The sequence below is a fragment of the Pelodiscus sinensis genome, chromosome 11 (assembly GCF_049634645.1).
Source record: "Pelodiscus sinensis isolate JC-2024 chromosome 11, ASM4963464v1, whole genome shotgun sequence".
In the NCBI taxonomy this organism is placed as follows: Eukaryota; Metazoa; Chordata; order Testudines; family Trionychidae; genus Pelodiscus; species Pelodiscus sinensis.
Window position 1 is genome coordinate 8,499,008 of NC_134721.1, and position 288,358 is coordinate 8,787,365.

The 288,358-nt window shown below is 45.7% G+C and overlaps 1 protein-coding gene across 5 annotated transcripts; it reads right to left on the reverse strand.

Annotated features, from left to right (window-relative positions):
* Positions 1-7,432: 7,432 nt before the first annotated feature.
* FRMD4B (FERM domain containing 4B) lies at positions 7,433-237,105 on the reverse strand. Of its 5 annotated transcripts, XM_075938572.1 has the most exons (26): positions 236,953-237,092; positions 221,394-221,490; positions 177,057-177,194; positions 105,681-105,746; positions 103,000-103,094; positions 100,594-100,686; positions 88,598-88,682; positions 73,308-73,364; positions 72,230-72,252; positions 51,979-52,062; positions 50,217-50,282; positions 48,393-48,450; positions 46,165-46,251; positions 29,310-29,386; positions 27,870-28,008; positions 27,263-27,404; positions 26,607-26,740; positions 26,404-26,523; positions 24,576-24,804; positions 19,421-19,477; positions 16,706-16,853; positions 15,433-15,552; positions 12,723-13,528; positions 11,562-11,694; positions 10,465-10,705; positions 7,433-9,009 (listed from the first exon to the last, which is right to left on the reverse strand). In XM_075938572.1, exons 4-25 carry the CDS (start codon positions 105,744-105,746, stop codon positions 10,483-10,485), a joined length of 3,042 nt encoding a protein of 1,013 aa, XP_075794687.1. In that variant the 5' UTR covers positions 177,057-177,194; positions 221,394-221,490; positions 236,953-237,092; the 3' UTR covers positions 7,433-9,009; positions 10,465-10,482. The 5 variants fall into 5 exon arrangements, with proteins under 5 accessions (XP_075794687.1, XP_075794688.1, XP_014427476.2 ...); XM_075938573.1 differs by lacking the exon at positions 221,394-221,490 and having other exon boundaries at positions 236,953-237,105; XM_014571990.3 differs by lacking the exons at positions 177,057-177,194; positions 221,394-221,490; positions 236,953-237,092 and adding an exon at positions 143,469-143,731.
* Positions 237,106-288,358: the final 51,253 nt, after the last annotated feature.

Genomic DNA, 288,358 nt, shown 5'->3' on the forward strand with positions numbered 1-288,358 from the left:
CTCTTCAAGTGCATTAGGCTGTACAGGTGACCAGGGTTGTTCACAATTATTGAAGTGGAACATCACTAAAAAAAATATCATTTTTCTATAGTTCAATACAAAACTAGAGATTCCCCAAAGTTCAGAGCCAGAACCAGGTGCCATCAGCTCACATGCCAGAGGATGCTGCATTTGGGGTTTTGCTTCAAACCCACAAGAAACCAAACGCTTGTAGCTCAGGAGCACCACACTTCGAACAGCATAGAGCTCTGGGGAGCAACTGGCACCCTCAGACTTCAGGCAAGCTCTGCAGGGTCTCTCCGGAGGGAAAGCATTGGTGGCCTGCATCCTGGTGCTGGGCAGGGTGTGAAATCTGCTACTTCTTCCCCCTCTTCTCTTAGCCCCGTTTTGGCTGCCTGTCTGTTCCTGTTCAGAGCGTTCCCGGATCTCTACTCGTGGGGTTTCTTTGCAGCTCTGGGGGGACTGGACATTTTCCTTCCATGTTCTTAGCCCCTTTCAGGGCTGCAGAAACCTCCCTTGACTCTATTTTTCCACTTCATTTCCTTTACTCTACAAATGGGCGGGACGTACGGTGCTGCCCTGTGATTTATCTAGAGCAGAGGTTGCCACATTTTGTTTTCTGAGTGCCCCTTTCTCCATGAGAGTCACATACCCGCCTCTCCCCCAACTGCCATCCACCCAGAGCAGAACCGGACTCAATGGGCACTGGCCGCTCAAGTCCCATTTGCCTCCACCCTTGAAGGAGCCCAGGGCAGCACAGTGTGGAGTTCTCCTCCCCTTGCCCATCCCCCCCTCCTGCCCACAACCTTTCGCTCTCCTTGGCTGTGGAGGGCTTGAAATACGAGCAGCTGGAGCTTCATATTTTCAGCTGCATCAGGGCCAGAGCTAGGGAGCAATGGGGAAGGTGCATAGGGAGTCCCCAGTGGTCAGTGGGAAGCAGCAGACTGTGGGCAGAGCAGGGCTGTGCTGCTTCGTCTCCCCCACCGAAATGACAGGGACTCCCTGTCCGTTTGCCTCACTGCTTCCCTGCCCTGGCCCAGGCTCCCAGCTGGCCACGGTCGTGCCCTTCTCTGATGGTCACACCTCACAGCGGGAACAGCGATGAACTAGAAAGCAGCAGGAGGGTTGCATCCCTCCAGGCCTGCGCCTGCTGCTTCCACAGCCTCCCAGCTCCAGTGCCGTGAGCAGCTTGGAGACCTTGTCGTAAGTACGGCCACAAAAGGTGATACCCAGGGTCCATCTGGCCCAGCGTCCCGTCTCTGACAGTGGCACCCCAGAGGGAATGAACAGAGCAGGGCAATTTCCGGTGCTCCATCCCTGTCGTCTAGTCACTGCTTCAGCAGGCAGCGGCTTAGAGACACTCGGTAACAGTTCCTCGAATTCTGCTCGCTTTTCTGACAGCCGCTGCATGCTGAGGCGGTGTCTTGAGACCTGCCCCTCCTCAGCTACGAGCAGACCAGCAAGTCAGCCTGTTCCTTACCTTTAGCGTCTCAGACTGGAATTCTCAGGCCCAACGTTCCTGTATGTCAGGAAAGTTCTGACCCAAACTTTGCAGACTGGGCTCCTCTGTTGTTAAAACATCCCCCAACTCGCAGAGTCTCATTCGCTCCCTGCACGTCTCTCGTCCATGCAGATAACTTTGGATTACGGAGGAAATTCCCTGAGACTAGATAAGGGCTAAGGTGTCAGTATTCAGAAAGGGCAAACAGGATGGGTAACAACAGGCTAATTAGGCTGACATCAGTCCCAGGCTGATCAAGGACTCAGCGGATAAAAAATTAAAGCCTAGGAATATAATTAGCATCAGTCAGTGTGCAGATCTGGTCTCACAACCCTGATTTCGTTCTTGGAGATTACAAGGGGGCAGTCGCCCTGGGCCCAGTGATTCAAAAGGGCTCTGGGCCCTTTAAATTGCCGCCGGAGCCCCTTGCGGTGCGCTTTGGGTGGTGCGGTGCTAAGGGTTGGCTGGGTGGGGAGTACGATGCAGTCTGGGAGGGGTGCAGCATGGTTTGGGCGACACTAAAGGCTGGCTGCTCTGCCTCTTCCGCCAGGGGCCTCATCCCTTCCTCCTCCCTCCTCCTTATCTCTGCAAGAGTGCAGAGCCACCCCCTCCACCATGCCCTGGGGCCTGGCAATTATGTCCCCCCCTCCAGCCCTGTAGTGAACAGTTCTGGTCTGTATGTTTGCCCCTTTAGTGCTCTTTCTCCTGAACTCTTTCCTACCACGCCGCTTCTCCCCTTCCTTCTCCCTTAGCTCAGGGAAAGGGACTGTACCACCCACCCGGCTGCTCCCCACTGTTGCTGGCCTCCTGGCTTTACAGAAGCCCCCACCCGTTCCCTCACAGTTGAGCTTGCTTCTCATTAGCTCTCTCCACGCAGCCGAAATCTTTCCCAGCTGCAGTTGAATTGGCTGATTGGGCCCAGCTGGCCTAACTGAGCTCTTGCAAGGCCAGTGGGGAGAAGACCCCGTCCCAACGACAAAGATGAGTTGAGGGGTAAATAATATTGAGGATGGGGCGGTTCTAAAGAGCAATCCAGACACTTGGTAACTTGGGCCCAAACACAATGGCTACATCTACACTGGCATGATTTTCCGGAAATGCTTAAAACAGAACAGTTTAAGTATTTCTGGAAAAAGCGCGTCTACAATTGGCAGGATGCTTTTCCGGAAAAGCACTTTTTCCGGAAAAGCGTCCGTGCCAATGTAGACGTGCTTTTCCGCAAAAAAGCCCCGATCGTCATTTTCATGATCGGGGCTTTTTTGCGGAAAAGAAATCTGTGCTGTCTACACTGGCCCTTTTCCGGAACAGTTTTACGTGAATGGGAGCAGCATAGTTTTTCTGGAAAAGCACTGATGATTTTACAGTAGATCCTCAGTGTTTTTCCGGAAATTCAAGGGGCCAGTGTAGACAGCTGGCAAGTTATTCCGGAAAAGCGGCTAAATGTGCAGCTATTCGTGTAGGAACAAGGAATGCAGGCCATGCTTTCTGAATGGGATGCAATGTCCTGGAAAGCAGCAACTATCCAAAGGATTTAGGAGTCACAGTGGCAATCAACTGAACATGTGTGATACTGTAGCAAAAGGAGAAATTGTGATCCAGGGGGTGTAGAACAGGGGAATGGTGAGAAGCAGTATAGAGGTCTTTTTATCCTTCTATACAGCATTGGTCAGACTGATACCAGATAATGCTTAACGGTCTGGTGTCCACATTTTTAAAAAAAGGGTAATGGCAAAATTGAAGTGGATGCAGAAGAGAGCCACAAAGAGGAGTCAAAGACTGGAGAAAATTCCTTAAAGGAACAAACTAAACCAATGGTGGACAATCTGTGGGCCACTGGAGTTCGGTGTGTGGCTGGTGAGACATTTTGTTTAGTGTTGTCCATGCAAAAGGTTGCCAGATTCTTCTAGTTTTTGACCACATCGGGTTTTTTTCCCTACCAGTATTAAAAAAGTGACACACATGAAAAGCAAGGGCACGAGAGGCTTGTGCTGACTGCACACAGCTTTGACTGTAAGGGCTGTATGCTCTGTTGGCATCCAATCAAAACACTGTTACGGTTCAGTCAGCACCTCCCGCCCAAATTCTAGATACACAAGTGCAGTTGGCAAAACTGCCCTGTCCTGGGAGACTGTGTTTGTTGCCCCGGAGATGAAGGAAGGACACTCACGTGGCCCACTCAGTAGCCTAGGTTGCCCCTCACTGAACTAAACAATTTGAACTCTTTAAATCTAGCATAAAGATGCCTGAGAGGTGACTTGATTCCAGGGTGTAAATCCCTTCATGGAGAGAAAATACTGGGTACTGATGAGCACTTTAATTTAGCAGAGAAAGGCTTAACAAGATGCAATGGCTGGAAGCAGAAGCTGGACGAATTCAGATTAGAAATGAAGCACCTCTCCTTAAACAGTGAAGGCGGTTAACCACTGCCAAACACTCCCATGGGAAGCGGTGGGATGTCCTCTTGGTGTCTCCAGATTCAGTCCAGATGCCTTTCCGGAAGGGATGCAAACACAAGTTGTGCTTTAATCACACAAGGTATTGGACTCAGTACATGGAAAACCGGATGGAAGATAGTGGTGTGTGACAGACAGCTCAGGCTAGATGATCTAGTGGTCTCCTCTGGCATTAAATGTTATGAACTAATGGTATTTCCATCCTCCAGCAGTGACATCTTCAGGACTTGCCTGCTCGCATGGTTCTTGCGTCCTTTGTCCTGCAGCTGGGGGCCATATACAGAGCTACATCTTAATGTGATATTCGTCCATCACCTGGGCCTGCAATCCTTGTGGTGTAAGTGTTCCTCCACATCTCAGTCAGGTTTTGAACAAAAGGACCCAGATTAGACCAGACCAAATATACAAAAACAAATGGTTCTATGGTTAGTGAGCCTGGCACGCCAGCTTCTTTTGCACTGACAGTATGTATTGGCCTTATCAAATGCTCTCTAGGAAGCATGTGGTAGCAGAGACGTGCCTACTTTTCTGACATCTTGCTGGCAATGATATTGGCCGTGAGGTGGTTTTTATTTTGACAGAGCAGGACTGCAGAGGTGTTCCTGACCTGTTCCTCCACCTCGGATGTGGAGGCTGAGCCGGAAGAACCCGCTTAGCCGGTGAGGGCGAGACCTGGAAAAGGGCTGTGCTGTGGCCAGTTTGTTCTTTGGGAGCAGCATGTTCATTCCCTGTGACGCTCAAGGGCCTACCCCCGCACTTTGCATTGACTTCAAAGGAAGCAGGACCCGGTTTTAAATTCTGGGTCTGATAGGAAGCTAGCGACAATTGTGTGGTGACCGAGGAGTCGGTCAGAAATAGGCAAAAGGAAAAGGTCTAAGTGGAGGTGGGTAACCTACAGCCCACAGGCCAGATACAAACCCCTGCTTACCTGGACCCGGCCTGCGGGGAGGCTTGGGGCTCCCTCCACAGCAGGGTGAGCCAACGTTCATGCTCCAACCCCATGGTAAGTCTCCGAGCCTCAGTGCCCCCTGCGGGGCTTCAGTACGAGCAGAGCCCCAGCCCCCCGAGTTTAGTGAGACTGAGGTGAATGTCTCCCCGCTTTTGCTTCTCACTTATATGCCCCCCTTCACTGAAAAAAATGTTCCCCACTCCTGGTCTGAGCAATGGGAAGGACATTTCTCTAGTGGGGGGAAAACCACCACTCCAGCTGCTGGCAATACATTTCTTTGTCCTTGGCAAAAATTACACCGAGGCATCCCGCTCCAAGGGGGCCCAAGGTCGAAGAGTGAATTCTACTTGTTGCCTGCATTTTAGCAGGCCAGATTTCACCCCTCTTCCAGTGGGGCCACATGTGACTTTTCCATGAGACTCCCCCCCCAACCTCAGCCCAGGTCCCTCACATGCTCTTCCCCCCGCTTCCCATCCCACATTACTTGGGGAGGTGGGGTGGAGAAGCAGCGGAGGAGCTGTTGGCTGTTCTGCTCCTCTCTCCGCTGCCCCTCCCAGCCGGGAAAGGAGCAGAACTCCCTGACCTGCCCCTACCTCTCCACAGAGCTACCGCATCTGTGTACAGGGCTGGGGGGGGGGGGAAGGGGGGAATGCGGCTGGCAGTTCTGCTCCTTTCTCTGCTGGGAGGGGCAGCAGGCTAGTAGCTCCTCTGTTGCCATGGTGCCTCAAGCCCTGGCCCCCGATCTCCAGCCCTGTACACAGAGACCTGGAAGCCAGTGGAGGGGCTGGGGACGGCTGGCAGGGAGTCTTTCTGCTACAGCATCCTGGCTAAAAGTGACTTGCTGCTTCAGCGTACTGGCCCACTGCCTTCTTCTCACAGGGCCTACCCTCATTCACAGGAACTGCACAAGCAGAAAAGGAGCGGAGCATGGCGCCTCGGGAGATGAAAAAATAATTGTCAGTGGTACCATCTGCTCCTGGATTTTAATTTCACAGGCTGTGTCCCAACTTGCAGAAGAATTTTCTTCGCAGTGTTTCTTTTTGTGAAGGGGCATAAGCAGGAGAAGGAGGGTGGCCTGCTTGCGTGAGTTTGCTTTGGAGAAATCCCACTGCACGGTCACTGCAGAAAAAGGGGGAAAAAATCAATGAAAGGGATGCAGATGACATATTGAGTCTGACAGTATACATTAGATTACAGTGAGCAAATGTCTCTTTGTCATACCCGCACCATGCAGAGAGGCCATGTGTACTGTGATACTTAGCCCCAGGAAACTGGTCATCGATGGACTATTCCCCGTGCTACTGCTGAGTTTTCTATTATGTTTGTTGAACTTCGGTCGCATCTAAAATGATTTCAGACAAAAAAAAAAGTGTTAGCAGGTAGTTTATATGAACAGAGTGCACCTTGCAGCTCCCACCTACTTCAGCTGGAGCTGTGGGTGTCCAGCAATGAGGAAAAAAATCACATTCTTAGATGTTAAGAAAATGCTATATACTAGCACATTTACCCCGCGTTGCTTGGGTCCTTAACTCAATTAAGTTTGTCCACTTTTCCCTTGCACCCTGATAGTGCTGAAAGGGAACAGCCTGCAACGTCCCTATATAAATCTGGAGGGGGGAGGGAAGCTTCAGCCCCCCTACCCTTCCTAAAGGGTGCCTGTCGGGTGGAAGGCTCAGAATTAGGGCAGTCCTGGATAGGGGACGGGTGGGACGGGGCGGGGGGGGGAAGGAAGGAACATCCTCCACCAGCCCCTTTCATCGGCTGGGTGATTCTGTCTCTTTTCTGTCTGATTTTATGAGATGCAGTCCCATTCCAGGCACATCCCATTGTCCTGTCACGACCTTGGTTTAAGTTATGATAAGAGGTTTAAGTGGTACCTGACCTTTAAACCTGACCTTGGTTTAAGTTATAAGAGGAAGCTGTGCTCTGAATTTGGTGGTCCTAGCCCTTACCATTTAGGGGGAGTTCCTGAACAAACAGACAGACAGACTCACACTCTCAAATCTATAGTAGATGATTTATAGTATTGTTGCAAGTTAGAGGCCTAGCTAGGGCCCAAAGCCCCACTGCACCCCACTGTATAAACATGTCTTTTTATTCCAGGGTGAGCTTCCAAATGTTTCATAAATGTTTAACAGTTTTATGAGATGTCACACATCCGTAGTATGACTTCACTCATAAAAATTATACAAACCCTCTTCCTACTTCACGATGAGTGGTGTGACAGTTGTGGTAGGAAATTACTCTTGATTACTGGCTGCATGGTAATAAGCTTCAATGGTAAAGGCTAAGAGAAATAAGACCCTAATGAGTTCTCCTTATAAATGCTTAGAATAAAACAATCACACACACGGAACTGTTACGGACAACTCAGCAGAAATAGAAAACCCGAACACTTTTGGTAGCACACTTTTAGTTTATTGACCTATACAAAATCATAGGCCTTAAAAAGTCAGAAGTAGAAAAGGAGTAAGCAAAAAGGACTTTTGCGTTTTTAGAAGGGTATACAAATATGCAAAAGGAAATAAATTATTTTTATTGTTTTGTTTATTCCAAACCTCAACTCTAATAATACAAACGACTGAAGACCTGTTTAACAAATTTATCTTTCAGTCTATATTACATGCTTTGGAATATTTGTAAAAAAATGTTCAAAAAAGTTTATCAGAAACTTTGCTATTCACAATATGAACAAGAAATAACTAATCCTCTGTATAAAAGAAAAAAAGCACCATTGTATGGAATCCAGAAGCACAGTACAGCAGAGAAACAAGAATTATTTTACAGTATGCAATTTTTTTTGTAAACTACACAAGTTAGTCCACACTAATTTGTTCCTACAGATGGATGATATGAGGTAGGCGTATCCCTCCTAGACCAAAACTGCTGTTGATTTTTTTTAAAACGATGTAAATGACTTTTTGAAAATGCTGTTTTGTCACTTAGTGACTTCTTAATGCACTTGGCATTTCAGATGACGTTATACAATTTTAATGCCCTCAATTTTAAGGCACCAACTTAGTCTTTTTTTTTTTTTGCATCCACCTTAGAATACTGGCCAGTTTATTAAAATTGTTCTGCATTTGATAACTTGAGTATTCAACTTTTCCATCAACCTGACAGAGCAAAATGTAATGGCTATCTAACAGTTCACTGTGCATTTAACATGACCATATGCATGCTTATCTGCACAATGAAATTGTACCATGGGAAATTCATTAAGTGTGAGGATATCAATTATATTTTATCATGGAAACAGTTCAAAGTCTGCTGCTTCTATTTCCAAAATCCACAACCTTACAGGGTTAGTTTTACGCTGCATGTTGCAGCAGCAAATTGCCTGTCTTTCCAAAATCCATTTTGTGGTGCTTACAAACAAACACTCTAAATAACACCCTCCAAATTTTGTTTTTAGAGCTCATTCAAGCCTCCATTAAAAACCCAGCCTTCCTTCAAGTAATATTCCAATACTGACGGAGTCAATCTTTGCCTCATTCACACACATGCACACGGTATCCTTCATCAGCTTATGAAGTTTTTCTTGGTCGCCATAAGTGACAGGTGAAGAAATTTTTATTTCCTCTTTCAGCCACCTGAATTGTGCTCCTAAAATTCCTGTATTCTCCATAAGAGTCTCCTTTTCACATTTTTTGAGGTTTGTCTTCAACACCTTCCAGTCTTCTAAAAAGTGCTTGCTAAATATAAATACTTCAGCCAAGTGCTGCGTCTCGTCACTAGATTCAGTGGCAGCTTGCCCTTGCTCAGTTAGGCTTTCAGCTAGATTCAGAAAGAAATGCCATTGTTGGAAAGTCGTTTGTAACTTTGCACATGTCCCTCTTCATGGTGAACGCAATCTTCCCTCACATGCAAAAATATTTTCATGTGTGCGCGGGGCCGGGGGGATTCCACAAGAGGTCTCTTTCGCAGGAACAGCATTCTGTGCGAAGCACATGGAGGGTGCAAAGGCAGGGCTGTCAACCACCTACACCAGCGTCCCAGGCTTAGAATCCTCATGCCAAAATAGCCTCTGTTCATTACTGTGCAAGTCAGCTTCCAACTGGTTCTCGTCAGCATCATCCAGCAGCTGGCTTCTCTCTGCATAAACTCTACAAAAGAAACATGGCATCGGTGAGAAATGAGGGCACAATAACCTTTGCACTGGGATTTCAGGTGCGGGCTGGTCATGCTTAGAAGTAAATAATCCGTAGAGACTGAATAGCTTTTGATCTCAGTGACACCCTGAGAAACTCAAGAGTAACCTCATTGACTCTGAGTATTACAACGTCAATGAGGTTCCTCTGGGCTTACAGCTGCGTAATCGGGATCCAAATGTAACCCTATGGCTTGTTCTCCAGACAGGGAAGATTATAAAGAGGTAGATCCTCAGCGGGTGTAAATTGTCATAGTTCCACTGATTTCAAATAGAGCTATGACAATTACATACCCTCGCGTGGTTCCCAATGTCAACAAGGTAATTAGTGTCACATCCAATTACCTTGTTCTGCATGCGGCACTCCACTGGTACTTATGAGAATACTGCCTGCAGAGAAGAGCCATGCAGCACATGGCCTCAGTCATTTTGCACAGTCACACACTGCTATTTTCATTACACAGACACTGGTCATACTGATGTACATCTGGACGATGATCAGAATGTAAAACTAAAAGATACAGTTAACGTAAATCATATGGATAAAGCTGTCACAACAAGGCAGCTTAATCATATTTTTCAAACCCAGTTGTAGAAAGTTAAGTCATTAGTACAAATGCTGTTTTTAAAATGTTGTTACTGTCGTTCTTTTAGTCACTGCAGTAACAACCCCAAACTGAAGGCCTTTAGTGAAAATCAATGTCAGGACTTTTATACTCCCTTCTTAGTGGTTCTGGTGGCTTAAAACCAAATGAAAGCATCATTAGGCAACTTCACAAAATGCCAACCCAGCAGCAAGCAAAAACTGCAATCCACGAAGCAGCACACAGAAATGGGGAGTACTTACTGCAGTTGGCTACAGTTAGCATAAGAATATTTAAAAGTGATCTAATTTCTGCAGGCACAATCTTTCTCCTGGACAGAAGACCTTTGTTCTGACTGATAACAGGTGGAGTTAGAAAGTGCAGGAGGGAGGAGACAGAAAACATGAAGTAGAAGAAGCAGAAAAGTGACATGAATGTCTGTTTGCAGCGCTAGAGTGAAACGCTGGACTGTTCCAGCCCTGGACAGAATAAACATGCCCCGAGTGGCCAGTTCCTACATTTGTGTGAAAGGGAATAAGAGGCATAACTTGTCTAAAGTTTCATTAAGAACGGCCATACTGGGTCAGACTAAAGGTCCATCTAGCCCAGTATCCTGTCTGCCGACAATGGCCAATGCTAGATACACCAGAGGGAGTGAACAGAACAGGTAACCCTCATGTGATCCCTCTCCTGTCACCCATTTTCAGCCCCTGACAGACCGAAGCTAGGGACACCATTCCTCCCCATCCTGCCTCTTTAGGCAGCAGTCTTTGTAGCCATGTCAAGTCCAGATGGTTTAAGTGTTAAGCCCCCACCGTGATACACACTTGGTTTATTTGTGGTGACTATAACTGGGTAGCATCTTTGAAGGCGATCACAGAGCTTGTAGAGAAACAGCCTCTTCCTTGGGAGGCACAGTGTCTCCAGGAGTGGAGGGGGAGTAAGGTTGCCGGACCACTCATAGGATGAAGAAAATGACTCCTTCTCCGTACAACAGCGGTGAGCCGCGTACAGCCCATGGGGGCTCCACCTGCAGCCTGCAGGCCCCCCGTTCGCAGTGTTCCAGCTCTGGGAGGGAGAGAGAGGAGCGGGATGGAACACAAATCAGGTGCTTTGCGGGGTCCAAAGGTGCTGGGAGGGAGGAGCAGATACATGCAGGGCTCTGGTAGGAGGGCAGATGGAGGGAGGAGGGCACAGGCCGCAGGCTTAGGCCAACGGTCCGTGGGCTGCTGCAGCCCTCTGAGGTGACCCACCCACAATTCCTGGTTGTCGATCCCTGCCATAGTGTCTGCTGTGTTGTAGGACAGAGTCACAGGTACGCTCTCTGTAAAGACTTGTGCCCTAGAGATGCTGGCTTGATACTCGTTCTCAGGGCAGGGCAAAGTCTGTGATACGCCTTGCCCCAGCAGAGAGATGTAAGGGGAATGCTATATGCACCTTGGCTCATCCTTGCAGGGGCAGTTGTGCCCTTAACTCTTCTCTGTGCCTGTTTTCCCATCATTACAATAGATAGAATTACACTTTCCTCCCTTTTTCCCTCTTAGGCCTAGCATGCAGTTAATGAATGGGCCCGAGTCTCAGATGGTGTATATCAATTTAGCTCCAGTGGCTAGAACGGAGCTATGCCCATTTACACCAGCTCATGGTCTGCTCTAGTGTAACTGATTTCAGAGCAAAGGATCAAAGGTGCCGTAGTGTCAATAGAGCAAAATATTACCCAAGAACAGCTAGAAAGAAACGCAGGAATATTCTTGCTTGAGTCAGCCAATGCTGTGCTGTACAGAGAAGGTCTGCGCGCAGTACGTTGGTTTCATAACTGCTCTTAGTTGAGGAGTTACCTGAAACCTGATTGCTATCTTGCTAAATTTTAAAAGCTTACACAGTACAGAGGACAGGGCAGCCAGTCTTTCTGCTCTTGGCTCACCTGCTCTGCAGTGGAAGGTTGCCATAAGCGCTCCCGTAACAGCTGGTAGAAGAGGCTTGAGACAGTGTATCGTAATCAGAAAGCCCTAGTGCAATCTGGTTCCGCCAGTTTCCAGACGTGTTTGCAGAAGACGCTAGAAGTGTAAAAAAAAAAATAATTACAGCAAATTAGTTATTTCGGCAGCTCAGAGGACTGAAAGCAGCAACATGTTTTTCATTAACAATCCCTGTAGGTTTCTGTCGGACACGCAGACTCCAAACACACCTGTATTTACATGTACTTTGGAAACTGAGTCATGGTGTGCAGAGTGTAGAGGAACAGTGAGGGTTGCTATAAAAGAGTCTGTGAGCCTCCTAGTAGCTGTCTTCTGTGCTTTTGAAACCAGCCAGAGTAGCGGTGTATACACTAAACGAGGTTTTGCATGTGCTGAGTATTCGGGGTCCATGGATATTTGGATCCTGTTGTACCTGTGTGGTTTTTGCCCAAAGGGCAAATGACTCAGCAGTGTGAAAACAGAGCAGGGAATCTGGCCCCCGGCCTAGTGCCTCAGACTTGGACTATCTCTGCAGCCTAGGGCAATGAAACCACGGACTGGGGCCGTTCGCCGTCTGCTGTGTCTAGAACACATGGCTGATAACACTTCCCAACCTCACAGCTGTGTTCCATTGACTCAGCCACTGTGAGCGACTAACAGAATACAGGGTGCAAGCTCATTTTGAAAGGGATCACTATGTTGGTGGTGTCCTTCCCGGTGGGAGCTGCAGGACAGTGATGCTCCCAGGAACTACCTCCCAGCCTTGGAAAACGCTGCATGGCTAACCGGACACACGACACTGGACAACTAAGAGCTTTTCCCATCAGCAGTGCTTCTGGGAACAACCTTGAAGTCTGAGCCAGGTCAAATGCAAACAGGAAGCTTGGAGCACGTATCTATCCCTCCTGGTAGGGCATGTGCCTCCTCCCCCCTGCAAATATCAAAGCAATTTCTCTCGTAAAGGTTCATATTTAGCCACTTGGCATTTCCGTTTTATTGGATGAAATTCTGCCCTCGGTTATCCTCATGCAGGCCCATTTCCTGCATGGATTTCAATGGGCTTGTAAGGGTATAAATGAGAGGAAGGGACATCTAAAACATCAAGCCGATCCCAAATCATAAATTACCTGAAGAGAAAGAAGAAGCCCGACTGCTAGGAGAACACGGTACTTGCAGCCCGGCAAAGCCCAGGCTCCGTTGAGATCCTCGGTCAGAGTCAAAGCCTGCCTGCAGACTCTGACACGGGTCCTTTTGACCGGAGGCACGTTGGTACCAACCACGGAGGTGCTCTGCTACTAAGGCCTTGTGAATGTTTTTGGTTATATGCTGCGTTTTAGCAACTTGTTTCCTTGGTAGTCTCAGAGTTGCATACGGATTGTGGGATACTCGTTCCATCTCCCCTTCCTGGTAGGACCTGAGTTCCCGATAACGGTCATACACACAGGGGGCCGCTGAGCGATAGGAAGGGTTGACGCTATACTGTCCCTCTGTGTCATTCTCATAAACGTATCCCCCGTTGTAATAAACGTCACAGTCAGCGTAAGGTGAATATCCAGAAACATAGTAGCTAGAGGAAGGCTGCTCCTGGCTCTTTTGGTAGACGCTGTTCCGTGGGTCTTTCTGGGCCAGATTGGGCATGCTTCCTGAACTGGCAGCAGAAATGTTTTGTTTCTTCGACCTCCTTCGACCCCTTGTGCGGTTGTCAAGCGTCTGTGTGGTGTAATAGGGGCTAGGGGTTGGCGTCACGCAGTAATATTCTGCACTTGACTGGCTGGTGTAGGACGACCCATCGTCTAGGATTTCAGTGCTGCTGCTGCGCTGGGATTTGGAGAGGGAGAAGACGGGCTTGTCGCTGGCAGGCTCCGACAGCAAATGGGTTTGGGACTCTAGACTCCCGCTGCGCTGTCTGCAGTGCTCTGGGGAAATATCCGGCCTGAAACGGAAAAAAATTAAACTGTTTGCCGAAGTCGTATGCAGACACGAGGCATTTGAGAGCAGGGATGTTCAAATGTGTTTATTTAGGTAAACGTCTAATTGCTGAACATTTCAGCACTTACCAGGTTACATGCGGAGGGGGGAAAGGGGGACAGGTGGGAACCAGAGCTTGCAGGAATCTGGCTTTTACATGTGGGGGGAGGGAGGAAGAACGACACACACAGACAGCTCCCTGCATGTACCAGCTCCAGCAGAGCCACCTCTTCCCAGAGGCAGCAGCACAGGGATGGGGGAGGGCTGCATGTAAGTGTGAAGAATAACTAATAAGCCCAGGCTCATCCGTTAACTGTGTCCACAGGTACATGCTTACGTCCCTATTTGAGTTAATGTGCAGCAAACAAAGAATTCTTTCCAAGCCAAGCAGAGGTTCAGGTTCTGGCTGGAGATGCAAAGTGCTAGATGACTATTACTAAGTCACTGGCCATACCAACCAAGGCAAATCCTTTCTTGCTGCTGGTGACCTGACAGAACAAAGTAAGAAGCTTGAAGCCAAGTTCAGTTTGCCATAATCCAAATCCTTTGACAGGGAAGATAAAGATCCCATGTATAATATACAACACGTCTCCCGGCCACATGCAATGCCTGGCATGGCCTCAAAATCATTTTTTGCTTTTCTCGATAAAAAGTCTGGATGACAGTCAAGTGAACTTGGCTCAAAGATTCTGTCTTTGCAGCAGCACTGAGCTCGTGCGACAACAGATCATTCAACACCCTGGCTAACGGGAGACCAACAAAGAGGTTGTCTGATAATGAGTTACAAGCACTGTTCCCTATAAGCTGTGTGCTTGTGCGGCCACTCAGGAGAGATTCAAATGCCGCCCAGCTGATTAGCAGAGTGCACGCAGCTAGGTTTTGTGTTTCTCCTGGTGGTGCACATTCACACATGCCTCGGTGCACACAAAAAATTATTCTGCATGTGGATGGAAAAGATTAGAGAGAACACTGATTACAAGAGGATTTCACCCCCCACTCCTTTGCCTTTATGTTTACTATCCCCAAAGATAAGATGATAAAAATAATACTGGGCTAGCAGTGTCTTAAGAATTGTATAGATCCCTTTCTGAAACAGGCAATACTGTGAAGCTTAAATGCAAAACACCTGAAATTTGGATATTTAAAACTAGGACACTCATAGCCATCCTAGCTACAGACGGTCCCCGAGTTGCGAACGGTCGACGTATGACTGTTCACAGTTATGACTGAAACTGTCGTAAATGGCGGACCCCAAGTTACGAACGCGATCTGCGCTTACGAACAGCGTGGTTGTTTGTAACTCTATGGGGTCTGAGTTACGAACAAACCGAGTTACGACCAACTGCTTGGTCCGTAACCAGTTCGTAAGTCGGGAAGAGGCTGTATTTATACAGCCCTCCATCACTGCATGGGCAACAATTCCCAAACGGCATCCATCTCATCTCTCAGTCTGTATACACTGTCCTCTGGAAGTCTACAGCTAACACTTGAGCATGAAAAGTCCACCATGTACATGTTGAAAAGCTGGTACAGAGCTGTCTGTGCCAACGATGGCTGAGAATGGGATGAAAGGAACTTAAATTTCTTACAGGTACAACCTTCTTGCAACCCAGGTCCCTGCCAGTTCTTTAAATAGCTCCTTGCTGGCTTTTGCTGGAGTTAAGTCAATTCTTGCTGGAGCTGCGTATTGGGGTGCACCCCCTTACTTTCACCTCTGATTTAAAATCAAAGGCGGACAGCTCGGCCCCCATCTCAGCAAGGGTCTTACACAAAAGGATCCTATTTCTTTACCCTCTTAAAAACCGCTGATTTGACGTCTCTGCACAAGATGCGCGTGACTCCCCATAGATATCATGGAATTCAGCTTACTGTAAGTGGGTGCTGCTGTAGGCATTGCGTGTGAGCACGGGTGTGGTAGGCATGCTTCTCCCGCCATGGGACTGCCGCTCCAGAACGCGGTAAGGACTGCTGTGTGTCGACAGAGTGTCTCTGCAATCAGAAACAGAAGAATCCAGCACCTGGCCATCACCAAAATATCACCAAGAAGATGCAAAGGATGGCGGCAGTGACATTACTTGCATACTGACCCAAAGGAAAAGACGGGCGAGGGTAGAGGAAGCAGAGGCCAGTGTGGCAGTGTCTGCCGGTATGGTGAAGGTCAGCACTATTCTGCCAGCCTGGCCCCACCCAGACTCCATCCCCAGAATGCCTACTGTAGGTCACACCCCTGGCTCAAGAGGTTAACACGGCAAGGAAGTTCATCCCAAAGATGAATTGTAGGAAGAATTGCTGCCAAGGGACAGTGAGGCAGAGCAGGATCAACAGAAAAGGAATCTGGGAAACACTGGAATGGGACAATAGCACTAGTCAAAGTTATAGACGTTCAATTAATTATAATTCGATATATGAGTTTGATAGGACAGAGAATTCTGCTTAAATTCCAGGGGAGCACTGACAAGTCAGTGGTGCCACACTGTCCAATGCACACTAGGGATGTCAAATCCCGTTTAATTGGCTGGAGCAGCCCCTCCCTGTGGGGTACCCGGGCTCGCTAAGGACAGAGGCTGCTCTGGACGCTGGAGCAGCCCCTGCCTGGGGCGGGTGGGGTGCTCCTCCAGCCCCCACCGATTAACCCTTCACATCTCTACTGCACACTGATATTTTTTACACGTGTTCATAGAGCTGATCTTGCAAGCACCTACTGTCAGGCATGGGATCGGATCCGTAGTACATTAAAGCCAATGAGAATCCTTGCATTCCGTTGGCCTGGGCTCATACTACTTACTTACAGGGCTCTCAGCAACTTTAGCTCGTGGCTATGAGCATTACAGGCCCGATCGCGACAAGCTGAGAATTCTCAGCTCCCACCGATGTCCACGGAACGTGAGAGAGCACAGCATCCCGGCGGGTCCCTGTGCTTGGTGGCAGGCTGAGATCACAGATGTGCAACTGTGCTACAACAGTGCCCTGGCTAGAATGCGGACACGATCAGGATGGATGCACAGAGTTCTCCTCTATCACTAAAACATCCTCCACAGGGAAGATCCGCCCTGATGCCAGCAGGCTAAGTTGTAGTGTTTTGTTACAACAGAGACAACAGTCGGCTCACACCCGCAATACAACCAGAACAGAAGTATAATACCTAGAGTGTCTGTTTTCCAGGAGCTGTTCGGTGAGGGAGGACTTCCGAAGATGGATTCTCTCCAAGCCAAGGGACTTTGGCGGAGGGATTCTTGGAGAAAGCTGAATGCAGCTCGTTCCCTGGCCTGGTGCAGTAAAGGAATCGTTGGCTGTTGGAAAGAAACATGAGGCTTTTTGTTAGCAAAATCTTAGCCACATTTAGGAAAAAATTACAACCTCTAACCCAGAGAGAGTGGGGGTGCTGGAAACTCCCTGAGGTTCCACTAGCACATCCTCTCCTCTGTGGGGACAAGGTGAGGATGCCTTCACCAAGGGGAGACGGGTAAAATGGGGAGAGGCATTGCTTTCCCAAGCCGCCAGCCTGGCCCCACTGGGTATGTCTAGACTACATGGCTCCGTCCATTTCACGAGGCATACTGGAGCGGTCGACAAAGGCTTCCCTTGTCGACCTCGGCGTGTCCAGACTGCCCCGCTGTGCCACCAAACAGCTGATCGGCACAGCGCAGCGACCATTTTGATGTAAATGAAGCGGTGATTATTTAAATCACTGCTTCATTTCCCTATATCTAGTAAACTCATCTACATGGCCGATGGAGCCATGTAGTCTAGACATACCCACTCAGACTCCATCCCCAAAATGCCTGCTGTAGGTGTCTTGGGGGTGGAGTTCTGCTGCCTCCGAGCGCCCGCCCTCCCCATGCTCTGGGGCCAGGGAGGCTGGGGCTGTGCTCTGCCCACCCTTCCTGTGGTGCTGGGCGGGGGGAGGAGGAGAGGAGAGGCTTGGCTTCCATGGGAGGCGGGGGTGGGGCCTGAGCAGAAGGGGCAGGGCGTGGGGCTTTCCCCAGCCCTACCTTAACCCATCGCCCATGCCTTCATCTCCTCTCCCAGGAGCCTTGTCTGCATAACATCCCTGTCCAGGGTAAGGGGACACTGCGAAACAGCAATTAGTACTGATTTAAGCAATTGTCACTCCTGCCTGGGTCTCTGCCAGGTTACAAAGGACACTTCTTGGGGAAAGCGATTATTGTTCCTGGACTGTCAGCTAAGCTGGCCTGCAGCCGTTTCTGTGGAGATGGCGGGGAGGCATATGGCAGAACTAAATTCCCCCACTTTCCCTTCAATTTTCTCCTCTCTGCCCAGGCCGGACGAGGGGGCTTAGAACATAAAGAACGGCCGTACTGGGTCAGACCAAAGGTCCATCTAGCCCAGTAGCCTGTCTACCGACAGTGACCAGCACCACGTGCCCCAGAGGGGGTGGACCGAAGACAATGATCAAGCGATTTGTCTCGTGCCATCTCTCTCCAGCCTCTGACCAGAGGCCAAGGACACTGTTTTATCCCCTGGCTAATAGCCTTTTATGGACCTAACCTCCATGAAATTATCTAGCTTCTCTTTAAACTCTATTATAGTCCTAGCCTTCACAGCCTCCTCTGGCAAGGAGTTCCACAGGTTGACTACACGCTGTGTGAAGAAGAACGTTCTTTTATTAGTTTTAAACCTGCTACCCATTAATTTCATTTGGTGTCCTCTAGTTCTTCTATTTAGGGAACTAATGAAGAAACTTTTCTTTATCGGCCCTCTCCACACCACACATGATTTTATAGACCTCTATCATAGCCCCCCCTCAGTCGCCTCTTTTCTAAACTGAAATGGGATAGGGCTTCAGGCCCTATCTGTGTTGCGTTACAATGACTATTAGAAGGCACTTAGAAATAAAAGTTTCCTGAAAATACGTCTCACTATGAAGGGTCAACTTTAATTATCTGCCGCGAGGAAAAACTGGGCTAAGTGTTTTCAGCTGGACACAACTGAGCACACTCGGGGCTTAATTTTGATCTCACTTGCTTTAGGGCTTGATCCTCTGTCCATCAAAGCCAGCGACCCAGCTTCCATTGGCTGGAACTGCTGCAGGATCAAATGCTGGGTGAACACACGAAACTCACTCCCACCTGTGAGACTCAGGTGTGAGAGTCAAGACACAGGCACAAGGCTGCAGTGAAACCAGATTCGAGCCCTCACTAAGCAGCGAGTCATTGTCTGGATAATATTTGTTCCCAAATCCAGATGACAAATCTAAAAAAATGTGAAGCCAAGGCTTGTCCAGATGGTGACTGGTCTAATGCTATGTTTAGGGGCGGCAGGTGGTGAGGGGAGGGGAATCAAGTGTATTAAATCAGAATACCATATCCCTGGCAAGATACTGAACGTCATTTAACATGCAAACAGGTCGTTCATTTCTCTGCATGTTTTAATAGTTTAATGATTTAGAACTGCAATGACGACATCTGAGTTAGACACTTCCTGTCAGCTAACGATTGGCTGGTTTAACTGGCCAGATACCTCCAGCTAGTCATTCACCACCAGGAAGTGCTCTCTCCTGCCAGCTCCTACTGCTGGAATTGTTTGCTCTTACAAGAGCGGTGCGCTTATTTCTGAAGGTTAATCAGGAGAGCTATCCCATTAAAACAGCAATTGTCTCCAAAGAAAACTTACTCGCCAGCATGCTTTTGGCAAATACATGGTTTCAAAGAACCGATTTTGTTTATACATGTTCTCCTCAGAATAAAATCATTGCCCACTAAGACATTTAGCAAACTAAGATTTAAATAAAGGCGTCAGAGATGTAGATCAGAATAAGGCACTGAAAATATAACATTAGTATTTATGGTAATGATATACTTTATACTGCATATATGGAAAAGTGTAAGCGACGTACCATCGTCATAAACTGTTGTATCAGACAAAGAGCTACTCTCCGATGGGATTATATCATCTGTAAATGAAAATAAAGGATTTGAGAGACAGGATATTCTACAGAGGTTTTCAAATACTCTATTTTAAAATAAGCTGCAGAGCTAGATGGACGTGAACTGCAGTATCCCGTGATGGGTACTTAGTCTTTCACATTCTGATCATCCTATTTTGCACTTCATTCCTATCTGATTTGTTTATATTATAATTTAATAAGCTACCAAATAGGACAATATTTGGGATAGAATTTTCAACTCCAATGGGATTCAGGCACCTAACCTGTTTGGGCACATAAGAAAAAATCCCACGAGGCACCAAATCCCTTTGCTGTTACGACTCCAAATTACTTTTGAAAGTGGACTCTGGGGCTTTTGAAAATGTTACGTTTAGGCCATTTCTTCTCTCAGTTACACGGACGCAAATTGAGACTATTTCCATTGTTTTCAATGGCAGCCATTGAAATTTACACCAGTGTTAACAGAGCTGAATCAGACCCATGGTTCTGCAATTTTTTTTTAAACCCACATTTTGTATTTCTTCATAATGCTCTCTTGCATATGCCAAATGAAGCTCATCTTTCCACTTGATGCGTTACCAATCTGTAAGGAATCTGAAGCTTGAATATCCTTAAACACAAGAGGAGAAGGCCCATCGGAGAAGCAGTTGGTGACAGCCACAGCAGTTGGCTACTACCATAGCACAGCTGTCTCTTCAGCCCACGCATCATAAACATAAGTTGCACAAGTTTGTTCCATGCTTGGTGTGGGGGAGTTATAAAAAGCAGGCTGTGAAGAACAGCACAGTAACCGTACTGGCTGTTGCACTGAGAAGACTCCCATGCTGCGGAGAAAGGACACTACCATGCCCCCCCCACCTCCTTCCTCTGCAACCGTAACAAACACTAGGCAAACTCCCATGGTTCTTATTCAGGGTTCATTCAATGGACTTCACTGTGTAAAAACAATGTCAATAAAGAGGGAAGATATCAAGATCCGGCTTCACGAAAGGCAAAACCCCACTGCTGAGATAACAATGAATGGACAGCCAGCTAAGCATTCTCTCTCTGTAAAATACACACACACACACACACACACACACACACACGGAATAGTTGTTGAGCAATGGGCAGTACTGTCACAAAAAAAGCACTCTCTGTGTGTATTTATGTATATAAAAGTCTCAGGGGGTAGCTGTGTTAGTCTCTAACTTTAAATACAATGAATTAGTCTTGTGGCACCTTAGAAACTAACCAAATAAATATAACGCGGCTACCCCCTGAGACTTCTCAACATTACAAACATCTGAAGCTGTGTGATTCCAGTCCCTGCCTCCAGCCCCAGAAATCTCAACCCACAATATAGGGCAAGGTGCAGAGTCAGGGAAGAAAACTGTAAAAAAGGAGAGAGTTCAGTATGGGAGGAGGTGCTGGATAAAAGGAGATTCTGCAGGAAAACGGGGCAAGGGAGATATCGGTTCTGGAAACAGGGTACTTGTATGGACAGTCAACAAAACACCTAGATCTACACCCAAAGTAAACACTCTCCAAACAGATACTTCTCCATCATTTCCATTCTCTTTAACTCATCACTAGGAAGAGAGCTAAACAAGTCAGCTGTCTAGCAATGTACTCCACTGCCCCTCCTCCACTGCAGTTTTTTAAACACATTAGGACAGCCAATATATGCTAGGCCATGTGCACCATCTGCTACACAAATGTCAGATGCCGCACTGTGTGGAAGGGCACAACCAGAGCCTTCTGCAGCCAGGGGGGTGAGTCAATGGCCCCAGACAAGTGGCCCGGCCTGGAATGAGAACTATGAAAGCCAAGTACGTACTTCAATCTCCCATCCCCAGAGGACAGGAATGAGAACAGCACAGGGCCAACCCACAGACGGAGGCTGCTATTTAATGCATCATTCCCAACAGCCATTCCTAAATTCACAGCTGTGACTGCCTTGTTGCCACGCTTCTTACCAACAGGCCACTCGTCAGCTTCCCGAACCCACCAGCACAGAGCACGGGCGAGACCCTCCCAGAGCGAGCAGGGTCAATGACGGCCCAATGGCTGCCAGCAGAGCGGTTGCGGACGACTGGGCAGATGCGCCATAAATGTTGGCTGTGCTCTTTCCGAACGCCAAGCAGCCCAGCCCAGCATCACCCAGCCCAGCACATACTGCTTCAGAGGGAGTCACCATACTGGTTTGGAGTGCAGCTTATCTCCCTCCAGGCCAAAGCTTGCAGTCCTTGCTCAAGCAAGACTCCCAGTCAAGTCAGTTGCCAGATATTGGGAAATAACGACGTGGGTGGGTGTTTTTCTGAGCGAAAACCGAATGACTGCCAGAAGGTGGGAACGGCCAACGAGGAGGGATCACGTGATGACTCCCTGTTTTGTTCAATCCCTCTGGGGCACCTGGCATTGGCCACTGTCAGCAGACAGGACACTGGGCTAGATGGACCTTTGGTCTGACCCAGTCTGGCCGTTCTTGTGGAGCTGTCTCCATGCTAAATTCCCCATTTTACACAATGGTGCCAGCATGCCCCATGTGGTAAGCAGCAGGGGTTGTACACAGCTAGTGGACCATGAGGGTCATGGTACTTATTAGCCCAGTATGTTACTTGTTCTAGGTGTGTAAGTTTGCCCCGAACTACTGCCTACAGTGGGAAACACAAGGCTGGAGAAGGAAATACCACTTTCACCCTGTCCACTAGAATCTGACGGTTAGGTCAGCTAACGTCCTCCAGCCAATCAACAATGACAAATCGCCTTCCCTTGCATTACCACTTGCTGAAAAAAATTCCAAGTGAATTCTGAAACCAAAGGGGACAAGGCAACAGTCACCCCAGCAGAAAATCTAGGCCCTGTGTAAAAACAATGAGAAATTCTGGGTGCCTTAAAGACTAACAAAATGCCCAAATAAATTTGTTAGTTTTTAAGGTACCAGAAGGCTCTTTTTTTTTCCGAAACAGACCAACACAGCTACCCCTCTGAGACTAAGCCCTATGTAGACTCCCTTATGTTGCAATATTTAAATGGATAAATATATGCTCTGAAGGGCCCTTATTCCGGAACTGAAGAGGTACAATGGGCACCACTGATATCCCACACATGGATCGATGGAATACAATATACATATACAGGTTGAACCTCTCTAGTCTGACACTGTCTGGCCTGCCAACATTGGTGATCTGGCATGATTTGAGTTACCTGGATGTCCACTTATCATGGGTGTGGCCAAGTTTCCCGTGGTTCCATAAACTTTGTTTACAGCCACCAGTGCTGGCTCTCAGCCTTCTGTGCTGCTATTTAGCTCTAATTTACCCCTAAATGTCTTCTAAGGGCCCAGGAAGCAGTGAAGTGTTGGTAATGCTGCTAGACAATATTGACCTCTCATGGTTTAGCAAATTCTCTAGTCAGGTCCCGAAGTGCCACATTAGAGAGGTTCAACCTGTACTACAGAAAAAGTATACTCTCCTTCTCTACCTTCCTGCTACCAGGAGAAACTACATCTTTTAACTCTTGTAACTGTATGTTTTGGGCTTAGCAAAATGACCAAAAAGAAACTGATCAAACATCAACAGTCATATCTATATATATATCTATATATATATACACACACACAGATGGTCAAGGAGCAGGAAGATGTGACAAAAAGCCATGGAAACCTTAAAGAAGATACACTATACATATGTTTCTGCTATTTCAACCTTCTTTTCTCAATTAGCTCAATATATTATTTAGTGACCTCTCACACAAAAGGGCTGGAATCAAATCATGCCTTACTTTGAGAATGGAGAAGGAAGTGGCATTTATATTTCTCTTAGGCTACGTCTAGACTGCAAGCCTCTTTCGAAAAAGTCTCTTCCAAAAAAGAGCCTCTAGACTATGACCAGTACTTTCGAAAAAGCAAGCCGAAAAAGCAGGCAGTCTGGATGTTCTCTTTCAAAAAAGCCCTGTTTGCATTCAAGAACACTTTTTTTCAAAAGAGCACTTTCGCAAAAAGGCATTCTTCCTCATAACATGAGGTTTCCCGCGGTCAAAAAAACTGCTGTGTTCTTTTGATTTACTTTTGAAAGAACGCAGCGGCAGTGTAGATGCAGGGGAAGTTTTTTCGAAAAAATCCTGGACTCTAGACACACCCTTACTGTCATTATTTGCAAAGGGATTGCTTCTATACACACCCACTCATCACATTGCTACCTTTAAGAAGTTAAAACCCTGGCTTATGGAGTCCATATGCAACAATGCACACTAGGAACACCCCAGCTTTGTATTGTCTTATGCAGAGTCAGTAATTTTAATCCAGACAAATTCTTTGCCGCCCCGCCCCCCCGGCTTATTTTTCTGGCCTTCCCCAGCATCTGCTATGGTCCTGCAGAAATATTCACCCACTATACTTCTTACTGTCATAGCAAAATAAAAATAAAGGGATACAGATCACATGGGGGCACTGAAACAACCGAGAGATTCTTGAAGCTTATTTCAGAAATAAAAGAGCATCTAATATGCTGCTGAATAAGGTACCGTACCAGTTTTGGCTGAGAAGATGCCGCCAGCCCTTCTGCATACTGCAGTTCTTTGGTCTCTGATGTTAGAACATGTCTGCACTTGCGCCTAGCCTGCCCTATGATCTGTTCTACCCACAGCTTACGTACAGCACAGGAACAGTGTTTCATGTATATCATGCATTAATTACATCTTACTTTTCCACATAAACGCCATGGAAAGAAAAAGCATATACAGGCTGAGCCTCACTAGTCCAGCAATATTCATGGTCCAGCATGATCTTAGTTAGCTGGATGTCCACTTATCATGGGTGTAGCCACATTTCCCACAGTCCCATAAAGTTTGTTTACAGCTACGAGTCCTGGCTCTCAGGGTTCTGTGCTGTTATTTAATTACCCCTAAATGTCTTCGAAGAGCCCAGGAAGCAGCAGAAGGGTTGGTGATGCTGCCAGACAATATTGACCTCCCGTGGTTCAGCAAATTCCCTGGTTTGGCACCGGTCAGGTCCCAAGGGTGCCGGACTAGAGAGGTTCAACCTGTACAATATGTATAAACATAACTTGTAACTGAACTGAAGAGCAATCTCTCTCAGCCTCATCAGATTTTTGGAGTTTACCTGGCAAAATAAGGGTTGATTTCTGTGTTGGTTTTTTGCCACATTTGATCCTGTATTCATTTATGGAATTTTCAGTCTCTTGCAGCTTTTTCATGGCATCCGTGTAATCTTGCTTTCTTTTCTTCTTCACATTTTTACACAAGTCTGGCTCGCTGGCAAGTTTCTTCGCAGCTTCCACCAGCTTTTGCTGTATGTTGAAATTGCGCTCCAAGCTATGCAGAGTGGGGTCCTGCAGATTCATGACAACATTAGCTCTCGGTTAATAAGATACTGTAGGTCAAAGCAGATAAAACTCAGGTTACTAAATGAACTCCTAAGTGAAAACACAGAAATAGCACCAGAAATATGTGGTTTTGGTCTAGTATTTAAGCGACTCCTAGGTTCTATTCCTCAACTCCATTGAACTCACTGTGTATCCCTGAAAGAGTGATACAAACCAAAATTGTGAAACTGAGTTGCCTAAAGTTAGACATCTAACTCCATGTTAAGACACCTAAGCAAGCAAACCAAATTTTCAGGGGCGTTAAGCACTAGCTACTCTGACTGACGTCAAGGTTTGAGAATATTGGCTTGGAATCTCTGTTTCACTTTAACAAGATATGAAGCTGATGTAATCAGGGCTACTTTGCAGTGCGCCAGAAGCTCAATTAATTACTGCTTGGGCAACAGCAGTATTACACCGTGCACTGCTGCGTGATGTCAGAAGGATCCTTTGCTTCAAAAGGATTTAGTATTGCTCACCAAAAAAGTTTATTGCAGCTCTGGCTATGCCAGCGTTATTATCTGGGACTGATGAATAGGAGGTACCTGCAATCTGACACTCCACTCGGAGAATGAAGCCAGCCAGCACAGCACACAAAACAATGGATGGAGATGGTGTGCCCAAAGACTGAAAGGAGTCTTGTGAGTGTTCAGTGCATCCCTCAAAGCAGCCTCTACCTGTATAGCTCCCTACTGAGGTCCATGAAGATTATAAAACTCTCCTTCGGTTTAATCTATGCCCTGATATGCAGGCAAATCCCTACCCAGTGACACCGACTCTTGCTACCAACAAAGAGTACAGTCTACCGCCCCGTGCACAGAGCCCTATAAACCCACAGATATCTGTTTTATATCCATGGATAGCCACGTCCCCAGATGGGCATGCGGATATCCGTGGTTCATTTTTGTGGCTATAGATGTGGATGCAGATACGCATTTTGTATCTAGAACCCTTCAAATCTGCGTCTGTTTGCTTTATATCCGCTGGCATCCACATCCATGCACACGGGTACCCACGGATCATTTTTGCAGATGCCAGTTTTGTATCTGAACAGGGCTCTACTGATGCAGTTGTAAAAGTGCATCAAAACCAATGTGTGCTGCTGTTCACAGTCTCAACCGCTGCCTAATTCAGAACCGCAGAGCACTGAATTATAGTTCTGGGTTATGTCTATGCACTAAGGGACGGAACCTGCTCTCACTAAAAGCAAGGGTAAAATTTCCACGGGGAGCCTGCTGTCTTGAGCAAGGCTAGACTCCCTTTGAAGTCAGCACTTGGTTTCAATAAGGGCAGCAGGATAGGATCTGGACTGTGGGATTGAATAGATTTACCCTTCGTTCGAAAGCATACGCCTGCCTCCCCTCCCCCCGCCAGCTCCTGGCCACTCCCAGAGGAGCAAGGATCACTTACAACAGCTGATCCTTAGTGTCTGCTACCGGCATTGACACATCAGAAACATGAAGCCGTCAGTTGCTACCAGCAAGAGCCTGAGTATCAGAGAGGCTGGCTGGGTCTGGGCTTTGGCTGCCCTGTGGCTAGCAAGCTGCCTGAAATTGCTGTACCTACCTCCTCGCTGGGAAGCAGGTTATCATCCAATTTGAATGTTGTGCCTACACGCCTTCTGACCTGAGGAGGTTTCTCTCCCACGCTCAGTGGATACTCCTTGGGCATTGTGCCAGTCAACTCCTGGGGAGCGAAAAGGACGCTGGGTTAGTAACCACAGGGAGAGGTGTGCCAGCCCTCCTCTGGAATTTAAGAACAGTCCTCACCGCCTCTCGCAAGCAAATTTTCTTCAGCTCCTCGACTTTCTGCAGCAGTTTTTCTTGCAGCAGTTTTTCTTTCTTCTTCAGGTCCGCGATTTTCTCCTTCTTCTGCTCTTCGCTGACCTCAGAATCTTGAGACCCTGAAGCAACGAGTTATCTTTAATGTTGATTTGCGGGGTAGACCCATTTCCTTCCTTGGCCTAGAACAAAGGGCCTAATCCCGATTTCCCAAAGCTGCCTGAGGACGTTAAAGCACCAAAGCCTACTCAGATTCTGAAGGAGCTGGAGGTTCAATATCCAATACCCTCTAACTGTTGTGCTTGCTCTCTCTGTCACTCACACATGGCTGAATATATGTACCTAGCAGACCCAAAGTCCACATTTTTAGATGCCCCTGGATTTGCAGGTGCAATAAACAGATATCAAACTTAGCTATGGGCTAAAAATGTGTTACAGAGAGGCCGAGCTACCTTGTCTCTTCACTTATTTATAAAAAAAAAATCATTGTGTTATGCTTATCAAATCAAACCCTTCTCATGTGCTATACGATGACCTCCACTTCACCATAGCTATGAAGGAATGACATCATTTCCCCCTTTCTTGCACTTGGGCCTCACAATTTATTAATGGAACCTGGAGTCAGCTTGAAGCAAAAATGTCACCTGAAGAGATCAAACTGCCATTGCTGGCCATAATAAGCTGGTTCTTTGACTCCAAAGTCACGAGTTTGGCAACCTTTGGTGTTCCCATCTCAGTCAGGTCCATGGCAATATCATCCAAACTTCGGGCTGAAGGAATTTTTGCCTGAAAGAGTTAAAACACAATCCTGCATCATCAGGTTACCTCTAACTAGCTTCAGAACAAAGGATCATAGAGAATGACATTTCACACTTAGCCTGGTAGTCAACACCACCCTGTGGGATTTTACACTTTGCTTTCCAATGCTTGGCACCTCTCGTTATCACCATAATGCAAAACCCCTTTATTACTCCTATCGTATTCAAAATGATTGTGGGAAAGAGGCCAGACACAGGGTGGATTAAACACAGAGCTGCGATAATTCCCCCCATTTTGTGATTTCACTTCCACAGCTCTTCGCGGGAGGCAGGCTAACCTAGCTATCGCATTGTTATTTGATCTAACAGATCATGTAACAGCTCCAAAGCCAATCACTTTTCTTGCAGTTTATCGCTCGAACAACACACACTGAAGTAGGGACATGTTGGGGAGTTGAAATTTCTGCCTACAGTAACACGTCTGGTAACTTACTTTGCTTTGTTTTCTGTCCAAGTAAAACTGGTGCTGACTGATTGCCATTACCCAGATGGATTTGATCAGAGAAGTGTTTGCATACCAGGTTTGTACTACAAGTCCGCTCTGTCCAAAGGTCCTTCTGGACACTGAAATTCTAAAGGGGGCAAAAGAAACACAATCTGAGACTGGCTCTTTTTAAGGTTTTGAATACGAGCCGCCTTTTGGGGAACTGGGCAAAACTCAATACACAGCCTGTGAGTTACGTCCTTTGCTGCAGTGGTTTAAAAAAAAGAAAGAAATACCCAACCCCAACCCTTTTCTCGGGGCGGGTCTGCTGCTGCTCTGCTTTCCCTTTTTATGACAGAACTGAATCGCAGCCATAAAACCTCTCCTTTTTGCAATGCAGTGAGCTAATGGTGGGGGGACGGGTGGGGGGGGGGGGGCGGGAGGGGGGGAGGGGCGCTGCTCCTGCAGCTGAGATCAGATGCAAAGCGCTGGACATGTTATAAATCCACGCGAGAAAATGGAATGCTGAGAGATCGTGAAGGGATGAGAAAGGCAGTGTGGGATGTGCTGGGGGAATGGAGGAGTCTCTCAAAGCTGTAAGCACTTTGGTTAAGGAAGGGAAACAAAGGAGGCAGGAAGCAGACTGCTAGGTGGAAGCAGCACTGACGGAGAAAGGGAGTGGGGGGGAAAGAAGAGGAGAAAGGAAGATGGAAAAAGAAAGAAGAGGGATTTCCTGAGAGCAAACGCTGGTCCTTTACAGAAGTGACTGTGAAACAAGTGCGAGGAAGGGCAGCAATACTGTGAACTCACATTTTCACTGGCGGTGCTTCCTCTCGTGCCCACGCACAGGCTGTGGACTAAGGAGGTGGAAGTCACTGTGGGGCTATGGATGTACATGAACCTGGGGGACTCTTGCCCCCTGTCCCATTGGTCCTGCTGTCCCTGGGACACCAGCCACAGTGAGCCTCTGGAGCTGACTCTAACAGGAGGACAACTTCTCCTCTGCAGATACTGCAATGTATGTCTATGGGCATTTACTGCCACTTACTAGAACTGGGTCCATTGAGAGTATAAGGAGGCCTGGGAACTGCCCATATTCAATTTGTAACAAATATGAGGCATTGAGCCGCTTTATAAATACACCTCAAAATTTCACCCCACATTGCAGCTCAGTCTTGTGGCCCTGTTTGTCCCTTTCCAGGAAACTGTCTTATCGTCAGTTATTGGAAACCACAGACCAAGCCCGTAGCCCTTACACAGCCCCTTTCTGCTCCCCAGACCTGAGGATTGGGCCCCACATCTCAAAGCAAAGAGGAAGATCAACATATTGTGTCCTCATGAAATCCTGGGTCATTGCAGCTCAATGAAACGAGAGCTCGACTGACACAGGGCTGAACTGTCCAATGTCTAAAAGGTTTGCTGTTACAGCTCCCACCACTCTGGTCTCACCTGCGTGGATCGTGAACTTCCACAGCAAATTTCTTTTCACGGAAATACAGGTTTTCCAGCTGTTTCCATTGAAATAGCTGTAAGTATTAGGAGAGAGAAAAAAACAAAACACAGTCACCCCAGGAATCACTGCTCTCTTCCCTACACCTTACTATTCGTTCCAATAAATACCAATCTTGGGGAAGCTCATGCTACAGCTAAAGATTAATTGTGCCAAAAGTCACTGCTCAAAGGACAAAACTGACGCATAAAGCAGATTTACAATGTTTGTTATAAACACTGTAAATTGCAGATCTGAATTGTGAACACAGCTGCTTTGGCCAATAACACATTTCATCTCACAGCGAAATGTTCGCGTCTCATCCAACTGTCTGTCTTGGAACGAGAGCTAAAGTACTTTTTGCGCTGATTAAAATGAAGATGTTAATATAAATGGTTGCACACCAGAAGTGATCTAAAATAATGTGCTCTTCTCTTTATGGCCTTTGCTCTCCCAATCAGTCACGGGGTGCACCGGGAAGTAATAAAGCAACAATTGCTTTGGAAAAGGCATGCTCTAGTTCTGACACATACTCTACGCAACAACCAGGCGAAGGGTTTTGAGAGATTTCTGGGTGGGGCCAGGTGAGAATGCACAGCACCCTGGCAGAGAGTTTGGGAGGAGCAACTCCAAATATCTTGTTGGAAACCAGGCATTTCCTGAGCATTTCACTCCTCGAGGCAGAGAAATGTTTTGGTTCTGAGTTTGTGCAGCACCTAGCACAGTGACATCTTGGTCCATAGCTGGGGTTCCTAAGTGTTGCAGGAGCACAAATGATAAAGAAACGCGCAAGCACCAGCAGAGGAACTGTTGTCTAGGGCAGCATTTCTCAAAAGATGGGTCACAACCCACCAGTGGATCACAAGAAGGTTCTGGATGGACTGTTGGCCTGGCGCGGGGCAGCGCTTTGGAGTACGAGCCTGCCCTGTGTTCACCAGCCAGTGGACCCTGCCCTATAGGGATAGGCCCTGCTGCCTGGCACTGTGACCTGGTACATGGGGCTGCAGCACCACTCAGGTTTCTCCCAGCCTTCAGGGCCTCCAGCGCCAAGTCTGAGTGGCACTGTGACCCTACATGCTGGGCCACAATACCTGGGGTGGGGTGCCAGGCCAGGCCCGAGGGACAGGATTCACCGCTGGAGAGTAGATTGGGATTAGGGTTGTGATGTCAGTGCAGAGGTGAGTCAGTGTCCCGGACAGGGCGAGGGAGGAGGAGGAGAAGAAGAAAGATGCTGGTCTCTGATTTTGTTTCCCCCTTCCCGCAAATTTGAGCCCTTTATAAAAAAAAGACAAAACGCAGCTGCCTTAGTAAAAAGTTTGGAAACCACTAGTCTAAGGAGACATTTTGCCCTAGTGCTCTGAGAGCTGCAACTGCTGGTCAGAATTCCCTGTGGATTTTCTTAGCCTACTCCTTCTGCATCAGCCAGTCATTACCTGAGGGGATAGCAAAGCAGGTTTTGCATCCATTCAACATGGTGCATTCTTAAGATTTCTGCCACAGGGTGAAAGCTTTTTGCTGCAGAAGGGGATGACTTGAATTTTCGGCCGTGACACCTGTGCAAAGCCACTTAACACCCGTGGGGTGCACTGGTGTCGCTAAGCGCATAGTCTGAGGAGAATGGAGTTGTACAGGTGTATCTGAGGGCCTAATTAGGCTTGCAGGCCCTCTCTGACTGGAGTCAGTGCATGAGATGGAAAGATGGTCAGAACCCTGGCTGAGTACAGGGCTGCGGTCAGGGGAAGAAATCTTTTCACTTGCAAACTGAGCAACTTTGCTGTGAAAATCACCAAGACACAATGAACAAGAAACACCTCCTCTGAGAATATCCCTTTTCCAAACCATCACTTTTTTGGGCAGAACCTGGCTTTAGATTGCTTAGCTAATTAATCAAACATTTCATTTGGCATCACACACAATATTACTTTTCCTCTCTAGGTAATATTTCAATGTCACATCACGGGTAACATACTTTCTGGGGAATACACCCACCATACGTGAGCATGGAATAACTTCAAGGTTCATAAAGCTAAATATTATGTCCTGCTTCATTTTAAAATTCACTTCTCATAGACCATAAATACAACAATCCAGATCACACGTTTGTGGCAAACTCTGGGGTAATTCTTTCAGTCCCCTTTCACTCTCTGGAATTCTGTTTTGCCCCAACTTTTCTCTCTCAGAATGTTATATTATTGCTATTAAACTCTGCCAAAGTAAAAAAAAAAAAAAAAAAAAAAAAAGGCTGTAATGAGAAATGACCTTTGTTTAAAAGAATCATTCACATTTGCAGATTACTGATTTTTTTTTAACAGTGCTGCTTAGAGAGGAATCTACATATTGATGTATTAAATTAACATAAAAAGACAACTAGCAATGAAAAAGTAGCTGTTTGACAAAACTTATTTTTTTAAAAAAATATACTGCTTCTAGTTTAAGCTGGATTTTCTAAATGATTAATTCTACCAAGAATATAATTTATGCAATACCCCAGATGCAGTCCACAGAGAGAACTTGAAATCTAAAGAGCCATCACTCTATTACATTTGATATCCCCGAAAGTACAGGTATGGGGCAGACAAATGCCCCTAACTCTCTGAAGAAGATTGTTCATGTGCTATAATACACCGCAACATTTTTACTAAGCATAGACGGGATATACAGCTACTTAGAATGATAGACTGGAATCCCCATACTTACCTAATTACAGAAAACGCGCAGTCTTGCTTCTTGTTAGTTTGGTTTTTAATCCCATTGTTTCAGAAAGTGAAGTTTAAAAAGACCATTCCCCTAACTCGCTTCCCCCCTGTGAAGCAGCTTTCTGCTTCCCTCTGCCGCTGAGTTTCAGCCTCCTAGGTGTAACTCTAGTTTCACAGGCTTAACTCCCACTGCTGACATGCTGCTGACATCACCAGCTGTATCAGCGACAACGCCCCCCCTCCCATTCTACCCTGTCCCCGCAGACAGCTAAACACAGAAGGAAGTTTCACAGAGGAAGGATATGCTTAGAGACAGCTGAATACTGCAGAATTCATCGGGGAATTCCACAGAAGTGGCTTCAAATTCTGTCTGCCTTGTGGCAGCTTTAAAGGCACAATCCTACCACAGTCCTTTTTAACTTCGGAAACATAACAGGTTCTACAGAAAGATTTGCACTACATTCCCACTGTTTTCCCCTTCAGCTCTGTGTTCCCCCTCAGCTCAAGTCCCAGATCTTGTAAAAACTACAGACATGCTTGAAATAAGTCTCAGAGGGACAGCCGGGTTAGTCTGTAAAAACGAGTAGTCCTACGGCACCTGAGAGACTAACAAAATATATAGAGTCATGAGCTTTCGAGAGCAAAACCTACTTCCTCAGATGAGATGATCCCGACTGGAGAATAAAAGGAGACCCTCAGAAAAAGAAGAGAGAGGGAGAAAAAAATACCTGCCAGTAGTCCCAGTGTTTTAATTTTTTTTTCTCCCTCTCCCTTTTTATTCTGAGGGTCTCCTTTTTTTTCTCCAGTCAGGATCATCTCATCTGAGGAAGTGGGTTTTGCCCACGAAAGCATATGACTCTCTATATATTGTTAGTCTCTCAGCTGCCATAGGACTACTCGTTTTTAAAGTTACAGACTAACCCAGCTGTCCCTCAGACTTATTTCAAGCTTGTCTGTAGTTTTGACAAGATCTGGGACTTGAACTTTCTCCACTGACGCTCACCTCATCTGAGGAAGTGGGTTTTGCTCACAAAAGCTCATGATACTGTCTATTTTGTTAGTCTCTAAGGTTCTTCAGGACTACTCTTTATGCTTGAAATAAGATCTCTCCGAAGCACAGTCTCCCCCCCTCTGTCTTATCACCTGACTAATGATGAATCCTGTCACCTTTACCACTTCCGCTGGATTTTTTTTTTTTATGGAAAGGATACTAAATGCTTCCTGCCTGCCTGCCTGCGGGTTGTGTAAGACACTACCTGTTCTACAAGAAAACTGAGTGATCAAGATGGGGTTTGGCATATGACGAAGGAGGCAAAGCCCTCCACCTCAGTGAGTCTAAGCTCAAGAGAGAAGATTCTGGCCCCACAGACAGACATGATAAAAAACTCCAGTGAAAATATTGTCCTGTTGGGTTTGTGAACGCACTGCCAAACCCTGCTGTGCTCTGGAGAAGAAAATCTATAGTGCTGGGGAGGGGGAACATATGGGCTCTGTACTAGGGATTTTAAATATTGGTTAATTCAATAGTTAATTAACCTCATGAATTCTTAGCGCTTAGTCAACTATTCTATAGTCCCTGAGGGCGGAGCTGGCAGCCAGTGCGTTCTGGCCCCAGTCCAGAGGAGCTCCCTGCCACTCTGTGCTGCCGCCGCTGTATCAGAGGCAGCAGCATGAGGTGCCAGGTGGGAGCTGGTCTGCGAGGGGAGCCAGTTTAAAAACCAGCTCCCCTCGTGGCCTGTTGCCCTGTGCTGCTGCCTCTGATACATCAGTCCCTGTCCAGCACGGGGGGTGAGCTCCTGGACCTGGCACAAGCCGGAACTGCGACGTGCTGCCTGCCTGCCTGGCTCCTAATGCACTTTAAATACAAAGCTGCAACAGGGGTAGGTCTGGACCTGACACAAGCCAGGACTGAGCCATGCTGCTTGCCTGCCCAGCTCCAAATACACTTTAAATGCAGAGCCGCAGCAGGGGTAGGTCCTGGACTGAGCCAGGCTGCTGGCCGCCTGCTAAACAATTTACTGGAGGAGTGGGGAGAAGAATGCGTGTAGTCTATAGCATTAACCTATAAGCTTTTGCTTATCAGTTAATCAACTACCCTATTACATCCCTACTCTGTATCAATGGAGAGGTCTCTGGGGGATCCAAAGAGTGAGAGGAAGCTGCAGAAAATGGTTGATTTTCCCATTTATATAGCGGGGGAAGGGAGGAGGTCCCATAACCAGATCTCAAAAGTAAGATTTTCTGCCTAGATATTTGTCGTATTCGTCTATATCCCTACATGCTGATCCATCTTTTGCCACCTCTCTACTAACCCCCTGCCCACAAATGTAAGCAAGCGGCACAGAAAGAAGGGAAATTACCCAGACAAGGCATTTTTGTCCTTGTCATTCTGTAGCACTCAGTCTCTGACTGACCTTTATTATTAAGACACAACCCGCTCAGTAATGTGGTGTCACATGAAGGCACGTTTAGCCATTTACTAGTTTTGTAGCCTCTCTTCTGTCTTCCCATAACTGAGAAATACTATTTAAAAGTGTATTGTAGGGCTAGTGAGAAATTCCAGTGAGATGGCCTCGAGGAGGGGAGTCCCCTATTTATCTCATTTCAGGGTTGGCATGGGCAGTTTACACTGTTACTCACTCAGAAGGGCTTGACCTTTGCCCCTGCCCCCAAATCTTGAGTCTATGTGCTCATTAAAAATGTCTGAAAAGTCTCAGAGGAGTTTGTACCTGCAAAAAAAATGAGCAGTTCTATGTGGCACCTTAGCGATGAACAGATTTATTAGGGCATCAGCATATTTCCTAATACATCGGTTAGTCTGTAAGCTGCCACAAGACTTTGTTTTTTAAAATGTCCAGATGTTAAGTGCTAAGGTCAGCCAGCACGGAGGAACGACTGTTCTCAACGATATCTGCTACCTGCTTGGTCAGACAGGTGCATAATAAAAATGCATATTACAATGCACAAGCGTTAGGAGTAGGGATGAAAAAAATGAATAAAAATATCAACCATGTAACTGATGAAAATTCTACCGATTCTGTTGTTAGTCTCATAGACCGTTTAACCGTTAATGGTTAACCAGTTAAACTCTTTACATCCCTCTTTAATCCGGATGTGTATGGTCCAGGAACAACCATGATTCAGACCCTTACACGGCCCTTCCAAACCCCACACTCCCAGCCCCAGCGCTCTCCTGCACTCTCCCTCCCAGAACCCGCACCTCCTCTTTAAATACAGTGCATTCAGGATTTATCTTTTGGTGTTATACATGTAAAGCACTCTGTAATGGGTTGTCCAAATAAAAGCTTTACTAATAGACTTTGTTTACCTTTCATTATGGTGAGCAACCATGGCCTGGAAAATTCCATAATCCCACATAGCCTATTTCCCTGCCAAATTACAGAGGTACAAGTGTATAACACTGGGACTTCATTTAGTACATGTGACAGCACTCAACACACAACCCTCTACTGCACACCGACAGCTGTACAATGCCACAATACTTAGAATTTTCAACTTCAAAATGGTTTATTAACTAATTAACCCTTAAACAACAAGCACATTAAGTATTTACAGATGGGTAAACCGAGACAGACAGGTCAAGTGAGCTCACAGACTTGATGCCTAAACTGCACTACCCTTTCTGCATTAAATAGAAAGCACTGCAGTTTTTTATTCCCAGTGCTTCATAATCTATATGATACATGTGACAGGTTTCTATCATGCACTAGTAGATATGGTCAGAAGTTAATGTTGCATATAACTTTGCTTTGGTTGCTTTATTCTGCATCTATTGACATGAGAAATGCTAAAAATCAGTAATTGGTTTGAAGGCTACAGTTCGCTGTAGCAGGGATCTATGGGTTTGTTATATGTACTTACAGCATAGCATATTTTCAAATAACTACTAAGAAATAATAAACTGTTAGTTAATAACTTGTATGACTAAACAATATGCTCTCCTATGGTCTCCGAATTTACTGCATGCATATTTAAACACACACAGTTTTCCAATGGCATTTAGTATGAAACATATTTAAATCAAGTAATTATACTTCTATCCTATCCTTTTAAAAAAATGAATGACTGTCTAGGTAATCACTGAATAATATGTGGGCAAATAATATTTACACAGAGTAACTTAAAAATAAATAAGAAAATAAAATCTAATGACCTTCTATTAGTGATGAGTAAATTAAGGTGTTTCTTCCTTATTTTCTGAAAGAAATAGAGACAGGCCATAAGGGATGAACAGGAAAAGAAAGGCCACTGAATATAGGAGAAAAATCAAAGGGAGTGAACCAGATTTGTACAAGATTCTGCTTACAAATAGATTTTCCAGATCAGAGGCCAAATCCTGAGGTCCAGACTCCAGGAAGCTCCCACTGCACAAATCCTTTCCCTGTTAAACCTGACCTGAATCTGTATAAACCTGTTCTAAAATCACTACCTAATTTTCACCTCTTTTAATATATACATGTAGCAGAATGGAAAGGGAAGGCAGGAAGAACAATTAGAAATAATTAACATAATTAAAATGTTTTTGTGAATAGTCTGCAATCTGCATAAATTACCTTAATCCAGATACATGCATCTGAGCTAATAAGTGTTTATAAAAACACTTGTCCATCCATTTACATCATTGAAGACTCCCATTAAGTTCAATGGGAGACATGAGTGACTCCAAGTGCAGAATTTGGCCCTGTTTTTTTTTTTTTTTTAAAGACATGAGAAGATCCTTGGAAAGGAAAAGCTAGTTAGCAATGCCTAATTGTCCATAAGCATTAAGCAGAACTTCATTTATGAATAGCAACCTCTGAAGGATTTATTTGGGTCTATTTTTAATGTACCTTCATTTCTATCATTCTAAATCTGCTTACATTCTTCAGTTCCATGTTACGAGGCAGAAAACCGCTCTCCCCTCCCACTTAACTGAAAGTGAGTGAGAGAAGTAAGAATATAAGGCTAGACATAACTGGGACAAACCAATGGTCCATATAGGCCTGTCTCCTGTCTGAAAGCGGCTAGTGCCAGACACTTCAGAGGGAATTAACAGAATAGGGCATTTATCTCAGTATTGTCGAGCCCAACGTCTGGCTGTTGGAGGTTTAGGGACAACCAGAGCATGGGGTTGCATCTCTGACCATCCTAGCCTACAGTGACTGACGGAACTACCGCCCACAAACATTCCCCATTCTTTTTTGAACCAGGTGATACTTCAGGTCTTCACAGTCTCCCTGGCAACCAGTTTCTCAGGATGACTATGTGCTGAGTGAAGGACTCTTACCTTATGTTAGTTTTTAATCTGCTTCCTATTCATTTCATTGGGTTGACTCCTGGTTCTTGCGTTATGTGAAGGGGTATCCTCATATAGTACCAAGCATACATCTTCATTCCTCTCAGTATTTACTCTTCTTGCATTCATGTACAAGCATTTATAAAATCTGTCAGTATTTCATTGTCCTCATGTGATGCAATGAATGAGACTCTCTTTTGTGTCACTGTTTCTCTTCAGTTCCTACCTTTATTTTATCAACATCTACCCCCTCCTCTTTACTAGGATAGAGGGTCCCCTTTAATAAATCCTCCCCCATGGAATGTGTCTGTCTGAACCATAGGCTCCTCTGCATGCCAGCTGTCTCTTCATTTAAAAAATCCTCTATGAACTTTTTAGTTTTACATGCCAGCAATCTGGCTCTGGTTTGATTTAGGTGAAGCCCGTCCATGCTGCACAGGCTCCTCCTTTCCCAAAAGTTTCCCCAGTTCTTAATTGATCTAAACCCCTCCTCCCTACACCATCATTTCATCCATGCATTGGGATCCTGCAGTTCTGCCTGTCTACCCGGCCCTGCACGTGGAACTGGACGCATTTCAGAGAACTGCATTTCAGAGGGCTGCTTTGGAGGTCCTGGACTTTAATCTCTTACCTAGCAACCTAAATTTGGCTTTTAAGACCTCTCTCCTACCATTCCCTCTGTCACTGGAACCTACATGCACCACAACCACCGGCTCCTCCTCTGCACTGCAGACGTCTGTCTGGACATCTCAGCAGATCTGCTATCTTTGTACACTCCAGGCAATTTACCGTATAGTTCTCCCAGTCATCACAAACCCAATTAACTATATTTTTAATAATTAAACATATCCAAGGTAGATACAAAAAACATCAAGGAATCATCAGGACCATATTATGAAACAATAACCCTGTTCAGTAATATACCATTCATTCGATTATCCTTAGTATGAATCCCCATATCAAACAGAAATGTGCTCAATCTAAATCAACGATGTAGCTTCAACAAGTGGGAAACAGAGAAGGACGGAAGGTGAAAGAATCACTCCTGGTGTAAAACATGACTGCGGACATCAATTCATCCTGGCTTATGACTAGGTAGAGTTGGACTGACTGTGCATGCACTTGTGTGGGTTATAATCATGGAAGATTTTAAAGGAGACTTTTCATACACTGAAGATGCTGGAGAGATGCTCTATGAGAGAGGTGGTCATTTCTGATCCAGAAAAACTGGTTATAGACCACACTGTCCTTCCAATTCAAAGGCAGTCATGCATTTGCAAGAGAAGAGGTCGTTTTTGGCAATATTTAATAGTTAGTCATTTAAATACAAAGTAGACGGTGATGAAGCAACTCACATTAGGAATGTTGTACAACATGTATACGTCAGCTCATGATTCAAGCAACCAGACTGCTCTGGGGAAAATAATATTGCAGTATAAAATAATTATTTTTTTTCCTCAAAAAGACACTTCAGAATTATGGATCCACATGCATTGTAACACAAATGGATTAAAATTATTCTCACCAAGCATAACATTTTCTAGGCAGAAATATCTGCTTGAAAGACATTTTTAAAAGCATATAAATGTCATTTATTACCATGAAAAGTTAGAAGACACTTGCCACTAGATTTTCTGCTATTATTTCTCAAAGTGCCAGTGATACTTGGATTAAAACTGGATAGTGTCATGGTGAATCAGGCCATGGACTTGTGCTTTTATTGGACTACTCTTTCTTTATTAGTAGTAGTTTATTTCTATCATGGGAGCACATAGGAGCCCCAGATCTGGACCAGGACTTTAGTGTGTTAGGTACTATACAAACTCAAAACAGAGACACATTCTTACCTACCACATCCCCACCTCTTTCCACAAATATAAGGGGCTTGAGAGTTTGCTTGTCTCTATGTTCACCAATGCATATTGGGACATCTACCTGGGCACTGATTTCTGGTCCCTTCTTCCAAGTGGGATAGGACCTGAGGGGTTACTACTTAAATTAGTCACCTTATCAGCCCCTCCTAGCCAGCCTGCCTTCCTTTCTCCCCAGCACCACCCTATTCCTTTTTCACACATTTCCTTCCTGTGCTCTTTTTAAACACCTTTTCTGGTCACTAGCTAATTACCTGATTAATTTCCTAACCTCAGTCTGACCCAGTAACCCGGGGCTCACTTGGCCAATTAGGCATTTTCACAGCAACCTGATGAGTGCAAATAGTGACCATGGTTCATCTCTCAGCACTCTGTCATACCCTGCCCCATATGGCTTATAATCCAGAGACAAGATGAGGCACAACAGGTAGACACACACAGGTGAAGGAGTAAAGGAAGCAAAGAAACATGAACTGCAGGAAAGTGTGTTTTTTTTAAAACCCTGAAATAACAGAATGGTCAATCAGGCCTGAAGTTCTGAAGAAAAGCAAATTTACTTGAACATTTTCTATACAAGGCTGATGGCAATGTTCCAGGTGGGCTGGACTTTGGAGGGAGAGCCAATTTTAGGGGAGAGATATTTACCAGAAGCTTCTAGGAGGCAATTAATGCACCCGTAGCTTTGTGCAAGAAAATGGTGGGTGACTCCCCCAGAGCATCTTAATGAGGAGTGAAAATCTGAAGACACAAAATATAAAACTTCTGGCGTTGGGATCTGAGTGAGTACTTTGGCTGAGCACAGATACCGAACAACAGGGTACATACTCAGTGTAATTCTGGGGCTGAGCAGAGGATATTTACAGGCCAGAACAAAGCATTTACCCAGAGCCATATTATCCTCACAATCATGGAGACTAGAATCCTTAGGCTCTTTGGTTTTAAGTACACCGCAAGCGATCATTTGTGGAGGTCAGGGGTGCATGGAAGGTGGTGATGACCTCCTTTTTGTTTTAAGCATCTCATCTGCAGGCACATGCTGTGGTTTTTCCTTTCAAAGGAAAATCAGAAAATGTATTCAAAGCAGTTAGTGCGTGCACATGAGGATTAATATCCTTCTCCAACCTTATTCTCCATATGGGATCCTATAATTGGGCATTGGGCTTTGTAACTAATGCTGAGTTGGTAATAGAGGGAGATTCTGCATATTAAATCCTTAGTCAGAAGGAGAGGTTTATAGAACCTTTTCTACTGAGGAATTCTTTTTCTAATGTCCCAAAAATCAATCCATATTTTCACTTGATTGACAGTCCTGGCAAAATCCATAGACATTTTGCAACCACCAAGCAAACCAACCATAAAATGTGTGTTTTTAAAGGGATGAAGCTCAAACAACTGTCTGGATCTAGAAGTCACTAGACTATGCTTTTCATAGAATAGTCTTATTACAAGCCCTATGTTTATTTTCAATCAGTATCTGGATTCTAACTCAAAGGCTTCTCCTGGGTGAGAAATATACAAATGGGATCTTCGCATAATTAGAAGAGCTTGCTGAGAATTCAGTGCCAATTCTGTTGTATTCTGAACAGCTGAACAATGCAGGACAGAAAATGCATATTAAGAAATAGTTTTACAAGAGAAAACGTGCAGCAGCAAGATTTAGATACCTATTTCTTCATTTTGTAAAAACCTATCATATGCATTATCTATTTTCAAAGCTAATATGCTTTAAACAACACTCCTGAAGGCTATTGTGAGGGGAAGGAAATTGATATTGAAATATCTGTCACTTTAATACAGCACCTTAATAAGATCTATTTTTTGCATTGAGGCATTAGAACTACATTCAGTACTGCAGTATCTCGAAAACAGGAATAGGCCAGACCAGGAGAAAACTTAGCTGAGCTTGCTTACTTTCTGACTAACGCTGCCATTATCTTTTCAAATTTCCTTTCTCATTAGATCACCAGACAGTGGTTTATTGCAGTATATAATGGAATCTCATTTCATTTTCAGACACAAAGGTATTGCATATTAATAAGCTGGATAGTGTTCTACGCAAATGGAAGAGCCATCCTGTGTTCTAAATGGACACAAAGGGCTTTGGACGGCAGAACAGTGTTACTTAGAAGAAGGCGGCTGGCCAGGATACCTGTGTTATCGCTTAATCTATTCAACAGGGAATCTGGAATGGGATCTTTCGATAACATCTGCACAATCAACAAAGATGAGCAGAAGACACCTTACTTCATGGTCTGAATGCAGGCTTTTGGTGCCATAACTGGACTGCAGCATGCTGGGCTTGAGTTTAAAAATGAGTGTGGGTTCTGAAGCCATCTGTCAAATATCTCAATGATCTTACGTCCCAGAGCGGAGAGTATTTATCACCTGAGCCATACTGACACTTAATGTGTCGGTCCATTTCCTCTCATTCATGGAAATTCCCTGGGCCTTTGGAGAGTAAGCCAGAAAAATCTCCCAAACCTCATCGGCATATCTCAGTGCTGGGACAGAGCGATTTCCTCAGCTCCCCCATAGCCAGTGACAGAGCTGCTACTAATATCAAGGGCAGGCTGGGCTTCTTGGAAAAAAGCCAGTCCTGCCTACTGAAGTTAGTGACAGTTCTGTCAGCTTAAAACTACTTCCAAACATAATCAATGTATTGGTCATAATTAACGTGAGGGGCAGGCTAGATGCCCTCTTGAGCACCCTTCCAGTTTTACATTACTGTGACTCTGACGTTTATGCAGGATCTTTCTTTTAGTGACCCCAATAGCCTCAATAAAATTAAAAAAACAAAACTGCGCCACCCTTCAAGTTAGATACATCAGAAGTGGGTGTGCAGCTGATTAACACAGGAAGTGAGACCTGCCATGTCAAAATGTAACCAACAGTGGGCTGGGCTTTCCTGTTTTTAAAGATGTAAGTGATGGCTGGGTGAAGAAACAATCACGGACAGCTGGTGGGGCGGGAAAGCCTTCCTCAGGCGAGGAGTTCCTTCGTGAACACTTCCATTAGCTTTAACAGGACTGTTCACACGAAGGCTGGGCCCTTGATGACAAACCGTGGTGCTGGCCCTGCCAACACTCATGCAAAGGGGTAGGTAGCTGCTTTATGGGACTGCGCACATGGAGAACCGTACACATGCATAAGTGTTGGCCAAGCTGCGGATTACCTATGTAGAGATTATTTCATCCATCTTCGCTTCAGAAGTTGCTTTCAGTGAGGCTCTTTTTATCTCTGGACTGCAGCTCGCCTCGCTGATCCAGTCTGTTGACTTCAGTATGCAGTGTGGCCTTCTATGCCTAGAGCAATATGGGGGGCCTGAGGGTCCTCTCTTTTAAGAAGAGTTTTCCATAGTCCTTTCATTGCCATTGTGTCAATCCAAGTGGGTCTAGTTAACGTGTTTTAATTGAACACAGGCTTGGAGAGTTTCTCATGAGTGAATCATAGAATTGTAGAATACTAGAACTGGAAGGGACCTTGAGAGGTCATGGAGTTCAGTCCCCTGCCCTCATAGCAGGACCCAGTACCATCTAGACCATCCCTGATAGATGTCTATCCAACCTGCTCTTAAATATCTTCAGAGATGGAGATTCTACAACCTCCCTAAGCAACTTATTCCAGTGTTTAACCACCCTGACAGCTAGGAAGTTTTTCCAAAAGTCCAACCTAAACCTCCCTTGCTGCAGTTTCAGCCCATTGCTTCTTGTCCTATATCCTCAGAGGCCAAGGAGAACAATTTTTCTCCCTACTCCTTGTGACACCCTTTTAGATACCTGAAAACCGCTATTATGTCCTCTCTCAGTCTTCTTTCCAAACTAAAGACGACCAATTCCTTCAGTCTTCTTTCATAAGTCATGTTCTCTAGATCTTTAATCATTCTTGTTGCTCTTCTCTGGACCTTTTCCAATTTCTTCACATAATTCCTTAAATGTGGTGCCCAGTACTGGACACACTACTCCAATTGTGGCCTAATCAACATTCCACTGAATATTATCAACGGAAAACAATATTAAATACAAAAAATGAAGCCATCTCCAGTAGCAGCTTTTAAAGAATGCGGAGAACAGGCGTAGGCAGAATGCAGTTACGGTGTTGGGACTTAGCCAGCAGACTGGGGATAACAATTCTGACACCTGCTAAAAGGGCCAGGCATGAAACCTCAGAAGCTTTCCAGCCCCAGCAAGTATATGTGGATGTTTGTAGACCAAGCAAACCAGCGTGCTGTCAGTTGCATTTTAACACGCCCTCTCTCTCTTACTCTGTTAATCCAACACACACTCGTTTTTTAAGGTAACTATCCTGGTTGGGTGGCTCACAAGGAGGATTCCTTGACCACTTTCCAAACTGGTTAAGGATACGTATCAGAGCACTTTGATCCATGACCCATCAGCAGGATAACTGTTGTGTGGGGCCTGCCATGAGGGCTATTGTCAGTTTGGCTCCAGCCAGAAGAGGCAAAGCAAGAAACTTCCTGAAAATCCAATGCTAGCAGCACTTCAGTGCAGAAAGATGGACAGTCTACCTCAGGGGTGGGCAATAAAAAGGTGGTGGGTCACCAGGATTAGGCACTGGTGGTCCACTGCCACTATATTTACCTGCACCTCCACAGGAACGGGCGATTGCAGCTCCCATTAGCTGGGAACGGTGATCTGCGGCCAATGAGAGCTGTGATCATCCGTACCTGTGGAGGCGCTGGTAAGTACCTCAGTGTGGGGCCCACCAGAGGCTACCCTAGTGATCCGGATCCAGCCCACCCCTGCTCCACAATATTTGCCCATCCCTGGTCCACAGGCTCTTGGGTCATCCCTCTCCCACACTGCCTGGAAAGAAGGTTGTGTTTGGGGTTGTGGTGCAGAGTATCCACAGACGTAGACTAACATTGCGATGAGCTACACAGCCTCCTCGCCCTCTGGACTGACCTTCTCAGAGTCACTGATTTGAAAACATACCAAAAATGAATCAATGCTATTTCTAGCCACAGGCAAATGGCAGAGGATGACAGGAAGTGTGACTGTAATTCAAAGCTGAGCAAATGGCCTGCACCTCTTTTGTGCGCAGATAAAAAAAATTCTGAAATAGATCTCCGTGTCTTACCTCCCCACAAATCTAGTCAGTGTCTGTTCACCTCTGCTTACTTATGCACCCCTTTCTCCCTGGAAACAGAGCTACCCTAATTATGCTCACTGCTAACTGGAGCAGGGTGCTTCACACTCCAGACACCGACCCACCCTTTGTGTCAAGAATCTGTTGGCACATTTCTCCCTCATTGCTGGTCCATGGCCTTATGTTAAAATAGATCACTGTTTCAAAGAGTCTATGAGCGTCGGACTTTCCATCCACCTTCATGCTGCTCTGCCCCTTTGTTCTGTGCTCTAAACGGGGTTGTTAACATTACAGCAAGGCACTCAAGGGGTGCTGCTGTGAATGATCTGCCAACTTTTCCATTGCAAAGCCCGCCACTGATTCGTACACAAAAGGGCGTCACACTTCTGTGACTCAGACATGCAGGGGACAGAGGAGACCCGGCTACAAGAGAGAAACCAGGTGTATCTCCCCCATAGCAGTTTGTGCACATGCTGAATCTCCACCCCACCCCCCGCCACCTAATTCAGGAAGCCAATTTTCTATAGACATCCTGGGCTCATTCCAAGCTCTGAATGGGACTCAGTCAGCTAGAACAGTTCCTGTGCACCTCACGTGCTTGGGTGGTAGGACAGCTTGCCAGCAGTGGTGCCTGTTAGGGCTTGCTGATAGGCAGCTTGTAGGGAGCCAGTGAGGGGATACAGGGCCCTCTGCTTTCCTTTAGAAATGGAGACACATGGCAGGAATTACTCAGCTTCCCAGAATGGATGAGAGGTAAAAAGAGGAACCTCGGACATTCCAGCACATGCTCTCACCTACCAATACACACAGCCAGGGAATCAGCAACTTGGCGTGCGGCTTCACCAAGGGTTCAAGCAATATCTCACCCATGCAAGACACTGGACTGGTCTTCTGGCCTGATTCACTGATCATGGGAGCCCTGCAAATCTGCGCATATCTGCTTTGTCTCAAAATGCAGAAACCCATGGATGCGGATGCAGTTATCCACAGCTCATTTTTGAGGGGTCACCAAATGAAATTAATAGGCAACAGGTTTAAAACAAACAAAAGGAGTTTTTCTTCATGAACACCCAGCCCACTTGTGGAACTCCTTGCCAGAGGATGTTATGAAGACCAGGACTTCAACAGGGTTAAAAAAAGGAACTAGATACATTCATGGAGGTTAGGTCCACCAATAGCTATTAGCCAGGATGGGTAGGAATGGTGTCCCTTGCCTCTGTTTGTCACGGGACAAAAATGAGTAACAAGGAATGGATCAGTTGATGATTACCTGTTCTGTTCATTCCCTTTGGGGCCTCTGGCATTAGCCACGGTTGGCAGACAGGATACTGGGCTAGATGGACTTTTGGTCTGACCCAGTATGGCCGTTTTATGTAACACTGCAAATTTGCAACTATCTACTTTATAGCCACAGGTATCCACATCTGCAGATGTCAGTGCAGATATCCGCAGTTCATTTCTGTGGATAAAGATGCAGATGGCGCTGCTGGGCATTTCACACACACGCTCCACCACAGAAATCAAGAGAGATTTTGCCTGAGGAAATACTAAAGCCAGGACCAATGCTTCTGAACCCATGGAAAGCAGAGACCCCTAGCTACGTCTGTGGGATGATCTAGTGAGGTTGTTAAAAGTCTGGTAGTGAATGTGCAGAGACCTTTACATTCATCAGCAGCACATGTGATCCCAGCTTTTGTATCGCCGCTGGAGAAGAAATATGCTTTCCCGCTCCAATTTTCCAGAATTCATGGTGTCTAAAGCTTTCGTTTTCCTTGGGACTCTCACTAGTCATGGCTTAAAAAAAAAAAAGACACATTTTGACATAGCAAAAAATACAACAACTTACTTTTCTAGGCTTGACTTTGTCTTGCAAGTCGTATTGTCCTATTCCTTTATAACTGATGCCAAGCCACCACGGGATTCCTTGTTTATCCTGTAAAATGGAAGAACACAAGAGCCAAGGTCTAATTAGGAGTTAGGTAAATACTATACAATCTTTGAATTTTTTGTTTCATTCTGTGACAAGTATCAGCGGGTTACTCTGCAAACAAACCTGCAATCAAGCAGCGAGATTGTTATGCAAGGGCTCTGCCATTGTCGGCTCAGACGGAGCAGAGGCAAAATGGGAGCTGTCTATTGGCCAGGGCAAAGGCAATGAAGATGTGGGTGTTGCTCCCTGCATGAGTGACTGTAGGGGAGGAAAGGCCGTGAGGCAGCAGAGGGTGCGGCCAATGGCTGTGTATACAATACAGCTGCACTGCATGATAGCTAACTAGCTAACTAAATAAATGCAGAAAGAGAACAGAAGACTGCTCGAATGGCCCTCATCCACCATAGTTATTGGTCATGGTGTCGAATGCTCCTCATCTACCATAGTTACTGGCCATGATCCCAGCTGGAGAGACACCCTAACATGCAAGAAAGCCTTTTTAGGCCCATACTTTGCCCATTTATGCAGGATTTGTTTCCAGTATTATTTAACTACTGCCTCACCCTCCTAAAAAAACTGTCCAGATACACAGAAACTTTGTTAGCCCGGGGGGGGGGGGGGGGAGGGGGGGGGAGAGGGGTTGGTCTGCAGCTCCTACAGATGTGCCTGTGCTATCATTAAGCTACCATCGCTCTGCAAGTATGGGGGTGCAGGCTGCACAAGCCTGCCTGATCCCCTTGGTTTGTATTCGACTGTGCAGCCAGTACTTCAGCCCCTGCCACCATGTTCTCATGGATATTTTTAGTGAGCCAGGTTGTCATGGTCATGAGGGATGGGCAACAGCCTGGGGAGTGAGGGGCTAGCTGTTCCTAGCCAGGTAGCAGTCAGCCAATAGAAATGCAGGTAGGAATTTTAAACTGGGACAAAGGAATTTTTGGTTAGGAATTTTCTAGTCTTGATTAACCATCTGCCCTGCCTCTGGAGAAGTGTAACCACCTGCAAGCTAGACGTGATACCCAGTGTAATTAGGATGACAGGATTACAGGGACGTTTGGGGAGTTTTGTCCTTGGGCAGCTGACTCTCCAGATACTGAGGGGGACAGACAACATATCCCTCTCCAAGAAAAGACTCTTCACCATCTATAAGTAAGGCAAAGTCTAGATAAATCCATTAGGTTTTATTGTTTAGGAATGGGAATCTGATGTCTGTGCATTTACAAATGGGTTTTCCTCTCCTTTGTAACTAAGTTTTGGCCCATGGGAGTCCCCCATGAGTTTATTAATTGGTGACTTTTCCATCTAGTCATTATGTTTGAAACAGGAGTATTGTTTTGAGAAATACATTTCTTTCTTTTTTATTATTGGACCTGGTATTGGTTCATTTCTGTGTCCTGGAACATCTGCCTGTGGGATCTGCATGCCTCTGATTAGGGAACAGCAACCGCAGATGGAAACTTGCTTTTTCTTTTTCTTTTTGAGAAAAGAGCTTGGGGTGCCCCATTGGTTGGTTTCAAGTGTCCACCCCTGTTTGTGGGTTCAAAAGCTCTTGATGGTGGCAGTGGATTTTTTATCCCCCAAATCTAGGTTTTTAGGATTTTGGGGGGAAGTTTTATACCAAAGGATGGAGAGATAAGGTTTTGGGGTACATTTGCGGACCCCCACTTCTGCATTCATCGTGCCAGAGTGGGGAATCAGCCTTGACTCAGGTAAAGGACAGTTAGCGTGGGTATTTCTGCACATGCTGTAATCCACACCTCTGGCTACAGCCGAGATATACCCTTCGCCTTTTCTCTGTCACATTTTTCTAGTCTTGATTAACCATCTGCCCTGCCTCTGGAGAAGTGTAACCACTTGCAAGCTAGACGTGATACCCAGTGTAATTAGGATGACAGAATTACAGGGACGTTTGGGGAATTTTTTTAAAGAAAGATTCCCTTCTGCCCTCTCTGTAAATGATTCCCTTCTGCCCTCTCTGTAAAATTCCCTTCTGCCCTCTTTGCAGGCCACCAAGATGATGACAGTTCTGTAAGAGCGCTGAATGAAGTAGGAATCAGAAATCCAGTTTTTAATCCTGACAGGTAGATGCTGCACCATGAAACTGTTTTTCAAGAACGCAATCGTGTGATCTATGAAGAGTCACTAACCTTTACTCCATAGTAATGGACTCCATATGTAGGCAGAGCTTCTACCACAGTCATGTACCTGTAGACAGATTTATAGTGCTTCTGATGAGTTGTTCTGGAGAATAATGCCTAGTAACATATAATCTTTTACATGTGCATTGAGAGCAAGCCATTTATCTTTTGCATATTCAGTGACAGGTTCAGCACCCTCCCCTGGGAACAGAGGACAATTCCAGCCCAGCTGAAGTCAATGGCAAAATTTCTGAAGTGCAACAAAATTGTGAAAAATAAAGTAACTGGTCCCTGTAACTTCTCTTATCACGAGCTGAGAAGCTGAGACTAGCCCTACACGTTGAAAGGTCTTGTCTGAAATGTTAGAATCATATAGTTAGAAGCGACCGCAAGGTCATCTAGTCCAGTAGTTTTCAAACTATGGGAAGCAACCCAATATTGGGTCGTGGAATGTCAGGCACCGGGTCTCATTGCTGCAGGGGGATCATGTGACCAGTGGGGTTACTAAAGCAGGCTACTTGGTTGTCCTGGTACTGCAGACTGTGACGTACCCCAGAAACTTGTAGGTGGGGGAGAGACCACATAGGGCTCCGTGCACTGCTCCTGCCCTGAGCATTAGCTCCACACTCCCATTGGCTGGGAACCTGTTACTGGCTGCTTCTGAGGCACAGCATGGTCTGTGGTGCCAGGAGAGGCAGGAAGCTGCCTTAGCAACTGTACTGCTGACCAGGAGAAGCTCGAGGTGAGCCCCTCCTGCCCCAGTCTTGACCCCCTTCCCAAAGCCGGAGTCCCCTTCTACACCCCAAAACTCTTCTCCTCAGCCCTACCACGGAGCCCATACTCTAGTCAAATTATATTGGGTCCCAGCATTAACAATTTTCTTCAGTTGGATCATGAGAAAAAAAAAGTTTGAAAACCACTGATCTCATCTTACCCCCTGCCAAGATGCAGAATTTGTTGCGTCTAAACATCCAATGCTGCAGGGAAAGAGCTACCAACACTCCTTTAATTCTGATGACTTGGCAAAATGGGAAGGAGCGTTATGGTAACATCAAAAAAGAAGTGGTTTTGAAGTAGTACTCATAATACAATTATGCCATTAAGGGCCTAGGAGATTCAACGCGTTGGCAATTGAATGGGTTAATGAGCCTCCGAAAAGATAATTTATTCTACATTTCTACTTGAAAGAGTCTGAGGACTTAATAGCAGGGCTTTTACTGGTTAGGAGAGAGGTGCAGTGAGAGGAACATGTGGGGAAACTTGCATGCTGTCTGCTCCATGTAGTTCTTCTCAAACCTCTGGGCATATTACATTTTAGACTACATTTGCCTCCACTCAGCACGTCTAGAGTCTGAAAGAAAGCTCAGCAAAGTCAACGGGAACCCTGGGAATCTCTCCATTGATTTCAATTGGCTTTGGAATGGCCCCCAAGTCACTCACCTTTTGGGAACCAAAATCAGTAAATATATTTGCTATCCTTACACACCTTAATTTCGACATCCTCCTTCAGGTTTTGGGGTAAAAATGTACTGTTAGCAAATGAAGCTTGGAGGCAACCCTTCTGGTACTGGTATTAAAAGAGGCGATCATCATTTTGTGCATATTGAAGGTATTTAAATGAGGTGAAATCTTAACTGGGGACTTGTGAAATGCAGAATTTAATACATGGGTTAATATAAGTTTGCTGTCTGTGTTATCAATCAAAAATGCCATTGCTACAGATATAAATGGTGAAAGTCCACAAGGAATGATTACTAGAACAGCATGCGCTCCCACATAGCAAGAGAAAGTATTTCAGAAAATACCCCCCACTTAAATAAGTGATACACTCACTGAATAATAGCTTGTCCTCGGGTCAGACCTTTAATTTTTATATAATGTTCAATTACTCTGTCCTCACTGCAAAACAAACATAAAATCAATTTAGAGGCTGAGTGATTTTTAAAAAATATGTAGTAACATTTGATGATATTCAAACCCATGCCTAGCATGCGCAAAAGGTGCTTTATTGATAATTTCTCAGTAGTTTCAGTTCTGTGATGACTCCATTTCTTCATTGTGCAGAATGGAACCTTCTGTCTCACTCTTACTATATCGTCCAATGTTCCAGAGTCTAATTAAGTAATCATTTCAGATCAACCAGCTTTGGTGCAGAAGCTAGTGTAGGATAATGGCACTACCTGGATAAATTCATATCAAACGTCTAAAGAACCCAGAACTTCAGATAGTGGCTAGTGCTGCATATGTGAGACAAAGACTAAGCTAATTCCTATATAGAAAAGTTAATTCCTACATAGTCCTACAGAACTTCAGATAGTGGCTAGTGTTGCATATGCGAGACAAAGAAAAGCTAATTCCTACATAGTCCTACAGATTATTTTTAGTCTCAGCCTTGTAACAAATGAACCTAATATAATCAACAATTTAAACCAGTGTCACTCCATCAATGTGTCTACATTCTGTTCTGCTGTTATCAGAAATACAATATGCATTCAGACCGCTAGTGCACTTAGAGAGAAATGAAAAACAAGCCAAATGATTTTGTTGCCTAGCACTTCATAGGAAAAAAATAAATCTTTCTAAAAATGTTAGTGGCAAAGTGAGAAAAACAAGTTAGAGCTTAGAAACAAAATAAAACAGATGACACTATACCTGCATAAAAGGGATCAATTAGATGAAAGCATCTTAACGTTTAATAATATTGTTTCCGCACATCACAAATGCTGAGCTGTATTTCTTACCTAGGGGCACATGCTAGAGAGGATCTCAAAGCCAAAAACTGAAACTGGTTCTGCATTTCAGACACCCCCATGCCTGGAGAACGGTTTAATTCCACCTGATACAAATAACAGGTGCCATATGCAAAATTCAGAGCTGAGCTGGAGTTTGGATTTCAAGTCCTCCTCACGTTTGATGATCCAGAGATTTTGTTTGATCCTGTCACAAAGGTAGGGGCTAACAACCACACTGGAATCCAGGTTTGGATTTGTATTCAGAACTCCTAAAGGCTGGAAGTGTTTAGATACAGGACTGGGGATCAAACCCATTTATAATACATGCTACAATCTATACAAACAGGCTACGTCTACACTACATGCTTCTTGCACAAGAAGCCTTTCGCGCTAGAGTTTCTGCACAAAAACTTATTGCGCAAGAGCATGTCCACACCTCAAAGCACATCACAAAAGCCATATGCTTTTGTGCAAGAGAGTGTCCATATTGCATGGACGTTCTTGTGCAAGAAAGCTCTGATGGCCATTCACAGAATGGCCATCAGATCACCCGTGCTTTTTTAAATAGGAGTTTCTTGCACAAGAAACCCCTCTGGAGCATCCACACTTGCCTTCTTGTGCAATAGCTATAGCGCTAAAAGCAGTTATGTCTCAGAAAAGGAGGTTTACCTATGGCGGAAAAAGCCCTCTGTTCTGCCTGCCGTTTAACTGCCCATTTAATTGCACTAGAGCTCATTTGAGGTGTGGCCAGCTGTTTTTGCACAAAAACCTTGTAGTGTAGATGTAGCCACAGTGTGTAAAACTGATCTGATGGCCACTAATTGCTATTCATATTTACATTTCTAAATTAGTGAGGAGCTTACCAGTAGGCGAGTGAGGGATGTTCCTGCAATGTCTTGGTAGGAAACGCAGACAGTGCCTTTAAATCTTTTCTTGTGTTATCATCACTAAAAATAAGAACGATACAAAAGTTACTGCTGCTAAATCACAGATGCATGTATTAGTCTCCAGAGAAAGAAAAGCCACTGGGGATTTGCTGCCCAACAACATGTTAATTTGCACCATATTCCACCTACTTAGCAATGTAACTCTATAAGACTTCTCACATGGCAATTCTATAAAATACTGTGCTGTACACCAGTGTAATCATTCAATGCGAGCACAATATCAAGGCTAATGGGGAAACGAGGCTGTGGAAGAAAAGAAGAGATGGTATTCAATCTTTAAAAAATACCGTGGAATCCAGGCAGAATACAGGAAACCTGCCTTGAGCATTTGCAGAATTGAAACCTCTTGTCTGAATGACAATGGTGGTTTTTTTTTTTAAGTTTCCAGTGAATTTTGTCCAGACTTTAGTTGGAAATCCACTCCTATTAGGCAACCCATCTATTCTAGGCATGAAAAAGCAAATGAACCTAATATAATCAGGTTTTACTAGAGCTGGTAAAAAATTTCTAACCCACTATTTTTCTGTTGGAAAAAAAAAAGGTATAGTCAATTAACCTAAAACTACAATTCCCATGAAACACTGCAGAGGGTATGTAGACACAGAGATTAACATCCACAAGACCCAAAATAAATTATTTCCATTTCAGTTGGCAAAGTGAAATGAAAGATTTCAGTCAGGGAATGCCAACGTTTGTTCTGGTTGAAAATGTTGAAATGAATAAAACTTTTCAACCTCTATAACAGAATTCTTTCTGAGCTTTTCGTTGTGTGAAAAGTTTGGATATTTTGACTTTTTGGTCCAATTTGGGACAAAAACCATCATCAAACTATCAGAAATTCAATTTTTGACATGTTGCAGGAAAACAGTTAATAGTCTAGTGAAAGTAAATTCAGCACACATCAATTTTTGCATAAACAAACTGGCACCCAATGATAGCTGGCACTGAAATGGTTAAAATTTCCGGTTTATATGCTCCATTAATCAATCAGCTGAACCTTGCACGCCTCATTTCTGCAGGATTTCTGCATGCTTTGGCAGTGGTAGGAACAGGCATACACATGACTTTTCCATGTAAAGAATGTATTGTGCTGATTCACTAACAACGGTCTTGATTTTTGAATTCAACAAGCTGACTTCATGGAGGAAGTTCATGTTTCTCTGTGAGAGCCAGGCTGCCAATCACTCTCCAGTGCAAGGCTGTGTCCCAGACACTTTCCATTCCTCTTTCAGAATTTCTAGGAGTGCGCGCCACTGTGCATGGCTAGAGAGGAGTGCAGCATCCACACAGCAGCAGAGGGCAAAGATCTTGTAATGCTGCATTTAGAGAAAGCAATACAGGCCCAGGGTACCTCTAAAAAGTTGGTTTCTTGGAAGGCTGCTCAGTGCTTTTGGCAGGTGTTGTGTGGATGGCACTGTAAATTAAAGCCCTGTGTGTATTCAGAGCATCAGCTAACAGCAGCACAAGCTTCTTCCATGTCACCCTAACAACCTGACAGAGGCACCTTCTCTAGGGGATGAGGTCAATCAACAGCCTCGTTTTATTCTTCACCACCTCTGCTGAAGTGGCCACCAAAGATGGCGTATTGTACCAACTGACTTTACAGTTTATTTCTGAACTTCCCATGGCTAATTCTCTTATGCCAGAACCACGCACGGCTCTTGACATTCAGATCAGCACATCAATCCCACAACATACAGATTTGTGGAGACTTTTTTTTTTAAACTCCCCGTGTTGTCAACCCTCACGATATTTGGTGTTTCTTTTTTATCGTTTCAGCTGCTGGGATTAACAGAGGTTACATGGGATTCTCAGCTTCCATTTAAACTAACAAACAAAAAATCCAGTTACTTTCTAACCCTCAGGGTTGTGGAGAAAAATCTTGAAAACATAACACAAGTGCATCCTAAAAGCTCAGAACTAGAAACCAAATGAAAGGAACTCTCTCTGCCCGTATTTATTTTTGTTTTAAAATCTCATGGTCTTCAAGCCTGTCTCTCAATTTTGGGGGACCAGACTTGTGATTTTGAGCACTCCTGGTCAGTAAACTCTGTTAAGTAAACTCCATTTAAATATATTGGCTGGGAAAAGTTCCAGAAGAAAATGGGAGCTATTTTCCTCAAGAAACCACGATAGGTCTTTCCTTAATACAGGCATTGAGGCCACAATGTTCACAGCTGGCGGAGATCTAATGTTTGGTACCAAAATTCATATTTAAAGACCCTCGTTTGGGAGTTTTGTCACTGACTTCAATACCAGCAGCACTGAGGTACTCAGAAGGTAGCTTGATTTCCACAGCTAACCCTCACTGAATTCAATGGGCGTTCAGCATCTCTGGATTCCAGGCTACTCATTTAGGTGCCTATATTAGTCACCTCTGGCTTTCTACTTCATTGCTAGGACTCTCACCACATGAGAGCTCAAGATAAGGGCTCCAGTTTAGGCCCCCAGGTCCTCGCTAATCAAATACATATGCCCCCTGATGATGCACGGAGCTCGGCACCGCCTGCTGCCTTTCTGTGAGGATAGCATGCTCTGTGCCCTCCGGGGCTGGCACACGTGAGTTTTGGAGACCTCCCAATGGCTATCAGTACAGGCAGTCCCCGGGTTACGTACAAGATAGGGACTGTAGGTTTGTTCTTAAGTTGAATCTGTATGTAAGTCGGAACTGGCGTCCAGATTCAGCCGCTGTTGAAACTGACCAGCGGCTGACTACAGGAAGCCCAAGGCAGAGCTGCTCTGCCCCGGGCTTCCTGGAATCAGCCGCTGGTCAGTTTCAACAGTGGCTGAATCTGGATGCCTGGGACAGAGCAGCTGGGGCGCTGCCGGGTAGGTCCCGGGTAGCTCTGCCTCTGGCTTCCTGTAGTCAGCCGCTGGTCAGTTTCAGCAGCGGCTGACTTGGGGACGCCTGGGGCAGAGCAGCTGGATGCTGCTGGGTTGGTCCCCACAGCGCCGAGGAGCGGCGCTGCGGGGACCAACCCAGCAGCACCCAGCTGCTCTGCCCCAGGCGTCAGCGAGAAAAGCCTGGTCTGCTGGGGGAAAGGGGGCGCACTAGCTGCACCCCCCTCCCCCCCAGCAGACCAGGGAGACACGGAGCAAAGCCAGAGGACGCGGGCGGCGGGTTAGCTAGTGCGCCCCCCTCTCCCCCAGCAGACCAGGGAGATGCGGAGCAGCTTTTCTCGCTGCAGAGGACGCGGGCGGCGGGACCGCGGTGCGTCTGGGGGTCCCGGCACCCGCATCCTCCGCGGCGAGAAAAGCCCCGTTTGTATGTAGGGATCCGACATAAGTCGGATCCACGTAACTCGGGGACTGCCTGTAACAGCTTTTAGACAAATCTTGCACACTGAGACCATCAGCTCATGTCACAAGCCGAAGGGAACTGTTCTGCAGCAGTACCAAACCGCAATCACGCGCAAGGCCTCGAGTGGACTTGAAGCGTTGGTCTAGCGGTAAAGAGTCTGGGCAGCTTCCCGATTAGTGTTATTTGACTTAACTTGACTGAAGTCAACAGAGCGCTGATGCCTTGCACCAGCTGGGGATCTGGCCCTCTAGCTGCAGAACATCACCCCCGACAAACCCAGTTCCCCATAAATATAAAGAATAAAACAGTATTTGTCCGAGAGGGCCTGGCCTTGGAAACTGTCCCTTCCCAAGGTCCCAATCTCACATCCTGCCATCCTTTCACATGCTATTTGAAGATACATATTCAGCATAGTATTCTGCCGCATGGCTCCTGGAAGTACAAGTCTATGGGTAGGAGAGTTTGGTTGTTAAGCAGGAGGCCTGACATTTCTAATGGCTAGGCTGAGTTCCTTTTTTCCATAGCCATAAGGTGAAACATGGAATGTATGGAAAACATGAGGGAAAAGGGTTTGTCCATCCACTTAATTTTTCATGTATCTCTGCCCTCTGGTAAACTGCACAGCCTGGAATTTACATGGCGTCAAGCTGTTGACTACACACTAGAGATTAGCATTTGTGATGATTCACGGCCAGGGAGTAAGAAACCATCACCGGAGCCTCTCCCCTCCTCCCAAAAACGTTCATTATCACTTCTCCCTCTGGACTAAGCACCTTCTCCCCCGACCTTTAGAGTAGGATTGCCAGGTATCTGGTTTTCACCTGGACTGTCCATTATTTGGGTCCCCCATCCGGTAAAAGAAACAGAAAAAACTGGACATGTGAAATATCCGGTATTTTCTGTTTCCTTCAGATGGAAGCCCGGCAGGAACAATTTTCAACAACTTTGGTCTCCCCCCACCTTTATTTGTGTGTTTCTCAACAACTTTGGTCTCCCCCCTTTTTTTTCCTCACCAGAATTTTTTCCTGGTGTTTTTTTTTTTTTGGAGGAGGGGGGGTGTTGGTATTTTTTGTTAAACCATCCGCCAACTCTACGTTGGAGTCACTACGGCAGGCCTTAATAAGAGACTCCGCAGTTTCTCAGAGGTGAGGAATCCAGAGGAAAGTAGCAAGGAGTGGAACTGCCAGTTGGTGTTTGGTTTTTACAGGATCTGGAACAAGAGGTGAAAGCACAAAGAGGGGAGACTGGACAGAAAGTCCCGCTGCTCCACTGTCGAAACTACCCACCCAAACAAAGAGTAAATCACTTTGAGCCGTAGCTCAACCTGCCTAGCAGGGAGCAGAATTCTAAAAGCCATGACTGAAAAATGACTCCGGCTGTATGAATGCGAGGGTGGGTGGCTGTTACTGTAAGCAGTGGGTTGTTTGCAGTAGGTGATAACACAAGCCAGCCCTCTTAAAAGCAATGCTGGAATTCGGCTGTCAGGACTGGGAGGCCCCCACTAGAATTTAATCTGATCTCCAATACCAAGGGGCTTCTTCCTGACTCAGCCCCGGTGGTGCCTGGCACCATTCCAACACTTAAAATGCCCAGGGTCAACAGGGCGAAATTTCTCTGGGAAAAAAAAGTTTGTTTCTTTCCTAGGAAGAGAATTTGAGACGGGCTCATTTGAAGTATTGTTCCTCCAGGAGGAGAATGAAAAAAAAAGTGCATTTTCTCTTTTGTTTTCCACGCCACTCTGTATATAGGGGGACAAAATGTAACATCATTTTAACATAACTTGAATTGATGACTATCATTTGGATGGGAAAACCCTGTTTCTGAGATTTAAATGAAAAGCTGCATTATGCTTTTCACAACACCATGTTTTCATTTGCATTCTATGTTTCAGCTATATTTAGTTTTCTAAAACAATCTCAACCAGCTTAGGGCGAGATATTCTCCCTGATCTGCATGTACAACTCTTATTGATCTTAGTGAATGTGCTGTGGGTGGAATGAGTCCTTACAAAACCCCAAACAAACTCAACAACAAAATCCAAACACATATTGTGCTATGAACAGAAAATCTAATCACATAAACTACCGTGTTTTCTCAAGTCCGTTCCAACTTTTTCTGCCTATCGAAAAAACTCACCTTTTTACTAGAAAAAGTAGGTTTGGCAAAACATTTAAGCTTGGTACGTAAATCCCCGTAAGAATTTTAAAAAGCATTTAAGTCAGACAATAATGGAGCACATTGCTGAAAGTACGTTGCCACGAATTAAAAAAAAATTAAAAGGATTCATAATGTATTTGCACTCTCAATATGTGTATCTTCACAGCTTGTGATTTCATGATACAACACTCCCTCCTAGCCAAAGATTTACTGACACGGCAGAACTGCACTAATTAGAACCATTTGTCAATAGGTGACCAGCCTTTTCTGTGTGCCCACTGTCAAATAACAATTTATTTTTGTTGCTAATGCAGTAACTCAATGTAAAAGCTTTGATGGAACAAGATTTGGTTAAGGAGATTATCATAAAATGTGGAGCATGAAGTACAAAAGCAACAGGCACACCCAGGACAGCATTAACCAACAGTCTAATTACTGTGCATTTGATATGGCAGAAAAGTTCAACACCTTCACATTTCTCTGTACATCTTAAACAACTTCTGGGTAAGTCTGGGATGTACCATAACAAAATGATATGAGATGCCTGTCACTCCTGAACTGTTTTGAAAACAAATGTCATGTAAGGCAGGTTTCTATCACCAGGAAAGATTATCATGTATCATTTTCCTGTAATGTTGGAGCCTGTGGTCCTCTCATACTAACCTAACTATGTCCAATAATTGGGAACTAGTTATTAGCACATGTATCCTTCTGGGTATATTATATGCAGTCCGATATTTTAAAGGATTTTGGGAATTCAACTAATTACAGTGGCCTTGTTTTCAAAGAGTGTGGAGTACTCCGTTTCTGAAAATCAGGCTTCCTTAAAACATTTTGCACCCAAAAATCAACACAGAACACTCGCACATATCCAAATAGCAGTGGAGGCATGGATTTTATTCAGCCAATCGGGAGTTTGGATTATTGAGAGGCCAGAGACTCCTCTTTTACTTTTGGCCTCTATCACAACTTCCTCATTATCTGAATCCCTTCCTTGTCTCCCAGAATAAGATACATGGCAACAAGGAAAGGGACTGGAACATGCAAGAAGCAATACAAGATTGCTATGTACTCTTTTCTACTAAAATTTCCCCTCTTGTTCTTTAAATGCTTCGTGTTAGAAAAAGAAGGCACACACAAATTAAATGCTGGAAATGGGATCTGTAAATATTCTGTTAGTTTACTTGGTATATTCTGACACTTATCCCATTTCTTGAGAACTGCTAACTCCTTTAACTTTACAAAGATTGACTAGCACTGAACAAGAACACTGTGCATTACTATGTACATAAGATAGGCACACACCAGGCACGATTCTGATCTGAAGAATAACTCCATTATGCCTGCCTTATAGCTGGAATGTGTCTGGAACAGATGTGTTTTCAGAAGTATTTGAAGGAGGAAAGGGAGGTGAAGGCTTGGTGTGCATTCATTGAGATGCTGTGCCTTGCACAACGGGAGGTATGATATCAGGCGTGAGAGGAGGCAAATAAAAAAATGAGGGTGGACGATAGGGAGTGAAAGGGGTGTAGATGGAGATTAAAGGGGAGTTAGAGAAACAAGTGGAGCAAGGGAGAACTTTTGACAATGAGATTAGGAAATCTGAATTTAGTACCCAAAAACCCTCAAACCAAACAGAATACAATCCAACACGAGAGATTCACGCAGAGGGAAGAAGCATATAAAGCAGCTGGATTTTGGAGCAGCATTTTAAGACACGTTCATTTGACTGATCCTCTTTGTGCCAGACCCCAGATATCTGTATTATTTCCCTAATCTCTTAGTCTGCTGCGGCAGTGTTTTTCAAAGTGTGGTCCGTGACCCAGTACAGGTCCTTAGAAAAAAACACACCGATCCTTAGAAAAATTATCATGCTCGATCCTATTAATTTGTGTGATGGGGTAGCAGCACCCCACACTGCTGAGCACGGTGGCTCGGTGGCTCAGCCCTCTTGGGAGAGAACCCACTGCCGTGGCGTCTCTGCCGGGCATGCTTCCGGGTGGCGGGGCTAGATCCGGTGGGCGCTAGGACCCAGGGAGAAGGCCAGGCACCATGCACACCGACACAGTATGGCCGGCACCAGACGCAGCCGTGGGAGCCAGCGCCGGCCGATAAAGCAGCTGGGATTGGGGCCAGGAAGGCAGGAGGGGGTGGGGTAGGAACAACCCGCCAGGCAGGTAGGGCATATTCATCATTTGCTTAATGAATATACAAATAAATGTTACCAGTGCTCCAAACGCTTGTGAATGGGTTTACTGGTCCCCAGTATCAACAGATTGGGAATCACTGTGCTACAGTATAGAATTCCAAAACACTCAAGAAGCTTTGCTAGTCAAAAGGCCCAAATCTTGAAAGGGGCTGACCAAGTGATCCACGTCAATCGGAGTTAAAGGTTCTTAGGACATTCCACAATCAGGCCCTTTTTCCTTTAGCCAGTGGAGGGTCTCTGTGTGGAGCGGTTACAGGGTTTGTCCCCTCAAACACTGGCTAAGTATAGGCTATGGCAAAAGGCACTGGAGCATCTGACAAATGTCTTTCGAACCCTACGGCCTGGAAGGAAGGCACCATACAGCTGAAGCCCACTGACAGGTGATTAGCCTACTATCTGCTGAGAGACTAATTTTAAAACATATTATAGGTGGAGACGGGCTTGTTATGAAAACAAGAATTTCCATCAACTCTTTCCACTGACTTCCAGGAGAGTTGGATCAGAGCCCTGGTGTTAGGAGACTTAGGTTCCCATTCCAACTCTACTACACACTGCTCAGCTGGGCAAGTTGCATATGCTCTCTGCATCCGAATGTCTCTTTCTGAAAAAAAAAAAATGGTAACCAACTGCACAGAAGCATTGGACGCCTGATTCATTAATGTTTGGAAAGAACTCAAAGGTCCTCAGATGGAAGGTGCTATAAGGTGTCCATGCGATGAGTAGCACCAGTATACATCGGTTCCACACTGAAATCGTTGACGCCTGCAGGAACTGATGTGTTATAAGTCCTGCCATTCCCTGCTCTTAAGATGCACAAAAAACAAACAAAAAACCAACCATACCTATATGCGCAAATGAAAGTCAGCCACAGGGAAAAAAAACCGCTGTAAGTTGTTTCACTTTAAGTCCAAGTTTTTTAAAAAGGTATCTTGGACTTACAGCGAGGACGGCCTGTATTATTTTCTGAAGTCCACTGCACTAGTGTATCTCTTTCAACGAGGTAGCTAAACACACAAATTTGGCCCCTATTGCCTTAGTATCTCTCAATCTTTAATTTTGTATGTATCCTCATAATGCCCTTAGGGAAATGCTATTACCCCATTATAGAGGTTGGGCGCAGAGAGGGTTAGTGTTTGCCCAATATCACACAGAAAGTCTGTCTTGGAGTCAGGAATGGAACACCGTCCAGTCTGTAGCCCTAACCCCTTGGCTGCTCTTCTTCTCCAGCTCCAAAATATTGAGAGCGGAGTATTTTGAACATATGAACCCTCAGACTTTAAACAAAACTTCCACTGTTGCCATTGGGTATTCCACAGGCAGAACCAGAGAAGAATCTTGTTAACTTGTAAAAGTTCCCATGTGCATTTGCTAATGTTTCCCCATTAGACCAGGCAGGAAGCAAATCTGTTTCAATTTACCTAGGGATTTGCTCTTGAACAAGTGAAGATTATTCACAGTTGACATGATGATCAAAGGATCCCAAACCTTGCCCCGAAATAGCAGACTGTTATTGCTAACATTCATGAATGCTGTCTGTTCATACAAAAGTCAGATTAGCCACATTAGTCGTGGTTCTTTTGTGGGTCTGAATACAGCAGCCAAGCTTAAAGCTTGTTATCACAGTCCTCACAAAGATATTTTAAAAGACCCCCAAAAACTACCCCACTCATTCCCATTGGGTGTAGGCAGTGCAATATGTGCAACGAAATTGAGACAGTGATAGCAGAGTGAGAAAATTAGGGAGTTATAGAGAAGGAATTCTAAGGTTGCCACATTAAACCAGACTCTGCTCTCAGTTACTTGGTGTAAATCTGGAGAAAGGTCACTTAAGTCAGTGGAGTTTCTCCAAATATTCACCAGTGTGACTGAGAACACATTGCAACACACAGTAACTGGAAAATAATTTCACGTGGCATGAGGTAAACCCTCAGCTTAATGAAGGATGGGAAGATGTACTTGGGATAAGGGTAAAGGTATCCTTGAGTCTGTGTAGTCTTGTTCTGGATGCTACTCCAGCCCTAAAACTATAGTAGCCTGCCTAGATCCATGATAGATTTCTTTAAAAATGCATGCTATTCTTAGATCACACTATGCCTCATTAGACCACATAAGATCATGTTATTAAATAACTCTGAAATCACCTTATCTCCACACACATTCCCTACATATTCTTGGCTATCTCCCTCACAGCATTTACACCTGACTCACTAAGGCCATGTCTACACTATGGGTGTGTCTATACTACATGGCTCCATTGACGGAGCCATGTAAATGAGTGTATTCGGCATAGGCAAAGAAGCAGGAATTTAAACAATCCCCACTTCGTTAAAATAAACATGGCCGCTGGGCTGTGCCGATGATCAGCTGATCTGGCACAGTGGGGCAGTCTAGATTTACAGCGGTCGACAAGGGAAGCCTTGGTGAAGTGGTCAACAAAGGCTTCCCTTGTTGACCGCAGCGTGTCTAGATTGCCCCGCTGTGCCGGATCAGTTGATCATCGGCACAGCGCGGCGGCCATGTTTATTTTAACGAAGCAGGGATTATTTAAATCCCCGCTTTTTTGCCTGGCCGAATACACTAATTTACATGGCTCCGTTGATGGAGCCATGTAGTCTAGACACACCTATGTGAAAGATTGACGTTGTCGTGGTAGATTTTCTGGGGTTTGATTTAGTGGGTCTAGTGAAGACCCGCTAAATCGAACTCAGAGGGTACCCCAGTCAGCACCGGTACTCCTGCTCCTCACGAGGAGTAAGGGAAGGAGTGTTTGCTCCCATTGACCTCCCACTGTGTGGACAGTAATTTAAGATGTATCAACTCCAGCTATGTAATTAATGTAGCTGGAGTTGCATATCTGAATTCGACCTTCCGCTGTAGTGTAGATCAGGTATAAGGGTATGTCTACACCCAAGTAAAACTCCCATAGCTGGCCTGTGTCAGCTGTGGGATTACATAATTGCAATGGGGCTCTGGACAGAGCTGGGGTCCTAGGGCCTGGGGGCTCCTAGGGCCTGGGGGCTCCAGCCCTAGCATGTGCACTGCAATTGTATAACTCCAAATCCCGAGGCAGCTGACACAAGTCAGCCATGGCTATTTTACTGCTGTGCCGACATACCCTCTGTGCTGTTATTGACTTTTGCATGGTTTGTACAGATAACCACAAAAATACATATTTACTCCATAGACTGTATGAAGCCTTCACACAGATCATTGTAAGGAGATAGAAAAATGTTTAAAAGGCACCCTCAAGTCTGAAATCTGATCCTTTCCAAATGAGACCTAGAAGGAGATGCAGGAACAGCATCTGCCTTCAAATCCCCCTGCGGAGCTCGGTAGGCTTTATATCAAATCTTCCTCTTCTAAAATGTATTTTCTCTCCCTTGGGGTTGGCTGAAAGACCCACACAAACAGAATAAACTGGCAAATGTCTTTTAGCTGCAAACCCTTAGATGGACACGACTTTTTGTGCCTGAGCAATCGTTTAGCATGGGGGGTCATCAAGGAACTATGCACAATGTGCTGTCAAAAAGACAATGTAAATCAATGGGGGAAAAAAAGCCCAGTAATATTTTCTCTCTCAACTTTCAGTTTGAGTCCTCTTAGGAGTTACTATAACAGTATGTAAACAAGCCAAAACCATGCTTTTATCTCAAAAAGTATTGGAGCGTAGCAAGGACTGTGTGCAATGTTATGCTTATAGTTTAGACAGCAGGAGCCAAAAATTACTCCTTGGTGTAACTAAGTCAATGAAGATACACTAGGGGCAAATTTGGCTCCATGAAGCTCAGGGCAACCTGACAGCTAACTTATCTATCACAAGCTTCAGGGGGTAGCCAAGTTAGTCTGTACAGGAAAAAACAACAAATGGTCTGGTAGCACTTTATAGACTAACAAAACATGTCGATGGTATCACGAGCTTTTGTGGGTACAGCCCACGTCTTCAGATGACTGGAGTTCTTCATCTGCACATCCTAAACTCAAAACTCCGGTCATCTGAAGAAGTGGGCTGTGCCCACGAAAGCTCGTGATACCATCTACATGTTTTGTTAGTCTATAAAGTGCTACCAGACCTTTTTTTTTTAATCTATCACAAGCAGCTCGTATTTCACAACCTGACCACTTAATTCTGGAAGTTCTTCTTTCATTCTGACTGCAGAGGAGACATGAAAGAGGCATGAATTTATTCACTCTCAAGACTCTATCATAGCTTGAAAGAGGTAAGAGAAAAATCAGTCTAAACTGTGCTCTCAGGGAAGCACATGCGATTCAAGAGAGCAAGCCAACCTGCTGGTTTTAACAGGTAGCCCTTTACGGTTTGGATCTGTTGCGTCTAAAAGGCCATCTCCTCTGTCTAACCGCAGAAAGGTCAGGAGAGAAATCTAAGATGACAAAACTAAGAGGCATGTGGTTTTCAGAGCTTGATCAGCAGTTTTCTTGGCCTTCTGGTCTGACCTCTGTATGACCATCAAGTACAACGGGTTGAAAATGTTCCATTTACCCCAGTGGTTCTCAAACGGGGGTTGGAACCCCAAAGTAGACTGCAACCTAATTTTGATGGGTAGAGCCCTGTAAATACATAGATATCCACTCTATATTCCCCCATTCAAATGCGGATAGCCCGTTTGTGGCTATTGGAGCGGATGCATATACTAAAATGGTCGGGGCCTCCTACCAAATACTCCTACCACAGAGCTTGTCCTGTTCTGCCCCATTCCCCAGAGCTCCAGCCCCGTGGCCCCACAGGAAGGAGGGGTGGAGCCCTGAGCCTTGCAGGCTGGAGTCAAGCAAGCTGGGGCTCTGCTTGGTGGGGGAAGGAAGTGGCTCCGCACTGCTGCTTTCCCTCCCCTGGCTGGGGAAACAGCAGGGCTGCAAAGTGCTTTCTGGAGAGATTTCCCCCGATTGGCCATAATCACAGCCAACAGGAGCAGCAGGAGGCGGTGCCTGAGAGCAGTGGGGGGGGGGGGCACAGAGCTATGTGCGGCCTTGGGGAGCTGTGCCAGGTAAGTGCCGTCCCATCCCCCAGACCCTACAGCCGTGCCCTGCCCCTACCCCCAGCTCCCTTTTGCACCCCCTCTGCTCCTGCAGCCTCCCTCCCACCCAGATGCCACACCCCCAGCATGCTCCTGCACCCTACCTCCTGCTCAGCCCTTAGTGAACAGAGTTAGTGAATTAGAAACAAAGGTCAAAGGAGGTATCTGAGGAAAAAGTTTATGTAAAGAGTAAATGTTGTCAGGCAACACACACAATGATTCACTTGGCAAACAAGCAGAAACACATTCACATGAGCATAATGCAAAGCCAGAGAGTCAACATTGATTTACGAGCTACCTATAGGGTACTGACAATAGACTGCATTTACAATAGACTGTTTTGGGGGTATACTATATTGTAATATTATTGCACAGACATTTATCTCCTTATTACTGGGATTTTGTGATGAGGACACATGACTGCTGGGAACTGCTGAACCAACTTATTTTTCTCAGCTGACAAACAATTACAACGTTTGCCATTACAACCTGCTGGGCTGCACTTCAGCTCGGAAGCTAGACAGGAAAGCCTTTCTATGCCATGACCAATCCTTCAGGATCCACTATTTTTAAAGTGATGTCAGTTATCGGATGAGAAATATGGCAAACAGATGCTATTCTACAAGACAAAGAACTCTGAACATCTGCAAAGCAGCTATTGGTTTCAACTTTTGGGTAAAACATTCCTTTCTTGTAAACAATCTTCTGGTCTGTTAAGCAAAATAATAAGCTTTTCAAGTAAAAGGTCTCATATTGTTATTACACTCTTCATTTGGAGAATGTTGTTCACACTAGCTCATTATAGCTAAAAACAAGATATTTAATTTATTCCTCAATGAAATTTGGTTTCAGTGTCCCTGAATTTACAATTATGCTACAACTGCAGTCTGCAAGGATATCATTTAAACAAACTATGTCTTTTCACAAACTATGTTTATCACCTATGTAAAGATAAACCCCAGTCTCTCATATATGTCAGCTAACAGGAATTCATTACATTGTCTGTGTTATGTTATGCCAGTCGGTAGTTATCTTTGCAGCCACAGGCTAGAATGGAAATCCAATGTGTCAGCTATTTACAGAAAATGGAAGCCCTCCTCCAGCAATTTAATTAACTTTCAGGCAGCCTGGGTTTAAGCTCTGAAATTACTTTGGAAAATATGATCTAAGATTATCTGCCCAAAAGTAAACTTTTAAAAAAGTAACTTTCCTGACACTGCACACAGTACTTAATCTGATTTTAATCAACTTTTTCTTGCTGCTGGAAGCACAAGATTTAGGATTGTCAATCTTCATTTCAATCATCCTGTCTGTTTTTAGTCATGCCCCAGAAGCTGTAGAAACCTGAAGAACATGGAACTCATAACTATTCTGACAGATAATATATTATCTTTTGAAAATATTATTCTATAAAGACTAAAGAAAACACAAACAGTAAGATTGTACCACACTATATAGAAGGAGGTGGATAATCAAATCAGATACTGCCAAAACTTTAATATAGCATTAATAAAACAGCACTGTACAATATCGCATTGGGGAATATATGCATATTCCTTAGAAGCTTCTGGGGAAAGGAAGTTGGCTAATTTTCCAGAGCAGTACCATGCTATATATTTCATATTTACACTATGAATAATTACCAGAAGACCCGGTCTATTAATTTTGTTACCCCTCGAGATAAGATTAACTTTATAAAAATGAAGTTACAAGTGGAGTCCAAAAATGAACACAACACAAATATTTTCTAACCATCAACCATGCTGGAAACTGCAACTTGAACCTAACGTCTACTACGGGTTGGACCTTTCCAATCTGGGACATTCTGGTCTGGCAACATCCATGGTTCAGCAGGAGCACAGATGTTCCTGGACCAGAAAGCCCTGGAGGCCAGGAGTCAGGTGGCCGGAAGGCTGGTGGCCAGGAGCCCTTCTGGGGCCGGAACACCAGCTGGGCCATCGGCAGGAAAGCCAGGAGCCCTGCCGGGGTCAAGAACCCTGCTGGAATAGCGGTACGGGGACAAGCAGCCTTGCTTGGGCCAGCAGCCTGGGCGGAGTGGGGGCAGGTAGCATGGGAGCCCCGTCAGGCTGGGCCAGGGTGGCCGGGGGCTGGAACCAGCAGGGGTGTCCAGTGGCTGGAAGAGAGCCTGGAGGCTGGCAGCAGAAGGTGTGCCATTGACCTCCCCAGACTGGCAAACTCCCTAGTTCAGGACCGGTCAGTTCCTGAGCATGCCAGACCGGGGAGGTCCAACCTGTACATACAAAAAGATCTTACAGGAATGTACAGGTTCAAGCCATTCCCAACTGAGGATTGTAGCTTTTTCTCTTTCACCAAAAACATGGTAGTGCATTAAAGAAGTCATCTGTTGATAGTGAGATCTGGGGAGGAGGAAGGGATGAATCACAGAATGACAGAAGAGTAGGGTTAGAAGAGACTTCAGCCACCCTCCTAGTGAAATAGTTTTTCCTCATATCCAACCTAGACATCCCCTGCTGCCACTTTAGACCATTGCTCTTCATTCTGTCAGCACTGAGAACAGCCTTGCTCCATCCTCTTTGGAACCCCCCAGTTCAGCTAGTTGATGGCTGCTATCAAATCCCCCCCCCCTTCCCACTCTTTTCTTCTGTAGACTAAATAAGCCCAGTTCCTCCTCACAATGTAAATTCCCGTTAAAACTGTGGGCTCAGCAGGTCTGGAACAGCCCCTGACCAAGGCATCCCATCTTGCGGGCGGGGGTTGTTCTGGCTGGGCACCCGTTAACCGGCTACTCCAGTAAGCAAGCCACTCACAATCATATGCCCCAGCCCTCTAATAATTGTGGTTGCCCCCCACTGGACACTCTCTGATTTGTCCACATCTTTTCTGTAGTGAGGGGACCAAACCTACCCACAAGACTCCAGATGCCGCCTCACTAGTGCCAGTTGGAGGGGAATAATTGCATCCCCCAATTTGCCGGCAATGAGAGGAGTTTTGATGAGTTATAGGAATTTCAATTTAAGTTCAAGCATGCAATTAATGACAATGCACAGGGTACTACTGAAAAGTGAATACAGGCAAAACATGATCTTTCTCTTCACCAGGGGCCAAAGATCTGTACCAGCTCAAAACAATCTTATACGTAACTCAAAAGCACGTCAGTGAAGCTACATCAAAAGTCAAGTGTCTGGCCACCTCAAGCTTAGCAGTGTCCCATGAAATACGTAGATTGGCCATTCAGTGCACATTGCTGTGACACCACTGTACACAGCTCCTGATAAACAGAGTATAATTATCCTGGCCGGGAGCACAAATTTAGTAAACAGGAAAAGGAACTGAGCTGCTCGTGATTGATAACAAATGGCAAGTCGCATCATTTGCACTGTGCTGCCACCTCTCTAATAACTGTTCTTGCAACCAGCAGTAACTTTAGACTGCACAGTGGAGGCAAATGCTGCCCAAAACACATGACTAGCTGCACTGACGCCCATGGGTCCAATATTCAAAAGTGATATACGAGTGGGGTAGACCTCACCTACCTCAGGAAGATAGATTCCCAATGACATATTCATACAGGGTAGCTATTCAAAAATGCCTATGGACTGGGTGCGTATGGGCATTTAGATGCCAAAAACCGCAGACAGGAGCATTTGAAAATCCAGTTAGCTTCCCTACTGCAGCTTTAGAACCCGATCTTGAGTTCACTTTGCAAAGCTGCCTAAGCGGCGAAGTCCCATTTTCAAAAGTGTCTTAGGCACTTAGGTTTTTGGAAAGTCTTAAAAGTCAATGGGACGTAGATTCTTAAGTCCTTTTTAAAAAAGGGGACTTGGTCACAGTTTGGAAAATTCCATCTCCCCTCTTTCTGAACTAGATAAAGGCCTATCCTAGTCCTGATTCCTCAGATTCTGTTGCCCATAATAGAATTAACGCAAAAAAGGTAAAAATCAGATGTTCTTTATCTTCCAGATGCCATTTTGCTGCCATACTGCAAAGTTTCTCTAGGACGGTCTTTCCTAGGGTTTTTTCCTTTCAGTGGGATTCTAAAGTAAGCAAAAACTATGTTCTCTTATTGCAAACAACAGATTTTTTTAAAAACCTGTTCTCTCGCTCAGTAGTAGGGACAGTTTTTTGCAACGTGACTGTTCCCTTCCCTTGGGCCACACCCAGCATGCAAGACTCTCATTGACTTCCATGGGAGTTCAATGCACAGATCACCATCCGGATATGAACCACATTTTAAAATCCTTCAATCCCAGTAATGCTATTCCTCTCCACAGCTTCAATTTGCAGTTCCAAAAAATTCCTTTTGCCACCAGACATGTGAAAATCAACCGGGCACAGAAGGGCTCACTTAATACTCTTACGTATAGCCCATTTTCAACTCTGCAAGCAAATTCCTATGTACTGAGGTTTATTAAAAATAAAATTGCACATTAAAAAATGAATGGTGACAGTATCCAGTAAACACCGCCTCATAATAGCCACTGTCCAAAGTAGTTCACTATCCAGTTCCGAACTGATTAGGAACAACTAATACATCAGAAACCAGGGGAAGGCTGCTTAAATACCAGACTTGCATAAATAATGAGACTGTGTCTGGAATGCACTGTATCTTTCTTTCTAAGGGTGGGTTTGGCACACAAGACCTGTTCCATAATATTTTTGTAAGATACACTGGTAACTGAGCTAGTTTCTTTATCACCGATGACCTAAATAATCACTCTTGAGATGCAGAATCGAATTCCTTCTTTCGGCTATCGTGTTAAGTCTGACACACACATTTGATTATATAGTCTCAGAGGGGATGCCGTGTTAGTCTGTAACATTAAAAACAAGGAGTCCTGTGACACCTTAGAGACTAACCAAAATTAATGCATCTGATATGACCCAGGAACAATCCTAGCAGCCGACGCTATGCCTTTGCACAAGAGTACTTCCAGGGTGGGAGTGGCACTTTAAAAAAGGAAGAAGGCGTGAAGTAATTAATTGTGCATTTCAGTAGCATCTTCCCTGTGATCGTCCCAACACAGTTTTGCAAACAGGAGCGAGTTAATCTTCACAGCATCTCTGTGACGTAGGGAAGCATATTAGCCTTGTTTTTCAAATAGGCAAATGGAGGCACAGTGAGTTTTGACCATCAGCAAGTCCTGTAATCAGGGACAGAACTCATGGGTCCACTCCACCATTTTAGCCACAAGATCATGTTTTCTGTTCAAGGGGAAGGACCTTGAAGCATTTAAGTCATTGGGAGTTTTGTGAACAACTTTGGTGGAAGAAAGACCAGGGTTAGGGTTACCAGATGGTTTCAAAAAAATACCGGACACACTTGATCTCATATGTGTGTGTGTGTGGGGGGGGGGGGGGGAGGGACCGGCTGGAAGGGGAATGGGGCTAGCCGGGGAAGATGGGGAGGAAGAACTGGCCAATGGGAAGCAGGGCTAGCCGGGAGGAAGTTGGGGGGAGCGGTGCTGGCCGGGAAGGGAGCGGGGGGAACCGGCCGGCGGGGAGTGGGGCTGACCCTGGCACACGCAGATCCCGGGAGTGCTGCCCATCCCATGCATGGTACTGGTGGGACACACGGGTCAGTCTTGCCCCGGGGATTCCATCCCACCTCGGCCCCGCCCCCCTCCTCTCTACTGTGTAGTTGCGTACTTCCTGGTTGGTAGACACGCTCACGCAGTGTGTGCGTGTCTATCAGCCAGGCAGTAAGCAACTATTTACTGATACTCATGAGAATAATAAAACTTACTTAATTTGAAAATACTGGACATTTATATGCCCAGTATTTTCTCAATTTGTTTCCCGGACAGAAAGCTCAAATACTGGACTGTCCTGAGGAGCAGGGCTCCTGGTTAGAAGAATCGGAACTTACTTGACAACTCTCTATTACAAATGCTGAAGCAAGCCTCTACTGCTGCTGGATTTTGCAGCCTGAGTCCGATACTGCAAGCAAGCAGATAGCTCAGAATCCTGCATGTACAAAATGTGTCACTTGAAAGCTCTCGTGGCAAATGTAACCAGGCAAGATGGGAAGTGACTGTCTAGGAAGGAGCATGGCGGAAAGGGATCTAGGGGTCATAGTGGACCACAAGTTGAATATGAGCCAACAGTGTGATGCTGTTGCAAAAAAAGCAAATATGATTCTAGGTTGTATCAACAGGTGTGTTGTAAGCAAAACTCGTGAAGTCATTCTGCCGCTCTACTCTGCACTAATTAGGCCTCAGCTGGAGTACTGTGTCCAGTTCTGGGCGCCACATTTCAAGAAAGATGTGGAGAAATTGGAAAGGGTACAGAGAAGAGCGACAAGAATGATTAAAGGTTTAGAGAACATGACCTATGAAGCCAGGCTTCATGAACTGGGCTTGTTTAGTTTGGAAAAAAGAAGATTAAGGGGGGACATGATAGCGGTTTTCAAATATCTAAAAGGGTGTCACAAGGAGGAAGGCGAAAATTTGTTCCTCTTGGTTTCTGAGGACAGGACAAGGAGTAATGGGCTTAAAGTGCAGCAGGGGAGGTTTAGATTGGACATTAGGAAAAAATTCCTAACTGTCAGGGTGGTCAAATATTGGAATAAATTGCCAAGGGAGGTGGTGGAATCTCCCTCTCTGGAGATATTTAAGAACAGGTTAGATAGACATCTGTCAGGGATGGTGTAGACGGAGCTTGATCCTGCCTTGAGGGCGGGGGGCTGGACTCGATGACCTTTCGAGGTCCCTTCCAGTCCTATTATTCTATGATTCTATGATTCTATGAATCCTTCCTATGTGAAAACTCCGCAAGTAGTAAAACATTAACACGACTGAAGCTGACCTTTTGAATTTGTTTGTTCAGTGAGCTGTTTCTAATTGAAGGTCTCTTCCCTCCAGTCCTAAAGCTTTTACTTTTTTTCCACAGGCCGGTGATGCACCCAAGAAACAAAGTTTATCGGGGGTAAATGCCGTCTGATTAGGCGGCATTAGGTAGCTAAACCCCCAAACCAGTCAAAGTCTCACACCAGCCACAATACAACTGTCAGGTCAAGTGCATGAAGGGTGAGGCCCCTGCAGGGCAGCTGCCAAAGAAAGCACAGCATTGATCTCCAAAGCAGGCAGCTGACAGACTCCATCTTTCTGCGCATGCATTAGCACGATACACAGATAGGGTCGTTAGGCGCTTCACAAAACAGCCAAGACACAGGACAGTGTGTCCTGGTCTCTGATGTGAAACTGTGTCCCACCTTCAAGGAATCACAGATTATCTGGTGAGATCTGACTGGGAAGGTTCGGAACAGACTGTTTGTATTCAGAACCCATTCACAAAACAAAAGCTTCACCACGTGAACTCAAAAGATTTTGTCTGGTATGGCAGTGATGGTATTTCTTCAGTTACCACACAAGGCTGGATTTTTTTTTTCCTTTCCTGCTGATGGCAGTAAAACAATTGCTTAAAACACTAAGGAAAACAAAGAAGGATAGACATGAAGCATATACATTTTATAAGGACAAATGTTATTACCTGGAATAGTCACCTTTAGCTTCCTGCAATTGAAAAATAGTGACAAAATTAAAACGTGATCTCTTCAAAGTCTGGAATATTAACTTCACTATTCTCAGCATTGTTAATTTTAACTTTTTGGCTAAATCCTGACTTCAGTTCTCTTCATGCAACCCTAAGGGAAGTCACTGGAGTGGCATGCATATGTAAAACAGCAGAATTTGGCACTCAGTGTGTTTCCAGCTGAAGATTATCCACCTGCATGCTGCTCCCAAAACATTGATGAATTTCGCATTCAACCCCCATGACACTTTTACTACTGAGAGATATAAACAGAAAGACTCTCCATAATCACTCCATCCAGCAAGAGACCGACAATGCAAGAAGGTCAGCGGTTGTGATGGGTTAGCTAGCGTTCATTCAAGATGAAAACAATCCTTCACACAGCCCAAGCACTGCATTTCTCAATGAAAACTTAGTTACGATATTTTTCAGAAATTTATGTTCAATCACAGATGATACCATAAATAGAGTATAAATCTAATGACAAACCGCCCCCCCCCCCCCCCCACATGAACAAAGTTAATGATCTGACACAAAAAAATCAATGGTGAGAAAGCTATTTATTTATACCAAAACAGAGACAAACACAATTGTATTTTAAGTCCTCTCGAAGGAAAATTCACAGGAGTGGTGCAGTAACTTATAGCTACAGCACCGTACTTCCCTTTGCCTGCCAACATCTGCCATAAAAACAACCACGTGTCAATTATCTGTGGCACTGGAGGGAGTGGCAAACAGGTTAGAAACCTGCTATAATAGCTACAGATCTGACTGAATCACTCTGTTTAATGATTTTTCTTACCGAAAAAGGTTACATTTGATCCTCCTCCCATCCCATGTGAATTGTTTGAATAGTAAATTCTCTAACTGGACTTAATAAAACAGCAGCCACACCCGTATTCAGAAACAATATATTTGTAGAGTAGATGGTGCAAAATATAGTGCAAATAAACCACAAATTGCTGCAAACGTTAAAGTTTCAAAGTTGTGGATTATGTTAAAAAGCAACAACACGCACAAGAAAGGATAATCTTACCTGTAAAATCAGGGCTGCTAGTCTGAAGATTGTCTCACTGTCTACCTCAATGTGCCCCTGTTTACATAAAGAGGAAAACATTAACGTAAATATTCTGACTCAGCAGGGAAGGGACACAGCCCAAGCAAAGCTGAATCTGGGAGGCTGTCACATTACTCTGGTATCTCTAGGTCTCATTCAATCACAGACCATACCACTGTAAAGATGGAAGGGGGGAGGAAAGAGTTGCCAAGTGAAGCTTTAGTAACTTTGCCTTTGTGAGTATAGGGTGTGTGTTTTTTTAAAATTAATTCAGGAAAGTTAATTCTGAAAAAAGGATTCAGGGAAAGAACACAGGTAACTACTGTTTGAATGTGTCTCTGCAAATATGAATGAATTATTCCTTTTTCCCTGCAATTTAGTACATCCAGGCCCTCCGATTCTGTTTGGTAAAAAGTCTCAGGGGGTAGCCCTGTTTGTCTGTAACTGTAAAAATGAGTAGTCCTATGGCACCTTAGAGGCACAAATGTAATAGGTCATGAGCTTTCATGGGCAAAACCCACCATAGAGATGATGAACAAATTTATTAGGTCATGCGCTTTCGTGGGCAAAACCCACTTCATCTCAGTTTGCTCGTCTCTACGGTGCTACAGGACAGATTGTTTTCTCTTTTTGAGTGTGTGTGTGTGTGTGTGTGCGTGTGCGCGCGTGTTTGCCTCTCTCTCCAGTGAAGCTTCCAGTCGCCACTCAATTTATCTTGTCATGGCATATTTTCTGCATAAAACTTTATTTATTGTAACTGGCTAGACACCGCTCAGCAGAGTAAGGGGCCCCAATCCCGCACACTTTAAATGTTGGAGCAGACAAGGGATGCAAGACTGAGCCAAATATACAGACATCTTAAAGCATGCAAACTCCTCGGGGCATGAAGTTTGTTATTTGTTTGTACCGCACCATTTGGACACCCATGAGGCTGCATATATACTGTTAATCATCATTAGGTACAACACAACACCACTTAGACTAAACTTCCTTTGCAGGATTGGGCCCATACATAGAAGAAACTTTTATGCATTTGGATATAAGTAACTGTTTTACTGTAAAGTTCAAAACCACTTCTCAGAATCTTTGCCTCCTAGATTTCCTTCTTCAGCCAGAGCATGGTCTGTCAACACCAATGCACCTGGTAATTTAAGAGATTACAGTAGATGGCAAATGCCAGAACATGGCTTTGGCTAATGCATAAACTCTCAGATACCCTCTTGGCTACAGCCTTGAGCCCAAATTGGTTCTCGTTTATCAATAGTGATAAATATTTACATAGATATAGATTTACATAGATATAGCTACCCCAAGGGTCAGTGAGGACAGGGCTTGGGTTTGTACAGGGTGCTACACAACCACACTGCAAGAGGGAGCCCCTCCTCAAAGAGCTCATAATCGAAGACCCCAATCTTGTAAATGCCGCAGGTGCTTCAGCATGCCCCATGTGAATGGGCCATTCTCAGGCATGTTAGGCAGATGCATAAGGCTCTGGAGGGACAGGGATTTCTACCACATTCCACTGCTTCCAAAGGGCTCCTGAGCTGGGGAAATGCTCCCATTGCCTGTACCACCCGTATGAAGGACAAAGTGGGGCCAATGAGGTTTTCAAATGGTAACTATTTCCCATGTTTACAGATAACAAGAATACAGGTGACATCTGCCTCTTGTAACTCAGCTCACAGTACATCCGTAGCCTACTGGGGACTTCAGAAGGACGCAGAGTTGCAATAGGGTACTGTGATGCCAGGAGAGAGGCATCAAAAGTCAAAGTCTGCCGTTTACAGCACGTTGGTTCCTACAGTCAACAATACACGCAGAAGTGATATGACTAGCATCATGTCTGGGCATCTTTGACGTCCCTCACCCTATAGATCAGAGAAGCATTTTTGCAGCTGCATGAACTGGAGTGTGAGACTGAGCAAGACTTAACTCCACAGCCTCTGGGAATCTGGGATTGTCGTCCGGTGCCTCAACCACTTAGTTACCATGCCTCCCAGAGAGAAATCATGAGCCATACTGCTGAAGCATAGCTGAGGCCCTGGTCCAGAGAGGCCGAATTCAAAGTGTGCTAGCAAATAATGCATCAGTTTCACAGAGAGGGCGTCTTCTGCCAGGGCTGCCGGCACTACAGAGTCTCTTCTCTCCTCCTCCCCCACTCCTGACAAGCTTGTGAAGAATGTAGGAATACAAAGAACTTTCCCCTTCCAACAGGTGCTGCTACTCTTGACATGGCGGAGCTCTCTAGGCAGTCTCCATACCATCAGCATTCTGGACAGGCGTGTTTTAGTCTCACCAAACAAGTGACACAAATAATAGAGAAAAACAGGACAAAGCGTTGCACCATCAATACTTTCCTTCACTTCAGGCACAGTGAGTATGAAACCCTAAATAAAAAGCAATGCCTCCGATCCCAAGCTGCCGACAATGGGTGCTTGGCTCAGCTCAGCATGAGGGTGTAAAAGTGGTTTCAAGATCTTTGTGCTCCCCTGACTCTATGCCAGACTCGTCCATTCAGGCGATTCAGAGCTGCCAACGGTCTCAAAGGGGCAGTTACGGCAGCCTGGAAACCATGAGACTGCAAATGGCCACACCCTCTTCCCCTTTGCAGCAGCCACAAAAGAGGGGACCTAGAAGCCTCTGTGATAAGTTTGTCCACAGGAGGAGTATGCAGACCTGGGTGGGGAAATCTCCTTTAGTCAATGATACCTCTAGGGTAACTTTGTACCAGTGCAAAGCTACCCTAATATAGCCCAGGGCTGGTCTATCATCTCTAAGCACTGAGCAAAGGCCTAACTCATTCTCTTATCGTCTCCCCTTTCTAGCTAGTCCCAAGGAAAAATTTGTTCTACCATCTGCTTCTGGGACAAGCCCTCTGGTAAGAGGAAAAGCCTCTGAAGAATGCTTCTCCAGTGAGCCTTTTGTAATGGCATCCCCAAACAGCCCCCAGATAAACTAAACCCTTCTGTTACCGAAAGTCTACAAAGATCCCTTATACAGATGAGACCAGCTGCTCTGGGAGGACAACAGACTCATAGGTGTCTTCTCTAACTCCACTAGAGAAAGGTGTCTGGTTAGGATCAGTTGTGATTGCCAGGAGAATCCACAGTCTGTTGAATATATCTGCTGTCTACAAAGATTGAGGCACACCTGCTGGAAGATGAGATGCATTGGGTCTCTAAGGAACATTAAACACAAGGTTACAATACACATGTCTGTTAATCACAGCAGAACCCAGTGCGTGGCTAATACACTGCTAGGGTGCATCTAGACTACATTCCTCTTCCGAAAGAGGAATGCAAATGAGGGAAATAAAAAAATGCAAATGGCGTGTAGATTTGCAAAACTTGTGCGTCATTTGCATAATTGCGTCCAATCACTTTTTCAAGAAAGTTTATTTGGAGGGGAAAAAAAAGTGCAGTCTAGATGTGGTTCTTTTGAAAAAAAAAAAACAACCCTTTTTCGAAAGAACCCTGCAAACCTAATTTTTTCAGGAATAAAGGTTCTTTCGAAAAAGGTTTTGTTTTGTTTTCTGAAAGAACTGAGTCTAGACTGCTTTTTTTTCGAAAAAACCTGTTTCTAAAACGTGATCAGACGTTATTATGCAAATTAAGTGCGAGATTTGTACATCTGCGCTTCATTTGCATTTTCAATTTCCCTCATTTGCATTCCTCTTTCGAAAGAGGAAAGTACTCTAGATGAACCCCTAGGCTACGTCTACACTGGCATGATTTTCCGGAAATGCTTTTAACGGAAGTTTTCCGTTAAAAGCATTTTCGGAAAAGTGTGTCTAGATTGGCAGGACGCTTTTCTGCAAAACCACTCTTTGCGGAAAAGCGTCCAATCTAGACGCGCTTTTCCGCAAAAAAGCCCCGATCGCCATTTTCGCGATTGGGGCTTTTTTGCAGAAAACAAATCTCTGCTGTCTACACTGGCCCTATTGTGCAAAAGTTTTTCTCTAAAAACGACTTTTGCCCGAACGGGAGCAGCATAGTATTTCCGCAAAAGCAGTGACAATCTTACATGAGATCGTCAGTGCTTTTGCGGAAATTCAAGTGGCCAGTGTAGACAGCTGGCAAGTTTTTCCGGAAAAGCGTTTGCTTTTCCGGAAAAAGTGGCCAGTCTAGACACAGCCCTATAGCGTATAGGTTGAACCTCTCTAGTCCGTCACCCTCATGACCTGACTGGTGCCTAACCAAGAATTTGCTGAACCATGGAAGGTCAATATTGTCTAGCAGCAGCATCAACGCTTCCACTGCTTACTGGGCTCTTAGAAGACATTTAGGGGGCAAATTAGAGCTTAGAACATTGAGAGCCAGGACTAGTGGCTGTACACAAACTTCATGGGACTGTGGGAAAGTTGGCCACACACATGCTAAGTGGACATCCGGCTAACTAACATCATGCTAGACCACGGATGTTGCCAGACCAGAGAGTGCCGGACTAGAGAGGTTCAACATGTATTGAAAAAAATGCATAAGTGTGCGTAATGGAAGGCGCACAGGACTAGAACCCAGGCTGTCTGGATTTTATTCCCAATTCTGCCACTGGGAATCACTGCAAGACCAATTTATTGCTCTGTATGTCTCAATTTATCCCTCTTCAAAAAGGAGCTAATACTTGGCTGCCTTGCAGGGATGGTGTGTTGCTTAAAGTTTGTAGAGCTCTGCGAAGATGAAAAGCTAAGTGAAACAATTATAATTAATAATGATTATGATTATTAGTAGGCTGATCTTTAAAATGTATTTAAATGGCCATAAATACAAGTTTTAAGAGGTGGCGGGACTATCTGCAGATTCTTTATGCACATTATGATATTTTGTGATAATTATTATTAACCAACAACATGACAATTGACAACCTTGACTCCATGCCCCTTGTGGAGGTAGAGTTAGTGAGCTGGTGGAGCTGAGCTGTTAAGTTGGAGGGAGCAAAAATTAAATGTAACTATTTCCATAGTTAGCTCAACATAAGCTGACTCTACATAGCACAGACGATGCCTAAGAAATCAAGATCTAAAACAGCGCCATCAAAGCAACAGTCTGTGCACGTAAATCAACCACTAAGAAATTTCAAATGAAGATTTAAAAACTGGTCTCTAAATAACAATCCAATGACACAATCAGATCTTCCTCCTTCCCTCAAACAGAAACCTGAGTGGGCTTTTAATGTTTTCCCCTTTACTACAGGCAAGCGACATTCAGTGCAGTATTTTGGATGAGTAGTTTCAAGAAAGACAAATAACTTCGTAACTGCTAGGAGAGAGGAAGGAAAAAAAAGGAAACGTGAGCAAGTGAGAGAAAAATTGAATTAAAAAGAGGGAGTTGGTGAAAGAGAGAGCGGGGTGAAGGGAAGGAGGGGGAGAAAAGACCACAGCCTGTGCAATGAAGTGTTTCAAGGGAGACAACTGGCTGTTGGCGAGCACAGTGTATGTGAATGCAGTAACAAGAATGCAGTGCAAGACCAACCTTCTATCTTCTCGCCTATCGCTGCCAACTCCCAAAGCAGATCAGAGCAAAGGCTCCTGGGATGTCTGACAGCCCAATGGTGAAGTATTAACCAATGAAAGTCGCATCCTCACATTGTAAACAGCTCTACAACTTTCCTCCTTACAAAATCATTTGGGAGGGACAGTCTCAAGCAAGGGAGGGGCTCTAAAAGGTGGAAGGTGTGGTTAGTAGGAGCAACCTGCTATCATATGACAAAGGTCGCTGTGAAGGACTAAAGTAGGCCAAGCAGATGTAACAACTCACTCTTCCAGGGAGGCTACATTGGATAAAGTGATCACATGAAGCAAATAGGGAAAAGAGATGATTACCCACTAATTGAAATTGACACCTAGGAGCCTCACTGGACCACTGACATTTATGTGTACGTCTTAATTATCGACAGTGCTAATAGTGTCACGTAGAGGTAAGACTGCCCCACACATTTCAGCAGAAGACCCTGCTTTCAGTTGCTGATAACGTTGCCAAAGTTAAGTCATTTGGGTTGAAATTTTCCATCAGGTATCTGTTTCTATTAACGTTTTTGGGGTAAGTTTTAGATTAAATAGTTCAGGCTAGTTCTCGGCGTAAGATAAGGAGAACGTAAGAACATAAGAACGTCCATACCAGGTCAGACCAAAGGTCCATGTAGCCCAGTATCCTGTCTGCTGCCAATGCCCGAACAGGGAATCATCAAGCTGTTATCCATTTCCAGCTTCTGACAAACAGAGGCTAGGGACACCGTTCCTACTCATCCTAGCTAATAGCCATTGATGGACCTAACCCCCATGAATCTATCTAGCTCTTTTTTGAAGAACTAGATCTGTTCTTTTTTGAATAAATACCCTGTTTTACCCATGTTAAAATAATAAAAAAAAAACCTTACTACTATTTTGTTGAGAAACTATAGCAGCTCTGGGCTGTAATGACTTGAAATTTGTCAGATGCATCACCCCATGCCAACCATTATTTATACGCCTCAAAAATGAGTTGACATGCTCAGCTAAGACAATGTAGCAGCTGAATTCTCCAAAGTCTCTGTCTACACTGAGCATGCTCCATCCCCTCACAGCTTCTTTGTGCTGACTACACAGCATGAGCCATCTCTATTGAAAAGGTGTCTTCCTGGAACAGCCGGGCCCATGAAGGATGTTCCCTCAACTGCTCCTCTGAACCCACCAGCCAGGGTCTTTGAGCAGGAACATTCCCTCCTTTGCAATCAGTTCTCCTGCTTCTAGTCACCAAATAGCCTGGAGGATAAGGAAGCAGCCGTGGTGATGGCAGAAAGTTGTTTTGAGTGCAGGAGGGTGGGGGAAGAGGACAATCGGAGCAGAGGAAGATCAGCCCCAGTTCTTCACTAGCTGAAGTGGCTGAGATCCATGTAGTAGATGAAAGATCCGAACCTTGCTTAGGGGGAGCAGTGCCGATCCACATGATGCAATGTGTTTTTTTGGGGGGAGGGAGGGGAATCTGTTTTTATTTTAAAATAGGAAGTTTCATTAACAAAGCCTACTTTAAAAGGCTATTAAGTTTGCAAAGTCAAGCACTCAAAAAAGTCAGGAGATACCAGAGTATAGCACACAGTGTGAACTTGCTACTGGGGGCCACCAAATGAAATTAATAGGCAGCGGGTTTAAAACAAACAAAAGGAAGTATTTCTTCACACCACACACAGTCAACCTGTGGAACTCCTTGCCAGAGGATGTTGTGCAGACCAGGACTTTTAACAGGGTTCAAACAAGAACTGGATACATTCATGGAGGATAGCACCATCAATACTTATTAGCCAGGATGGTAGGAATGAGGTTCCTAGCCTCTGTTTGTCACAGGCTGAAAATGGGTGACAGGAGAGAGGTCATGTGATGATTACCTGTTTTGTTCATTCCCTCTGGGGCATCTGGCATTGGCCACCATTGGAAGACAGGATCCTGGGGACCTTTGATTTGATCTAGTATGGCCGTTCTTACGTAGAGACTTCTCAAGTTCCTTCATTATCAGGAACTGTAGCCACACTTACCCATCCCAACTGGGGGAGAGGAGATGGGTTTGTTTTGGAGATCCCATACTCATTTGGTTACATTATGTGGCACGCAGGTTTTCTCATTAGTGTGTGGGGTTCAGGGTATCAGACGCTGAGCCCCATTTAAATTGAAGGGGTGGGAGACAGAAAAAGGGTGCCCAGCGTGAAGCCCCCTTGCACCACACACCACCACCCGAGAGGCTCCTTCGTGGCTGAGTGCAGGGGTTGGATAGAGACTCATAGGCTAATGCAAGCTGGCCCGATTGGATACATGCTGATAATCAGTAGCTGGCGAGGGGACAGAGAATGTTCCAGATTTTTTTTCCTGGCAGTGAGCCCTGGTGCCCATATCGGTGATTCAGCCTGATCTCCGCTGAGATGCCTAAGGCTTTGTCTACACTGAAAAGTTTAAAACGCAGCCCTTTAAATGCAACCTAGGTGGCCAAAGCATGTTGTAAAGCAGCTCTGTGAGGAGACGAGCTAACAACACTCAGAACATATCTCCCTGTAGGGCTGCCTAGTTCACACTGGTGCTTTATAGCGTTGTAACTTGCTGTGCTCAGGTGAGGTTTTTTTTTTACACCTGTGAGCCTACAATTCACCACTGCCTGGCCATGGGTCTGCCCTGATCCACTCTGTGCTGTTCGCATGCTCTGTCTTGTCTGACATCTAGATTAATATCTCTGGCTGGGGCCTGTTTTCTTTGTTATTCACCCGTATAGCACCATTCAGCGTCTCAAAGCTCTCACGGGCAATGGACTCCCAAACTTCTGGCAAAAAGTGTCTCTACCACTGCACAGGAGATAGAGTGTGATGGGAACTTGGGGCAACTTTATCTACGTGGCAGGTTAGACCTCTCATGAGTGAACAGACCGTGGGGCTGCAGGGAAGTCCAGAAAAAAACAATACCGAAAGCAGCATGTCATCAGGAAGGGGTGGAGGAAAAGAGCCAAGAGTCCTAGTTACAGAGGCCTGAAGTACCAGGCCTCAAGCATGCACCAGTGATAAGGAAAAACTCCTTCAGAAAATGTGAGCGGCATAGCTCAGTGCACGTGAAAGGGGGTTTTGTGTGTACACTGGTGCTTGAGTTGTTTGCCTTGCAAGGTTCATGGGGAAAGCAAAGTCAGGTGGGCAGCCCAGCAAACAGAGTGAATCGTGCAAGCTAGTGTGTAGGAGGCTATTCTGTAGGGGTGTAACTTGTCATTAATTGCAAGGACTTTACATAACATGCATTGCGAGAGAATGGCTGGTGCTGAAAGGCAGGTCAGCGAGGAAGTTCAGAAGCAAGCCCACACTGCTGAACGACTTGTGGTCAAGACACGGCTGCAGCAGCGTGAAAGCAACCATGGTTAATTGGCCGAGTGGAGCCAGCGTGATGCTCACGGCAGGGCATTTCTCTGCCTGCTGGGGCAGAGTAGCTTTGGAATGCCACATGCTGTCAATTCCAACTTACCAGGGAACACTGTAGGCAGCAATGGGCACAGGTCTATGGCAAGAGCTAATTCACGGATATGCACTTTAGGTATCCACATCTGCAGATGTGGATGAGAATCTCCACGGTTCACTTTAGCGGATTTGGATACAGATTTTGGATCAAAACCCCAGCAAATCTGCAGATATCCGCAAGTATCTGCATCCAGAGAGGACGTGGAAAGCTGCAGATCATTTCTGCAGCTGCAGATGGCAATTGTGTGACCTCACAGGACTCTCTCTTTTGCTACTGCTGCAGATAGGAACACCAGAAAAGCTTGAGTCACAGGTAAATCAGGGCCCTGGCCCAACTGGTGCTGCAGGCAGAAGACTCACTCTGCTCCCATTTATATCAAAGGCAGCAGCTTAACTTACCGCAGGCGGAGCCTGGCCAGCGGTGGGCAACCTGTGTCCCAAGCTGCATGTGTCCCATCAGGGCTCTGTGTGTGGCCCACAAGAAATTTTGTTACCATTGTCCATGCGCAGGGTTGCCAGATTCCGCTAGTTTCTGTCTGTGTCATTTTCCCCCTACCAGTATGACTAAAGTGACAGACACATAAAGCAAGGGCAGGTGACGTGAGTTGCGTGGTAATTGCACACAATATTGACTGTGCGAGCCGTGTGCTCTTTCTGCTTCCAATCAAAGCGCTGCTACAGCTCCATCCTGTGAATTCTGGGCACACAAGTGCAGCTGGCAAAACCACCCTGTCCGGGGAGACCATCTTGTGGCCCACTGAGATGAAGGAGGGTGCCGCATACAGCCCACTCACTAGCCTAAGCTGCTCATCGCTGGCCTAGACTTGAACAGAAATAGGAGTGGTGTAGAAAGAGGGCTTGTGGGGAAGGGACTAGCAGGGTGGGTGAAGAGCAGACCGCGAGGGAAAAATGAGAACCCAGCTGGGGAAGAGGAAAGAGGAGGGATGGGGAAAATGCAGCAGGAACAGAGAGATGGGGTGTAAAGTGGAGGAAGCTGGGACCAGATTGAGGAAGGGCTGTGTGAGGGGAAAAGCAGGGATCCATAAGGGAGTGAGAAGAGACAGGGACTAGAGAACAGAGGGGTCACACAGACATCCTTGAATAGGGGATAGGAGATTGGGGGGGCAGACACTCTGGCATGTAGCTGAGAGGGGGAATGGGGCGCACACAGGACCCCTGCCGTGCCACAGGAGGGAAGAGACAAATGGGATGCACACAGATTCTATGGCATGGAAGGGGGTATTATGGGGAACGAGAATATGGGGGGGAACAGAGCTCTTAGCCCAAGGGAGGAGTGGGAGGAGCTGCAGGAGTCTTTGACTACAAGGGGATAGGAGGGTGGTACGCAGGGTCTGTGTGGAGCGGGGAGGTGAAATGGAGGGATGCAAGGAGCCCCGGGCATGTGCAATGCACCCAACTGACAGAGTCTGTGATCCCCTGGTAAATCATGGTAAAACACTTGCTATGGGGATCCTAAGTCTGACTGGCTGCCCAGCTTCCTCCAGGGAAAGAGGCTACTGGCTCATTGCTCCAAAGTGAGGAGGAGAGAGGAAATGGGAGAGCAGTTACGTAGAGCAGGGTCACTTTCTGCTCCCTGTGGGTCAGACATTCACCAGTATGTTCAGCCTGGAGCAAAAGAACGGTCCAGATTCCCCTGAGACAGAAGGGCTCCATAAAAGAGCAACAGGCACTACACCCTGCGAGGGCAGCTGGAGATGCTGGTCTGGTAGGCTGGGTTCTGCCTTTTTTACTCACACTGAGTAGCAGCAGCCCACTGAAGTCCAAATAACCCGTTGTGGAGCAAGGCATGACTGAACTGGCAGGACTATCGAAGTCTGGCCCCCAGATATGTACGGCATCGCTCTCCCCTCGCCCATACTAAAAATTCCCTTTGTATTGGAAGAGGAAAAGTGTGGAAACTAAACCAGAGCCTAGGACTTAAAGGAGAGACAAGTTTCAGAGAGACCTGCCCCATAGAGACACAAAGACTAAATTCTATGGAGCATTTCTCATATGCAAAGAATGATGCCAATGAATATTTTTTAATAATTACATAATTAGGTAACACTTCCAACCTGAAGGATTCTACGGTATTTTATAAGCTATGGGGAAAATTCCTCCTAGGTAGTGGAGAGGCACAAGGCTGACTTGGTCCCTCAAAGTAGGACTTAGCTGTCACTTAAGCCTTACACTGGCCCTTGGCACAAGGGTGAATTTCACCCCATGTATATATGGTAGGACTGAAACAAATGCAACCACACACAGCAAACTCCACAACTGTATGTTTTGCCATTCAGCTAGGCTCTAACTCTGAGTCAGGAAAGCATCAGTATTCAGGGAAGAACACATGCTTAGATCACGTCTTCACTTCCCAGGAGATCAATGCTGCGTTGGTTGATCTTCTGGAGTTTGATTTAGTGGGTCTAGTAAAGACCCATTAAATCGAATGCAGAGAGCTCCCTCTCAACACCTGTACTCCTTGATTTGTGAGGATTAAGGGAAATCAATGGGAGCTTTTGTTCCCATCAACCTCCTGCAGTGGAGATGGTGCCGAAGGTCGAATTAAAGTATGTCAACCCCAGCTACTCAATTAACGTAGCTGGAGTTGTGTATCTTAATTTGACCTTCCCCATAAGTATAGACAAAGCCTTAGAGTTAAGCATTTGCCTCAATCCCATTAAAGTCAGTGGAAGGTAAGCACACAATTCAATCTAAATGCAAACCCAAGTGCTTTCCTGAACTGGGCCTTCTCTACTTTTTTAACCATTGAAATGTGAAAGAACATTGAGAACAGTCTTGTGGAAATAATTTAAGGGACCCTCAAGATGCTATTTCAAGCCACCTTTATCAACCCATCCAGGTTTCCATACTTCCCTTACAGCCTCCTCTCTGATCACACCCACCTTTTGAAATGCATTCCTGTTCCAACATGGGAGTTTCAGGCAAAGCTCTAGGGTAAGATACAGCCTTTGATACCACAACCTTAAGGTAAATATAGTGCCCAGGTGCATTACAGAGATCCCTGCATCATGTGCTTCGTGTGTATGTTGTTGTTTTTAAAGACACCGGGGCTCATCATGGCATGCAACAGGAGAGGAGCAAAAAAACAAAAACAGGAACAGAACAAGAAACTGACACAACAAGCTTAAGCTGCCCTATCTGGAGTAACTACTGAGAAAAAACAGAGTACATCTTATCTGTCATTAGTGACTACCATTAGGTTGCTTCACTCAAGTTGGTAATCTGGTTATATTTTGTAGCTGACACTGCCCTTAATTCGGACTAGGCCTCCTTGCCCTGAAGCACAAACGAGAGTGACTCTGATGTTTTCTGAGCTAGAGTGGCCGATGTGCCTATCTTCTCATCTGAATTCCACTTCCTTAAATGCCAGGCTTCATGCAACCCCAATGTAAACTGCATTTTTGATCATCTCTAATGAGCTGAAATCGTGCATAACTGTGATCCACTGTTCCCCACGTGCAATTAAATAACTAGAAAGTAACTCATTTTAGTGTTAAAAGACCGAATTTAGCCCGAGGTCTTATCCACAAATTTCAATGGAGCGATGGCAAAGATGAATTTGACCCAAACTCCCAGCCAGCCTTCAGTTTTTCCACCCACACCCAGCTGATTGCCCACTTTTATACATCCAATTACTCCTTTTGCACGTGCAAATCCCACATAGTTGTTGCTTCATCAGATTTATTAGGAATGTCCCATATATCATTAAGAATTGTGGCAAATCACATCACTGAGAAGTGTACGCTTCAGTAATATTCATCAAGCCCAGGAGGTTAACATTTGTACTGCAGCAGCCAGGTGGGGCCCTACTATGCTTAGTGCTTATACAAACTGCGCCACCCCTGCCCCAAAGAACTCTCAGTCTAAAAGAAAGCATGTAGAGGTGAGTTAGGGGATGGGATGGTTGCACAAGGAGTAGCATGTTCTGAACACAATAAGCAAGGGTGGCTGAAGCCACAGACACTCCAGCTTTCATCACCGAGTTCAGCTTGACCCCATTCTTGTTCTCTTGGCATGGGATCCTTCAGTGTAAGGATCTTCCGGGTTGGTATGCCAACATGAAGCCAAGCGCAGACGCTTGTGGAATAGTGCTACTGCCCTGTATTCAAACCCCAATTCACACAGGTGCTGTTCCTTCTGGCTCCTTGCCAACTGCACACACTGTCTTATTAGCAAGTGACAATAAAACTATTCCCTTGGATTACTGCTGTGCAGTGTCAGCTTTAGCCAGCATGGCTGAGGCAACAGGTCTGCTCTGATTGTCTATCCATTTACATACACGCATTTCTTAGCTTAGGGTTCCTTTTCGTTTCTCCAGCTTTGAATGGGAAGATACACAAAGAGACTGAAGGGTGGTCAGATTTTACGGCCATCTGTTAGTATTTCAGTGCTGCTCTGAAACATTTCTTTGCTGAATTTTAAGCCAAGCTCCTTCCATCTTATGCTTCCTATAGAAAAATGTACACTGGGGAAAACGATTTCTCTTGTCTTCTGCAAAATCAGGCAGCTAGCACTTCGTACATCAGCGCCAATCAAAGCACAGACCCAGGGAAAGAAAAAGGACTCTCATTCAAACAGAGACACTCCAAGTACTCAAATAAATCACTGCATGACACCCAATATTTATTCCAGCACTTTGCGCATGATCATCAGTTCAGTTCAATACTATACAACTACGCTGCGTGAATAATAATATGTATCAGGGCCAGATGCAAGTCTTCCTAACTGGCTAAATAACATACATGTTTATATATGGACTGCTTTCTCCCTTTACCTTTTATACTGCATTCGCATACACCTTCTTTCTCTGACCAGCCAACCCAAACTTTTTTAATAGCAAGCTAATTCTGGACAGCAGTAATATTCTTCACATCCCACGACTACCTCAATATATTTTCCAGTTTCATATTTTTGTGCTTAGTTAAGCTGCCTCAGTGTTTCCTGAAACAATTTCTAGCAACTGCCAAGACGCTTATTTCAGACGGCAAGTAGACTTAAGTTTCCTTAGCTACTAAGCTTGGCCAATGAGGTCCAGGACTCTTAGCAGACATCTACTTGTTTGATTATTTTTTGGGGGGAACAGAGTACCATTTTCCTTACTCTCACAGAAACAAATTCCTATACAAGTAAGAGCCATAATCTTGCCATTAAATAGTCTGTGTAAAGTTTCCATCCAGCCAAAACTATCAGCTCCTGAACTACAGCCCTTTAAAATGTGAGGCGTTTGAATGTTGGCAAACAATGGACTTGCTCAGGGATGTATTTGAACTAACATATGGAATTGCTGCAGCAGTTAATGCATGAGGAGATGATTCTGTTTCTCTCTAAAACCTGTAAGAATTGAGTTCCACACTTCTCATGCTTCACAGCTACACAGATTGCATGAAAAAAACCGAGAAGTTCCAGCTGCTTGACTTTACCATATCAGAAAAACCACAGAACCATTAGGCATTGCTGCAATGGGGTTTACTGAAGCAGTTCCAGTTACAGTCAAGGCTTGGCAGACTGGCATAGGTAAGGGCCACCTGTGGTGTTATTTGATGTGACCATACAACGCTCGCTTAGGATCAGGCAGATTCCCCTTCTGCTGGAGAGCTAATTTACTATTGAAAACTTGGCAGGATGACATGATAAAAAAAAACCCACCAGTTTAAAAATATATGTTTTCCAATGTGGATTTTTGAATTTTCTATACTCAATGTGTTACCTTCCTAATTAGAAAGTATGTGCGTGCGTGTCTGCCTATACACATATACACACACCTGTATACAAATATATATATTCAAAGTACGTTCTCTTGGTTCTTGACTTTGTGGGGTACCTTCAGGGAAAGAAGAAACCACATTCACATTAATGTGTCTTGTGAACAGGGCCATATACTCCCCTTGATTCTAGATGCAGAGCTATGGTTGAGATTAATGAACTAACTAGACACTTGCATTAGTCATTCAATAGCGCGTGTATGTGGGAAACACATCTATGATATCAATTAGAGCTGAGGTTTAGTGGTGAAATTCTGATCCAAATATGCCCAGACTTTGGAGTATTTGAATCTGGATGGGGGATTTTGGTTTAGCCCCTTTAAAAGATAAAGGACTGTTAAAATTGCATCCAGAAACCATTACCTTCTGATATGCCCATGTACCTGAAGTTGGGGATGTGTTTAGATTTGAATCCTTCAGTACAATCTAGACATTTGATTTCATTAATGCCTAATTTATTAGTCTCTAGACGTTGGGCTCTTGAACTGGAAAATGCATAATAATGGGTAAAGATTTCAAAAGGCATCACATTACCTTGTGCACACAAGATTTTGCATTCAGGAAAAAGAGTTCTACTGTGTTTTTGTCCTTCAGAAAGGAGATGCTTTCAATGTAAAACCTGAAGGAAAAAAAAAGAACAAAGCAACTTTATTTTCTTACCCAGGTTCCATTCCACTCCTAAGTCATTCTGATTTCCTCAGTTTGTTGTTCCCCTGCAGTCCAGATGGTTCAGAGGAACTGTAACTTATTGCATTTAATTTCCTGCTTATTAGTAGGGAGCAAGCAGAAAAAGACCTGAAGAGAGATAGCGAAAAGGGAATGACAAACACCCTGTTGAATAGATAAGAGCGATTTGATGACTTTTCATCTTTTTTGTCAGATTTAAATGGGGCAAGTCATCCGAGAAAAGACACGTGGAATCGCAAAAGGATAACACAAACTCTATGTAACAACTCGAGAAAGCCCAAACCAAATCTGCCGTGGCAGAGGGATTAAAGTGCTAGCGTGGAAGGTTGGCAGAGGCATGACCTTAGAACTGCAATGTCTCCAGGAACTGATGGGAGCTCTAGTTCCAATCATTGGGACCTTGATGCACTGCACAGAGCTTCCCCCCCCCCCCCCCCCCGCTGAAACAAATGCCAGGTCAGGGTTGTGCTGTCTCAGATCTCTCGGTTCACAGACGTGCACTATCTTCTCCCACGGGGGAAAGCCACTGTCGGGACTCAGCAAGGTTGCTCAGAACAAAGTGGAAGTGGAACGTTCCCTGGAAATGATGCAAGCTTGGAGTTGCTGCTTCCTGGCTGCGTCCCCACTTGCCAGACACACCACTCCTTCCTACCACCAGTATGGTGGGATCCCAGGTGGAGGAAGTGGTGTTGGCTCCATAACTGGGGAAGCATTTTGCACAGTGGTTGTTTTCCTTCCGTGCTCCTCTCTGACTGCATTTTGCACACACGCAGGTGTGTCAGCAGCCTTCCCTACTGCGCGCTGGAGGGGCACAAAGGGCCCCAGTGCTGAACAGTTGCTGTAAGTAGGCACCCTGGGGGGTTACTGTGGAGATGATCAGGGCTGCCACATGGTACCCTGAGGTTCCGTTTGCAGCATGTGGAGGCCAAGGGCAGCTAACTCTCAGCACCACCGACCCCCCAGCCCTTAAAACCAAGCATAGCACACCATGGCGACTCTCCCTCCAGCTCTTAGAGCGAGCTGGAGCTCACTGTGCCTCTTCCCCACCCCAGCCCTCTGCACCACCTAGAATGCACCATGCTGGCTCCCCAGCTCTTAATGGCGATTTATAGGGCCCAGGGCTCCAGGAGCCACCACTACCACAGTGGTCCCTTTCCCACCCCCATCAGCAGGCCCATGAAGGGGGCTGGAGTTCAGCTACCAAAGGGCAGGGGCATACTCATGCCCCCTGATCTCTCTCGACCCATCAAAAACCCAACACTGAACCCTTATGATCCAGTCAACCTTCTTTCCCCAAGGGGCAGCTCACTCTGTTCCCCACCCTTTCAGAAGCCCCTTCTTGCCTGACTAAATATAGCAGGGGCAAGATCACTTGTTCACTGCGTGGCCAGGCTGTGCAGCTCTTAGGAATGAGGAGTCCTCTACAGGAAAAGAGTGTTTTCTTATTTTCAAAGGCTCATAGCTATGAAGCGCGTGGCTGACTCGCGAAGGGAATTCTTTAGATGTGGGGATACCAAAAACTTTGTCTGCAGCGCCTGCACTTCCTTCTGTGCGGCCCCGTATATATTTGAACCATCCTCCCATCTCTGTGTGTGCCAAACAACCTCCCCATCTACCATCAAAACCCTCCTGACCTCACGTTTCCTCTCTGAAACCTTGCTCCTCTCCTCCACAGCTTTAGCCTGCCCCATTACCGTGTGTATGGTCATGGGCCAACTGACATACCTATGCTCTCTAATGGCCAGAATCAGCACTGCCATGCTACACAGCACAGGCTGAAGAGAAGTCTCCTTTAGCTCCAGTAAAAGAGGGCGATTCTGCTTTCTGAGGCAGGATCCGAGTTCTGGCTTACTGCCCGTGTGCAAATACCAGAAGCCATGACGTGATAACTGTAATATGCTTAGATGACTCGGGCTTGCTGCAGTGTCGTATTTGCTTGCTTTTAAACTACCAGAAAAGATTGCATGGTCCAGGTACTAATCGGTTAAAAATACAGAACAATAGCAAATTCCCACAGCAACATGCCAGCCCTCAAAAACATATCCAGAAACTAAATCCCTCACTTCCCAGATTACCAAGAGACATCCATTCTCCAGTCTCTTCATCTAAGCATGTGGTATTTTCTGTGTCTACATGAGCGGAGATCACAGCCCACACACTGACCTCAGCCACACTGGCATGTAGAGGAATTCCAGTCAATTTAATGGAATTACTCCAGAATTACTGGGGCATCTGGATTCCATAATACTTTATGCACATACACAAAGCCAAGCTACCAATGCTAAATAAAGAAAAAAAGGTTCCATAATTTGCTTTTGCTTTGTGCTTTTCCTGTAATGCTCACTTGGGATATAACACTTCACAGCACCAGGACTACAAACATTGCACACGACAGTCAACACCTGTAATTACAAAAGCATTCATCTCAAATCTCTGTAAACCAAGAAAACAGGGCCCTGTAAAACAGGGACATAATAGTGTAACCATTTAAAATGTAAATGGTTAATCGATAAGCATGAGCTTATTGGTTACCAAAATAGTTACACGCTGGCCCCCGGCCCTGCTTCGGAGGAGCCGGCTGCCACCCCGCACTGCTGGCTCTGTATCAAAGCCCCCATGGCGAGGGGGTAGCTGGTTCCTTGGGAATGGAGCCAAGAGCAGGGCTGAGAGCAGAGAGCCGGCTGTTGCTCCATGCTGCTGCTTCTCATAAAGAGGCAGCCATGCGTGGTGGCAGCTAGCTCCCTGGAAGCAGGATGGCAGGTGGGAGTCGGCTTAAGAGCCGGCTCCCAGTGCGCACCAGCTCCTGGGGAGCTGGCTTCTACAGCACAGGATGGCAGCCAGTTTCCTGGGAGAGGAGTTGATGCACAATAGGAGCTGGCTTAAAAGCCAGCTTTTGGTGTGCACCGGCTCCCAGGAAGCCGGCTGCTGACTCTCAGACTCTGCAGAATAAAGCGAATACTGCAGAGCCCACAGTGTGTAACTGCTAAGATTTTTCACGGTTACCTAATTCAGCAGTTCCCAACCTTTTTTATAGTGCGCACTGTCAAACTCATTAAAAACGTTTGGTGATCCGGCACTGAAGTATTTGTATATTCATCATGGTAATTAATGCATTTGCATATGTAGTATGGTAATTAATTGTAAGCAGTCACGTGTTATTTTACATTGCTCTTGTACGCATAAATAACCAAAAATATGGACAGTGCTTTCCTGTCAAAAAACATTAGTGACAGTATAGGAGGGGCAGTGGGCTCTTAACCCTCATGTCAGCAGCATCCAGCCGGAGGAAAAAAAATGAAACTATTGTATGCATGCATAAATGTGTGCCAGCTTTGTGGATCCCGGGCGGACAGGGCTGGGGTAATCACGTGGACTTTATCAAAGGAACAAAGATGGTGAATTCTTGAATTGTAATGCCAATATAATAAAGAGTTCTTCAAATATACAAAATGTAAGTGCTGGGATAATAAAAATAAATGCATAGTGCATGTCAAAATCAAGGAAGTGACTTGCTCTTTGGATTCCTTGAACCCTGATTTCCTTTGCTTCCTATGCAAGAGAAGCCCCCCAAGATAGAAAACTACTTCTTCCTCAGAGAAAAACCATTTCCAGGCAATAAAAACAGAAGAAATTCCAGGTGGCAGCACTAGCAAGCCTATTAAAATGAAACTAAAGTCTCACGGACTCTAGAGCTTCTAAAGGGTTTTTTTTAAATAATCATTTTCTGTAACACCAGCATTGGTTTTCTGGCTTATCAGACTCCATTTACACATGCTGAAATCTGAATTGCTGACTCAGAGCCAGCAGTTGGGTATTTCTACCCATGGCCTTTGGGGGCACTCAAAGTTTCTGAGCACTCAAGCCCTTGCCATAAACCATCCGTCACACACAGAAAGTTCAAATGTCTTGCCTCCACCCAGCTGTTCTATGGGCCAGACAGTTGAAGGGATACAGGACAACGGTTAATACAGCACTGACTGTAGCCAGCTATTTGTAAGGCAATTTATTAACTTTAAAATAACAAGTATTTCTTTCTACCATGAAATGTCTGGGAGGAGGAATTTAGGCCACAGAAATCCTGCCTGGCCGTTGGACCCACGCAGCAGCCGGGTGGCCCCTAAATCAGCTATGACTGATTTAGGGCCGCATCCAGCAGCAAACCCCGTGAAGTATAGCACTTACAGTGGTGATTGCCCATTGAAATGAATGGGCCCTTCTCAGTACCCAGGTCAATCACGGCTAGGGTTGGCAGATGGTTTAACCAAAAATACTAACCACGCCCCCCCCCCCCAAAAAAAAAACCACCGGGGAAAAAATTTTGTTGAAAAAAAAAAAAAAAGAGGGAGGAGACCAAAGTTGCTGAGAAAAAAAAAAAAGGACCCCGAGAGTTATTAAGGGAAAAAAAATAAAGAAATAAAAAAAACCCAGCATGGCCCCTTTAAGAGCAGGGGCTGGACTCTGCCACTCTTAACACGCTGCTGGTGTAGCGGCAGAGTGAGGGCAATGGCAACAGCAGCTCTTACTGAGCATGCTCAGTTGCACTACACATGCTCAGTACGCCCTAGGTATGACTTTCTGAGAGGCAGCTGTTTGCAACGCCACACCCAGGCAGGCAGCAGCCATCTTCTCTGCCTTCTCTCCCTGCTCCGGACCAGACAGCTCCCCTGCAGAACCAGGGAAGGGCAGAAGCGGGCGGGGCCAGGCCCGGTTGCTTAGGGTTGCTAGGTGTCTGGTACTGACCCAGACAGTCCAGTATTTTCACCCCCCTGGCTGGGAAAAAATGAGAAAATACCAGACATTTTAGGTGCCCAGTATTTTCTGAATTTTTTTACTGGACAGGAGGCAAAAATACCAGACTATCGGGGTCAATACTGGACACCTGGCAACTCTAATCAGGGCCTGGGGGCAGGAGGAGCATGGGAAGTCTCTTGCTGCCTGCCCCTGCCCTGCAAGGGGAGGGTGGCACTTGAAGTGAAAGCGCCATGCACACCTTGCAGGGCGGGAAGAGACTTCTCACATTCCCTGCCCCCGCCCTGGAAGGGGTGCACAGTGCTTTCGCTCGACGCCTGAAGGCAGGGGAGCGGCAGGGCGTCCGCAGGCCAGCCCACTGAGGCCCCTTTGCCCACACCTGCCCTAAGTTCTCACAAGACTTGTTTACGCTTAGGCCACGCCTACACTAGAGACTTTACAGCGGCAGAGGAGCACCGATGCAGCTTCTCCACCATAACATCTCCTATGTAGTCAGTCTGGGCACGTCTAGACTTCGTTTTACTTTCGAAAAAAGAGATGCAAATTCGGCAGGAATTTGCATATTTTCTTCCGATCGCTTTTTTGAAAAGAGTTTTTTTTTCCCCAAAAAAGTAAGCAGTCTAGTCGCAGCTCTTTTGAAAAAATTGAGGTTTACAGGTTCTTTTAAAAAAAGGATTTTTTAATTTTTTTTTGTCAAACTGCATCTAGACTGCTTGCTTTTTTGAAAAAAAAACTTGAAAAAAAGACAGGACTATGCAGCACTTTAAAGATTAACAAGATGTTTTATAAACCATCTTGTTAGTCTTTAAAGTGCTGCATAGTCCTGTCTTTTGTTTCAGCAAGACCAGACTAACACAGCTACATCTCTATTACTATTCTTTTGAAAAAGTGATCGGAAGAAGATATGCAAATTCCCACCGAATTTGCATAGCTTCTTTCAAAAGTAAAACGTAGTCTAGACATGCCCAGAGCTCTGCTGTCAGCATAATTAAAACACGCCCACAAGTAGCGATACTTACGCTGGAGGGAGAGCGCCTCCTACGGACACTGCACTGTCCACAGCACTACTACTGGAGTAACATAGGTCACTCAGGGGTGTGTTTTTTCATACCCCCAAGAGACATAAGTTATACTGACAAAAACGCTAATGGATACAGAGCCTTAGTATGCTAGCTTTAAAACTCCTGTAAAAGAAAAGAAATGCTATGGATATTCCTCCCCCCACCCCGGGCCAAAACCAAATATTGTCTTTCCAAACAACCATGCTAAATTTTGCCATGAATTTGCTTTTATTCTTCCAAAAGTGCAATGCTACAGAATTTTGTACTTTATGCAGGTGCTTAGGTCTCATTAGCTTCAGAAAAACACGACATGGCAGACTCTCACATTGCTTAACATACTACAGGCGCTCCAGCACTATGGTGATGATAAGCATGGCGTAAGAACCGATATAGCACAGAGCCAAATGCTGTCCTGGAAAGTGCTAACTTTCCTGATTTGGAACCTATGTTTGCACTTCCAGATCACCTTTCACTCAAAGATCTCAGCAATCTTAATAATTCACAGTGCCCCCACAAACAGGGCATTCTTATACCCGTTTTATGGATGGGCAAACCTAGCTCAGAGAGGTTTAAGAGGGTTGCCCAAGACTGCCAGTGAATTAGAGCAGAGCTAAGTATAGAAACTCAGAGTCCTAAATCCTTAACCGTGGGGAGGCTGAGTGTCCTAGTATCCACTCACGTCAATGAAGTCTGCCCACATTGGTCTTAGAGTGGTGGGTCTCCACTGACTGCTGTGCATCTACTCGGTTGCACAAGTAAGAAGGAGAAATCAGATTGTCTGATTTCAAGGACTGAGGATACTTGTCACCTAGGAAGGTCAGGTCCTTAGGCTCAAAGCTTCTACACTTCAAGACCACCTATTAAAATGTAAGCTTTTCTACCATTTAAACACATGTAGTGCTCACAAACTACAAAATGCAAATTGTACAAACAGAGCCACTGCTCTGGAAGCTGCACACAAGACTGGGTCACAACTCTGCAGCGCGGGCATGTGACATTTCAGCCAGGTACCACCCTGTGCCTCCCTCTCTCGAGCAGTTCAAATGTCTTTGAGGCTTTCCCCCACCCTTGGTTTGAGTGTTTTACTTCTTCTGCAGGACATGCTGTACATTCCCATTTCCGCAGCATGAGCAAGGGACGCTGTACCACAGAGATAAGGATGTTCAAGGGATGACAGGCATGTACACCAAGACAATCAAGTGCTTGTTCTAGTTCTGTTTCCTAAGCCGTCGTCATGCGAGAAAGAGATATATATTTACTGCTCATTTTTGTAAGCTGCAGGGTCTTTTACTGACTGCATATATCCCATGATCCTCTGTGTGGCTATTCTGAATTTACAGCTGACTAAAGACAACAGTATTAACTAAAACTGAAGGGGGAATTCTAACATTTGTCTTTTATTACTATAGTGCAAGAGTTCTCAAGCTGGGGATCATGACTCAGAGGTAAGTCATAACTGGGTCTGTTGGGGTCAATGCCACCCTGCCCAGCCCACACTGCTAATGAGAAAAAGATCCACTGCAGTAGGGAAAAAGGTTGAGGGCTACTGCAGTAATATGCATGCATTCACCATTTCTGATTAAAAATATGTTCTATGAGTTTTATCTGCAATAAAAGACAGTGAGATTATATTTACCGTATATACCTGATCATAAGCCTGTTCCTTCATAAGCCTTAGTTTAAAAAAAAAACGCTAAAAAAATCACAATGACCCCTTCATAAGCTGACACTGTATCGGCAGTTTGCAAATGTCCGGTCCCAGCTTGTCGGCGTAAACCACTGGCACGTTGGGGCATTTGGTTTACCAGGAGTGTCGGCAGGCATGGAGCCTCTTCACTCCCGTTGGCTGCTGTTTGCCGTTCCCAGCCAATTAAGGTTGCCAGATGTCCGGTATTTGAGCTTTCTGTCTGGGAAACAAATTGAGAAAATACCAGACATATAAATGTCCGAGATTTTCTAATTAAGTTTTATTATTATTGTGCGTATCAGTACATAGTTGCGTGCTGTCTGGCTGGTAGACACGCTCACCCTGCGTCCGTGCGTCTACCAGCCAGGCAATAAGCAACTGCACAGTAGAGGGGGAGGGTGGGGCTGGGGCGGGATGGAACCCCCAGGACCGGACTCGCTCTGCCATGACCATGCACGGGACGTGCAGCACCCCAAGATCTGCTTACGCTCGGGCCGGCCCCGCTTCCTGCCGACTGGTTCCTTCCCCCGATCTTCTCTGGCCAGCCCCACTCCCCTCCCAGCTGGTCCTCCCCACATCTGAGATCAAGTGTGTCCGGTATTTTTTTGAAATCATCTGGTAACCCTACAGCCAATGGGAAGTGTGGGAAGCAGGGGGGCCAAAGGAAGTGCTGGCTGCCACTTCCCACCACTCCCATTGACCCGGAACTGTGAACAGCAGCCCCGGGGAGATGAGGGGCTCCGTGCTTGCAGACACTCCAGGTACATAAAACATCTCAGTGCGCCAGCGGTTTGCAAGAACTGAAGTCTGCCGACCCCCGCTCTTGATTGTGTCATTTTTTACCAAAAAACTTAGGCTTATGATCAAGTAATTTATTAATGCTTGGCACATTTTTACAAGTCATTTTACACATTTTTACAAGCATTACCAATATTTTTGAAAAAAATGCAAATGATCCTTGTTGGTTAGTTCGAAACAATGAAAGGTTCCTGTTTTCAACGAAAAAATTCATTTTAGCGTGGGAAAAGTCAGCGTCTCAACTTTTTATTTTTTTCTTTAGGAAAAGGTCACCGTGACAATTAAAAGGAGTGACTTTTTCCCACAGCAACTAAACCCATTTTTTTAAAAAAAACGTTCACTTAAAAAGAGCAATTTCCACGAAATTGACGTTTTACAAACCAGTTTGATTTCTTCGAAGCACCATTTTCCATTAACATTTTGTTGCAATGTAAACAGTACACCCTGGCTTTATTTATGACAACAGCACCCGACTGGTACTTGAATGGCACTCCTCAACTACGGAGTGCTTTGCAGATGGTAAAGGCTTGATCCTGAGAGATGCTGAGCGCTCTCCATATAATGAGAGGTAAGGGTGCTGGGCACCTGCCAGGAGGCATTTATTAATCAGAAGGATTGGTCCAAAAATTATGTTTCATTGGTTATTAATTCATTTTAGTGCTGTGCTCAACACAGAGTGAGGCTTTAGGTCTAATTTTGATCTCTCAGCATTTTCACACCACTGTAATTCCATTGACTCTCATGAATTTACTCACAATTTCACACCTGGGAGAGTGATATCTGAATCAGGTCCTAGGTAACTAAACACCTGTAAAAGCTAGTAGACAGGCACCGAGGAAATAAATAGTGAATAGGCAGACAACAGGGGATTTATGTGCAACCATCTTTAACTATAAGGAAAGTTGCATGACTTGCCCTGTGTCCACTCATCTTCAGAAAAGCTTCTAAAGGTTACAGTGCTCCTAATTTTGTAAATGGTGGGACCAGCTGGGCAAAGCTTAAGAACCTGATGGTGCATTGTTTTTCAGGCACCACTCCCAACTCAGGAAGTGTGGTGTGCGGTCACAGGGACCTAGCCCAGTCACTTTAACAGCCTGGCCAATCCCAGGAGACTTTGAACTCTGAGGGAAGCAACTTGATGCTGCAAAGCTGTACTTCCAAAAGTTGTTTATTTTATAGCACCTGCGGGATAGACGCTGCACCCACAACACAGACAGGGCCTGCCCCAAAGAGCTGGCCTTGACAGACAAATGAGGCTTCACAAAAGCCCAGGAACTGGAAGGATGATCATTTCCACTGGCAAAGGTGTTAAAAAAGGAGTTGAGGGGAGAGATGGCTTATTGCGCAACAGACCAATGCTCACATGTGCTCCAAGCAAATCTCCCTGACTCCTTCCATCAGTTCAGGTGTTTAAGAAATGGCTGTCCTTTGAACCTGTTTTAAACTCCAGAATTGTACAAATAAATAGAGATCAATAAATGTGATGTGTGACCAAGAAGCAGGCACAGCACTTGTTTAAACCAAAAATCACAAGGTGGTTATACTGGCAGAAAAAAGCCGCATCGTAATTACTTTTATTTTCGAAAGCTATGCTTTCGAAAGTGCGATCTGAAGAAGATATGCAAATTCATCTTTTGACCGTTCCACATTGTCTAGATGAGCCCTTCTGGTCCAAGGCTGAATTCCGAAGTCACGCGTCCCACAGAGGCTCTGGAAAAACGTGTCTTTTACACAGCATGAGCATCATACTCTAACTCCCCATCCCTGCCCCGCCTTTCTGCCAAAGTGGTGTGCACACAGTGCTGTATCAAGCATTCTGACTGCTCACATCTGGGTTTAATTAAAGAACCGACAATGACGAGGCACATATGTTAGGAAGAGATAAGTGAGGGAGGGCTAATCACTCAAGGCATGTGCCACAGTGTGAAACCCTACCGTCGCTTACACGTCAGAACTATTGTTATGATGTGGCCAAATATTTTTATAGATATGCAGATTTTAAAGGCTCTTCTATTAGAACATATATTTTCAGTGGGGCTAAATAATTTGTGTACTGTCAAGTATTCCTATACCCTCTTTTCCTTTCTCAAGGCCTCTCCATGCACTATCTTCTTGCTCATTTAAAAAGTGTATTAAGTTTTTATGCCCCTAAAATGCAAACTCCATTCCAAATGGCTTTGGCTTAAAATTAGCTTTCAGCAGCTTCTGCTCCCACATCAGCTTTCTCTCTCTGTGTTAACACATTCGGTGCTTTCCATCTCCCATCTTGTACGGAATATTTCTGAATCTGAACAGGTTCTGGCCTAGATCTTCAGCCCCAGCCAGGCTGTGCACAGCACCGCTCAGGAAGCGTGCGTGTGAAGGTGGCTTTAGGATACTTTTGTGCCTCTCCGCTCCTGAACTGGCTGTGCACCATGCATCCCCTGATACCAGAGCAGCCCAAAGTCAGTGGATTTCTGCAAGGGTACATAATCCTGCTCACATGGAGCTCACTGAATAGAGCTCTTTATGTTTCACAGAAAATAAGGGAAGATCTGCAACGTGACCAATTTGATGGCCGAGTCAGTGACAGTGTTTCTACCCTGTGGCCATGTATGTGACTAAAGTTCAATACACAGATTCAGTCTCTTGTTTCCTGGCCAGAGGCACTGAATGTTTAGGAGGGACGAAAGGCCCATCATAAATATATTCAAAGGGAAAAAATTATTTTAGGTTTTGGTTCTAAAAAATGGGGGAAGGTGGGAAGCTACAAAAATCTAAGAAGAAGAAAAGCATATGCAGTGAACATCAGGTACTGTTTACTGTGAACTGTCCGCTACCATGCCCTAAACCCACAGCACAGCCTTGTGGTACTTACATGTTACATAAAGCACCATTCTCCAAAGTACATTACAAAAACTTTAACTCAGGCAAAATCTAGCAAGACAGTGTGCCATATTAGTACTGGAGAGTGGAAAAGATCAGCCTAATTTCATTTTCCAGAATGACTTAATTGTGAAAAATAGTACCCATCACAAATGGGGAAAAGTAATTTAACTGTCAAGAATTAGCATATTTTAACTAATCAAAGGTATTAGTAAACATGCAGGCAAGGAAGTTCTTTAAGTAAAGGATTATTTTAAAACATTGATAATATCTGTTTAATGTAATAAAAATTGTTTTGATTTTAAAAGGGAATAACCAAACTTCCAAAATGTCTCATAGTTAAACAGCATTTATCCAGGAGTTAATTGCTTTCTAAAAATAACACAGATGGCTGTTGACTTTTATTTCCTTTATCAAACTAGTTATTAATCCTTTAAAACAAACAAAAAAAATCTATGGTCATAATAAAGCAAACCAGTCATTTTCCCATATAGCCTACAGAAAAAATCAGTGACAATTGATGCCTGAAGGGGAGGAGTGGAGGGAGGGACACTTAGGGGGTAAGAAGGGGGTACGTGGGGACACCCCATTTAGCAATTAACATTTTGGCAGGGTCCCGGGGCGGGGGGGAGCAGTGCAGCCCTCAAATGCTACCACGAATCACCTATGCAATTAATACTTACCTCACTGCAAAGTACAAAGTTGCTGGACCTGGTTTCTTGGGCAAGTCATGATCCAGAACTCTATGATCCAACTGCAGCCAAATATTCTGGCCTCTGAAGGAACAAAAGGGATGTGGGGGAGGAATAAGGGGAGAGGTGGAGGGAGGAAAAGGGAAGAGGAACAGGTTCCATGAATAATATTGAAACAGATGGCTTGTTTTTGCTCAAACCGGCCCTCTCAGGGCAGGACTGAGAAACCCTGTTCTCGCTGAAATCAGGGACAAAACTTCCAACTCTTCAGCCGAGGCAAGATTTGGCCAAAGGTCTGGGTTTTTTTTTTTTTTACCAGAACTTTCAGATGTCAATATACTTTACACTCAGGATTTTGAGGAAACTGAGGTCACCCCCACTCTAAAGCAGGCACATGAAGATCAGACAGGAAGTTCAAAAGAACTAATGTGTTGCCCCTCCACAGTAAGGCAAGACCCTGCCCTGCAGGGAGATGGCAGGGGCTTCCCGGCATAGCGACACAGACCCCACGATGAGAAGCCGGCTTTTGAGAATTGCCTGGTCATGCCGAAGAGAAGGGCCAGGGGCTTGCATTTCACCGCACAGCTAAGAGGATACTTTCACAAGCTCTGTTTTTAAGAAGCAGGAACAGACTAGGGGGATGTGGCTTGCCCCTCACTTAGCCCCTTGGATTAGCCAGAAAAGACAGGCAACGCACTGATGCCTTGTCTTGCCACCTGAGAGATTCTCCCACTGCAAAAGGCCTCATGCTGGAACACCATGGCTGCCCCCTAGTGGTGACAAGCACACACTGCAAACACTGATGCACAGAGGGGTCACAGGTGGCTTAGGAGCCATCAAGTCCACCCCCTTGCCCAAAGCAGGAGCAACCCAACTAAATCATCCCAGCCAGGGCTTTGTCAAGCCAGGACTTAAAACCTTCAGGGATGGAGATTTCACCCCCTCCCTAGGTAACCCATCCCAGTGTTCGCCACCCCCTCCTAGGTAAAATAGTTTTTCCTAACATCCGACCTAGACCTCCCCCACTGAAGCTTGAGACCTTTGCTCCTTGTTCTGTCATCTGTCACCATTGCGAACAGCCTCTCTCCATCCTCTTTGGAACTCCCTTTCAGGCAGCTGAAGGCTGCTATCAAATCTCTCCTCATTCTTCCCTTCTGTAGATTAAATAAGCCCAAATCCCTCAGCCTCTCCCCGTAGGTCATGTGCTCCAGTCCCCTCATCATTTTGGCTGCCCTCCGCTGGACCCTCTCCAATGCATTTTCCTCTCAGGAGCTGTCGGAGGTTGTCGGTGCCGCTATATACAGCTCAGATTGGTCCTAGCTAACCTCTATCAAATCCAATACATCCTATCTATAGTGGGGGCCCCAGAACTGGACTTAATACTTCAGATGTGGCCTCACCAGGGCCAAATAAAGGGGAATAATCACTTCCCTAGATCTGCTGGAAATGCTCCTCCTAATGCAACCTAATATGCCATTAGCCTTCTAGGGTGCCAGGGCCCACTATTGACTTGAGCAGATGCCTACATATTCACTGGGATGTGTCAAAAATTCTACATGCTTTTTGGCAGTACTTTTTTTGTAAACAAAAAAGGTGCCGGTACTAGGGTTTGCCAAGCAAAAAAAAAAAAAAGTCTGGAGGCTGGGGCCGAAATGCGGTTGCAGCCCCTTTAATTCCTGCTTCAGTCTAGCGTGGTGCTCTCAGGGCCGGCTGGAGGCTTTATCGAAGAAAAGCGAGTGCTCCCATAAAAAGATGGTACGCAAAAAGCACTAGCAACCCCTCTGAAATATCCAGGCAGTGCTTTGGAACAACGCAGCAGGTGGGACTGCCACTAAGCAATTACAGAGACAAGAAAAGTCTCCTGGCTGTTCTCCTGGGAGGAGCATAACCATCATCCCGGAGGTATTTATAGAAGAAACGCTGGAAGAAAACATTTTCCAGCAAGGACATTGCAAAAATGTTCTAAAAAGAGTCCCCAGGATGAAAGCAGCACTTCAAAAATTATACCCAGGGCAGTGCTAAGTAGAGCTGTAGAAGCAGCCACCTCTGCATGCCAGGGTGATACCCAGCTGCTGTGACACTCTAAAGAACAGACTCTCTGGGAAGGAGAGAACACTGAACCAGCTTTTCCACTTTTTACTTGCAAGACAAACAAGAAAGGGCAAAATAAACCCAAGGAGGATTTTATAGAACTGTCCTGTTTTGCCATGGTGTGTCATCCTGACTCAGCCGAGGACCATTCAATGGGGGAGGAAAACATCTTTGCAAAGAGGAGTCACCTTTAGAGCACTGTGGCTTGGCCCGGAGTCTACTCCTACACTTTGTGGGATGGATTGAGACATTGGTTTGCAACAATCATTTCACCCATCATTTAAAAAAAGAAATACAGACACTTACGTGTCATCTATAAACGTTATCCCAAAGTACTCCTTTTCTTTGAGGTTGAAATGCGATGCCACCAGATCCAGTAACTCCCGAGACAAAAGTTTGGGCTGTTGAGAGAATCATCATCATATCATTACAGTCAGCTCAATCATTTTATTTTTAAACTCGTCTTCTCTGGGTATGTTACCTTAAAAAGGACCCTGCCACGTAGTAAAAAGAACCGTGATGCTCTCTCTATTACCTAGCTGGGTCTCATGAGGACTTTTGCACTGGGGTTTCCCAAATACAGCCACGACTCCAAACCCCAGTTTACACATCAGAATGAGACCGAAATGATTAAGGGTACGTCTACACAGAGGTGCTATTTCAGGTTACTTCTGGTATCCCGAAATAGCTATTCTGCATCTTTGAAACAAGTCTGTTATTTCAAAATATAATGGGCTCTCTATTTCACGAGGATTAAGGGATGTTTCAAAATAGCGGTTTATTTCAAAATTTGGCACTGTGTAGACAGTGCCAAATGACAAAATAAACTATTTCAAAATTAACTCGAAATAAGCTATGCAATTTGCTTAGCCCAATTGCATAGCTTATTTTGAGCTAAGGGTGCAGTGTAGATGCCCTAAGTTGTTAGGAAACAAAAAACTCAGTTCTTGAGCCTTTACAATCCAGCTGAAAAGTATAATTACGTAAAGGAAAGGAGGGGCTAGTCTAGAGGAAAGACTGGACTGAATTCAGGTTTTTGCGGATATAATGGCAGGAAGGACCTTTCAATATAGAATCTGTTACACTTGCAGAGAACTAGACCTTTTCCCTCCCCTCTTATGAAAAGGTACCATCCACCTTAAAACACAACCCAAAACCCAGATCACTTTACAAAAGACTTTAAAACTGAAACTCTGAAGAACTTAATGTGTTACGAATTTTAGAGACATCAGATTTTTAAAAAAAAACTACTTATTGAAACATTTCCAAATGTGACCGCTAAAACATGAAATGGAGGACAAACAGATTTGTCTTGTGTCACAGTCCAAACAAATAACAAAAGAGGATGTCTGATTTAGATTTTTAAAATTCATTCCCTGTTACTGATCTGAGGGGGTGTTAGTCACACAGACATGGCCTAAAGTTTTTAGATGCTCACCTCTGACTTAGATGCTCACCATTTCAAAAGGGACACTGGCACTCAGAAGGCAATGAGATTTAGGAGCATAAGTGCCCCCATTGGAAAATGGAATTTTTTGAAAACTTTACTTATGGACATTTATGAGAAGTTTGACTTGTGTGTCGATTTAAGCTGGTAAAAAGGGGACTGCATTTAAAAGCATAGATGACACTATAAAACCAGGCTCTGGTGGGCAAAGTGAGGCTACTAGAACATAAGAACGGCCATAAGGTCAGACCAAAGGTCCATCTAGCCCAGTGGCCTGTCTGCTGACAGTAGCTAATACCAGATGCCCCAGAGGGAATGAACAGAACAGGCAATCATCAAGTGATCTCTCTCTTGTCACCCATTTCCAGACAAACAGAAGCTAGGGACATCATTCCTACCCATCCTAGCTAATAGCCATTGATTGACCTAACCCCCATGAATCTATCTTTTTGAGCCCTGTTAAAGTCTTAGCCTTCACCACATCCTCTGGCAAGGAGTTCCAGAGATTAGCTGTGCGCTGAGTGAAGAAAAACTTCCTTTTGTCCTTTTGTTTGTTTTAACCTGCTGCCTATTAATTTCATTTTGTGACCCCTAGTTCTTATATTGTGGGAGTAAGTAAATCATTTTTCCTTATTCACTTTTTCCACACCAGTCATGATTTTGTAGACCTCTATCAAATCCCCCCTTAGTCTCCTCTTTTCTAAGATGAAAAGTCCAAGTCTTTTTAATCTCTCTTCATAGGGAACCCATTTCAAACCCCTCATCATTTTTGTTGCCCTTTTCTGAACCTTTTCCAATGCCAATGTACCTCTTTTGAGATAAGGCGACCACATCTGTACGCAGTGTTCAAGATGTGGGTGTACTATGGTTTTATATAGAGGCATTAAAATATTTTCTGAATTATTCTCTATCCCTTTTTTAATTATTCCTAACATTCTATTTGCTTTTTTGACTGCCAATGCACACTGAGTGGATATTTTCAGAGACCTATCCAGAATAACTCCAAGATCTCTCTCTTGAGTTGTTGTAGCTAAATTAGCCCCCATCATATAGTATGTATAGTTGGGATTATTTTTTCCAATGTGCATTACTTTACATTTATCAACATTAAATTTAATTTGCCATTTTGTTGCCCAGTCACTGAGTTTGGTGAGATCTTTTTGAAGCTCTTCACACTCTGCTTTGATCTTAACTATCTTGAGTAGTTTGGTATCATCTGCAAATTTTGTCACCTCACTGTTTACCCCTTTCTCTAGATCATTTATAAATAAGTTGAATAGGATGGGTCCCAGGACAGACAACTGGGGGACCAGACTAGTTACCTCTCTCCATTCTGAAACTACCATTTATTCCTACCCTTTGTTTCCTGTCTTTTAACCAGTTATCAGTCCATGAAAGGACTCTTATTCCATGATAACTTACTCGACTTAAGAGCCTTTAGTAAAGGATCTTGTCAAAGGCTTTCTGGAAATCTAAATACACTATGTCCACTGGATCCCCCCTGTCCACATGTTACTGCTGCCCCAAAGAGGGTTTTTACCTGAACCAGCAGTTCCAACTTCCTGTCATCAAGGAGCTGAACCTGGCACTGCCTGCCTTCTGTCATCTAGAAAGAAAGGAACATATGAGAGGTGAGGGAATGGAGGAAATTCTGTTTAAAAGCTTCAGTAAGAAATTACACATTTGGCCTGTGTAGTGAAACTAAACCAGACTCATCAATACCTTTACATAAACAGCCAGCCACGTCCTTACGCACTAATGCTCTGGGAGAGCAGCCAGCACTTGGTACAAACAAAAAAATTATTCAGAGATTCCAAGGTTAGCTAGGACCAATCTGAGCTGTATATAACAGCACCGACAGCCTCGGACAGCTCCTGAGAGGAAAATCGGGGAGAGAGAGGAGGCGCCTCATTCCTAAAAGGGGCAGGACCTTGAAGGGGAAGGGGCAGGCCTGGGGCAACCAGTCCTTTGCACCACCCAGAGTGCGCTGCTGCTCCCCACAGCCCTTAAAGCTATCCAGAGCGCACAGCATGCCATGATGCTCCAGTGGCCATTTAAAGGTCCGAGGACTCTGGCCACTGCTGCAGTAGCAGCGGCAGAATCACCACAGCAGCAACTGCCCCCTTTGCCCATCTCTCCCCGACCCTATCCCCCCTCGGCAGGCGTGCCTATATAACACATGCCAAATCTGCCCTCAAATAATTTCTGGCGCAGATCTTTCAGGAAAAAAGATCCAAGCTTTATTTAAAAATAGTCAGCGATGGAGAATCCACTATGAACCTTGGTAATCGTTCCATTGGTTAATTACTCTCACTGTCAAAATTGTATGCTTTATTTCTGGTTGGAAGTGTCTAGCTTCAACTTGCAGCCTCCCTCTGCAAGATGGAAGAGTCCAGTACTAAATGTTTATTTCCTATGTAGATACTTGCGGACTGTGATCCAGTCATTCTTTAACCTTCTTTTTTTAAGTTAAAGAGATTGAGTCACTTTGAGTCTATCATGTAAGGCAGGTTTTCTAAGCCTCCAGTCATTTGCCTGGCTCTTCTGTGAGCCCACTCCAATTTATCTACATCCTGCTTGAAGTGTGGTCACCAGAACTGGACACGATTCCAGAGAGGTCACGGTAGTGCTTAATGCAGAGGCGAAATCACCTCTAAACTCCTCCTGAAGAATCCCGTTTATGCCTCCTATGATTTCTTTAGCTCTTTTGGCCACAGTGCCACACAGGGAGCTCATGTTCAGCTCATTATCTTCCATGGCCCCCAAAACTTATTCAGAGTCACTGCATCCCCAGAGAGAGTCCCCTCACTCTGTAAGTAAGGCCAACATTCTTTGTTCCTAGACACGTATACAACAGAACCCCGTTTTTCCAATCTAATTGGGAACTGGGCCAGATCAGACAATCACAAATCTGGGTAAACCAGAGAATGGGAACATGTAACACTGCATCACCATCTAGTAGCCACAGCAGAGATCATCCCCTTCTAGGACCTGTGTGTGCTGGTTATCTGGTTGACACTGAGAGCCAATTAAGGGAGGGTCAGATAAACGGGGTTCTATTGAATTTATATGTAGCTATATTAAAAGGCATGTTGTTTGACTGCATCCAGTGTACCAAGAAATCCACAGCACTCTGCATCAATGACTTGTCCTCCTCATTATTTACTGCTCCCCCAATTTTTGTGTCATCTGCCAACTTTATCAGTGATCATTTGGGTTTTTTCCAGGTCATTGATATAAATGTTAACACCCCATGGTCCCCTGTGGGGTGATGAAGCCTGTTTTGTAATTACATTTTGAGACCTATCCGTTAGCAAGGTTTTAATCCATTTTAAAACAAACATCTTTCACAAGTTTAAGTATATTCCATCAACATTATTACCTTTATCAACTAAACTTGTAATTTCATCAAAAATATATATGAAGTTAGTTTGACATTATCTTGCTTGGGATCAATGTAAGGCTGACAGGCCTACAGTTATCCAGGTCATCCAGTTTACTTTCCTTAAAAACTGACACATTAGCATTCCTCTATTTTCTGGAACTTCCCCAGTGCTCCAAGACTTACTGAAAATAAACATTAATAGTCCAGTGAGTTACTCAGCCAGCTCCTTTAAAACTCTTGGATGCCAGTTATATGGATCTGCTAATTTAAAAATGACTAATATTATCAACTTCTGTTTAATGTCCTCCAAAGATACCAGTGGAATAGAAAGAACATAATCACCAAATGATAAACACCTTTCAGAAGGTGCTGTGTAGACATAGGTGAAGTTTTTCTGAAAAAACTTCACTTATGTCCACACTGCTATTGTGTTCTTTTGAAAGAAAATCAAAAGAACAGAGGGGTTTTTCTGACATTGGTAAACCTCATTCTACGAGGAAGAACGCTGTTTCCGAAAGAGCTCTTTCAGAAAAAGGCGTGTGTGGATGCAGAAGAGGAGTTTTTTCGAAAGAAGAGCCTCCAAGAAAAAGCACAGGTGCCCTGGTGGCCACTCCGTCCACAGTAATCATAGCTTAAATGCGAGATAGCATCCACACTGAATGGACACTATCTTTCAAAAAAGCAGACTGCTTTTTCGATGCGCTTTGGCAGTGTGGACATTCTCTTTCGGAAGAAGCTTTTTCGGAAGATCTCTTCCGGAAAAGCTTCTTCTGAAAGAAGCCTGTAGTCTAGACGTACCCTATACAATGAAACTCTCTTCTGTTTTTCCTCCAAATACAGAATAGAAGTATTTATTGAGTAATTCTGCATTATTATGGATAATTCTACCATTTCCATCCACTAATAGATCAGTATCATCATCAGGATTCTTTTTGTTTCTAATATATTTATTAAACCCTTTATTGTCCTTAATTATGCTGACCAAAGATTTATCCTAGGGTATGTCTACACTGCACGGCTATTTCGGGATACCAGAGGTATTCCGAAATAGCTACCCTGCATCTACACAAACTGCCCGTTATTTTGAAATATTTTTTGAAATAACGGGTGCACTATTTTGGCATCCCGATAAACCTCGTTGCATGAGGGTAAAGGGATGGCTCAAAATAGCGTGTTATTTCAAAATTTGATGCTGTGAAGATGCACCAAATTTCAAAATAAGCTACTGTATTTCTAAATCGATTCGCAATAAGATACCCAAATTTGCACTATGCAAATTGCGTATCTTATTTTGAGTTTAGGGTGCTGTGTAGACACACCCTTAATGTCCCCTTGCTTCTTTCATCAATTTTCTACAATTCCTAATTTATTATTTATATTAACATAAACTTCCTCTTTCATCCACCCATATTATATATGAAAAGAGAGAACGTGCTGCCTACATTTCCCCACCAAACCAGGAGAAATTATTAATCAGTATAGTATGCTTCCTCAAATATAGAGGTGTGTCTAGACTACAGGGTTTTGTCGACAAAAGTGGACTTTTGTCGACAAAACTAAACCTGCGTCTACACTACCGCTGAGTTCTGTCGACATAACGTCGACAGAACTCAGCGGTTTTGTCGACGCTGGTAAACCTCATTTTACGAGGAATGACGCCTTTTAGGCATTATTGCATCTAAACTGTCCTTTGCGTCTACACTGCCATGTTGACAAAGCAGCTTGCTTTGTCGACAGAACTGAATGTAGTCTAGATGCTCTTTGTCGACAGAAGCTTTGTCGACAGTATCTGTCGACAAAACTTCTGTTGACAAAAGCCTGTAGTCTAGACGTACCCTAGGATTGTGGCTTTTCAGGCATCTAACAAGGTGTTCTTAAATTATTCCCATTTGTTGTTCATTTTTCTGATTAAATTACTTCTCCCAGCTGATCTGGCTCATATATAGGAAGTTATAGAACTAAATTAGTTAGTCTCCAGCTAGCCTGAGTTCCGTCTCTGTCACAAAGAGATCAACAGCAGTTCTAGCCCATGTGGGAGAGAATGACTTAGTCACATTCAAACACTAAGGCTTTTGCTTGGATTTCTCATTGGGGCAGATATAAGGGAGACAGCCTCATTGAAGACGATGATGGCATTTCCTTGTTTGAGTTTCAAGTCCAATGTAGCTACTTGCACCACAAAGTTTATCCAGGGATATGCAATGTGGCAAGACTCACTCAATAGCTAGAGAGGTCTCAACTGTTGTGGTCTCCTTAGTTTCAGTTTTAAGTCATGTTTATCCATTGAAACTATTCTCTCGTCTCTTTTGCAACCGTTACAAAATAAATTCACGTTATGCTCTTTTAAACCTTGAAAATCTATTTCATTTCTGTTAAAACTCTTGCATTATTTAAGAACTCTTCTATTGTAAGTCCTTCACAATTTGGGCAGAGCCTGGCTTTCAGTTACTCTGAAGATTATAACTGGGAAAGGAAACCTGCCTTTTATTTTTTAATCATGCCCTCAGAATAACTCATTCTCCTGAAGTCACAGAGCTTCTTACAGGCAATAAATCTGCAGCTCTAAACGTAGGCAGAGGGTGGGTTTCTAAAAAAGAGATAATCTAATGAATTAAACATCATGTACTCAGTGGTTGTCTTCCTACAAATAATGGCCGATTTCTAGAGCCCTGCATGAATACAAAATTTGTATCCTCATCCATGTCTGCAGAAATAAGCCACGGATGGTCGCATCCATATCTGTGGATGTGGATACCCATGGATCTGCAGGGCTCTACTGATTTATCGGTAGATGGTAACATAGTTAGGCCCAGTCTCAGCTGATATAAATTGGCATAATTCTATTGAAATCAGCAGCACAACATCAATTTAGAATCATAGAATACTAGGATTGGAAGGGACCTCGAGAGGTCATTGATATTTACACCAGCTGAGGATTCAACCCATAGTTTGCGCTCTGAGGTGGGGCTAGAATTCCTCCCCAAATGGTGACAAGACAAATCCCTCCATAGGCAAAGCCTAAGAAAACCTGGATGTGGGAGAGAGGGGAACATGTAAAGGCCTCATTGATATACAAATGCCAGCATAACTGATGAAGTTATATTGGTATAAATGAACTTATATCACTTTAGCTTTCTGCCATAAAGGGGAATAAGTTATACCGGTATGAGACAATATACTGTCCAAAAACTGTGTTTAAACCAGGCCTAAATTAAAGAAATAACTATTATTAATTTTCACAGAATATCTTGTAATGTCGTGCAACCATGTGTGTTTGAGAAAGATCCATTACTGACTGGCCCACAAAAAGGACGTGTGGCTTACAGCTACATCTGGCGATGGCAGACCTTCGTGAGTCGAACAGCTATAGCCTTTTGGTTCAGAGATAAAAATCCATCGTTCTAATCCCAGTTCCCAAGGAACTGCGTAAGTGATGGATCTGCATTGTCTGGAGCCCTTAATTCCATTACAATCTGATCACAGCTTCATTTGTCACTATGTCATTGTGATTTATTTATGTCCACACGTGCTATGGTAGATTAGTCATGTCATCAATTTACACTTTTTTCTGCCTCTGACACTCTGCTGCCAATCGTCCCCATTGTGAAGTGTCTGATCCATTAGTGTTTTTTAAGGAACAGCCCCACCTGTTGCACTGAGATAGACTAGGTCTTGCAGTACTTAATTCCTAGCTACTTTCGTTTTTACCAAAGCATGTTAATCATTTCTGACTGCTGTAATTATCACTAGGGTTGACAGGTGTCCGGTTTTGAACCGGACAGTCCAGTATTCGGGCAACAAATTGAAAAAATATAAATGAGAAAATATAAATGTCCAATATTTTCTAAATAAGTTGTAATGTAGATTGTGATGTAATATCAAGTGTGTCCAGTATTTTTTTTTAAACCATCTGACAACCCTAACACACCATGGAAAATGGAATGCTGCCTCAAAGAGTCAAGAGTAAAAGATACTTCTACTGCATCATCCAACAGATCATAGAATCATAGAATACTAGGACTGGAAGGGACCTCGAGAGGTCATTGAGTCCAGTCCCCTGCCCTCGTGGCAAGACCCAGTACTGTCTAGAAGACCATCCCTGATAGACATTTATCTAACCTACTCATAAATATCTCCAGAATGGAGATTCCACAACCTCCCTAGGGGTATGTCTACACTAGCTCGTTAATTCGTGCTATGTAGGCAAATGAGGCGGCCGGAGTTGCAAATGAAGCCTGGGATTTAAATATCCCAGGCTTTATTTGCATGTTCCCGTCTGGTCGCCATTTTGAAATTTCACTAGCCTGAACTCACTGCTGTGTGGCTAAACGCGGCAGTGAAACGTTAATTCGAACTAAATCCTTAGTTCGAATTAACTGTTACTCCTCATTCCACTGTGGAATTCCAGTGTGGAATGAGGAGTAACAGTTAATTCGAACTAAGGACTTAGTTCGAATTAACGTTTCACTGCTGCCTGTAGCCGCGCGGCAGTGAGTTCGGGCTAGCGAAATTTCAAAATGGCAACCGGATGAGAACATGCAAATAAAGCCCGGGATATTTAAATCCCGGGCTTCATTTGCAACTCCGGTCGCCTCATTTGCCTACCTAGAGTGAATTAACGAGCTAGTGTAGACATACCCCTAGGTAATTTATTCCAGTGTTTAATCACCCTGAGAATTAGGAACTTTTTCCTAATGTCCAACCTAAACCTCCCTTGCTGCAGTTTAAGCCCATTGCTTCTTGCTCTATGCTCAGAGGCCAGGAAGAACAAGTTTTCTCCCTCCTCCTTGTGATACTCTTTTAGATACCTGAAAGCTGCTATCATGTTCCCTCTCAATCTTCTCTTTTCCAAACTAAACAAGCCCAATTCTTTCAGTCTTCCTTCATAGGTCCTGTTCTCTAAACCTTTAATCATTCTCGTTGCTCTTCTCTGGACCGTCTCCAATTTCTCCACAACTTTCTTCAACTGTGGTGCCCAGAACTGGACACAATACTCCAACTGAGGCCTAACCAGCGCAGAGTAGAGCGGAAGAATGACTTCTCGTGTCTTGCTCACAACACACCTGATAATCTCAAAGCAGTTTAAAAATATTCAATAACTAGATTTATCTGATGTTGATTGGGTCCTTAACTCAATTAATTTTTTTTCTTCATTTAAATCCTTGCCCCAGGGTGGGGCTGGGGATGAGGGGTTCAGTCTGCAGGCTGCCCCAGGGACAGAGGACTACCCCAGCCCTCTCTCACTGCAGCAGCTTGGGGCCAGATGAGATGTCCCTTTCCACAGCTGCTGCAGCCCCAGTGGGCACAGCCGGAAGAGGGGTGCATGTCCCTCGACTGGGGCAGGTCCAGGTTCATCTGCCCCCTACATTCCCCAGCCAGAGTGAGTAATGTACAAACCGTGCACTTTTCCCTCACTCCCTGCCAAACAGCAACAGCCAGCAATGTTCCTCTACGAAGAAGAGTGGGACGCTCCAGGCTGGGGCAGTCATGGGAGGGAAGAGGTGTCCCATTTACCTGCCTGGTAATTCTGTCTCTTTTCTGTATGGTTTTATGAGATGCAATCCCATTCCAGGCACATCCCATTGTCCTGGCACAACCAACCAAATATGTCACTTTAAGTTATGATAAGAGGAAGCTGTATACCAATTTGGTGGTCGTAGCTCTTACCATTTAGGAGGAGTTCTTGAACAGACACACAGAAACTCTCTCAAATGTATAGTCATGCCTCATGGCAGGCCTGTAAGTTAGGTGTGCTAGCGAGATTCCCTCATTTTATAGATGGAGACATATAAGCACAGAGGGTATGTCTACACTACCACCCTAGTTCAAGGAGTACAGGTAGTTCGGAATAGGAAGCCTAATCCGAACTACCTAGTTCGTGCTGCGTGTAGCCGCGGGCACGGAGTCCGAACTAGCGGACATTTAAAAATGGCGGTGCCCGGCAACATGCAAATGAAGCCCGGGAAATTCAAATCTCGGGCTTCATTTGCAACTCCGGTTGCCTACATTAACCACCCTAGTTCGAACTAGGGTGGTAGTGTAGACATACCCAGAGTGACTAATTCAGAGAAGTGCTGTGCACCTGCAAGTCCATTTAAAATCAATAGCATCTGTAGGTACTTAGCAGCTCAGAAAAAAGAGATTCTTGCTCTAACCATAAGTCAGGCCTAATTTACTTTATTTTATTTTGCCTAAATGGTGAAAATTATATAACTGATGCAGCTGCCGACATGAACCTCTCGATCAGGCGTTTTGTTGTTAAGATTCCCTGAACTTCAAGCATTTTGTATCATCTCAATAAATGCAATGATGTGGCCACTTGGCAGAATTTTAGGAAGTTAAATCTGGACTAGTTGGCATAGAACAGCACAGGAGCATTCCGTGATGGGGGGTATTGCATTGTTTTGGCTTCTCTACTGCGTCAGCTCTAATGTCCTTTGTCATACAGTCTGTTCCCTGCAGGGAGACCTTGCAGCCACAGTGAGCTTCATGGATTCCCCCTAGAGCTCCACTTTGCAGCTTGTGAAGCCTGGAAGGCCGGAGATAATGACTAACTTATAATGATACAGCACCTTTCTTCCAGAAGGATGGCAAAGCCCTTTGTAAGCTGTGGAGTCAGTTTATTTACCCACATGTGATGGTGCATACCAGTGCTAAGCAACAGTTTAGGGCAGGAAGCAGATGCCTTACCCATGTGAAACAAGAGATGGAGGCAGGCAGAATGTAGTTACTCAGCACAGAGGGGGACCAGGGCACATGTAGGACTAGTTACAGGGAGGCCAGTTTTATATCTGTATTTTTTATATCCTCAACCACAAGACTTTCCAAGGAGAATTTCCTTTATTTTGTAAATCTCTTCTTTAGGGGCTCCTTGCAGGCACAGAGCTCCCATGGCACAGCTACAAAGCAGCCTCTTCTCTCACACTCACACAGACACACACACACCAGTGTCCCAATACTACTCTTCAAGGGGTAGCTCTTCTTCCCCCCAATTACATCTACTATCTGAGAGAGTTTGCCTGTTTGTTCAAGAACGCCTCCTAAACAGTAGGAGCTAGAACCACCAAATTTGGGATGCAGCTTCCTCTTATCATAACTTAAAGCAAGGTACAAATTTGGTTGTGCCAGGACAATGGGATGTGCCTGGAATGGGATTGCTTCTCAGAAAACCACACAGAAAAAAGACAGAATCACCAGGCAAATGAAAGGGGCTGGCTAGGAACACACCCCTCCATCTGGGACTGCCCTAACCCCAAAGCTCCTACCCCCAGGCATCCTTTAAAGAGGGTAGGTGAGGGGACTGAAACTCCCCCCCCCCACCCACACAATTAGTACAGGAACATTACTGGATGTTCCCCTTCCCCAGCTGTGCCTGCTGGAGTTGCAGCGGCCATGGAGAGGCACTTCTTATTTGGCCCCACGCTGCCGTGGTGAGAGAGGGCTGGGGTTGTCCTTTCTCACTGGGGCAGCCTGCATCCTGAATCCTTCATCCCCCAATGCCCCACTCCAGAGCAATGATTTATATGCAGCATGTACATTGCCATTTTATTTTCCAAAACCAAAAATGAACCAAGTTAAAGACCCGAGCAACACAGGGTAAATCTTCTAGAATTCTATAGAACTACTAACAAAACGAACACAACCCTAAACACACATTCAAAATGATCACTACATATAAACACTGGGAACCTATTTCGAAAACCTCTGTTCCAGGCACCTTACACATCCAAGGGAGGTCACGGCAGCATCACACGGAGGCAATGCCATCAAGTTAGGGATGTGAAATCCCATTTAATTAATGAACTGGTTAAACTTTGTGTTTAACTGGTTAACCAATTAAATGGGGGCGTATGGGGCTGCTCCAGCCAAGCTGAAGTGCCTCTGCTTGCCATGCGCCCAGGCCAGGCCTGTTGCAGCTGGGGGCTGCTTCTGCTTGGCTGGAGCAGCTCCCTGCTGGTGGCAGATGGGGGGCTGCTCCAGCCCCACCAGTTAACCGGTTAACTGTTCACATCCCTAGTTGCAGTGGCTCTGAAGGGTGCTGACTGCCTTCGGACCCGCCCTTCTGTGGGCACACACAGACACACTTCGCCCCAGAAGCTGTGGGGACTGTTGGCCTTGCCGCCTGAATGAGCCTAATCATCGCCGTGTGGGAAAGGAGGCGAGTCCTGTGCCTCAGGTTCTCCACCGATCCTGATGCTATTAGAAAACACTTGCCCTACCCCTGTGGGCATGGAAGGCCCAAATGGCAGTAGAACCAGCATGCTTCTGTGTAGGCCATGTTGGCACAACTCAGCACACCTGCTGACTCCCAGGGAACTATGGAAGCCCTTCTCTTACACACAGGATGGCGTAGGCACATGACTGCGGTTCTGGACCCATGACCGGTGTTCTATTTTTTTTTTCCACTCGTGTGTGGAATAAATTTTGTTATGTTCACCGAGGCATGTGCAGATGTGCACCACCAGTAGAAACACATGCTGCCGGCTGTGGGCGCTCTGCTAATCAGCTGGGCACCATTTGAATCTCTCTTGGGGAGGGGGTACCCATATGCTCAATGTAGAGGGAACACTGTACAAGATTATACATGTCCCAAAGCCTCACTCGCACTGAGCAAGATCAGCAACTTCTGAGGCTATCGCAGCCCTCATGTTGCTGCCACTTAGGAAAAAGATTCTGTCTCCCACTGGCCCCACAGAAATCTCCTGAGTGAAATACTGGTATAGCGGGGCAATATTACTTTGTAGTAGGGTAGTTCCCACAAGCCTCAATCAGAGATTGGACTCCCATTGTGCTAGGCGCAGTACACAGAGAATGAAAGGACAGTCCTTGTCACCTACAACTGTCCCTGTTCCAGTGTGACAGGAAATAAAAAGGTGCTTGGCTAAGTGAAGAGTGAGGGGGGATTTGATAGCAGCCTTCAACTTCCTGAAGGGAGGTTCCAAAGAGGATGGAGAGAGGCTGTTCTCAGTAGTGACAGATGGCAGAACAAGGAGCAATGGTCTCAAGTTGTGGTGGGAGAGATCCAGGTTGGATATTAGGAAAAACTATTTCACTAGGAGGGTGGTGAAGCACTGGAATGGGTTACCTAGGGAAGTAGTGGAGTCTCCATCCCTAGAGGTGTTTAAGTCTCGGCTTGACAAAGCCCTGGCCAGGTTGATTTAGTTGGAATTGGTCCTGCCTAGAGCAGGGGGCTAGATTTGATGACCTTCTGAGGTCTCTTCAAGTTCTATGATTCTATGATCACTTTAGCTCAAGTGGTAATGACTTGTTTTTTGGAACTGAAGAATGAAGAGCTAGATGTACGTGTGATTTATCTCCTGGTAGCCCAACCGTTATTTAAGCCAGTTTACTCGAGATCTGTGCAGGCATCAGGATCTGACCTAATCGCTTCTAATAGAGGTACAGTCCCATCTCCTGCAGTTACATCTGTGTCTTCTGTTGGCTGTGCCTGGCTAATAAGAACAGTATGATTGGCAGTTCTTATTAAAGTTCTATTACAAGAGGGTGCCTGGCAAAGATAAGACCTGGGTATTATAAGCAGTTCAGAGAGAGATGTGAATTTTTATGTATTTCAGCTTAATCCAAATGCTTTTTTTTTTGCCTTATGTGCCAGGGAACATTTATATCAGCTACGTTTTGCAAAAGCCTGTGACACCGTGTACACCCAAGCACTGATTTCAATGACAGAATAGGAAAGGAAGGAGTGTTGTCTATTTATTGACAGAAAAACAGTTAAATAAGGAGAAACTTAAATACACTAAAGCCTGTGTTTCCAGTGTGACTTCCTCTGTGAAAACAATAAACAAGTGGAACGAAGCACAACATGTTATAAATTCTGAGTTCCTGTTATTTCCACCCTAGATCATCTGATGAAGTGGGTTTTGTCCATAAAAGCTCATGATACTGTAGATATTTTTGTTAGTCTCTAATGTGCCCCAGGACTACTCGTTTTTAAAGTTACAGACTAACATGACTACACCTGAGACTTTTTAACATGGAACCCAATTCACAACAAAACCAAGCAGAAAACTGCAGAAGTATTGGATTTTCCTGTTGTCCCGAGAAGTTAGCACATCTTTTTTCTCTCTGTGCAAGTGGCCAGTCCTTACCACCTGCAGGTTTATGCCACTCAGAAGCAGGTGAAAGAAAATGATTGTCCAAGGCAACGTTTAGATGTTACTGCAGCTCTGCGGCAGTCAGCTTGCAGACAAGCAATTTCAGAGGCTTTATGCAAACAGGTGATTTACTCAGATGTTTAATGAAAAAGGAGTGCACTAAAAGAACAGGAAGAGGTATCCCTTTCTGTATCATTGCATGTACCAAGGTAAAGCAAACAGCAAGACTGGGATTAAATGTGGTTTATATTTTCAGAGGGGTTTCAACACAGATTTAATTTTGTCAGCACAAACTAGATTATCATGTTGTGCATCTGGAGCATACAAATGCTACAGCACCGTGCAGCGTACGAGTAAAGGGGAAGAACTATATATACAAAACAAAAGGACGAAGGTCAAATTATTTTCTTCCTTAGGCTGGAATAAATCATGAGTAGCTTCAGGGAACTCACTTTGGATACTCATTTATCATTAGACTAGCTTTTATACTGAGACCCACAAACTGAAAATGGAGGAAACGCTATGTTTTATCTCACTCGTGAAACATCACTTGCAAGCAAAACGTACCTATATTCTCAATGGCGAGTTAAGGGATATTTTGCACAATTTCAATACAGTCTAAAAGGAAAAAAAGCCCAATTTCTTAGCCATGGAGACCAATTCCCCTAATATTTGCAGGGAGTAGAACCTGCAGGATATTTATGCTACGTCTCCCTGGCAGTAACATCCTCTCTATTCAAAGCCAGTAGTTATAATATTTTTAGACACCACTGTGTCATCATGTCAAAAAAAAGCCATCCACCATATTTAGACACTGTGTAAACAGGAAGCCTCGCAAAAATTTAAGTGCAAAAAAGCTGACCAAAAAACATATTGCATGGAACGGTGGTTCAAGCGTGCAAGTCCTAAGAGGGCTTGAGTAAAAAATAAAACAAATTCATTACACTCCTTCTACAAAACTGAGATTTCATCTCCTGTGACAAATTACAGACTGCCCCGGTGTGGATTAGCCAGCCAAAATGGTCACAGTCATATTTTTATAGCTTTGTGTTGGTTTGTTTTAAGTGCTATGAAGCCACTTTTGATTGTTGCAATTATAAGTAGGTAAAGATACTAAAAAGTACCAGTGAAGAAAAGAGGATTTAAAAGAAGCTGTGTATAATTTTAAGACAAAATAGGAACTATTTATTTAACATCAAAATACTCACACGCATCATAGCTGCTTCCCCTTCCCTGGGGTTGTAGCTACCAGTGAAGCGACATTGATGGAGATGCCTGAGTATCAATTCCTAGCACAGATGTGAATAACTGATTTATACCGGTGCAGCATGTCTACATGAAGGTGTTGCACCCAGAGTCTATACCTGTGTTAACAAAAACGAACCCAAAACATTGCCTGGATGAGGCCTGGCTCAAACCTCTTCATGTTCCAAAATCATAACCTGCAACTGGCGCCAGAAGCCACCAGCATTTACACATGGGAGTGACTTTACTCAGGTGAACATTCCCTTTCCAGCCATCTCTAAGAACTACTCCCGAGGATCTTCTCCAACTCAAGTGGCTGATGTCAATGGGGTTGCTCATAAGAGTCAAGTTACTCACCTACGTCAAATGTTTATGCGTCAGGGTGCAGTGCTGATCCTCAAGACAAGTTTGCATCTCTCTTCCTCCCTCCCCTCTCTAAGGGCGAACCCTCAGTGAGATATAATTCCCACTTGAGCTCAGTCTGGGGAAGAAAAGAAGAAACCCTGCAGCAGTTGATCCTGACTGCCTTGAGTGAGTCACTGACTCAATCCTTTCTTTTTTTTCCTGCATTGTAATCCCTGTTTCCATAAACATCTCTCAGTTGAGATGCACCATGGTAAGCTACACCATGCAGAAGGAGTATTTCACACTGGGGAAGGAGACAAGATAGATGCATATGGCATAGAATCCTTTTTGCTAAATAGCTAATACAAGCTGCAAAACATGTAATATTATGCATGAAAAATAGTCTGCAATATGCTGTTATGGTGTGTGTTGTGACAACAGTCTTATTTATTCCTGAATCAACCGTCTCAAACTCAACATAGGCTAAAGCAGGGCTGGCCCGATCATATAGGTAAAGACACTAAAAGATATAGGTAAACTAGGGCTCCAAAATTTTAGGGGTGCTAGGATTTAAGAGGCGTCAGACAGAAATGAATTTTTTCTCTATTTAAAAATATAGGAATATATTATCTCTTATAAACGAAAACATCAAATATTGTACTTGTAAAACTGCGCATCATTGCCATGTGAGAAGTTGAGTTATATTATTTCATATTGTGGAGCTTGGCTGTGTATGCAAATACAATTAAAACGTGTCTTGGTGTAGCTTCTAAAGAGCGCCGCCTGGGTTTGCTGCCTAGGTGTGGGGTCTGGCAGTTCAGTCACTCTCAGTAGCCCAGTCATACAGTTGATTCAGTGTTGCTCGCCACTTAGTGAAGGCTGGTTAGCAATCCGCAACAGCTGTTTTGCCATGTGACGAGCTTTGATTTCAAAGACGCTTGGCCCACGAAGAATCTGTATTGTGTGGGGAGTGTAGCTTTTCTAAATTAAAATCAATAACGATATATCTTTATTCTTCCATAATGAACGAGAGACTTGTTCGACCGGCCACAATCTCGATAGAACACCAAATAGCTTCAAAACTCTGTCTTGGGCAACGTTCTGCCCAATTTGTGAATGCAAAAGCACAAAAAGCAAAGTTTTAAATGTTGACACAAATCGATGGCTCAGTGCAAAAGGGTTGCAACTCAAAAACAGACTTCATTCAGCATCAAGGAATAAAGATGTTCATAGTTTCCCAAGAATCAGTTCCTTTGGAAGGAAGGCAGCTGCCACTTGAAACATAACTGTTTATAGTGCTGACCAGAAACACTCAGTACAACTCAAATGGTTAAAAGTTTAGTGTCAGCTATTGGGTGGTTTACACTATACAGTATAATTCTGTAAAGATTAATGAAAAGTAAAAAAAAAAAAAAAATCAATGAAAATATTTATTTTTACATCGTTCATTTTGAACGACAAGTAAATAAAGGTAAAATTTCATTCTAGACTTCCTATTTTTCTCTAGTATGAATGAGTTGGGGGAGGCAAAGTCATAGTTCACTTAGGACGTCAAAAACCCTTGGGCCATTCCTTAGCTAACGGAGAAAGATTAGTAAAGAAATCACATATGGGCATTCACTCACACTGTGAACAGATTGGTCTGTTAGTAAATGTTGTCCTAATTTACAGAAGGAGAACTGAAGTACAGAGGATGGGTGACTTGCCATGGTCACACAGGAAGTCTGTGTCAGAGAAGTTCTCTAGTTTTCTTGGCTACCAATCCTGTGCTTTAATCCTGTGACCATCTTTCTAGCAGGAGTTATGTGCATGAACTAAATCCACTGTGGCCACCAGGCTGTTATCTCAGCTCCCATTTCCCCCCGCCAGCCATGGGGCTATGCTCCTGGCCCTCAGCCACCCTGCCTCTTCCCCCAAGCGCCCCTCTTGGTCCCCATTCGATCTCATTTCTAGCCCCTCTGCTGCTGCTAGAGCGAAGCCCTGCAGCCAGCAACCACAGAGGGGCTGGCATTGCCCTCCCCAGGGTGGGTCATGGTGCTGGCTGAGGTTATAATTGTCCCCCTCTCCTATTGGTGTTTCAGAGCCCAAGGGGAGCAGAGGGAAACTCACTGGCCAGGAACTGAGGGGTGCGTTGGGCAGTTAGGCATGACTTCCCCGCCTATTTAAAGGTGCAGAGTATCTTCCACCCAGCCATTCTGAACTCTCTGCTACCCTGAGGTGGGGGGAGACAGGGCACATGCACAGGTATCAGATGGTGGGATTAAGTACTTTTCTCCCTCATCACCCTCCATCCCCAAAGTCTAGTCGTTCCTTGATTGTCCTCACCAGCTTCCCCCGGCAACCTCAGAACCATCATCCCAGCCACACCCCAGCCAGCAATGTGTTGTCCTCATTCTCTGGTGCAAGGCACTAAGACAGGCATCGCCAACTCTGCCGCCGGCAAGTCCCCTTGCTCTTTGGGCCACTCACCACAGAGTTATTTACGCTCGTGATTCTCTGGGGCCCACCGGGATCTCCGGCACTGCAAGGGCGCTTGCTGCAACACTTACAGCTCTAAGAAACGGGCCTGATCCTCCAGGTGCCAGACCAAATTTTCCCAGCGCCTGGGGCTATCCCAATCCAGGTCTTAGTTCTCTTGCCCACATTTCCTGCAGTACCTCTGGAGCAAGGATTCCGCTGACCACATGGGCTTCAGCCTGCTCTCACTGAAGGGCAAAATGTCCATGGATTCCAATAAAGCAAGATCAAGACATTGCCCATGTGACAGGGCGCCTGCCCTGCACTGGCCCTTTAATACCAGGACTCCGGCCCGGAGCCGGGGCTAGCAGAAAGGAGACCAGCGGGAGCTAGTTAGGGCTAGAGAGGGCCCAGCTGGCAAAGACCCAGGACTGCCCAAGTGGCTGGGAGAAGCCAGCTGAACCCATTAGGGCGAGTATGAACACAGCTGGCACATATATATAGAGAAGCCCAGGTTGCTCAGGGGAGAGGAGAGAGGCCAGTGAGGGGCTGGCTGTGGAGGAAGCAGGAGCTCCCAGGAGGGAGACCCGTTGGGGCTAGCCAGCTAGAGCTGGGAGAAGGCCAGCTAAGGCTACCCTGATGAGGGGCCGGAGGAAAGGCCCGGGCTTGGAGACAGGTTACAGCCTGGCTTAGGTAAGCGGGGCCACGGAGATAAGCCCAAATGCCTATGATGAGCAACCCATACAGACTGTATTCTGCCCTGAGATGGGCTATATGAAGACAGTCAGGGGGCACTGAGGCGCACTGGGGTGTGAACCCCCTGACAGCCCACAATAGGGCCACCAAGGACGACAGGGGGCAAAAGGGGCAGTTGCCCCGGGGATCCGGGCCCTTTGAATCACTGCCAGAGCCTGAGTCCTGGTGACACTAAGAGGGGGCTGCCCCTAACCCTGTCCCTTCTGGGAGTGTCTGGAGCCAAGCCCTGCCCCATCCCTTGCCATTCATTTTAACAGGGACAAGACTTGTCCCCCTACTTACTCTTTGACATCTTGATGTTTACCTCAGCAGAAGCCAACGTCTGCTTAGCATTAACAACTGGCAGACGAGCAAAACAACTGGTTAATCCTCTCGCTTCACACACGACTACAGAGAGACTCCTTGTTACCTTGTAGTCACCAAGTCAGCTTGGTCGTAAGAGCCCACTACTATTCCTTTACAAGGGCTGCACAGAGTGTGTCAATTTTCTGTGTCACAGAATGCAGTGTTTTTACTCGCATTAATGACAGTGATTTTACAGCATGAATGCCTTAGGAAATGATTCTATGAGTGACTAACAGTGCACGGGAATCAAAGATAGCCCTTATTACAGATGCCTTTGTATAGGGTGCCAGCTCACAAGAATCAGTTTCTTGATATTTTAGATGGGAGGCAGAAAGAAATCATACAGAACCAACACCGAATGCACACCCTCCTTTGGGCCTCCCAGTCCATCGTATCACTGATGCCCTTCTAGAAGATTATCCACTCCTTGAGGCCTGTCTTCAAAAAATCTTACTAACAAGAGAGGAGAGGGCGGAGAGAAGTAGCTAACGGTCGCAAATGCCTCTCTGCAAATGCTTTCCGTAGAAGCCTTGGCTATGTTGCATTTGGCTGAGTATGAAGATACTGGGCTGGAACGCCAAGACTAAACGTTCTCTGGATAGTTTGAAACCTTCCAAAAATAGTTTCATGAATTGAAGACATTTACAGCTTGGCTCCTGCATAGCATCAGCTGACTTTCATGTCAGCCCCGACAGTTGAGACAGTAAAAACCTGGCAGGGTAGGAACCCAAAGCAGTCTCCCTGACTACAGGGCAGCTATGATTTTTCAGGGCCAAGCATAATAGATTTTATGTTCAATTCTCCTTTTTACTCTTTGGTACAGAGTATACAGTGGAATAAACAGTGATACTGAGCTAGTTTTCCACTCACTCGCTATTTTGCTCATTGTTTGTTGACTGGCCTGTTTCAAAGCCTACTGAAGTCAGTGGAAAGTCATGTCATGCTTCATTTGGAGAGACGTGGAAAAAAATCCTTCACGAGAAGCATATTGTGATGAAAACCAAGCAAAGAAAAGCCCCAGAACAGTCGAAGGGGCAGAATGTGCGGCATTCCAACAGACTGACATGCTACACACATTTTGCAAAAACGAAGAAACACTTATGTGGTAGGAGGACCCTTGCATGGCTTCATTTCCTCTTGCTATAGGCTAGGGCAGTGGTCTCCAACCTTGTTAACCACAAGATCACGTTTTCAATGTAAGTGCAATGTAAGATTTACCTCAAACCCAAATACCCTTCCCCCGCTTCTTTCCCACCTCTTCTCTGAGGCCCCGCCCCCACTTCATCCCTTCTCCAAGGTCTCCCCCATCCTCACTCACTTTTACCAGGCTGCGGTGCAGCCTCTGGTCTTGGGCCAAGGGGTTTGGAGTGTGGGAGGGGCTCCAGGCTTAGCCCAGTCCAGGAGGGGTTTCAGGGTGCAAGCTCTGGGAAGGAGTTTGGGTGCAGGGGGAGTCGTGTCTGGGGCAGGAGGCTGGATGTGGGAGGAGGTCCAGGACTGGGACAGAGGTTCAGGATGCAGGCTCTGGCTGTGCACTGTTTAACTGAGACGGCTTCCGGGTGGTGGAGCAATGGGGTTAAGGCAGCTTACTCCTGCCCTGGCCCTGCACCGCTCCTGAAAGCAACTGGCACGTACAGCAATGGCTCCATAGCACCATGTGCTACCCTCATCTACAGGCACTGAGCCCACAGCTTCTACTGACCATGGTTCCCCGTTATTGATCAACGGGAGCTGCAGGAGCGGTGTCTGCAGGCAAGGACAGCTTGTGGAGACCCCCTGCTCTGCCTTTCTCAGGGCTGCAGGGACTTGCCAGCCACGCCTAGCAACAGCAATTACCACAGGAATAATGACTCCAGCTGCGACAGGTTCGGCATTTTAGAACTCACAACTCAAAGAATTACATTTAAGCGCAAGAGAGAAATGAAAATTATGAAATGCACAGACCAGTCAAAACCCGAAATAGCCCACTGTGCAAGCAGTAAATGAAGTAACAACAACCCCCCATGTATGTGTTGGGTCAGGACAGTGCGTGTTTGTGAGAATGACAGACACACACATACTGTGTGAGTGACAGAGCTTTGCAATGCCAAGCTCCCTCCATCCCTTTCTCTGTTTGGAGATAGGATACAGGAATGGAGGGAGGGGGACACCCTGACATCAGTGCCCTCCTTCTCCCTCCCACACACTGTACAGGAAGCAGGAGGCTCCCGGGGGGGTTGGTCCAAGATAGAAGGCAGGGGCAGCATGACAGTGGGTGGAGGGGCAACTGAAGTGCCAGCACTTGATAGCTTCCTGGCCAAACCAGTCAGGATCACCTGTCAGAGGCTCCAAGATCTACTGGTAGATCCCAATCTACTGGCTGGTGACCACTGGACTAGCGTTTAACATGCATAATATGGTTATGCCCGTGTTGACATTCTGCATGAATCCTGCAAACCTTCACATTTATGCATCTCCACATTCACACCAAGCCAAGTGTGACGCTAAGCTGCTCAGGCAGGGTTTTGAAGCACCACTGGTGTATATGCATTTGTGGGGACATCCACGGCTTAAATGTGGGGTCTCCAAAGTCTTACCCGCCAATCAGAATCCAGTCTCTCAAGCCAGTCAGCACATCTGCTCCCCTAGCATTTGGAGGGATTCTTATCTTGCTGAGAGAGAAATTCGCCAAAACTTTATTGAGGGGAGTAGCGGCTGTTAGCTTTCTTCCTAGAGGAATAGCCCATTCTGGAAGGGAGTATTGCCTCTAAATAAACAGCCCTTTTAATTTGGGAAAGGGAAATATTTCTCAGTAAATGCATACATGCCATTGGCAGTGACTTTATTCTGCCATACCTAGGGCTTTACACTATATAATAAACCAGTAACAAAATGGGACAAACGTAGGCCCCCTCAAAACTCTACAGTTAAATGGTAAAAGTCAGGGAAATTAATAGGAAGCACTCAGTACAAATCTGCAATAAATAATGAGTCAATGCAAAACCTCACAGAGCATCTGCTTTCCTTGGCAGCGACAGTCAATCAATCAAGGCTCGCTAGCGGCAAACTTCACACACAATGTGGACACTCACGGTAACTGCACTGTGACCATGCAAGAAGCCAGGGTAATGTTTCGTTCCAAGGAGTCATGATACAATCTCCTAGGAAATGCTAGGGAAGCTCATGACACTGGATAATGCTTGTGGTAACTATGCAGTAACCGAGTGACACCAGTTGAGGGCAGATTGCTGATTATAACCCAAGTTTGTTGCTGATACAGACACAGGTCATTAGAGGCAGAGCCAGTAGTATGGCATAGGACGGCAGTTTAAAAGTGGGGGTGCTGAGCCCCCTAACTCCATCCACCCCCACTCCCAGCTGAGGCCGAGAGCAAAGCCCTGGTACGTGGGGCTGGCAGCCAGGACCCCAGGCAAGGGACTAGCAGAAGCTACCAGCATGTGGAGCTCGAACCAGGACCCCAGCATGCAGGACCAGCAGCTGGGAACCTGGTATGCGGGGCTAGCAGCAGAGCCCCTGATGCATGGGGCTGGCAGCTTGGATTTCAGCAAATCACTTAAAAGTAGCGTCCGTTTCCCCATTTGTAAAATGAGGCTAATAATCTTTGCCCTGGGTACCGTGAGAAGCAATGAGTTCAGGTCTACACAGTGCTCTGAGGTGGCCTGGGGATACTTCGCTGGGCTTTTTACATTTTGAGGAAGTGGACAGCATCCAAGAAACCCTCCCTGACGCACTCTGAATGGATCCTGCAGGCCTGCTCAGATATCCCGTTACAGAATAAAAACCATCTCTGATCTTGGACAGAAGTTTTCTCCAGGCCCAATGGATCCCCACCCTCTGTTATCACGGCACGCCTTCCCCACAACCTGCTCCCCCTAATCGGCATGCCATTTCCTCCCTTCCAGATTTCCCTTCTTCTTTGAAGGCTTCACATATGTTGCCTGCCTCCCTCCCCACCCATGCTTGCTCACAGCACTTCCTCAGAGGCATCTCTTGCTCCCTCAGTGTCCAAGTTGTGCTTCTGCCCTAACCCCTCAAGCCCCTCAGCAGAGTGCTTGAGGCAGTGCCATGGTTCCTAAGGGCCCATCTCCTTTCTGCTCTCCCGGCTGGCTTTCTGTAGCATCTTCCCTTTCCTTGGAGTCACTGCCTCTCCCCTCCTCTCTGCAGTTTTTCTTCGTCCTCAGACTTCCTTCCTTGTTCTCTCCACAGCAGACTTTTCTCCCTGGAAGGCTGCTCACACGCTCTCTGCTCTTTCACTTCCTTCCCGCTCCCCCCCCCACCTCCCTTTCCTTCCCCAGTGCCCAGCCAACTCCTCCTGCAGGATCCTTCTCTTCCTCTATGGCTTCCTCCCCCCCCATAAAAAAAATCCTGTTTCCCGTCTCACCCTGCCCACTCCGTCTGCACCTTCTGTCCCAGCTTAACTGCCACCCTCTGCTTGGCAGCCTCTCTCTTTTTCTTGGCAGCTGTCCCTCAGGAAAACTAGTCGCCAGTCTTAAACAGACATTAGGTAAGCAGGAAAAATAAACTGGGTTGTGCCAAGGAGGTCCACCTGAATTGGCTTTAAGCATACAGAAGGAAAAAAAACCCCTCCCTTTTGGAATAAGACCAAGATTTGTCCTCGTGATCCAGTAATGAGCATCTGCCTCGTCAAAAAGAATTTCTGAGGGTAGCCACGTCCTGATGCGCTAGCTTGCCTGGGTGTCTCACACATTGTTAGCCCTCTAAATGCTTTTGACAGAATTGGACTGTCCAGGCTTCTTTCTTAAAGGAGAACAACGGTGTCTGATCAAAAGAGGCCTCTATGAAAGGCTGTTAACGAGTTCCATGTGCGCCGCTGTATCTTCAGTGTCAACCCTTTCATAAGAGGTCGCTGGAATGGAGGAGCAGAGATTTCCCTGACAGGACATGGAACTGTTACACACTGAAAGGGGCTATCGGCACGGCCACTGACTGCCTTTCCTCGAGACTCGCTCTGTGTGGAGGAACATGGGTTACAAATAATATTTCAAAGCGGTTTATCATGGTTTGGTTGAATCTGTTAAATCAAAAAGGAAGGGCCTGATGTCCAGCACAAAGTTGCCTGTTTAGATTTACCATTTTCATATTTAAAAAAAAAAAAAGCAGCAGCAGTAGCAACAGCCAGAGCAGTGATTAGAACAATGGCAGGGAAAGTCACTGTAAATGCTGAGAGTAAACAAACACAAACTCCCCATGCTTGAGTCCAGAAGATGCAAATAAAGGTACAAGGGCTAATCTTTAGAAAAATAGGTAACGCAAACGTTTAAGATTCCGCCACGAAAGGATCCAAGAGCAAGTTCACTTGGTTTTCTCATCTCCACACTCCCCAGCTGCCTGTACTTCTAACTCTGCAGAGCTCTATTAAGCATAAGTCAGGACACAGTGAAAACGCAATAAACAACATAACTTGCAGCTGGTAAGCATCAGAAATAAATATATTCTCTTACCTCCAAGCCACAAACGCTGGTAGTTTAAAAGGACTGGAGAAACCCAAACAGTTACACATCAAAGAGAGCATGTACTGAGCCTTTGTATTTTTCTCTCAATACAAGGCAGTGGAAGTGGGGACACACAATCCCAGACTTCTTCCGTTGCCATATAATCTCAAGGAAATGACCTTACTGTTTGTTGCTTTGATTACAGATTCAGAAACAAAAGCCCTTCCAGCATTAGTCAGGGGATGTAAGATGTTAAAGTCTGATATTTGAAAGGGAGAAAAAAGGGGTTGATTTTTATTTTTTATTACCATACCCCTTTTTGTGACCAAATTAACTAATGAACACTGAAACCCAGCATCTATCAAAGTCATCTTTGAAGGGAACAGGAACAACCTCTCTCTCTCTAGGGGTCAGATCCCAGGTATCTCCCAGCCCCATTGCTCTGGGGCAGCCAGCTAAGAATACTCCTTAAAGGGCAGATGAGTATTTGTTGGAGTCACCTCAAGTGTTGGAGTTGCTCAAGTTTTCAGAAGCAACTCTGTAGTGGAGTCCCCAGAGAGCCAGGCAGCTGATGGGTTAGCACACTAGGTTTCCGGCCCCTCATCTCCCAGGCAAAAGCAGGGCAGAGCTATCTGGCTCCGGCCCTTTGGGGAGAAATGTCACAGTCTCTGTCTGCTTTGGGCCTTGCTCTCAATCGGGCGAGATAGGGGGACCCGTGTCTCCCCTCTCCACCAGGTCATGGCCCTGTGGAGGAGCTGCACCAGCCACATCTAAGCCAAAATGCCTCATGTGCCAACCTGGGCTGCTTCCTACTTACATTCTCCTGTGTTTGTGGTGTGGTTCCCCGCCCCCCAGTCCCAATAAGCCAGATTTTTTACAGCGTACAAAAGGGAGCAGCACCCCGCAGGGCCAGAAGACTGTCTGAGGTCCTACCAGCAATATGGCCCCATCTCAGGCTCAAACTTCCATTCAGCTCCCAGGAGAAGAACTATCTTCCTTCCATGCAGTTCTCCTTCCAACTCCCCAGCCTGGACTTCTGAGCTCCTCTTAACTGCTCCTCTAGGCAGAGCGTGCCCTGCAGGCCTGGAGGGACAGGGCTCTTTGGGCCCAGTGTAGGGTTTGTACGTCGCATCACAACGCCCCAAATCAAGACATTTAGGCTATGTCTACACTGCAAGCCTCTTTCGAAAAAGAGGTCTAGACTATAACCAGTACTTTCCAAAAAGCAAGCCGCTTTTCCGAAAGAGAGCACCCAAGCAGTCTGGATGCTCTCTTTCTAAAAAGCACAGTTTGCATTACATAGTGCCTTTTTTTGAAAGAGCACTTTAGAAAAAAGGCATTATTCCTCGTAAAACGAGGTTTTCCGCGGTCGAAAAAACTGCCACGTTCTTTCAATTTGCTTTGAAAAGAACGCGGCAGCAGTCTAAACACAGGGGAAGTTTTTTCGAAAAAAGGCCACTTTTTTCAAAAAAGCCCTGTAGTCTAGACACACCCTTACAGTGTTGCTGGCACCTGCAAGTCCATCTGATATCAGTGGGAAGTCCAAATGCTCAGCGCTTCTGAAAACATGGCTATCCATGAGCAAAACTGGACTCCGAACAGCTGGTGCATCCAAATTACAGCCCAGCTTTTATGGACTTCAAAGGAAGCAAAATCTGTATCGCCAACCTCACATCTTCAAACTTCATGAGTCAGGCCCCCAAAATCAGGAAGTTTGGTTTAAAAATCATGAGATTTCGACTATATCTTTTGGATTCTGTATTTTTGCCGTCTGGGTTTTGAGACGGTAGGGTGCACTCAGATCACCTTTTCACACTTTTTATTTTTAATGCAAGCTGAGAATCCCAGCTGACGACATGACTACCAAAGTAGATACTTGAAGAATAATATCCAGATTTGCATGACACACCACACAATCACTAGAGGTGGCAACACTGTGTGTTCACACCAATTCAATCAGTTACAAATCAGGATTGCAGCCGTTAAATGAATGGATAACGGTTGATGTGGTTTTGGTTAAAAAAAAAATTGAGTTAATTTCAAACCAATATGGAAACTAGACAGTGAGTCATTTTTCCTTTTAGAACCAAAAGAAAATGTGACCGTTACTGGTGTGATGACAACTTCTGCCTTGAGTGGAATAACAAAATGGGTCAGGAATAAGGGATATGTGGCAAGAAAGAGAGAAGAATGCAAAGCCTTTTTAGTAGGTTCCCAACAATGGACAGCACTGCATAATTTGGTTGTACCCTCAGGGCATATGCAGCTTTTCTGAAGGGAAAAAAGATCAGAATCTGATTAGAAAGAAAAAATCATAGAATACTAGGACTGAAAGGGACCTCGAGAGGTCATCGAGTCCAGTCCCCTGCCCCCATGGCAGGACCAAATACTGTCTAGACCATCCCTGATAGACATTTATCTAACCTACTCTTAAATATCTCCAGAGATGGGGATTCCACAACCTCCCTGGGCAATTTATTCCAGTGTTTAACTACTCTGACAGTTAGGAACTTTTTCCTGATGTCCAACCTAAACCTCCCTTGCTGCAATTTAAGCCCATTGCTTCTTGTTCTATCCTTAGAGGCCAAGATGAACAAGTTTTCTCCCTCCTCCTTGTGACACCCTTTTAGATACCTGAGTACGGCTATCATGTCCCCACTCAGTCTTCTCTTTTCTAAACTAAGCAAACCCAATTCTTTCAGTCTTCCTTCATAGGTCATGTTCTCTAGACCTTTAATCATTCTTGTTGTTCTTCTCTGGACCCTCTCCAATTTCTCCACATCTTTCTTGAAATGCGGTGCCCAAAACTGGACACAATACTCCAATTGAGGCCTAACCAGTGCAGAATAGAGCGGAAGAATGACTTCTCGTGTCTTGCTCACAACACACCTGTTAATGCATCCCAGAATCACGTTTGCTTTTTTTTTTTCAACAGCATCACACTGCTGACTCATATTCAGCTTGTGGTCCACTATAACCCCTAGATCCCTTTCTGCCATACTCCTTCCTAGATAGTCGCTTCCCATTCCGTATGTGTGAAACTGATTGTTCCTTCCTAAGTGGGGCACTTTACATTTGTCTTTATGAAACTTCATCCTGTTTACCTCAGACCATTTCTCCAATTTATCCAGATCATTTTGAATTATGACCCTATTCTCCATAGCGGTCACAACCCCTCCCAGCTTGGTATCATCTCCAAACTTAATAAGTGTACTTTCTATGCCAATATCTAAATCGTTGATGAAGATATTGAACAGAGCCGGTCCCAAAAGAGACCCCTGCGGAACCCCACTTGTTATACCTTTCCAGCAGGATTGTGAACCATTAATAACTACTCTCTAAGTACGGTTATCCAGCCAGTTATGCACCCACCTTATAATAGCCCCATCTAAGTTGTATTTGCCTAGTTTATTGATAAGAATATCATGTGAGACCGTATCAAACGCCTTACTAAAGTCTAGGTATACCACATCCACCACTTCTCCCTTATCCACAAGACTCGTTATCCTATCAAAGAAAGCTATCAGTTTGGTCTGACATGATTTATTCTTTACAAATCCATGCTGGCTGTTCCCTATCACCTTGCCACTTTCCAAGTGTTTACAGATGATTTCCTTAATTACTTGCTCCATTATCTTCCCCGGCACAGAAGTTAAACTAACCGGTCTGTAGTTTCCTGGGTTGTTCTTATTTCACTTTTTTATAAATGGGCACTATATTTGCCCTTTTCCAGTCCTCTGGAATCTCTCCTGTCTCCCATGATTTTCCAAAGATGATAGCTAGAGGCTCAGATACCTCCTCTATCAGCTCCTTGAGTATTCTAGGATGCATTTCATCAGGCCCTGGTGACTTGCAGGCATCTAACTTTTCTAGGTGATTTTTAACTTGTTCCCAACAATGGACAGCACTGCATAATTTGGTTGTACCCTAACGGCATATGCAGCTTTTCTGAGGGGAAAAAAGATCAGTATCTGATTAGATAGACAGACAGACAGACAGCCTGTAATAGGCTCAAGGGCAAAAATAATGAGAGTCCAGTAGCAAGCTCTAGTTGTGAAACAGACTGGCACAGAGCAGCAGCCTTTATGGTGTTTGTAGCATCAGGGCTTTCAGTTAAGTCATAATCCCATAGCCAACTCTATCCCCTCACTGGGGCAAGAAGGTGTACATTGATTGACAGCCAACGAGTTACTCATTTACGCAGGGCTGAATTTGGCCCTATGAAGTCAATTTCATGTCTAATACGTGAGAGCAACTGCTGAGACTGCACACACAAATGGCTGCGTAGACCCACAACTGACTCTTGGCACGCACACACAGCCACTCTGCACGTGCAATTGCGGTAACCACAAGTAGCAAAGTCACCACTGCAAATGCAGCTGCAAAGTCAGACTCTAGTGCTCCCTAGTGGCAACATGCCCTGGTGGAGGGTTGAACAAATCACTTTCTGGTGAGCAATGCACTTCAGGAACAGCTTCCTTTTTTGTCAGCTCATCACCCTTCTTCCTTCCTTTCCCTACATTTCTCTCTATCCTCTTATTCCTGCTTATTTCTCGGCTCTTCCTTGGGGCTACTCATTCTGAAAAATATCCTACCGTCAAAGTCCAGGGGAGCTTAGTCATACCCTTCAATGGGAAACAGAATATGATTTTCTATTCTCTTTGTTCCATCTATCTTTTTTGCTCTCCATCCTTTTTCTCCCCATCTCCCTCCTTTTCTTTGGGCCATTATCCCACTTTCTTTCCTTGCTCTTTGCCTCAGTTTTGCACTCCTCTTTACAGTCCCATACCCGGCACTTCCATGCATTCCCGCTTACTCCTTCTTGATTCCCCAGTCTCTTGACCTCCTTGCCTGTGTATCAACCAAGAAGCTGTCTGTAAGGCAGAAGTTCTCAGACACAACAGCACATTCCAGCCCACCCGGACATCTCAGAGAACAGGGGGTAAGAACCTCAATGGCCTGGTCAAAAAGCAGGCAGGGTGTAACTTGTGAGTAATGGCCAGTACAGAGTTATCAGTACATCTTGCACTCTCTCAGTGTGTCACTTCTGTAATGTTCACTGCATCCATGGTAGGGATGTAACAGTAAACAATCAAACGGTTAACTGATAAGCACGGGCTTATCCATTACTGCAGTGGTCCCCAACCATTTGAGGCTGCCAGGGGGCGTGGCCATTCACCTGCCGGGCGCCAGAGGGCGGGGACACTTGCGCGCCAGGGGGCAGGGAGCCCCCCCATAGCCCTGTGCCTGGGGGAGGGGCCCCCCCATGCGCCACGTGCCCGGGGATGGCGCCCCCCGCCCCCAAGCTCTGCACGCCCGGAGCGTGGGCGGCCAATTCACCGCGCATCCGGGGCCAGCGCACCCCCCCCCCAAGTGCCGCGCGCCCGGGACCGGCCCCCCCCTCCCCAAGTGCCACGCGCCTGGGGCCGGCGCCCCCTGCAAGCACTGCGTGCCCGGTGCTCCCCCCAGAGCACGGGCGGCCAATTCGCAGTGCTCCTGGGGCCAGCGCTTACCGTGCGCCATGCGCCCACCGTGTGCCATGCCCCCGGGGCCGGCACCGGCACCATGCATGCGCCACGTGCCTGGGCCAGGCCAGCCCCGAGCACTTGGCGGGTGCACACAAATGCGCCCGCGGGCACCGTGTTGGGGATCACTGCATTACTGTAATGGTCTCACACTGGCTCCCACTCATGCTCCCAGGGAGCCAGCTGCCACCCCGTACTGCAGGCTCTGTATCAGAGCCTGTAGCATGGGGCAGCAGCCAGCTCTCTGGGAGTGGCTCCGGGAGCTAGTACACACCAGGAGTCAGCTTAAAAGCCGGCTTCTGATGCACACCAGCTCTCAGAGAGCTGACGGCACTGTGGGCTTTGGAATATAAGCTTTATGCTGCAGAGCTTGCAGCATGTAACCGCTACGAAAGAGTAAGATAAAAAAATGTTGAACTACCACTCAGCAGAAGTTAATATTAAAATGAATGACAGCTAATTGTGCGGCCGGGCATAGAAAACACACTTGCCGTGAGTAAAGTGGCACATACAAATGCTTTAGAATTTTACCAACAGGAGAAAAAGGCAGCATGGTCTATTATACAGGGCAAAGAAGTGGGAGGTCTGGAGATTTGAGTGTGCCTGCCGAACAATCTGGACTGGCCCTGCCCCCGGGCGCATGGCACATGGGCGGCCCCTCCCCCAGTGTTGCGGCACATGCCGGTGCCGGCCCCCGGCACGTGGTGCATGGGCGGCCCCTGCCCAGCAGTCGCGGCACATGCCGATGCCGGACCTGGGCGCGTGGCGCATGTGCCGGACCTGCCCCCCCGGGCACGTGAGCGGCCCCGCCCCTGGGCGCCCGGCAGCCCCAAAAGGTTGGGGACCACTGATAGACTTTCAACCTGGAGTGCACTGTTGATACAATTGAGAAAGGAACCTTTTGAGGCCATTCTCTGCAAAGGCCCTAGCTGATTTAAAATTTGCTCCCCTTTTGCTCTTAAATAGCCTAGATATAATAACTTTCCGTCTCCGTGTTCCCTCTAATTTTTTCCATCTGTGTGTAGAATACATTTTGTTAAATGCACCAAGGCATGTGTGAGTGTGCACCACCAGTAGAAACTCATGCTGCCAGGTGCTCTGCTAATCAGAATGTGAATCTCTCCTGAGTGGCAACCAATGTGCTCAGTTTACAGGACGGACACAGAAAGAGTGAGAGAGAGTGTGTATGTGTGTGTGTCCGTCCAGCATCTGAAAATAGGGACGGGGAGAATTATAATTACAAGAATGTTGGCAGAGGGCAGCAAGATGAGTTTTTACATTGCCTGTCTTGCTGATGGTGGCTTAAAATGGATTATACTGCAATTTATTTAGGATATTATTTTTCTTTCATTTTTATGGGTTTTTTTTAAAGCATTTGTACACATCTAAATAAATGGTCATTTACAGATAGAGAAAGAGTGAATGTGCGTGTGTGTTTCTGTGTGGAAGGGTAATTTAAGCTAATATATCCCATTGCTGATAACTTTATCCTCTTTGCAGTCACTGAGAATGTGCTCGTCCCCATCTGTACAGGAGATCAGTAGAATTACTAACGACTAATTATGACTCAGATGTCTTAAGAGCGGTGCCCTGATTTTTAGGGACAGTAAAATTAAAAGACAAAGATACTGCAGTGTTATTTTAAGCACTTACTGCCCATTTGATCTTTACTGAATGAAGTATGACAACACCACAGGCAAATGGAAAGACAGCGATAGAAACTGAAAAGATAAACAGAAATGCAGAAACACAGTGGGCTAAAATTTGCTCTAAATTCCATTTATGCAAACCTGTCACCCAGGGAAAAGGAATTAACCAGACATCCTGGAGGAGACTGAAATATCTGTTGGAAATGAAATACAAGGAGATTCCCCATTGGACACCCCTATAAAAGTTTGTTTTTGAAAACTAACTGCAGCTACATTTGAAATGTGAACATATTAGTGAACCACGTCAGAGTGGAAAAATACACAGCTAATATAAATGATTAGTGAATAGAGGCCACTGTTTTGAAACTGGCACTGCGACATCTAGAAGGAAATGAAATGAAGTTCATAGTCTGGCTATGACGTTTGTCTGCTAAATGGGGGGAAGGGAAGAAGCAGTGCAAAAATCTTATTTAATTTGAACAAATGCTTTCACACTGAAAATTGGTATAAAATGAGCTCAAATGGAAATGCGTCTGGAAGAGATATTTGGAAAGTTGTTTTTGGAAAGTCGAATGTATAAAACGAAATGGAACTTTCAATTGGCAGGACGGGCTGTTCACTGAGCAAAATTCTGTTCTCAAGACTTCAGAAAGTGTTAACATAGTTTAAAACTTGCTTTCAGCTACTGACGAAAAAGAAAACCATTTCACTGTGTCTGAACAGTCTCTTCTTGAATGGGTTGTTTGGAAAAAAGGGACCTTTTAAATAATCAGTAGTGAAGTCCAGGACAAAAAAAAACACAAAACAAAACAGAAAAACTATTTCTGAAAGGTGTAATTTCATTGATTCATATCCCTTTGCACCAACTGTGAAAATGGGAGGACAACAGAACTGCTGGCACCCTGGGCAGGATGGGAGGGGGCCGGCTTTACATTATCACAAGGGGCGTGGCCTTGAGTGGAAAGGTGTGGCCTTGAGTGGAAAGGGCAAGGGTGGGGCAACCTGCCCTCAGTGCAGCCCAGACAATGCCCCCTCCATTCAGCCCTTAGCACCACCTAGAGTGCATTGCGCGAGGCTCTGGTAGTGATTTAAAGCAGTGTTTCTCAACCAGTGGTACGAGTACCTTTGAGGTACTCAAGAGAAGTCTGGGGGGTACGTCAACACAACTGAAATTTGGAGGAAACTGGATTTTTAAGTTTTACAGCACTTTATTATTTTTGTACTTGTTACACCCAAAAATTTCATCGCCTGCCCGGCTACAATTAAGTTGTTTAATGGTAGAAAAAAAATGGTGGGTCTGAAAACTGTAGGTACTGGGGGTACTTAAATTTTTTTACGGGGTACCTTATATAAAAAGGTTGAGAAACACTGATTTAAAGGGCGTAGGGCTCCGACCACTGTCGCAGTAGCAGCAACAGTGACTGGGAACCTTAGGCCCTTTAGAAGCACTAGGCTCCAGGGCAACTGTTCGTTTCCTCCCCCCTCCCATTGGTAGGCCTGTGTGAAACTGACTTATAACAACAGCGAAAGGTTTTAAAGCAGTGTTTCTTAAACTTTTTAAGACTGAGCAACAGCAAACAATTTTTTTTTTAATGGGGAACACCAAGGATTTTTTGTTGAGGAAAACAAAAAAGGTCGGGCGGGAGGGGAGAAAGGGTTGGGGGAAAGTTACTGAGGAAAAAAAGGCTCGGGGGGAGTTATTGAGGAAAAAAGGATCGGAGGAAGTTATTGAGCAAAAACAACAACAAAAAAAGGTCGCCTGCCCCTTTAAGGGTGGCCATTTTGAATTCTGTTGTTCTCCATGGCACACCTCCGACTGCCTTGCAGCACACCGGTGTACCATGGAACACAGTTTAAGAAACACTGTTTTAAAGGATAAGTCATGATCCCGAGGGCTCATCTTGAGACATTTAAAAGGGGAGAAAACAGGAAGATGTCTCATGTTGGGTATCCAAACATGGGGACACCCAAGTAAATAATCATTTTTGAAAGCCTCAGCCCATGAAGATAAAAACAGGTGTTCTGAAGACACATCTGAGCAAAAGCTTTGGCCACTGGGCTGTATCCCATGAGGTGCTGAATACCCTTAAACTCCCACTACGCTGAGCATCCCACACACCTCAGGATCCAGCCTACTGAACGGATTGCCTCTTTTCTTTCTCTGACCTTGAAAAGGAAAAACTAGAAAGTCTCACATTTTTGGTCAATAATTTCAGGAAAAATAAATGGCCGGGCGTGGTGGTACAGGAAATGAACAGTTATAGCTGTCCAAACTATAACTGCCTTTGCACCATAGGAAGCAGAAATTGTCCGTTTCCTCTCTTATTCCTCCACCCCAAATTAGGTGTGGAGCAGATCTATGGAGCGCTAAGCTTCTGCACTTCATCAGCAATTTCTTCAGCTGGCCTGGAGGAAACAACCTTCCGGAGGTTAAAATGTGCATTATCTCCAAATCCCATGAATTCAGAGTATGCACCTGGAAATCAGACTTTGACAGGCATGAATTGTTCATCGTTTCAGAGTTGCCTCTTAACCTACATATGTTTATCATAGTGCCTCATTTTTATTGCATGATTTTCCTTGGGCCTCCAAATGGCCTCCACCTATGTAGATGTGGTACACACACCTACACATGCTCTTTTCCAGCACTAACAGCTGAGCATGGAGTCAGTTGAGTTTTTGCTTGCAAAACCCACTTATCCTCAGTTTTTATCCCAATGGGCTCAGAACATGAATTGTCTACCGCCCGAAGAGCCGGTGCTAATGATCACAGCCCTGCAAATCTGTGGATATCAGCTTTATATCCATGGGCATTGGCATCTGTGAATGTCAAATGTGGATATCCGCAGCTCATTTTTGCGGATATGGATGCAGAGGTGGATAGAAATTTTGTATCTGTGCAGGGCTCTACTAATGATGGAAGAGGATAGTTTTGGGTGCATGTTTGCAAATTAACGTGCAAGGTAGTTTGGGGCCTCTGTAATAATCAGGCCAGCAGTAAGATGAATAATCATGGTGTGGAACAAGTGTTCGCACTGCAAGTTCATGTATCCATCATTGTTAATAGTCTCAGAAAGAGAGAGGGGATATGTTTTAGCCCAGTTTTTTCTTTTTTCTTTACCTGCATTATAATTAGATAAAACACAGATAGTCTTTAACTTCAGAAGAGATGTAATTATCTGATTTGAATGCTATCGTATTATTACAGAATCATAGAATACTAGAACTGCAAGGGACCTCGAGAAGTCAAGTCCAGTCCCCTGTCCTCAAGGCAGAACCAAACACCATCTTATCCCTGACAGATGTCTCACCAACCTGCTCTTGATGGAGATTCCACAACCTCCCAAAGCAATTTATTCCAGTATTTAACCACCCTGACAGAAAGTTTTCCCTAATGTTCAACCTAAACTTCCCTGGCTGCAATCTAAGCCCATTGCTTCTTGTCCCATCATCAGAGGTCTAGGAGAACAATTTTTCTCCCTCCTCCTTGTAACACCCTTTTATTTTTACATTGGAAGAAGAAGTGTCCTTGACGCAGAGACTGTGCAAGTATGCATGTGCACCTCGGATGTAATAGTTCTCAGTGGCCCCGCTACAGCCCAGAGACCTACAGATATTTCTTTATTATTAAAGATGCTATGTTCTTTTTCCTCTCTCCCCAACCAAATGGGTACCAAGCTTGGAGACTTCTTAGCTGCAGTTTGTCTCTGGGATTTTGTCCAAGCGCTCATGGTATTAGATCTTATTGAGGTGCCGAAGATACAAAGAATGTCTGTGCTGCACCTTCAGGAACACTTTGGACCTTTTGATGTCATTTCTTAGGACAGACTGTTGGATATTCTATGCTCCAAGAGACCAGATTCCTTGGCACACAGATCCACCTCTCCACGACAGGAGAAATTCGTGTACAGTGAGTTTTATTCTTTTATCCAGGGTTCAGAGGTTAGAAATAGGACACCATGTCCCCTGCCTCATTCACAGGAATTCCTCCAAATAAACTAGGCTGAGAAAATAAACATCTCTGCTCTGTTGGCAACTGTGGGACAGCTCAGGTGATTACAGGCCTCCTGTGGAGGAGGCAGCTTTGAGTTCCTCCGCTGGGGCTCCTAGGTGTGAAAGAGAAGTTGCCAATTCTGCATCTGCGCCCAAAGTGAGTGAGCCCCTGTGAGAAGGTGCCGCAGTGTACAAGTATACTGAATGGTCAGCCAGGTTTCTGAAGCAGATCTCTATGATACCAAGGGCTGAGGGTGGGTGAAAGGAAGGCATAAGGTAATACAATGCAGATAGCTTCAGCTACAAAAGGAGAAGGGATTCTGCCTCATTCTGCCTTATTCAGTACAAAGGCTCTGTCAATGTGACAATCCCTGCACCTGAATCAAGTTTTGAGGTGTAGGTGAGAGCTTCTAGTGCAGAAGTTCCAAGGTATTTATTTGCCCCAAATGACAGATTAAGTCCACTCTGTTTTTATGTTAAACAAGGCTCCCAGGGCTGAATACCAATGGCATCATATTTGCCCTTTACACTCAGCCTTGTAAGACAGTTGTGAAAATTTACCAACCCAGGAAACAAAATCCTACTGGCCCTCCTTTTAGCACAATGGTTTATAATGAGGAAAAAGCAAATGGTGTTTTACCCACTTGAGAAACAGAAGTTCCTGCGCTCAGGTTAGTAGCTGAGGCACATAAATCTCCTGTCCTCTAAACTCTTTGTAGTTAAACAGCAGCTTTAATACCATGCACCTCATCTTAAACCAAATTTACACCCTAGCAAGGTTTCTTAATTGTTACCAGCTGTTAGCTAGTTAAACCACACATGCCCTGGAAATCGAGATTTAGGGTGAAATGTTTGAAGCTCATAAACAAAGTGCGCCTTCTGTGTTTTTACTTAAAAAAAAAAAAAAAAAAAACAAACACGATTATTGCCAAACCTTTTTATACATACCCACCCCCTCTGCAATAGAGGCACAAATGAAATCCACAGTTCAACCCCTCAAAACCAACCAACCCCCGCTCCATCCAACTTCTCCCTCTAGCACGTCTCTGACAGTCAAACATATACTTGTGGCATTTCATTGCTACAACGATGGGCTGAGCCCTTCTCCTCCTGGAACCAATGGGAGACTAGCCATCCCTTCACTGGGAGAAGAACCAGGACCTAAAGCAATAGATTTTGATGCATCATTTATACAACCCCAAGGATGGAATGTTCAGTGGAGTCATCCAGCCATTTCCCACATTCATAAAAACAGCCTGAATGATTATAACACAACCCACTTTAGAAATCGGACGGCTGAAACCTGATTTGCATCTCTAGAAGGTGGCTGGTTATAGGGATGTAAGCAACTAGTCGACTACCTGATGAGCATAAGCTTATCGGCTAGTCGAGTAGCCACTTGACTAATTGCTTCCCCCACCCCTTTGCTGCCTCTATCAGAAGGAGGCAGCGGGGGCGGGGAAGGAACAGGAGCTGGTGCTGGGGGGAGCCAGCTTAAAGCTGGTTCCCCACAGCACCATCTCCGCATGGGACACAGGCGGCAGAGGCATCCCTACTGCTGCACCTCTCTCTATGATATGTATAAGAGCTGCCCATGGGTGGCTCTTGTACATTTCAAAGGGAGAGGCACAGCGGAATAGCAAGCGCCCCCCTTATCGACTAATGAAGTAGTCGATAGAAATTCCATTGACTACTCAATTAGCTGATTAATCAAAATTTAACATCCCTAGCTGGTTACCACCCCAAATTCCAGCACACAGAACACGCATTCTCTGCAGGACAAGGCTGTTTGGCTTGCCAACACATCCAGCATTTGCCCTTTCACCAAAGTGGGTGTGGCTATCCACACTGGCGGCATGGCCAGGTCCCTCCCACAACTGCTGTGCACTGGGACAGGGAGTGAATGTTACATTTTTCCAAAGCATGCAGAAGTCCAGCTGCAGATAACGTTACTCAAGTACCACTGCCGGGAATGCATCTTGCACTAGCACTCCAAATGCACAATTTGCCCCAAAGGAATAAAACACAAGTAGGGCACATTTCCACGTTGTAAAATTCCCATTAAGTGTTAAAGATGTGTTGGTGAAGGTTTCTTTCAAAGGATGCCACATGCCTTCTTTGTGGAAGAAGAATCATGTGATGGCAGGATCAGAGCGCAAGAAGACTAAAAAAAAATTAAAGCAATAAGCAGATTAAACCCTCAGCACCAACCATTACAATCAGTAGCTTTCAACAAACAAAAACTTGAATGATCCTTGCTTCTAAAAGTTTTAAAAAAATCTTTTAAAGCCCCTTTAATAAAATACACAGATTAAGTCCTACATCGTTAACATAGTTGGAGTTGCATATCTTGATTTGACCTTCCCTTTTAGTGTAGACCTGGCCTTAGCTATACTGCCAGAAGTACTCCTCTATCAATAGAGCTGGGTCAACACTGCAGGTTGTGTCAGCACAGTTTGTTGGTCAGGGGCATGGTTTTTCACCCCGCTGACCAAGACAACTCTGCTGACATGAATTAAGTGTAGACCCAACCTCAGTCTCTACTCTGGCAAAGTTCTCACCTACAGCAATTTTGTCTTAGGATTTTTGTCTTGAAAAAGATGGAGTAAAACCAAAGAATGTAGGTCTGGGCTCCATAGATCTCTTAGGGTATGTCTACACTACCCCGCTAGTTCGAACTAGCGGGGTAGTGTAGACATACCCTTAATGTACCCACAGGAGTTCAGGCAGCTGAGTTGCCACCCTTCATTGGAATGGAATTCAAGGACATGAGGTGCATCCATAGGGCAATACAAGTGCCTGGGAGTTCATCATCAAAAGAGGTTCTATGTACTAGCTAGGAGATGTGCTAACATTCAGAAGACCTTGCCTTCATTTTAGAGAAGCACTCCCATTTGTGGGCATTACAGAGATTTCAATAAGATTTCACTGGTAGGGCCAGATTTTCCCTTCATGTGTTTTCACATGGAAGTTATACAGTGATGGTTTTGGAAAAAAGAGGGTCCCTCCCTACACATTGCATCGTTTCTGTAATATAATGCTTAGAGGGAAAAATCAGCCTTGCTGTAATAAATGTTTTTGCCTATGTTGTGATCAGACAAAATCACGGTCTTACACTCAGGAAAAACAAATAAACAAAACCAATTGCAAGCAAGAACTGGCTCCAAAATGTGACTGGATAACACAATACTTGCAAATATGTTTCTGCATTTTTCATCTGCAAGGTAGGTGAAAATCAAGCAGTAAAGAAAGTATCTGCTAAAGCATATTTCAAAGTACAATTATTTCAGGACTAATCTTCATCTCCTTTTCCTTGGATAACAGTAATTTTTTCATGATGCTAAGTATAAGGTAGATAAATAGCTAGATAGAAAGAATTTTCTTTAACAGCTATTCAGGAAAATGCAAATAAGCTTGAAAAAATAAGTTTACCCTGCAACAGCATTTTTATCTCAGGCAGTCTGATTCAAATGCAGGCTGCGTATTGAAACCTATCAGATTCAAAGTACAAGTGACCATGAGAGCAACTAACCAGTCTTTGGAAACTTCATGGGGTAGCTGAGTTAGTCTGTTACAAAAAAAACCCAACAACACTAACCAGTCTTTGGAAAGGCTATGCTAGGACAGTCAGTCTCAAAAAACAATCTTTTACAAACCAGCTTACAAGATGCATTTTACACCAACCTCCCAAACAATGAATTCACAACACAGACCCACCGTACCGTGCTGGTTAAATCATTTGATCAGAAATATTTATCGATATCTCAGACCTGTAGATTTCAAATCCAACTAGTTATCTTAACACAGGGGAGGCTGGAAGCATAACTTTAGTGAGCTGCTGTTAATCACTACAAACACGCTGTCTTATTAAATGACTCTTTAATCACATTATCTAACACACACACTTCAGTAGTCACCAATATGTGTTCTTATTAAACACACACACACACACACACACACACACACACACACACACACACACACATTCACTCTACTAGGAAATTATGTTAGGCAATACTTCTGGTGTTTTTAAAAGCAAACACAGATTGCCGGGTGGGTTTACCTGATAAACTTCTCTGAGACCACACCATGTTCTCATCACCTGATGACAAGCCCTCACTCTCTGTGTGTACCACCTTCTCAGAGTTGATATGGTCAAATTCCAAACAAACCGGCTCCCACTGAAAAGCAAGTCTTCTACTCCGCACATGAACACTGAAGCCATGATCTATCTCTTTCAGAATCCTCTCTTCCTGCCTCACTCTGCGCACTCAATGTAACGCCTGCCGTTCTAGCAGCTTCATTTTATATGGAGTGCAAAGGGTAGGAGTGTTGCGAGAAGCCAGGGTCAAATCTTAAAACAAACTCCTCTTTCACTGTGCTTCCTGGGCAGACACCGAGGCATGCCCTGAGTGTTGCTTGAAGTCCAGCCAAGGGCTGCAGTAGCTCAGCCCAGCCCGAAGCTCACACAGCAGCCTTGTACTTCTTAACAGCTTATATAAATCTCTGTTAAGCTTCAGTAGCCACCACTATGTATTCTAATTACATTTTAACCCCTTTTCTGTGCACCCTGACGAGAAACCCATTTGGGTACCTCAGGAAAAGAACTGAAGTAAACAGTCCTGAGTAATACTCTCCATATTTTGATAGTCAGCAGGCACTACACACATACCCACAGCACAATGTGCATACACACACACACACACACACACACTTTCTCTCCATCACCTCATTATCTGTCTGAAAAGGAATAGCGCTGTCATCAGTTCGCTCTGGCTGAGCTGTTGATCAAGACAGACATCACAAATCCTGTTTTCAACAGCTTCAAGAGCAACACACAGAAAACTGCTTCTGAAGAGCTCTCCCGGCAATATAATATAGTAATGTCCCTTTTAGCGTGGCTATCGGAACCCACATGCAACATGAGGGGAGCATCTCCCTGGATCGCACGTTTCATGTTACCGGTTGCCTCTTGCTGAAGGACCATCAGCCTGCTAAAGAGATGTAATTTTGATCTACAGCTAAACGAACATAATCCTATTAATGCAGCACTTACTGCGTTAGAAAAGCAAACAGCCTCCTGCAAGCTGAGCCCTTTGCAAACAGACCACAGTAAATAAACACTCTGAAATAATAGCCCACAAGAGAATCCCAGGCTTGCCTCAATGATCAGTATAAAATTAGGCAGCAGCTCTATGCACTGAGGTTTTACTTGTTAATGCCAGAGAGTCACATCTTGTGCAGGCAGGCTATTCTTTGTTAACCGGCTAATGGGTTGTTGCGCGAGAATGGAAGAAATAGGGAGTAATTAATCTTTTTGAGAATTCTCATGGGATTTGATCTTTTCTAGATTTTTGGAAAAAAATGCTGGGGGTTCTCCAAACAATCGTCCTGTCTTTTCCTGAAGACAGTGGTTGGTGCCAGGTGGGTAGGTTTGGGCTGGGGCCGTCTAAAAACACTACAGGTTGAACCTCTCTACTCCAGCACTTTTCTGGTCCAGCAACATCTGTGGTCTGGCATGATGTTAGTCAGTCAGATGCCCACTTTTCATGGGCGTGGCCAAGTTTCCCGCAGTCCCACAAAGTTGGTTTACAGCCACCAGTCCTGGCTCTCAGTGTTGTGTTGTTGTTTAGCTCTAATTTACCTCTAAATGTCTTCTCAGAGCCCAGCAAACAGTGGAAGTGTTGGTAATGCTGCTAGACAATATTGACCTCCTGTGGTTTGCAAATTCTCTGGTTCGGCACTAATCAGATCCTCAGAGGTTCAACCTGTACCACTCTGGAACGATCACTTCGCTTGGACAGCACAATGAATGGAAAGTGACAGAGTAGTGCACAGTTGAATCAACGAAAGCAAGGCGTGCATAGAAGTACTGTCATCCCACATTTTGGCAATAGTTTGGCATTGGATAGTTGTAACATCTCACTGAAAATGTTCAGATTCATTTTGCGTACAAATGGTGACATACATGGTGGCAGTCACTGTTCCTTCTGAGCTGTGCAATTGTGTGGCCACTCAAAAGAGATTCAAATGCCACCTAACTGATTAGCAGAGTGCTCATCTATGGGTTTTTTTTATTTCTGCTGGTGGTGCACATTCAACACATCCTTGGTGCACAAAAATTATTCTGCACTTGGATGGAAAAGATAAAAGGGAACACAGATGTCAAGACTGGCATATATGCCAATGTGAATTGCCATACATACCAATAGCACTGAAGTCAATTACCACAGAAGGAAAAAGCACAGACGAAAGTCTTAGCTTTTTGTGGGGAAAGAAATAAGCAAGAGAAAGGGCAGAATGAGTTATGAACAGTTGAAGAGAAGCCAGTTGAGCTATTCAGGGAAGAGCAGCTCAACACTGAGGAATGGACAAAACGCACAGCTTGCTAGATTCCAACATGCAGAAAAGAAATGGTGGTCCAGGTTCACAGACAACATCCAGCTTGCTGGCAGAGGCTCCAGCAAGTGGGGGGAAATCTTGGGGTTAGACTGCAAACTGAGAAGATAAAGAAAAGGATCATCAACAACATCTTGAAACGGAGAAGATGTGTCAGCAAAATTCTAATCTAGTCGGTGGACTCAAAGCCCAGGTACCAGGGCTGGTGGGTGACAGAGACACCACAATTTCCCTCGCTTTAGGGAAGGGGGTGACAGATGTGTTTCTAAATGCTTTTGAAAAAGGCTGTGAATGGAACAAGGTGGGGACGAGGTGGCAGGACACCAGGCTTCAAAACAGGGGGTGAAGGGTGGCAGAGTGAAGATTTGTGCCCACAGACTGTGTCTAAGGACAGTGAGATTCGAGGCAGTAATCACACTCGGTTCAGGATCCAAGAGTCAAAAATGTATCCGGGAGCTTGCACACAGAGACTTGTATTCCCCTCACATGAGGATCTCGAATACAAATTTTGATTTAATGCACAATTTGAAGAACTAAACATTTTCGGACATCAATGCACACATAGCCTCTTTTTTTTGGCAACAATTTCTACCAGACGGAGTCATGCAATGGCTTCTTGTGGTGTTTGGAACAGGAAGAGCGGTAGCCCCATGAACAGTCATATGGCTTTGTTGCATAAATATAACAAGGACCCTATGAAGTAATGACTGTTACAGATGGATAAACCAAGGTTCAGAAAAGTTGTGGCTCGCCAAAGCTTGCACAGTCAGTACTGGAACAGCCGATCACAGTCTCTTGAGGAAGGCATTAAAGGACACAATTCTTAGAGATTTTCAAGTACTCCAGCTCCCATAGGCTCCAAGGGCAATGGCAGGAGTGAGGCACTTCTGGAAAATCAGACCCTAGATTTTCAATGGTCTTAGTTCTGCCCCTGCCATCTGTAAAAGCAGGGCAACGAGTCCTGTCTTAACATGAGTAATTCAACATGGAGGAGGCTTCATTTCTTGGAAGACAGGATTAAGGAGGTAACTGGATCAGCTGGCTAAAAATGGACCATTGGTGCTAAAAGAAGGAAACAGGTCAATAAGCTAAAAGACCGAATGGCTGAGCTACCGAGGATAAGAGCGGGAACACCCAGGAAACCATTTATTAAGAACAAGATGACGATGGACAAGAGAAGCCAAGAGGGTAATGATGAGGTAATAAGTAACGCCAAACATGGACAGTGCGCGCTGAACAGGGACTAGTTCCTGCAAAGTACCAACCAATCCCAAAATATGAGATGCAATGTGCAGTTAATGTAATGTGATGGGTCAGCAGATATAAAGCAAGGGGGCTTCTGTGTGACCTGGATGTGCAGTATGCCCTGTATACACTCCCTATGCTTAAGCCTGATCATCTCAAATGTAGTTTAACTGCATCCTAATAAAGAAGCCTCCGTGACGAGTTCGGAGTTAAACTGAGTACTTGGAAATTGAGTGGATAAGGTCTTGGAGGCTGCTGAGTCGATAAGCACCCAGAAGAGACCCAACATACTGGTGCCATGTGGCGTATAGACCCCTTAGTGGGAGGGCTGCAGCCTCATATTTAAGGGAAGTAGCCCTGAAATCACAGACTCCTAGGGCTGGAAGAGACCTCAGGAGGTCATCAAGTCCAGCCCCCTGCTAACAGCAGGACCAACCCCAACTAAATCATCCAGCTAGGGCTTTGTCAAGCTGGGACTTAAAAACCTCTAGGGATGGAGATTCCACCCCCTCCCTAGGGAACCCATCCCAGTGCTTCACCACCTTCCTAGGGAAATAGTTTTTCCTAATATCCAACCTAGACCTCCCCCATTGTAACGTGAGACCACTGCTCCTCAACCTGTCTGTCACTACTGAGAACAGCCTCTCTCCATCCTCTTTGGTACCTCCCCTTCAGGTAGCTGAAGGCTGCTATCAAATCCCCCCTCACTCTTCTCTTCTGCAGACTCAATAAGCCCAAATCCCTCAGTCTGTCTGGAAGGGTTTAAGGCTGTAATCTGAAGAAGTTAGCAGCATGCTGGGTAAATCTAAGGGTGGAGCCTACAGACTCCCCAGAGGAGTACTAGGGGAGTTTACAAGGAATCCCAGAGAGTAGTATTAGAGGAGGGGAATGCTTGCCAAAACACAGCAGAGACCCATGAAATGCCATTAAAAGGACTCAGAGGCTCCTTCAACATGATGTTCGTCAGAGGCAAAAATCTAAAACCAGTCAGGATTGAAGGCGTCACTAGTTCCAAGCATTATGGACCCTTCTTTACATTGTTGGGAGGGGAAATCTACACCACGCTCCAGAGTCAAGGGAAGCGTGTGGGATCCGGGGCCTCCTGGAGACAGGACAGTCCATTACTGTGGGGCACAAACCCCATCCCAGGCCAGTTCTAGCATTTACCTACTCGGGGTTGTCTGTGAGGTGTGATGCCAATGCAAAGTATCGCTCAGGCCAGTCCCAGGCAGGAGTGGGGTTCTGGGTTGGGCCAGGCTTACGCTAGAGTTTTTGCTGTCCTGAGCACCCCCACCCCTGAAGAGCTATTGGAAAGTAGACAGCAGCACTGGGGTAGCCCTCTCCCCTGCACATTCAGTGGAGAGATACCTACAGGAAGCATCCACTCCCCACCAGTTACTATTGTGCTGGGAGATGCTGGATCAGCTGCTATGAGTTGGCCACAGTCATTGGCACACCATTAAAGGGACTGCACCTTCACTGGCCCGCTCCCAGCTGGAGACAGAGAAGAGGGGTGGGCTGGAGGAAGCCCTTTAATATACAACGCCATAAGTGGCTGCCTCGCCTTAACATGGGCCCTGAACCTGGGCTTCCAGCCTGGCTCTCTTCCTTCTCAGTATTTCAATGTGAGCGGTGGGGCTGTGGAAGTACAGCTGGGAGGGGAAGAGGAGAATATTTTCAACGGTTCTTCACCGTCTCAGCTTTCGCGAAAAATGCATCTCTCTCATTCATGGCGGTGAAAAATCATTCACCATGTGAAGCAAGCGTGACCACTACAGAGATTATGCCTGAGCTTGCAGGGAGCCTGCACCTCTCTCTGAAGTGTGAACTTCCCCACTCTTGTCCCATTTAGCTCGTCTTATACTGCGCTCATTTACATATCTGAGCACCTCCCCGTGGAACATTCAGCAATGTAACACCACATCCGTCACATGTTTGTGCTCTCACAATGTCCCCAGGGCAAGGAGCATGTGCAGCAGCTTTCTTGTTTTGGCAGGTTTTTAGGCAATGTTTCAGTTAAATACATGCACATCATATAAGAAAGAAGAGGGAAGAAGGATCAGATGAAGATCTACATCAGCATACTCAAAGCGTGGTGCACCGGAGACGCATGGAAGATGCATAAATTAAGATGTGTATGCCACAGAAGTAATATTGGTTTCATCTTCCCGGGGGTAGAAGGGGAGGAAGGTTCAGCTTTTATGAATTTGGGAAATGCTACCTGAGTCAAAGGCCTCTTGGGATCCCTCTCCTCAAACGTGTTTTGTGTTTACAAGGTGAAACAATTATCCACCTAGACAAATCCTTTAAGTCAAAAGAGAGACATTTTGCAGTGTCCTGTTTCCATTTCCCAGTGCTGGCAAAAATCTCTAGCAGGGATGCTTCCACTGAGTAAGTAGCAGAAAAAGATAATCTGCATCCAGATAATTGTCATTCCCTCAGGTAGCACTGCCTCACATAGGAACCAGCCAGAAAATTTTTTTATGGCATCTGTGTAAAATGGTCTATTCATCTCTGAGTTTACATATAAAACAGAGAAAATAAGAAAACACCGTTTTAATCATTTTCAAGTTCCACTGCCAACACTGCTTTGCAGTTTAAGAAAATCCTTATTGAGAGATTGAAGAATAATGTATTTCTGAGGAAGGGAAAAACCATCACAGTCTATTGGAAATTAAAACAATTTTTAATCCATATCCATTGTCTTTCATGCCTTTTTGGTTTTCATTATCATTTGCTTACAGATTGCCAGAAATGCAAATTCAAGGATTTTCCCACTTAAGATAGTGAGGAGAACATTTATTTTTAAATTGATCTGTCATCTGTGGTATCATTTTTTAAAAAAGATTGGATCGACATCTACTTGGCATAGTTGGCCCTGGGTGCTTCTCAATCACCTTGCACATCACCATCCAGCTGCCTTTTTTTGTTTTTTGTTTTAACTTATACTTGTTTGGATGGATTTAGTAAATGGTCAGGAAAGCAAAGGCCTGATCACAAGAGACGGAGTTGGAGACTGTAACTCCTCCCCCAGGCAGCACTCACCAGTAAATTTTTTAGCAGGCTAATCAGCCTGGCTCAGTCCCAGCTTGCGCCAGGTCTGGGACTTACCCCTGCTGCGGCTCTGCATTTAAAGTGCATTAGGAGCCAGGCAGGCAGGCAGTCCGGCTAAGTTCCAGCTTGCATTGGGTCTGGGAGCTCAGACTGCCCCCCTACCGGCCAGGAGCTGGTGCCACCCTGCACTGTTGACTCTGTATCCAATTAACTTATATTTAACATGCCTATATAGCATGGGGGTTTGGCTCCCCATCTGAGGCTCGGATGGTCTCAGGCTTCAATCCCCCTTTCAGGGGTCAGGTAGTAATTCGTGTGTCAGAGTGGCGCAACGGAGTTGGGTATTGGTCAGCATTAAGTTACTGTCCGCTGGGAACCAGGAAGAAATTGTGGCTCCACTTGTGCATCATAGGGAGCTGACAGCCATACCTGGCCACTAAGCAAGATGTGTGTGGGGAGGAGCAGCTCTGCATTCCTGGAAGGGGCGGGGCCTCAGGAGGAAGGGGCGGGGCTAGGGGAGCCAGCCCTCAGCACTGTTCAGAATGCACCATGCAAGCCTCCCCCAGCTAGGGTTGCCAGGTGTCCGGTATTGACAGTCCGGTATTTTCGCCTCCTGTCCGGTAAAAAAAATTCAGAAAATACCGGACACCTAAAATGTCCGGTATTTTCTGATTTTTTCCCCCTCTGCCTGGAGGCAAAAATACCGAACACCTGGCAACCCTTGCACCTGGGCCCAGCCCCCGGCCCCGACACCCCCAACCCCATACTTACCTGGTTCCGCAGGGAAGCTAAGTTCTGGCTTGAACAAGTACACAAAATGGCCACCGGCCAAAAGTCTAAAGACCAAGGGGAAGCAATGCCTTCCCTGGGTCTTAGTGCTCAACCAATCCCCTGTTCCTATCCCTATTTTAACTCTGCACTCACTCTGAAAGGGTCAGTGCTGTTTTAATGCTCCTTTATTTATTTAGCTTAATAAGTCTCAGAATCCTTTTTTTTTTTTGTGTGCATACCGATGTTGGTCTCCCCCCCTTCCCCCCCCACCAGAATTTTTTTCCCCAGTGTTTTTTTTTGGGGGGGGAGAGGGGTCAGTATTTTTGGTTCAACCATCTAGCAACCCTACCCCCAGCCCTCAGCGTTGCCCAGAGTGCACCAAGCCAGCCCCCCCAGCGATCAGCACTGTACTAGCCTCCCCCCCCCCCACCGTCAGTGCTGTCCAGAGTGCGCCACACGGGGCTCCAGCAGCCATTTCAAGGACCAATGCTGCCATTGCTGCTGCCACAGTTGTAGTGGCAGCAGTCGGAAGCCCCAGGCCTTTTGAAAAATCACCAAGCCAAGGGCAGTTGCCTCTTTTGCCCTCCCATGAATGTGCCTGGGTGTCTATTTCTGGAGTGGGTGGGTTCTCACTCTGGGGCCTTCCAAAGGCACAGTTCAGCCTCATATGGTGAATTTTATCCACAGTAATACCTGGCACATCGCTACATCACTGGTTCAACACGCTTTGCAATCAATGAATTAATCCTCCATGCACTGGCGAGGTGGGGAAGTGTCATTATTCTTACTTTGCAGATGAGGGAACAAACTCTGGGAAAAGCCAAGGGACTAACACCACGTCACACAAGAAATCTCTTGCAGAACTAGGTGTCTTGATCTCCATCCCTGCACCTTTACCCACCAAGCCAAACTTCTAGCGACATTAAATACAATCAAGGTAAGAAAAAAGCATCTCTGTGGATGAACAAGGAATATATTCAAGCAACAGGAGGGCGAAAATATCATGTCGGAGATAGACGGAGCAAATTGACAAAGTCACCAGTGTAAAACCAGTAAGTCATTGTTCAACCACAAACTATTGAATATGAAAAAGATAGAAAAGTACTATACTAGGGGAAAAGAAGCAAAACCCTTCTGAACTTTGGATATAGCACTTAGCAACAGTAGAAAAAAAAAAAGACTAGGCCAAGTCGAGGATGCAAAGGTAATAGTTCAGTGTGATTTGCAGGGTGTTGTTTTGTTTTTTCGGACCCTGATTCAATATCCCAAGAAATCAATGGGAATCTTTTCCTCTACTTCCACCAGCTTTAGATAAGGCTCTAAGGCTACGTCTATTCAGCAGAATTATTTCGAAACAACGTCCGTTATTCCGAAATAATGTATTGTACATCTACACAGCAAGCCCATTATTTCGAAATAAATTTGAAATAACAGGATTCTTACTCCGACTTCTGTAAACCTCATTGTATGGAGAGTAAGGGAAGTCAGAGGAAGAATACTCTGTTTTGAAATAAGTGCTGTGAAGACGTGCCCAAATTTGAAATAAGCTATTTCGACTTAAGCGATACAGTTAGCGTAGCTCAAGTTGTATAGCTTATTTCGAGTTTAGCCCTGCTGTGTAGACATACCCTAATGGACCAGTCAGGGTCCATTTGAAATATCTTTCTAGGTAAAATTCTGGGCTCCTCACTATAAAATAAGTATAACAGAAAATACAGCTGAAGGAAGCTAGCATGATACCCAGGAGGTTAACCAGATCTTTATTCTACAGGGAGAAAGAATATATCAAAAGGGACTTTGGAAAGGTACACAGCAGTTTGAAGAGAGCAGAGATGATAGATGTTACATGTCTATTTGAGCTACTGTCATTTGAACAAGGGTCATGAATTTCTGCTAAGGAATAACATGACAAATATGAATAGCATGACAAGATTTTAAGGAAAAATGTCCTGAAAGTTAACGTGTGTTATAAAATACTCCCGGGAGCAACAGGAACACTCAAACGACCATTTAAAGAAGGCAGTTAGACACACATTAGAAAGGAACAAACACTGAGGGCGAAACCTATTAAGTCCATAGGAGGGAGTGATCCTAAGTGAGATTTTGTGGATGTCTTCCCTGCAGATGTACAGGGCCCACCAATTCACAGTGCATTTTGGTGAATGTCATGGTCCCAGGATTTTAAAATCTGTAAATGTCATAATTTCAGATATGTTATAGTGCTGTAACTGTAGCAGGCCTGACCCAAAAGGGGGCAGTAGCGTGGGGGTTGGAAGGTTATTATAGGGGGGTTGTGGTATTGCCACCCTAACTTCAGCACTGCTGCTGGCCAGGGGCAACATGTAGGGGAAGACGAGACGTCATATGCCCACTAAACACCATGGGTGGGAGGGACGGGCCAGCAGCTGGCAGGGGGGCTAATGGCAGGGGCTGACACCCACAAGAAGGGTCTGCTTCCCCCTTGCACTCACCAGCAGTAGCAGGGGAAGTGGAGCAAGGTGGCCCTGCTGCTTTGCTCTCCTGTCTGTGCCGCTCTGGAGGAGAGGGCGGGAGCGCCCCACACTCCCTGGCTGGAGCAGAGTGATACAGCCGGGGAGGCAAAGCAGGACTGCCTTGCTCTGCTTCCCCTGCTGCTGCTGCTGGTGAACGTGGGCGGGGAGAGATGTCACAGCTCTTGCTGCCCCTGTTAGTCCCCCAGGCCACTTCGGCTGAGGAAAGAGGTGGGGCAGAGCAAGGGTGGCAAGGGGGCAGAGCAAGGCTAGGGAGGGGGTGGAGCAGGGGCAGGAAGGGGGTCAACGTGGCTCCCTCCCGGTTCCTCTCTGACCAGTTGCCTCTGCTGCTGGCAGTAGCACTGTCTTCGGAGCTGGGCAGCTGGAGAGCAGTGGCTGCTGGCTGTGAACCCAGGTCTGAAGGCAGCACCTCCACCACCAGCAGTGCAGAAATAAGGATGCCCTGATGTGGTATTGCCACACTTACTTCTGCACTGCTGCCTGCAGAGCTGGGCCCTCACTCAGCAGCCACCCTTCTCTGGCCACCCAGCTCTGAAAGCATCAACACAGAGGTAACAGTGGCAATCCCCCCCCCCCAATAACATTGCACCCCTCGCAGCTCCCTTGTGGTTCAGACCCCCAGTTTGAGAAACACTGCTCTCCTCTGTGAAATCTGTATAGTACAGGATAAAACCACACAAACCAGATTTCACAGGGGAGACCGGATTTCACAGTCTGTGGTGTGTTTTTCTCAGCTGTCAATTTGGTTGGGCCCTACTGAGATAGCCTGTGCTTGGCACCTAAGTGGTATGTTAAAATGGGGGTGCTCATTGCAATGTAGCTTATGTCTTAAAACCAAAATAAGGCTTATTATTGACAAAAAATCCAGCTACCCTGAGTAATATGAGTCTCAATTTGCCCTCACCCCTTGTGAAGATAACAGTGCCCGAGATATCATCCACGGATTAAATATACTGGAAAATCTTACTGTAAAGTTTCCTGCTTCACACCTGCCCCTGAATAAAAGGACGTGCGTTCTCATCACTCTAGGTCTCTGTATCTTCTGAATAGGAATTATTTAAACCACCACATGGAAGCCTGATCATTTGAAGTAGCAGATCAGTGGAGAGCAAATAGTTTAACATGGATATTTGAAATTACACCTTGTTATCATATAATAAGAGCAGATAGTTCCCTTTCCTAGCAGATCTGATATTTTAAAACACTCTGCCTAGCTCTCTGCACAGCACAATCGAGACAAAGAAACATAGATTGGTAAAGTAAACAATGCAAGTGCTCCATGCAGCTGGTATAAAACCCCAAGTCCTTTGCGACGTTACAAGCAGAACCGCACGAAAGTAGGCAATTGTTTCATGAAAGGCTTCAGTGTCTTGAAATTTGGTTTCATACAGACTAGCCCCAAATTCTCGGCAAAAACGGATGGGATCTGGTGCCGAGGCAAGCTTCCCAGAAGCCATGGAATCTGGAAACCCCGGCTCCGTAGCTCTGAGGCAGTCCGTATGGTTGGTCGGTCTAGAGTCGCAGACCCTGGAAGTCTAGGTTGCTATGGAGTCAGGCTGGGCTCCATCAAAACCTTGGCAAAATCAGGATCTGTGAAACGTTCCAATTTTACTCTACCAGCGAATGCCAGCAAAACAACGGTGGATTTGGATTTTTCCCCAGCCAGCTCTCCATGTGAGCCAACCCCTCACAATTTAAAAAGATGCCTTGTTCAGAATTTGCCCCGTAAAATATTGATTCAAATGACTTTTGACAAACATGGCAAGGACCTCAGGATTATCTGTGAATGAGGCCATCTGCACAGTGTGTTCTTAAGTCACATATCTCTCATCCTTTTCCATCCTCTCTCCTCCGCCCCCACTACTGTGCCCGGCTGTGAGCACAAGGCAAGCAACCTTCAGGCAGAAGCAAAATAACTTTCCAAAAGCCCCTTTGCTGCAGTCAGGTCCCTCTGTAACTTTGTAAAGATAAAGAGAAATAAACTTATCAGCTTCCTCCAATTTCACTATATATCACCTCTTAAATAAAACAGTCTGTAACAGGGCTACTCAACTTTGGAAGCCCCAGGGGCCACAATAATACAGCACATGCCGAGGGCTGCAACTTAAGTGTGGGTGGATATACATGCAAATATATATGCAAATTCAGCTTCTTTCACACTGACGGGCATGAATACAAAGTTTAAGGCAAGACTACCCAACACACACAGGCCCCGTTTAAGTCAGTTCTGCTGATATTAATAAAAAGCAATATTTACCCGATTTCCATCCAGATGACAGCACTTTTAATGAACAAAGACAGTCCAGGAATTTAACAACTAAAACGCATATCAACAGAAAACCATTATTGGCTACTTTTTTGGTTTGGCTCCCACCTGTGGGTTTGAGCCCTGCATAAATCCAAACCACACCACGGGCCGCAAACAAACGGACTGTGGGCCAGATGCGGCCCACGGGACACATGTTGAGTAGCCATGGTTTATAAGAAAACCAGCAGCCGGCATGCCAAATCCTACCTACAGATTATCCGCTTTCAGTGCAAGTTCTCTGGGGCACAGACCACCTTTTTTTCCTTTGCTGGTGCAATGCCTAGCCCAATGGGGTCATGGCGCATGTGGCTGGAAAGTGCGAATACTGGTAAATATACTATATACTTGAGAGTCTGTCTGTTTGTATGCTCAAAAACGCCTTCCAACCCATAAGAGTTAGGACCACCCAATTCCGTGCACGGCTTCCTCTTCTCATAACTTAAAGCAAGGTCAGGGTTTGGTTGTACCAAGACAATGGGATGTGCCTGGAATGGGATTGCTTCTCCCCATACAGAAAAGAGACAATCACCAGGCAGGTGAAAGGGGCTGGTTGGGGAGTGCCCTCAGCCTTGGGTGCTGCCCCATCCCTGAGCCTCCAGCCAACGTTTACGGACAATGGGGCACAACTCAGACCTCCCCCCCTTCCCTTACAGAACATGCAGCTCCAGTCACTCAGCTTCCTGGAGCTAGGCACCGGAGGAGACATTAGAAGACCATTCCACACCATGCCTCTATGCAGGAGGCAGTGACAATGGTGCTGCAGATGGTTCGGACATTGGAGGAGCAAAGGAGTACAACTAGCCTGGCCAGCAGTACATGCTGCTCCAGAGGGAACATGCCTAGGTGGTATAGGGTCTCCTCCCTCCTGCATGTGCATCAGCAAGGGCTGTCAGGGAATGCTTGGCCTATCCTGCTGGAAAGGGATAACAAGTGGAGTTCCGCAGGGTCTGTTTTGGGACCCGTACTGTTCAATATCTTCATCAATGATGTAGATATTGGGATAGAGAGTACGCTTATTAAGTTTGCAGATGATACCAAACTGGGTGGGGTTGCAACTTCTTTGGAGGATAGGGACATAATTCAAAATGACCTTAGCAAGTTAGAGAAATGGTCAGAGGTAAACAGGATGAAGTTTAATAAAGAGAAATGCAAAGTGCTCCACTTAGGAAGGAACAATCAGTTCCATACATACAAGATGGGAAGCGACTGTCTGGGAAGGAATACGGCGGAAAGGGATCTAGGGGTCATAGTGGACCCCAAGTTGAATATGAGTCAACAGTGTGATGCTGTTGCAAAAAAAGCAAATATGGTTGTATCAACAGGTGTGTTGTAAGCAAAACTCGTGAAGTCATTCTGCCGCTCTACTCTGCACTAGTTAGGCCTCAGCTGGAGTACTGTGTCCAGTTCCGGGCGCCACATTTCAAAAAAGATGTGGAGAAATTGGAAAGGGTACAGAGAAGAGCGACAAGAATGATTAAAGGTCTAGAGAACATGACCTATGAAGCCAGGCTTCATGAACTGGGCTTGTTTAGTTTGGAAAAAAGAAGATTAAGGGGGGACATGCTAGCGGTTTTCAAATATCTAAAAGGGTGTCACAAGGAGGAAGGAGAAAATTTGTTCCTCTTGGTTTCTGAGGACAGGACAAGGAGTAATGGGCTTAAAGTGAAGCAGGGGAGGTTTAGATTGGACATTAGGAAAAAATTCCTAACTGTCAGGGTGGTCAAATATTGGAATAAATTGCCAAGGGAGGTGGTGGAATCTCCCTCTCTGGAGATATTTAAGAACAGGTTAGATAGACATCTGTCAGGGATGGTGTAGACAGAGCTTGGTCCTGCCTTGAGGGCGGGGGGCTGGACTCGATGACCTCTCGAGGTCCCTTCCAGTCCTATGATTCTATGACTGTTCTTAGGATTTATGGGGCCCTACACAGTTCTATTAAACTGGTGCCCCATGCCCAATGGCAGCCCGAGGGGATGGATTTTTTTAGAGATGCGATTTTACAGTCTTCAGCAACACGCGAATGAAATATTTTAATGCGCATTTTAAATTAAGATTCTGTCAACTAACATGGTAAATTCAGAAACTCATCTCATATAACTGGGGTTGGCAAACGCCTGCTAAATGGCTTCATTACCACTTGCACGGCTCTTTCACAGGTTCAATGTTCTGCTGACAGGTCTGGCACAGGCTTTTTTCACCTTTTGGATAACTACATCCTCTCGGGAGCCACAGAACAGGGAAAAGAAGAGGTAGGAAGGTGGGCATTATGACCTGGTGGTGCCTCAAGTGTTCAGGAGCCCTGCCCAACTGTATATTCTGCATATGGGAAAGGACGGCACTGTGCTAGGTACACTTTTACTACCAGAACTACAAGTGTCTTACTCCACCTCCCCTAGAGAAACTGAGCCCAACTCCGTTCTCAGTAACACTGGTGGAACTCCACAGAAGTTTCATTGGGGTCAAACCAATGTGGGTAAGAAAAAAATCAAGACTGTCGTCTCCCATGTATTAACCCCACACATGCTCCCCAAGTCCAAATCCAAAACAATAGAGGGAAACCAAGTAAGTGCTTACCTGAACCTCTGTCCCAGAATATCCAGGGCTGGAAGTATTCACATATCACCCCCATGCCTACCATCACAACCCACCCCTCCCCCCCATCCCCAAGCTCTTAAGGTGTTTCTAGCCCAGCTGAAAGCAAGGATTACTAGAAGTCTCACAAGACGACGCCTTCTTATAAGATTCCCATCCCAGATTGGCATACCTAAGAGCACAGGTGACTTCTGGCAGCACTTGAGAGGTGCACTCCTCCCGTACTCCTGCCAAAATTTTAATTGCTAAATGGGGTGCCTCCCTATGCCCCTTCCTGTTACTCTGGATGGCCTTCCCTGCACCCCTTCCCCCGCATGCACCAGTCACCGACACCTAAGAGATCTGTGCAGGCTGGATGGGGATCTGAGTGTCAGGGTGCATATCTGAAATGAACCTACAAAACCTTCCGGGAGGCTCCCCACTACCCCACCCATTAAGCCTTGCTTCCGAGAACCACTCAGGTATGCAGGAAATGAAAGTACAGGTCATACCTCTCTAGTCTGGCACTCTCTCGTCCGGCACCATCCGTGGTCAGGCATGATTTTAGTTAGCTGGATGCCCACTTAACGTGGGTGTGGCCAAGTTTCCTACAGTCCCATTAAGTTTGTTTACAGCCACCAATCCTGGTTCTCCATGTTCTGTGCTGCTATTTAGCTCTAATTTATCCCTCAATGTTCTCTAAGAGCCCAGTAAGCAGTGGCAGTGTTGGTAACGCTGCTAGACAATATTGACCTCCTGTGGTCCAACAAATTCTCTTGTTTGGCGCCGTCCACGTCCCAAGGGTGCCAGACTAGAAAGGTTCAACCTGTATTGATGTCTCCGGACAGTGATGCTCCTCAACACATATTGTTAATATTTCTTTTGTTTCAAGTCCCCTCTGAATGGCATATAGCAAGAATCGTCTCACTCTCATACCGTTATGGACCTGCTGGTTCCGCTGAATCAGATGGAATAACATAGGCCCAGTTCCAGCTTCTGTAACAAACTTCACATACACTAGAGCAGTGGTCCCCAACCTTTTGAGGTTGTCGGGCGCCAGGGGGCGTGGCCGTTCGCCCGCCGGGCGCCAGGGGGCGGGGACACTTGCACGCCCGGGGGCGGCCCCTCCCCATAGCCACGCTCCCGGGGCCAGGCCCCCCCCGCAAGCACCCCGCAAGCGCCGCGCGCCCGGGGCCGGCGCTTCCTCCTCCCCCCTGCAAGCACCGTGCGCCCGGGGCCAGGGCCGGCGCTTCCCCCTCCCCCCTGCAAGCGCCGCGCGCCCGGGGCCGACGCTCCCCGCAAGCGCCGCACCATGTGCCCGGGGCCAGGCCAGCCCCGAGCACCTGGCGGGCGCATGCAAGTGCCCCCGCGGACACCGTGTTGGGGACCACGGCACTACAGTGACTTAACTAAAGATACTTTTTTTAAATATACCAGCTATTGCCTACAATTCACAGTGAGACGAATTCCCTGTAATCAAACGTTCCCGGTTGCAAAAACAAAAAAAAAAGAAAACCCAGAGTGTCTTGCCATTTAAATATGTATAAAGTAAAACAGATTGAAGGCAGGTTTCTTGAAAGGCGAATTGGTTTACACTTGCTATATCAAGGAATACGAACGTAGGTCAGGTTCAGTTACAGCTGCAGTGTGTGCGCCAGTTTCACAAATGAACACCAATTCCATTTTTAAATGCTGCAACAACGGAAAAGTGAGATCACGTGTTACCTTGACTCCCATTGATTTAAAACAGCGCTGGCCTTTCTGATGACATCGGGCCACTCTCTGCGGGTCTAATCTGGCATGGCTCCATTTGAAGCCAACAGAGCAACATAAATATAGATCAGCCAAGGATCTTTTCCAAAACGTTTATGCACAATTTAGTACAGCTGAGCGAGTGCCCTGTTACGATGTAAGTGTTGGTTAATTGTGCGTGCGTGTGCACCGACACATGCACACAGCAGAATTTTTGAAACAAGATCCCATACTAAATTTTAAATCATTTAGGGGCTGTTGAAAATGTCACCCACATGCCTGTGTGTTGATTACACCTGCCAACGTCACAAACAAGTCCCACTTAAACACCCACTCCTGTAAATGAGGCTCATCTTTTACAAGCCTGAGAGGGAATGATTTTCAAAAGTTTAGGCATACACATTTATGCACCAAATTGTGTGCTCTTCAGCATATCAAACTTGTGGATCTAGCTAGTGATTTGCACACATATACCTCATTTTTGTGTACATATTTGTCTCTATACAGGAGGAAAAATACAAATCGCCTTTATTAAGTGATCTGCAGTGCATGGAAATCATCTCAGACCATAATTACAGACATTCAAATGCCCTGTCAGTTCCATGCCAATAGGTTTAAAGCTATGCTTCATTCCACCCTGCAGTTTCAGTTCAATGTAAGCTCTTGGGGCCCGTAACGCTCTGTTAATGGAGCTAATCCAGATTTACCAAGACACAAAGGAGAGCAGAACTGGACCTTGTGTGCAAATTTCTGTCCAAGTTTATACCCCCATGTAGCCCTATTCCAAACAATCTGCCTCAAATGGAGTAACCTGGCATAGCTCCAGCGACTTCAATGGTACTGGTCAAATATTTGATGTAAAAAGCTTTTGCTTGTTTTTCTCTCTTTCCAGTCAGAAGGAGGGAGGGAAAAATGGAGGTGAGGATGGGGGCACCCACAAAATTAGCTCATTTTTGAAAAACAAAGGACTGAACAGATTTTATTTCAAACTAAAAAATCAAACTTTGTTTTGTTTAAAAAAACCTGGAGCATTTTCAAACAAAACAAATATTTTCCTTGTTATATGTTTTTTTTTTTTTCCACGGGGAGGTCCTTGCCATTTTCCAAACAGTCCTGGAACTACGCTGATTTACACCATCTGAGAGTCTGGCCCAATGAGTGTGTCGCAGTCAACACAGAACATGGCCTTAGGGCTGGGTTCATTACTGACGGAGAAGGCAGACTGCCCCCTACTGAACCATAGGTGTCATTGCATATCCTGGATGCAGGGGACTGCTAACGGACGAGATCACAGAGCAAGATAGGATGACACAGAGATGCTACAGTACCAACACAGAGAGAGTTCCTTTTTCTTCTTCAGCGAATCCTCTGCAGCTTCTGCCTTCTGCACAGCAAGTGTTCTGAAAATCTGTCCAGTTCCTAAGCGTGATTATTCTAAACCAAACTCAGGACAGAGTTTATCAGCTACTGGACAGGTGTTCCGCAAGAAAAGGTCTTCACTGGTCCTTGTACAGTTTGGGAGAAAGCTACTGAATTAGGCTGCCCTTTTCGCTAACAAAGGCTTATCCCCCTCCCATGCAGCACCAATATGGAGAGAATCCCTCTAGGCAAATTTGCAATAGCAACTCCTCTGTTTCAAGTCTGAGAAGAAACCAAGCCTTTCCCCTCTCTCATTGCTTTGATCCTGTCCCAGGGTGTTGCTGAGAGCAATCCCGAATTGGCAGAGATGGCAGATATTCTAACGGATCTTCTTCATTTCTAAGTACAAATCTAACTGCATTCTGGCAGGATACACTTTGGCACTGGAGAAGAGACTAGCCAGAGGAGAGAGACACATTCTGTTCTGCCTGCTTCCTCTTCCACAAAACACTTTGGAAGAGCAGGGCCAGCAAAAACACCCAAATATTTTGGTGCTCGCAGCTTTGAAGCAGCACTGTGCCCAGCTGGACTTGCCAAGGCAGCTCCGAAGACACAGGAAATCATTTTGCACTTAACACCACTCCCCCAACATCTGGAGGAAATCAGGAAAAAAAAAAAGTCAGCCTGGGCCCTGGGCAGAGCGGAAAATTGGAACGTTGTTAGTAGCTGTATTATGCTGAGGCACCCGCAAATGGATGAACCCTCCACTTTTTTAATTACTGCATTGAAGGATGGCAACAAAATCATAAGCTAGTGCCGAGAATGGGGCGTTGACACTATTTCCCAGCCTGGTGGTGTCATGTGAGTGATTCATAGATGGACAGTCTGCGGCCAAGTCAGAATCCTCACCAAAGAGGAATTACACACGTTCTGCCCTGCGAATACCCAGAAAGAGTGTATCACCGTTGTACAATGTGGCCCTTTCACAATGGGCCAGCTACCTGCCGCAAAAGACTCTCCCCTATGTTAGCGGGGGTACAGTTTAAATGCCAATCTGACACGCTGGGAATTACCCTGCTTTGGAAAGTACTGAGAGGGGGACAGGCATTCAGGAGTCAGGAAGTGATGGTAGGAGGAGGCACGGTTTACACCAACAGCTCTTTTTGGTGCCTTGCATGGCCTAAAGCCCAGACCCATACACAGACTTCGAGCAGTGTGGCCAACCCTCAGGATTGCAGTTATAGCCCCTGCTGCAGCATGAAAGGTTCAGCCCTCATGCAATTAGCACCTGCCTGGGGAAACCCCTCAAACTGAATGCCTTTCCTGCCCTGGGGGGCAGGGGCACGGAGGGGAGGCGGGGGGGTGGGGGAGAGGGGAGAACAGCCAGGCAGAGGTGTTACAGGAGGCAGGAACCAGAGCTCTCCTCTAGCCCCTCGGGGTTCAGCAGAGAAAATGTTTGGAGGAATTCGACAAGATGATGCAGCGGTGGGGGAAAGGGGACTGCTCCTTGCTCCCACTCCCCTTTTTATGAAAAATATGTCCCTCCCTCCACACCCCCTTTAACACTGTAACACCAGGTCTAGAAAGAGGGAGAGGCCATGCCTTGGAGATGCCTCCCAAGCCTGAGAGCCAGTGGCGTGAGAGAGAACTGTCCCAGGGCTGCCCTCTCCAGCATCAGGCCTGAGAAGGGATGAAGAATCTCCATAGTTACAAGAGGAGCAGAGGCCTGCTAGGGGACAAGGGACGAGTGTGGGGCTGTGGGGTTCAGAACGACTGTGGAGGACACATGGGGCTGTGGGGTGCAGAAGGCCTTTGGGGCTGGGTAAACAGAGTTGATGTGGAGGTAGGGAAAAGGTGTGGGTTGGGGGGGGCACAAATGTAATTAATTAGGGGGCTGAGGTACAGAGCAGGGATGTAATATCCAGGTTAAGAAGTTAACCGGTTGTACGAAATGTTAAACATTTCGGTTAACCGGCATCCCGCGGTGGGGGGGCTGCTCCAGCCTAGACGGGCCATCAGGTAACCGGTTTCCCATTAACATCCCTCGTACAGAATTGATATGGAGACAAGGGCACAAAATTAATTGCTAGAAGGGCATAGTGACCAAAATTGTCTCTCTCACTGTACAATGACAACACCAATGGTCACACACCTTCTGAGGGTGGGCAGAGGGAGCTCATGAATCAGAAAAAAAAACCCCACACACAACTCTCTCTTCTTATTTTTAAAGTCTCGTGATTTTGGGCCCAATCTCATGACTGTTCACCTACTGGGGCTAGCAATGACATCTTAGCCTTCCCTGTGACTATATGCAAGTCCTCCTCCGACTCCAACCTGCCACGTGGCATTGGGCCTACCTAAACACCTACTTTCCTCCTCAGTTTCAGTTAGAGAGGGTGGTACTCATCACTACCATTCCTTAACTGTTGGGCAGCATTGTTGTGAGCTGTTAAACAGCCACCGCGCTTCCTGCTAGACCTAGATGCATTGCGGTGGTAGGTGCAGCAACTTTTACTGAGTCTGTAAAGTACTTTCAGGTCCCACTGGATGAATGGCTGTATGCGTCAACCGAGATGGTTATTACAATTGTTTGATTTTCCAAGGGTCAACACACTCAACAAAATAAATTTGCCATAGTATGGGATCACGCTGTGGAACTGGCAGGATACGGCACATTGATCCAGACCAATGCCCATGACCATAAGGATTTGTTGTTCATTTTTCAATCTTCCTTCTGGGTTTCTTGGTAAATGGGGTAAAATTAGGGCATAATCTAAATGCCAGGCAAAGAGCTGCAGCACTGCACAGTACTAGGAAGTGTGAGAGAGTTAAATTCAGCCGTGTGAGAGATAGAGTCACGAAAACAAAATCACAGCCCCAAAATACACCGTTCACTCCTGACACGGATATTTTAAGAAGAGTGACAATAACTGATGACTAATTCTTGTAATTATAACCTAGGTGTGCTCATGTTCTCACGATGACTAACCTGCGATGCTGAAGACGAGCATAACTCAGAGCTAGGTTCTGCCCTTGATGAGATGGTATGGTGCTGCCCATGGCAAAAAGCAAAGGATTCAAAGCCTTGATCATCTTCCTCCAAATCCTTGGCCAAGGTCAGATCCAATCCTGACCTTGGCATGCCACCACATAGTGATCAAGGGATTACCTTAAACCCATCTGTGCTTTCTCCCATGCTACCCCTTCTACAAGGAGAAAACATGCAGATAAATCCAAACAGCCACTAGCTTCTCTTCTTTCAAATCCCTCCTTAAGGGGAGGTCTACCCTACGGGGCAATGTCAACTTAAGTTACACAACTCCAGCTATGTGAATAACTCTCATCAACCTCTCCTACACCTCTCATTCCTGTGGAATACTAGAGTCAACCAGAGAGCAACAGGCGGATGATTTGCATAGATCAAATTGCATATCTTATTTTGACCTACAGGTGCAGCGTAGATGCACCCTCACTGAGTTTCACACTCTTGGAAATGGGGAAGTATTTTTATACCCATTTTATAGATGGGGACATTAAGACACAACAAAGTGTTTCAAGTTGCCAAGTCACAGAATAAGTACGTGGCATATCTGAGAATACAATGCATGAGTCCTGTCTCCCAGCCCCTTACTCTAAGGCAGCAATGGGCAACCTAGGCTGCGAGAGTGGTCCTCCTTCACCTCAGTGGGCTGCAAGACTGTTACAACCAAGATGGCCTCCCGGGATAAGGTACTTTTGCTAACCGCATTTGTGTACCTAGAATTTGCAGGAGGTGCTGACTGAACCGTAGCAGCACTCTGATTAGCTACAGAGGGAACACACGACTCTCACAGTCGATGTTGAGTGCAATCAGCATGCACCTCCCTTCCTGTGCCCTTGCTTTACGTGAGTGTCACTTTAGTAAAACCAGTAGGATAAAACCAAGATGGACAGAAACCAGCAAAATCTGGCAACCGTGCGGGTGAACAATGGAAAACAAAACACCTCGCGGGCCACTCAGAACCCTGATGGGCCACATGTGGCTCTCGGGCCACAGACAGCTCACCACTGCTCTAAGATGGGACATTTGGGACCATGCTGCCTCCGTCCCCTCCTTTTGGCCCCCTGAATTTCCAGAAATCCCTGGCTATGCCTTATCTGATCATGGGTCCTTTTTACCCCGATATGAAGAAGGGCAATTATAGTGCACATCTGAAGCAGGTAAATATTCTTTCTATCAAAGAGCTGCCCAAAGGAATCGTATAGTAGCAAGCGCACTCATTCCAAATTGTTTTAAAAAGGAAAGTCAGGGCAGCCAGGGAAGGACTGACGTGAGCAGTGGTTTTTATCGGACGCGCCTGCAGTGGGAACAGTGACATTTGGAAGTGTCCAAAATACAAACAATGAGAAAGGAAGTTAGAAAGGGAAGCCGTGGAGGGCGAAGTCCCGACGGCTCCTGTCCATTGTGACATTAGCTGAATCAGCCCAGTAAAGGAGAGAGGAAATGGAGGCCTCGCCCTTCTGCAAAAAGCAAAATACAACGATGGAGGGGAGGCAGAACATGAACAAGTGGCAGGTGTCCTAGGGATAGACCACAGCCCAGAGACAAGACGATGCACACTGGGAGGTGAGAGTCTACTCCCCTAAAGGCTGATTAGTGTCAGCAATTGGCTTCCCGCCGTTACCTCCACTTGCTGCCACTTGTCCTGCCTGGGGGACAGAAGTGGATTAATTTTTGTCCTTTTAAGAGTCTATGTGGATGCTACTCCATCCGTCCTGACACCGGGCTGCACTGAGCTTGGCTTCCTGCACCACTAGGAGGCAGATCCTCAAGTCAAGGCAAGACTCCCATTGCCTTGGGGCGGTGGGGGAAGGATCGGGCCTTTCCTGTAAATCTCTGAGGTGAGGCCACGTGTGGGTGTGTAGGAGAGATCCGAGTCTTTCTCGCAGCACCCCGGCTGGTGTGGCAGACAAACCGCAGGAGAAGCAGTGTAACCCACACACCTGCCAGGTGTGGTATATTGTCTCGTCTAGTGGCACTGAGACCACTTACACAGTGAATAATCTTGCCACTAGGTTGAGAGGCAGCTGGCTTTTAGCATGTGGGGAAGAGGCTCATGCACACCACTGTTCTAAGATGAGACATTTGGGACCATGCTGTCCCCATCCCAGGTTGGGTTCTGCCTATTGGCGTTACAGCAGCACAAGGTCAGAAATTAGAAATTCATTGACATAAAATCTTGCGCTTCTCTTTACAGGCTATAGAGGGAAAAGTGGAACATGGTTCTTCAGGACTCGGGGAAAAGCAAGCAGAGAGTGTGGGGGCTAATAGAGCCAGTCTGGTGGGGAAGAGCAGAGGGTGCTGCTGAGAGCTAGGTTGGCATTTCAGACTTTGTGGCACGGAGGTAAAAAGCAGCTATACTGTCAGCGGCAGGTAGGGGAGCAGAGAACAGAAATTATTCTCAACGCAAAATATTTTCCGGTTCCGGCTCCCCATCGTTTCCCCAGTTCTAACTCCCACTCCATCATCTGCCATTCTGTAACATCCCCGACTATCCAGGCCGCTGGTCTAGAAACATTCAAGCGCCTGGCTGTTCACGCCTGTTACAAGGGATGCAAGTAAAAGTGCTAACAATCACCCCACCGTGGGAAGCGGCAGCGCCACACGCTGCCCCACCTCCCACTTAGAAGGGAAAGCTCTGGTAACTGACTGCTCCCTGAGGGCAAACGACATTTAAAAGGCAGGATGGGAGAGGATCTGAAAAGCTCTTAAGAAGAAAACACTTTTATTTCTTTGTGCCCAGCGGGACACAGAACAGGTGTGTGGGTCTCCCGAGCTGTGATTCTAACCGACGTTTTGTGATAACAACGAAAGCGCAGCAGGTGTGATTTTCATTGGCCAATCATGAGAATCATGAGCTCATCCTATCCTCCTTGGAGGGAGCTTTACAAGCACTTGGCCATCTCTGGGAAGCCATCTGGAGGAGGCAGAGAATGACCAGGAACATTTATTAGGCCTTTCATGTGGCACAGGGTGACACCCTGACACAATAATGCCACCCGCCACTCACAAAATAGCTGTTTGACTAGGTTACTAGATGCTATCTGTCTGCTGCTGGTCTCCCCTTGGCGGGTCCTCATCTTAGGAGCTGCTCACAGGGTCAAGACTGCTCTACCCTGCTCATCCCACCGTGAGACATGGGAGGGACTCCCCATGACAGCCGGGGGGCGGGGAGAGGAGGTCCCCTGAATTACCTCACCTTTGTTCATGGCCTCTTGCCCTGTTTACCCTCTTGCTGAGTCTTGCAAATGGCACAGAAGAAACAGGGCCGCCGGAAGAACATGATACACCAAGATATCAGTGCCTGTGACCCTTTTGGATCCTACACAGATCACAGACTTCATTTTGGCAAAGGGCTGAGCACCCTTAAACAATGGTCACCAACCAGTAGATTGGGATCTACTGGTAGATCTTGGAGCCTTTGGCAGGTGATCCGGACAGATTTGGCCAGGAGGCTGTCAAGTGCCGGCACTTCTGCTGCGCCTCTAAGCACAGCTGTGTTGCTCCTGCCTTCTGCCTTGGAACTGCTCCCCCATCCCCAGGAGCCTCTTGCTTGCTGTGCAGGGCATGGGAACAAGAGGAAGGGGAGTGCTGATGTCAGGGTGCCCCTCCCTCCACCATGTACCCCATGTGCACAGAGCAGAGGGGAGACAGGGATGGAGAGAGTTTGCTGGCTCCTTTTGGAAGTAGTGTAGGGCCAGGGTAGGGGTGAGCTTGCCTTAGTCCCCTGCACCACCACCCAGAAGCCACCTGAGGTCAGCGGTGCCCAACTGGAGCCTGCATTCCAAACCCAGCCCCAGTCCTGAACCCCTCTTGGACCTCAAACCACTGCCCTAGCCCTGAGTCCCCCCTGCACCCAAACTCCCTCCCAGAGCCAGCACCCTGAACCCCCTCCTGCACCTCAACTCACTGCCCCTCAGCTCAGAGCCCCTCCCACACTCCAAAGCCTTTAGCCCAAGATCAGAGTCCGCATCCCCTCCCCTGCACCCCAGCCCTTTGGCCCCAGCCTGATAAAAGTGAGCGATGATGGGGAAGGGAGGGAGGATGGAGTGAGCAGAGGCATGGGCCTTGGAGAAGGGGCAGGAAGGAGGCGGGGTCAGGGTGTTCGGGTTTGAGGTGAATCCTGGATCGCATTTAAATTAAAAAAGTAATCTCATGCTTAAAAAGGTTGGAGACCACTACCCTTAAATATCCACTGAAGCCCAGGAGAGATTAAGGACACTCAGGACTTTACAGGAGGCAGCCAGCAACTTTAGAATCAGGCTCATATAGTACAACTCATGAATGTGATTTAGGGTTTCACTAAAGGAATGGTAAGGGCATCATACGTTTAGGCATTCTTCTACTAAATCGTGGTGGTTCCCTCCAACCTGCGTGCTTGGGCAGCCACCCAGGAGAGATTCAAATCCTGCCCTGCTTATTAGCACAGTGCCCACAGCAGCCATCAGCATGCATATCTACTGGTGGTGCACATTTGCACATGCATTGGTGCACATGACAAAATTTATTCCATACATGGAGAGAGAAAAATTAGAGGGAACATTGGCGCCTACTATTTTCTCTAACCCTCTATGTACGTGGAGGGAGGGGAGTTAGCTAAATATAATTCAACTTTAGTCTGGCCATTGGTAAAGAACATTTAAAAACAAAAAGGAGAGAAAACAAAACCTAAGCTTGAGAGCACAGCCATCACTGGAATCCAATTCATGATTCTATACTGATACATTATGCATAAGTCTCACACCAGGTACAATCGTAGAAGAGCACCATCTGTTTCCCAGTAGGGGAAGGAACTCACAGTGATGAGAAAGGGGATTTACTTTCCTATTCCTTTCAGCGAACTACAGAGCTGACGGCACAATGTCTGTCATCCGAATCAGGAGTCTGTCGCCTGCCGACTGCACATTTGGGAAATGCCCCCGTGAAGTGTAGGTTACAGATTATTTATTCTCAGGCATATGGGAAGCATGCATAATGCCAGCTCTAATGAATAGCCTTTGATGATGCTTCATACCATTGGAATATTGCAACAGAGGCATATTTTCCAGCTGTTTGCTCCTCGTGCCAGAGCTTTTATATGAGCAATTTCATCTCTAAATATTCCAAATTGGCCACCAGTGTTTTATTAAGAAACTGTCTCGATTATAATCATGGGGAGAAAAAAAAACAACAACCACCACCCTGAAACAAGTCAAAGTTTCCTGTGTCTAATTTTTTAAACGGAGTTTGAGGTGGGACTTAAAGACTAAATCCAGCACAGGAGAAAACATTCATTAATTCTACATTTTCAACTTTCATATGTCTGCAGGATTCTGAAGGACCTTAGATGTAACTAAGTTACCTAGGACATTGAGAGAAAGGAAGAGACTGAGGTTCCTATGTAACACCAGGTTCTCTCCTTTCAATATTGTTCAAATGAACACCAGAGAACTAGCCAGGTAGCAGGGAATGAGACTAGGATGCTGCCATGAAGGTGAGCTGGGCTGGCCGATGGGGCAAATCTCTCCTGCAGGGAGAAGGAATTGTTGTGTACCTCTTCTTATTCCCACAATGGAAGAGGCTAGCTAGCTCCTCTGCTATTCATACAGCTCCCTCTGCTGGTCTCATGCTACATCTACCTCTAAAGGGCCATGCATAAAAGAAACCCCAAACCTCAATCCATCCCAAGACTCCACTTCTTTGTCTGGAAATAAGATGGTAAATTGTTTCTCCTATAGGAGAAAGACTAAAAAGCATGCAGCCCACTGTGGAGTGCATTTCAGGTCCCCCTGATCTGCAGAGAGGGTCTGCAACAGCCCCAGATAGAGCTCTCTGGCTCTTCAGCTGAACCCTAACTAGCACATTTTTAATTGTGGCATTCCCCGTTCAGTCCCCTGTGTCTCCGCGACCACTAGAGAAGCACTTCAATTAAAATTAAAGGTAGTACCAATCCCAAATGTTATCTGGGCTGGACTCTCTAACTAGAGTAACAGCAAGGCTAGATACTCACCTGAGATTGCATTTCCTTTAGAGCTGCTGGCTGGCTCCTCCCCACAAAGTCCTCTGTTTGTATCTCTGCCTAATCCTACATGTGTGTCTTTTCCTCATGCAGCCCCTTCTTCAAATCCCACTGCTCCCACACCGGTGGGGCAAGTGAAGACATGGCCCGAAATTGATCTTCTGACATTTGATTTAGAGGGTCTACATAAGACCCAATAAGTCGAATCCTGAAGGTGGCTCTGCTCAGCGCCAGCAAAGGAGGTAAGTAAAGGAAAGTAAGTAAAGGAAGCCAATGGGAGCGTTGGCTGTCATTGGCTTCCCTCTGTGAAAATGGCACCAAACTCCACTTAAGATGAGCCAACTTCAGCTATGTATTTCACATTGCTGGAGTTGCATACCTTAACCCCATTTTCTGGGTCTAGTGTAGACCTGGCCTCAGCCTTCAAGGGTACCTCTCAGTTGCTTTACAAAACTCATGGCAGCCAGTATCAGAGGCCAGGTGTACAGATTTGGGGGCTCACACTACAGCACTGTCACGGCTGACCACCAGTTACCTCTGCACCTTATCGCAGACGGTCCGGCTAGAGACAGCGGTGAGCTGGTTTTAACCAGTGATGAGCTGGCCCAAGGCCTCTTTAGCAACATCAACAAGTTGTGAGATAATTAGGCCCAAGGACATGAAGTATGAGAACTAGATAGTGGTGGTGTTTCCTATCGGAATCTGCCTGTGGATATTTACACCCCTAAGAAGGGAATAATTATAAGACGGCCGAAAGGCACTGATCCGGGGAACAGTCTCACCTGTAAACCTAGGTCGTGTGGGTGCCCAGGAGCTCTCCACACTGGAGCAGCACCCGCTACTAGCCCTCAAGAGCACGGACGGAGGGTCCGGAGCAGAAGAGGCATAAGCATTGGATTCTTGCTTGCCAGCTTGCTTGCTTGCTTCTCCGCAGTGAGAAGGACATATTTAGTAACACGTGAAGGCTATGAGGCGTAATATGCCCTGGCAATAAAACCTCTTATATTTATGCACCCGGTGTGGCTTCACTGAGTGTATCCGAGCCTCCTGTTAGAGCGACAGGCACTGAAACAGCACCAAATGTTTGCACTCTGGTCTGAAGCCCAGGCAGGAGGGTGGGTTTCAGAACCTGAGCCCCAACATTCATACTGATGTTTCAGCACCGTAGTGCGAGTCCTTGGCTCGGATGCTCTCACCCACAGGCAGGGGCGGATATAGGGCAGGGCGAACGGGGCGGCCGTCCCGGGCCCCGCGCTTCAGAAAGCCCTGCACATGCGCCGTGGCAAAGGGGGGGCCCCGCAGAATTATGCTGCACGGGGCCCCGCAAAACGGTCATCTGCCCGTGCCCACAGGTTTTAAAACAAGAGCGGACCTACACAGTGTTAATTGGCCCTGGGGCTGTCTGCACCCATCCCCAGGCCTCATTTTAGAGTCAGTTCTACCCTCAGCTAGCCTAGCATATGGGAGAGAGGTGGTAAGATGATCCAGCTGGTAGGACACTAACCTAGGTTAGAAATAACCTGGGTGATATCTGGCTTCAAATCACTGGACAAGCTGCTTGGGACCGCACTGTCAAGGGCATTAGGCACCAAAGGATGCAGACAATCACCTAATGAGATTTTAAAAAGCACCTGACTTCCTTCTCCCCCCGCCCCCGAAGAGTTAGGTCCTGGGCACTTTGAAAATGCCACTAGACACGTAGGTGCCTACAGAGGTAGGTACCTACGGTAGAAAATGTGGCCCTTAGTCTCTCTGTGCCTTAATTCCCCCAATTGTAAAATGGGACTCATACCACTTATCTATGTCAGACAGCTGTTGTGAGGATACATACATTAAAGATGGCGACATGGTCAGGCACTATGCTGATGGGAGTCATTTAAGAAACAGATCTAGTTAGATTTCATTGCTGAGCTTGTAACATATTTGTCCAGGAAGCTCTACTCAGACCCTACGCCACCAGCACTCCCAGTTACCTCCGTGACACTACGGATTTCCTGAGAAAACTACAATGCATTGGTGATCTTCCAGAAAACACCATCCTAGCCACCATGGATGTAGAGGCTCTCTACACAAACATCACACATGCAGATGGAGTACAAGCTGTCAGGAACAGTATCCCTGATGATGCCACAGCACAACTGGTGGCTGAACTCTGTGAATTTATCCTCACACACAACTATTTCAGATTTGGTGACAATATTTACCTCCAGACCAGTGGCACTGCTATGGGCACCCGCATGGCCCCACAATACGCCAACATTTTTATGGCTGACCTGGAACAACGCTTCCTGAGCTCTCGTCCACTTACACCCTTCTCTACCTACGCTACATCAGTGACATCTTCATCACCTGGACCCATGGGAAGGAGACTCTGGAAGAATTTCACCATGATTTCAACAGCTTCCACCCCACCATCAACCTCAGCATGGACCAGTCTACATGGGAGGTCCATTTCCTGGACACCACGGTGCAAATAAGTGACGGTTACATCAATACCACCCTATACTGAAAGACTACTGACCACTATGCTTACCTGCATGCCTCCAGCTTCCATCCCGGACACACCACACGATCCACTGTTTACAGCCAAGCACTGAGGTGCAACCGTATATGCTCCAACCCCTCAGACAGAGACCTACACCTACAAGATCTTCAATAAGCATTCTGTAAACTGCGATAGCCACACGAGGAAGTGAGGAGACAGATTGACAGAGCCAGATGTGTACCCAGAAGCTTCCTGCTACAGGACAAGCCCAAGAAAGAAACAAACAGAACACCACTGGCCATCACCTACAGTCCTCAGCTAAAACCTCTTCAACACATCATTAGTGATCTACAACCCATCCTGGACAACGATCCCTCGCTTTCACAGGCCTTGGGAGGTAGGCCAGTCCTTGCCCACAGACAACCCACCAACCTGAAGCATATTCTCACCAGCAACTACACACCGCACCATAATAACTCTAACTCAGGAACCAATCCATGCAACAAACCTCGGTGCCAACTCTGCCCACATATATACACCAGCAACACCATCACAGGACCTAACCAGATCAGCCATACTGTCACTGGTTCATTCTCCTGCACATCTACCAATGTACTATATGCCATCATGTGCCAACAATGCCCCACTGCTATATACATCGGCCAAACTGGACAGTCCCTACGTAAAAGAATCAATGGACACAAATCAGATATTAGGAATGACAACATACAAAAACCTGTAGGGGACACTTCAATCTCCCTGGACACACAATTGCAGATCTAAAGGTAGCCATCCTGCAGCAAAAAAACTTCAGGACCAGACTTCAAAGAGAAACTGCTGAGCTACAGTTCATCTTCAAATTTGACACAATCAACTCTGGATTAAACAAAGACTGTGAATGGTTTGCTAACTACAAAAGCAGCTTCTCCTCTCTTGGAATTCACACCTCCAGATCAGCTGCTAGAAGTGGGCCTCATCCTCCTTGATTGGATCCACCTGGTCATCTCCAGCCTGATTCTGGCCTGCATATTTATACCTGCCTCTGGAAATTTCCACTACATGCATCTGACGAAGTGGGTCTTTGCCCACGACAGCTTATGCTCCAACACTTCAGTTAGTCTATAAGGTGCCACAGGACTCCTCCCCGCTTCTGTGAAACAGGAACCTCATCCTCAAGTATCTGAAGGACTATGGAACCTTTACTAATTAAAGGACAATGATTAACGATGCTGCTCTGCTAAGAACACATGCAAGATGTAAGTCACTGGCATTTTCCAGATTTAAGAGAATGTCATCTGCTCATTCAGGAGCAGAAGTTAAAAACTGTAACATGGTAACCAATATTTCCAGCTCTGGCGCGTGGAACCAGAAATCAACACCTAGTATCTGAGAGGCTATGTCTACAGGACACTAGCGGCAGAAGATATGCTAATAAGGGACTAATTAGCTTAAGTCATGAGATCATTAGCATATTTTCTGCCATTTCTTTTTGCACAAGGGGTTTTTACACAAAAAGAAGCAGTGTAGACACTTCTGTTTTGCACAAAACCCCCGTTTTGCACAAGATTTAAACCTCTCCTGGAGAGGTTTTTGTGCAAAACTGAAGCAGCTACACACTACAAAAACCCCTTGCGCAAAAAGAAATGGCAGAAAATATGCTAATTATGTCACAATTTATGCTAATGAGTCCCTCATTAGCATATTTTCTGCTGCAAAAACGTGTAGTGTAGACATAGCCAGATTGTACAGGTAATTCTCTGGGGAAGGACCTCAGAACTCAGCACATAGGGTGTGTCTAGACTACATGGCTCCATCGATGGAGCCATGTAAAGTAGTTCACCCGACATAGTCAATGAATCAGGGACTTAAATAATCCCTGCGTCATTAAAATAAAAATGGCCGCCACACTGTGCCGACAATCAGCTGATCCGGCACAGCGCGGCAGTCTAGACGCGGATCGGTCGACAAGGGAAGCCTTTGTCAACTGCTTCTGTAAACCTCATTTCACGAGGCATAAGGGAGCGGTCGACAAAGCCTTCCCTTGTTGACTGATCCGCGTCTAGACTGCCGCGCTGTGCCGGATCAGCTGATCGTCGGCACAGCGTGGTGGCCATTTTTATTTTTATGAGGCGGGGATTATTTAAATCCCCGCTTCATTGACTATGTCGGGTAAACTATTTTACATGGCTCCATCGACAGAGCCATGTAGTCTAGGCACACCCATAGCGAAGAAGTCAGTGGCTACCCTATCAGATTTTGCACAAGCCAGAGTCCCATGGGAATCATCTAACATGGAAACACAGGTGAATCCGTGCTACAAAATTGATTTGGTATAGAGGTGACCCATCTTGGAAACACCCGTCTGACTTTATCTTCACAGTGTGCCATGATGTGTCGGATCACAGCACTCCTGGCCTCCGTTTTGCATTGCCCCTCAAGGTTTGCAGCGATTTCTGAGGTTTTAGAAGATTTTCTTCTGTTGGGGAGGAACGCTATCCCATCTGGAAGGTTGCAAGATGAGACGACAGGACAGATACATTTTCCTCCAGTGAGGCCTCCCTTCATCACTAGCATGACCTAAAGAGGCCAGAAAGCTGTCCTAAGTGAGCAATTGAGGGGTTAGACTAGAAAAATCCTGGAGCATGAGGAGCAGAAAAACACCAGAACCGATGAAAAATGCTCTAATTTATGCTGGGGCCATCTCATCCTCTGGGTACCATCAGGATCGGCTATTTTTCAGCTGCCTTTGCTCCCTCCTTAGCTCTGTGGAAAAAGTAGTTTGATCGGACCCACGAATCTCTACTCAAGTTTGAGAAGGACATGAGAACTCACTCATTAGAAGTGCAAGAGCAAAACAGAAGTTGGAATTTCATAATTCCTGTAGGTCCCACAGAAGTCAGACAGTCCAAGCGCTCTAAACTCAGATTTTTCTCTTCCGGTTCTTTCATTTGCATTTTAAGCATGCACACATCTTCCTCTTTCAATGAGGGAGAAAGGTCCAAAGTAAGTAGGCTGGGATCCAAAGTCCCCTCTAATTTTTTCCATCAATGTGCAGACCAAATTTTGTTATGTGCACGGAGGCATATGTGGATGTGCACCACCAATCGAAACCCATGCAGCTGTGGGCACTGTGGGTGCTTTACTAACTAACTGGGTGGCATTTGACTCTCTCCTGGGCAGCTGCCCAACCACTCAGCTTCCAGGGAACACTGCGGAGATCCTTCCCATACGAATCCCACTTTCCCTACCTAAATACTTTTCCTTCATCTGATACCATGGCTGCCTTCCTCTAATGAATGCAGAACACCTACCTGGAAAGAATACCGAATGACTAAGAAAAACAGTCTCACTTTATAGTAAATGACTAACTACAGTCTCTTGTCTTCACATGGGAGGAAAGAGAATTCCCAGCATTTATGACCACATTTGTACAGGCTCCCTTTTGAGCTAATAAAGTAATTTCCTATGTTTAGTTTTGCATCTTTAACATCTATGTAAATCCCCATGTACGTGTTTGGGGGGAGGCAGAGTGAATGGATGCTCTTTGTTGCATATCTGATTTAATGCACAGAAGACCAGAACGACAAGATAACAGATCGCTCAGATTTCAACACTGCATGATAACCGTCCTGAGGGACAGGCTGATCTCAGCACAAACTCAGTATCTGGCCCTGATCCTGACCTCACAGAGGGCAATGCCAAAAACTTGATTTCACTGGGAGGCGCTGCAATATTTTGCAAATGTAAAGGCGCACTGGGTTGATTTTGCACATTTCCACCCAGGAGAATGAATATACAATCCTCCAAGCGCACAGAGAAGCATGTCAGGCATCCCTAAACACTTTACATGGCAAGAAACCCTCATTAGGTGTAGCCTCATTATACCCAGCTGTGCTTTGCTGCATGTCACCAACACCTGTCCGATTACAACATACATTACTGGAATTCGGAGAATGCAGTCACTCGCTTTACCGTGCACTCCTAGAATGATCCCGTATCACTGACTCACCCAAATGACTAATATGAAACGCAAGGCTCAGATTATTAGATTTACAGAATTTATCTTGTATCTGTAGCTTAACAACTTTATTTTTCATCAGTGATCATGATCATGACCCATTGGGACTTTACAAGGACAAGATTTTGTATTGGTTCCTACCTTTAGCTCTGGCACAGCCTTCCGTCTCTATTTAATCCTCTCTGTAATATCCTTCAGTTTTCCATTGCCACGTACCGATTTCATCCTTCTAAGTCTTGCTTTCCTTCGTCTGCTTTCCTTGCGATCCTTCACGAAGTGCTACAGCAAAGAAGACAAAATATCAATTTTTCTCCCGGGGAAACAAGCCACCAATGTGCTGTTTTCAGTTCATTCCTCAGATTCTCCAGAACAACTCCTCCCCATCTAAGACTGATTAGACTGGTATACAAAACATCAAGAATTCTTGCTAAGATGTTTGTACACAATTTAAACAGTAGTTTTACTCCCTGTTAATGTCTCTGAGTGCTGTATAGCCCAATCTTTTCCATGCATGTATTTTTCAGTTCATTACCGATGCAAAGCCAGACTTGCTTAATGTCTTCTAACTTCATCTATGCATAATTCTTTCCTTCATTAGATTAATGCATGAAGTGGAACAGAAATGTACACGTTAGCTAATTACAGGAATCAAAACTAAGCACATCACTTAAAGAAACATGTCCTGACTAAACTTAGTAACGCTGAAAATGAAAACAGAGGCAGTTTGGGTAAGAGATCCTTGACAAGCAGTTCCTCAAATCAGGAGATTACTCAGTTTCTAGCGTACCATTCTTCAAAAGGCCGACAGTGCCAAAGGACACCTGAAAAACCCACCCATGTATCAATCTTTCCAGTTTCTACCCTCCATTGTGCTACTACCTTACCCATGACCCCTTCCCACATTCAAGTATCTCTACATCAGGATTTTTTAAATGCCTGCTTTCCTTTACAGTCTAAAGCTACTCTAACAGTAGCAACAGTAAATTCCCTAGTAAGGGATTTTAGCATCTCTGGCTTTTCTCCAGTTATTGAAATCTCTGCCTGGGATAGGGATTTTTGGCCAGCTTACATGACTCTTACATGTTAAGCTCTCATGCCAGGTATTCTTTTCTATGTAGAATATATTTGGCCCACCCTAAAAAGTTTAGACCATGGCCCTAATCCCACAAAAGATTTATTAACATGAAGTCCCACTGAATTCAAATAAGTGGTTCGGGTCCTTTAACTCAAGCAGTAGCGTCTCATCCTTCAATGACTTCACCAGGGCTCAAAGTGGGCAAAAGTGTTTTCGTGGCAGATCTCTTTGTAAGAAGAGTCCTGTAGCACCTTGAAGGCCACGTCTACACTAGGAGATTAGTCCCAATTTACTAAGTTTGACGTCTGGGCACCCGATTTTACAGATTTGAAGTTCCATGTCACAACAGGGAAGAATTGAATGTCGTCCGAGGCAGGCTCTGTTAATGCAGATGCGCTACCTAGGACTCAGAGCCCCAGGAAGACGCTGGGGAGCCACGGGAAGCCTCCCGGAGGCCAATAAGTTTGAATTAGTGACACCGGTGTGTCCACACTAACGTTATTTCGGACTTACAAGTTCAGGAACAGCGTTTTTCCTCATGAAAAGCAGGAGTACAGCGTTCAAATTCCACACCCCCTTATTCCAGATTAACGGGCTTGGTAGTGTGGACGCATCACTTACAAATTTGACCTTGGGGAGCTAATTTCAGACTAAAATCCTAGTGTAACTAACAAAAACTCATCTGAGGAAGTGGGTTTTGCCCATGAAAGCTCATGATACTATATATATATTTGTTAGTTTCTAAGGTGCCACAAGACTACTTGTTGTTTTCAAAGTTACAGTCTAACAGGGTTAGCCCTCTGAGATTTTGCCGGAGGAGAAACTTACAAGGCAAAGCTATCCTCTGAGATGTGCATGAAGGGACATCAATAAAACACACGGTGGCATGTCTAGGAGGAGCAGAATGTTAGACTCCAGAGCTACCTAGAGTATTTTACTTTTAAAATAAACACAGAGGAATTGTAGACTCTTATCAAGATCTGAGAGGAGTATTTTACTCTTAGCAGCAGGGTGTGATGATAAATCAATTGGCCTTTTGCCATTTATTGTAATGAGAGCTGGATAAGGTTCCAGAATAAATTCCGAATGAATCAATTTGTACATTGAAACAAATGGAGGCATTTCATTATAACTTGAGTATATTGTAAGCAAATTACACTGTCCTTTGAGATGAAGATGTAATATTAATTATGATGCAGTTGACACTGAGTTAAAGTACACTTATTGATCAAAATGTGCTAAGAGGGTGTAATCAAAGACCATTGCATTCTCATTTTCTTTTCTCCGTGTGTTGTTTTATTTAAGGCAGCCATCTGCACACCAGAGGGCAGACTGCACAAAAAACCAGCTTTCACAATTCAGAGCATTTTGCCATTAAAGTGCCCAACGTTGAGAGTCATTAAAGGCCTCCATTTCTATGTACCTCTTTTTACCACGCAAAACTGGCTACACACACCAGGCATGTGCCAAAATCGGCATTCAGGTGTTCATACAAACGGAATATCTGCCTTTGCACAAACAAATGGCTGTTTTCAGACATGGCATGGGAGCATGAACACTTCTCAGGGGGCAATCAGTTCAGTGGACAATAGTGCAGTAGTTTTCAAACTTTTTTTCTCATGACCCAGTTGAAGAAAATCATTGATGCCTGAGACCTTACAGAATTTGACTACAGCGTGGGCTCCTGGGTGGGGCTGAGAATGAGAGCTTTCGAGTGGAGGAGAGGGCACCAGTTTTGGGGATGCCAGGGCTGAGGGAGGAGGGGCTCACCTAGAGCAGCTCCCAGTCAGCAGTACAGTGGGGGTGCTAAGGCGGCTTCTTGCCTCTCCTGGCACCATAGACCATGCTGTACTGCAGAAGCAGCCAGCAGCAAGCTCTCAGCCAATGGGAGTTCGGAGCTAGTGCTCAGGGCAGGGGCAGTGCTCTGTGCCGCCCTCCACCCACAACCTAGGAACCAGACGTGCTGCCAGCCGCTTCTGGGGGGTAGAGCAGTCTGCGGTGCCAGGGCTGGCAGGTCGCTGCCTTAGCACCCTCACTGGTCACCTGATCCCCCTGCAGCAACAAGACCCAGTGCCTGAAATTCCACCACCCAGCACTGGTCGCAACCTGGAGTTTGAAAACCCCAGCAATAGCGGGCAAGCAAAAACTGTCCTCACTGCCCCACCTATACATTTTGCACAAGCTTCTCAACAGTTAATTCTTGAAAGTGATTGGCATTTTCTCTGAAAAAACCAAGAGTGCAAAGCCTTAGAGCAAGACTAAAAATTTGGTGCTCTGACGCAAAATGCGGTGCTCGCTTTTTTGTGCATACAATTACTCTGCAGGCACTTAGATGACTATGTCCTCATCTTGACAATACTGAGACCTTCACACATGGAATTCAGGATCTCATAGAATCACAGGATCCTAGAACTGGAAGGGACCTCGAGAGGTCATCGAGTCCAGTCCCCTGCCCTCATGGCAGGACCAAGCACCATCTAGATCATCCCTGACAGGTGTCTGTCTAACCTGCTCTTAAATATCTCCAAAGATGGAGATTCCACAGCCTTCCTAGGCAACTTATTCCAGTGTTTAACCACCTGGACAGTTAGGAACTTTTTCCTAATGTCCAACCTAAACCTGCCTTGCTGCAATTTAAGCCCATTGCTTCTTGTTCTATCATCAGAGGCCAAGAACAATTTTTCTTCCTCCTCCTTGTAACACCCTTTTAGATACTTGAAACCTTCTATCATGTCTGGCCCCTTCAGTCTTCTCTTTTTTAAACTGAACAAGCCCAATTCTTTCAGTCTTCTCTCATGGCTCATGTTTTCTAGACTTTTAATCATTTTTGTTGCTCTTCTCTGGACCTTCTCCAATTTCTCCGCATTTTTCTTGAAATGTGGTGCCCAGAACTAGACACAATACTCCAGTTGAGGCCTAATCAGTGCAGAGTACAGCAGAAGAATAACTTCTTCTGTCTCACTAACAACACTCCTGTTAATACATCCCAAGTTAATACATTGCTTTTTTGAAAACAGTGTCACACTGTTGACCCATGTTTAACTTGTGGTCCACTATGACCCCTAGATTCCTTTCAGCAGTATTCCTTCTGAGACAGTCACTTCCCGTAAGTTCAGCAGCTTCTCATCATTGATCGTCCTGTCAGCCCATGGGTGTACACAGATCCCCATTTCCCTTCATGCAAATGCACTCCCTGCACATTAGCACGGCCACATGTTTGGCCACATGATGAAAATTTGGTCATTAAAATATCCGTTCTTGGTGATCATCACAAACTATTCATCTATATCATTATGTCTGTATTCACTACCACGGGGATAAATCAGGTAATCATCAGCACAACTGTGGAGGATAAACAGAAAATAAACTATGCTCTCATTTCCTGAACTCAGTCGGGCAAAAGAATCAAACAACAAATAAAAAAGGTAAGGGTTAATCCGTCCTCAGCTTCAAGGAAAAGACGCCCCCTCACTCTGCCGCTGTTTCAAAATCATCTGTCACGAAGTGTTAAGTGTAGCATTCTGAAGGTCTGCCAGTGCTGTCAACCAAGATGTGAAGCTAACTGAAGTAGAGTATCTAAGGCCTCATCTTCACTAAATGGAAGATTGACACTGCTGCAATCGATTTTCCTGAGTTTGATTTAGGGATTCTACTTAAGACCTGCTAAGCTGATCTCAGAGGACACCCCTGCTGGCTGCCAGTACTCCTCTGAGGATGGCAGGGAAACGTGATACAAGGTACTTTGACTCCGGTTATGTAATTAATGTAGCTGGAGTTGCGTATCTTGATTTGATGTTCCCTCTTTAGCGTAGACCTGGCCTGAGCTAATTTTTACATTCGCTATTATGGCTAAAACCAGCAGTGTAGATACTGCCGCACAAGCTTCAGCAACACAAGACCTTAGCATGCTTGCACACCACCAAATGCTGTTTTTAGTTGTGTTTGTGTGGGTGCATCTGCAATCCAAATTGAGAATACAACCCGAGAGATTGCTTGCCTTATACCAGTCAGAAATTCTGCAACTTGGCAAGTACCTCTCATGCAACTTTGAGATTTACTTCATGCCTACTCCCTTGATAAATTCTCATCAGATATGAATAGCTACTGGCAGAAATGATTCACTTTTATCAACAGTTAATCAGATCGGGATAGGTGAGGAATTTTCCAGGTACAAAAAAGGTAGTTCATGGGCATCCTTTGTGACCATGTACCGTCTAGGTAAGTGACTAATTGAACCAAACCCTACTCAGGGAATTCGGAGTCTTTCTATTGACCTCACTGGGCTTCAGATTAGGTCCAGTAAGTGTCCAAGCCTCAAATCTTCAAACGTTGTTTCATTGACTTCAACACAGCCACACTAAGTAAGGATCTGGCCCTGACTGTAATTTAATTGTGCCTTGTTCTGTGACTGGCTACACTCAGTTCTATTACAGGTTGGACCTCCTTGGTCCGGCACCCTCGGGACCTGAGCAGTCCCGAATGAGGGATTTTGCCGGATCAGGGAGGTCCCCTGCCACCAGCCTCCCAGCCCGTTGCCAGCTCTGCACCAGCCCCACTGCCACTGGGCTGCTGCCCCAGTGCTGCCAGGCATGGGCTTGGGCGCAGCAGGCTGGCTGGGGCTCCCCTAGGATGAAGCCATCTCCCCACTTCTGCCCTGCCTGGCTGGGCTCCCTGGGGACGGGGCTCGCTGGCTACTGGTGGCCCCACTGCTGCTGCACCTTGCTGGGTCTCTCACTGCCAGCAGTCCACTGATGCCAAAGTGCCTTGCCCCCTCTGGGGCTCCTCGGGGATGGAGCTCCCCGGTCTGCCTGCTGCCCCACCTGGCCGGGGTTCCCCGGGGATGAGGCTTGCTGGCTGCCAGGTGGCGGCCCCACTGCTGCCTCACCCCACTGGGGCTCTCCAGAGATGTGGCTTGCCAGCCCCGCAGCTACCCCGCCTGGCCAGGACTCCCCGGGGACAGAATTCCCAGCTGATGCTGGTGGAGCTCCCTGCCACTGGACTCCTGGCTGGCTTGTACTCCCAGTGCTGGGGCTCCCTGGTCCAACAACACCTGTGGTCCGGATATTGCCGGACCAGAGAGTCCCAGAATTAGGAAGTTTAACCTGGACAGCCAAAATCATTGCAATCTGTAAAAAGTGGCTCTCAGACCAGAAAGGACTGACTAGCTCATATTCTGATGTGGTGCTATATTTAAATACATTATTTCGTAACATAAGACAGGTTTCGCTTTTCATGTTTTATTGCTATTCTCAGTTCTGGACGCCTGCAGGGTTCAGCAGTTGGATCCATGGGGGAGGATCACAGAACGGATGCAAAGCCTGAAGGCAGTGAGGCTGTGTGCGCCCTCAACGGTTTGCTTACACTGCTGTCTGATTTCAGTATCACGATCTAAACCTACCTTGTAAAGAAGGACATTGCCATGGAGATACTAAAGAAAATACAAGGTGTTCAAGGAATTCTTTCCTTTAGTAAATCCCAAATCATCTTCATTCCAAAGACTCCTCATTTTAATTTGGCACCAGGGGTAATTTACCACCCAAGCTGTTTTCAAAATGTTTCCCTCACGTTTAAAAGTTGGATATACCTCTATACATTCATATCATTGCAAAGACACACTCTACTACACTCTACTTAACATGGGAAACTCACTACAGAATGAACTTCTCTAGTCTGGCATCTTCAGGCATTTTCTGACCAGTGCCAAACCAGAAAATTCTCCAAACCATGGGAGATCAATATTGTCTAGCTGCAGCATTACCAACATTCCACCGCTTACTGGGCTGTTCAAGGACATTTAGGGATAAGAAACTTGGCCACACCCATGATAAGTTGACATCTAGCTAACTCAAATCATGCCACGGATGTTGCCGGACCAAAGAAGTTGAACCTGTAGGACTCTCAGCTTCATCCCACAGTCATTTTTAGTGTTAACATGAATCCCAATGATTTTTTCCAGCTTTTGAATGTTTAGTATTTGCTAGCACATTGAGACACTTACAAGAATTGATATTTACAATGTTGGTAGATCTATTTTTACTTCGCAAATAAATATTGAACTCTGTGGCCCTAAAATCACAGACAGAACAGATTGATTGTCAAATTCTACTGTGTTACAAGGTTAGCCTCAAGCAATTTAACTTCATTAAAGAACTCATCAAGCATAATAGTGCATCAAGCATAACAGTGCAGAAGGTCTTTGTTTTTGGGGCCCTGCAGCTTCTCATATGCATGGATTGAATGAAAAACATTCAACCACCATTCAGGATTCATTATTATGATTTTAACTCTACTTGCATATGGATTTCCAGTCCTATAAAAATATATTGTAAAACAAAAGCCATTTTGAATCAAACAAAGATCATTTCATTTAATAGTCAGAATACAGACAGCACAAGTTTTGGAGCTTATTTTTTATTGCAATTAGCTTGTATGTGAATTTTAAATGTGTACGGAATTTTAAAAGAATATCACGAAAACAAGCAAGCAATGAGCACTTCTCACTGAAGTCAATGAGGATCTGATCAAGTGACCAAACACAATTTTCTGGAAAAGCTGTTTGTTTGTTTTTTAATATAGGACATGATTCAGTCTTCAGCCTGCCAGGCGCATTCACTCAGCAGGAGAAAATGATGCCTCCTGAGTTATAACCATATTTTTCCACGAAACGGTGTTACACTCTTGCCAAATGGTCTTTGGTTAATCATGCCCAACTCAGATGTACAGCAATACACCAGCAGTGAAGTCCAAAAAAAGCTTGTGCTCTGTCATATGAGGATGAGGGGTGTGAAGGGTTAAACAGTTACCCAGTAAGCATCAGCCTTACTGGCATGCTTACCCAATCACCAGTTAATCAGCGGCGCAACTGGCCCTGCCTGGCACACTTGGAGCAGCCTCTTCTTCCCCCCTCTCCCCCCACAGAGTGGTGAGGTTAGTTCTTCCCGGCTCAGTCAGAGCAGCCCCCACAGCATGGCGGGCAACTGAGAGGGGGGTCGCAGTATCACAAGTGTGAATACCCCTGCTATAGACTACACGCATTCCTGCCACCTTGCTAGTAAATGTTTTATTACGCTGGCCAGCAGCCCAGCTCAGTCCTGGCTTTCGCTGAGTCCGGGACCTACCCCTGCAGCAGCTTTACATTTAAAGCGTATTAGGAGCCAGGTGGGCAGGCAGCCTGGTTCACTTCCGGCTCGTGGTGGAGCTCAGCCCCTCCCCCTGCGACAGGGGCTGCTGCCACCCCGCGGGGCGATCGGCAGCCAGTCCGCGACGGGAGCTGATTTTTAAACTGATTCTCCTCGTGGACCAGCTTCCGCCTGGCACCCCATACTGCTGCCTCTGATACAGCTGGCTGCTGGCCCCACCTTCCGGGACTATAGAATAGCCAAGTAACCAATAAGAATTCATGAGGTTAATCAACTATTTAATTAACCAATATTTAACATCCCCAATTTGAAAATCACCCATCTGGTGCTCTTCCTGATGCAGATTCAGCCGTATTTGAGCTAAACAAGTCTCAGAGGCAGGTAGCATCCCGTGTGTCAATATGAATGATTTTCTCCTCTGGATAAATGGGTGTGTATTTTGGAAACAAAGTTTATGGGCCAAGACAAATTGCAAAGAAATGTTCGTTACAAAAAATATAAGAATAATAGTTTGTTTTTCATAAACTGATCTCAACGAGCTTTATAAAAGAGATAAGTGTCATTAATTGAGGCATAAAGAGGTAAAGTGTCTTGCCCAAATGCTCCCAGCAAGCCAGTGGCATAGCTGGGATTAAAATCTAGGTTTCCCAAATCCAAAAGATATCTGATAGGCTGTGCTGCTTCCCACCAAGGATAACAATAGGCTATTTATGCGAATTCATTGCAGTTTATTTTTTGCGGTAATCCAGTATTCAATGCCTGTTTTGTTACTCTCATTGCATACTAATTGCATCAAAATGTTTTAGTAAATAATTTTCTTCTGGCCCATTTAATAATTTCTGCCTAATTATTGGATTTCACCTTTCAGATCACTAGCATGCAGCAGCGCTTCAACTGTAACAGCTCATAATTTCATAAACATTTGGAAACAAATAGGATCTGAGGTGACAAAGCCACCACATAAATTCACATCATCTGTCTCATTTGACTTCAGAACTCCTATTGGAAAGAGCATACATTATTCTGTTCTAGTTTCAGTGATCTGACTTAACATTTTATCTGCCTGCTTCTAGAGAAAAAAAACAGAAAGCCCTGTGGCACTTTAGGCTATGTCTAGACTGCACACCTTTTTCGACAGAGGCCTTGTCCACAGATCCTGTCGATAAAGCTTTTCTTGAAAAAGAGCTTCTAGACTACAACCGTTCTGTTGAAAAAGCAAGCTGCTTTTTTGAAAGAGAGTGTAGACGCTCTCTTTCGAAAAAGCACAGTTTGCATGCAATAGCACCTTTTTTTGAAAGAGTACTTTCGAAAAAAGGCATTATTCCTTGTAAAATGAGGTTTACTGCCGTTGACAAACCTGCCGCGTTCTGTCGACTTACTGTTGACAGAACGTGGCAGTAGTATAGACACAGGTATATAGTTTTGTTGACAAAAGGTAACTTTTGTCGACAAAACCCTGTAATCTAGACACACCCTTAGGCTGTGTCTACACTGGTGCAATCTTGCGCAGAAGTGGCCACTCTTGCACAAAAACTTGCTGCCTGTCTACACTGGCTGCGTGTTCTTGCGCAAGTATACTGATGTTCTAATGTATAAAATCAGGGCTTCTTGCGTGAGAACTCTGACGCTCCCGCTCAGGAATAAGCCCTCTTGTGCAAGAGCTCTTCCAGAAGAGGCCAGTGTAGACAGGCAACAGGAATTTCTTGCGCAAGAAAGCCCTATGGTTAAAATGGCCATCAGAGCTTTCTTGCGCAAGAGAGCGTCTACACTGGCATGGATGCTCTTGCGCAAAAGCACATGCCAGTGTAGACACTCTCTTCTGGAAGAATTTCTGCAGAAGAACTCTTCCACAAAAGAGTTTTTGCATGAGAATGCACCAGTGTAGACATAGCCTTAGGGACTAACAGATTTATTAGGGCATAAGCTTTTGTGAGTAAAACCCACTTCATCAGGTGAGTTGGTGGAAATTACAGAGGCAGGGGTATATGTAACAACAACAAAATAACCCTACCCCTGTAAACTCCACTCCAATTCATCTGATGAAGTGGGTTTTACCCATGAAACCCCATGCCCTAATAAATCTGTTAGTCCCTAAACTGTCACAGGACTTTCATTGTTACAACAAAAGAAGTTACTTGTCAAGTGTAGGACCGGTGTTAATGAGGCTAATCTAGTCAAGGGTGGATGTGTCTCATTGGCAGCATTCCGTGTGAAGATGTGAGTATCAAGAGAGGGGAAATTCCCTTTATAATGCATTAACCAGGTAAGATCTTGATTGTACGGAATTTTGCTTTCTCCCGTTGCTTCTAGATAGCTCAGCCATGTCAGGCACCACAATAACATACTATACTTGGGACTTGCTAAAAGGGGAGAAAATGGGAATTGTTGAACACAAAAGTTGTACTCACTTAGATGATCCAATCCTCTAACGCTGAGGCCAGCAGGAGCTTTGCCATTAAATTAAATGAGAATACGTTAAGGCCCTTAGCTGGCATGACAACTTGGCAGATGAATGCTACATCCTGCCAGACCCTCTGTTCCTCCAAGCAGTCCTTGTACCATTACTTAGCTCCACTCTGTGGGCACAGTTCCAAAAATCAAACCCTCTGGGTATTTGTTCTCAAGATACACACATCAACGTTCTCGCTGACCTTAAAGTTGAAACATCTGCTGAAGTTACAGGTCACTAGCCTGGCAGCCCAGCACTCAAATCCCAGCAGGGAGAACATGGCAAAATGCTACCACGACAGACAGAAAGATAAACAGGACAGTGGGGAAGGGTCCAGTTCTACAATCCTGCCTAGGCCAATGGAGAATACAAGAGTTTTGCAGGATGCTGAAAGTGCCACTGAGCCATAGTTAGAACTGAATTTCCTTCCCTGCTCAGATGAGATGAGCCCTGCAAATCTGCAGGTATCCGATTTATATCCTGGGGCCATTTCTGTGGATAGCAGCATGGATGCAGAGACAGATTTTATATCCGCACACGGCTCTGACAGTAAGAGTGGGCAGGCATCTGTGAGGAACCGTGGCTCGGATCCTCCATCTGCTCTGACTGGGAGCCCCGGGGGACAGGGACAGGGGCTGCTTGGGGTGGGTGAAGGGTCTGCTGTGGCTCCCCACAACTAGCAGCAAGGCTCTCCCGGACCCAGCTCCAGTTGGGATGGATCAGAGCTGCAGCCCGGCCACAGTAAGAGCCACGCGGACAGCTATGAGGAGCAGCAGGCCAAAGCAGCCTCCCCGGCAGTTCCACAGGTCATCCATGTCCCACCCCCGCCACTCCCAGCCAGGCAAGCATGGCACCTGTGACCGGGTGAGGTCACAGAAGACCCCTGGGGGGTGCCTCCCGGAGGGCTGACACAGCCACTGACACTCGCCTTCCCACTCTCTGGAGCTTCTCACCACTTGGTCCTGCTGGGCCAGCTCCCTCGTCTCCCCCAGCCAAGGCACAGAGCTGAGATTGCTGCCCCCTCTGAGCAGCAGTTTAGACACTGAACCTCTTCATGTCCAAGGAGAGTACAGTTTAAGGCCCCGCTTCCTGGGATACCACTCCCCGAATGGGATCAACACCCCCAGAAAATTATTTAGGTAAGCCCCTTTTGAGAACAAAAAGGGGAAAGTTCACCCTGGTTGCTCCCCCAGGTAATATTTATTTACACTGGATTTGATGGAAAAGAACAGGGATTTGATTAAGTACAAGCCATAGGATTTAAGTGGCAATAGGTGAGAACAGGCAGGGCAAAGTAGATTACAAACTCAAAATAAGAGAAAACGCTTAGCTACTTCTACACTAAAACGCCACTACAAACTTATTACAAACTTACTACAAACTCAGCCTAAAACGGTTTCTTTCCCAGCCAACCCTTCCAAACCAGGGAAGTCTCCTTTTCCCTGGGGTCTCTGGTTCCTCCCTTGGGTGTGCCACACCAGCCAGCCAAAATACCCACTTTCCTACTTTCCTATTGTTTTTAAAGATTCCCTTGTTGCGTGGGAAATCACCTGGCCTGTTGGGGTGGACATGTGACTTCCCCAGACCAACCACTGTTAAGACTTAAAGGACAAAAGAGATTGTTTAACAGCTGGTCATCAAGACATTGAGGGTAACACCTGTGCTGGCTTTCATTCGCACATTTAAAACCATAAAGCACCCCACACTCCATAGGTCTAGTTTTACACACAAGAATGACACATGCACCAAAATAAGATAAACAGATCCAGCGGATTATGACGTGAAGCTTGAGGGGTTACATGAAGCAATTTGTCCAAAGCATTTCTGAGTGATGTGCGTTCACGTCCATAAGTCAATTTCATAAAGCCCCGGTGTGTATGTGGGGGGGGGTCTGTCACAGAGCCCAGCTGGGAGGTGTGGCGAGCTGTGGTTCATCCTCCACCTACCCGCAGTGTGGGGAAGGAGAGTACTAAGAGCGGTCCCCGACCACATATTTGCCCTCCAGGTTCCCCACCAGGCCAAGGAAAGGTGGAAGGTCCATGACTCTGTGCAGGCCCCCCAGGCTCCTAAGGGAGATGCACAGGAACCTCAGCATGGCCCCATGTGCAGCCCTGAAATTTCTGTGCATCACAAATCAGCTGCGGGGACATATCTATGTATCCACGCAGGGCTCTGGAGATGAGCTCGGCTATGGGGTGAAGGACTCCTCTATTTTCTGTTGTTAAATCACATTTTTACTCCACTGTATCCAGAGACCGGCCGGTGGCAAAGAACCAGTGTGCCTTCCTCCCTGCGAGATGCATCTTGATCTCCTGTCAGAGGCTCAGGGAAGAGACAGAACCAGCTCTCTGTGTGCATTTATCCAGTGCTTGGGGGCCCCAAGTCACAACACCTGAGCGTTCAGGCAATAGGAACCAGCTGCAAGATTGTGTCGGTGCTTCCCTCCAAACTTGACACTGTACACAATGTTCAGTACCAGAGGCACCAAGCTGCAATCTTTCATGCAGCTGCACAGACTATTTTTCTAAATGAAAATTTTAAAGAAAAGATAACACCACGGAGCTTTCTGAAACTTCTTTTCTGAATGATTTCATCGTGATGGCACTTAGCACCTTCAATTTTCAAAGAATTTTTCAACTTTTTTAACTCACAATCCTCCTGAAAGGCAGATAAATAATTACTGCAGTTTGTCAGAAAGATTAAGTGACTTGCCCAAGTTCATTTTGGTAGTTTATTGCCTAACCAGGGTTTCCACCCCAGAAGCTCTTCCCAACAACCTATGCTCGCATTAAGCTGCCATTCTCTTTTACTGATCATTAGTATTCCATTTTCTTATTTCCATAGCTCCTTACAAACCCAGTGCCAGATCCTCTTTTTTGCTCTGGCCCCTTCACATATTTTCACATACACAAAGGGCCTGGACAACTTCTGGGATTTCCCCATCTGGCTTAAAGCAGGTGTAGCTGGCTCCTAAGCCACTACTTTTATAGTTTCCAAAGCAGAATCATAAAATCATAGGGTTGGAAGAGACCTCAGGAGGTCATTGAGTCCAGCCCCCTGCTAAAAGCAGGACCAATCCCAACTAAATCATCCCAGACAAGGCTTTGTCAAGCCGAGACTTCAAAATGTCTAGAGATGGAGATTCCACCCTCTCCCTAGGGAACCCATCCCAGTGCTTCACCATCCTCCTAGGGAAATAGCTTTTCCTAATATCCATCCTAGACCTCCTCTCCTGCAACTTGAGACCATTGCTCCTCGTTCTGTCATCTGCCACCACTGTGAACAGCCTTTCTCCATCCTCCTGGGAACCCCCCCTTAGGAAGGCTGCTATCAAATCCCCCCTCAGTCTTCTCTTTTGTAAACTAAACAAGTCCAAATCTCTTAGCCTCTCCTCATAAATCATGCGCCAGCCCCCTAATCAGTTTTTTTGCCCTCTGCTGGACTTTCTCCAATGTGTCCACAACCTTTCTGTAGTGGGGGGCCCAGAACTGGACAAAATGCTCCAGCTGTAGCCTCACCGGTGCTGAATAAAGGGAACAATCACGTCTCTAGATCTGCTGGCAATACTCCTACTAATGTACCCCAATATGCCATTAGCCTTCTTAGCTACAACGGCACACTGTTGACTCCTATCCAGCTTCTCAACCACTGTAACCCCCAGGTCCTTTTCTGCCCAACTGCTGCCTAGCCAGTCAGTCCCCAACCTGTGACAATGCTTGGGATTCTAGCTAAGAATGTGACCCAACATCTACAAATCTTTAAGTAGGGTAAATCCTGCCCCTTCCTCTGCATGCAAAAGGCTCCTGCCGAGCATGGGGAGTGATGGATTCTGGGTAATCAGATCGGTTGTGCACGTTCTGTACAGCACAGAGCTAAGGAGAAAGATGGGGCAGTATGTCAGCGAAAGGTTCCCCTTCCCTTAAAGATTCCCCGGGCATGTGCGGGGGTCTGGATTGGAACTAGATGGATCCCTGAATAAGCAGTAACATGAGGTTGTCACACTCCCGGGGGAGTGACTCAGGCTGAACCCCACTTGCTGCTAACAGGGATTCCTCCCCTGCCGCAAGGAAAACATAAGGTTACCTCACCCCTTTCCAAGTCCACTGCTCAATTCCATTCAGGCCTGGCTAGCTGTGCAGACTGGCAGACGGAGCCACTCACTCCTCACACCCTTCACCACTTTGCTCACAGGGGAGAGCACTGAGTGCATGTTCCCCTTCCCTGTGTCCTAACACAGCCATGCACATGGAGAGGGAGACCTTATTGCCCTGGGTGACCGCATCAGAGCTAGTAAAGTGTGTTCCTAGAGCAGGAAAGGAAAAAACTACCCACTGCCCTGGTGAATTGCAGCATTCTTGGGTTAAGCAACTGTGGGGGAGGGTTAGCTCAGTGGTTTGAGCATTGGCCTACTAAACCCAAGGTTGTGAGTTCAATCCTTGCAGAGGCCATTTAGGGATTTGGGGCAAAAGTTTGTCAGGGATGGTACTTGGTCCTGCTGTGAAGGCAAGGGACTGGACTCCATGACCTTTCAAGATCCCTTCCAGTTCTAAGAGATAGGCAATCTCCATTAATCCATTAATTTAAAAAAAAAAAAAAAACTCCCTGGAAGTGGAGGCAATATTATCAGTGATAGAAAGCAACACCTGCACTCAGCCAGCTGCTATTGTATGAGGCTCCTGGGGGCATTTTTCTTCAAGACTGGATTAGAGTGCCCAATAGGAAGCATTAAAGATCAGTGAAGACGACAAAGCGAGAGGACTGTCCCAGCACAGGCTGAACGGGAGACTCCTTTCCTTCGACATCCTGAGACGACAATTCCAGCGTCGATGATAGCACTATAGTAAATAAACAGCCCACTGAAACTTGTACACCGTAAACTGCACAAGAAACTGCTGTGGTCAAATCTATGCATTTCAGATGCACGGAGGATCATCTCCAGACACTGGAATGAAGTACAGGTTGGACCTCCCTGCTCCGGCATGGTTGGGACCTGACTGGCTCTGAACAACAGAATTTGCCAGATTAGGGGAGGTGTCCCCTGCCACAAGCCCTGAGCCAGTCGCACCCCTGCCTCTAGGCCAGTCATCCCCTTAACCCTCCCTCCCCCCCTGCGCAGGTCCCGGGCTGTTGGCCCAGGCTGCCTTTAGCAGCAGGGTTTTCCGGCCTGGCTTGTGTTGACATGTGCAACCAGATTTCCCCAGTCCTATACTGCCGCGGGTGGCCACACTTCTCTGGCCCTCAGCCCCATGCTGCCAGGGTTCGCGGGCACCCGGCTTCTCCAGCCGCCTACCCCACGCTGCCACAGACACCTGGAATTCCCCAAACCCCGGGTCTGTGCTGCCATGGGCTGCCAGGATTCTCCGGTCCCTGGCCCGGTGTCCGGGCTGCTTGGCCCTCCTGCCATTAGGCTCCAAGGCTCTCTGGTCCAGGAGTACATGTGGTCTTGCGGACCACAGATGTTGCCGGATCAGATAGTACCCATTTACAGAGGTGCAACCTGTAGTAACTGAGAGCTGTTCCCGAGTATACAACAATTAGAGAGCCAAGGAGTGGGCCTGCAGCAAAGGGGATTCACTGAGAGTTCAGATACACACATCACGCTGTGGGGGGGGGGAAAAGCTACTGGTTAAATCATACATATTTTAGTTAAAATACTAAAGGAAAGAAAAAAAGCACATGGCTAAGCACACTGTTCATAGCTCTCCACAAATGGCTCCTCTTGCATTGCGTAAGAAGCCATGCAAAAACTATATGAAGATAACTCCACACAAAACACACAAACAGCTTTGCTTTTTTTTCTCCAACCCACTAGCCAAGAACATCATTAGAACTCTGCACAGATATAAAACTGATTCCCGAATGTGCAAAAATGAGCCACAGATACCAGCATCCACATCTGCATAGGTGGATACTCACAGATATAAAGCGGATATCTGCACATTTGCAGGGTTCTAGATACATAATTTCTATCTGCATCTGTAAAAAATGACCCACAGATATCTGCATCCACAGATACTGCAGACAAAGTGGATATCTGCAGATGTGCAGGGCTCTACACATCATGATTACAAGGAATATCATAGTGCACTCTGGTTCATAAAATGTTCTGAAATTAAGAGCATCTGAGATACTTCACGAACATCAACTAACTGTGCTTCACAGTAGGTGCTACAGATGGGTAAACTTAGTCGTGAAAATATTACAGGGTTTGCCCAAGGCAAGAGTGAGTCAATGGCGCAGCAGTTCAGTGTCCTGACCCCCAGTCTGGGACTCTAGCCATTAGATAATGCTACCGATCACACAACTAAAGGTGCCATTTTAACTGAGGACGACAAATATTGTGGGAAGACTCATTCCAGACTCTGGTCCATTTCAGAATCTGACCAAGTGCAGGGATGGGGAACCTTTTTCGGGTCGGGAGCCACTGACCCACAGAAAAATCAATCCATCATGGGCCACACACAAGTGAGAAGCAAATTTTACACACACACACACACACACACACACACACACACACACACACACACACACACGAGAAGCAAATTTTACACACACACACACACACACACACACACACACACACACACACAGGCCACACACAAGTGAGAAGCAAATTTTACAGACACACACACACACGGGCCACACACACAGGCCACACACAAGTGAGAAGCAAATTTTACACACACACACACACACACACACACACACACACACACACACACACACACACCCCTCATTGACATCGCCCTTAACTGAGAAGGAGAAAGACACTCTCCACATCCCCCTCACACACCAGAGCCTATGGGGGCTCAGGCGAGTAGATTTTGTGCGCTCCAGCCCCACAGAGGAACGGTGCACCAGCACGGACTCCCCAACACTGGGGGGGGAGGGTGCTGAGCCTCGAGAGGGCCAGACCCAGGCAAGCAAGGGACTGCATTTGGGTCCTGGGCCTTAGGTCCCCCACCCCTGAAGCAGAGAAACATGGAAAGTTCTGAAATGTTCCTCAATACGGCACGCCTCTGCATCACCACCATGAGCAGACACCACAAAATATCAGGCGAGAAAGTCTCCATGAGGCGATTTCAGCACACACCACAGCGCACAAACCTTATGCAGCTGCCTCTCCCTCAAGATTTCCAGCTCAAATCACAAGGCTCAGAGGAGCTTGGACTACACATCCCATTGGTGGATGTGGCACCGGTTCCACAGGAGAAGCACATGCCTAACCAGAAGCATCTGAGAAGTCCAACGGGCTCAGTGAAATTATTCGTGGTTAAAGCTAGACACGTGCTTAAGCACCTCGCTGAACTGGGACCTGCATGTGTGAGCGTGGTTAAAACAAAAGCCCAGCCATGATGGGTCCGTGCTGGGTCTGTGTGTTTGACAGGGAGAGGGGACTGCTGAGGACCAGCTGGGGGGGGAGTTTCCACAGCACGCGTAGCACATTGGTTGGGTTGCAGATGGCAGAAAGGGCCCCTAGACACTGTTGGGTTTTATTTCTAATCCCACACCGGGGGTGGAGGAAGGGGGGCTGACAGACTTACTGGGTTCCTGGGCAAGGTGGAGGGAGGCCTGTCTCCACACTCCAGGAAGGGGGCAAGGCCTCAGGCAGAAGGGGCGGTGCTGGGGGCACCCAGCCCTCATCGCCACCGGAAGTGCACCGCACCTGCTCCCACAGCCCGGAACTGTGCTGGTGTCCTGCGATAACACTCTGGTGTCCTGCGATAACAGTGCCGGCCGCGGAGCCCTGGGCCCTTTTGAATCGCTGGGCGTAGGGGGATAACTGCCCCTTTTGGCTCCCATCAGCGGGCCTGTCCCTCATTGGCAGGGCATCGAAAGGGGAATAACGATACATAAGAAAGGGTGCAAGACAGCCCATACACGGACAAACATTACTTTGCCATGCGCGCCAGCCTGTAGGGATCATTTTTGTTTCACTTCTGTTAGGCCTATGGTCCCGCCCCACAGCTTTCCCTCTCCAGTCTGCCTCATGTGTCTTTCTCTTAGCCGCTTATCCTAAGCACCATCTCCCTCCCTCCGCCCCCAACACACACACCCTGCCCAATGCATGCTCTCCCCGACCCTGGCTGTCTAAATGACTGTTATGCAATTCAGAACAGCCCTACACTCCTCCATCAGCTCAGTGTTTGGACATAATCCCTTTGGCTCTGAAGTGTTTACACAGTATTACTTGCAAGATTTAACGAGAAGACGATTAATCTGGTCCTACGCTTCTGGCTTCACTTTGATTTCAAGACTGTAACAGAAAACGTAATTTTCTTTATCTTTATCTTACATAGCTTCCATTGGATCAAAGCACTTATGAATTTGATAAATATGTTTATAGCCTTTAAATGGAAGTTAAGGGCTCCATCATTTTTGTATAAACCGGTTCTACTTTTACTCCCCACTCCCTTATGCTATAAACCCACTTAGCCATGGATGGAGTCTGGAAAATTCCGCTTATCACAGGCATGACTGCAATATTGTTTATTTCAAATTAATACCCAGACCACCTGAATTCTGGGTAGCTAAAAGCCATGTTGGCAGTTGGGGAAAAGAATAATAATTAAAAAAAACCTCAACCCATGGAGATGATGGGGCCCCCAGATCCTAACAACAAAGCAGCATGTTATTGATCTGTGCAGCATTTATGCCTCTGGGGTAAAGAGAATTTGAAAAGTACGATCTTCCTGCCAATTGTCTTGCCACATGGCGTGGAATTAATACAGCACGGTCAGAATATTCTTCTGAAAAGGCTAATAATGGATGCTGCAATTCATTAATGTTAGCAGCCAGCATGCTATGCGGGAGACAGTGAAATTCCTGCCCACTATAAACAGGCATCTGGCATAAGATCCGGGGTGCACACACCAGCTTAACATACTGGCTTGTCCATACATACGCACTGCACGATACATCTGCTGTGCGCATGTGGGGGAGCAATTTATATAGATTTGTGTCTGTGGTCTCCCGATAGTAATTGTGGAGCAAACTGGGAGGTTTGCCACCTCATTTGCATGTCAATACCCAGAATGCAATTCTAGCTCACAGCAATTTCATAGCAGCTGAACCGTATTTATCAGGCAGGCTTGTCACTTTCTGCCGGCGTCTGGTAGTAAGAGACAGGTGGCTCATTGAGATGTGGAAGGCTTCTTGAAAGTCTGCTTGCTCAGCAAACCGCAGAAGTGGGCTGTAATAATATGGATAATTAGAATTCATCCTTCAGGGCATAAGATGATACCACTATTGGAGGTCAGGAAGGAATTTTACCTCGCTTACAGAATTGTCCAACTGGATAAATACAATCTCAGTAGTTTAACCTCTTACTTAAACACCTGGGCTACTATCAAATTGCTGATCAGAAAAACCAGTTATCCGGTCTGGAACCGCAACACTTATATTCTTGATTAGCTTGCAATGATAATTTAAGTTAACTGGCTAGCTCGTTAGCTGGGGTAAATGAGCACAGTGCCATATAATTAACAGAGCTTTAGTGATTTTCACAGTTGAGTCCCTACTAAACTCCCAAACTAAACTTCCATTTAATAAACACATTCCCAATTCTTCAATGGCAGAAACATGACTTACATAATCAAACTTGTCTTTTCCATGTCTGGATTCTAGTGACCAACTTCAGTCTTAAACATAAGCAGACACAGTTACCATTGACTTCAGCAGGCATGGTACCTATGTATTCCAACGGCTACATTTGATCCTAAAAGTGAGCACCAGCTAATAATTACAACAGCGAACATTCAATGAAGCTTGTCATGTTTAGCTCAAGCCAACTATTACTAGCTGCAGTAAAAGGCTTTCAGACAAATTTTCATGGGTTTCACTTGCATATCTGGATACTTTTTTAAAATCCCTGTACTCATTTTTTATTCCTGACCATTCATTTTATACTGCTCAAAGGGAATTTCACACTACAGCAAGAACTGACAGCCAGGTCAGAGAACAGACGTGCTTCTTTCTACTGGATGTCAAAGTATTGCTGGAAACCATTCTCTTAGGTGTTAGCAAGGAAGTAAGAAAGGTTCCTTGATTCCATAGACAAGAAATACCAATAAAACTGAAGTCACAGCTAAGATGCTAAATAAAACAGATCTTTTGCTTAATATAATGTGCCACATTCAGTCCTAGAGTATCAGTGAATTTGGCCCACTGAAAGTACATTTAATGAGAAAGGCAGAAAAGGATGAAAGGAACATCAAGGTTTCTGTTTGTCCAACTGATCTAACATTGTTTAGCTCACTTTCAGAGTCCAGCTTTTGATCTGGAACACAGTATCATCCTTCTCTGTCTCAAATCCTTGCAAACCCGACATTTGATTATCTGAGCTAGATTTTCAATACACTAGTTTAATTTCTTAGGGTTCTAAGTCTCCAATACTTGAAAGGAAAATAAGACTGTTTATTGATACCTGTTACCATTTTTTAAAGCTCTTAGCCTGCAAACTCCAACTAAAGATATTATCTTGCCCACAGCAGCCTGAATTCCTGTCATCTGTTTGTTAATATCCAATGAGTAATTCAACACACGATCCTTGCAATGATGTGAAATCAAAGAGAATGTAGTCAGGGTCTCAGCAAAGAGGAGCTGATTTAAAGCTTAGAAGGAAGTTATCTTCCCTCCTAGCGAACGCAAATTTATATTTTAACATTACAGGACACTTCTCAAAAACTAAGATAACACCAATCAGTAGCCAAGAAAATCTCACACACATAAGATGCGATGATAGCATACCAGTAAAAATACACAGTCATCAAATTAAAGTCACAAGAACTGGCATAAGAGGAGTCTTACTGTATGCAGCATTTACACCAGTTATGCTCTCGTAATAATGAAATGTTTGCCCTTTCTATCCATGGATCACAAAGCACTTTTCAAACTTTAACCTTCAACACAGCTCTGTGAAGTAGGCATTAGTATCCTCACTTTACAGAGAAACTGATGCCTAGATTAACTAACTAGTCCCACATCAAATGGTATGAGTTAATTGGAGAAACAGGAATAAAATCCAGAACACCTGACTTTCAGCCCTGTCCTTTAGCCACTGACCAACACCATCTGCATTCAGGAGTTGAGTTTTTTTCCCAGTGAAATACAGGTGGAGAGAAGGGTAAAGTGAATTTTTAAGCTGTATTGTGTACTTCTCCAACCCATGTGAGAGAGAAATGCTTGAAGTGATGGGTGGGAAACTTCACACAGATTTCAATATGACTTGGCCCCTTAGAGGTGAAATACTTTCCAGTTTCTTTAGGGCTTTACCAAATGACTATACTGCAGAAGCTTGTTTCAAATTGATACCATTAATAGCATTACAATATACCTTTCAGTGGAGCTGCATTGGATAGAGTGGTTTGAGGCCCTATTGAAATATACTCTTGACACCTCCCAACTGCAAAATGCATTCAGGGCTCCAAGGCCCTGGGAATACTCTATAGGAGCACTTTCCGAAGAGGCTATTTTTGCAGGGGGAAAAATAGTATATTATTTTTGGGCAGAAAACAAGATTGCTCAGTGCAGAGAAGTGAGAAAGCCTCTTTCAGTTAAAGCAAGTAGGTATCTTCATACAGCATGCTATATACATGATATTTCCATTCAAACACTGGTAAGAAAGAAACGCTTTCTTTCAAAACATATTGATTATGAAAATGAGTTTGATCATTGATCTGAAAAAAAGGGTCAAGCCCCTGGCTTGAAATTCACTGTGTGCTTTTGTGGAACTGAGTCAATCGTTTCTCTGTTTATGCTTCAAGCTAAAGCTTTATAAAACAAATTTTAGTTGCCACAACCTGGTTGCAAAACCCGGATCCCATAATTAAGCAATAAATAGGATTTTAGGTACCTAGACCGAAGCGTTTTGAGATAGCTGTGTGCACCCACAACTTGAGCCTCTGGATATCTGGTTGCTCAGAAGTTTCTGCACACAAATGCCATTCAGACATCAGCCAGAAATACTTGGCATACAAGCCATAAATAATTCTGGAAATTTGGCCCCGTCAGTGTTGCAGTTTGATTCTACACAAACATCGTTGGATGGGAGACATTACTGTTTGATGGATTCCATTACCTCTAACGTGGTTTAGCACACAACCACCTGCATCTTAAACACAACACCGTGGCAACTGTGTTATTTATTTCAGGTGTATGCAATTGTGTAGACTACTGGTCTGAAGACAAAACTGGGAGCCAGGAATGCCAAGATTCTGCTCCTGCCACTGGCTCTCTCTGTGTCAGTTGGGAAGTTACTCCACTTCTCTGCCATAAGATTCCCCAACTGTAAGAAGAGATATCAATATATGCTGGCCAACTCCACTGCAGCATGACGAGAATTAACCAATGGGCTAGATTCGACCAGCTTCCCAGAAGAACGTAGCTGAGTTCTGCCATGCCTCCTCCATTCCGTCTCACATTCTGCAGAGGGAAAAGGTGAGGGTAAGCAGCAGCTGCTGACAGGAGCTGGGTTTAGACATGCAGATCATTTCCCTCTGATAGGAAATTCTCAGGAGGCCTTTACAAACAGGCTCTGACCCCTCTGCTCTGCCTAAGCAGCACTAAAGGGCCAGGTTGTAAGAGAGAATCTGACCCCATGTGGGTGAGGCACTTTTCAATGAGTTGTAGCCACTAGTATTTCAATATTATGGTTGGTGTGTGTATCTGTGCTTGTTTTAAAGAACGGGTGCAAAGGAAGAATATAAGGAACCTCCCTTCTGTTCTCTGCCCTGCATAACAATGCACTCTGCATTTCTGAGGTGCTATAGGGAAGGAGCACCAACAGAACTGGGGGACAAGCTCCAACAGAACTGGGGGATAGGATATATAGGAGAGGAAGGGGGAAGCGGTAGACATGGTATACCTCGACTTTAGTAAAACATTTGATATGGTCCTTCAAGACCTTCTTATATCTAACCTAGGGAAATACAACCTACACAGGGCTACTATAAGGTGGGTGCATAACTGGTTGGGTAACCATTCACAGAGAGTAGTTGTCAATGATTCACAGTCATGCTGGACAGACAAAATGAATGGGGTTCTTCAAGGATTAGTTTTGGGACCAGTTCTGTTCAATATCTTCAACCATTTAGATAAAGGCATAGAGTGTACACTTATAAAGTCTGTGAATTATACAAACCTGGGAGGAGTTGCAAGTGCTTTGCAGGTTAGGATTAAAATTCAAAATGATCAGGACAAACTGCAGAAATGGTCTGAAGTAAATAGGATGAAATTCAATAAGGATAAATGTAAAGTGCTCCGGTTAGGAAGGAACAATCAGGAAAAGAATTACTTAGGAAGGGAGTACTGTGGAAAGGGTCATAGTACACCACAAGCTACATACAAATCCCCAGTGTGACACTGTTGCAAAAAAAGCAAACACAATTCTGACAAGTATTAACAGGAGTGTCATAAACAAGACATGAGAAGCAATTCTTCTACTCTATACTGTGCTGATTAGTTCTTAACTGGAATACTACGTCCAGTTCTGGGTGCCATCTTTCTTGAAATGTGTGGACAAATTGGAGGTGGTCCAGAGAGAAGCAACAAAAATTATTAAAAGTCTAGAAAACATGACCAATGAAGAAGGACTGAAAGAACAGGGTTTGTTTAGTCTGGAAAAGAGAGGGGACTAGATAACAGCTTTCAAATACTTTAAAGAATGTTACAAGGAGGAGAGAGAAAAATTGTTCTCCTTAACCTCTGATGATAGGACAAGAAGCAATGGGCTTAAATTGCAGCTATGGAAGTTTAGGTTGGACATCAAGAAAAACTTCCTGTCAGTGTGGTTAAACCCTGGAATAAATTGCCTAGGGAGATTGTGGAATTTCCATCAGTGGAGATATTTAAGACCAACTTAGATAAACACCTATCAGTGATAGTCTAGACGGTGCTTGGTCCTGCCCTGAGTTCGAGGGACTGGACTTGATGATCTCTTGAGCGTCCTTCCAGTTCAGTATTCTCTGATACTTGCCAATTGCCTCGCACTCCCCAAGCATTCCAGAGTCACTGTTTATTTCTACATAAATCATGTTTAGGGATGAACTCCACTATTACATTGTATAGAATTTATCTCCCTACTCTCCCCCATAATTAGGGATGAAATCAGCAGGGTTCTATAAAATCTGCTCTGAACCTACACAATGTAATGGTTTTTTAGGGGTGTTTTGAAACAACCTGTGGAATTTTGTTTACAGAAAGTACATAGTTCTCCATAACATTTTACAAAATGGTTTCAAAATAGGAAGCAAGACCATTTTAAATTAAACACTACAGGGCTTTTCCAAGTGGGTTCAAATAACATCTTCTGCTCACTTAATCTACATAAGGGGGAAACTTTTAGTGTGATGATGAAATAAGAATGACGACAACTGGCCATGATGGTTTACACAATACAACTGTGTTTCATTTGTGGAGTAGCTCTGTGAATTCTTAATGTGTACTGGGAAACTACATTGTCCCATCAGTTTGTAAATACAAACAGCCTCTCCGATGTCACTCCTTAAGAAAAGACAGAACTATGTAGCACTTTAAAGACTAACAAGATGGTGAGTCTTTAAAGTGCTACATAGTTCTGTCTTTTGTTTCAGCTACACCAGACTAACCTGGCTGCATCTCTATCTCTACTCCTTAAGAAGTGCATGTTAGCTTTAACAGCGGATCTTCAACAAACGCTCTGCTGTTATCATGAAAGGAGTTGTTGTACAAGCTACTTCTCCCTTCAGAAGGTCCAAGGACTCTCAGATGAGATGCACTGGCTTAGAAAAACCTAACAGCTACAAATCCCACAAAGCTTATCTGAAAAAAGAATTCCCAAAAATATAAAATGCCATTCCATTTTCAGCCAGTGTATTCCAAAACAAATCTGCATATGCTCTTTCCAGTTTTTTTCTATGGAAAAATGTTAATCTTCGATGAAAATAAAAACAGCGAGATGTGAACATGACTTGGAATAAAATTAGGACATTACATATGAAACTCAAATAACCCACGTTACATGAGTAATTATGGATACATCCAGGTTCGTCCCAGAAGAGGAGAAGTCAGTAATTTAAAGTGCTAATCGCCTTGTTTTATATTTAAGTGACTTGGTTGGTTCTAGTGGAATTACAGTACATATACAGGCAGTCCCCGGGTTACGTACAAGATAGGGACTGTAGGTTTGTTCTTAAGTTGAATTTGTATGTAAGTCGGAACTGGTACATATTGTAGGGGAAACTCTAGCCAAACATTTCTCCAGAGCTCAGTTTTATTCTCCCGCACCTCACTTCCCTCAGTCCTTTATTCTCAAGCTGAGGTGTCTGCTGAGAAAAGCCGCTCCGCGTCTCCCTAGTCTGCTGGGGGGGGAGGGACGCTAGCTTCGCGTCTCCCTGGTCTGCTGGGGGGAAGCAGTTAGTGCGGGGTTGCCTCACCCCGTTTGTAAGTAGGGATCTGATGTAAGTCGGATCCATGTAACCCGGGGACTGCCTGTAGTTCAGACAGAAGCAACTGCCAAGCATCTGGGACCACGCTCACATGGTTTTCTAACTTTCTACAACAAGAAGAATCATTTGACCAAGTTCATGTTAATTTGGCAGGAGTCATCTCTGTACCCCACTATCACTTGCTCCAATTTCTCACTCTTGTCTTCTGTTTGCCTGGCACACTTCTATCGCTGCTTCACCTGTCCGCAATTTCCACCCTGAACTAGCTCTTAGAGACAATTTAAGTGAGCTCCAGCTAGCCATGTTAACTTTTGATTAATCAGCTAATTGAGTAGTCGATGCAACGTGATTGGTCAATAAGGGTGGTGTAGGAGTTCCATCCGCCCCCACAGCGTCGCTCGTCGTCAACTTTGGGGAATTGGCTCTGCTGACGGCGATACTATCCGATTCAGGCCACTGTCCTCCGACAGTGCCCACACAGCCTGGGCTTTACCCCTTCCGGGGGGTACGTTCTTTCTCGGTTATGCCGAGAGGGGGTGCAGGGTAGGGAAGAGAGAGGGGGGCCTGAGCCCACCCTCACTCCCGGGCCCCAGCCCAGGGCCCTAAAGGACACGGACCAGCTTCGGTCCGGGTCCGGCTGGCAGGGGCATCCTCCCGAAACCTGTCCAAGTGAGGGGCTTTTATATGGCCCTCCCCTGGGCTACTTCCTCTCCGTTCTGTCCCCCCCTTCACTGCTGCTGGCTTACTCGGCCCTCCGTGGGTCAGCCGCTCATCTCTCCAGATGACCTTCCGAACCCCGTTGCTCCACGGCGGTCCACGAAGTCCTGCTTTCCGCAGCCAAGAGGGGCTTACCCTCACCCCGCCTCCTCGGGCGAAGGCTCCAACTCCCCCCCCCCCCGTCGTTTGCCTTCCTCCGCACTCCTCTTCCCCCCCCCCCGGGGCGGCATTAAAAACTCCCGCCGCGCCTGGCACCGGAGGGTGACGTGCTGACGTCACCAGCTGACTCCACCCCTCCCGCAGCATCTGTGCCGCTGTCACCGCCGCCGCCAAGGCGGTCAGCTGGCCGCGGCACGAGTACAGCTAGCACAATGTTGGTGCGCGCCCCGCCGCCGCCCAAATAGGGCTTGTGCCGTGGGGGGTTTAGTGCAGAGTTGCGGGGCCCCGTCACAGGCGGGAGGTGCAGTGGGGAACCCGGCACAAGCGGGGCAGTGCTTACTACATTAAAAGGCAGAAGCACAGCAATCAGGACCTGTGCAAGCGGGGACTGTTTCAGTCCCCCCGCTTGTGCCAGGTTCCCCGCTGCACCTCGGCCTCCCCTGTCCCGCCCCCAGCACCATGGAAACGGTGCTGGGAGGAGCCAGCTTTTAAGCCAGCTCCCCCCCAGCACCAGCTCCTGCTCCCCCTTCCCTCTCCTTTTGCTGCCTCTGGTATAGCCTAGGCTTATTGGGTAGTCAACTATTCGACTATTCTTTTACATCCCCAGCTCTTACACCTTTGATCAACTAAAATAGCCATTTCATACCATTACTGTGACTGCTACAGGCAGGCAGTGGCTCACACACAGGCATCAAGTGAGTCAGCTGATAAGTGGACATTTTTGGAGTATAGCTAGATTCCTAAAAAGCAGTTCACCTTGGCCTGGTCTACACTGGGGAAAGCTGAGCTAAGATACGCAATTCTAACTATGTTAATTGTGTAGTTGGATTTGACATCTCTTAAATCCCTGTCCACATTTGCTTCCACCAGCTTCCCTTTCTCCTCTCAAGGGGCAGGAGTACCAGAGCCGATCAGGGCACCCTCGGAGTTCGATTTAGTGCGTCTTCACTAGAACTGCCAAGTGGAACCCTGGAAGATTGACCACAGCAGCGTTGACCTTCCTGATTTCAGGAAGAACCATCATTTAGATCAGCGATAGGCAGCCTAGGCTAATGAGTGGGCCACATGAGTAGCCCTCCTTCATTTTGGTGGCCGGAAGATTGTCGGAACCAAGACGATCTCCCTGGATAGGGTAGTTTTCCCAGCTGTGCTTGTGTACGTAGAATTTGCAGGGGGCACTGACTGAACTGTAGCAGCATTTGACTGGACGCAGAGGCTCTCACAGTCAAATTTGTGTGCAAGCAGCATTCACCTCCTTTCACATGCCCTTGCCTTAGGTGTGTATCGCTTTAGTAGTACCGGGTAGGAAGAAAACGATGGAATCTGGCAACCCTGCGTGTGGGTAAAAGCCAACAAAATGTCTCACGGGGCACACAGAATCCCAATGAGCCACACGCCGTCCATGTGCTGTAGGTTACCCACCTGTGGTTTAGATCCTCAGCAGGTAGAAGTTACCTGAAAACAATGGAGCTGTGCCAGCTTACACTCACTAGGGCCGTGACCCCGGGAAAGGGGAGGGGTGTCTCGCTTGATAGGCCTTTGTGCTTCTGGCTCAGCAATCACAACGTCTCTCCCTTCCCATTGATTTCTTCATTCCACAGCAAGAGGGATCTCTTAACCCTGACGACAAGGACTGGTCCACCCTGGAAAGTTTTGCCAGAAGAGCTATTTTGCTTAAGCGTGTGAAAAGTGAATACACTGAGACAGCCACGCCGGCAGAAGACACAGTGGGAATGAGTTGTGCCCAGCAAGAGTCCTTTCAACAATACAGTTCAGAGGGTCTCAAATGTACACAACATCAGGACACCCGTTTTGATTTCAATTTTGGGGGGGATCCCCTGCCCCCTCTGTCGCTCACTCTCCTCCACTCTCACTCGCTTTCACTAGGCAGATGCAAGGGGTTCGGATGCGGGAGGATGGCGAGAGCTCTGGCTGTGGGTATGGGCTCTGGGGTCAGGCCTGGGAAGAGGAGTTTGGGGTGTGGGAAGGGACTCTGGGCTGGGGCAGAGGGTTGGGCTGCTGGGGGGCAGGCGAGGGCTCTGCTGGAAGGGCAGGCCCTAGAGCATGACCAGGCATAAAGGGTTTGTGGTGCAGAAGGGGGCTCTGGACTAGGGTAGGGGGATTGGGTGTGGGGGGGATGCAGGCTCTGAGAGGAGGGCAGGAGGCAGTAAGGGACTACAGACAAGTGCAGAGGGGTTGAAGTGCAGGAGCGGGTGTGGAGTCCTGGCAGTACTTACCACAGCTGCTGGAAGAGGCCAGCAGGTCCCTGTGGCCCTAGATGCATGGGCGGCCAGGGAGGCTCCTTGCGCGGGCGCCTCCCACACAGCTTGCTTTGACCGCAGTTCCTGGCCACTGGGAGCTGTGGGGCTGGCACTCGGGCAGAGCCAGCGCACCGAACCTCCCTGGCTGCCCCTCTACCTAGAGGCCGCAGGGTCCTGGCTGTCGCTTCCGGGAGCCACGCAGAACCAGGGCAAGCAGGGAGCCTGCCTTAGCCCTGAGAAGGAGGGAGGGAATGGGAGGAGTTGATCAGCAAGGCCCACAGACCCCGTGGAGTGCCCTCCTGGGCCCCAGTTTGTTACACTGAGAAGAACCGATACGAGCTAGACGAGCAGCAGAACTCTTCCACATACCATACGCGGAGAGTCTGCTTGCATGGCTATGCCACTATCACTATACCAGCAAATCCTTCTCAGTGGAGACAAGGCCTAAAGGTCTTTTAACAGGCCACTGGCTCAAACTACCACACCAATGCAGTAACCCAGAGCTAAAAAAACATTGTCTTGGGATGCTTCAGCTGGTGCTCCTGTACTGCCTAACATAAGCACGGCCCAACTGGCCCAAGGTCCATGTAGGCCAGTAGCCTGTCTTCTGACAGCGGCCAATGCCTGGTGCCCCAGAACAGCTTATCATCAAATGATCCATCCCTTGTCGCCCATTCCCAGCTTATGGCAAACAGAGGCTTGGGACACCATCCCTGGCTACCCTGATCTCTATGAAAATCTCAAAGGAGAAGCATGAATAATGGGACAGAAACATGAAAATGTGGGACAGCACAGGCAGTTTTTTCTTAAATCTCATTTTAACCTTGTCACCACATAATTGAACTAGTTCATCGAAATCTGACCACGAAGTATTGGATTTAATAAGAACAAATTAATTCCAAAGGACAAATTCTCATCTTAGCTACTTCAGTTTACGTATGGAATTACTCCACGGAGGTGAAGGGGGTTACTCTGAATATAGACAACATAACCTGCCATCTTTTGATACAAATTTAAATTAAAATATATTTCCATGTTTTTAGCTACAGTATTTGTTACAGTGGATATTTTTTCTTTTTTCTTTAATAGGTGGAGAGGAAGTTCAAGGGAGGGAAGAGGAGAAGAGATAAAAAACAGGCCACATTCACAATATTGCTTTTCGGATTAGTGTCAACAAAGGCTTGGGGAAGGAAAGTACTTATTTATTTAAAAATCCAAATGCCTCTTTTTCTAAGTTTTCATCCATCATGTGGTATTAGAACAACTTCAGGAACTCTGTTTCCGCTTATACTGAGATTTAAACATGTAGATTTTCCCCTTATTTCACACTCTTTGGTGGCATTAAGCTTTATGCTTCCAAAACTCCCCAGAGGTCCTTCTATTTAAAGCCTTCCTTTGTATGGGGATTTTGAGAACACTTTACAAGTGACTTTAAAAAAAAAATGTTTGAAGAGTTAAGAAATAATAGAAAGACCCAAAAAAAGAAGCAAAGAGACTGCTCTGAAATATGAATCTGCCTGATACCTCGGGGATTGACCCAAAGAAGCAAGGTCTTTGAGGTTTCCAACATAGGACATGAAACAGAAGAGAAAAAAGGTTTTAAAACCACAATCTGAAAACCCACAATAGATTCCTTGTCCGAGGGGAGAGTGGGGAGGAGAATACCTGGCAAAGGCCAAGAAAACATGGGAAATTCACCTCCACTTTAGCTGGAGAACATCGTTAAAAATATAATTGCTACAGTGTCCCCTTGGGAATCCAAATTCCAGCTTGGCCCTATACCAATGGATGGTACAGCTGTGAGGGAGAAGGTGAACAGACCTGTAAATTAGGTCTCTGTTGTGCCATCAACAAGCATGGCATTTGCGCAGGTAGGCCCCCAGAGAGATGTCTCTCTCTCACACATACCTCTTCTATTGTGTTCTGCCTCCATATTTCACCTCATTACCCATTTTACTCCAGGTTGAATTATTGGATGCCCCCTAGCATCTATTAACTGGAACAAATAAACAAACGGAGTATAAATTCTAACACTACCACGCCAAGAAACCAGGAACAAATGCCATTCTGAGCTAGCACTGCATTATCTTCTGTCAAGAAACATGCTGATCTAGTGGCTAAGGCCGCACAGATCCCTGGGATACAATGGCACCAAGACATTTTTATTCCTATCAGTCACTGAGGAGATAAGACATTGCAAATAAAGCCAGGATAACAATCTCAGCTTGATGAGTCCTCTGAGATTCAGAGCCATTTTAGGGCCTTGTGATGCTACCGTGCATTGCATTCGCTTTACCCTGCTGAGATGTGTGGTACATTTGCTCTCACAGCACAGCACAAGAAAGTGGAGAGAATTTAGCTTCAATCCTCAGAGGCTAAGGGCCAGATCCATTGGCGGAACTCAACGGTGCTGGAGCAATTGATGTTAGTCACAGATGTGGCGTCTGATACCGAGTTAATGTTTACTCTGGCTGGTGGCAGGGGCTGAGATCACCTTTGGGACAAACAAACATGCCAAACCCCACAATAGCAGGTGTGATGATGGTGCCGGGCGGTTTTGGGATGACATACCAAGCGATCAACTTTCTGCTTCAAGGAGAAGGAAAGTTTTAAACACTATTTTCTTTGGCTCGGCCCCTGGAGGGCACAATCTATTCCGTTCAGAATTCCTCCCGGGAATCCAGGTGATGCATGGCCCCTCCACACTCGAGCACAAGACAAAAGATATCTGATGTTAAACGGTGGGGGGGTGGGGGCTGAAAAGAGGGGTGCCCAGCTGACATGCCAAGGGGCATGGACAGCAGTGGGTAAAAGTCACTGCATATCTAACACAATACACCAGCTACTCTAAGAGCCCACCCTACAACCAGCCTCCAGCAGATGACACGAGCAGGACCAAACCCCTGCCGCACACAATCCTAGCTACAGTGGTGTCCATGCAGCTGACAGAGGGGGAAGGAAATATGAACACTATCTCTACTGCAGCAGAGACCAGCTTGCCCCAGGGAACACAAGATTTTACCTTTATCTTTACAGGCAGGGCAGCAAGAGTTAATTTGGCTCATAAACATTACCCAGCCGTTTACAAATCCAGCACCAGTATCTCTCTTTCAGTTCTATTCCTTGGTCTGTCCTAACAGAGGGAATAAGCTTTTAAATGTTCTTTTGGGATATGCCCTCCCAATCCCAAGGCCCCTCATGTGGGTGCCCCATTGTTGCCTGCACGGCTGCAATTGTAGAGGACTGAGACTTCTAATCCAGAGATACTCAAGGACTAACAGACTCTTCACACATGAGCCCCTCTTTATACCAGGCTGTTTCTAGGGAACCTAACACTAAGGATGTAAAGTTTCAAAGGCAAAAGATCTGCGGGCATGGGGCCAGCGAGGGACTCAAGCAGTCCCCCGCTGGCCCCGTGCTCCCCATGGCATTTCAAAGCAGCAGCGCCGCATGGAGACCGGGGTCAGCAGGGGACTCCCCTGCTAGCCCCCAGCTCCACACAGCGCTGCCTCTCTGAAACACCGCCTGTAGCCCGGGACCAGCTGGGGACTCCCGCTCTGACCCCCCGCTCCATGCGGCATTGCTGCATTGAAACGCTGCATGCATCTTGGCCCCAGGATCTGGCTCCTGGCTCCATGTGGTGCTGTCGCTTAGAAGCACTCCCTTCTCTCCCCCCCCCCACTCCTCCCCCCTTGCTGCTTCTTTCTGATAGAGGCAGCAAGGGGGAGGGGAAGCGACTAGTCAACTAGCGTGTGGATTCTCCAATAAGCATTTGCTTATCAGATAGTTGACTAGTCATTGACATCCCTAGCTGGTACTCACCGAGAAGCAGTTTAAAAGGCTCCTAGCACGTACTGCCGTCTCTGTTAATGAGAGCACTGGTTTTGCACAGAGCCCCCAATATTCACTTTCTTTTGATGGAAAACTATAAATGGGCTAAATTTCAAGTTTACTCTGCACTTCCAAAGGAGGAGGACATGCAAACGTGTGTCCCCAAATGCACACTTACACGCATGCTCACAATAACTGTATGATCAAATCTAGTATGTGCACACAAACATACAGTTAGACACATCCCTAGACACATCTATATGCAAATTCAGAGATTTGCAAGTGCAATCATGCAGTCCTCCGTATAAATTAGGCATATACTTGCATGTGTAAACGTGCAATCCACTGCTTGAGCATGCATGCTACATATCCCCTATCTAGGAAAATTACTGATACCACTAGGGCAGGGGTGCGAAAGATAGAGTTCAGATCTGGCCTGTCAAACCATTTGATGCAGCCTGTGGCCACCCTGCCATTCCCTCGCTCCCCAGGCCAATTGAGACCTTGAGAAAGGGGGAGTATGCAAAATCTCCTCCCCCCACCAGGGACAGGCCACACCTAAAGGGAACACCTTCCACCTGAGGCCCCGCCCCTTCCACCCGAAGCCCTGCCCCACGACCACTTCCAAAATTCATGAAGTGGCCCCTCTGCACAAATTATTACCTACCCCTGCATTAGGGCCATGATCCTCCCTTAGCTCAAGCGGCAGACAACATTTTTATGCACAGGTAGTGAGGGGTTCAGTCTAGGGGTTCATTCTAGATTCGTGATCTCTGATGTGGTCCTTTATAAGTAAGTGTGTGTGTTCTCACACATACTTGAAAGTCAAGGCTGTAAGATCTTTCCAACAGTTTATTTTGCCTTCCATGTACGATGACAATATTTGTGTGTAGCAAATAATTTTGACTTTGCCATTTCTCCACCCACACACGCTAAGAAATAATACGACTACAAAATTATATAATAAGGACTTGCATGTAGCTTGAACATCAAAAGGGGAATTCCACCTTTTCCTCCTCTGCAATCTGCATTCAGAAGGAGCAGCACTAAGAATGCAAACTTCCTATTTCACTGCCTTAAGATTCACAAGTTACATGGAACTGAACGGGCTGCCATTTTTCCTGTGGCAAGGTAACTAAGTGCATCAAATTGCGTTGTCATAGGGGGTTCCTATCACTCTATTCCTAGGGGAATTTGTGAGTGTGTCTGTATTGTTGACAGGTATTTTGAAATAGGGATGTAAAATCCCATTTAATCAATTAATCGGTTAAGCGTCACATCAATCGTTTAACCGAATAAGCAGGATCACGCAGATTGGGGGACGCTCTAGCCCAGCTGCGCTGGAGCGGCCTCCCACCCACGGGGCTGCCAGCCACTGGCCCCACAGGGCTGCCAGTTGACAGTAAGCATAACATCCCTATTTTCAAATAAATTACTACACTGAAACTGGCATGACTGTACAGGGTTATTTTGACAAATACAATTTGCAGAACTGTTCATTTTTTGGTGCAGAATTCCCCCAGGAGCAGCTTTAATATGCGTCAGTAAAGGCAAGTAAGTCATTGCTTCTCTATCACATTTATTTAAGCAGCTCCCACTCCAACACTTAGAAGTAAGGGTCTTTTGCTGTCCCTTCTGTAAACACCTTGTATTTATAACTCAGCTATAAAGTCCTAGGCAGATGGTATCTGCATCCTCATCTACAAAAATGATCCATGGATATCCACATCCGCAAATGCGGATACCCGTAGATATCCACAAACGTGCTGGGTTCTAAGATACAAAATTTGCATCTGCCTCCACAGCCGTATCTGCAAAAAATGAGCTGTGGAAATCCATATGAATGGATGCAGATGCCTGTTGATATAAAGTGGATATCTTTGGATTTTCAAAGCTCTTCTCAGCTGATTTAATTTGCAGCAAGCAAAAAAATGGCACGAGAGGTGAGCTCAAACACAGGGCATTTTTATAGACATGCCTCTTAGCTGAATTTTGAGCTGTCACAAAAGGTGTGGGGCAGGGGGACATTTGTTGTGGGGTTTCATGTCTCTTGGTGAGTTAAGATTATGAAAACGTATTCAGCTTTCACGAAGGTATAGATTTTTCTTTAAAAAAGACTCTTTACAAGCATTTCTGCTTTACCATGTATGGACGCTTCTGTTTTTGGCTGCTTTTTTTTTTTTAATTACTGCAATTTAAAGCTGACCCCACCAAATTACAAATATCTGGCAGCCTCAGGTGCCTCTATAATGCCGTTCCCAGAATTGCGGTTTTTCCAAAAGCGCTCTGCAAAACATCTGCAGAGCTCAATTTTCTGGACTGACTCTTGAAAATTCTCTCTCTTATTCCTGCCATGTTGCTACATAAGCTTTTCCTTCCCACTTGCCCCCACTCACAGTTCCACTATGTAAATGTGCATTGTTCACCCTTAACAAGTCTCCAGTGGACAATAGGTACTTCATGTAGTTTCTTCCATGCCATCCACAGAATTCGGACAAGCTGTGGTGATTTGTGTGGTATCCAACAGCAAACGGCGCCCCTTGCATGCATATTTCATACCCACTGCAGAGTAGTCTAGGCAAGTGGTTTCAAAACTTTGTATTAGAGTTACCCAGCAACTGCATTTTGGAACTTTTCTGTGACCCATCCACAGTCCAAATCCATTGGCCAGTATCCTTTTCCTGCTTACCCCACTGAAGTGGCAGTGACCAGCGTTCCCTGTAAGCTGATTGTTTGGGTGGCACCCAAGAGAGACTCAAATGCCGCCCAGCTGATTAGCAGAGCACCCAGAGTCAGTGGCATGGGTTTCTACTGGTAGTGCACATCCACACATGACTGAGTGCACATAGCAAAATGTATTCCACACATGGAAGGAAAAAATCAGAAGGAACAATGGCACTGACCACCCACTCTGGTGCTGCCAGTCTAATCCCAGCCCAGTGTGAAGATGATAAAGGAAGCCTGCCCTGCACTCAGAGGAACAGATGGGCCATTTTGAGTGCGTGGCGCTGCCACATCATTTGCCTGCCATGAGACACTGTTTGGGAGAACACTGGCCTGGAAAGGGAAGAAGGTTTGTGAGACAGTGCGTTGGGGTTCCCCCTGATCACGCAGCCCTGCAGCGGCAAGAACAGACTCCGCCAACCAGTAGAATAGAGAGGGTTTATTGCTTTTCCAGGATACAGCACAGACTAGACGCGACATGGCTACAGGAGTTTGGACCAGGATGCATCAGACCCCTTGAAATGGGGTGCCTAGGCCTCTAGACTCCCAGCCCCACTCCTTAGTCTCTCTCCTTCATGATTCCAGCCAGAAACGGACTCTTCCCCCGCACTCTCACTTCCTTTGTTCTGTCCCTTCTCTTAACCGGTAGAACCGGTTCGGTCACTGTCATGGGGGCCCTCAAGCCGTCCCCCGCTGGGCAGTGCTTACAGACAGAGGCCAGTAGGGGTCATTCACGGCCCACAGCCCAAGCACAGCAACCAGCAAGGTACTGACACTACATCATAGTCCCTGCCTGCATGGCCGTCAATGGTATGACGTCATCATCGGGCGCCCCATTGAAGGCGGCGCCCTAGGTGACGGCTGAGTTGGCCTATACTCACGGGCCGCCCCTGCTGAAGTGTAAGGCTGAACAGGATCCATACACAGGTTGGCCAGTGATGTCCTATGTGACATGAGCAAGTCATGCCAGGGCTCCGTGACTCAGCTTCATCGTCTCTGAAATGGGAACAAGATAGCCCTAAGCTTCACAAGCCTCAGGCATTCAATGTTTGTAAAAACTGTACGAGGCTCCTGGATGGGCAGCAATGACATAAAACACTGAATGACGGCTGATCAGAAAGAAACATTTACAACCCGAGGGTCCTTATGATCAGCTGTTTGGAGCCAGGCATGTGCGTGTGGCCTATCAACCTCTAACCAAATCCAGGAGGTTTCAGGCACTTGGGGCACTGAAAAAAGATCAGAGTAAGAGCAGATTAAAAATTAGAGGCAAGAGTGTTAAAAGGGAATCTAAATCCTCACGCTTCTGGGGCAGGAGTCAACGTTTCACTAATGGAGGTTAGAAAGAAACTTTCCTGGCAGTAAATGAAATACTAATTCAGGATATCGTGAACCTTTTTCCAAAGTAGCCTTTAGTGACTATTATTGTTAGCTGTGCTGTAGCCATGCTGGGTCCCAAGACAGAGACAAGGTGGGTGATGTAATTTCTTTGATTGCACGTCCTTCTGTGGGTGAAAGAAACACACTTTGGCGCTTACACAGAGCTCTGCTTACACAAGCTCTGCCCGCAGACATGGGGCAAAAGGGGCAATTGCCCCAGGGCCCGGCTATTCAAAGCAACAGCAGAGGTGGCCAGAACCCTGGGCCCTTTGAATTGTTGTTGGAGCGCCGCACTCTTGACAGCTGTGAGGGCTGCAGGGGTGGTGACAGAGAGTTGTGGCATGGTACACTCCAAGCAGCGCTGCAGGCTGGCTATCCCCAACCCCGCCCGTTCTGCCCAAGGTCCCGCCTCTTTCTAGAGCACCATGCTGGGTCCCTCCCCTTGTCCCTGCATCTTGCTGTCGGTCTTGCTGCTTCCAGGCCATTGCCAGTGGCAGGACACTAGACAAAGGAAGTACTGGTCTGATCCCAGCACGGCAAGTCTTACAATCTTCACTGGACTTCTGTTCTACAGTGAGTTTAATCCCATACCCAGCTGTCAAGACAAATTGGTTCATTTAATATTTAAGGCACATTACAATTTTGCAAGATGCTGAATAAAGCCCATAAGGCTTGCTGGTCCATTAAGGCTCCCAGGCAGTAAGTACAAAGGTAATACACTTGTCGCCACGCATTTTAATGACCCCCTGCAATTTTTTATTAACTAGGAAATGGCATTTCTTCAGAAACTCTCAGTAGCTTATACCTCTGGCATAGATCACCTTGATCTTTCCACTTCAGGGTTCATTCCCTTTTACAACCTCACCACTGCCTAGGAGTATCCAGCCACGACATTTTAAAATACAGGTCGAACCTCTCTAGTCCAGCACGCTGGGGATCTGACCCGTGCCAAACCAGATAATGTGCCGAACCATGGGAGGTCAATATTGTCTAGCAGCAGTACTAACACTTCCACTGCTTGCTGGGCTGTTTGAAGACATTTAGGGATAAGTTAGAGCTAAATAACAGCACAGAACACTGAGCCAGGACTGGTGGCTCTAAACAAATTTTACGGGACCACAGGAAAAATCAGTCACACCCGTAGTAAGCAGACATCTGGCTAACTAAAATCATGCCGGACCACGGATGTTGCTGGACTAGAGAGGTTCAACTGGCAGCATCAAGTCTCTTGTCCCGTTTTCATATCTCCACATCAGAATCACATCAACAATCACCAGCATGATAAACCTGCCTTGGATCTATATTGCCTTGATGTGGAAATCTTCCTTTGTTCTCCATAATTGACTGATTACCTCCATCCTGTATGGGAACATGCTGTCATTTATTTTTCCTTTAACTCAGATTGTTTGAGAAGACTAAAGAGAGATGAAGCTAAATCAGTGCTTGATCCCTAGGAAAGGCACAGTGATTCATTCACAGGCAATCATCTCTCTCCCCCCCTCTCAGGATGGTTTGTAGAGACTTATTTTTAAAAACAAATTTAGTTCTGACCTCAGTTTAACTGCCAGTTATTTCATAATATGGTATTTTCCATCTCCTGCATCTCGTTCTTCATAAGGAATCTTAAGGTCTCTCAGCTATATCAGTTGCAAGTCCAGTTTACCAACAATTGAGCCAGCAATATTAACAGAAGAAACAATATTATGCTTCTAGAGAAATTAGGAAGAAAACTTTTTGCACTGTAGCCACAATACTTATAAATAAGATTATGATATTAACATGCTGCTTCCCTCAACTGTTCTTTGAAAGCCAGAACCTTCTCCATACAGATCAACTAAACATACGAAGCCACAAGAACCAGACTGGCACGGGAAAGAAGGAACTACATAGGCCCAATTCTAATTTTGGATGCACAAGCATAAATGCGGAAATTAACACTCAGGTGACATCAGAATAATGAAATGAGATGTGGATATGAAGTTAAATGTTTCTATGGCTCTGATTCTGCAATTGGGCCTAGGGTCAGGATCCCACTGCAGGACTAGGAGCCAATATAGCAACTCAGCTGTCTGGATATAAGGATGAAATCCTGGCTCACTTAGTGATTTCACCCAAGGCACTTTCTACTGATGTTTTCTTTGCTGAATGTGAACATGACTTCAAAGAGAGCAGATTGGGCTCCAGCTTCTTGGAAGCAGGAAATGAAAAGCATCAATGTTTCAAATTTGTGCCATAATATTTCTCCCTCCACTAATGCCGGTAAGTCAACATTTATTTTCTGCTAGGTAAAAAATACTGATGCAGTCACTGACCTGGGACCTTTATTTAGTTGTTTCATTAGTACACAGATTAGTGGCACATAAATTGCACAGATGCAGTATGCAATATGTGAGGTTTTTATTCCATTTTTAACTACTATAAACGTGGCAGAGAAATGAGGCGCTGCATTCTAAATAACAAGGGGGAACACAGAGACACACCACCCTGGAAATGCACCAACATTTATTTTCTTGTTATAGGTTTCTTTGATTTGCTTTTGCCTTAGAAAATGAAACTCCTTGATGTATTTTCTTCCTCTACAGAAAACATAATCAATGAAATATTCATACACCTGCTGTCATAAAAAATGCCGTCAAGCAGGCCGGTCTCCTGGCACCATTGATTTCAGTAGCTATTTTTCTCTCAAAGTCTTATAATAAAAATCCTCCCATTGCCCTCATACACATGTTGAAGTGTGATATTTACTTGAAACGTATTGAGTTGGGATGGGATGGAAGCCACAGCCTGCAAAAGACCACAACTGGAATGAATACAATCAGGACCAATTGCCGCTTCCTTTTAATTTTCAGGAAGCTCATTGTCATAAAGCTACTCAGAGTCCACAAAACATCACACAATATTTACTTTGCACACAGTGGTTCCTAATTGAACGTTGCAGTCATAAAATTCTCAGGCAAATACTAAAAGTTGTGTGGCCCACGCAGGAGTATAATTAGGATTCTACTCCTACAAACAGAGTTACATGGAAGCTAGCTGACCCTATTATCAATGGCCTCCCATTTACTTCTGCGGCAGTCCCCAAATGTTTCTATTTTTATTGAATCAAATTCTGTGGGTGAGAGAGACATTTTTGAGCTTACACAGAGTATTAGATGTGAAGAGGTCTGGGTAAGCTCGCCTCTTTTACCCATTAGAAGGTATTACCTCACCCAACCTGTCTCTCCCATATCCCGGGACAAAAACAACATTGATATCTTAGGCTTTGTCTACCTTAAAGTTGTGCTATGCCGGCACAGTTAGGGTATATCTACTCCACAGCGTTATAACATAGTCCGCATCTATACTACAAGCAGTTATTTCGACAATGTTAAAATAATGTTGAGCTGGAAGACTTCTTATTCTGACTCCTGTAACCCTCATTTTATGAGAAGTAAGGGAAGTTGGAGGAAGAGTGCTCTTTCTTGCAGTGTAGACAGCACTAAAAGCCGAAATAAGCTATTCGACTTCAACTACGCAATTGATGTAGCTCAAGTTGCATAGCGTATTTTGGCTTTAGCCCTGTTATGTAGATGTGCCCTGAAAGGGTAACCCCCTTAGAATGGGCACAGTGATATTGGTATGAAGCAACTTGACACTGTATGGGAAGGAGAAACTGTATGGGAAGCTTAGACCTGTATGGGAAGGAGAAATGCTATACTGGTGTAAAGGTATTGGTTGAACTGCGTGGTAGCTATGGGCATGTCTAAACTACATCCCTCTGCTGACAGAGGGATGTAGATTAGGCACATCGCTATTGCAAATGAAGCGGGGATTTAAATATCCCACACTTCATTTGAATAAAAATGGCCACCGCGGTGCTTTGCTGGCAAAAAGCTGCAGTCTAGACTGGGATCGGTCGACAAGGAAAGCTTTTTCCGACCGATCCCTTATGCCTCGTTGCACGAGGCATAAGGGATCGGTCGGAAAAGGCTTTCCTTGTCTATCGATCCCCATCTAAACTGCCGCTTTTTGCCAGCAAAGTGCCACGTCTGCAAAAAAGCGGCGGCCATTTCTATTCAAAGGACACGCGGGATATTTAAATCCCCGCTTCCTTTGCAATAGAGATGTGCCTAATCTACATCCCTCTGTCAGCAAGTGGGTATAGTTTAAACACACCGTGTATTACTAAACATTTATTTCTCCTTACAACACCTGGGTGAAGTGGGGATTCAGAGCAGGAAGTTCCTTTCTCCTGTACAGACAAATCTGCATCACAGTCAAAAAGACCCTGTGTGGCGGCACGTCGTGGTCCCCCACCTCCTGCACCCCCGTAGTGGCACAAACAGACTCCACCAGCCAGTAGAATAGAGGGAGTTTATTGTTTCTCCAGGATACAGCACAGCACAGATGTAATCTGGTTACAGGAACTGGGCTAGGAGGCCTCAGTGCCCCCCCTTGAGAGGGGGGTGGCTGGGCCCTACAATCCCAGCCCCCTCCCTAGCTCCTTCTCCCCTGCTTCCCAGACCGAAACTAAAACTCTTCCAGCCCCACCCCCAGCCAGGGGCGGCATTCCACCTTCCTTTGTTTCTCTCCTTTGTTTTGGGGGGTAGCTGGTCGGACAGGTTGAGAGATCCTTGCCTAGTGACTCATCCCCTGCCCTCCTGGGCCGTGCTACAGACAGCAGCCAGTAGGGGTCACCCACAGCCCCAGCATAGCAACCAGCAAGGTACCCCCCACTACGTCACACCTGCACAAAGACATTTGCAGATTGGGGGCCTAACAATTCCCTGGAAGTGCAAGACTCAGCATTTGAGTTTAAAAACCAGGCAACTGAAAGCCCCCTTGTGGGAGCATTACTCGGGGACCTTTTACTTACCAAGTATACATCCAGTGGTCTAAAAGAGCATTATGAACCATAATGAACTTTCCTGGGAAGGTGATATTATTAGTTCCTATTTTACAGATGAGCAAACAGATGCACAGGGATGGTAAGTAACTCAGGGCTTATCAACAGGCAGAGAGTTAGACCAGTTTGACTAAGGGTGTTATTGAAATTCATGTAGTAAACAGGTGCAAAAGGCTGTGTGGATCCTTATTTTGCCTCACACCAGGTCTAACGTAGGTGGAGACAGAGGGAATGAGATAAAATGCTCCTCACTTGCAGAGCTATCAGTACCACCAGTTAATGAGGATATTACTTATACCTTTGCCAAATGAGAGCAGACACACCCCAGCTGTGTTGGTATCACTATGGAGTCATTTTGACGGGAAGAACTAATAGCGAATGGGCTGGGCAGATTTAAATACTGGACCCGTTCTGCCCAACTTGCCACCCTGCCCTTCCTGGGAACAGCTTTTTAAAAAATACCTTCATATGTGGGGGGAAGTAGAGAACTGGGCGTGAAAAACACAACGAAATATTGCAAATGCCTTCATTTCTCCCTCTCCCTTTCACAAATTACGTAAACTAAAAGACTGCCAGTCATTCATAGGCCTTTGCCACGTGCTAGAAGGACTTAGCTGTGATAATTGTATGTGTCAGTGTGTCTATAGCAGGGTGTGACGTAGCCAGGATTGTATTGCTGTGTTGCCATGTGTGGTTCCTACTGTCCCAGGAGCTGCAACACTGTCTGAAGGAGGGGGAGATGACTCACTGCAGAAGTGTATTCAGCTTCTGACACCTGAGGGCCAGGCCTAGGAGATGACAACTCCTGCCGAGGAAGGGAGACAAAGGAGATCCTGGGCTGACAGCAGGCTGGGGACTAGGGCCTGAGGGAAGGGCAGTCTTTGCAGGGTTAGGATGAGAGAAGGGGTTAGAGCAGGAAACGGAGAAGGGCCCGGGATCCCTTCTCCCCGAGAGGGGTAAGACTGGCTGCTCTTGGATCTTAACATCGATCCTGTGCGACACTGTGTCCCGGTGAGCTAATAAACCTTCTGTTCTACCTGCTGGCTGACAGTCACATCTCACTGTGGGGGTGCAGGGCTTGGGGACTCCCCGACACTCTGTGACACAGCTGCAGATCTCCTATGGGGTCCTGAAAATTTGGTGGAGCCCTTAAAATACTGTGATTTTTAGATCAGTGAGTACCCAAATAAACTGAGACATTTTTGGAATTCTATTTTCATTTTTTTTCCCCAAGAAAGCTATCGGAAAATTAGTAACAAAATAACAGGGTCCTACAACTGTCATTAATATTTTCTCACAACGCTCCTCAATCCATGGCGTGGAGCCCCAGGGTTCCATGGAGCACACTTTGGGAACCCCCGATCTACAACAGTGCCAAAGCAAAAACCTACCGAAAGCCAAACTTACATGCACAAAACCACTATAAGACAGGAACTAGGTTTGTTCCTTAGAATTTCTCAGGTCATGGGGAAATCCACAAGCACAGGGGTCCACTCAAATGGATCAGCTTTCAACAGAAGGACCCTAAAGTGATCCACTCCACTGCTTTATTTTAAAGTCATCGCTCTACTGCTCATTTGAAAAAAACAGCCACCATGCCTATTTTGCAAAGAGGCAGCAGTTCTGAAGAGCTTCCTAACACGGTTCCAAGCAGATAAGCATTTTCTGCTTTCTTAACTTCATGCCATTTCCTCTAGTTACACTCCCTGAAAAACCACCCTGAATAGTTCTCTATCTGCACTGATGTTTGCACCCTTCAAATATTTGTTATACTTCTGTCTACAAGCCTGATGTTTATTTGAAGACTTAGCATGTTCTGTAGAGCGCCAATGTTCAGCAGTTAGAATTACAGTTCACAGGCTACTGATAGGAACCCTGAATGCTTAGAGCAGTCTCTTCTTCGCCATGAAACTTGTTTAACCCCTTACGGTATTCTCTTCCCATGCTCATGTGATGGCTATTAGCTTAACCCACATAGGGGACTGAGCCAGGGTTCTCTGGAGCTAACTGCATAAGCCTCTGCAGCCAGGCACTGAGATAGACTCACACCTTCTGCAGCTTGGGTACAGAGAAGGGCACATTACACTCGCTGACCAGTGGCTTATATTTATTCTGGACAGAGGAAGCTTGTCCCAAAGGCCAGAGGCACATAGCTTGCATTCCTGGTGAGCCCACCTATGGGAGGGCTGCCATCTTAGACTGAACCAGGAAGCTTCCCCATTAAAGGTGAATGTCTCCATGGCTCAAACTGGAGAAGCAAGCCCATAATGTACATGATGAGATGCTAGATGGGGAGAGCTTTGAGTTACATCAGAGAATTCTTTCCCGGGTGCCTGGTTGGTGGGTCTCACCCATACGCAGAGGGTCAAACTGACAGCCAAAATTCCTTCCCAAACACAAATATGGCCAAGACCCGGGGCAGGGAACACTCACCGCAGCCTCAGGATCTGGAACAGCCCAGCAGCCTGCTCTGCTGCCCTCGCCAAATCCACTGTGTCCTGCTTCACTCAGCAACAGGAAGCATGGTGCCCTGGGGAGAGGGAGTCCATTTATTCTTTTGGGTAGAGACAGTCCAGTTTGTCCAGCATAGATGGCGGAGGGACACTACTGGCATATATCACATTAGATGAGCAGGTGAATGAACCCTTTGATGGTGTGGGCTGATATGGTTAGGCCCCATGATGGTGTCACTAGGGTAGACGTGTGGACAGAGTTGGTAACAGGGTTTGTGGGAGGGATTGGTTCCTGGGGTAGTGTTTCTGTTGTGAGGTGTGTGGTTGGTGGTATGTTTCAGACTGGGGGATTGTCTTGTAAGGAAGGACTGGTCTGCCTCCCAAGGTATGTGAGAGTGAGGGATTGGACTGTAGATCCTTGATGATGTGTTGAAGAGGTTTTAGCTGGGGGCTGTAAGGAACAGCCAGTGGCGTTCTGTTGCTTTCTTTGTTGGGTCTGTTCTGTAGCAGGTGGCTATTGTGTACATGAAAGGTTATGCCCTAATACATGTATTAGTCTTTAAAAGGTGCCACAGGACTCCATGTTATTTGTATATAATATAGTATGTCATATCTATATATTCATACCATAAGGTCAAAAATGTGTTTCTAACAAAATATCCTTCCATATAATCTCTTTCTGTCTCAAGAATATCATGTATAATAACCCATGAACATGAAGAAAGAAGGGAACATCAGGTGATGTTGCATGAAACAGCCTGTGCAGACAATGTTCCTAATAGAAATTCCTGTGTATCTATGCACTAAGGAAGAGAAACTGGATTTCATCCTGTAATTCCATTTTTCATTATTTCTTACTCCCCTCCCCCTAAAAAAGCTCAGATTGGGACTGACCCTAGGAGTCCTCTGAATCTGCCCCATACCCGATAGCGTGGCACAGAGCTATGTAGTCTGTAGCCGAGAGTTGTAAAACTAGCTAGATGATACAAGTCTTCTGTCCTGTGTTGATCCCATCAAAGGGGGTCTGTCCTAGGAGGCCTTTTCCCTCCAAAACGCTCTGTTCAATACTACTTCCTTGCTCACACAACATGCTAACCTGTCTCCCGTCAGGACATCCTACCAGCTCATCTTCGCTGACCTTTCCGCCCTTTTCTTTCAATCATGAGCTGTAGAATTCTTTGACCCACACAGTTGTCAGGACTATGCTTTAGGGACCAAACCATCTCTCCTATTTTCATTTATGGGTTTTTCTCTAAGCACGTCTCCAAACAGACACATTCCTCACATGGTCTTTCATGCTGACATCACTCATCCACATCAACATTCACATTTGCTCATGTTCCTTCTTTGTTGCCCACTCAATGCCATATGCTAAAAGTGGACAGACTACAGGCTCTCTCCTTTGATCTTACTACCTTCCTGTCATATATTGCACCATTTTTCTCTCTCCGTTTGAGCCAAGCATTCACCATCACAGGTCTAATTTCTCCTCCATTTCCCCAGTGATCAAACTTTGCATTTTAAATATTGTGCACTCATCTAGTTTCAGGGATAACTCTTCACTGTTTACATCACTGAAATGACATACCTTACATTCTGTTTTTCCTCTGCTTATTTTGAGCCAGTGTCTCTCTCAATCTGTTTATTAAGACCCTCTTCTAGGCCTGGGCTCAGACCAAGAATCTATACGTGAAAGGCTCTGTATCACCTTACGAAGCTCCAAGACATTTCTGCCTTCCGGGGATTTCAATATTTGTCATCCACCCAGGACACAAGACTGCTGATCTGAACACTCATTTAAACAGGTTTCTGCCATTTTCCTTCTAAGTTGGCATCCTCAGAGGATTATTCCATGCTCCCTCCACCTGTGCCTAATGGTTCTTACTTAATAATTCTAAGTCGTATTCATTATAAAATCATGGGAGTTGAGAACGCTGGCACCATCACGCACATACCAATAAAATTACAAGTTTACTGACAGCAAGAGAGGAAACTCCCAGTGAAGCTAGACACCTGGCCCAACACTATAATATGGTAAGATAAAAAGAAAAACACTCCATGTCAAAATTAAACCTAACAAAAAAGGCCCTATTTTCTTGTCACTCAAAATCCCACACAGCTCTATTTTAGGCATTATTCGGGAAAATAAATACCCATAAGTGTGCCTGGTACAAAACATGCATCTCATCTCTAAAGTCCCATGTAGTATAGGCTCCATTTGAGCTATACTGGTGAATGTGAAAATCTAGTGAAGGGATTTCTTTCACTGGGACAGGCAAACAACATGACTTGTCCAACACCTTATGCCCTTTTGGACAAGGTGTAACTCCTGGGAGACAAGGCATAAGCACCTCCCTAAAGATGGACTTAGCTTGTATGAACAAGAAGTGGAAGGGATTAGGTGAAGGACATAGGGATGCAAGTTGAGAGGCCCTGTTTTAGGGAATGGCTTTTAATAGAGTTGTTTTTAAGTCTGAAGGGGACATTAGCAGTGACGTAGGTAATTAAGAGCTCTGATAAGAATGGATTCCTCAACAGAACTGAAATCTGGTCTCCTAACAGCCTAAATCAAAGCAGCCTATTCAGGTTAAAATAAAACCCCTTTGTCTTGAATCCTTAAAAAAAACCCACTGATGGGACAACTTACTAAGAAATGCTGTTCTTCTCAGCCCTAGAGACATAACCTCCATGAGGCTTTAACTCACACCCTGCCCCTCTGCAAATTAGTTGGACAGTTCAAAAGATCGCCTCTCCTACTGTGTATTCATGAATCGGTCAGCCGGTGTTGATATATATCATGACAAACCCTCCCAGTTGCAGATATGGAGTTAGGGCGGTGGTGGGCAATCTGCACCCCATCGGGGTTCCATGTGTGGTCCCACGAGACATTTTCTTTACCATTACCCACGTGCAGGGTTGCCGGATTCTGCTGGTTTCCACCCATGTAGGTTTTCTCCTGCCAGCATGACTGAAGTGACACGTACACAAAACAAGGGCACATGAAGTGAGGCGCATGCTGACTGCACACGCTATTCACAGAGAGCTGTGCACGCTCTCTGCATCCAATCAGAGTGCTGCTACGGCTCAATTGGCACACCCTGCAAATTCAAGGTACCCAAGCGCAGTTAGCAAAACTTCCTTATCCTGGGAGACCGTCTTGGTTACGACAATTTTGTGGTGCACGGAGATGAAGGAGGATGACTCATGCAGCCCACTCGCTAGCCTAGGTTGTCCCTCGCTAGGTTAGGGCATTTTGAATGTTAGGAGACCAGAAGGGTACTTAGTGTAAACCGGACAAGAACATCAAATTGTTTACACTAAACGTGGGTAAGCACTTACACTCTCTCAGAGAATGTGGATCCATTATCTACCACCCGTTAGGGATATAAGCAAGTAGTCGACTAGCTGACTAACCAGTAAGCCTAGGCTTATCGGGTAGTCAAGTTGACAACTCGCATTTCTTCCCCCCCTTGCTGCCTCAGTATCAGAGGCAGCTGGGCGGAGGGAGCAGGAGCCACAGCGCAGGGGGGAACTTAAAAGCCAGTTCCACCTAGCACCGTCTCCACAGTGCCACCTGCCCCCCCTCACGACTGTTGCCACAATCAGAGGCAGCAGTGTGGGGGTGGGGGGAATGGGGGAGCTGCTACAAAGCAGCCTCTGCCCACGGTAGGCCCAAGCTCATTGCAGGTAGAGACTGCTCCAGCAGCACCCCCTGTCTGCAGGGGGTCTCAGCTCCTGCACACCTAGCTCTTACTACGTTTAAACCGGAGAGCCGCAGCGGGGGTAGTGACTGGACACGGCAAGCTGGGACTGAACGCCTTCTTTTATCGACTAATTGTGTAGTGGATAGAATTCTGTTGACTACACGATTAGTCAATTACCTGCCTCTTCACATCCTTACCACCTGTGAAAATCTCTGGTTCAAACCCATCCCTAGCAGAAAATTGCTACTAGATGATGGGTCAAGGTCCTTTCCCTGGGATCCCTTGTTCAGCCACAAATCACCAGGAGGCCCTCTCTTGTGCAATCATCCCTGCCTTTGTATTGCTTGTGCCAACTTCCCACCACCTTCTATTTACAGAGCTCGGTTTTCCCCAGCAGCTAAATCAGCTACCTTCTCCTTCTGGCTGGGATTCCCGCACTCAGCCACTCTCTGGCTCCTCCCCTGCCCACTTCTCCTCTGGCTGCCTTATCTCACCCTCTGGCTAATGAGGCCCACAGCTGCTTCCATTAGCCCTTCATGCCTGGGCTTGCTCAGCTGGCTGTAATTGGCCTTTTCAGACAGGTGGTAGTGGCAGAGCTCTGGCTTAGCCAGCCGTCTGTCACAATGGTGACAGATCTCTGTCAGTTGCCAGGAGAAAGGGATACCCACTAAGGATGTAAAATCCCAGCTAGCCAGTTAAACGTTAGGTTAACCTAATGTTTGACCAGTTAACTGATGAACAGGATTTCACTGCTCCAGCCTGCCAGGTTCCCGCTTTCAACCCCGCCCTGAAGCTAGGGCCAGCTCTGCCGGTTCCCAGCCCCTGGACTGGGGTTGGCTCATCAGAGCTTTTAATGACCTTCTTCACAGATAACCCCATTCCCTACCCTTCAGACATTAGGGAATGGCTTCTAATAGAGTTGTTTTTAAACCAGAGGCCCCTGGGGATAATGCTTACCGGATAACCATAACCAGTTACCTGTCCACATCTCCAATACCCACAACCATCCCCGTGGTGGCTGTCTCTGCAGAGAAGGCAAGGACTAGTAGATATGGAAAGGGAATCATTCTGTTGCCCAGAGAAGTGGTCTCACATGGTTAGCGTTAAGGCAAATTGACAGACATCCATGCTCCTCTGACAAATAAGACATCAGTCCCCAGAGCTGTCAGAGAGAGACAAATGCATAGCTCCAGAATACAGTCTTGATGCAGTAATGATCAGCAAAGGTAACCTGGTCCAAACATTCCCTAGCAAAGGCAGCTTTCCCCTGCACGGTAACATAGTGCTTCATTATACTAGAAGGAAATACATTCTACTTGTAAAAAGAATAAGGCAGCAGATGAGTTGCCATTAGTTATCGGTCTCTTTTTTTTTTCTTTTTTCATTTTTGCAGTGGAGGGGAGGACTTGAATCCATGCTTTCTAGAATTCTCACATATTTGCTTTATTAACCACCATTCTTTTTAGTAAGTTACCTCTAATAGTAAATCTCTTTATGATAAAATTCCAATTAGGTTTTGACAATCCAAGAACCTTAGAGTCAATTAATTTTCCTCCGCATTTCTTTTCCTGGGGCAAGTTCTTTAAAATGCTTATATTTTCCTTTATATAGAAACAATCAAGTCATTTGATAATTTACAGTCAGTGAGGTAATGCTTCCATTTGAAACTCCAATTCTCATGCCCCTTCTCAATGTGCAACATATGCAGTAAGTTGGTTTTACTAAAAAAATGTCATTAAAATTGTACTTAATTTAAATCTGCTCTGGGATCTGACTCTGCTCTTTAAATGTGCTTAATATATGTGCTTAATTTTATACACAGGTATAGAATCACTCAAGTCAGTGGGACTGTGCAGGTGTGTGACATGAAGTCTTTTTAGGAATGGTCCTCACCCTGCTGTATAATCTAAGACCAAGTATGCACGTGCTTCCCTCCTGGGGGTTCTTCTTGTGATAAACAATAGTGTAATGTTAGCAACTGGGAAATGCAATCCTGTATGATTATTGTTTTAAGTTAAAGACAAATTTACATTATGTAAGCTAAAGTATTTTCAAGCTACCTCCTTCCTTTGGGTTTCCCAATGAGTCAGGTCTTGCCTACATCTGTCATGAAGTTTATAAAGTCTTTGGGGTTTCCTTTTTGACTTGTGCAGCCCAGTCATATTGTTTTATGGTGCATGCATTAATGATCAGCATGAAGGTTTGGAAAGCATTTTCATCTCTGTCCAGCCTGTTTTCATGTAGTCACATTTCATCTGCAATGATCGGGGGGGGGGGGGGGGGGGGGGGGGGGGGGGGGGGGGGGAGAGAAACCTTTACTAGCCAAACCTAGCTGAGTGGTTTCATTTGGATTGTTTCTTTGGTGGTTCAAGACATGAGCAAGGGGAATATGGGGAAAAAAATAGTAGAGAGATGTCTGGATGTTTCAGAGTAGGAAGAAAAGCCAGGCTCAGACAAAACAAATGCCTTAGGCATCCTCCACACAGGGGAGAGATGGATAGCTCAGTGGTTTGAACATCAGCCTGCTAAACCCAGGGTTGTGAGCTTAATCCTTCAGGGAGCCATTTAGGAATCTGGGGCAAATCTGTCAGGGATGGTACCTGGTCCTAGGGCAAGGGACTAAACTCAATGACCTGTCAAGGTCCCTTCCAGTTCTATGAGATAGGTATATCTCCATATACTATATTATCAACAGGCAGCAACTGATCCGGCAGGGGTTGATTTATTGCAGCTACAACAGACATGATCAACTGACCACTGAGCGCTCTCCCATCAATTCCGGTACTCCCCCAGAACAAGAAGCATAGGCAAAGTCAGTGGGAGAACATCTGCCATCGACTCACCACAGTGAACACGCCACAGTAAGGAGACGTCAGCAGTTGCATAACTTAGATCAAAGGCCCGCCGAAGTGTAGACTAGGCCTTAAACAATAACGGGAAGGGCCAAACAAAAGAGGAGAAGGAAAGCAATCATATGACTTCAATGGGGTGTTTTACCACCGAAACTCAATTATAATTGGGATGCCCTTGAAATGACATCACTATAGCTCCTATCTAAAGCCATAATGAATCCAGCCAGTGTGTAAGATCATAGCATAATGATACTCTTGTACACATCTGACATAATAGTTGCAGAGCTTTACAACGTCAACTTAGGTTAGCACATGCCAGAAGGCAGGCTTCTGAATTTCTAGATATACCTGGGAAAGATTAGTCCTCAGCTCACAGAAATATATCCAGGATCACAAAGTATTTTAATTCTCTGTCCAATATTGCTTGCCTGTGTCAACAGTAACCCACTCCATCCTCACTCTATCACTAGTAAAATGTCACTGCATTATTAGCATAGCAATTATTTTAATTAAACCAATACCATTCTAAATATAAAAAAGTACAGTGAAATCAAGGGTGTACAGTCAAATGGCAAAATTTCCATTAAACTTCAGTGGAACCAAAATTTCACCCTGGGACTTGCATCTTTTTTCTAGGCAGGAAAATGTATTTTCAGGATATTAAATCCCAAAGGTGGAGGGAGATAACCTAAGTGTGGATCTTTTTCGTGTAAGTTACTGATTTTGAGGAGAGGGGGAGAATAAGCTAAAATCTTTAATTTTGCCACAATTTACAAACAACAAACTGCATGAGTTCTAGCCTAGATGTTAACATGAAGCTCTTTTTTTTTTCCTGATAACAAGGTTATACTATTATTAAACACAATTGGTAAACCATCTCTGCTTCGTGCTAAACCAAAAAGGGAAAGGATTCATTATGTATGAGAGAGTTATAACGTGGGAGATTAACTCAGCCTGTGACATTCTGTCTCAAAGGAATCGAGTATAGTTTAAAGTAGGGATGTTAAAAATCATGTAATAGGGTAATCATGTAACCGCTGAAAATCTCCGATAAGCACCTGCTTATCAGTTAAATGGTTAGTTATTTACACTCAATCATCCCTAGTTTAAAGTTAGTTCAGCCAAAACTCTAGGGCTGGATAGGCACCCAAGTTCTTGTGCAAGCGCTAAGTAGCTCCTTTGAGAATCTCAACCTAGAACTGGACTGTACAATCATTCCTGCATTGGCAAGCAGCTGGAAGACGATTTAAAATGTCTATCATCTCTATAGAGCGGTGCTTAGATGGAACAATTTACACATTGTCCCTTTAATTATTTTATCACCATAAGTGCCCCATCCCTACCTCTAAGACAAAGATCCTGTGTTTCTTATCTATTTCTACAGTTGGATCCAGTTAGAGCTGGTAAAAAAAAAAAAAGAATTCAGAATTTTTTCCCTTTCTTTGCGTTTAAGTTTTGATGACAAATCAAGATCTGGAACATTTTTAGTAGCTGTAGGTATTGCCCATCAATACAAAAACAGAACCGAGTCTCCCAACAGTGGCACGCTCACATTAAAATTGACACATATATAGGACCCTACTATGAGAAAACAAGAACAGATGACTGAGATATACATTAAGATCACATGAAAGGCTTCATTGAAGCAAGAGGGTGTAGACAAACAATGTCCACCGCACATTTTTTCAGAAATTCCTGTCGTTTCAAAGCGGTGCACCTAACAGCACGGAAAGCTTTTTTCATCTGTTCATTATATTAGCCCATCCCATTTAACCACGGCATTGTTAACAGCTGCTAAAAGCACTGATGTTTGGGGAAAGGCCCGCGGAAGGTTTATGTTTTGAATCAGCTGAATCCAACAATAAGAGCTTCTCTGCAGCACAGAATTATTGTATTGGAAGCAAAGTTTTGACCCCATTTTTTAAAAAACAAAGCCAAACACCCCTCCTCCCCCACCAACTGATCATATTCTAAGCCAGCTAAGACACCACTACTGTAGAAAAGCAATGTCTTTCTGAAACCTTGGCGTGTTTTTGGAATATTACAGAGACATTCACGCAGCTCATCTAATAGCCCCTGACCTAGTTGCCATACACTGTGCTTGATTTAATCATATGTCCGGATAGCCAAAGGGTTTCACGCGTTGGCCAGTCTTGCAGCATATGGCTTACACTGGTTTCTCTGAGCCTCTGATTACCAAACCAAAGGTTTCTAACCTCCACCTCAGTCAGCTGCTTTTTTAGTAACAACCACTGACAAAGCTCTTGAAAGGCCATGTGACTGTGGATGTTTTAGAGCAGATCAGGATCCCCAAACCCTTAAGCAAAATGTGGCTTGTTTCATTATATTTTCTGTGCACCAGGCAAATCTTTACATTCAATACTGAAATGGGAATTTCTATACAAAGCCCAAAGAAGCCCATTTTACTGTGGTGTTGCAATAAAATACTTCCACTACCTTCTCCAGAAATAAATTCCCACGCATTTCCTAACTTTGAGATTTAGAGTTATAACTCAAACAAAAACATAGCTAATAGCTCTGTTTAGATTAATTGAAAGCACACTCAGACCTAGTTAATTGAAAGACTGGTCTAATTTATGTTCATTGTAATTACTGTCCAGCCTGTGTTTTCCTTTCCTGTGCCAAACTCGGATGGGGTGATGGAAAGAGAGCTACTCCCTAGAGATCTGAACTCTGGCAAGCAAGATTTTCATTTTGCAAGCTTCAGAGGTCTCCTATTCTACACAAATCTGCTTCTTTGCATTGACTGAGTTTATCTGATTGGTTCAGTCAGGTGCCACAAAGAGACAGAGGCTGACATTGCTGGTCACCCCCTTGTCTGGTCTTGTGCTGAAGCTGTCAGCTGAAATCAGCATGGAGCGGAAGAAGCAATGAACGACATTGGCATTTTCAGTGAATTGTCTGCGTTGGAAGGGTTCTCTGGTAGGTCAACCCATCCTTCTCTTGCATTGTGGTGTCTGGCATCATTATTTCTAATAAATTCCCGAGAGTCACGGCTAGACTAGACACTCCTATCTCCAATTATGGATATCCCACTGCCTCTCTTGCACAGCTCTATGCTAGGGTCAAATATATCTATTATCCTTTCAAAGAAGTCAGTTGAGAACAAGGGGAAATTCTGTAGCGAAGAGACGCCAGGCAAAGAATGTGTGGATTTATCTCTTCTCAAATCACAGGGCTGTAAATCAGGTGCAACTCATTTAAATCAACAGCATCATGCCACTGTAAATCAGGGCAATATCCGTTAAACCTCCTCTCATTTAACTGTCACCATTTAAAGTTAAAACCTACGTGACACACCTTTAGAGAAGATGCCACACCACTTTGAGAACCATGAACCTTGCTACTTGATGGTAAATATCAAATTGTAAAGGTAACTATTTCTTCAGTTTTTACCGGTATATACACACCATCCTATTTCCACAAAGAGTTTCAATTAACATGCATTATTTACCACTTTGTATGAACAGTGGAATAAGACACTAGATGCTTGTCATAACAAATGGCTGCATTTCCTAACTCAATAATGGGTTATAACATACACAGTTGTGATCCAGAAGGTTAAAAGGTCAAAGGGTCCCAATTCTGATCTTACCTACCCTGACCCAGAGCAAGCATCACCCCATCCTAAGAACCAAGATCACAACATTCCTAAACCACGTGTACCCAACAAGAAATGCCAACAAACTGTGCTTGTAAACATAATAAAACGACCACTCCACTATAATATGAGTCCGATTTTCCCAAGCAGATGCCAGCCTGTGACTTATTTTTTTCCAGGATCCGAATACAGATGAAATATCAACATCTAGAAAAAATGAACCTATTTGTTTCCCATAACAATAGAGATGTAAACTTGGAAGTTGGGTAAACCTAAAACATACCTTTCATTTTTCCATCCTCACATCTTCTGATGGAAGATTTACAGATAGGAAGAGTTTGGTGGACCCTGATTTACAGCATCAGTCACACCAGGTGGTGGGAAGGGTCTGAAAAAGGTTGTAAATGCTAAGATAGTGTAACTTGTCCCACTCACTAATTCATTTTTACTTAACTGGAACTTACACCACACTTTTTATTGAATTTGCCCAGCTTCTCTAGGGGAATTGCATTTGAGTATGCAGAGATGAATTTCACCTCAGAAGTCTTCTTTTATCCATAGGTACTGCAGGATTCTTTATGTTTCCCCTGTTCCCTCTCCATTCCTGTCTCAGACCCCACACCCAGCATCCTTCACAGGACCATTTTTAGGGACAGATGTGTGTGCAGTGTACAGGAACTGCATGGAATTCCCTGAAATAGTTGCTATTACAACTACAGCCTGCTAGTACGGCTGCCCATCCTCTACGGCAGCAGTGGGCAATAATTTGTGCAGGAAGGCCACGTCACGAATTTCGGCAGTGGTCACAAGCCGCCCCCAAAGGGATTGGGCCTCAAGAAGGGGTTGTTCCCTCTAGGCGCGGCCAGCCCTTGGCAGGGGGAAGAAGGGAGGAAGTAGACTTCACATGTTCCCCTGCCCCCCAGTCGAATCAGGACCTGGGGCGGGGGAGAGCAAGAAATCTCTCGCGCCCCACCCTGCCAGGGGCACGCAACACCTAGAGGAAACAACCAGCCATTTTGAACAGCTAACTGTTCCCTCCAGACCACGTGCCCTGGTTGGGGGAGAAGACCTTGCATGCTCTCCCGTTCGCAGGTCTCGATTGGCCTGGGGGCAGGGAAGTGATAGGGTGCCTTGGGCCGTATCAAACAGCTTGGCAGGCTGAAACCAGCCCGTTGACCCTGTCTTGCCCACCCTTGCTCTATGCCTTAAACCAGCCTCGCTGCACTGTATAGGCAGAGCTATGCCTTGTGTTTGTATATAATTAGCAAACACAGTTGTTTGGTGCCCAATGGTGTCTGTGCATTTTTTGTCTGCAAACTATTGAAAGGGATACTACCCTCTATACACTGCATAGGTGGACAGAGCAATTCATTCGCCATGCTCTCTTCCCAGTTCCTGTTAAGACTGCTACAAATGCTGATCATTATGGTGGTGGTTTTCACCTGTACCATGTGTGTTAGCAAAATTCACAGTTGACAAATCTGGCAACTCTTATGCATCAACAAAGCAAACAAAAGCCCATCTTTTTTTTTTTTTCAAAGGAGCTTTAAAAGTGTTTTTGTAATTCTAGCAAAAAACTGTGTGATGTCCCCAGCTTCCACTGCCAAGACATGTTCCAGGGAATTAGTAGCTTTATTGACCATAAAACATATCAGCTTTAGTGAAAGTAAAAGAAGCCTACTACAGAAAACCACAGAAAAAGAGACATTTGCAAATTAAACCTCAGGAATTCATTTGCTCCTCTAATGTTTCCAAATTAAAGGATTCCAGACCAGGGCTTGTTTAAGGAAAGGAAATCTCTAGACAACTGCTGCCTTTTGATTAAGATAACATTGTATATTTTTAGCTAACTGAAATGTGCAATCTTAGGAGCAGGTTTTTTTTTGGAGCTTTCAATACATCAACATTGAACTGAAGACTTAAGAAAATGTGGCCTCCGTGGCATCAACAAAAGCTGAATGAAATCAGCAAGGTGAACTTCTATATGGCACAATCCAAACTAGGGATGTAAAATCCCATTTTAATTAGTTAACTGGTTAAATCAGTTAACTGATTAAGTAGGGGCAGCTGGAGGTGGGAGAAGGAACTGGTTAACTAGCAGGAGCGGGGCTGGACTGGCAGGTCCAATGGGGCTGGAAGCAGCCTCTTACCTACTACAGGTAGGAGGCTGCTCCAGCCCCTGCAGATTAACCATAACTAGTAATCATCACCATTAGCGGGTGATTCTTGCCGGTTAATCATTCACATCTCTAGACCAAACCTTGAAAATCTACTCACCTCAAAGAATTACAAATCTTTCTGAGGCATGTGCTGCTGACTTCTGCAGAATACACTCACTTTAAAAAACACATACACACACACACCAAGTTTCAAGTGGTTAGAAAATAAAATCAATCAGAAAAAACTGGCAAGGAACGTCAATGATTTTTGTCTCCATTTTGAGATTTTCAACGTTTTCTGAGTAGGTCTCGGTTCTTGTCCTGAGAGGTGTGAAAAGATCTTAAGCCCCATGCAAATCAAGCCTCATACAACCACACTATTGAGGTCTTCATAAGTGTGCAGACAAAGCAGGTGCTCTGAGCTTTCCCAACCCACTGCTGAGTTAAAGACCTAACAGGTTTTTACTGCTGTTACTGGGACCCCAGTAACCAGCAGTAAATTAGACAAGGCTCAGGTCAACTTTACTTGGCTACCTCCTGGAAGAGATCTAACTAGATGCTGGGCTGTAGGAAGAACACACAAAGGCAAAGCTGCCCATGGCAGCAGCGCTTGACTCAATGAAAAAATTTGGATTGGGGGGAAGAGAAAAGTTCCTGCTGCAGGGCAAGGGGGACTTTAAGTTGATCATATTCCTACTAGAGAGAGACTTCCCCAATGTTGGTGGGGAAGAGGGGAGCCCCAAGCCTTAGGGGCCAGAATCAAGCAAGCTGGGAACTGGATCCATCTCTGGGCCTTAAGTTCCCACTCCTGCTATAAAAGATAAAAGAGTCTGAGCAAGTCATAGGAACAATATTCTAGTAGGTATCCCAGGAGACCAGGTTTACTTTTTACTGGGATTCCTCTCCCCCCCACAGGCTCATGCCCATGCCCATGCCCAGAACTCTACCTAAACCTTGGAGAAGTTCCTTAGGTGTAAATTGACTCAGCTTCACTGAATTGGATGAAGCTGTGTTGATTTACATCAGCTGAGGAGCTGGTATCCTAGGGGAACCATATCTGTGTACCTGAGTGTGTGAGGCCAGATTCGAAGTGACCAGTTGTTTTCTATACTATCCACAACAAAACAGGTATGCACTTTAGAGAGTCTAACTCACATAAGGCCTTGTCTATGCACATAAGCTGTGCTAGTTTAAACAAACACTGCAATTTAAACCGCTGAAAACTTTGGGGCAGCTGTTTTTCTTCTGGTTAAGAATGACTTAATGTGCTTTTATTTAGCCTGTTCTTAATTTAGTTACCCTAAACTGAAAGATGAGTCTCAGAGGGGTCTCTCTGTTTTTGCACAGACTAACACAGAGGAGTCCCGTGGCACCTTTGACACGAACAGATAGTTGCTGGTTTTTGAAACATGAGTATCTGTATAACCTTTGTCAGTTTGTCTCAAGTGGTTTAAAAATCACACTTAGCTAAACTTGGGACAATTTTCTTGTATAGGGCAGCCTGAAAGTAAGGGGGAGAGGATAGAGAGAGAGAATGACCAGGTCTGGGAGAAGTGGAAGAGAGAAAATACGTATGGGGGAAAAAATGGAAGCGATATGAAAAGAGAACGAAAAGGCCAAGAGGAAATAAACACAAACTAATATCAAAAGAGAGACTATTCTAGGAAAGAAAAGAGGAAGCGAGATGAGGCCAGAAAGGAAAAGCAAGGGAAATAGACATACTAAGTTACACTTTTAACAAAAGGAGACCCTCATCCTACAAACATGTGCTCTTGTGTGCCAAGATAAGTTAGGTATGCATGGAAGTGTTTGCAGGGAAGTGCATAGAAGTGGATGGGCTATATTGCAAATAAATACAGTGCAAAAAACTATTTCTTCAAAGTAAAAAGATGTGGGACCTTAGAATCTGGGAGTGACACCACAGGTGTTTCAGATGCTGGTTACTCTTTAAGTTGTGTCTGGTACATTTTTTGAACCTTTGGCTAAACAAATGCTTTTCTATGCATAGGAAATGGCAAACAATTGTTGCTAACAATGTAAAATTAAACAGGTGTAAAATGTTCATGCTCCTGCAGGAAAAATGTCAACACCTCCTTGTGCTTTCAGATTTTAGTTGCTATTGAAACATATTCAGATAAAAATGCCATGCTACAAATAATACTGAACTTAAACAGATAAATGCATACAAAGACAGGGAATAAGTAAGAAGCCTCTTCTGAGCAAGGAATTCAAAATACTGCTTGAATTTTTATACCTCCTATTAAAATGTAGATACTGTACTTTGTCTAAATGGTACAACTACACTTTATTTTTAAGTACCATTTACTTGCTGTAGTGTATTCTCCTCCATGGGAAAGCACTCTGTCCTACCAAACATTAATCCCCTATGGAAAGAGGGGTTGTAGGTTACTTAGTAATATTCAAGGTAATAGAATAATAAGAAAAGTAACCAGAGAGGGATAAGGCTAGTCCGATATTGCTTCCTCTCAGCATAGAGACCATCAACAGCTGTTGGGGCACTTTCCACGGATGGCAAACTTCAGTGCACCTGATTCAGCGAGGACCTCTGCAAAAGCATCGCCTTTGCTTTTCGGCTTCCCCCTGCCAGTGCTCACAAATCAGGCGAACGCTAGGAATAAATCTGACAGCCGCACACAAAAGAAAACTCCTGGTATTTCACCTCTCCAGCCTGCCAGCCGGTCTCCTCCTCCTCCCAGCCAGCACCAGCCGCAGCGGGTCTATTCCAGCGGCATTCCGGCCGGAGCACGGAATGGATGACCCTGCAGCAGCAGGACACCGCGGCGCACGGGAGAGAAGGTGCACGCCTTGCAGAAGGACCGAGCGCGCGGCTGGGGAGAAGCTCGGATACACCCTGCAACCCCCCCTCCCGAAAGCCGGGCTCATCACCACCCCTGGCAGCGCCTGTCCAGCCCACACCCGGGGACCCGAGTCTCTCCCACGGGAACTTACTTGACGTCCCGCCCTGCAGCTGGCCAAGGCAGCAGCTGCTCCCCGTGCACCCCGACAAAGCACATGCTCCCCGGACAGCGACCAGCCAGCCCCCCCGCCGCAAAACTTCCCGCTCCGGGTCCCCTCCCCCGGCTGGGCAAAGGCAGAGCGCCCTGCCCCTGGTGCCGCTGCGCAGAGCCCAGCCCGGGAGCCTCCCTGCGCCCGGCCAGAGAACAATGCGGCCCCCACCTACCGGCGCGTCTCCCTCTGCTGGGCGCTGCCCGCGGCTCCCGGCCCCGCGCCTGCTGCGGCTGCTGCTGCTGCTCCCCGGCCCGGCGCCGCGCGGGGTCAGGCGGCTCCTCCGCGCTGGGCGGGCACGCGCCTCTGGCGGCGGCTGCTGCGCTCGGGGCTTGCAGCCAGCGCTCTCGTGCGCACCTCTAGGCCCTGCCTCCCGCCCCGGCAGCTGCATCCCCCCCCCCCCTCCCGACAGTGCATCTCCCCCCGCCTTGCATAGAGCTGCCTGTGCAGCCGGGGAGTGCAACAGGGACAGAGCCTGGCGTGCAGCTGAGGCTGGGGTGGAGCCGGGTGCAGCCCGGCCGGCGGGCCACCTTGGAGCGGGGTCATGCTCCGGAGCTGGGGGCGCTTTCTGCCGCTGCTTGAAACCGCTTAGAATGGGCTGGCGTCTGGGAGGAGGGTCTGTAACTTTAACAACAGGGAGCAGACCTGTGGCACCGAGGCTATGTCTAGACTGCAGGCGGATCTTTCGAAAGAGAAATCCGCTTTTTCGAAAGAGAGCACCCAGCGAGTCTGGATGCTCTCTTTCGAAGACGGCCTCTTTACATTGAAGAACGCCTTCCTTCGAAAGAGGAACTTTCGAAGGAAGGCGTTCTTCCTCGTGAAACAAGATTTACCGCCATCGAAAGAAAAGCCGCGTTCTTTCGAAATAATTTCGAAAGAATGCGGCTTCAGTCTGGACGCAGGGGAAGTTTTTTCCGGAAAAGGCTACTTTTCCCGAAAAAACCCCTGAGTCTGGACACGGCCCTAGAGACTGAGGAATATGGGTCCATAGTATCCTGCGCTTTCAAAACCTGCTTCCGCGGATGAGATGATCTTGAATGGAATGATTTGCTCTGGAGACACCTCCCACCAAAGTGGTGCCTGCCAGCTGGCTACAGAGCCAGGGAATCCCTCCCGCTGCATTGGCTCAGGGCAATGAAACCTCTATTTGCTGGGAGGGAGAATGGGAATAACTCCTCAGGTTGGCTAGGCCTACAGCAAGTTAGGGTAGTCTCCTTGGAGGGTGCTTCAGAGGACTAGCCAGGTTAGTCTGTTACTTTAAAAACAAGTAGTCCTGTGGCAGCTTAGAGACTAACCAACATATGTAGAATCATGAGCTTTTGTGTTATTGTTACCTGTGACTTTTAAACACAGGCCATTTCTGTTTTCCTTACATCTGTGGAGGAGATTTAGATTGGAGAACAGCTTTACTCAAAAATTATCTATGTATATAAAGGCTAAAGTTCATACTGCACTGTGAAATGCCAGGACCGTAAAACATGCACAAGACTACACATGTGTACTGCTGTATTACAAATGCAGACTTCTAACTCTTATATGATAAAGTACAGTAATAAATATGGGAAAGTATACCTATATGGTAAAGTACAGTAATAAATACACAACATCGCCTTTGGCTGTGGTTTGGTGGTGGTCAGGTAAACTGTAGGCTAGAGTAGATCTTCAAAACCTGACTTGTCATTCACGCCAAGCAGCAAAATGATAAGTCCTGTACATTCTCAGAAGAAAGATTGTGGGTGAGTGGGCCATGTGGAAATTCATAGTGGCATTCTGTTGTGGAAGAATTAAGAAGGTGTCTCCATTTCTCCAGAAATGTAGTGTATCCTCAACATACCGTAATTCAACTTTACTATCCTGATTACTTATGAGGTTTTGTTTTCTTTAAAACACACTCCTTTTTAGAGATACTGTAATAGCTTCTAGCCCCACAAGTGCTAAGCCTCCATCTTTCCTATGGCTGTATGTTTCCATATACTACTTTATAATGTTTATAAGTGATGTAAGGATTTTCCTTTCAGCAGAAGTATAAATATAGCCAGACCTGCCTATGCATTCTGCATATTAGATTTATTAACATGCAGGCTTCCCCCTGGCCAAATTGCAGTTTCCATCTTGCCAATGATTTGATGTATTTAAGTCCCCTTAATGCTCATTGCACATTCTGAGCTAATGCTCTTCATACACTCCCATGCTCTCCCTTCCCTCTCCTCCCACAATGACCCCACACACCTCAGGGCTCTCTTGCCTTATTTTTGTTGTCTTTAGGATACTTCGTTTCACCCCCTTGCTATTTTTCTCCAAAGCTTTGAGATTTGCAGGTGTCACTAAAATGCCCAGAGTGTTCTAGTGCAAGTCGCGGGCCCTCTCCGAGAATGACAGAGGCCCAGGACACTTTGGCTATGTCTACACTCACGGCTTCTTGCATGAGTAATATGCAAATGAGGCTAAGCGTGGAATATCGCTGCGCCTCATTTGCATATCTAATGAGCCACCATTTTTTTCAGAAGAGGCTCTTGGGCAAGAAGGAGCGTCTACACTGCCCCTTCTTGCGCAAGAAAAACCCTCTTGCGCAATGATATTACACCAATTACTTGAGAGGAAGAACGGCATTGCGCAAGAGGGTTTTTCTTGTGCAGGAAGGGGCAGTGTAGACGCTTCTTGCGCAAGAGCCTCTTCTGAAAAAAATGGTGGCTCATTAGGTATGCAAATGAGGCTCAACGATATTCCATGCTTAGCCTCATTTGCATATTACTCACGCACGTGAGTGTAGACATAGCCTTTGAGTTTAAAGACCCCAGCCCACCCCCACGCCCCCAACGTATCTAACTTTTCGTCCACGGCGTCATACTAAAACCAAAAGAATATAAGAAAATGAACACTTGAGACATTTATTTATTAACAATTAAGTCATTATACCAATTGCATGTATATTAAAAGTGTAACTTTAATTGTGAGTTTCCACTGCAAGCAAAACTCCTCATTTTAAGAATGCTTTTCTGGCTTTGTTGTGTGCAAACTCATTTATAATTGAAGAAAAATCTAATTTGCATGCAACATCTCTGTTATTGTTAAGCATTGCGATCCCATTCAAACGCTCTTTTCCCATTGTAGAATGATGATAGTTCTTTACTTGTTTTAACACATTGAATATGCATTCACCTGAAGCCACCGATGCAGGGAGACTGACAAAGATACGTAATGCAATTGTGATATTAGGAAATATAGTCGATGGGCCAAGATCAAATATTTCTTAAAACAGTTCTTTTGGCTTCCATCCCAATTTCAAGTTGGTAGAATGTATACATTTCAGGAAAATGATCTTGTTACAGAGCTCTCTTGAAATATTGTTGTTGTACCTTTGTTGAAACTGTTCAGCTGCTGAATATAGATCTTCAGCACTTAGTTCTGTGAACTCCCAAAGGAATCCAAAAAGGGTACAAATTTGTTGCAGTGACTCAAATCGATGTGTAAGACCAGATTTGATGGAGTCAATAATAACAACAAAATTGACTTGATAGTGACTTTCTGCATCAGATTGAGATGTTAGGCTGTGGTTGGTGAAAAATTCAGATGAAATGTCAATATCCTATGCTTCTGATTAGGAAAGGATTGTATCCCATTGATCATGAATCTTTTGAATATCTTTAAGAAGTTGTTCAGTGTTATCCCTTCAACATCTAATGTAGCATTGCATGCTTCAATTACAAGATTAGTTTCCTGGATCATTTTTAGCAGCTTTATCCACATGGGCAACATTAAAATGCATTCAAATTTGGATGTGTACTTCTGAATTGACTTAAGCCCAATGCGAGCCTTTGCCATGAGAGTAAGAGATTCAAGCTCACTTAAAGTCTTTTTCATGGAGTCCAAATGCCATGCAACTGGTTTAATGCCATCAATTCGTGTTGACCATCTTGTTGTCAACATGCCGTGAAGGGAAACAGGCAGATGCTACTTCAGAATTTCCTACTTTCAAGGACTGCTACTGAAAAGGTTGTATGATTGCTGGATTGTTCCAAAGTGTGTGATTGCTTCCTTGCATGATTTAGCGCAATCAACTCCAACAAGATTTAGTATGCAGTTGCCACAACTGGAGAAAATACAGTTTGGATTTTGCTCAAGAAGGACTGCTTATACTCCGTTCTACTTCCCAGCCATATTGGATCCATTGTCATAGACTTGGCCAATGCACATTTGAAAATTTAATTTGAAGCCTTCCAGAATTTTTAATACACGAGCAGCAATTTCTATTCTTTTTTTTAATGAAATTATCAAACAAATGAATTGTTCTTCAATTGAAACCTTTGTAATTCCTGCAATTTTAACATATTGAACAACCTAACTTGTCTGTTCTTTATGGGAACAGTCTGGAGTTGCATCAATAATTGAAAAGTATTTCACATGTATTCTCTTTAAAAAAATTGTTTGCACAAATGTCCCACATAGCTCAATAAACTCATTTTGTATTCTGGTAGACAAATAATGGAGTTGCATGCATTTTCTGTTCCATTGTGATTCACAAACATTCTTAATATGGCCTGATAAAAGTGGGTCATACTTGCTAAGAAGCTCAAGAATACCAAGAAAGTTTCTGTTTGTAGGGACACCTATACGTTGACTGGAACCTAACAAAGCCAAAGCCTGTTCAGAAAGAAAGAGAAAGATATTTAATATGCGCGCAATGAGTTTTTTCCAGTTATCAGTTTCTATGTTTATTTCACTTAGGAGTAAGTTTTCGATTGAACTGTCAGCTAGTGCTGCTCTGCTAGCTGATTTCCATGTAACAGTTATCTGTATGTGATACTGAAGTTTCATGTGCAGGTATTCGATCTTTCAACTTCCTCTAACATCTGTTGACGCTCCAAACTGATGGATCAGACAGTACTGATGCATTTGACGTATTACTGTTAAAAATGAAACAGGGTACACAGTACAGAGCCTGTTTTTCCATGCTCCAACAGAGCCAGTCTCTTGTGTAGATCTCTCCATCTGGAAGAGTTTTGTCAGCAGACGAGTGGGAAAAGCATGATTTTCAGCATCTTTCAGTATATTACTGGGAATCTGAACACCACTAATTTTGAGAAACGACTGCATTTGAGCAACATTGTTTTTATGAAGAAGTCCAGTATCAGGTCCTGATGCTACTGTTGTTACGCTGTCCTGTGCTAGTCATAAGTTCTTGCTTTTGCTGTGCAACATCTTCAAGGTCCTCATTTTCTGCCTGCACAATCTCTAAATCGAGCATAGATTCCGCATCTATCACTACTGTTGGCATTTCTTTGTCTTGATCAATGACCTCCTCATTTTGACACAGTAGCATTGAAATGTCATTTGTGGGTACGGTTTTAATCATCAGAACTGGAAGTGTCAATGTCAGTATGGTCACTATCTAATGGCTGAGGCATCTTTTCTATGACAAATGATATTGACTTCAAACTCTTAACTGCTGCTTCACCCTGTTGATTTTGACGTCTCTTAGGGTATGTCTACACAGCAAAGTTATTTTGGAATAATGGCTGTTATTCCAAAATAACTTTGCTAGCATCTACACAGCAATCCTGTTGTTTTGAAATAATTTTCAAATAAGATGGCTTATTCCAACTTCTATAAACCTCATTCTATGAAGAATAACATATTCTAAAATAGCTATTTTTGAAATAAGGCATGTGTAGATGCTCCACTTCTGCTGTTTTGAAATAGCCCCTCACCAGGGCCATTCAAAGTTATTCCTCCTGGGGCTCTAAATTGAGATAGCATGTCTACACTGTAGGGAAGCCTCAAAATGAGTCTGAGGCAGACTTCCTTAATGTAGATGTGCTATTTCAAAATAAGCTATTTTGGAATAACTCTTCTGGAATAGCTTATTCTGAAATAACTGTGCAGCGTAGATGTACCCTTACTTGCACCACTTTCAAGTCTTCATTTTTATAAAGGTTTTTTTAAAACACAGTAACACGCAATGTACTAATTCACTAAAGTCTATTGATTATACAAAATGTTAATTGTAGATACTTCACAATGATTATATAATCATTTATATATTTAAATATATAAAAATAGGGTGTTATTTATTATGGCCCTTATTGCCTTCTTTCAAAATCTTATAATTTCATCTGCTAACACATTCCTATTACAGTAAAACTCCAATAGTCCGGCACTCCTGATAGTCCGGCATCAAAATGGCAAGAGTCTAGTGAGTGAGCTTTGGCAAAAAACGAGTCACAAGGCAACAGCGGCAGCAGCTGAACCGAGTGAAAAGGGTAAAAAAAGGGTTAAAAAAACTAAAATGTCACAGTATACTGTATATGATATGTACAATAAAAAGGGTTAAGAACACTTTATATACTGTGTGTGTGTGTGTGTGTGTGTGTGTATAACCATCTTATAGTACCTCCTGATAGTCCAGCATATCCGATAGTCTGGCTCCACCTAGGTCCCAAAGGTTCCGGATTATCGGAAGTCTACAGTATTACATTTCTTCAATAACTGGTGTGTTGTTATGAATATGAACATGGGGCAATTACCAGACTGGATATAAAGTTTATTAAGCAACTAGAATTAAAAATTTATTATCACAAAAAAGCCTTTAATGTGAATCTAAAACTGGATGAAGAGGTAGTTTACAGCTGAGCCTGATATAGTTATTGTTTACAGAGAGACATAAGGAAAAAACAGGAATATGAAAAATCTATGCAGAGAGAAACATCTAATTTAAAAGTTAAACTCACCCTTAGACCAAGCAAAATCACTATAGTAACAGAATTAATTACAACTTTCAAAACCTCTAAACTATGCAAAGACGGTGAACAGCGTTTCATAATGTAGACTCACTGAGAAGCTACTCGCGGCTTCAGTCATTCAGATGAAAACTCCGATGTGACCGAAAAATTGGTGAAGGCCCGAGGTCTCTGAATGATTTTAATCAATTGTTTGCAGGTATACATGGCTTCTTTTGTGGTCTTCATTATAAATGTAAGGTGTATAATAAATGGAAATAACGTGGTAGAAAAATATCAAAATTTGAGGCCCCTTTGTCTCTTGAGGCCCAGGCCAAATGGCTCTCCTGGCCTCCCCTATGATAGGGCCTAGACCAGTGGTTCCTAACCTTTTCCAGATGGGGACCCAATCTGGAAAATTGACAATTCAGGAAGACTTGGTGACCCAAGGCAATTCAAAAATGGGGGGAGGAGGGGGGGCAGAGCCACCTGGGGAGACACTTGGCGACCCTTCTGAAATGTAATGGCAACCCATATTTGGGTCCCTACCCATAGGTTGGGAAACCCTGGCCCAGACAGCTGATGATGTTTTTGTATTTGTATCAAGCTGCCACAAGTCCAGCTGGGTGATGCAATGCCTCAAAACTGTGTCATCAACCTCTGCTCACCACCTGACTCCTCCCAAATCTTTCTCCTTTCTCCACGGGACCTCACTTGTGTCTCCCTCACCCACACGTCATTGCCGTTCCCACAGGACTCAGCGCTACAGATTACGAACAGCCCTAGCATGCTTGCCCATAAAAATGATCATCTGATACACCCAGCAATTCCAAACACAGCTTCTTATTTGCTCTGCAGAAACATACCTTGTGCCATGTCTTAGTTGCATTGCTTCATTAGTGATAGAAATGTAGCCGTGTTAGTCTGGGGTAGTTGAAGCAAAATGCAGGACAATGTAGCACTTTAAAGACTAACAAGATGGTTTATTAGATGATGAGCTTTCGTGGGCCAGACCCACTTCCTCAGGACCATCTTGTTAGTCTTTAAAGTGCTACATTGTCCTGCATTTTGCTTCATTAGGGGATACTGCATTGACAGTGTTATATATGCATCCTTTTGCAAAGTGTCTTAAAGTCTCAACACGGGAGAGAATAAATTGTAAAGGTCAGCCCAACTGTACAGCAGTTGAGAGAACTGCTCTTTATCTATTTTATAACTGTAGCGTTATCAAATCAAAGAGGTTGTGGGGAGAAATGTGTCAGTGTGGCCAGGTGAGGCAACCCCACCAAGGGGAGTGGGCTGCAGACGCAAGGGGCGCGCAAGCGGCGGTGAGCCGAATACCGCCGCCCAATGGTAGGGCGGAGGTGGATCGGCACGCAGGCGCCAAAGGGCAGATGGGGAATGGCGGGGCGAGCGTGCCACCGCCCCACGCATCCCCACTGGGTGATGTCAGCAGGGTGACGGGCAACGGGGAGGTGTGCGCGCGGCTGCCCCGACGCATGACGTCATCCCACGTGACGTCATGAACACGCTGGAAGGAGGCGGAGGGCAAGCGCTGGCGGGGGTGGATAAAAGGGAAAGAGAGAGCTCAGAGAGGGGGCTGGGAAGCAAAGGCAGGGGATAGCTGGACCCCTGAGAGGCAGGGGAACTGGGTTCTCTTCCTCCCCCCTCCCTTTTGTAAGGAGGACCAGGAAGGGCGCCGGCGGCAGGGTGGAAGACGGCCCAGGGTGGGGTCGCGAAGCCTGTGAACAGGTGCGTTTAGGGGGAAAGCCCCCACCTGTTACCACTGGAAGCGCTGTTCCTGGTGTTAGGGCCCTGGGCCGGGTCCGGGAGTGAGGGTGGGCCCAGATCTCCCCTCTGCCGCCGGCAGGCGGCCTTGATATGGCGAGCGGTGGTAGGACTCTCATTACTCGTAGCCCCGTGGGGTAAATAAGAGTGGGTAATTACTACGCAGCGATACTGGAGTGGGACAGACGTGGGGAAGGACCGGGCATTGTACCCGGACATAGGGCTGGACCGTGACAGTCAGTGTTGTGCTGAAAAAGGCATAATATGGAAAATAAACATGATTGCAGTGTTATGCATCACTGAAGCCACTTTTTACCCAGCACGTAGGACCACATCCTACTCGCTCAAGTAGTCTTAAGGGCCCAGATCTGCAAAGGTATTAAGGAGCCTAATTTCTATGGAGGTTTTTCGCCTTCCTCTGTAGCATGGGGTACAGATCACAGCTAGAGGATTCTCTGCATCTTGGGACCTTCAAAGTATTGGAAGGCTTCAATATCTGAGATATAGGTGAGAGGATTATTCTAGGAGGGGTGGGTGAGATTCTGTGGCCTGCACTGTGCAGGGGGTCAGACTAGATGATCATAATGGTCCCTTCTGACCTTAAAGTCTATGAGTCTATGAGTCTATTCCAAAGGGAGTTAGGCACCTCCTTTGCTGATCTGGACCCTGGGCTTCACATGAGCAAGGCGACTATGATTTAATCCATAGAGAAAGCATCTATGTAAGGACACACAATTATTTATATGACAATAGCGTGTACAGGCTCCAACCATGAGCAGGGCTTCATTCTGCTAGGTGCTGTGCAAACAGGCTCTTCCCGGAAGAAGTTAGAGATAAATAGACAAACGAGGCAAAGATTTGGAGGGGAAACAGGACCCCAGAAAGGTTACTTGCCCCATGTTGCATTGCAAGCCAATGACAACGCCAGGGATAAGAATCCAGGTCTCCTTGCTTCCAGTCCAGCGCCCTCTCTACTGGGTCATGCTTCCTCTGTGCTGAATTAGAAAATAATTGACATAAACAAATTAAATAGAATTAGAGAGAGATCTGAGTGACAACCAATGTTCCTTCTGATCTTTTCCATCCATGTGCGGAATATTTTTTGTGTGCACCAAGGCACATGCGAACGTGCACCACCAGTCGCGGGTGCTCTGCTGGTCATCTGGGTGACATTTGAATCTCTTTCTTGAGCAGCTGCATAAATGTACAGCTTACAGAGCTCACAGGTCACAACCTTTGATTCCTGTACAGCCTCTCCCCCATTTCATTGTTCTTCTGATCCTGGGCATGGGTTCTGGCCCTTCTCTAAATTACAATGGCCTGTTGAGCTCATGCCATTTCATGTCAGTGTTCAAATCTTCGTGTGTCTTATTTGATGTAGCCGAATAGCTTCTTTGCCAGGTTTATCCTTCACATCTATACCAGGCGTGGGCTGGTCAAAGCAGCGTCTTTGAGATGCACCATTTCAGAGCCTTAGGGTCACTGCATGATATCTACCGTGACTGTCCATTATTAGTTCCTCCTCCCGTGCTTGATGTACCACTGGGAAGACAAATCAGCTTGCCAGGGGCGGATATAGGGCAGGGCAAGCGGGCTGTGGCACCACCGCGCATGCGCCGTTTCAAAGAGGGGGCCCCGCGAAATTGTACTGCCCTGGGCCCCACAAAATCCTCATCTGCCCCTGCAGCTCGCTATCCAGGTAGTGTTTGTGATCACACAAGCACTACACCCTTTTGAGTGCAATAGCTACTAGCCTGAGTTCCTGCTAGCTCTCATCTACTTACCTCACTTATTCCCTGTACTGATTAGTCAGTTTCTTCTTTACTTGTAGGTGGTTCCATTCTTATTAGATTCCCCCAGGACTGCAATATCACTCCTAGATGCATCATCTCCTGGCTACAGAGGTTGGATCATGATGGCTTTAGACTTCCTTGTGTTAATATTCCAATTGTCTGTCTAGTTTGTGACATACTTTAATTTGACCATAATCTTTACCAATACAGTGCAGCTCTTGATTTTGTGCTCTCACGTAACACGCGGTTGCTTAACTAAATGACTCACAGCTCCTAAGAACAATCAACTCCAGTGATGGGCAACCAAGACTAGTGAGTAGGCTGCATGAGTGACCTTCCTGTGTCTCAGTGGGCTGCATGATTGCCTGACACTAGGATTCTAGAGTGCCAAACATCCTACCCTTACTCCTCTCCCTCCCTCCCTCTCAGTACTTTCAGGGCGCAAATCAGCAGATTCATGGCACTCTGAAAGTGCTGGGAGGCAGGAGGTGAAGTAGGAAGCGTGGGGCTCCCAAGCCCCAGTGTACAAAAAGGCATGTAGGGGAAGGGCCACACGGGGGGTTTGTGGGCTCCTGGTGGAACCTCAGTGGGTCACACGAGGCCAGTGGCCCACAGGTTGCCCACCAGTGATCTGCTCAAAGCACTGCACCCATACGGAACAGAAACTCCCCTTTTCCGAAGGTGTGGAGATACCTGGAATGCTGCCGAAAGACCGAGCCATCTGTTCCCTGAATGTTTGTATGTTTTAGGCCTCATTTCCAACTAAGGAAAGGAACTACAGATCACAGACATTCAAGTGAGATGGAGATAAAAATCTCTCGGGAATCATCGTTTTGATGAGCTCTGCTTTCCCCCCCTGATGCCAGCTGTAGTCTAACGCTGACCAAATCTCTGTGCAAACTCCCTTCATTGCCAAGGAGGAATAGTAATGATAAAAAAATGCTTTGCCTCTCTGCTGAGACCTACATCCCAGGTTTTAATTTAAACAGATTGCTGGGGTAGGTGGTGTCTGTTATTTGGAAATTCACATGCACAGGATAGAATGGACCTAAGTTCAGATCCTCAAAAGGATCTAGGTCAGTGTTTCTTAAACATTTTAAGACCGAGGAATGCCAAACAATAATTTTTTTTATGAGGAACACCAAGTATTTTTTTTGTTAAGCAAAAAAAAAAAAAACGTTGCCTGCCCCTTTAAGGGTGGCCATTTTTAACTCTGTTGTTCTCCGCAGCACAACAGGTGGTGGGAAGCTTCCACCACACCTACTGAGGGCATCCCTTTTTGGTGGGTAAATAAAGAACTGGCTTTTAAGTGTTCTCGTGTGACCCCTTGTTGATCACTAAGGGTATGTCTACACTACCACCCTAGTTCGAACTAGGGTGGTTAATGTAGTCAACCGGAGTTGCAAATGAAGCCCGGGATTTGAATTTCCCGGGCTTCATTTGTATGTTGCCGGGCGCCGTCATTTTTAAATGTCTGCTAGTTCAGACTCCGTGCCCGTGGCTACACGCGGCATGAACTAGGTAGTTCGGACTAGACTTCCTATTCCGAACTACCTGTACTCCTCGTGGAAGCCTAGTCCGAACTACCTAGTTCATGCCGCGTGTAGCCGCGGGCACGGAGTCCGAACTAGCAGACATTTAAAAATGACGGCACCTGGCAACATGCAAATGAAGCCCGGGAAATTCAAATCACGGGCTTCATTTGCAACTCTGGTTGACTACATTACCACCCTAGTTCGAACTGTGTGAAGGCAGGTCAGCCTAAATTCTGTGTGAAGGCAGGTCAGCACCAGTGTTAGGGATAGCAAAGCCCTGATTGCTCTTCAGGAAGCTATTGTGCCCTCACTGCTCAAGAACGGCTTGATGCAGATAAGATGGTTGTTGTCTAGTACACTATCATCTGTTCTATTATAGGAGCAGCTGAATGCCACGCAGTTTGGAAACCTAATTTCCTTCTTCCTCCTTCTCCAAAATAGCCTGGATCTGCTTGTGGCTGATATTACAACTGTATGAAGTATTTTGGGGAGGCCATGCTGTCTTGAATTCAGGGATCCCTGTTGGATAGGGATTGTCCGTCTCATTGTCCTCTGTTTAGTAGGGGAGGGTTACCATAGCTGCTTCATAAACCATGAGAAGTCCTGTGGCACCTTATAGACTAACAGATTTATTGGAGCATAAGCTTTCATGGGCAAAGACCCACTTCGTCAGATGCACATAGTGGAAATTCCATAGGCAGGTATAAATATACAGGCATATGAAAAGTACCAATCAAGAATAAAGCCAGAGATAACGAGGTCAATTCTGTCAGGGAGGATGAGGCCCGCTTCTAGCAGCTGATGTGGAGGTGTACACTACATGCAACTGAGAAAGTGGGTCTTTGCCCATGAAAGCTTATGCTCCAATACATCTGTTGGTCTATAAGGTGCCACAGGACTTCTCATGCAGATTCAGACTAACACGGCTACCCCTCTGATACATAGCTCCTTCAGGAGCTTAAAACAGTGTGCAGGGAGTGGGAGGAGTTAAGATTCACATCTACTGATTGAAACTGGGTTTCCAGAGGCTCAGAAAACAAAGCAAGGACTTTTAACTTTAAAAGTCTGCATTTGAACCGACACAGGACCTTCTTTCTGCTCCACCAAGTAGATAGGACCTTCTGCCCACAAGGGTCCGAACCCTCAGGGAGTGTTGGAAAGACTTTGCCCCTCTTGAAACTAGAGCCCCATAAGACTGATGGTAAGCTTTAGCATGCATGTAGGGCCTTATATTGTTTTTATGTTTTCTCTGTAATGCTATTACCTTAAGAATAAAAGTGCTTGCTTAGAAAGAGCTGTACAGTAACACATAGCTGCTGCCAACACTGTGTCGCTACCCCTGGGAGAGAAAATTTAGGCAGATTAGCTTTACGGGGATGTTACAATGTGAGGAAGGGAGCAGCGCAGCCTTAACCCCTCTTCCCTCTGCCCCAGATGAGAAGACAGTGGAACAAGGGTCTCTAACAAGAAATAGGTGATAGAAGGAGTTCTGAAACCTCATTGGGCGCTACTGGAGTAGACTGGGGGGTGCTACTGTACATATGCACTTGCCCCGGAAATGGTGACAGTTAACTTTCATAGCATGCTGCAAAGATTCTCTATTAATTTGGGAGGGCTGGTGGTGGAATGGGAGGCTATGGTAAGCTGAGGTTTTGTGCATGTGGTCAGGGTGGAGTGCGAGTGTTGTGGTGAAGTAGTGGGGTCAACTTTTTGGTTGTAGTTTGTTTGTTTAATGTTGTTGTCGCCAGAGGTGCCTGCAGTGCTACATGAGCACCTTTTGTACATTTGTAGGAAAGGAATTAGGAAAACAAAATAAAATGGTGGAAAAGAGGGGAAATTAAATGATTTTGCCAAATTTTATATTGTCAGTCCCCTCCCCGACTCCTGGCTATGAACATAAAACTCAGTGGCAGATTTAAACCCTAGGGCTGCGTCTACACTGGCATGATTTTGTGCAAATGCTTTTAACGGAAGAGTTTTTCCGTTAAAAGTATTTGCGCAAGAGAGCGTCTATACTGGCATGTGCCTTTGCGCAAAGATTTGCTTTTGTGCAAAAGCATCCGTGCCAGTGTAGACGCTCTCCTGCGCAAGAAAGCTCCAATGGGCATTTTAGCCATCGAGCTTTCTTGCGCAAGAAATTGATGTTACCTGTCTACACTGGCCTCTTGTGCAAGAACACTTGCGCAAGAGGACTTATCCCTGAGCGGGAGCGTCAGAGTATTTACACAAGAAGCACTGATTTTGTACATTACAACATCAGTGTTCTTGCGCAAATACTCGCGGCCAGTGTAGACAGGCGGCAAGATTTTGTGCAAAAACAGCCACTTTTGCGCAAAACCTTGCCAATGTAGACACAGCCTAGAAGCCAGGTAGGTAGTTGATGAAAGTGAGAATTCAAGTCTCAGGCACTCATTCAGCAAACATGTTCATACTTGTTTAATTTGTTCCCATTGGCTTGGGGGGGGGGGGGGGGGGAGCAGCATTGAAGCTGTTATGCAGTGCTGAAGTCCCTTCTCTCTGTTCTTCCATATCTGTTACAAATGTGCTATATTTTGTATTCCATTGTCATTTTGACTCTTCCAACATAATCAGCTGTGGTTTCCTCTCTAATTGGCTGCCTTCAGCCTGGCTAGAGAGGGTAATGAAGTTTAAGCAAAGAATGGGTGTAAAAGTAACTTAATAGTTTGTGTTTCTATGTAACAGAAAACTTCTAATATCAGCACTGCTTCTAAGTATGGTTTTCTCTTGCATTTTCTTGCCAATGTGTTTGGGTAGTAGGTTTTTCGAGGTGGCAAGTGTTTTTTTTTTTTTTTTAAGCAAAGCCAACTCTGTGTTCCCCTCATTAGTTTCAATAATACATGCTGTGATTGCCTTTAACCAGAAGAAGTGCCTAAGCAATAGATGATTAACAACATGACATGAAAGACCTGCTGCCATGGCAAGACATGGCATATATAGATTAGGGAGATGTCTTGCCAGTACTTGCACTTTAGCAATGATCTCATGGACTGAAAATGTAGGAACTTTTTAAAGGCAAAACAGCTTTGTTCCAAAAAAATTAAACGTCCCTCCAGAGATGCCATTCCACGAAGCTAATGTGCAATGTGATTCTGGTGTGGGAAAAAATAGCCTCACTAATTGTATCTCATCAAAAAGTAATCTCTTAGATAATATTGGTTTGCAATGATCTTTTTTCCCCCTTTAAATGTGGCCTTGTCAATTGCTAGTCTCATAAAAGAATATTAATGCTAATGGAGTTGATGATTGCAGACTCCTCTGGTGTTGATAATCTTTCCTTTTTATTTCCTGCACTACATGTGGGTGAATTGAATGCTGATGAGTCCTGTTTCCTGCTCTGTTGCAGATTCCCTGTGAAACATCCGTCCACTGCCCTCCCATTACTGTAGTTTCTGAGCACTTCATAATCTTTCATGCATTTATTTTCACAAGTGCCTGACGAGGCTGGGAAATGACATTTTCTCCACTTTGTTGATAGGGACCTGAGGTACAGCTGGATGAAGTAAAGTGCCCAAGGTCATACAGAAAGCCTGTGGCAAATAGGGAACTGCATCGAGGTCTCCTAAGTATCATGCTAATGCCCCAACCAATGAAACCTCTTTCTCCTCTACACTATAGATCTGTGCTGGGCAAGCTGCAGCTGACGGTCCACATGCAGCCCATTGGGGTTCTGCGTGTGGCCTATGAGACATTTTGTTTAGTTTTGCCCAAATGCAGGGCTGCCAGATTCCACTGGTTTTCATCTGCAGGGGCGTTTTTTCCTACCCGGTATTACTAACGTGGTGCACCCGTAAAGCAAGGGCACAGGAAGTGAGGTGTGTGCTGATTGCACACAGCACTGACTGTGAGAGCCGTGTGCTCCCTCTGCATCCAGTTAAAGTGCTACTCTATGATTCAGCTGGCACCTCCCGCAAATTCTAGGTACGCAGGTGCAGTTAGCAAAACGACCGTTTTGGTTACGGCCATCTTGCGGCTCACTGGAGGGCCTCTCCTGAGGCCCACTCACTAGCCTAGCTTGCCCATCACTGCTATAGATGAAGTTGCTCAATCCTTCACTTTCCTCAGCTGCAAAATGGAAGAAAATCTTCCTTTCCCCGTTTAGAATGTAAGTGCTGCCGGGCATGGGACTGTCTCTTATTACGTGTGCAGGCAGCGCCTAGCAAACAGGCCTCAGCATGAGAGAGAAATAATAACAGGTACAACCTACTAACAGCAACAGCTTGGGCAAGCAGGCGGGAGCACTGAACGACCCTGAGCAGGAGCAGGCAGGAGATGAAGAAGGGATCAGGAGGACATGGCTAAGGACCACGTCCTGCATTCCTCATGCACCCTGTAATCAGTGGGTGTTTTACTGGGTAATTAAACAGGCATGCAAGAAATGCAGCGCCAGGCCTTAAAGGCAGTCTCAGAGAACTTCCCTTCTTTCACCCCATGTAGATGTCCACCAGTAACAACAAGGAACCAGCCTAAAACTCTCGCAACTCTCCTGGCAATGGAGGGGTTGACAGTACAATAGTCTCTGCTTCGTTATAGTTCATGTTCTTGTTCAGTGTGTTCAGGAGGCATAAAGCCAATGACAAACCACAGATTCATAGAAATGTAAATTCCAAATGGACCATTATGGTCCTCTGATCTCCTGAATTGCACAGGCCACCAAATTTCACCCTCTGATCGCTGCTTCAGGAGTAACTTCTTGTTGAGCTACAGCAAGGGTCTCAAACTCCTGGCTCGTGGGCCATCCACGACCAGCATAATTGTGCAATCCGGCCCAGAATTCCCAGGGGGAGAGTTCTGTTTGTTACCATTCACCAAGCCCCACCCTTCCTGCCACTGCTCCCCTTCCCCACCATGGCACCTCATCCCCTGAGGATGTGGCTTTGGGATTTACCAGGGGGTCTGGCACAGCAGCAGTAGTTGGGACCGCCCCTGCACTCCAGGCAGCGGCGGGAGCCATGGGGAAGTGGAGCGCAGCAAGCAAGTGTGGGAATGTGGGGGGGGGGCCCGATTGCTGCTGCCATCCTGCAACAAGTTCCGCCCCCCACCCCAATAATCCCCAAGGCTGCATCCCTTGAGAGATGGGGTGCCATGGGGAAGGAGTGGGGCTTGGGGAATGATAATGGATAGTCCTCTGCCCCTGGCCTGCTGAGACTCCCAGGCCAAATTGTGCAATTGCTCCGGCTCAGGCTAGTCCATGGGCCAGGAGTTTGAAACTCCGGAGCTACAGCCTAGATTTTAGAAAGACACCCAGTCTTAAAATAGTTTGTCTTGTTGAGATTTGGAGGGAACCCCACTTTTCCATTACCTGTGCTTGTTTCTGGAGGCCTGTTTGCTCCTACTTCAACGCAGATGTTTTCACTCTGCCATGTCCCTGCCTCCCAAAACTATTAGGGCCTGACCATATTGTAATACTAATAATACCTACCACTTTTCACTGGTAGAGCTCAAAGCACATGACAAAGGAGGTCCGTATCATTTTTTTACTGGTGGAGAAACCGAGGCACAGAGGGATGAAGTGACTTACGTACGCTCACCCAGCAAGTCAGTAACTGGTCTAGAAGTAAAATCCTGGTCTTCTGAGCTCCAGGATAGTGTGCTGGCCACTAGGCAGCAGTCAGCATTGTATTAATTGCCTAAACTTTGGGCAATTTAAAATAAATTCATATCAAATAGAATTTTAAACAACTTCTTATTTCTGGAAAAGGTGTTGCTAAACACGTCCACTCAACTCCAGCTTGGACACAAACAGCAAGCACAAATGATGGAGTCCCCAGCAACTGCCAGCCTGGAGAAGCTGTGTTGTCTCTGGTTGAAATGCCCCCAGTGGCATGAGAGCTGTAAACAGGTCTGCCTTGCCGTGGGTAACTCCTTCCACCCATCTGAGCTCTACTCCAGATATGCATAGGCCAGCATTAGGCAAGGACATGGACCCGATAAGGGTCAAAGGAAGTGTATGCATGACTGCATGGAACCAGTGACCATAAGGCTACGTCTACACTGGCCCCTAATCACGGAAAAGCTATGCAAAAGAGGTAAGTCAGGATAGGGAAATCCGCGGGGGAAGTAGGAATAAGACATCCTCCGGAAAAGGGCTTTATTCCGGAGGATCGCGCCAGTCTAGACGCTTTTTTTCCGGCTTTTCTCCAAGCCAGAAAAAAAGCGGCGGACATCTTTATTTAACTCCATGGGGGATATTTAAATCGCCCGCGGATTTCCCTATCCTGACTTACCTCTTTTGCATAGCTTTTCCGTGATTAGGGGCCAGTGTAGACGTAGCCTAAATGTAGGGGTCACAGGAAGGCCTGGAAGGTATAGCTCCTATCACGAGCTATTCAAGTCAACAGAAATGTTGCCATTCACTCAGCTGGAGGAAAAAAAAAAGAGGTTTACAGGATCTTTCGAAAAAGGCTTCTATTTTCAAAAGAACCGCGTCTAGACTGCGGTTTTACTTTTGAAATAGTGCTTTTTCGAAAGAGTGCCATGATGCGATTATACAAATGAAGGGCGGGAAATTCAAATCCTGGCTTCATTTGCAATTTCGAAGTGCCTAATTTACATCCCTCTGCCGACAGAGGCACTCAGAGGAACTCATTGAATTGATAAGTGCTCTCAGCTTTCAGAACTCTCCTCATGTGTAATGAGTTCTGGTGACTGAGAGAACGATTGCGTTTACATTTATCGAGAGCTTTAGCCTGCGAATCAGGAGCAGACCCTAAAAGAGCATATTCTGGGGTTCAATGAACAAGGTCCTTTATACCCATGGGCTGCGTCTACACTGGCCCCCTTTTCCGGAAATGCTTAAAACGGAACAGTTTTCCCTTATAAATATTTCCGGAAAAAGTGCGTCTACATTGGCAGGATGCTTTTCCGGAAAAAACCCTGATCGTCATTTTCGCGATTGGGGCTTTTTTGTGGAAAAGACTACTGGGCTGTCTACACTGGCCCTTTTCTGGAACAGTTTTTCCGGAAAAGGACTTTTGCCCGAACGGGAGCAGCATAGTTTTTCCGGAAAAACACTGACAATTTTACAGTAGATCGTCATTGCTTTTCTGGAAAAGCAAGCGGCCAGTGTAGACAGCTGGCAAGTTATTCCGGAAAAGCGGCTGCTTTTCCGGAATAAGTGGCCCAGTGTAGACACAGCCGTGAAGTCTTATATGATAATACAGGTTGAAACCCTCTTAACCAGGACTCTCTGAACCGGCAACATCCATGGTCTGATAGGACCACAGATGTAACAGGACTAGAGTGTCCCATTGGAGGGCTAGAACCTAGGAGAGGCCAAAAAACTGGCCTGCCAGAGGATTACTAAGTAGAGTACAAAAGTTTAGCAGTTGGGATCCTATTTAAATACATATTTAAATAAAGAAGACTCTCTCTCTTCAGGTAATCAGACATTAAACAAATAGGAAGTGACTAAACGTTGTGATAGTTTTGTTCCTGTGATGAATGATACGTCATACTCTAAGAATGACTAGTGAATTCCTTTAGCTGATACGTTACCCAAACAGACCTATGAACCAACATGATACTACAGAAGGCAAGTTGACTGCTATTCTATAGTTTGGATGATTCTTTTGCACTCAGCTAAGAAGACAAAGGTTAAAAAAAATGTTTAAAAGTGACGTGAATGGGTTTGGCCTTCAGAATCCATGAATCATTCTGTAGGAGAGAGGGCCATGTCATCTATGCGAAAGCTGAGTCCAGTAAACCTGACGCATTCCCATTTTTCATCATTCTCTTGCAAGACTCTGCAATTTCACCTCCTGTTGCTGCCATGATGGCTAGCTCAGCTCCATGCACAATACCGTGAGGCCTATTCCTGCTATCCATTCCAGCTGCATCGTATTTTATGCGGTTGATTTATCTATCCATTCTCACCGACTTATTGAACTTAAATTGGCTTGCCTGCTTGTGCTTCCCCCAGCCATATACTAAATTCTCCAACAGGTCATTTTTCACTTTGCGTTCTCTGGTCACACAAACATAACTCTCCACTTGCACTTTTCTGGCTTAACTCCTCAAGTTCCAACAGACGCCCAGTCATCACTCAGTGAAGTACTTGCTCATACAAGACTCCACTATGTACTGTTCCTAAAATGTATCCTCTTTGAAAAATATACCTATAACACATGGGCTGTGTCTAGACTGGCAAGTTTTTCCGCAAAAGCAAGTGCTTTTGCGGAAAAACTTGCCAGCTGTCTACACTGGCCGCTTGAATTTCCGCAAGAACACTGACGATCTCATGTAAGAAATCAGTGCTTCTTGCGGAAATACTATGCTGCTCCCGTTCGGGCAAAAGTCCTTTTGTGCAAAAGCTTTTGTTCAAAAGGGCCAGTGTAGACAGCTCAGATTTGTTTTGCGCAAAAGCGCATCTAGATTGACATGGACACATTTCCGCAAAAAGTGCTTTTGTGGAAAAGCGTCCGTGCCAATCTAGACGCTCTTTTCCGCAAATGCTTTTAACAGAAAACTTTTCCGTTAAAAGCATTTGCGGAAAATCATGCCAGTCTAGACGGAGCCATGCAGTAAACTGTCTAATTTTTCCCCCTGGTGCTAAGAAGCACTCAGCCTGTAGTAAGGCCCTTGTAAAGGTTATGTCCTTTGTTGAGAGTGTTCTCTGGAACAGGATTTTATCATTTCACAAGAGCCCCTTGATTTTCATTGTGGTTTGTAAAGGAGGACTTGGAGTGCTGAGCAGCCAAGTGACTGGAGTGCTTGACTTCCAGCCCTGTGCTTGGTCGTGGTGCCTCAGTCTTTAAGGTTGGGGGGAAGGTGCCCAGGCCTTCCCACTCCACTGGGTCCCAGCCTCTGGGCCTGTGTATGCATCAGCTCCTGAGTAGGAAACCTCCCAGCAGGGAGTGTATATCTGCTGCCCTGGGCTACTTGCTACCATGTCCCTTCAGTTTGGAGCATGGTCCCAGGGCCGGCCCACAACATTTGGGCACCTGAGGTGGGGAGCTCAAATGACACCCCCTGGACCCCTCGCTGCATCAGCAACAGACACAATTTTCTACACTCTGGGTCCTAGTGGTACCTCCCCACAGTCTGGCACCTGAGGCGGCTTCCTCAGTTGGCCCCCTATAGTCCTTGTCTCTTGTAGCACTCCCCTGAGTCATGGACCTTGGCCTGTGGCACTGGAACGAGGGGGGGCACTTTTTGCTGTCCATAAGGGTGAGTGAGCTGGGGAGGAGCAGGGAAGAGCAAGGCGAGGCCGGACCTCGGGAGAAGGGACAGCGCAGGAGATGTGTGTGGTGCGGGGCGGGGGGCTCAGCCATGGTTTGAGCACCCATGGGGCTCTCCCACTGTGAGGGCCCTTTTGCCACTTCTGCCTTCGGCTCCTCCATGCCGGGCAGCCATAAGTTTGGTGGGGTCAGATCCCCACAAGGTCTCTGTGCTCTACGTCACTTCCTCAGACTTGTTTAGCACAGGCGGTGATGCTTATTCCTGGTGACTGCTTTGGCTACAAGGCTAGTGCAGGGGCAGCTGGCTCCAGCCTCTGCACCAGTCAGCTTGTCTCCTTTTCTCCCTCCTCCAGGCCTGCCATTGGCCGCAGGTGTCGCAAGGTAGGGTGAGCTGGGCCCAAAGCTTCTCTTTAACCTCATCTGCACCAGCTTCATCGCACTATTGCTCTGCTTCATCACACTATTGCTGACTTTCCTGGCAGTTTTATTTGCAACCCGACTCCATGGGTGCTCCAGCTAGGTTTGTGTTTCTACTGGTGGTGCACGTTCACACATGCCTCAGTGCACATAACATTTATTCTGCACGTGTGTGGAAAAAAACTGCACATGCATGGAAACAATTAGCGGGAACATTGTGTGGGGGTAGGAGTGGGACAGAGCGGAGCAGGAAGAGGCAGAGCATGGTGAGGGCTTGAGGGAAGAGGTATGGTGGGGGCAGTGGCTGGGGCAGACCAGGGAAGGACGTTGAGGACACCCAGGTCCACAGGAATCCAGCACTTCTGGATACACTGTCCAAATAAGATATTTCTCTGTTGATCATGGTTAATGGTCCAAAACAACAATATAGATGTTAAATAGGGTGGGCCACTAAATAAAATCCACAGCAAGATTCCTAACGGGCTTGGTTCAGTAATCACTGAGACTTAATAGGATTTCTAGCACTTTTAAGGGAACGTTAGCTCAGATCACTACCTGCTGCAACCTGAGCCTTTCCTTTCAGCGTTTTTCCTCTTGAATTACATGGACCATGATAACTAGCTGTATTGAAAACACATATCCCACCTCGTTCCCTGCTAAAAGATTTATGCTACAATTCACTGATCACTTGGGATGACAACTGTTTTTGAGAACCAGGGCAGTTTGTTACGTTTGTCGCTGTAATAAATACTTTGCTGGGATAAACATCTCAGTCATGGGACTTGTCCACCACTGACCATCCCTCCAACACCACTTCTCCCCAAAGGGTTTAGAGACAATGGGCCAGATCCTTAACTGGTGTGGAGTGGAATGGAGCAGGATTAGTTAACAATGCTAGAGAATCTGGCCTGGTGTGTGTGCATTGGACGTGTCTGTTATCTAGTATCTGAAAAGAATTAAAAAACCCATGAGTGGTCCTGTAGCACCTGAGAGTATGTCTACACTATGCGCTGATTTCAAAATAAACTACTTCGGAATAATAACTCCTAAAATAAGGTGCCACAGGACTCCTCGCCGCTATTTCGGAATAATAACTCCTAACATAGCTATTTTGAAATAACGCGTCCACACTACAAATGCTCATCAAAATAGCACAGATCTGTATCGAAACAGCGCGTCCACACTGATGGGAGGCTGAATCGCATTTAAGGCCCACCGGAAGTAGTCCGGGCAGGGCATCAGGACAGCAGCCGCTTCCTGTAGCTGCTGCCTGAGGCTAGCTGAGGCTCCTGACTCAGGCTCTTCACCTTTGCCTAGCTCCTCGAGGGACAATAAACTCATCTCACTGCCTGCTCTGGCAGGGTGGTCTGAGGCCGGCTGCGGCAGCTGGCGCCCCAGGTGGAAGGCGCGATCGGCGCCCCCATATGCACGGCCATCAATGGCTGTGACATCATCATCGGGTGTCCGGGCCGGTGGCGCTCTAGGCAACTGCCTAGTTTGCCTAGGCTCACGGGCCACCCCTGTGCTCTGGTCGCCTTTGCGGACCCCGCAGCACTCCAGCCATGGTGCCAGACCTGCTGCAAAAGACTCGCCCACTCTTAGACCTCATGCCGCACCTCCTGGTGCAGTCACTGCAGGCTGCTCATGTGGCCCTGCAGGAACAGGACCTGCCGCTCATTGCAAGGCAGCTCCTCACCTTTCTCCTCTGGCAGGTTCCCATGCAGGGACTCGGTGTCCTCCACCTTGCCACACTTGCCTGGTAGTGGATGATGCCTGAGAATGCAGGGATACGCCTGTGCTGTGTGTGTCCATGACCCCATCCTCCTTCGTGGTGGCTTGTGGTGTCCCACCAGGGGTGGGGAGTAAGGCAGACCTGATGGGCCTTCCCTGCCTTGTCCAAACTCTGGGTGACATCCTGGGGGGAGAGAGGGGTACTAGCTCCAGGGACAGGCTGACCTCCTGGCTGGTCTCATTTTCCACCTCCTCCTCCTCCTTGTCTTCCTCATCCGCAGTCCTCCCCTCCAGGAGGCTGATGACAGGCATCTCCAATCCAGAGTCCACAATCAGGAATGGGGGGGGGAAGATTGACCCCACCCCCAGGAAGCGGTGGAGCTGTTCATAATAGGGGCATGAATGGGGTGTTGCCCCTGAATGGGAGCTTTGCTGCCTGTCCTTTGTGTAGGACTGCCTCAGCTCTCACTTTCATGTGCCCCTGCTCCTGTGTGCGCATGTGCCCCTTCCGGCCCAGGCTGTCAGCTATCCAGCTGTAAATATCAGCGTTTCTGTGCCTGGTGCAGAGATCCTGGAGGTTTGCCTCCTCTCTCCAGACTTCAGTGAGATCCAGGATCTCTGCACCAACCCAGGATGGTGCCCTCCTTTTCCACCTCCAGCCAAGGGGTTGCAAGCTGGCCACCGGCTCACAGCCATGGAGAGCTCGGTAGGATCGTGGGGCTCTGCCATGTCAGCAGGGAAGGCAGAGCAGGGCTCACATTGTGCCACAAGCTGTTTCCCCTGTGGCTGCAGCTTTAAAGGCAGCAGAGGAAGAGGAACTATAGAGTTCTGATGGGTATGGACAGAGTGCTTACCCATGAGAAGGCCTGGAGGCCAGTTATTTCAAAATAACCACAGCTGTGCCGTCTACACACACCCGATTTCAAAATAACTATTTCAAAATAGGCATTATTCCTTGTGAAATGAGGGTTTATTGTTCCAGAATAAGAAGCCCATTATTTCAAAATTATTTAGAAATAACAGGCTTGCGGTGTAGACACTTACCTTGTTATTTTAAAATAACATTAGTTATTTTGAAATAATGCTGTAGTGTAGACATCCATTTCACGAGGCATACCGGGGCGGTCGACAAAGGCTTCCCTTGTCGACTGCGGCACGTCCAGACTGCCCCGCTGTGCCGCCAAACAGCTGATCCACACAGCGCGGCGGCCATTTTGATGTAAATGAAGTGGTGATTATTTAAATCACCGCTTCATTTCCCTATGGCTAGTAAACTCATCTACATGGCTCTGTTGATGGAGCCATGTAGTCTAGACATACCCTCAGAGATTAACTGTGTGTGTGTGTGTGTGTGTGTGTGTGTGTGTGTATACAGGGCTCGCCGAGCCACGGTGAGCCCCGCTCGCCAGCAGCACTGTCCGGTGATCTGCGCATACGCAGATCACCCGAACCCGGCTCTTCCGGGTTGCAATCTGCTTGCCATGGGCGAGTAGATTGCATTATTTGTCGAGCCCTGTGTGTGTATATATATATATATATATTTGTGACTGTCCCGCTCCCACATTTTATGAAATTGACTTATGGATACCAATATGCATAACTTGAAGATGCTTTGGACAAAATACCTCATGTATCCTATCAATCTTAATGTCTCCGTCTTCTGGATCTGTATATCTTATTTTGGTGTGTGTATCATTCCTGTGTGAAAAGTTAGACATATAGAGCATGGAGTGGTTTATGGTTTTAAATGTGCAAATGAAAGCCATCGAGGGTGTTTCCCTCAATGTCTGGGTGATCACCTGTAAACATTCTCTTTTATCCTTTGAGTCTAAGCAGTGATTGGTCTTAGGAAGTCATGTGACCACCCCAACTGGTAGGATCTGACCAGGTAATTTTTCCATGGAAGGGTGGAATGTAGAAACAGAATTCCTGCCTTAAGTGGAATCTATAAATTAAACAAGGAGAAGCGAGCAGTCTCTTTGTCTTTGGCTGGCAAGTCACTCCCAGGAGAATGAACCACAGATCCCAGGGAAAAAGGAACTTCATGGTTTGGAGGCTTAGCTGGAATAAGAATAGTTTTAAGGTAAGTTTGTAATAGGTGTGAGCACTAGCAATGTGTTTTTTGTTGTTTTAAATTTGTAATCCACTTTGCTCTGCCTGTTTTCACTTGCAACCACTTAAATCCTACTTCTTGTTCTTAATAAGATACTTTTATTTACACTAGGCTTGATAGTAAATAAGTGTTACCTTTTGGGAGCAATCAGTGTGTACATTCTCCTTGCATTGTTAAAGGGGGCTTACCTGAATAATTTATTTGGGGCTCTGATTCCATTTGGGGAGTGATATCTCTGGGCCCCAAACTGCAATTTCCTCAAACCTGAAGAGTTTCAGTGTCTATATTGCTCCCCGGGGGGAGGGGCAGAGGCGGGGAATGGGTGATCTTAGATCTGTGTCTTGGCTGAGGGACACCAGGAGATCTGGCCCAGCAGAACAGGGTGGTGAAAAGCCCCAAAGAGCAAAAAGGCAAGTGTCAGTGGCTTTGTCAGCTCTCTGGAAAGCACACGTAAGGAGTTTTTTGTGATCACCCCCCATCACAATAATATCCTGAGCTTTCCTGGGCATTACAGTGGGTTGTGCCCTATGGCGGCGCGTCGGGGTTCCCCAACTCCTGCCCCCCGTAGTGGCACGAACAGACTCTGCCAGCCAATAGAATAGAGGGCGTTTATTGCTTCTCCAGGATAGAGCACAGCATAGATGTAATCTGGTTACAGGGCAGGCCTAGGATGCCTCAGCCCCCCTTGAGATGGGGGAGACGGGGCCCTTAAATCCCAGCCCCCTTGCTTAGGCTGCTTCCTCCATGATTCCAGACAGAAACTAAAAACTCTCTTCCTGCCCTCCCCCCCAGCCAGGTGTTGGTCTCCGCCCTCCTTCCTTTGTCTCCCTCCCTGGGAGGCTGAGCCTGGGTGTCTGGGTTAATACACATTTGGGAGAGTCAGTGAGAATCTCCCATCACAGTGCAGGGGACCCCAGGTCACAGAGCAGACAGCCCCCCACTACACCACATGCCCACGAAAGCTCATGAAACTATATATATGTTAGTCTCTACAAGACCACTCCTTTGAGTTACAGACTAACACAACTACCTCTCTAGCATCTGCTTAGCAAAATATCTGGCTAGAAATCCATGATAGGGCTCCAGCTGTCATGCCTCCATTCCTCTCATTCATCCATGAAACACTGTTTTCAAGGTGGTTTAGGAGCTCTGTTATCTCCTTTGCTTTCACTTTCTTACTCATTCTTATCTGCCTCAGCGCCAGCTGTCTCACTTCCCTGACAGTCCCGCAAGCTTTTGTTAATATAATTTAAACACTCACCCACTCCAGTCTGCTTTCTATCTTCAGTTGCTGTCTTCTGTCTTATCGCCAAAGCCTTTTCATTCCACCCTTATTTCCTCGCTCTCTGCTTCTATAATTCAGTTAGCGCAAAGGCTTTGTGTGACTGCCATTTGCAGTTTGCTCTGTAGATAGTACCAATATTTTTATTCCTTCACACAGAGCGCCAGCCAATATCTTTCCTTCCTCACGGCCCAACTTTATCCAGGACATGTCATCATGTCCTATTTCAGACCTTCTCTATTTCCCTTCTCCTCCCCCACACGCCCTCTTTTCTTTTGTTCAAGGCAGTTGAAAGGCTTTGCTAAGAGTGCACTCCAATTTCTTTCCAAGAGAATATCTTTGTTGTGATTTGCAGCACTTTCCAGATTAAGTGCTTGAATCAAAAGTAGCCTGACTGCCTTTTACCAATGAAAATCAAACACTTGAGAGGGTAAACATGTTGAACAGCATAACAGCTACCAGGTTTCATCCTGTTCTGGGTTTTGCTTTAAAAAAAACTGCAATTCGGACTAGTGAACAGAATTCCAAGAATGGGTCAAAAAGATACAAAGTGTTGATTTGAGGCAACTTGAAAGTCTGATGCTGTACACAGACTTCCTAGAGAACCCTGATTGGCACTTGCCATTATTTTACTAATTAAAGTGTCTTTACAAGGACACAGACTATAGCCACACATCAAATATTAGGGGGTTTCATTCAAAACAAAGTTCAAAATGTTCTTGTCATTTCACGTTTTTTCCTCCTCCAAATTTAACTCCCTAGCTACAAAGAATGCTGATGTAAGGCAAGGAGGCTACATGGATGTAGGAAAGAGAGCTGAAGTAGTTCTGATGCCGTATAATGACAATCTGCTTTCCTTTTCAGTAATGCATTAACAACAACTGTTTGCTAGCTTGTTAGGCACAAAGACTGGAACGTCTGGTAGTAGCAGCGGTGTGATGAATGCTTAAATGGCACTGTGTGTTATGCTCACTGGCTTTTTGCAAACTGTATATATGACAGGCGAGCTGGGTGAATACTGTGAGAGGTACAATCATGAATATTCATTTGAATTTTTAAAACAATTTTTCTTTTATTGTGTTGTATCCCTTTGGGCTTGCTGTTGAGGGAATGCTTTAGCAAATGAGTTTCTTGACAGGATTGTTTTCTTTAACAGTGCACATTATTGCAGAATATTGAGAGGAAATGAACTTCAAGTGTATGACTGTGAACATTTGCACCAGAAACTCGGCGCTAAGAGTTATGCTCATCCAATCTGAAAACAAGAACATACATGGGATCTCCGTCCAAGGAAAACAGCACCAAATTTGAATGTCAAATATTAAGTAGTTGCATCTGTTCAGAAGAAATCTAGAGACCAAGAAAGATTTGCAATAAGTTTTTGGCATGAATGGTTGGTAAATTTGAGATCTGAAGAAGAACTGTTATAAGCCTAAAAGCTTGTCGCTTTCACCAACACAGATGGGTTCAATAATATCTCACCCACTTTGACTCTCTATTAGCCTGAGATAAAAACAACTACAATGATGCTGCAAACAGTAAATTTGAGTAACAAAAAATATTTTCCTGGACACTTTGCAAACAGAAAGATAAAATCTGAATAAATTACTCATTGTGTATTATTTACCTTGCACTAGCAGAAGCAACTTAGCTGAATTCTCAAACCCCTTATTTTAACATCCTACATATGCACAAAAATACCCAAGTCAGCACGGCTGTCACTAGAATGTATGCTATATGATCGCCACTTTACTGGAAAGACTGTGACTTGCCTTCTGTGCATGGTCTTAGACATGATAAGTAGTGCTGCTTCCCAGCTAAAACTACTGCATCCCCCCTACTGACATAAACAGCAGTTTCCTAATTATAAGAAGCCCGGGGAAGAATTTTGCTTGAATGGTATATGTGTGGGGTTAGCAAACTGGTGATGGATTTTTTTTATCTGCACCAAACCCTTTTCTTCCAGTAATACTTCAGTTATTTAGAAGGTCTTGAAAGAAGCAATTATTTAATACAGTCACAAAGAGGAAGGGGCCAACGACTGACAGAGTGGAAATTTCCACCGTAAGTAAGACCTAGTCAGGGTCCGAGGGACAGCACAGAAGATGGCAACGTGAGGGTGTGATTTGTGGCTTGCTGAACCGGGAGGCATCATTAAAGCTTTTAGCTTGCATGCTCCTGGAGCTGAAACTCCCTCTGTACATTGTAAGTGTTTAATTTAAAAGGTCCTCAAGGGGTCTGGCCTCTGGCAGCATGACTAAAACGAAATGTTCTGGATTAAACCGAATGGGGAGGGGCAATAAACAAAGCACCTAAAACCCCCCTGAGGGGACGTACACCCGATCTGTCTGTCACCACTGCAGCCTGAAGAACTCCGGCAACTAATTAACAGTCGACTCAAATAATTAACATCTGTGAAAACAGGCAGCTTTGCCTTAGGACCATTGAGAAACAAATTCAAAGCAGAATGGTACAGTGTGTAAGCCGCCGACAAATGCTCATTATCAAATGATTAAGCTCAGTTATTATGCATGTGGGTATTTATTTCACCTTTGGATACCAGTGTGATTTTTTTTTTTTTAAACATTGCCATCAGATAAAATCTGAGACGTTCTATTGAGGATGCTAGTAAGTATTTCAGGCCACCAATTAATAACAAAGAGATGAGTGTTACTCTGTGTTGACTTCTGTTGTGTAAACAGAACTGGATTCTGATGATCGCGTGGAAACACAACGTGCAGCAGAAGTGACTCGCAGAAAGCAAACAGTCATTGTACATAAATATGTATGTAGGAAGTTTATTTAAAGGACTCCTCACTGCTGCATCTGGGACTTCCCAGGGAATAATCAATAGTAATCAATATAACCGTTTGCTCCATTGGATTAATGGTTTAACCCACATGGTCAATCGCCTTGCCACCTCTGTGGATCCAATCCTGAACTTGCACAAAACTCACATTGGGACTGGGCTGTTCATTAAGAAAAGCCTGATAAGAAACATGCGTAGCTTATGCTGTGCCAGAAGTCTGTCAAAAGTGGACTCTAGTGAGTGCAGGGATATGCGGTATGTAGCTCTGTTTAGTCTACCTCAGCACGTTACTGTGAGGAGATCTTACCGCTATGCTGATGGGTGATTTAGATATTGGGAGTCAGTAAAATCCCTGAAAGGGGACAAAGCAGAAGGAAAACCCCAAGTTCTCCCCCATAGAATTCCTCCTGAATCATTCTGTCAAGGGATGAGGTTTCTTTCCACAAAACACGTCCTAAATCTAGTTCCCGGACCTGGCAGATTACAGAGAACTGTGCGGTGGCCTAGTAACCTCATGACAATTCTCAGACCTCAGCGCTTCTCTTCACTTCCTAGAGGGGTGGCTCTGGCGGTCTTTGCAATTCCCCACGTCCAGAGGGTGAGGGGCGCCACAGGAATGGTTCGTATTCCCAGGCGCACTCTGTGGGGTGGTGAGAGGATGAGTTGCCTCCCTAGCTCAAGCACAGCCCTGCTCCCCTCCCCACTTCTGCTGCACAGGTCCCAGCCCTGACAAAAGTGCAAGGGATGTGCCCGTGTGATGGATAGAGGAGTGCTGGCCAGCACCTGGTGACCAAGGGGTTAAACTCAGGTAGCTACAAGAGTGTTGGCCGGGGCGGGGGGGGGGGGGGGAGGGCAGGAGAACCAATCGAGATAGAGGGTTGAAACTTGAATTGGATATACCTTGCCTGCTTTCTTTGTGTGTGTTGGTTAACTCAGGAATTGAAAGACACAGAAGATTTAAACCCAGGCAGGACTACCATGCCTCCAAGGAATTCAGGGCATGGAAGTGGCCTGAACAAAAAGAAAATCATGAGTAAATAAAGGGAAGCAAAGTGAATCTAGTTGCGATCAGGGTATTTTTCTTTATTTTGTGGTTTGGTTTGAACTGCTCTGTGTAAATCTATGTCTCCCCTCCCCGTTTACCATCTAAGCATTGTGCCCAGAGATTTTCTGTGTTTTAATTTTTTTCCTTAGTTGCTCTGTAACATCTAGCAACCAAGTATGCTTTATCCAGTATATCTTTTGTTTTGTTTTAAAAATCACTTTTTTAAGGTGATGATTTGATTCTTGTGTCCTGGAAGGTACAGGAGGTCTGTCTGTATGTATGTGTCTTCATGCCTCAGACTGAGAGGTCAGCTACCAAGACTGCAGCTTGTTTTTCTCTTTTATTTTTTCAAGCTTTCTTGTGGCAGAGGAGCTTGAGGTACCTTTAGGGAAGGAAGTCCAAATGTTTTCTTCCTGGGTACAAAAAGAAAGGGGGTTGTTTCACATGGTGGTGGCAGCTTTTTTTTGTTTATTTCTCAGAGCCAGTGTATCTGTGACTCTGGGGTGGGGGGTGGGGTTTGTAAGCAGAGCCTGAAGAGGCAAGGTATTTAAACTCTTTGTGGGTCCCCACTTTTTGAACTCAGAGTGCCAGAGTGGGGAATTGAGCCCTGACACCCTGAAACAATGCCTGCCACAGAGCCATCAGCCTCCTTGTCCAAAAAGTGGACACACCTCAAGGGGCGCTAATGGCTCTCAGGGGCATGAACTCTGGGTGCCCCAAGACAGGCAGCTAAACTAGCAGCTTGTTTTTCGGTGCTGCTGTGCACCGGTGTCAGGACTTGCATGAGGTTTTAATGAAAGAGAGGAAGCTTAAAAAATAATAGATTTTAACTGGACAAGAAACTGCTACTTTAAGAAATGTCCTGAGATTAATTTAAACTATGGGCGTCTTCTTTCATTTAAGAGTAACATGGCAAGCCAGGAGATAATCTACCCAATGAGGAAGCAATGTTCATGCCTTCATGATCTAGCCTGAGCCAAGAACGGTAGACATGACTCTTGTAGTAGGTGCAACTGGATATTGAGTCTCAGGGTATGTCTATACTACCCCGCTAGTTCGAACTAGCGGGGTAATGTAGGCATACCGCACTTGCAAATGAAGCCTGGGATTTGAATTTCCCGGGCTTCATTTGCATAAGTGGGGCGCCGCCATTTTTAAATGCCCGCTCGTTTGAATCCCGTGCCGCGCAGCTACACGCGGCACGAACTAGGTAGTTCGAACTAGGCTTCCTAGTTCGAACTACCGTTACTCTCGTGGAATGAGGAGTAACGGTAGTTCGAACTAGGAAGCCTAGTGGAATGAGGAAGCCTAGTTCAAACTACCTAGTTCGTGCCGCGTGTAGCCGCGTGGCACGGGGTTTGAACGAGCAGGGATTTAAAAATGGCGGCGCCCTGCTTATGCAAATGAAGCCCGGGAAATTCAAATCCCGGGCTTCATTTGCAAGTGCAGTATGCCTACATTACCCTCCTAGTTCGAACTAGGAGGGTAGTGTAGACATACCCTCAGAGAATATCCATATTAGTCTGTATCTTCAAAAACAATAAGGAATCCGGTGGCACCTTAATGACTAAGGCTATGTCTAAACAATTCTACATCTTTAAACACTCCCATTAGTACAAAATAAATCCCGTGTGGGTTAAGGGACTTTTCAGAATTGCACTTTATTTCAAAATTTGGTGCTGCCAAATTTCGAAATAAGCTATTTTGAAATAACCTTGAAATATGCTATGCAATTTACTTAATGCAAATTGCGTAGCTTATTTTGAGGTAAGGGTGCTGTATAGATTTGTTTGGGCATAAGCTTTTGCATAAAACACTTCGTCAGATGCATGGAGTCTCCATGCCTCTGTTGTATCCATGCACCTGATGAAGTGGTTAGTCTTTAAAGTGCCACATTGTTTTTCATGGGTTCTGAGTCTCACAGAGGGTATGTCTAATTAATACAGTGGGAAATTGCTTAATTTGGCTTTTGGTGCTGTCTACACAGCAGGAAATATAAGGAAGAACACTCTTCCTTTAACTTCCCTTACTCCTCGTGAAATGAAGATTACCATGATCAGAGTAAGAAGTCTTCCAGCTTAACATTATTTATGTTATTTTGGAATAACGGCTGTTATTCCAAAATAACACTGCTGTATAGACGTATCCAGAATGAGTAGGTCTGAAAAATAAAGCCTTTAAATCTTAAACTTTAACTACAGAGTAGACTAGTAGAAGTACAAATTGCTCTTCGCATGCCTCATGATCGTGTAACTCAGAGTTTATTTTCATTAGTTTCTAAGTGGTTTATGAGATTAGACAAATCATTGTTTTTTCCTTAGCATAGGGAACACTTCAAATGTTTGCATAGTTAGGTAATGACGCTACTTTTTTATTCTGGAGACTTGCTGGGGGGGGGGGGAGGAGCAGGTTAACAATTTATAATAAGCTTCATCGCCTTATGGTCCTCCCAAAATGCAACGTTCTTCATTTTTTAAAGTCATGTGCGTGCATCTGCAATTCATTCACATAACACGTTTTCCATCTCCTAGTAGCTGTCTGCGTATGACCTGTTTGGTCTGATGACTCAAACATTTTTAATAAAGTATTAACAATAAGCCTGTGAGACTGCTTTACTGCGAGCAGAGCTCTGTAAATAGTCGAAAATTAATTTGAAACTGGGGTGTGAAAGGTCTTTAGAATTCTGAGTAGGGGACTTACAAGCTGTAGTGACAAGAAAACATCTCCAGAGAAAGGAAGGCAGATTGTTTCCAATCAGAAACAAGACTAAAAGATTTTTGATGATAATTCATTTTGCAGATTTTAGCAGCCATTTATTTCCCACTTAGCCTTACCCCTGTCCAGAATGGTGCAGTCAATACTACACTTTACCAGGCCCTGGGGAACCTGTTTCTGCCACCAACTTGCTCTGTGACCATAAGCAAGTAACATTGTGTCTTTGCATTTCCGTTTCCCATGTGTGAAATGGGCATACTTTTCCTGTGTGAAGCACTTTGGGATTGGCAATGCTGGGGGCTGTACACGTGTTAGGTATTATTTGTTTAAACAGTGATATGCCTGAGATACATCAATGATACTTTCCTCCTATAGATAAATGATTTAAACTCCTTCATAGATTTCCACCGCAATTTCTGCAATCCCCAACCATCCATTACACTTGTTACCGCCCCACGCTAGTAGGACTATTCCTAGAGGGGTGGGGTCCTGGAACAAACCCCTCTCTGTCCCAGGCCTACCTCCACCACACTTCTTTCTGCCCCCACTCCATCCCTTTGCTCAAGTCCCACCCCTGCTCCACCCCACCCCACCTCTTCCCACCCCTACTCTGCCCTATTGCACCCCTTGCTCAAAGCCCCCTCCCCTGAGAAACACAACCTGGGGAATTACTGGGGGGCCTGGTGTGGGGCGGCACCAGAGGTTGTCACCCTGCACTCACTACTCTGCTCTGCTGCCGTGTCCCAGCGGGGTTGCTCTGCTTCACTGTGGTGGCGGAAAGTGGGGGTGTCCTGCCTGGCCCCAGCTCGCTCCACTCCCGCGAGCTACACATACTTTCTCCTTCGTCCAGAGTAGTCTTCTTCACCATTATGGAGCTTTTGTGGGCTCTTCAAGCGTAACACAGCTCAGTCGCTTGAATCAAGCCTAGTGGGTATATTTGGGAAGGGAAAAATAAACCACCATAATCCAGTAATTCTATGGATGTATTCAGAAATGTCTTGGATTCAGTCACACTCATTCACCATAGCTATTCTGTGGCCTAGTGTGGGGGAAATCTCGTTCCCCTGGGGTACAGAGCCCCCAGAAGGGTCCGAGGCCGGAGGTCAAATCAGTGAGGCAGGAGAGAAACCTAGAAGGAAAAACTTTATGATGCATGCATGCAGGCTGTCACACCAAGAGTGAAAGCAGCCCTGAGAGACAGATTCAGGGATTCTTTATACAGTATGTTCAGACAGTTCAGTTGTTGATTGTTTTTCTTTAACATATCAAAGTCTCAGCAGAAGTACTCTGAGATGTTTCTGTTCACACCAGGAGTGCTAGAAGTAAGTTTTACAGTACAAAGCCACATCAGAACTTGAGTGGAGAAGTCTACAAGGCAAACTGTGACAAAGATAAGGGTTTACATGACAAATTGCGACAGACTAGGAGTATCCATGAACTTGAGATAGGCATTGTAAGGGTCTTGATTAGAGTTAATTTGATTTCTCTCTGTTACAGGGAGAGAGGCCTGGAAAACTTTTTAACCCTTACAGCAGTTTTCTTTTAGAGAATTTTGATTTCCTGCACAGTCCCCCCTATAGACACAATTGGAGTTATTTGATTTTTCTCCCACACTAGCAACGTGTCTTCTGATGGCAGCAGAACCAGGCTTCTCCATTCTTTGAGGTGGAAGGGATAAATTGGCCAACACCGCAACATAAAAAATATATTTGAAAGGTTAATAACAAAAATATCCCAGAATTACTAAATTTACCTTTGACCTTCCAGATCTATGACATTGGTCTGTCTCTGGGCCTCAGTATATGTAAATAGTGACTATAAATGTTCCAGAAGATGAGGCTCGTGAATAAATCACACATTTACGAGTTCAGTAGGCACAATAAAGTTCATTATTGTTGCACTGCTTAAGGCCATCTCTTTGCAGCTCTCTACCCAAGCTCTGAACAGCTGTATTTCATGAGCACTCCAATATTTACAACAGGAAAAGGAAGTTTTGGCACTGTACATCAGTTGCTTATTAAGGAAATAATAATAAATAGCTTGTGGGATGAAGGGGGATTCTGTTTGCTCTGTTATGTGGCGTGGGAGTCTGCTGTCCTGCAGTGACCTTGTGTGGGTGCCTCAATTTCCCTGGGCACTGCAACAATAGTGAGATGATGGTGGGAATTTGATGTGATAGCCTCCTGCATGTACAAAATGGCTGATGCTTTCTGTAACCTGAACCTGGGAGGGAGAGTGTGACCAGGTGACACTGTTTGCCCAGAAAGTAGGACAAAGTCAGAAGGCGGGGCTGCTAGGTGAGTGAATGAGTCTCGTTGGCATGGAGGTGCAGAAATGGGGGAGCAGGGCCCTTGGCTCTGAGCCCCCTCTCCCCAAGGTGGATGGTACTGGCTGCTTCGGGTTCCTGTGCTAACAAGGCTGTTCTACCCTGTATCCCTGGGGACTAATCAACCTTCCATTTTACCTACTGGCTGAGAGTCCCATCTGGCTGCGGATGGGGGTGAAGGGCCCGGGGACTCCCCACACCTCGGTGACACCTTGCATAAATAAAGCAGGCATTTCTGATTACCAGCTGTGATGGCTAGTTCAATGATAATGGATCTGTGATCTGAGCAATTCTCCTATTAGCATGGTCAGCTACTACACTAAGGCTACGTCTACACTGCAGGCTTCTTGCGCAAGAAGGCTCCATCTAGACTGGCAAGTTTAGCTGTCTACACTGGCCGCTTGATTTTGCACAAAAGCACTGACGTTCTACTGTCCGAAATCAGTGCTTCTTGCGCAAATGCTTTGACGTTTCCGTTCGGGCAAAAGCCCTTTTCCAGAAATGTTTTTGCGCTAGAGGGCCAGTGTAGACAGCTAAAAACTGTTTTGCGCAAAAAAGCCCCGATAGCGAAAATGGCGATCGGGGCTTTCTTGCGCAAAACCGCATCTAGATTGGCACGGACGCTTTTCTGCTTTTGCTTTTGCAGAAAAGCGTCCGTGCCAATCTAGACCCTCCTTTCCACAAATGCTTTTAATGGAAAAACTTTTCCGTTAAAAACACTTGCAGAAAATCATGGCAGTCTAGACGTAGCCAAACTGTTTTGCGCAAAAGATCTTGCACAAGAGCGTGTCCACACTGCCATCTGCTTTTGTGCAAGAGATGTGCTTTTGCACAAGAGCATCCATGGCAGTGTGGACGCTCTCTTGTGCAAGAAAGCTCTGATGGCCATTTTAGCCATAGGAATTTCTTGCGCAAGAAACTCCTGTTGCCCATCCACACTACCTTCTTGCGCAAGAGCTCTTGCGCAAGAGGGCTTATTTCTTGTGGGGAGAGGAATAACTCTTGCACAAGAAGCCCTCTTTTCTGATGCTTTACTGTAAATTTACTTGTGCAAGAATGCATGTGCAGTGTAGACACTCCTCAAGTTTTTGTGCAAGAACAGCTATTCTTGCGCAAAAAGCCTGCAGTGTAGACATAGCCTCTGGAAAAGGCAAGTAGCATGGTGACCACATATGCCTTAATGGTGTATGTCCTATTTAATGTTCCAGTATTTTAACATTTTATATAGTTTGGGCCTTTCCGCTATCTCCTGGCAGAGTTCTACAAGTTGACCGTGAAAAAATAATTTATTTTGTTTGTTTTACATTTTCTGCCTATAAATTTAATTGGGTCATCTTCTTGTGTTATGTTAGTGAACAAATGAATAACATTTCCTTATTCTATTTTTCCACACCATTCATGATTTTCTAGACTTCTAACATATCCCCAATGGTCCTTCTAGCCCTGACAGTGGCCAATACCAGGTACTTCAGAAAGCATAACAGATGAGGCAATCATCATGATACATCCCCTGTCACCTATTTGTTTTAAATCTGCTGCCTATACATTTAAATGTGTCATCTTCTTTATGTTATGTTGGTGAAGGAAAGAATAACATTTCCTTATTCTATGTTTCCACGTCATTCATGCTTTTCTAGGCCTCTAACATATTCTCCCTACCCTTTAGTCATTTCTTTTCCAAGCTGAAAAGTCCCAGTCTTGTTAATCTCTCCTCATATGGAAGTTGTACCTTGTCCCTAATCATTTCTGTTGCCCTTTCTGTAGGTGTGTCTAGACTACCTAGTTTTGTCAACAAAAGTGGACTTTTGTTGACAAAACTATACCAGCGTCTACACTACCACTGAGTTCTGTCGACATAACGTCGACAGAACTCAGCAGTTTTGTCGACGCTGGTATACCTCATTTTATGAGGCATAACACCTTCTGTCGACAGAACTCTGTCGACAGAAGGTGTTATTGCCTGTAACATTGCGTCCAGACTATGGAGTTCTGTCGACAAAGCAGCTTGCTTTGTTGACAGAACTCAATGTGTCTGGACGCTCTTTGTCGACGGAAGTTTTGTCCACAGTATCTGTCGACAAAATTTCCGTCGACAAAACGCGGTAGTCTAGACGTTCCCTGTACCTTTTTCCAAATCCAATATATCTTTTTTTTTAGATGGGGTGACCAGATCTGCATACGGCATTCAAGATGTGTACGTACAATGATTTTATATAGTGGCAATATGGTATTTTGTCTTATTATCTATTACTTTTCCTAACGATTCCCAATATTCGGTTAGCTTTTTAGTTTTCAAACTGCCACTACACGTTGAGCAGATGTTTTCAAGGAACTATCCACAAGGATTCCAAAATCTCTTTCTTGAGTAGTAACAGCTATTTTAGACTCTATCGTTTTGGGTTCTATAGTTAGGGTTGTATTTTCTCATGTGCATTACTTTGCACTTATTGACATTGAATTCCATCTGCCTTTGTGTTGTCCAATCACCCAGTTTTGTGAGATCCCTTTGCAACTCTTAGCCCACTTCTTCAGTGACTGCAGTGCCCACGAAAGCTAATGGTACCATCTACATGTTTTATTAGTCTTTAAAGTGCTACCAGACTATTGGTTGTTTTTTAAGTTTTTCCTGTTACAGACTAACTGGGCTACCCTCTGAAACTTTGGAGTAGTCACTCTTTACCCCTTTTCCAAGAACATTTATGAGAAGTTTAACAGCAGTGATCTAAATGCAGACCCCTGTAGCTCAACACTTTCCCCCTTCTGTCTTTTAAGTGGAGTACCCGGCACTGTTTTCATGATGATCTAAGGATCCTTCAATTACCTGAATAACCAGCCTTTTGTTGTTCTTAATCCTCTTCCCCTTCCCACTTTCTGTAACAAACTCCCTGCCCCAAAGGCAAAGCTGCAAGTAGCCTGAACTGTTGCATTTGAGAACTGCCTCTGGAGTCAGGGCGCGGGCTTTAAGCAGACCCCAAGCATGAAATCCAGGGGTCCAAACTTGGAAGCAGGGGCTACTGCTCCCCCAATACCCTCTCTAAATGATGCCCCTGATGGTTACTGCTTTATCATTTGGTTTGTTTTAGGAGTTAGTGCTTTGCCAGCCTTTCCTAATTCACAGGGTAGTGGCCTCTGAAAAGGCTGTGCTGCATGCACAATTCCTGTTGAAATTATTGGGAGCGCCAAATATTGAACAAGTGCCAATACGGATGCGCAGAGAACCTATTAGTTGCAGTGAAGAAGATGAATTAGGTTTTCAGGTTCATCTCTGTACTAGGCTGAGGTTATTCCCTATGGTATATTTTCTTCCGCTTTGCCTTGTTCAGTTAAGTATACGCGAATATACTTGGTTTCAGAGACCCATCTTAAAACAAATCAGTTGCTCTTCAGTCTTAAACAAATAAAATATAATTAGTGTTCTGATACATGGTAACGAGTGTTGCAGACAAAGCATCTTCTTCTAATTCATGGAGGGTCCTGGTTTCAATCATATTTGTTACTTTCATAGCACTCTTAGCTTTTTTCTATACTATGTAATGGCATTTTAATCAATACAGTGAAATATTACAGGATTCCTTGCCCATAATTAATAGCTTGCATGACTTACAGTCTTGCATTCTGAGATTTATGCAAATGATTACATTCAGGAAACAGCCATGCTCATGTTTCTGAGAGACCTTCACTATGAGGCTCATGATTTATTTGTGATAGTATCGCTCTGCTATGCAGTTGCTGCACCCTTTAGCACCTAGTGAGGGCAGTGAAGTGTTACGTCCATTTTCCAGATGGGAAAATTGAAGCAAAGATTAAGAACAGCATTTTACAAAGTGTCCACTACTTTCGGATGACTTTCTTGGGTGTCCAACTTCAGATATCTGTGTCTAGGTCAGTTCTCAAAGGTATTTAGGCATTTAATGAGCATTCGATACTGAGATGGGGTGGATTAGACCCTGCGGCCCTCTGCTGGAAGCCTTGTGGTCCTGCCACACCTTGCCCCAGAAAAGGGCAGTAGATAGGTCCGCCAACCTGCCTAGAGCAGTTCTTTGGGAACCAGCCAATCAGGGTCCAGAAAGCTAATATAAAGTGAGTTGCTGGGCCAGAGTATGTTTAGTTTTTTGCTGGAGTGGGAGGAGACTAGGTGGTGTTCTGGGCTAGCTGCTGGCATGCCACCAGGACAAGGGCCTGAGAGCAGGGTGAAGAAGGTGCTAGAGCCCAGGAGATGTAGCCCAGGGAATTATAGTAGCAATGCAGTTATTGAAAGAGACATTGCAGACAGCTGTTATCTATAGGGTTCCTGGGCTAGGACCTGGACTAAAGAGTGGCCTGGGTCCCTGCAATCCCCCATTAACTACGGGGCTGAAATGAGGGAGAAGAATGGCCTAGATAGTGAAGCACCCCAGAATGGGGAACTGAATTATAGTGACTCAGTTGAAGGGATGGGATCAAAAAGGCCCTAAGAAGGCAAAGATTTTGCTTCCAGAGAAGAAGCCTTAGGGCACTGCTCTATCCAGAGCAGGAGCAAACAAGGAGAGACATTACCAAGGGCATGGAGAGAGGCCCCTGTTGGACTTGTACCCTGGAAGGAGTTTGCCTTGTTCTAATCCAGATTGTATGTGTCTTGGCCAGAGCGCCGTGTGTCTGAGGAGCTGCCAGAGTAACAGAGGGCAGGCACAAGCCGTCCCATAGGGGGCACTTGCAAGAGGGGAGGGCTTCCTGTTACACTGGTACCTAAATACCTTTGAGGGTCTAGGCCAGGGGTTGATCCTGGAGCCTCTGCCAGTGGATTGCAATCTATGGGCCGTTAAAAGTCCAGCAGCACAGCAGGGCTCAGGCAGGTTGCCTGCATGTCACAACTCCACGCCTCTCCTGAAAACAGCCGGCTGCCGGCTCATCTCTACGCACCCCTGGCAGAGGTGGAGGTGGCTCTGTGCACTGTCCCCGCCGCCCCCAGCACCATCTTCACAGCTTCCATTGGCTGGGTGGTGCTTGCGACATGGCTCTGTCAACGGAGCCATGTAGATGAGTTTACTAGTCATAGGAAAATGAAGCGGTGATTTAAATAATCACCGCTTCATTTACGTCAAAATGGCCCCCGCACTGTGCCGATCAGCTGTTTGGCGGCACAGTGGGGAAGTCTGGACGTGCCAAGGTCGACAAGGGAAACCTTTGTCAACCATTCCAGTATGCCTCGTGAAATGAGGTTTACTGGAGCGGTCGACAAAGGCTTCTCTTGTCAACCACGGCACGTCCAGACTGCCCTGCTGTGCCACCAAACAGCTGATCGGCACAGCGCGGCGGCCATTTTGATGTAAATGAAGTGACGATTATTTAAATCACCTTCATTTTCCTATGTCTAGTAAACTCATCTACATGGCTCCGTCGATGGAGCCATGTAGTCTAGACATACCCAGAGTGTAGAAAATTGTGTCTGCTGCTGGTGCATATGTATTCTCTCTGCTCTAGATGCACAGAGATGGTGGAGTGCCATGAGAGGAGTAGAACAGGAAGAAGGCAGAATTGAGACCTTTCAAAGTTTTGGCCCAAGCAAGGGAGCATGGGGGCATCATTTGAGCTCCCCGCCTTAGCTGCCAAAATGCTGTGGGCCGGCCCTGACCCAGAAGCTTTTGAGCTTTTTGGATTTGATATTTGGAGACTGAGAAATACATATACAAGGTCCAGTGTTAGCTATATGTGTTTTGAAGAATGATAGTTGGACAGAAGAGTAAATGTATGTAATCTACTGATATGAGTGAGAGCCACTTGCCTCCAAGAACAGCACTCGGTCTTAAATCCATACTTTTGTTTCCTGAGCCCTGGTTTGACAAACCCTTATGCACATAAGGTACCTTAAATGTATGTTAAGTATCAGAGGGGTAGCCGTGTTAGTCTGGATCTGCAAAAGCAACAAGGAGTCTTTTGGCATCTTATAGACTCACAGATTCATAGGAGCATAAGCTTTTGTGGGCAAAGGCCCACTTGGTGAGATGCATGTAGTGGAAATACCAGGGGCAGGTATAAATATACAGGCATAAAAAAAGAGTTCCAATCAAGAGCAAGGCTGGAGATAACGAGGTCAATTCAGTAAGGGAAGATGAGGCCCACTTCTAGCAGTTGATGTGGAGGTGTGAACACCAAGAGAGGAGAAACTGCTTTTGTATTTGGCTAGCCATTCACAGTCTTTGTTTAATCCTAAACTAATCGTGTCAAATTTGCAGATGAATTGTAGCTCAGCAGTTAATGTAGCTCAGCACATTAAATGTATGTTGTTATCAAACATCATGGGGAAAATCTTGGCCCAGATCAAGTTTGTGGGGGTGTTGCTGTTTCACCCCATAAACGAAAATGATTGCACGGACCATGGTTTTTCCTGTGCAGAAAAGCTTCGATTTGGTACAAAAAAATTAATCATGTAGTTTCAGGAAGGGGCCCTTCACGTCTTCAGAACATGATAATACGAGTCAGTGTTTGGAGGATATGTACCAAACAGTGCCATTATTCTGATGATCTGATTTAGTTCTGGAAATGTCCAGTGTCACCACGTAACAAAGCAATCCATCATTATGAGCTATACAACATCTTCATGTCCTGCTCTAAAAACTCCTCGGCTACGTCTACACTGGCCCCTTCTCTGGAAGAGGCATGCTAATTTCTAACTTTGGAATAGAGAAATCCGCGGGGGATTTAAATATCCCCCGCGGGATTTAAATAAATATGGCCGCCGCTTTTTTTTCAGGCTTGGGGAAAAGCCGGAAAAGAGCGTCTAGACTGGCTCGATCCTCCGGAATAAAGCCCTTTTCCGGAGGATCTCTTATTCCTACTTCCAAGTAGAATGTAGGCGTCATTGACTGCTTTGATATAGGATAAACTTAGTAAGTTTTTCCAGTTACAGACTAACTGGGCTCTCCCTCTGCAGCTTTTGCTATAGACTATGCTGACATTACTACAGTATTTTAAAGCCTTCAATGAAAGCTATATAGCTCCCGTATTTCTTCTGTTTGTATGCTGGTGTTTCATTTTTGAAAGGAATGCTGGTACTTACTCCTCATCGAGTAAACAAAAATCTCTGTTGTAAAGGGGATGCACATTAGCCTACCGCCTTAGGGTCCTTACTGCAAATGACTATAATTCATGCTGCATCATATGGCACGGAGACTGCATTTATAGTAGGAAAAATGTCCACGGTATTTTGGTCTTAAAAGATTGCCTCTCAGAATGTTCTGGGGAAGTTTAAAGGCAGACCTCAAAGCTAGGGCTGGTCAAATAATTTCCATCAAAATTACTTTTCAGTAAAAGAACTGAATTTTCAACTTAAACTTTTTTTTGCCGAAGTGTCTCCCCTTTCTGCAGAGAATTTCAATTTTGCTTTAATACTCCAAATCATTTCAGCTGAAAACCCAACTATTTGGATCCTGTAATGCACCCACAGTGCCTCGTAGGTTGTTGTTTGAGGGAGCTTGTGTTCTCATTTTCTTCTGTGAGCCAACCTTCCCCACCAGAGTTCGTCGCAGCTGCATTTCAGAATCAAAATATTTCTGATTTGGGCCAACATATTTCAATGTTCAACTTTTTGCAGAAAACCCAACATTTTCCACTCATGGGTTTGGGTGGTGTCATGATCATGAGCGTTAGCCAGCAGCCTGGGGACTAAGAGGTTAACTATGTCCCTTACCTAGCCAGGTGGAGTGGCCAATAGGAATATAGGTAGGAATTTCAAACTGGGACAAAGGCATTTTTGGTTTTTCCCTCCTTTGTTTTGAGAGTTCTCTCCAGCTTCTGAGGGAGACAGACATGTCTCTTTCTCTCCAAGGAACAATTCTTCACTTTCTGTAAGTAGGGTAAAGTTTAGATAAATCCGTTAAGTTTTATTGTTTTATGGGGTGGGTTTGGGATCTGCTGTCTGTGCACTTTTTAAAAGACGTTTGGCTTTTCTTTGTAACTAAGTTCTAGGCCCATGGAGTTTCTCTATGGCTGTGTCTAGACCGCATCCCTTTTCCGCAAAAGGGATGCAAATTAGACACATCGCAATTGCAAATGAAGCGGAGATTTAAATCCTTCCTGCTTCATTTGCATAAACATGGCCGCTGCTTTTTTTCCGGCTCGGAGCTTTGCCGGAAAAAAGCGCCAGTCTAGAAGCAGATCTTTCGGAAAATAAAGCCTTTTCCGAAAGATCCCTTATTCCGTATTTTAAGAGGAATAAGGGATCTTTCGGAAAAGGGTTTATTTTTCGAAAGATCCACGTCTAGATTGGCGCTTTTTTCCGGCAAAGCTCCAAGCCGGAAAAAAGCGGTGGCCATGTTTATGCAAATGAAGCGGGAAGGATTTAAATCTCCGCTTCGTTTGCAATTGCGATGTGTCTAATTTGCATCCCTTTTGCGGAAAAGGGATGCGGTCTAGACACAGCCTATGAGCATATTATTTGTTACTTTTCCATCTAGTTATTATGCTTGCAACAGGAATATTGTGGTGATAATAAACGTTTTCTCTTTTCTTTTCTTAACCTGGTATTGTCCTGCTTTGTACTTTAGGGCTGAGATTTCCCAAGTGATCTCTCCCTTGATTTTTCACATCAATACTTGGATGGTGACAGCGGAAGTTTTATTCCCAAAATCTAGGGTTTTAAGATTTTGGGGGGAAGTTTTGTACCAAAGCCTAGTAGATAAGGTTTTGGGGTACTTGCTGGCCCCCACTTCTGCATTTATCATGCCAGAGTGGGGAAGGAGCCATGACAGGTGGGAAGGAATTTCTTATGTTTGGCCTCTGCTGGAAATCTCTGAACTTTTCACCAACCACGAAAAGTTGTGCTTGACAGTGGGATGCCATTGTTACACTTCTTAATGTGTTACAACATCATCTTGCTTCAGCTTCTTTTCAAACTACATTTTACTCTCTGATACGTAAGGTCCCCTCCACTCCCATTGGCCTCACTGATAGCAGCATGTACATGGCAAAATCAATGTTCCCTTTCATTTTTCCCACCCCGTAAGTGGAATGAATTTTGTTATGTGCACCAACATGGAGGTGATCTGCCACAAAGGAGATGTGCAACACATCACCTTCATATTGGTGCACATAACAAAATTAATGTGGTGGGGGTGGGGCCAAGGGGCTCGTAGTGTGGGAGGAGGCTCAGACCTGAGGCAGGAGGTTGGGTTGCCAGGCTGTGAGGACTCTGGCTTGGGTTGGGACAGTGAATGAGGAACTCAGAGCTGGGGCAGAGGGTTGGGGTGCAAGGGCTCTGACTGGAGGTGCGAGGATCTAGGGTGGGGGCTAAGGATGAGGGGCTTTGGGCTGGAGCAGAAGGTTGGGAGGCAGGGGTGTGAGGGCTCCCGCTGGGATACAGGCTATGGGGTGGGACTGAGTTTGGGGTGAAGGAGGGTGCTTCGGGGCTACTGCAAGGAGAGAGGACCCCCCCTCCCAGCTCGCTGTCTCCTCACAGCCACACCTGAGTATGGGGGAACACCCAGGAGCTGGATGGGGGCCAGGCCAGGATGGAATGGGGGCCATGGCCAGATGGGGGCCAGAGATGAGGCTGGATGGTTGTTAAGGCTGGCTGGGGAGTCAAGCCGGGGTGCCACAGCCAGATGGCTGGGGCTGGGCTGTGGGGTGTGCTGCAGGATCAGGTCCGGGGACAGGCTGTGGCAGCCAGATGGCGATGGGCAGCCACGGTCAGACAGGGGCCCAAGCCTAGAGGGTCCGATTCTACACCCTCCCCTGCAGTCGCAGCCCGAGTGAGGCTGGGACCAGGCTGCCACAGCCAAATGGCCGGGCCCACAGTGGGGCAGCCATGACCAGATGGGGGCTGGGGCCAGGCCCCCACAGGAGGACTGGGTTGGGCTGTTGTGGCAGGAGCCAGTTCAGGGCTACACTGCTTGTGTCAGGGTCCATTCTGGAGCCCAGCGGCCCAGCTGGTTGGAGGGTGGGCTAGTTGATGCTGGGGGGAGAGGGCAGCCCTTCCCTGGCTGCCATAGAACCCTGGCCTGTGCGGCTTAATTAAATGCCTACACAGCGCTAAATAGGCAGCCGTGTGACTGCCCAACCATGCAGCTTACAGGATCTTAGAGCAGATTGCACAGTTTGACTCAGCCCTGCAAAAGGCAGGAATGGACTAGTTCAAATGCCTTGATAAAGGATGTGCTGGCAGCTCTGTATCAACAAATGGAATCTGGTGGCGGATCTTACATCCGGCATAGCTTTTAACTGAACCGAAGTTGTCAGCTCGTTGTGCTCCCTTGGAAACAGCCAGTGGTTCAAATGTGCTATTCTGCAAACTCAGCAATGATAATTTAAGCCAGGGGCACCACACAACACCCACAGAAATCAATGTTGCAATTGATGGGTAGCGAAAGGCCTTTTTGGTTTACAACATTATTTTAAATCCTGTCAAATGGAGTAAAAAAAAATGTAAAGGATTGCAGAGACGTGTCATAAGGCTGCGATTTGCAACCCAGCCGATTGTATACCACCTATTTCATTTTGGTTATATATTATTCATTGCTTTACGATTATTCTAGCCTGTTGGCATTTGGGCAAATTTTATATTTAAGCAAAAGGGTATATTTTATATTCGGACTTTGTAGGCTTTGACATATGAAGAGAAAATTGTGTCATTTTAAGGGCTCTTGCATAATGCGACAACCCAGATGAAAAATGAGCCAGCTTGTCACGACGTAGTCAGCACATTCATGTTTTGCTCTGAAAACCAATTGTGTGGCTAATTTTAAAGTAAATTGCCCTGGCTTCTGATGAGAAGATGTTTTGACATTTACACCAGCATGTCCCCACTGAGATGGGACAATTTTGGTGGTATTTGAGGGTAAACCAACCCAAGGATTTCAATGGCCTTCGAAATCTAATTTCCACTAACATGTTTTTTTACACAGCCAGTGTGGTTCTTTCATCTTTGGGCATCGACCCAGAAGTAACTCATTAGTTTTGGATTAGTCTGCTTCCAATACCAACATCAGCTTGTGGAGTTGCCAGAGGCAGAATGTAACGTGCCTCATAAAAAAAATTAGATACCCTTGGAGAAAAGGTTTTTTGCGTTGACTATAATCTTTTTTGCTATTGACAAAAGAGGATTCTTAAACACTTGAGGGGGAATTTTCAAAAGCTCATCACTGACCTAAATCTGCTCCCATTGACGTCAATAGGGGGCTTTGCCCTTGACTTAAATGGGAGCACAGTTAGAGGCTGCTTTAGAAATTCCTACCCTCCTGTTGTTGTTGTTGGGTTTTTTTTGTCAACCCATAGCATTGAATGGAGACCTGAGTTCAAATGAGTTTTGACTTTGAAGTATAGACACTAGTGTGGAATCTGACAAACCACAAAATAAAACCGTGGTGATGGCAATGGGAGGTTTATTCTCTTAGACTAGGGCTACTCAACTTTGGAAGCCCCAGGGGCCACAACGATACTCACAGCACATGCCGAGGGCTTAAGTGTGGTTGCTTATATATGCAAATATGTGCAAATAGCTTCTTTCACACTAATGGGCATGAATACAAAGATTAAGGCAAGCCTATATGACACACAGGCCCCATTTAAGTCAGTTCTGCTGATATTAATAAAATGCAATATTTACCTGATTTCCACCCATAGGACAGCACTTCTAATGAGCAATGACAGCCCAGGAATTTAACTACTATAATGCATCTCAATAAAAGACCATTACCTTGAATCACTGTTGTGGAGCTTGTTCCGAGTGGAGGCCATGTTGAAAGGATCCCACCTGCGAGCTGCGTGTTGAGCACCGCATAAACCCAAACTACAATGCGGGCCGCAAACAAACGGGCCGCATGTTGAATAACCCTGTCTTAGACCAAGACTGAATTTGTCCTGTGCATTGTAAGATTCATAGCGTCAATCTGCATTCCAGAGATAATTGGCTGTATTAAAGGAGGGGTTGGTCTTCAGATTTTGCACTTGATTCTGCCTTGTTTCCCTACGAGGCTGTTGCTTCTGTTTTCAAAAAAGAGAGTTCTTAGGTTTGTGTGGGAAATACATGCACACAACCGGCACTAACAAAGGCTGTCTCCTGTGAGACTGTTGTGAAAATGTACCTGGCAATACTCATACAACTTTAGTGTCTCCTTAATGAGCATGGTCCCGCTTTTTGACTGAACTATAACAATAGACAGAATGTTATTTTATGTGAGCTACAACTACCAGGAAAAAAAATCTGGTTCATGTTCTCTTTCTCCTTCAAACAGCAAGGTATATATGCATGGCTCAATGAAAGTTAATTTAGTAGCCTGCTTCGCTGTCGTGAAGCAGGCTATTGGTCCACTGTTGCCTGGAAGGTGATATTCAAGGCACGCTGCACACTGGCGGTCTGTGTCATGCTTTGTACACGTTTGCAGGGTCAGGTGTGAGGTAAATCTCACTCAGCTACAGTGACCCGCCCGTCAAACAAAGCCTGCAGTGACCCATCCCTCAGGCAATGCTGCAGCAGCCTATCCCAGGCAGGACCCAGGTCAGGTGACCCCAGCCACACGTATTTCACTCTGAGCACCAGCACCACGTGGCTAGAAACTTTCTGCAGCCTAGCGGTGTTACAGACTCCCTAGGCTTCCTGCCCCTGCTCCTGTCCTTGTTCCTGCTTTGGTTGTTCCAGCCCACTCCAGCCTAGTCTGTACTTTATGCTGACCTCACTCCAGCCCTATTCCTTCTCTCTCCAGCCCTGAACTCACCTCCTGACCTCAGACCCTTGGACTGATTCCAAACTGGCTTGAACCTTCAGTCTGCTCTTGGGCTCTAGTTCTGACCCTGATTTGGTTTATCTACAGACTCTGACCCAGAATATGAGCCACAGTCTGGCCCGGGATGCAGCACTGCCCTTGACCCAGTCCTGCATCCACATCAGGGGTGGGCAGTAATTTTTAATGGGAGGCTACTCCAAAATTTTGGCAAGTGGTTAAGGGCTGTACTTCTATGGAGGGGATTCATGGTCCGGGATGGAAATTAGGTGCAGAAGGGAGCTTGGAGTAGGGGACTGGGGTGCAGGAGGAGGTGTGGGGTCTAAGAGGGAAGGAGTTTGGGTGAAGGAGAGGTTTGTGATCTGGGGCAGAGGCTTGGGGGGCAGGGGCAGGGAGGGAGCATGGTTGCAGGAGAGGATTCTGGCCTGAACAAGGGGTATAGAACTGGGTGCAAGGTCTGGGAGGGAACTGTGACCTCATAGACTCATAGACTCATAGACTTTAAGGTCAGAAGGGACCATTATGATCATCTAGTCTGACCCCCTGCACAGTGCAGGCCACAGAATCTCGCCCACCCCTCTTAGAATAATCCTCTCACCTATCTCTCAGATATTGAAGCCTTCAAATACTTTGAAGGCCCCAACATGCAGAGAGTCCTCCAGCTGTGATCTGTGCCCAATGCTACAGAGGAAGGCGAAAAACCTCCAGGGCCTCTGCCAATCTACCCTGGAGGAAAATTCCTTCCTGGCCCCAAATATGGCGATCTGCTAAATCCTGAGCATGTGGGCAAGACTCACCAGCCAGACACCCAGAAAGTTCCCTATAGCAACTCCTATCATCCCTCCATTGACCTATTTCCAACTGATAATGAATGGTCAATTAGTTACCAAGATCATGTTATTTCATCCAACCATCCCCTTATCATAGAATCATAGAACTGGAAGAGACCTCAGAAGGTCGTCAAGTCCAGCCCCCCGCTCTAGGCAGGACCAATCCCTTCTAAATCAACCCGGCCAGGGCTTTGTCAAGCCGAGACTTAAACACCTCTAGGGATGGAGACTCCACTACTTCCCTAGGTAACCCATTCCAATGCTTCACCACTCTCCTAGTGAAATAGTTTTTCCTAATATCCAATCTGGACCTCTCCCACCACAACTTGAGACCATTGCTCCTTGTTCTGCCATCTGTCACTACTGAGAACAGCCTCTCTCCATCCTCTTTGGAACCTCCCTTCAGGAAGTTGAAGGCTGCTATCAAATCCCCCCTCACTCTTCGCTTCTGCAGACTAAACAGACCCAAGTCCCTCAGCCTCTCCTCGTAGGTCATATGCTCCAGACCCCTAATCATTTTGGTTGCCCTCCGCTGGACCCTCTCCAATGCTTCCGCATCCTTTTTGTAGTGGGGGGCCCAGAACTGGACACAATACTCCAGATGTGGCCTCACCAAAGCTGAATAAAGGGGAATAATGACATCTCTGGATCTGCTGGCAATGCTCCTCTTAATGCATCCTAATATGCCATTAGCCTTCTTGGCAACAAGGGCACACTGTTGACTCATATCTAGCTTCTCATCCACTGTAACCCCCAGGTCCTTTTCTGCAGAACTACTACTTAACTGGTTGGTCCCCAGCCTGTAACTATGCTTGGGATTCTTCCGTCCCAAGTGCAGGACTCTACACTTGTCTTTGTTGAATCTCATGAGATTTCTAGTGGCCCAATCCTCCAATTTGTCTAAGTCACTCTGGACCCTATCTCTGCCCTTAAGCGTATCTACCTCTCCCCCTAGCTTAGTGTCATCTGCAAACTTGCTGAGGGTGCAATCTATCCCCTCATCCAGGTCATTAATAAAGATATTGAACAAAACCAGTCCTAGAACCGAACCTTGGGGCACTCCACTAGAAACCGACCGCCATCCTGACATCGAACCGTTGATCACTACCCGCTGGGCCCGGCCTTCTAGCCATCTTTCTATCCATCTTACCGTCCATTTATCCAATCCACATTCCCTTAACTTGCTGGCAAGAATAGTGTGGGAGACCGTATCAAAAGCCTTGCTAAAGTCAAGGTATATAACATCCACTGACTTTCCCATGTCCACCGAGCCAGTTACCTCATCATAGAAGCTAATCAGATTGGTCAAGCACGACTTGCCCTTTGTGAATCCATGCTGACTATTCCTGATCACTTTCCTCTCATCCAAGTGTCTCAAAATGGATTCCTTTAGGATCCCTTCCATGATTTTTCCAGGAACCGAGGTAAGACTGACCGGCCTATAGTTCCCTGGATCGTCCTTCTTCCCTTTTTTCGTCCTTCTTCCCTTCCCTGGAAGAAGGGGGGGAAGGGGTACAAAGGGTTTGGGTGATAGCTTGGGGTAGGTAGTTGGGGGGGAAAGAAAGGGTGGGGGGGCCAGAGGCAGGCTCTGGCTGGGAGGCACTTACCTAGGCAGCTCTGAGCCAGCAGCCCTGAAGGAACCTGAGACAGGCTGTGTGCTGCAGTCCCATGCTGGCTGGCTGCTACACATGGCTCTGCTCCAGGCATGGGGGAATGGGGGAGGCTCTGCTTGCTGCCCCTACCTCCAGAAAAATTTCTCAGCTTCTATTGGCCAGAAACTGGCCAATGGGAGCTGAGAGATTTTACTGGTGAGGAGGCAGGACAGCACAGAGCAGCCAGCCTTTAAAGTGTCTACAGCTGCTCTCTGGTAAGGATCCTGATGAGATGACCGTGGGCCAGATCCGGCGGCGTGGTAGGCTGGAACCGGCCTTCTGGCCACCTTTTGCCCACCCCTCATCTACATCCAGCTTCAACCCTTATTCCCTGTTCTCTACCACTGCTCCAAGCCCCAGGCCTGACTGCCTTGACCCCAGAGCCTGACATGAGGGCCTTAGTATGCGGATGTTTCACATTGTGCAGTTAATTACCATACAGTCTGATGTTAAATATTCATAACAAACAGTTTGTGAGCAACTCAGCAGACAAGAAATACTTTCTGAAGATTTTCATGCATCAGACAATAAATTATTTGTGTTATTTGTATGGAAATAGCACCCGCCAATCCCACTATGCAAACAGGTAAGAGACCGTGCATCAGAGTTAACATTCTAAACAGAAATGGCAGATAAAGATGGGAAACAGGAAACACTGGCCTTGTTTTACAGAGGATTGGGGCATGGAAAGATCAAGAACCTTGCCCATGGTTACACATGGAGTCTGGGTACAGCTGGGACCTAAACTCAGGTCTCCTGAGTCCTACTCCAGTGCCTTAGCCACAACATCCTTCCCCTCAGTCAAGTTTGCAATCTCTCAGGCCAGGTTTACACTAAAGGGGAAGGGCAAATCAAAATATGCAACATTCCTTGATTTGAGTTTCCCAGCCGTCCCCACAGCGGGAGGCCGATGGGAGCAAACACTCCTGACGGTTTCCCT

Coding starts and splice junctions, on each gene's coding strand:
- FRMD4B (XM_014571990.3), bottom strand. CDS start 143,630: ATGGCTTCAGTGTTCATGTGCGGAGTAGAAGACTTGCTTTTCAGTGGG. Junction 26,741..27,262: donor TGGCAGTTTGATCTCTTCAG/GTGACATTTTTG, acceptor TCGTTGCTTCAG/GGTCTCAAGATTCTGAGGTC. Junction 13,529..15,432: donor TACAGCAGCACCCACTTACA/GTAAGCTGAATT, acceptor TTTCCGTTTCAG/GCCGGATATTTCCCCAGAGC.